This window comes from Akebia trifoliata, chromosome 5 (genome assembly GCF_017979445.1).
Source record: "Akebia trifoliata isolate Shusen 1 chromosome 5, ASM1797944v1, whole genome shotgun sequence".
In the NCBI taxonomy this organism is placed as follows: domain Eukaryota; kingdom Viridiplantae; phylum Streptophyta; class Magnoliopsida; order Ranunculales; family Lardizabalaceae; genus Akebia; species Akebia trifoliata.
Window position 1 is genome coordinate 11,627,964 of NC_141379.1, and position 288,358 is coordinate 11,916,321.

Sequence of the window (288,358 nt, forward strand, 5' to 3'; positions counted from 1 at the left end):
ATAAAGTTTCTCTTGGCGCAACTTGTAAAGTGTGACATTTAAATGATCATCGTGTTCAAATATATCAAAATATCATTAATGAAGACATTCAGGAAATCCCAAAATACTCGTTGCATGAAATCCATGAACACTACAGGTGCATTAGTCAAACAAAACGGCATTACTAGGTACTCAAAGTACCCTAACCGTGTTCTGAATGCTGTCTTCGAAATATCTTCCTCTTTGATCTTCAACTGATGATACCTTGATCTTAGGTCGATCTTAGAGAAGTATTTTGCACATCTCAATTGATCAAATAGATCATCAATCCTGGGAATCGGGTACTTGTTTTTTATAGTCACCTGGTTCAATTTTTGATAGTCAATACATAACCTCATTGACCCATCTATCTTCTTCACGAACAAAACTGAAGCACCTCAAGGCGAGCTATTCGGACGAACAAAACTCATATATGTCAATTCTTCCAATTGACTTTTCAACTCCTGCATTTCTGTTGGGGTCATTTGATACAGTGGAATTGATATGGGTCTAGTTCTTAGGATCAGTTCGATTGAGAAATCAATCTTCTTGATTGAGGGTAATCCAAGTAACTCTTCTGGAAAGACATCGGGATAATCACATACTACTCGAATTGCCTCTATCTTTAGTGAAACTTCTTTCACCTCACTAACGGTAGCATTCATGCTATACATCCTATCCAAATCAACATAATTTTGAGATAGTTCTATCATTCGGACCACATGGTTTTGGAATCCCTTGAACCTGAATTTTGACGATCTCGGTGCACCAAACTGAACTGTCATTACATAACAATTTATAATTGCATGGTATGCTGTTAGCCAGTTCATACCTAGGATGATATCCAAATCCCAAAGGTCTAAGATTGTCAAATCTAGTTCAAACGAACTATCGCCTATCTTAAGAACACAAGATTTACATGCACGATGTGGCACTATCTTACTTCCTAGGGGAGTTAATAATGAAAGAGTCTTTTCTGCATATGTTATGGATAATTATGACTTCTCTACCATGCTAGACGATATAAAAGAATGCGTGGAACTCGAGTTTATCCATACATGTGCTAAACAGTTGTATAACATTATTGTAGCTTCCACGCAATCCTCTGAGGTTGTAGCATCAACTTGTGTCATAGCATAGACCCTTGCTTGGGTCATCGAGTAGCATGCTTGCTCGGGGATCTTACGACACTGTTTTCTTAAATGTCAAAGCTCACCACACTCGTAACATCTGATCACCTTCCTACTAGTCTGACCTATAGGTGCCATCTATGACGGTAATGGGGGTCTGACAGTCTGGACCTTAGGCCTCGAAGTCTGTTCCTAGCTTCTAGTCATCTGACTCTACGATCGAAGAGTCTGACTTCTATCCTGTATTGGTGTTACTGCCTTATGTAAGTATTGGCCGACTAGTGTTGGGGGTCGGATACTGCTCTAACCTGGTGGTCGGTTGGCCCATTACTGCCCTGAACTATTGGGCCTATGAATCATCAACCTCTTAGCCAGTGGGGGTATTATCCTCATCCTTGGGCTCTGCTCATGGATGACTTCATCTGTCTTTTTTAATCTTTGGACTCTAGGGACTACCTCAGATGTGGCATCCCGCCAAACGCTAACACAAATCCCCAAGTCAGATCTCGAGGTACTAGGTGGCACCTCGAAATTTCGGCATGGTCTCTTCTGTTTATGTTAGCATTCCAAGGCGTTCAGTCTACACCTGATAAATGACATAGAATCCTGTATATATACATACAAAATATAATACTATCGGAAGCCTATATACATCTAATAATGTACGATAGATCAGAGTGTAGAAGAAGAAATTTATACACGGGATTATACAAATTTTTTTTACTCTAACAAAAGTCCTAACGCTCAGAACAAAATCTATAATACTTTTGAACAAATCAATACCACTAAGGGGTATAACCCCAATATTTACCAAGTGACCGACTCTAATTGTCTATCTGACCCACCAGATAATTCTCACTCATATTCTACACCTGCCTCGCTAAGTTTTGGATCTGAAACTAAAAAAATGGAGAAGAAAATGGCGAGTAACAATGACTATCCAATAGGAAAGCGAACAATATCTGCCAATAACCTCTCCTAACATAAACGAATAAAGATACTGAATCATTTTAAAATATGTAATGTTTTATAGAAGAAACTACGATTAACTGGTACATATAGCCAGTGATGAGTAACTAAACATTTTAAAACTCATATTACATCGATCATTATTACTTACTATAACATTATCTTTTTATACAAATCTAATTGATCAAATGGAAACATTTAACATGCATTTCATTTTATATATCAATATAAGACAACTGATACATAATACATAATTGTGGAGTACTGGAATTAAAGTGTTGGGATTCATGACTAGATCGCTCCCAGTCGGGACATGATGTTTCATAATAAAGTAGTAGTTCCTGATTTTGTGGTTGGTCGCTGTTTACCACACTTGTGGGATCATTTATCCGGCTCAAGTTGGTCGTTTGATGTGATCGTAAGCAATGAGTCCCTTTTTGATGTGTTAGAACGTTCGACTACTATAGATTATTAGTGATCACTGACTAATCATCTTCATCTATGCCTATCAGGCGTGCATGTGATTCTCAAATATACAAACCATTCATATACGACCACCTTTACATTACAAGTTCACTGGTAAAAATAGAGAGGAATAAACCTAGATTTCAGTTGTGACTCACTCTCATACACGTCCCATACCACGTATGAGCTTGGTGGTCCTTACTGTACATCCCAGGATAGTACACTTCTCCGGATGATATGACGCACTATCCCTTTAGGCATTCACAGATTCTTTAACAGCTCACAAAATAGCTACATATATATAGGGAGGAGTTTGGTGCAAAACATTTTGACAAACATTTTGGCAAACATTTTTAAGCCGTCAGATTTAACGCAAATGAACGGATCAGATTCAATTTGACTCTTTTATAAAATTATAAGTTAATTACAACGCCATCCCTCATTTTTAGCGTATTTAGTGCGACATCCCTCTCCTCTTTCAAATCGATCGAACGAAATAAGGGTTATGTTCCTTTCTCCTCTGTCGAACCCTCTCTCATTCTCACTATCGAGTCTCTCTCTCTCTCTCTCTCACTTTCTCACTCTCACTCGAGCTCTCTCATTCTCGCAAACCCTCGCTCGAGCTCTCTTTCGCGAACTTTCTCGATTTGATCTCGCTCTCGTTCTCACTCTCTCATCATCGCTTGCACGAACGACGAAGACTCCATCTCCCTCGCAGACAAGTACTCTCTCTCTCTCTCACTGTTTAAGCTTTATCTTCTTGGAATAATTCAAAATTATTTAGGGCTTTTTTTATCTTCACTTTGGTAAAGTAACAATAGACTGTGAACCTGATTGAATAACAATTTAGGTATTAATTTGAGTTTCTATTATTTGATTTGAGAATATTTCATCTGTAAAATATTTTGCATAAAAAATTCTGATTAGTTGTTGTGTTTATTGATTTTAATCTCGTGAGCAAGTGAAATTTTTTAGGTTTTCTATTGGTCCCAAGTAACCAACCAACAAGATCACAAACCCACAAACATAAATTTTAATTTAGTTTATCTACCAGACTCATAACTAAAACATATGAGAAATTCATGACATACTGATTTGGAATAGCAGACGTGCACAAAAATAGTAACTTTATGAAATTGGCACCCACCATGCCTAATTCCATGTTTACCATCCACACATCACATTAACTGTTTTCAACTTATTGAGGATATAAAAATCCCAATTGACAAGGATGAAAGGTGTTGATTGGGATGTTTGAAAGGAATTGAAATGGAGGACTTGGGAGATGGGGTTGGTGGTGATTTTATATATATTTGCAGTGTTGGATGGAAGATTGTTTAACTTAGAATCAAAGGTAAAGGGGGTGGTGGTTGTGATTTTTTAATTATAATCAGCATCAAATAATGAAATCCAATCAAATATCTTTGAGAACAAGGATTTTGAGCGATTTATAACGGATTTTAGAGATCTAATAGTCTACCCTATGGCTTGTCTAATTGGTTGTCAAATATTTGGTATCATGGATTTCATTCTGACAAAGAGTAATTATCACTAAGAAGAATCTACCTTTAATGCATTGATTGTAATTTAATGTATCAGTGAAAATATTTTATGGATACAATTGGCATTGACAAGTGTGGGGAAGCGACTATTGGTGAAACCATGGGATCTTCATCGAGAATTCAAGTAGATAGTGGAGAACGTGTTGATTGCGAGAGTCCTACAAAAAATATTGAAAAGTTGTATGTGGGGATGATCTTCGATTCAATTGAAGAAGCCAAGAAGTATTATGAAGATTACAGGCATGAAGAAGGATTTTCCATTCGTGTTCAAACAACTTCTAAGTGTCGAAGAGGTTCAAATGAGATAACTGGAATGACATATGTTTGCACACATCAAGGAAAATATAAGGAGAAAGAAAAAGATGTTGAAATAACAATTGTGAATGAAAGTGCTAATAAGATAAACAGAATAGGTTCTTCAACTGTTAAATGTGGCTGTAAGGCAATGATGCGTGTTACACATGATAACAAATGGAAAGTGTCCGTTTTCGACGATTTCCATAATCACAAGGTAGTCACACCATCGAAGAGAATGAGGATGAGATCAAACCATTGTATACCTACAGTAGCTAAAGATCTAGTGGAAACATTCAGAAGAAAAAATATTCAAATCACTAAAGTGCCAACCATTCTTGGTGGAGATCTAATTGGTTTTGATGGTAGGAACTGTTACAATCACTTGAGAAATGTTAGGCATAGGGAGTTGGAGGTAGGGGATGCACAGTCAGTATTGAATTACTTCATAACAAAACAGGCTAAAAATCCATAATTCTTTTATGCAATACAATGCAATGATGAGATGAGGGTAACAAATTTCTTTTTGGGTGGATGCAAGGTCTAGATTTGTAGCGCCCCGCCAAATGCTAACACAAATCCCAATACCGCCTCGAGGCACTAAGTGACGCCTCGAAATTTCGGCATGGTCTCCTCTGTTTATGTTAGCATTTCACGGAACTCAAACCTGATAAACCATACCAAACAATCCTGTATAAAGGAATGAATCCACAATGACTAAGAAAGAAAGACAATAGATTTTATGAACAACAAAATGAGCAAGTTCAGAGTTGCGCAAAAAGGTATAAAGTTATAAAGGATTACAAAGTCTATCCTCACTCTAACATAGACCTAGCACTCGGTCCCAAAATACTATGTACACCTCCTAGGACGAATAGACTCCTAGTAGAAGTAGTCATGACGCTCACCGGGTAAGGGACACTGGTCGTCGATCTGACCAACCAGATGCTCCTCGGCGGATGGCTCAACACTCGCCTCCCCAAGCACAGGCTCTGCAACTAAAAAAAAATGGAAGGAAAGGGTGAGTAACAATGGTTACCCAGTAGGTCCACAAACAATTCCTACTAATAACCTCACCTAACGTGATCGAATAATCATACTGCGATATTTCAAAACATGCAGGTTTTACGATAGAAACTACGATTTAACTGGTACATATAGCCAGGGATGAGCAACTAAACAGTTTAAAAATAACACCTAGCATCAATCATCCATACTCATTATACAAGTTCCATTTTACGCAAGTACAGTTGGCAACATTAAAATAATAAACATGCTCTTCAGTTTACAGTTCGAAATATAACAACAAATACATAATACAAGTGGTGGAGTAATGGAATTTGAGCGTTGGGATTCACGACTGGATCGCTCCCAGTCAGGACATGATGTTACAACATAAATCTGGCTTTTAGTTCCTGATTTTGTGGCCGGTCGCTGCGCTTACCACACTGGTGACCATTTATCCGGCTCAGGCTGGCCGTTTGACGTGACCGTAAGCAATGGGTCTCTTTTCGATGTGTCAGAACGTTCGACTACTACTAGATTGTTAGTGATCACTGACTAATCATCTTCGTCTATGCCTATCAGGCGTGCATGTGATTCCCAAAAGACACTCCACTCGTATACGACCACCTTTACAAAACACGTTCACTGGTAAAGATAAGAAAGGAATGGACCCGGATTCCAGTTGTGACTCCACTCTCATACGCGTCCCATACCACGTATGAGTTTGGTGGTCCCTACCGTACATCCCAGGATAGTGCACCCCTCCGGATGATGTGACACACTATCCCTTCAGGCATTCACAAACCCTTTAACAGCTCACAAAATAGCTACGTACATATATGATTTTTCATTTAAAACAAAAGAGAAATTAACAGAACAGGGTTGAGAACGAATATCCAGTTCCTACCATGCAACCGTGGCCACCCGGCCTAAAATAAATAACAGTACTCAGCGCAAGCGCTAACATAATCGGAAATAAACATGCAACCCTTTCATTAATAACCTGGATATCCTTTCACCAACCTACATACAACATACAATGTAAAATGCAGACATCACCCCTCGGGCGTGATTCTGACATTTTACCGTTCATTCCCTTTTCCCATTCTCTCAACATTCTCATTTTTCATCCTTTCAAATCAACCATTCATTTTCAATCTTTCAAAGTCATTCTTTTGGTCTTTTCATTGAAAACCTTCAAAGTTTATTCAAAAACAAGGTCCCTATGATGCACGGAGCAAAAGCTGTTAAAAATAATGAAAGCTGGTGAAAATTTGGCTAAGTGTCAAAAACTCAATTTTTCAAAGTTCTCGAAATTAAAAACGGGTTTTTCGAAATGAGAGTCTCGATCATGAGATTCGACACCATATAGTTTTTGTAATCTAATTCAAAGAAACGCGAAAGTTATTTCATTTTGAAAACTTGCCGAAAACGTCGAAAATTACGTTTTGTTCTTTAAACCAAAATTCGGATTTTGATCCTTTGAGATTTGGATCTTGAAACCATTCCCATTGTTCCGAAATGGGGGGTAAAACCTTAATTTCATTAAAGAACTTAAAGTAAATGGAAAGTAAAAATTAAAGAGGACATTTACTTTAATGTTTTTAATGAAATAAAGGGTGGAAAATAGTGTATAAGGTGTGAGGAAGTCAAGCCAAGAGTCAGAACACTGTTCTGAAGAGAACTGTGTCTGTCGGCGGCAGGAACAAGATTCTGTCGGTGGAACCGACAGATTGGTCTTCGGCAGATGTCGGTGGGACCGACGGTCCTGCCGACAGAACAAAATTTTCGGGTGCTTCTTGATTTTGTCGGCGGCAGAAGCAACATTCTGTCGGTGGGACCGACAGAATGCCTTCGGTAGGTGCCGGTGGCACCGACCCTTCCCACCTACAGCCTGAACCTTACTCGAACCTTCGAGTTTCGATCCATGTTTCGGATTCTCCTTCCAATCTTCGAATCATTGAACCCACCCACGATTTTGTTATCAAAATTCGATAAAACATAAACAAAACACCTACTTCTATCATGAATTTGAAATCAAACTACAACCGTCTATGATTCAAAAGCAAACAATAAGTTTTGTTAAAATAACCTAAATGCACATTTTGAGAAATCTAAAGTTACCAATAGAAATTGAAAGTCCCCTACTTGTTTGTGGACGCCGAAAGCGATGAACTCGTATAAGAATCAAAGTTGGTGGTGAAGGAGTTGGTGTTGAGTTGAGTTTGATGCAAAGTGAGCTAGGGTTTGAAATCCCCTTTGACGACGGCACTCCTTTGCTTCTACAATGAATGGGGGCCTAACTCTTGCTCGATGGAACCCTCGATGAAGACGTGCTAGGATTCACTCAAGCCACACGGCTGGGTTTTGATGGAGGATAGGGCAAACAAATGAGAATGGGTTAACAAGGAGGATGAGTTTGTAGCTATCGTCGTAGCCGACAACTTTGTCTTCTTCGTCGAAGTTCAACGGTCATTCATTCTTAACGGATCTTGCGGAGAAGAGAGGAGAACCCTAGGTTTTTGAGAAAATCTGAGCTTTGGATGCTTTGGAAAAGAAGGAAAGTGATTTAAAAGAAAAATAAATTTTCTTTTATAACAAGGGCGAGGGCATACTTGTAATTTCCTTATTATTTCTAGTTTCGACCGTAACTTGACTATCCGGACTCGAAAAATGACAAACGAATATACCATTTCGAATAATTTTTCGTTGCGGTCCTAATGGTGTGGTCGAATCTTCCTGATTCTCGCTCTAACGAAATTCTACTATTTTGGGGTCCCACTTAACGCGAAATTCGAGGATTTGTTAACTTTTTCACTCAAACTTGGATTCAAACTTGCTTATAGGCTAAAGTATATATTTCGATCATTTTGAAACTAATGGCGAAGTCGATCTTCAATAAAAATAAACATAGCAAAAATCCAGGTACTTGACTCTAAGTTTTCTTTCTAAAATATTCTTCAAACAATTACCATCTGATTTCCTCGAGATACGAGTTAAAAATACGGGGTGTTACAAGATTGTTGTATGAATATTTTGGTGATGTGGTGACATTCGACAATACTTATCGGACAAATAAATATGATATGTCGTTCGCTCCATTTACTGGAGTAAACCACCACTTTCAGTTTATACAATTTGGGTGTGCTCTTCTACAAGATGAGACAGAGACAACTTTCTTATGGTTATTTGAGACTTGGCTCAAGGTTATGGGAGGACGTCATCCAATATCGATGATCATCGATCAAGATTTGGCAATGAGGAATGCGATTGCTAAAGTTTTTCCAACACACGTTATCGCCTTTGCATTTGGCACATTATGAAAAAATTTCTTGAGAAGTTGGCTTATAAATACTTTGAATCTTCTGATTTTAAAAGTAAATTGGAGAGGTGTATTTGGTCGACATACACGGGGGAAGAGTTTGAAAAGAATTGGAAGAATTTGATTGTAGAGCATGGATTGGAAGGAAATGAATGGCTTGAATAATTATTTGATTTGCGGGAGTCTTGGGTACCTGTGTATAATCGGGGTTATTTTTTTGCTGGCATAAATACTACTGGCTGTAGTGAGAGCATTAATGCATTCTTTGATGGGTTCGTTACATGGAAGACAAATCTAAGAGAATTTGTAATCAAGTATGAGGAAGCATTGAAAAAACTTGTTACAAATGAGATCGATGAAGATTTTAATCAGAACACAAGTTTCGATGTGTGAAGAATGACGAGTTACTTCTCAAACATGCTGCAACAGTGTATACTAAAAATATGTTTGAGAAACTCAGGGAAGAATGACTCCAAGTGAATTGACTTAAAGTTGAAAAAATGGGAATTGATGATAGATTTCATACGTATCAAATGACAACTAAGTTTGGTAAGTTCGAGGAGTTTGTGTTGAAGTTAAATTTGGATACTTACGAGGATGCATGTGAATGTAAGAAATTTGAGTTTGTTGGAATAATATGTCGTCATTTTCTAAAGGTGTTTTTTTGTTTAGACATTGATAGTATACCGTCATACTTCATTCTTGGAAGATGGAGAAAAGGGGCAAACAAATTTAGGGTGATGGATTTAGCATTAATGATCGATGGGAAAGAACCGCCAATTACATTGAGATTTGGCAATATGTGTCAACAAGCTACTACATTAGCTAGTTTTGCATCAACTTCAATGAAGAGATACGAAATCTTCAAGAATACCTTAAATGAACTACCAAAAAACTTTCTAAAATTCAATGCGATGAAATGTTAGAACATGAAGTTGTAGTTGATGCATCCTGTAGTCGATGCATCATAGTTGTTGCTTTTGGACCCGAATGTCTCGCAAACAAAGGGTAGGAAGAAAGATGAGAAGGGCAAAGGAAAGGTTGAATGTACAGGTAGATTAAAAAGTAGTATCGAATTGATCCAACAAAAGAAGAAACAAAAGTGTGCATCATGTAAAGGATTCGAACACGACAAATGAATATGTCCTATAAATCCATATAAAAAACATACAAGTTTTACAAATCAAGGTAAGTGAAATTATCTTTGTAAGAAAAATATCACTTTAAAACATTTATTTTTGTTGTACATTCTTATTTATAATTTCCTTTTTAATAGGTAATGATAATATTCAAGAATTGGGTCAAGACATGGAAAGCGATCATGAGGCATCTCCATTAAGTTAGACACTTGGACAAGTACTTCATCTCTTAGTATATATACATTCTCTTGTCAACTGTTCTATTTGTTTTTTATATAATCTTATAATTGGCTATTGATTAATCTTATATATGACAAACATCAGTAGCACCTTTGAGAAAACATGTTAGTCATAATTCATAAGAGTTACTGTGGGGGAAAATTCTGGGATAGGACACGTGGCATGAGTTTGAGCTCAGGAGTATCTCCAAATCTCGGATTGACGGAAAGTAAGCCCGACAGATTGAGCTCCTCGGGTGCGAATAAATGATTGAGCTCGGACCTTAGCCACCGGTAGGTAACATAGGTCGGTTGGAGGCAGCATAGGTCGGTTGTACGGATCTGACATATGCGACAGTGGACTGACAGCATTCACAGCTCACGTCATCACAGAGGTGGCAGGGCAGTTGCAACAACTCCTGCAGCTGACATGTCAGGGAGTGAGCTAACTGCCCAAGGTCACTTCAAAGGATGGCACAGAAACCGAACCAGATAATCGCCTATATAAGGAAGAAAACTATGGGTAAAAGGGGTTCGTATTCTTCTTCTCTTAAAAATTACTCTGATCAATTTGTCTAACTTGATCGTCGGAGTGGGCTGATTTGCAGGTCCGCCCGAGCTTAGAGAGAAGGAAAGTGTAGAGCAATTTCGTGCATCTACAATTTGGCACCGTCTGTGGGAAACTTACAGGGAGAAAAATGACCAAGATGGGAAGAGCTAAAGGCGAAAATCGTGGAGAGCCATCAAACCCGCTACCAGCAGACTCGCCTCCAAACGCGCAAGACCCAATGCTTGCAATGTACAATTTACTAACGGAGATGAGAGAGGAAATGCGCAGGGGGTTGGAAAAACAAAATAATGAGATAGTAAACATAAGGAGGGAAAATGAGGAGCTCAGACAAAGGCTAGGTGAGCGAGCGGAGTCCGGAGAAGGCCTAGGTGCAGAGCGAAGTAGTGATCACATTGTCCGAGCACCAAGGATGGAGGCGGACTGGACTGAAGATTCAGCAGCAGTCAAAACGCAGCAAGGAAGCTCCGAAGTCAAAGAAACGATGACAAGAAAAGAAATAGAGGAAATGCTCAGGAGGAGGGATGAGGAATTCGTGCGAGGGAAGGATCCCGCCCAAAAGGTACGGAACGCAATTCGGGAACTCAAGGGGACGCCATTCTCACCTATGATAATGAACTCAGAACCACCCAGATCGTTCCACATGCCGAAGTTTGAAACTTATGACGAAACACGAGATCCTATGAGCCATATACTGCACTACAGAAGTCAGATGGTGCTGTACCAGAACGACGATTCGTTACTCTACAAGCTATTTCCATCAACCCTGAGGCTCGGGGCCATGATGTGGTTCCAAGCCTTACCAGCTGGGACCGTCACGAATTTCTCCGAGCTAGAAGAGATGTTTGTTGGGCAGTTTGTGCATCTGCGAAGGAAGGAGGTCGGAGTTAACACTCTGTTTAACCTTCGACAAGAGAACGGGGAGAGCATTAGGTTGTTCGTAACCCGTTTTCGAACAAAAGCTCTGGACGTAGAAGGCATGGACGAGGCAACGGCCTGCTCGGTGTACATTGCTGCGGTCATCCCGGGGACACGGCTGCATGAGTCCTTGATCAAGTCTGACCCAACTCGCCTGAAAGATTTGTACGCAAAGGTAGAAAAGTACATCCTGGTGGAAGAATCCGTGAAGGGCAGGAGACGAAGTGCTCAGACAGTGGCCAATAGCGAAAGGGAATGGAAGCTGCCAAGGTATTGACCCACCTCGGAGGGGAATGAAGTAAGAAAAGGCGGAGAGGTTCGAGCGAGCAGTCATGGTGGAAGAGAGGCCGGGTGTATACCCCGCTCAATGAAAAACTATCCGTGATACTGAGGCACATAAAGGGGGAACCCGATTTCATTCATCCACCACGGGGGTACAAGGGGAAGCCCGGGAAATCGTATTGCGAATATCATGAGGCTGAGGACCATCCAACGGAGGATTGTTACAGGTTGCGCCATATCATACAGGATATGATTGAAGCAGGGAAGCTCAGTAGGTATGTCTCGGCGAGAAGAGGAAGAAGATGAGAGATTACTGAGAAAGCCGAACGTAAGCCCGAGCAAATAAGGCCAACTAAAGGAGGGCGTCGAGAGATGGAAGAGCGCAGAATAGTTCATACCATCACGGGGGTGTTGGGGGCCGAAGTGCCATCTAGGCGGGAGATCCGGAAGAAGGTGAAAAAGATCCGACATATGGTCGGAGTCAACAACGTGGCATCAGGAGTACGGGTAGCAGGAATGATGTCCAGCGGAGCGGATTCCCGGGCGATCGTATTCACAGAGGATGATCTTAGGGGAACGGCAAGGCCCCATCAGGACGCATTAGTGATTGCGCTCCTAGTGGGGAATGTCGAGCTCCGAAGGATATTGGTGGATTCGGGAAGCGCAGTGGATATTCTGTTCCTGAGCGCGACTAAGAGGATGGGGGTTTCAGAGAGCTTGGAACCAACAACAACCCTCGTTTATGGCTTCAACGGTACTCCGAGCAGTCCGGTGGGAGAAATCACACTCCCGATCACAGCAGATTCGAAGGTGGTCATGACGAGGTTCGTGGTGATAGATGCGGACTCAGCTTATAACGCGATCCTGGGGCGGAGATGGATACACGAGATGAAGGCAGTACCATCGACTTATCATCAAGTTATTCGTTTCCCGGGTAAGGAAGGAATAATGGAAATCAGGGGTGATGAGGAGATGGCGTAGAGATGTTTTCACCTGGCCTTGAAGCAAGACCGAGGCCCCGAGGCCGTCATTCAAAAGAAGAGAAAGGTACTTCCAACTGGGAATGAAGCTTCGTAGCAATTACAGAAGCAGTCGTAGCAGGAGTAGCAGGTAACAGTTGAACAAGTCGAAGCCGTGGACCTCGGTGATGACGGGGATCAGCTGGTTAGTATTGGCACCACAATGTTGCAGGAGGAGAAGGCAGCGCTGCTCCAACTTCTGAGGGCGAACAAGGACGTGTTTGTATGGTCATTGGAGGACATGCCCGGAATAGACCCTTTGGTGGCGTGCCATAGACTAAACGTCGATGAAAGCTTCCGACCTGTTAGACAAAAGCCGAGGAGGCTGTCTCCACGTCTCAGGCAGGGGGTCAATGAGGAAATTGAGAAACTTTTAAAGGCCGGGTTTATCAGGGAGGTAGAGTACCCAGAATGGATAGCGAACATAGTGGCAGTACCGAAGAAGGATGGGAGGGTGAGAGTGTGCATTGACTTCACCAACCTGAATAAGGCGTGCCCAAATGATAGCTTTCCACTGCCAAGGATCGACAGGTTGGTCGATGCCACTGCTGGTCATGAGAGAATGTTATTTATGGACGGCTACTCAGGGTATAACCAGATCCCCTTAGCAGTGGAGGACCAGGAACGAACATCATTCATCACCGAGCAAGGATTGTTCTATTTTAAGGTAATGCCGTTCGGCTTGAGAAATACCGGGGCAACTTACCAGAGACTCGTGACAAAAATGTTCGAAGGATTGATTGGAAAGATCGTGGAGGTATATATCGACGATTTACTGGTAAAAAGCAAGCGAGCAGGGGACCATCTGGTAGACCTCAAGCAAACATTTGATCGGCTGAGGAGCTTCAAAATGAAGTTGAATCCGAAGAAGTGTGTCTTCGCCGTCTCCTCTGGGAAATTCCTCGGGCACATTATCACCAGGAGAGGCATTGAGGCAAACCCAGACCAGATCCGGGCATTGGTAGAAATGCCGAGTCCCACTAACCAGAAGCAGGTGCAGAAGTTGGCAGGGAGAATAGCTGCGCTGAATAGGTTTATCTCCAGGGTATCCGATCGATACCGCCCGCTCTTCACGTTGTTGCAAAAGGAGAAGAATTTCGCCTGGGGTGTGGAATGTGAGGCAGCGTTCAACGATCTGAAGAGGTATTTGGAGCAGCCACCGATCCTTAGCTCTCCGGAGGAGGGAGAGGAGTTGGGAATTTACCTGGCAACTAGTTCGTCATCAGTAAGCTCGGTTATATTTAAAGTCGATATGGGACGGGAATACCCCATCTACTATGTCAGCAAAACGTTGGGTCTATCGGAGATGAAGTACACCAGGACGAAAAAGGTGGGGTTGTCACTCGTCTACTCAGCACACAAGCTCAGACCTTACTTCCTTTCACATTGCATTCGAGTTGTGACGGACACCCCGTTGAAAGAGATAATGCACAGATCCGAAAAGTCGAGGAGGATGGAGAGGTGGGCTATGATCCTCGGCGAATATGACTTACAATTCGAGTCCCGGACAGCAATAAAGGGACAGGTATTGGCAGATTTCCTTGCGGATTTCCCGGTTGAGGATCCGAATTGGGAAGAGTTGGAGAACGAAAACGAAGGGATGGAAGAGGTGGAGCTGTGGGACAAGCAGGCAGGATGGAGAATTTTCGTCGACGGGTCGTCGAATTACTCAGGCTCGGGGGTGGGAATAGTAATTGTAACATCGAGCAACGATAGATTGGAAAAGGTAATCAAGCTCGGATATGGGGCATCAAATAATGAAGCTGAGTACGAGGCAGTCATCCATGGGCTGAGAATGGCAAGCGAGTTGAAAATCAACCGGGTGAAGCTATGTACCGATTTCCAACTTATAGCGAACCAGTGCAACGGGAAATTTGAAGCAAAGGATGAACGCATGGCAAAATATCTAGTCTCAGTTAAGCGGGAGATTAAGAAGTTCGACTAGGTGGAGATATGCCAGATACCAAGGGATGAGAACAGGCATGCGGATTCGTTGGCTTACATTGCCTCGATGCTAGGAGAGACGGAAGGACGGTCTTTACCGGTGGAATACCTGCCTAAAGCAAGCATCGAACACGAAGAAAGGGAGTGCACGCATGCTGGAAAAACCTCGGGATGGATAGAAGAATTCACGCGGTATCTCTACTCAAAGGTTCTGCCAGCAGACAAGGGTGAAGCCAGAAAATTGCTTCGGCAGGTCGGGAAATATACTCTTGTTGGGGAGGAACTGTATAGGATGTCCTTCGGGGGACCACTTCTCAAATGCCTTACTAAAGAAGAGTCCGATCTCGTAATGGTGGAGATCCACGAGGGAATTTGCGGCAATCATTTGGGAGGACGGTCGCTCGCCAATAAGGTTATCAGTCAGGGCTATTTTTAGCCTAGAATGCAGGAAGACTGTAAGAAGTATGTAAGGACCAATGCCAAAAACATGCCCTCATGCATCTGCAGCCAGCCAGCGAGCTCCATCCCATGAAATCACCCTGGCCGTTCTCGATATGGGGTATGGACATTGTTGGACCTCTACCTCGGGGAAAGGGGGGTAAGCTGTTCATCCTAGTAGCTACAGACTATTTTATTAAATGGGTGGAAGCTGTCCCCCTCACTTGGATTAGGGAAGAGGAAGTCATCAAATTCACTTGGGAGCACATCATAACGCGCTTTGGGATCCCTTACGCGTTGATCTCTGACAATGGCACGCAGTTCAAGGGCAACCGTGTGCAATCGTACTTCAAGGAATACAGAATCTGATCACAGCAGTCATCACCCAGATATCCACAAGGAAATGGCCAAGCTGAAGCATCAAACAAGACAATCCTCGCGAACTTGAAGAAGAAGCTAGCGGAACATAAGGGAAGATGGGTAGACGAGCTACACAGCGTCCTATGGGCGTACCGAACCACGGCAAGAAGAGCAACAGGTTCCACTCCGTTCGCGCTAGCCTATGGAACGGAAGCTGTTATCCCAACCGAAGTATAGGTTCCTACTACGAGGACGCAAGTGGCTGAGACAGAGTTCAATGATGAAATGGTGGCTCGGAATTTGGATTGGTTGGATGAGACACGGGAAAGGGTCATAGAGAGATTGGCACGGTACCAGCAGGTGTTGAAGAGGTCTTATGACCGGAAGGTACGTCATAGGGAGTTCAAAGTCGGCGATATGGTATTACAAAAAGTATTTTCTAACACCAAGGAAGTCAATAGTGGAAAGCTCGGCTGTAACTGGGAAGGACCGTACATCGTGCGCAAAGTCGGGGATACATGTGTGTACTACCTGGAGACGCCGGCAGGGGAGGAGGTTCAATCACCATGGAATGTATTCAATTTAAGAAAATATTATCAATAAAGTCGTGTTTGCCTCTACACTTTCTAGTTAAGGGAAAGCCTCGGCCCCTCCACAGGAGCCGAGCCCAACTGAGGAGTTGGTTCGAAAGAAAAGCCTTGGTCCCACCACGTGGACCAAGCCCAACTGAGGAGTTGGACTAAGGGAAAGCCTCGGCCCCTCCACAGGAGCCGAGCCCAACTGAGGAGTTGGTTCGAAGGAAAAGCCTTGGTCCCACCACGGAGACCAAGCCCAACTGAGGAGTTGGACTAAGGGAAAGTCTCGGCCCCTCCACAGGAGCCGAGCCCAACTGAGGAGTTGGTTCGAAGGAAAAGCCTTGGTTCCACCGCGGGGACCAAGCCCAACTGAGGAGTTGGACTAAGGGAAAGCCTCGGCCCCTCCATAGGAACCGAGCCCAACTGAGGAGTTGGTTTGGAAGGTAAGTGCGTTGGCCCCTCCCCAGGGGGCCAAGTCCTGGTCAAGGCATTAGTTAAGGCAAGTTCTCGGCCTCCAACGAGCGCCGAGCCCCACGATATATGTCAAGGTAAGGGTAGCTATCCAAGGATTCTCTTACGGCACACACCCATACGAAAGCAAAAGAGAAATGAGCAAAGAAGGACAGGTAACACGGGGAGTTCGAAAAGCAGTTTTATTTATGTAAAAGTGACCTTTACATTCCAAAATTCAAAAAAGAAGGGAAAGCAAGATTACAAAAAGAGAAGAGAAAAATCTAGACGTTCGCCCCGAGATCGGCATCTGCGTCATTGGGGGTTTGATCTTCGGCCGTTTCTGCCAAATCTTCAGTAACAGGCTCGGGAATAACGGCTGGGACAACTTCAAGTTTCTTCGCCGCCTCCTCGGCCTTCTTTAGCTTCGCCTTCACTTTGTTATAGGCTTTCTCCCAAGCCTCCTCCGAAGAGTCAAGTTGTGCTTGAAGGGAGTTGAACTGATCCTGGAGGGCTCTCTCTTGCTCCACTTCTTTGGCCTTCACCAACTCTTCCAAAGAAGAGATCTTCCCCTCCGCAAGAGCGAGTCGGTCCTTATTTTGCTCAAGCTCGGATAACGCGCTATCCAGGCTTGATTAGAGCTTTTGGGAATTGGCCGCGGCGGCATCCCTCTCAGCCTGGAGCTGGAGAATGCGACCCTCCGCGGATTTGAGGTCTCGCGCGGAGGTATCGCTAGCCTCAACGAGTTTAGCCATGGCATGCTGGGCCTAGTAGAAAGAAAGAGAAAAGCATTAGAAAGACACAAACGCAAACGCAGGAAAATAGTATCAAGTCAAAAACAAAAAGCAAGAGACTTACCATAGCCAGAGCTCGGAACGCTTCATTCGAGAATTTTGCCGAGTCACCGACAAAACTCCTTCGCACCTTCTCAACGTCCCGCGGAAGCGCGGACGCGTCGAAGGTCGCCCTAGCCACGGCCGGATCGGATAAGGCAGAGTCCTTATCCGACACTGGCCTTCCCCTGACTGATGGCTGTACCACCCAGGGGGAAGGTGGGGGCAGGCCTCCCCTCTGCGCTGAGGTGGCCGAGGATGCCTGAGATACCTCGGCTGGCTGGACCGCCCCCTCGGCAACAGGAGGAGGCAGTTGGAGCGTTGGAGCCGAGGACCGGGGTCCCCTCCTCAACCTCTTAAGGAGAGGCTGGTGGTCTTCCTCTTCCTCCTCGTCCTCCCTAGCAGCACGGCCCACCCCAGAGGATTGGATGGGATGGGCTGGGAGGACCTCCGCCACTTCCTCTTCGGAGTTGGAGCCTATTATTGGTGGAGGACGTTTGGACTGCAACGCCATATCTGATGGACGGACGTTGGGTGGAAGGAAAGCAGTGGCGTGGTTGTAGAGATCGGTGTTGGAGAAAAGATGGGTGATCACCACGAACTCACCAAGGAACTTATCTTTAGTCGGGTCTGCGCAAAATGAAACAACGAAAAATCAGTATACACAAAAAATAGCAACAGAAAAATAAAAGAGAAGACTGAGAAACACTCACCATGGGGGTTGAATGAGTGATATAACAGAAGGGGAAGCTCATCCCCGGAAGCACCTTCCCACTGACCGGAGAGTCGGATTGGAAATAAAAACCAGTCCTTGTCCGAGTCAGGAAGCTCAATCAAGGACGACTTCCCTCTCCTCTTTGAAAGATAGAAGAATCCCGGCATGTTCAGAAATTTTTTAAGGACAAATTGTGCCCTAATATCCGAAAGGCCGAGCTGCAGGCCTTCCTCCAGTCTATCATTCATTAGCTCGAAGGCCTGAATTAGACGGAAGAAGTTCCCGCTCATTTGGCCGAGAGCCCTCCTGTAGAAGTTCAGCACCTCACGAGTTAGCTTGCTGAAAGGAACTCGGAGGCCGGCCTTCAGCTGTCCCCAGTGCACCACAGTGGCACCTGAGGAACACTCACGCTGGACGAGGGTCTCATCTACATAAGATAGACCCACACCGCTGGGGATGCTGAAAGCATCCCGGACAGCGCCCAACGGAGGGCGAACAGGGGAATGAGATTTCCCCTTGGCCATTTTTTGAAGAAGAAAAGGAGTGACAGAGGAGAGGGGAGAGGCCTCGATTTCGTTACCTTACTCTTCGAAGAAACCGTGAAACGTCCGGTCGCTGGGCGGCAGGTGACTGAATGGCACAGCGAGGGCGCGGCGGAGGCACTGACGAAAGCAGGGAACGCGCAAGGAGGCACAAATGGACAGCGTAACGGCAGGGCAAATGAGAGTGGAAGTAAAAATGAGAAATGGATGGGACATTTATAGACCAAATGGGCCTCGAGATGTGCGCTCAAGATCAACGGACGGGGTTTCTCAGATGGATTATGATGGGGCATTAAATAATGAGAGATCCGATAAGACCGTTCGCCCCATATCACGCGAATCGAGCCATTCTTGGGACGCCACGTGTAGTTTCCGTAATAATGGCGCCGTAAAAACCAACAGGCATGACACACCCTACGAGGCCAGCCCAACCGATCGCCGTTCTCGAGAAACGAAAAGGCTAGACAACGGTTAGCCATAAAGAAATCATTAATCCTAGCTGAGATCCAATGGGAGGTTGCCACGCGTCAGCTCACTAATTTCTTATTGATATTCTCGAGCACCCGAGCAATTCGCCCGAATCCTCGAGAGGGGGTATTGTGGGGGAAAATTCTGGGATAGGACACGTGGCATGAGTTTGAGTTCGGGAGTATCTCCAAATCTCGGATTGACGGAAAGTAAGCCCGACAGATTGAGCTCCTCGGGTGCGAATAAATGATTGAGCTCGGACCTTAGCCACCGGTAGGTAACATAGGTCGGTTGGAGGCAGCATAGGTCGGTTGTACGGATCTGACATATGCGACAGTGGACTGACAGCATTCACAGCTCACGTCATCACAGAGGTGGCAGGGCAGTTGCAACAACTCCTGCAGCTGACATGTCAGGGAGTGAGCTAACTGTCCAAGGTCACTTCAAAGGATGGCACAGAAATCGAACCAGATAATCGCCTATATAAGGAAGAAAACTATGGGTAAAAGGGGTTCGTATTCTTCTTCTCTTAAAAATTACTCTGATCAATTTGTCTAACTTGATCGTCGGAGTGGGCTGATTTGCAGGTCCGCCCGAGCTTAGAGAGAAGGAAAGTGTAGAGCAATTTCGTGCATCTACAGTTACTATGCAAGCATACAGAGAACATTGGATGGAGATCAAGGATAGAAAAGTAGCCTGTACTTAAAAGGTTGTTGCAGTACTTATCAAGAAAAAAGAAAAGAAAAGTATCTCTGTAATAGTTAGAACTATTAGCATATTTTGAATGAAGCAAATTACACAAAGTAGGACCCCTAGTTTGTGTATTCTTTTACAGTTTCTTATATTGTTGTTGGATAACCTTGCAAATTTAATTTGTTAAAAAACCTGAAAATCAGCATCTATTCCTTTTCGCAATTCTTGGGTTTGGCAACTTGTTTTGTCTGAACAATGTTGTTCAGCTTTTCAAAGTCTCAATGATCATCTCATCCAAACTTCAACCGTTTAGCGATTCCTCTGGTGTATCACATTAGGTAACTTTTGTAGGGTTAAGTAGGCATCCGGTAAGATGGTTCTCACGTTCAGGATACCTTTATGTTTATGTATAGATATCCCTCATTCATGTTTGAGCATTTTCATAGTTGTGCTAGCAATGGCCTTTACTGGTTATTCCATTGATCTTTCGTAGCCTTTGTTCCTCCACTCAAATGATTACTCTTTGTTTGAACAATCTGGATTTTGGCTGCTAGGGAATTTCAATACACATTATTGCTAAATGTGAACCTGAAATATTTATTTAGTTATATTAAGCAAGCTAATATGGATGATTCTTGGAACAGTAAGCAAGCTAATATGGACCTCCCCCAAATCTTAAACAAGTTGAACCACATGTTACTATCTTCCCCTTGGACCTCCCTCAAATACTTGAAGATGAATATGGAGGATGGCTGAGCCCCAAAATAATGTAATTTTACACCCTTTCCTTTGTAGCATCTCTTATATTATTTGCACATCAGATTTCATGTGACATGGGTTGGGTTTGTTTTCTGGTTCAGTGGGGATTTTACAGAATATACAGATGTGTGTTTTAGAGAGTTTGGTGACAGGGTCACCTACTGGACCACTATCAATGAGCCCAATGCTATGTTTTTATCAACCATTGGCGACCCAACATTTCCACCTTCGATTTGCCCGCGTCGGGTTGGCTATCTCGGCTGCAGGCCTGGCAATGACTTTGTGGACCCCTACATAGGAATGCATCATAGTTTTCTAGCACACTCATTAGCTGCCAATGTGTACAGAGAAAAATATCAAGTGAGTTCTTTGGTTTGTATTTAGGGCAAAGTTGATTGGCCCCTACCTTGGAGATCTTGTCAAAAGTAATATCCCATTTCTTGATCTTGACCATATATACTTTATTATTTTGAATATCTTTTGCCTAGTTGGTGATTGATCACCATTGATGTCCTGTTCACTAGTAAAGTATTGTAGACTTTACGAGGTTCAAGTCAAAACCAAGAACAATTCTTTTATTTTGATTTGGGTTATATATAATGTACATAACTCGTCTACAAAATTGAAATCAAATAGATAGATAGGGAGAAACCTAGACCTATAATTTCTTTCTTAGAGTTAATGAATCACTCTCATCTCATCCATGGACATAGGTACACTGCCGAACCATTTAAATTTTGTGTACGTTTTATAGTGTTCTTTTATTTTTATTGCTTTTGTGGTTTTATCTGAGGTTTGACTTTACAACGGAAAATAAAAAAGATGTGATGAATAAAATATATCATACAGGCCAAGCAGAATGGTTTTATAGGCTTGAATATCTATGTTTTTTGGTGCACCTCTATGACAAACTCAAGGGAAGATGTTGAAGCAACACAAAGAGCTAATGATTTCCTTATTGGTTGGTAAGTGATTTCAAATCTATGGACCTAAGTGTATTTATAGAATAATGATTTTCTGACACACAACTCCATACGGCCCCTGATGTGGCATGTGCTAGAATCATAGATTCTTTTCCTCGAGATACACAACTGTATATATTTATGGGGATGTACATTTGTATTTATATACATAAACAAAAACATCAGGAAGACTGGTACAACCGATTGTATATTTGTATTGTATTATTTAGTAAGTCCTGGTACTATAGTAAACATTTCTAACAAAAGAGATCATCTTCACCAAAAGTCATTCCTAGTATCATCTCCATGTGGTCCTATAGATCCTTATGAGAATAGTGCACAAAATTACATGCTTATATATGCATATTTTTCTCTCTCCTTGTCATTTAAAAAGAAAAAAAATCAGCATAACAACATTTTTATCATCATCAAAAGAGGTTCGCAAATTGGACCCCAAATTCAATTTGCTTAGAAATTGACAAAAGAGATGATTTTTTGGGAGGGTGACCATGGTGAGAAACTCATCTTCACCAAAACCATCTCTTGACTCATATGTAGAACCCATGTATATTTATCTTTTTAGTTTGTTCAATTTGGTCTACAATTATATCTTGATATATACCATAAATTAGATTGCTTAGTTTGATTAGAACCAAAAAATTTGCAGGATGGCCAATCCCCTTGTTTTTGGAGACTACCCTGAGATCATGAAGGAGAAAGTTGGCTCAAGGATCCCATCTTTCACCAAACATGAATCTGAACTACTAAAAAGGTCTTTCGACTTCATCGGCATAAATCACTACTACACACTTTATGTAGCAAATTAACATGATATTTCAAAGATTGAACCTTCTGATTTCTTCCACGACATGGGTGTTACATATTCAGGTATTATTTTTCCTTCCATTAAGAGTTGTTCTCTTAAGAATCCGACTGAGAAAAGATTTGCAACTTCAACCCATGTTTTTGAACCATTTTACAGTTTATCAAAATGGAGAACCCTCAGATCATACCTTGCCGATTGATGTACCCTACAATCCATTTGGAATGCGAAGTTTGCTTGAATACTTCAAAAACTATTATGGAAATCCTCCTGTCTATATTCATGAAAATGGTACATTCATCTCTCTACCAAATCTTAAACAAGACAAGAACTCCATAAGCAGGCAAAGAAGAACAGCTCAATTATCAAAACATTCTAAAGCTGATTTCCTTTCGCTTCTTGGAGATGTGAATGATGAAAAGTATCCCATTTACATGATTGGTATGTCTATTGGCACCTTTTTACTTATCACACCCCAATTTCTAAAATTATTAATCCCATGCAAATTATAAGATTATATAAGATTTTATTAATCTCTCTTCATCCTCTCGTCCTGATTTAGTGTTAATGCTCACAAAGTTTCTATTTACGCTTTACAGAATTATGGGGCACCTTCCGCTGCCATTAGCAATGTAATGCTTCTCTGCTATTTACGTGATCATCAGCATTGGACGTGACCCACACATTGACCAACCAGGCTCACTTTCTGAACAAACCTCTGTTAACTCCAGTGGTTTGAAAAAGGTGGTGGCTTTTATTTTGGTATGGGTAGGGGTCTTACGGGGCGTCTCTCTGTCCAGGCAATTGTGAAGATTCTTCTTTCTAAAAAATGGGTAGACAAATCGTGATGAAGAAAAAGCTCTATGGTATCTCCATTAAGGTCATTTATACTATTATTAGCATCATTTACAAATCTATGAGAGGTTGATGAGTGATGATTTTTAATCTGGTTCGTTTTTACAGATACATGCGGCTAATGAAGTACTTCCATGAAAATAAACTCAATTTTGATAACATGAAAGAAGCAACTCCTATGAACTCTGCTAATGAAACATCTGATGATGGTGATGATGAGTTCCTCAAGCAATACAAGCTAAAAGTGCAGCAGAGCTATCTGCCCATGGCGTCTAACACAACAATTCTATGATGGTAAAGTCTGCTTCATACCTGGTATAATGGGCTTGACCGTCACATAACCTAGGTGGGCATCAAATTGACATATGTTGCATCGATACAGCCAGTGGTTTGACCCGAGTGTTTGGCATATATTGCAGGAGAAGGTTTTGGTTTGGTTAGCAGGGCAGAAGGCGAGGTTGAGAGGGTGAAGGTGGGATGTGTGATTGAGTGAAAATGGTGTGAAAGCATATTGCATGTGAGTGTCAAGCTTGCAAGGGCTGCAATGGTAGCAGAAGCCATCACCTTGTTGTCCACATGCATCGCAATTGAATTTTCCATCTAGATAGGTAAGGGAGGAAGATGAGGCTGTGGTTGGGATCTGCAGGGTGGTTGATGGGCTTGCATCCTTTCCATACAACTTCTTTGGATTCCTTAAGTAACTTAATACTCTTGTTCAGCTTTGCACGTCTGGCAGTAATACAATGTGGTTCGTCCATCATGCTTTTGATCCCTCCATTGCCTAGCTGCATTATCTCGTTCACGATCTTCTTTTCCATCTCTTTGGTCACAAGGATCTGAACATTGAACAGAAGATGATGTCCCAAATTATCAACTAACCTTTGCACAACAATCTTCCAATAAGCTGTTAGTCTCATTTTGAGTTCGATTGCTTCCTGTAACAACGACATCGATGGATGCTCTCTCAGATGACCAACTTCGACTTCTCCAAGAACTTCAAATTTGAACTTTGTCGGTCTGTGAAGCTGCCCATCTGCCCATTTTCTCGTGCTTTGGTGATATTGCAAAGTGCAGCAAAGCTATCTGCCCATGTAGCGGGTGCTAATGCCGTATGCACCTCACAATCTTATGAGAAATGGAATATTGAAAGTGGGATTTTTTTTTTAGATTTCATTACATTGATGTATGTGAACATGATCTCAGGAATTCTTCCAACATGTGATTTATAACTTTGATTTATATAAGTAAATTTTTTTTTTTAAATCTTATTATTCTTCGATATGAGAGTGGATGGGATGGGATGTGAATGGATGGGGATGAGAGTAGATGGGATGTGAATGGGATATGAATATGAATGTGTGATTTTTTTTGCAGGTATAGGTTGAAGACAAAAGCATTTGGGCATTTGGGCTTTAACACCTTGTAGCTTTGAATCCAACTCTTGCTTTAATCTCTGTTTGTATTGAAAAGCTTATTACTCATGTCTTCATGTTTTTTTTTTTGTGTGGTTGTAATATGCATTAAGCCCTCAGCCTCCAACAACTTTTGTGGCACCACTACTGAACCATTTGTCCAACTATTGTTACCAAAATTCATTTTCATCTTAATTTATCATATCTCAGACAAAGTACCAAAGGCTAAAAAGCCATTCATGAAAACTATTCAAATAGATGGTCACAAATCCCATTGGCTTTCTATGGGTAGCAAAGTGATGGTGAATGTAATATTGTTACCATATTCAGTGGTTCAACTCATTTCTGGCTTCCTTGTAAGATGAAAATGATTTGTGACAAGTTGACGGATATCTATCCACATACTGGTGACATTCTTCCCAAGTGGAAAATATACCGGTCTTTCTCCCTACAAAGACAACATAAAATTTACCCATTTTGATAGCAAACCTGACAAAACAAATTGGTTTCACAAAATTTTAAGAATTATTATAATTATTCCTATAACACTTAAAACGACAATAACATATGGTTCAACACAAACAATAATTACAATAGGGAAGATATATAAGAGCTGCTATATATATCTTCAACTCAAAAAGTCTCAACTATATATCCGTGAGAATTGTAATTCTCTGTGAAGTAATAATAAATTCAAATCAAATTATCAAAATCACAAGTATATTCGGGCACATGGTCGAAGAGGATCGGAACTGAAACCTTACCAGTGTGTTGAAGGTTATTAGGCCTTCACCTCCAATCTCAACTCTTGGTTGGTTCACAACAACGGAGGGTCTAAACTCACATCCATTGTTAACTTCTCTTGTCCCATAAGTGATTCTAATTGGTAGAGTCCTATTAAAAGGGTCAATAACATCCCCTATAACTCTATCAATTACCAAAGCATCCCTGATCTCTCTACACATTGAGGATTAATGAAGTATTGTTGGGATGGTTGAGGAAGATGAAGGCATTGAGGCTCTATATATAATGTAGGAAATAATATATCAACTTTGAGGGAAAGTTCATTGAATTTATGAAAAAAATCAGTTGTGATATACAATTGAAGAATGTTCAATTGAACACTGGTTTCATCATACCTGGCTTTGCTTCAACTATTTCTAACAAACCTTGAAATAGGAAAAGTAATCCAACTTTTCAAAATCAAATATATAAAATTAAAAAATAATAAACACCATAATTTTGCACGATTAAGGGTCAAAAAACATCAAAATCGTAAATTTAGGAGTTTTAGTTCAGATAATACATGTAGATCATCAATAGAATCAACCAAGAAAGTATAGATCCTCAAATTGATAAAGAAATCAATGTGTATCAAATGCATTAACAAACGACGTGGATCACTGTGAGAATAGATGCATCAAATAAACCCCAAATAACAATCAAAACCCTAATCTCTCAATAATAAGTGATTCGTCCCGATACAAGTATGGATTCGTAGAATTAGTTTACCAAAGTGAATGAGAAATCGGAATATACAAATCACAAATGTACAATTAGAATGAGAAATCAGAATAAAAAATTCTCAAATCAAAATAAAAAATCGGGATTTTTTATACTAGGCCTGCTCACGAGATTAAAATCAAGAAACACAACAACAAATCCTTATAATTTTTTATGTGAAATATTTCACAGATGAAATATTCTCAAATCAGATAAAAAAAAGCCATAAATTCAAATTTATGAGTCTGGTAGATAAACTAAATTCAAATTTATGTTTGTGGGTTTGTGATCTTGTTGGTTGGTTACTTGGGACCAATAGAGAACCTAAAAAATTTTACTTGCTCACGAGATTAAAATCAAGAAACACAACAACTAATCGTAATTTTTTATGTGAAATATTTCACAGATGAAATATTCTCAAATTAAAGAATAGAAACTCAAATTAATACCTAAATTGTTATTCAATCAGGTTCACAGTCTATTGTTACTTTACCAAAATGAAGATAAAAAAAACCCTAAATAATTTCAGATTATTCCAAGGAGATAAAGCTTAACTAGTGAGAGAGAGTACCTGTCTGCGAGGGAGATGGAGTCTTCGTCGTTCGTGCGAGCGATGATGAGAGAGTGAGATCAAATCGAGAGAGTTTGCGAGAGAGAGCTCGAACGAGGGTTTGCGAGAATGAGAGAACTCGCGTGAGAGTGAGAAAGTGAATAAGATAGAGAGAGAGAGAATGAGAGAGAGAGAGAGAGAGAGAGAGAGAGAGAGAGAGAGACTCGATAGTGAGAATGAGAGAGGGTTCGACAAAGGAGAAAGGAACAGAACCCTTATTTCGTTCGATCGGTTTGAAAGAGGAGAGGGATGTCTCACTAAATACGTTGAAAATGAGGGACGAAACTGTAATTAACTTATAATTTTATAAAACAGTCAAATTGAATCTGATCCGTTCATTTGCGTTAAATCTGATGGCTTAAAAATGTTTGCCAAAATGTTTGTCAAAATATTTTGTGCCGAACTTCTCCCATATATATATATATATATATATATGTGCTATTTTCATTTGAAAATAGAAGAGAAATTAACAATACAAGGTTGGGAATGGATATCCAGTTTCCTACCATGCAAGTGTGGCCACTCGGCCTAAAATAAATAACATAACGGAAAAGTAAATAGTGCCTTGCGTTAACAGAAAGTAAATAAACAGACAACCAGTAATATTATCCCTTGACACCCGTTCACTAACCTACACATAACACAATAATGTAAAATGCAGACATCACCCCTCAGGTGTGATTATGACATTTTACCTTTTTCATACCCTTTTTCTCTTTTTTCGAATTCTACAGTTTTCAATCTCTCAAATAAAATATCTACTTTCTGATATTCATTAATTGAATATTAGTTAATTGAATATTAAATTATTTTTTTAATTATAAAATTCATTTTTATCAATAACATTGAAAAAGTACAAAACTTAGATCAAAACGGGGTCCGAGCGGTGCCTATGACCCAACTGAAGGAAATAACCCGTTGAAATATCCTACCCACGTATAATTTATCATAAAATACAATTAAACATATCAAATATGCAAGTTTTGACGTGAATTTGAAATAACCAATTGAATTCTATATTTTTGAAAACTCACCACAAAATTTTAATAAAATCCTAAATGCAATTTACGATTACTAATAGAAATTGAGAGTTCCTTACTATCTCTGTGCGAAATGATCGAAGCGAGTGTGTAGAAATCGAGATGAACGACACAAAAATCGATATTGATCGAACTTCAAGATGGCTGATTTTTGGATCTGGCCCGGTGATTTCGAAGATCTCGACGTCGATGTCCTTTCTCCCTTCTGCGACGGAGGACAGTTTGATCCTGAAACGGACCAAATCCTCGGTCAAAGTTTCGAAATTCTCGTATATAAATACGGTTGATTTTTGACAATACGGGGTGAAAAAGAAAGTGAAACAAAAAATATTGGGTGGATTTTATAGAGAACGACGCTGCGGACGTTTTTCCCTTCTGCGTCGGTCGTTGACGACGAACGATTCGCTACAAATCTAAGTTGGAACGTTGAGAAAAAAATGAATTTAAAAAAAAAAACCGTTGGCTGATTTTTTTTGGATGGGTTGGGGAAGACGATGATAAAAAAATTTAAAAACAATTATTTATATAACTTTGGGACGAAATCGATATTTTGCCCATTGTTTTGATCAACGATAACTTGACCATCCGGACTCCAAAATTGACAAATGAATACTATATTTTATCTAATTTTTCATTCTGGATCTAATGGTATGGTTAATTTCTATAAATTTTATCTCTAACAAAAATTTATATTTTTAGCCTGAGGTGACCCTTAGAATTGACGTCATTTTCGTTTTTGACGATAATTTGACTTTCTATGCTCAAAAAATGATAAATAAATAGTCCATATTCAATAATTTTTTATTATGAACTCAATGGTATAATCAAATCTTAATAATTCTTATTCTAAAAAAAATCACTATTTTAGCCTAGTTCGACTCAATAATTGAGAATTTTACAATTTTTATGTTTGAACTTGCATTTGAACATGCTTACAGGCTAAAATATATTTTTAAATTATTTTGAATCCAATGGTGAGGTCGGATTTCATTAAAAATGATCATAAATATCATAAAATATTACTCCTAAATCCCACTTTTAAGATTTTCTCAAAATTTCATTATTTATTTTTTCTTGAGATACGAATCGAAAACTCGGGGTTTCAGATTCCCCTCCCCCCCCCTTAACAAATATTTTCTTCCTCAAAATTAAAATCATACCTTATCAAGCTTTCTTGTTATTCCATTAACATGACATGTATAATTATCTTATATTCTTAGTCCCAAGCCAATCTCATTTATAACTCGTAACCTTATGTCTCCCATATTCTGTCAACCCAATACATTAATTAATTAATCATTCTAATTCAAACTCATACTCAAACTAAATCTATTATTTGTATAACCCTAAGATAACAATCAATTCACCATGTATCACTTCCCCACCGATGTCTATTAAAAACAATCTTTTCACATCTTCTATATTCTTTTTTTAATTCTCTCACCCATTTTACCGTCAATTTTGTTTTACCCCTACTTGTATGAATTTTACCCCTCAATGCATAATTTTACCATATAACCAAAGGCATTTTTTTACTCGCCTATGAAAAACCAATATTTAACCAGACGACACGTGTGTTTTTTTTTTCCTTCTCGTCTAAAAATTGCTTGTATAAACAAATGGACCTTACCTTATAATAATGATATGTCTTGATTGTTGACCTTCTCTCTTTAGGATGAATGTGGGCATAGACAAGTGGTAGTCGCTGCTTCTACGGAGTCATAATTTTTACTTATAGCGTTCTCGTTTCGAGGAGTGAAGATGAGCTATGATCAAAGTCTCGAAGTGAGCGCTTGTCTGTAGAAGGCATTGATCACGTAACGAGAATGAGAATAATGAATTCTTTTACTGGAAGGCGATCGTGAAAGGAGAAGGCAAATGAAGAGTTAGAGCCGACACCGAGGATAGAAAGATGAAAGGAAAGGATGATCTATTTTTTTAAAGGAAGAGAATCGATTCAAGAAGTCGTAAAGTAAGAATTGCTTAATCTAATAGTTCAATCGTTAGGCCTCCCAAAGTTAAACCATCTTCAATCGAAAGGAAAGATACGTGACTCCTTACATTGATATTGGAGGAAATAGCTCTCGACATGAAGGATATACAAAAAACACATGCTTATCTACTAGTGTAATATACGGAGTAATTAACTAGACTACTGATATAAAGACTAGCGTACCAATTGAACAATACCTGACGGAACTATAATTAGAAATCAGTCGGAGTTAACTAGTTGAGACGGAACTGACAAAACAGAATGACACTACACTTTGCATGGCCCGCTTTGAATCATTTTATCACTATCTATCTAAGCTAATAACTAACTTAGGGCTTGACATTTCTTACTTTTATCTACTAGTGTCACTATGACTTTCCTTTATGTTGCCTACTAATACTATGCACTAACTAAGCTAATAAGCCTGAGTTATGAGTTCTCGTCTCTTAGGAAGTAGTAGTTTTTATTTTATTCTAGTAGCTGTATGAGCTGTTTAGATGTTCTTTGTCTTATCTACACTTTAACCTATTAACTATTAGCTATAGTTAGCCTTTTGTAGCTGTTGGAGTAAATAATATGTGTCCCACCTGCCCACACGCGTACATGTTAACGATCTTGTCTTCGTAGATTTTTCTAGAGTAGGCAGTTGGTAAATTGGAGCCTACATGCTCTGAACCTGCTTGGTTGGTTCCCTTGGCCCTGTTGGCATCATTGAAGCTTCAACTGTTCTATAACTCGGCGATTGGGGAACTCTATAACTTGATAGTGGAGGAGTTTTATATTGTGGATATACTGATCCGGGGGAGATTGACCTCGAATATATCGACATCTTGTCCGAATCTGATCTGGGAAGAAAAGAAATCCAAGGTCAACTCATTTGCCCCCTGGAGGTCTGTAACTCTATCTCCTCTCATTTTATCTTTTAAGCTCGATTTATCATGTCTCTATAATTGGTAGTCTCAATCATTGACCTCTTGGCCTTTAGGTAGGGTTATAGTCTTCTAAAGAATCTATGGGCCTTCTGCAAATCTGTTAAGATAAGCTTGGGTGCATATCGTGACAACTTAATGAACATCATATCTTAATCTTTGTAATTGATAGATTACCCTGCATTAATCTCAAAAACTCTTAGTGTTTGATTTCTCGAGCAGTCTCGGATATAAATTTATCAACAAACATCCTCTCGAACCCTATCCACTCAAACGATCCATCTCCCCATACATTCCTCTCAAAACGTTACTAATGATTGGCATCCCTGTCCAACAGGAATGTAGTCACCGTCACCTACTGATCTCTCGAGCACTACATGGTACTTAAGATCTTTCAGGTCTTCAAAATCCACTTATTGTCCTCAATTGGATCGAAAAAACCCCCAAATCTTGGTGAGTGTAATCGTTGAAAATTTTACAACCACATCCCTGAATTTACCTGTTCTTTAGGCTGAGGAATTTTCTCATTCTTCAAATACACGACCCGTGGTAGTGGTCCCGGAGGTGGAATAGTATTAGCTTCTTGCGAAGAAGTCCAACGCTTCCTCATTTATTGGATTTAGTGATGCACTTTGTAATTGTTGTAAGTCTTGTACCATTTCTCGCTTTAGATTGTTAGTTTTGTCTGTTCGGGGTGTCACGAGTACATTATTTATTTTATTTCTTATTGTTCCCTGTATTGGCTTGTCTACATCTTTTTGAACCACACATCCTTAATTGGTTGACGTCGACCCGAACATTGCTTTCCTTTATATCCCAATTTGCTACATTCATAACATAGCACAACTTTTTCTTTCAATTGATTTAGTAGTATATGTTGTTGTTTCTTATAAAATTCTTCCATCTCTTGAGCAGATATTTCTATAGTCTCGCTTCTTATGCATGGTTGTTTTCCCCGTGACTTTGCTAGTTTCGTAATTGTTTGCCTCTTATTAGATCCTAACTGTCTTTCTTTTACTAGGCTTTGAGGCGATGTTTGTACTGTCCCTATTTCTTCTTGTAATCCTTCCTGTGGTGGGATATTTACTCCTTGATCCATATGGGATTTATCCTTAAAATAGTGGTCGAGCCTTTGTTCTATCCTCTCTAATCTTTTTGTTAGTTGGCCCACCATGATCATTTAGGCTTCAAATATCTCTGATTGTCTTCTTTCCATACGAGCCTGACTCTGGGATAACTCAGAGACTTTTTCTATCAACCGTTCTATCTTGGTGAGATTACTAGACCTAGGTAGATCTTCCCCATTAGTTTGAATCTTTGTCACGGGTCCAGTTGCATATCTATTTCCTTGCATATTTCCTAACCTGCAAGTTCAGTAATCTTCATTTTATCAGAAGCAAGGCACTTCTCAGAACTACGCTAACATCATTCTCATGAAAGCATTAACTACTAGTACAATAAGGAATTTAGTAATGAATACCATTTTCATTACAAACAGAATGAACCTAGAATACTATCCTACGCTTACTAGATTATAGACATCTAGACACGGAAGAACTCGTAAGTCCAATACGGTACTACTGATGAGCTTGGATATCAAATTCTAGTGACATTCTATGATTATCGATCTAATATCTGTGATATCAGCCAATTTTACAAAACATAGCAGATCTGTATCCCATACGGATCTAATGCTATGCTCTGATACCATCTGTGGTGCCTCGCCAAACGCTAACACAAATCCCTATGTCAGATCTCGAGGTACTAGGTGGTATCTCAAAATTTCGGCATCGTCTCATTTGTTTATGTTAGCATTCCTAGGCATTTAACGTGCACCTGATAAACGACATACAATCCTGCATATATACATACAAAATATAATACTAGCGGAAGCCTATATACATCTAATAACGTACGATCGATCAGAGTACGGAAGAAGAAATTTATACACGAGATTATAAAAAAATTTCTCACTCTAACAAAAGTCTTAACGCTTAGAACAAAGTCTATAATATTTTTAGACAAATCGATACCATTAGGGGGTATATACTCACCAAGTGATGGACTCTGGCTGTCTATCTAACCCACCAAATGATTCTCACTCATGTTCTACACCTGTCTCACTAAGCTTCGGATCTGGAACTAAAAAAATTAAGAAGAAAAGGGTAAGTAACAATAGTTATCCAGTAAGAAAGCAAATAATTTCTGCCAATAACCTCTCCTAAGATGAATCAATAAACATACTGAATCATTTTAAAATATGCAAAGTTTTACAGAAGAAACTACGATTAACTGGTACATATAGATAGGGATGAGCAACTAAATATTTTAAAACAAACATTACATCGATCATCATTACTCACTATAACATTATCTTTTTATACAAATCTAATCGATCAATTGGAAACATTAAACATGCATTTCATTTTATATATCAAAATAAGACAACAAATACATAATACACAATGATGAAGTATTGGAATTAGAATGTTGGGATTCACGACTAGATCGCTCCCAGTCAGGACATGATGTTTCATAATAAAATAGTAGTTCCTGATTTTGTGGTTGGTCGCTGTTTACCACACTTGTGGGACTATTTATCTGGCTTAGGTTGCCGTTTGACGTGACCGTAAGCAATGGGTCTCTTTTTTATGTGTGAGAACGTTCAACTACTATAGATTGTTAGTGATCACCGACTAATCATCTTCGTCTATGCCTATCAGGCGTGCATGTGATTCCCAAATATACAAACCATTCGTATATGACCACCTTTACGTTACAAGTTCACTGGTAAATATAGAGAGGAATAAACTCGGATTCCAGTTGTGACTCCACTCTCATACACTTTCCATACCACGTATGAGCTTGGTGGTCCCTACCGTACATCCCAAGATAGTACACCACTCTAGATGATATGATGCACTATCCCTTCAGGCATTCACAAACTCTTTAACAACTTATAAAATAGATACATATATATATTATTTTCATTTGAAAATAAAAGAAAAATTAATAATATAAGGTTGAGAATGGATATCCAGTTTCCTACCATTCAAGTATGGCCACTCGGCTTAAAATAAATAACATAATGGAAAAGTAAACAGTGTCTCGCACTAACAAAAAGTAAATAAACATGTAACCACTAATATTATCCCTGGATACCCGTTCACCAACCTAAACACAACACAACAATGTAAGATGCAGACATCACCCCTCAGGTGTGATTCTGACATTTTACCGTTTTCATACCCTTTTTTTTCTGAATTTTATAATTTTCAATCTCTCAAACAAAATATCCACTTTCTGATATTTATCAATTCAATATGAGTTAATTGAATATTAAATCATTTTTCTAATTATGAAATTCATTTTTATCAATAATATTGAAAAATTACAAAACTTAGATCAAAACGGGGTCTGAGCGGTGCACAGGACCCAACTGAAGGAAATAACCCGTTGAAATATCCTACCCACGTATAATTTGTCATAAATACAATTAAACATATCAAACATGCAAGTTCTGATGTTAATTTGAAATAACCAATTGAATTCTATATTTTTGAAAATTCACTACAAAATTTTAATAAAATCCTAAAAGCAATTTTTACAATTTATGATTACTAATAGAAATTGAGAGTTCCTTACTATCTCTGTGCGAAATGATCGAAGTGCGTGCACAAAAATCGAGGTGAACGACACGAAAATCGAGATTAATTAAATTTTGAGACGACTGCTTTTTTGATCTGGCCTGGTGGTTTCGAAGATCTCAACGCCGTCGTCCTTTCTCCCTTCTACGACGGAAGACGGTTTGATCCCGAAACGGATGAAATCCAATGTTAAAGTTTTGAAATTACCGTATATAAATACGGCTGATTTTTTACGATAAGAGGTGAAAAAAAGTGAATAAAAAAAAGGTTGGTAGGTTTTATAAAGAACGAGACTACGGACGTTTCTCCTTTTGCGTCGGTCGTCGACGGCAAGCGGTTCGCTATGAATCTGAGTTGGAACGTTGAGAAAAAACAAATTAAAAAAAAAAAAACTGTTGGCTGGTTTTTTTGGATAGGTTCGGGAAGACGATGATAAAAAAAATTAAAAAATTTATTTATATAACTTTGGGATGAAATCGGTATTTTGCCTATTGTTTTGATCGACGATAACTTGACTATCTAGACTTTAAAACTGACAAATGAATACTCTATTTTATCTAATTTTTCATTCTAGATCTAATGGTATGGTGAATTTCTATAAATTTCATCTCTAACAAAAATTTACATTTTTGGCCTGAGGTGACCCCTAAAATTGACGTCATTTTCATTTTTGACGATAATTCGACTTTCTGTGATTCAAAAATGATAAATAAATAGTCCATATTCAATAATTTTTCGTTACAAATCCAATGGTATAATCAAATCTTAATAATTCTTCTTGTAGCAAAAAGTCACTATTTTAACCTAGTCCACTTAGTAATCTAAGATTTTACAACTTTTATGTTTGGACTCGCATTTGAGTGTGCTTACAGGCTAAAATATGTTTTTCGATCATTTTGAATCCAATGGTGAGGTCGGATTTCATTAAAAATGATTAGAAACATCATAAATTTTTACCCCTAAGTCCCACTTTCAAGATTTTCTTAAAATTTCATTATTTTTTTTCTCGAGATACGAATTGAAAACTAAGGGTTTTACATTAGAATAGTCCGTGATCTCAAACACAACCATTCTATTCCTAAAGGATATTTTCAACCCATAACAAACCTTTTTGTTTTCATCTGGTTGGTAGACATTAGCTCGGGAGCATAACGAGCCAATTGAGTAAAATAGAACTCATACTGGTCCACTGTCATGTTCCCCTGTGTCAACTGCTCAAACACTATTCTCTTTCTGTCTCTAGCGCTAGTGGGAACATATTTTTCAAGAAACTTCCTCTGAAAGATTTTCCAACTATTCTGAATCCCTGGTTGATTTATTGGTCAAATTCCCATATCATGGAATTGATAAAACAAAGTTGGTGCAGAGTTTTTATAGATGATTAATCATGAATCAGTGTCCCTTAGTTGAGTCTATACACAAAAGTCAATTCATGAACTTAACACCCAACCTAGCACACGATATCCTAGTTGAGTTAACTGAAAGTACTTAAAATTGAAGTATTAATCCTGCAAAGTTTGATAGAGATGATCTAGTGAAGAAGTCGGGCATATATGAGATGAAGGCAAATCCTGATCTCAAGAATTTCATGACTAGTCTAGTGACTGGTATGAACAACCTTATTATGAAACTAGATACTTTCAGCATCTCAACACCTAACCCTCACTATGAATCTCGCTTAGTTTTGCAAATGTCAGTCAAACTGAGTATTTTATGTGTTTGTGCGATGGTAACAATCATTTGGTTAAATGTTGTCTCAACTTGCCATACATAAAGGCCGTACATGTCAATGATGTCAATGGCTATAGTGCTTTTAGGAAGCCAATACTTAATTTGTGAAGCCAAATGTATCACCCAGATATTAGGTTTCATCCTAATTTCTCATATTGATAGAATGACCTTATCCAATCAGGTAGTCTACCAAGTTTCAATAGAGGTTTTCCTAAGCAAGTCAATTTCTAGATGAACCAAGTTATTATTCCTCAAATTCCATACCCATCTCAACAACCTATAAAATATAGAGTTATAGTGTTTTGAAATACTAATCACACCCCCAAACTTATATTTTTGTAGTCACTAAAAAATAAAATACCACTTTCATAGGCCTCTCAACTGCATCTAGCGAATGCAGCAAGCCCTTAAATCACTAGATTGCCCCTAGTGGATGAGTTTGACCCGTGAGGGTTTGTAGGGAATATACTTACAAAATTCAATCAATTTTGAAGTAAAATAATTAAAGTAAAAAACTTATATTAAAAATCATGGGTCAATTAAGATTTGTGAAGCATTTGAATGTAATATTGGTATAAAGTCTCAACTCTTATTTTTCTTTGAACAAAACTTAGATCTAAATTAACTCTTAAGAAATAGTATTTCTAACTTATAAACTTTAGATATTCAGTTTCTGAGATTGAATTCTAACCTTGATCTAACTAAGAATAATTGGATTAACTTAGAATCTAATTCTAAACATAACATCCCGTCTAGGATAGTGAGAAGTGTGGAACTTCACTTTAATACCTCTAAGGGATTTTATCTATGATATTTTAGTGTAATCATATTTTTAGTCTTGATGACTTTCATCCTACTAAAACTCTTACTTTTTTATTTATTTTTATTTCTTTATGACTTTATCTTTTTTTAAGGATGTTTTCTTTTCTTGCTCTTTTTGTTATCCAGGATGTAATCAATTTAGTTTTATTTTTCATCTAATCAACCAATCAAATAAGCATACCCAATTTTTCCTACTACTCTAAATAGAAAGATGGTAAAAGCTCACTCAATTTAATCTAGACTCTTAGGAATCTTATCAGAATTAACTTGGAACTCAAGGTATCTTTTTTCTAATATTTACCTAAGATAAACACCAATGGGGACTCCAAATCAAAACTTCCATCCAACGACTAATTTTAGATTTTTAACCAAGTACTTGAAGATATATGCTAAGACCTTGAAAATAATACAATAAAGTTGTTAAAATAAATATTGTTCTTAAAAAAAATTTGAATTTTTTTTTAATTTCGAAAGAGAAAATAAATAAAATAGTTGAAAATCCTACCCTACACCTCCAAACTTAAACATGATATCGTTCTCAATATTTCAGTAAGTAAACACAAATACAAAAACTGAAATTGACATAAAGAAATGAAGTGGGTTGGATAGCACATGAAAATGATTCTATAAACTTATTGTTACTAACACAATGTCCCTTAAAATGAGAGAACACACCACTCACCACTGCAAAGCATCGATTGTTTCTACCATATTAATCATGATCATTGTAGACACCCCAATTTGTACAAACTCGTTAGGAAAACTCAAATTTTCTCAAATTGATTCCGATTTAGAATTTAAGATTTTCAATGGACCTGCATTGCCATTTGGCATCATTTTCATGCATACATGCATCATGTCACATAGTTTGCATGCTCAACTTTGTCCCTAATCCGAGTCCATCGCCTATTCACCGCTCCATCACTCATACCATAACCAAGCCCAAGACAAGGTCCATCTTCTAACCCAAATCCAAGTTCATTCTTTTAGCCCACTTTCAAAGCCCAAAGTCCATAATCCAAGTTCACTCTAAGCCCAACACCAAGCCCATTCTCTCACATCCCCTCAAAAGGTGACACATGTTGCTCTCCCATAAGCCCTCATGTGGCACCCCGCCAAAATGCCAAAACAAATCCCCATGTCAGATCTCGAGGTACTAGGTAGCACCTCGAAATTTTGGCATGGTCTCCTCTGTTTATGTTAGCATTCCAAGGCGTTCAACTTGCACCTGATAAACGACATACATTCTTGTATATATACATTCAAAATATAATACTAGCGGAAGCCTATATACATCTAATAACGTATAAAAATCAGAGTGTGGAAGAAGAAGTTTATATACATGATTATACAGGAATTCCTCACTCTAACAAAATTCTTATCACTCAGAACAAAATCTATATTACTCTCAGACAAATCGACACCACTAAGGGTAATAACCTCAATACTCACCAGGTAATGGACTCTGGTCGTCTATCTGATCCACCAGATGGTTCTCATTCGCTGTTTCTATGCCCGTCTCGCCAACTACAAGCTCTGAAGCTAAAAAAAATAAGAAGGAATGGGTGAGTAACAATGGTTACCCAGTAAGGAAACAAACAATTTCTGCCAATAACCTCTCCTAGCATGAACAAATAAGCATACTAAATCATTTTAACAATATAAAATTTTACAGAATAAACTACGATTAACTGGTACATATATCCAGGGATGAGCAACTAAACATTTTAAAACTCACATTACATCGATCATCATTACTCACTATAACATTATCTTTTTATACAAATCTAATTCATCAAATGGAAACATTAAACATGGATTTCATTTTATATATCAAAATAAGCAACAGATACATAATACACAATGGTGGAGTATTGAAATTAGAGAGTTGGGATTCATGACTGGATTGCTCCCAGTCGGGACATGATGTTACAATTCTTCTCTAGCTTTTAGTTCTTGATTTTGTGGCCGGTCGCTGCACTTACCACGTTTAGTTGACCATTTATCCGGCTCAGGCAGACCGTTTGACGTGACTGTAAACAATGGGTCTCTTTTCGATGTGTTAGAACGTTCGACTACTATAGATTGTTAGTGATCACTGACTAATCATCTTCGTCTATGCCTATCAGGCGTGCATGTGATTCCCAAATATACAAACCATTCGTATACGACCACCTTTACGTTACAAGTTCACTGGTAAATATAGAGAGAAATAAATTCAGATTCCAGTTGTGACTCCACTCTCATACGCGTCTCATACCACGTATGAGCTTGGTGGTCCCTACCGTACATCCCAAGATAGTACACTACTCTAGATGATATGATGCACATCCCTTTAGGCATTCACAGACTCTTTAACAGCTCACAAAATAGTTATATATATATATATATATATATATATATATTATTTTCATATGAAAATAAGAGATAAATTAACAATACAAGGTTGAGAATGGATATCCAGTTTCCTACCATGCAAGTGTGGCCACCCGGCCTAAAATAAATAACATAATGGAAAAGTAAACAGCACCTCGTGCTAATAGAAATTTAAATAAACATGCAACTAGCATTATTATCCCTGGATATCTGTTCACCAACCTACACATAACAAAACAACGTAAAATGCAGACATCACCTCTCGAGTGTGACTCTGACATTTTACTGTTTCATACTCTTTTTCCTTTTTTCCAATTTTTATAATTTTCAATCTCTTCAATAAAATATCCATTTTCTGATATTCATCAACTCAATATGAGTTCATTGAATATTAAATCACATTTTCCAACTATAGAGTTTACTTTTATCAATAATATTGAAAAAATATATAAATTTTATATCAAAACGGGGTCCAAGCAGTGCACAAGACCCAATTTATGGAAATAACCCGTTAAAATACCCTACCCACGTATAATTTGTTAAAAATACAATTAAACGTATCAAACATGCAATTTCTGACGTGAAATTTTGAAATAACAAAAGAATTCTATATTTTGGAAATACATCCAAATTTTTTTCGACAAAATCCTAAATGCAATTTTCACAATCTACGATTACTAATAGAAATTGAGAGTTCCTTACAATATCTAGGCAAAAGGATCAAAGCGTATGCACGGAAATCGAGGCGATCGACATGAAAAATGAGACACACTAAACTTCAAAGTGGCTGATTTTCGAAACCGGCCCGGTGGTTTGAAGATCTCGACGTGGTCGTCCTTTCTCCCTTCTGCTACGGAGGACAGTTTGACCCCGAAACGGATGAAATCTGAGGTCGAAATTTCGAAACCCCTGTATATGTATACGGCTGATTTTTGAAGATATGGGGTGAAAGAGAAGATGAAATGAAGGGATCTTGGGTGGGTTTTATAGATGTCGAAGCTGCGGATCTTTTTTTCCTTCTGCGACGATCGTCAAAGGTGGATCGTTTGCGGCGAATTCGATGTTGAAATTTTGAAGAAAAAATAAAATTTTCGTTAAAATTTTGGGTTGGCTGTATTTTGACGGGTTGGAGAAGATGAGATATATAAAAAATAATTTAAATTTTATTTATATAAAAGTTGGGACGAAATCGGTATTTCGCCTATTGTTTTGATCGATGATAACTTGGCCATCCAGACTCCAAAACTGATAAATAAATACTCTATTTTACCTAATTTTTCATTCCGGATCTAATGGTGTAGTAAATTTCTATAAATTATGTCTCTATCAAAAATTTACATTTTTAGCCTGAGGTGACCCCTAAACTTGATGTCATTTTCGTTTTTGACGATAATTTGACTTTCTGATCTCCAAAAATGATAAATAAATATTTCATGTTTAATAAATTTTCGTTATAAATCCAATGGTGTAATCGAATATTAAAAATTCTTATTCTAGCAAAATGTCACTATTTTAGCCTGATCTGACTCGGTAATCGAGGATTTGTAACTTTTCTATTCGAACTCGCACTTGAGCGTGCTTACAGGGTAAAGTATGTTTTTCGATCATTTTGAATCTAATGGTGAGGTCAGATTCCATTAAAAATGACCAAAAACATCCTAAAGTTTTACCCCTAAGTCCCACTTTCAAGATTATCTTAAAATTTCAATATTTATTTTTCCTTAAGATATGAATTAAAAATTTGGGGTTTTACACCTCAATACCTAATGCATTATCTAATTGGGGGGTCAACTCCCCCTTTCTGAAAACTCAAGAATACCCTTCTCAAAAGGTGTGGTCAAACCAAAAAGTTACTTTGGATTTTGGTAATAATTCATAAAGTTGATAGAACTTCCAATCATACCCTCAAAAGGTAGGAATCTTCAAGTACATATATGGAGTTCTCCTATTAGTCCATTTCAAAATTATACTTTCACCATTGCTTTATGTGTTATTTACAAATGAACCAAGGTCTACTTTTCACCTATCACTTCACCTTTACACATGTTATTCTCTTACTCACCCTCCAAAAAGTACTTTTGTTCTTCCATTGGTCAATTTCAAAAATATACTTCCACCCTTGTTTTATGTGTTATTTACAAATGAACCAAAGTCTACTTTTCACTTACTACTCTACTTTTACACATGTCACTCCCTTATTCACCTTCCCAAAAGTATTTTTGTTCTCTCATCTCTATTTACAAAAAAATCAAAGATCAAAGAATGCTTTTTAGGATTTCTTCACAAATGTTATCTTTACCCTCATACAAATGAAAAATCTAAAAGAAACAACCTAAACCTTATGTCCATTTTCTTTATTTTTAGGGTTGGACCACTTTATCCCCAAAAGTTTTCTAAAAACTCTATAAATACTCTCATTTTCTAAGAGTAATGGATGCTCTCAAGCCTCCATCTCTCAACCTAAAACTCTACCAAAATCTCTACCCATTTTCTCATCTTCTAAACTTCAACTCAAATCTCAACCATCTCACTCAACTCTCAAGCCTACTTTTCAAGGTTCAAGTTCATCAAGAGAGAAGGTGGGGTCAAGACGTAGTTTATTCGTTTTAAAGCTTGCATCTTCTTCTTCTAACCCTTTACTTTGTTTTCTTTTTAGAAACCCCTTAAGATGTAATGTATACCCTCTCCCATCCCTGGTAGATTGGATTAAGGTTCGATCGAAAGGATGGGGGTTGAAGTCATTTTCACCTCAATCTCATGCATCATATTGTACACAATGCACACACTCACCTATGCATGGCAATGATGAAGAAATGTGTCACCCTCTTGATGTGGTGAAATACTAAGTTTCTAGCCATGCATCCATGCATCAAGGTTGTGGCTTCAAGGGAACTCCATCATGGAGTCTCTCTAAGAGCTCAAACCTACATTCATATTCATAAATTTAATGTGACTACATGGGTCATTCTCTTCCATAGAATGCCCTTAATGTCACTTTGAAATCAAAAATCCTTTGAAAATGGGGACATTTCACTCCAATGCACACACCACTCTTAGCATGCATTCTCATGCATTTTATTATCTATTATCTTAAATTTTTACAAAATAAAATGGCCAAGCAAGGTAACCACCTTTGGTGGAGAGGATGAGATGCCTAACACCTTCCCCATCCTCTAACCGAACTTCCTTACCTAGATCTTAGGTAGACCTTGCCCTTTCCAACAAATTAGAGTCACTACAATGCCATGAAAAAAATGGTTTTCAAAAAATTTGATTCGGGTGCCCATTCACACCCATTTCCAAAAAAGAATGGTGGCGACTCCAAGCAATGTAGCATTAGGGTTCATTGTGAACATTTCATGTCTACAATCATGTTATATGAAGTTAGAAGCATCATGAAAGGTATTGTGCTCATAACCTTGGTGAATGGTTCCTAGGCCATGTTAGAAAAATACACATTAATAGTTTCAACCTACATTGTGTAAAATCACAACAACATGAAATAACTCTGAAAAAAATTAAATAAAAATCATAAGCATTCGATGTAATGGTAGCCAAAATAATCGCTTAACGTTCATCGTGTATGTCATCTCAATTCATTGGTGACTATTTGTAAGGGGTCGGCTAAGTGGAAACCTATCGATAGTTAGACCATTCCTTACTACTAAGAGACCCAAACATATAAGACCAATTATGATTTTTTCTTTTTGAACCTACCACTTTGGTTTCGAAACGGTAACTCTTCCTAATGTGGGAATGGGCCAAGTTCTAGGCCAATAGAAGTGAACAACTACATTACTCATCAAAAATTGAAAATCTACTAAAAATAAAATAAAAAGAGTGGGTAGCCTCCTAAAAATACTAAGTTAACGTCTTCAACTAGATGAAAGCTGAGTTAATCTTGATAAGTGGGTGTATTTAAGAGAAGTTCCTCCTCTTAAGGTGTACACTCGAGGAAAGGCTTACGATGTTGGTCGTTTACTTTGAAAGTGGATCCCTCTTTATGATTAAGAACTTGAACAACACCATGAGGATAAACTGTTTTGATAATATATGGGCCAGCCTAGTGAAACATGAGTATTCCTAGAAAGAGGTAGAGTTTGTTATCATACAAAAAAACTCTTTATCTTAGAAAAAAATTCTTCCTAAGGATGTACCTATCATGAAAAAATTTGGTACACTCTTTGTATTGTTTGGCACAATCATAACATTCATTTCTCATATTTTGTAACTCATTGAATTGTAACATATGATTCTCACCAATTTTATCAAAATAAAAGTTGAGGTACTTGATCATCGAATATGATTGATGTTCTAATTCAACAAGGAGATGACAGACCTTGAAAAAAAGTAACTGGTAGAGAGACATCCTTATAGGTATTTTGAATGTAGTCCTATAGGCCTAGAGTGAATCATTTAATCTCAAAGATCAATATTCCCTCGAGGGATTGACAATTTTATCTAAGATGGTCTTAATTTCTTTGTTGGAAATTTCTATTTGCCCATTGATTTATTGTAGAAATATAAAGCCACCATCACTTATGATAGCATGCAGAATTTTGAATCTAGAAAAGATTGTATCCTTGATGAATTAGCTTGTGATCATTAGTACTATATGCAATAGCTTTACCCATTTCGACACATAGTTGACTGCAATGAGAATCTAATAGTAACCCTGAGAGATGGGAAAGGGTCCCATGATATCTACGCCCCAAACATAAAAAATTCAATAATTAGAATAGGATTTTATGGTATTTCATTACACTTAGAAATGTTTCCTAACCTTTGACATCGATCACATGATTTACTAAATAAGTGGGCATCACGAAATAAGATAGGTCAGAAAAAATCACACTGCAAGATTTTTGCAGCAGTCTTCTTTCTACTAAAGTGCCCTCTATAAGCATGACTATAGTAAAACTCTAAGATTTTAACTTGGTCACAGGTTGGAACACAACGTCTAATGATTTGGTTGGGACAATACTTTTATAAGTACGATTTATCCTAGAAAATTAAAAATACCATTTAGTTTTCAAAAGTATACGAAGTTTTTCTAGCCTAGTATATGATACTAGCAATTGACATGAACTAGGTAGTTAACATTGTTAGCATAACACAAAGCATTGGAATGAGAGATTTGCATAACTTGTTTATCTGAAAAAGTTTTAGAGATGGGTAAAGATTTCTTTAATGATTCTATTACTATCCTAGAAAAATAAGCTTCGACGATATTTTTTGTACCATTTTTGTCTTGTATCTCAGGATTAAATTCTTGTTGAAGCAAAATTTAATGGATTGACATGCTTTAGCATCCTTCCTAGTTAGATGGTACTTCAATGCAATGTAGTTTGTGTAGACTACGATTTTTTATCATATTAGGTAGGGACGAAACTTATCAAGGACATATACTACTACCAACATTTCTTTCATTATTATACAGTAGTTAAGTTGAGCATTGTTAAGAGTTATACTTGCATATTGAATAACATGAGGAAATTTATCGATTCGTTGACCCAAGATAACACCTATCGCATAATCTGGTGTGTCGCACATGAACTCAAATGGAATGTTCCAATTTGGAGGTTGAATGATGGGAGCTGAGGCTAATTCATACTTGAATTGATTGAATATGGAGAGACATGAATTTAAGAAGTTGAATGAAATGTCTTTGTCTAACAATTCAAATAAAGGCTATGAGATTTTCTCAAAATCTATTATGAATCAATGATAAAAATCAGGATGACCTAAGAATGACCTAACTTCTTTGACAGATCTAGGAGGTAGTAATTTTTCAACTAATCCGACCTTTGATCTTCCCCAACTTCTGGTTGTGAGAGCATTGGGGGTCTTCCTAGGTACTTTTTCAGCTCAACAAAAGCACGCTTGCACTCCTCTGTCTACTCAAATCTCGTGTTCTTCCACAGCAACTAAGGTATGCATTTATCTGAAGATCTAGAGATGAATCGATTTAGAGCTACTACCCTTCTAACTAGCTTTTGGACCTACTTCTATGTCTTAGGAGAAGGCATTTAGAGTAATGCTCTGATCTAGTCCAGGTTGGCTTCTATTCTTTTCTTAGTAACCAAGTATCCTAACCTTCCTTACTCTTGAGAAGACTTCTTCCAAGTTTGTAATGTAATCTTCCTTTTTCTTTCTCTTCGCCAATAAATCTTCAATAAAAACTTTCGCAGTTCTACCCAACTAGTCTCTAAAAAGTTCTATAACTAACCTCTGATACGTTGTTCCTACATTCTTTAGCCCAAAGGGCATAACTTTATAGCAGTAGAATTTCTATTCAGTGATGAAGGTTGTCTTCTCTTGATCCTTAGGGCTGAGTTGAATCTGATTGTAGCTAGAGTAGCCATCCATGAAAGACAACCTCTCATGGCCTGAAGTTGCATCTACTAGCTGATCAATTCTTGGCATTGGGACACTGTCCTTTGGGCAGGATTTATCCAAGTTTGTGAAATAGGTGCATACCCTACCCTTCCCATTCTTCTTTCGTATTACCACAATGTTGGGTATCCAATTTGGAAATTGTACTTTTCTGATAAATCCTACTCTAATAAGCTTGTTTGCCTTTTCATTTATTGTTTCTCTCAGACGTGGTGCTAACTTTCTTGACTTCTGCTTTACTAGCTTCATGCCTGGCTCAACGTTCAAGTGATGGCAGATCACTTCAAGGCTGATTTTGGGCATCTCCTCTATCGACCAGGCAAATACGTCCTTATTTTTTTTCAAACCATCTATCAGATCTCCAACTCTTTCGAATTTAATTCTACCCCTACTCCAATGTACCTTCCTTCCCCTATTATTTGGACGTTCTACTCTATTCAACTTCCCCCTATTGTATTTGTTATTGTTGATTTTTATCTTCTACACTTCTTCTAGCCCAGCGTGCATACCTAGGCTACCACTTGGTATCTCTTAATATCCCATATCCCCTAAAGTGTTGGGAACCTCAAGACCTAGTAGTACGTTGATGGGACAACCCTCATTTCATGTGTTTACCATTTTTATAGAATTGGTTTATAGAGAGAGCTTGCTTCAATGACCATAAACCTGGTCATTAAAGTCACAGGTTTTACCTACATAGGTAAGATTATATCTTCTCAAAGTTGGTTTGACCTTCCATCAAACCCGATCAAAGGGGCTCCAATTTGAGTTGGTATGTTCTTACTCAACCCTATTTTTTGGAAGGCTGAAGCATACAAGATATCGATTGAGTTGTCGATGTCAATCAACACTCTTTTAAGAGTAAAGGTGCCAACCTAGAGGGGTTATCACCAGAACATCATAGTGTGGCCTAACCACACCTTCCAAGTCTTTCTCAATGAAGGCCATTGTTTGCTATCTGTATTGCTCAATCAACTTTGTGGGTCCGTTCTTAGTCATGTAAACGTGCGTAAAATGTTATGCCCATCACTTCTTTATTTTCTCGTCATTCTTATTCTACCCTGACCTTTTGGGCTCCTATTTCAAGACAACGTGAATTATTGTTGCCTTCCCATCCTGCCCTTCTATAGGAAGCTTCTCTTGCCTTTGATTCATTTCTCAAAGATGATCTAGCCTTTCTCTCATCGGCAAATCTCATAGGAAGCCCTACTTTGTCAACCTCTGCAACAAGTTCTCAAAGCTTGGCATTTATTTATGGTATGAGCCCGCACCTTACGATATTCATAGTGTTTTTCATCCTGATCTCAAAGAAGTGGCGTTGGCCTTTTGAAATAAGATTCATTCACGATAAAGGGTAGGATCTCACTAGGGGGTGTAGAGAAGTACATCCCCTATTTCTTTCGCCTCCTATACTACTTAAGCTGCATTCTTCTTTTCTTTTGTTGCGGTTGTTTTTGCTTGTTAGGCTTAGCCACCGTATATATTACTTTACCCTTTTCAACTACGTTTTGAGGATCATCCTTTACTTGGATATATTTTTCTAATATTTCGAACAATTCACTCAGCATTTCTGGCCTCCTCTTCACAAGAAATCTGTACAACCCTGGGTCAGATGGTGAGTTCCTAAATGCCATCACTGCAGTCCTCTTAACACATCTTTCCAGGGCCATGGATAATTTTCTAAATCTCCTCGTGAACTCTTTAAGGCTTTCCACTTACTGCATCCTCATGTTGAGTAGAGCTTCCACATCTTCGTCTATTTTTATGTTACCAATGTAGCGTGCCACAAAGACAGTACAGAGCTCCTATAAAAAGTTATTGTCCCACTCGACAGCTTGTGGAACCAAGCCAGAGTATTTCCCTACAGACTAGACTAAAATAGCTTGCCCATCAAGTCTTCATTCCCTTTCTACAAAGTGAGCATCTGTCAGAAGTGGAACAAGTGATCGACTAGATCCTTTCTTCCTGAGTAGGAGGTGAAACGCGGTGGTACATACTTTTTTGGGATTTCCTCAAATAAGATTTCAGTCGAAAAAGGTGATCTTTGAATTCTCCTAACGGCATATATAGCCACTAGGCCTATATTCACGCCCTTTACTATCTCCTTCTCCTTTCGTATGATATCTCTAACCTCTTCTCGAGTCAAACCCATCATGAGCTCAACTCGAATTGTTGTGGTGGTTGCGACTTCAGTATCTTCCCTTTTAATTGGGTCTCGTGATCAAGAACTGCCTTCAGCGTTAGAAACACAATCATTTCCGACAAGAGGTGGGAGATCTTGCCTTTATTTTTGCTGGTTCTTCATGCGCTAATTCAATTCTCGGTTCTAAGCGGCTAAGTCATCCATTTTTTTCATATCTTCTTATTGTTTTCTCATATCTTTTAGTAGAGTCGAGAGGTTAGCCTCCACATTAGGCACAATAGGCAGAAGAGTATTTATCCCAGTTGATCTTGAGGCTCTCGCCATTGTTTCAACAGAAATCAATTCGTAGTGGCATTCCCATGGACGAAGCCAAGTTTGTAGAAGTGGAATCTGGTGATACCTCGATTGACTTTTCTCTATTGAATTGAAGTAGCTCCTTTGTCCCTCTTGTAAGCACTGGTGTGGTACCTGCCAACAATCCTCCAACGCTCAAGTTAGAGTTGCAAAGAAAATAATAGTTAAGAAGGTAAAATTTTGAACCCTTTTTTCCTTCATTAATTCCTCCATTTATAGATCATTCCTTCGAATCAAGATTTCCCCTTTAATTAAAATTTGATTACTGTGAATCCCCTGATTTCAAGGATCCTAAACGGAATATGGACCTCTGAGATTGAGTCCAGTGTAAAATCCTGAGTTTTTGATTCGTATATTAAAGAAAAAAATAAATAGTGGAAATTTGATAAAATTCTAAAAATGAGACTTGGGGTAAAACTTTAGGATTTTATTCTGATCATTTTTAATGAAATCTGACTTCACCGTTGGATTCAAAATGGTTAGAAACATACTTTAGCCTATAAGCACGCTCAAATGTGAGTCTGAACAGAAAAATTATAAAATTCTCGATTTTCGAGTCAGATCAAGCAAAAATAATGACTTTTTACTAGAGCAAGAATTTTTAAAATTTAAACTCATCATTTTTAGAGTTTAGAAAGTTGAATTATTATGAAAAACGGAAACGACGTTAATTTTAAGGTTCCATCGGGCCAAAAAAGTGAATTTTAGTTAGAGAAAAAATTTATAGAATTTGATCATGCCATTAGATTCAAAACAAAAAATTATATAAAATAGGGTATTCACTCGTTACTTTTGGAGTTCGGATGGTCAAGTTATCGTCAAACAAAATAATATGTAAAATATCGATTTCGTCTTGTAACTTATATAAATAATTTTTAAAATGAAAATAACTATTCATCTTCTTTTTCAACGCATACAAACCGGTCAAGAATTTTTTAAAAAAAAATTGATTTAAAAAAAAAAATTGATTTAAAAAAAAATGATTTTTTTTCCAACTTTCAACCTCAGAATCGTCGTGAATGGGTCGTTATCAATTTCTGACGTAGAAGGGAAAAAAATGTCCGCAGTATCGATCTCTACAAAATCCATTCAATTTCTTTTCTTTTTCTCTTCTCTTTCTTCTCATTTCGTTGAAAATCAGTCGTATGAGTACGGGGATTTCAACTCTTAAACCTCGGATTTCATATATTTTGAGATCAAATCGTTCTCCGCCGTAGAAAGGAAAAATGACGATGACATCGAGATCTTTGAAATCATAAGGCCAGATTCAAAAATCAGCTGCCTCGACGTCTAATTTGCCTCAATTTCCATACCGACATTCTTCAATTCTATCGAACAGAGATTGATAAGGACTCTCAATTTCTATTGGTAATTGTAGATTGTGAAAATTACATTTAGAATTTTAACAAATTTTTTTTATATATTTCAAAAATATAGAATTCTTTTCTTTATTTCAAATTCACGCAGGATTTTTATATTTAATGTGTTTAATTATATTTTATAACAAATTATACGTGGGTATGATATTTCACCAGGTTATTTCTATCAATTGGTTATGTGTACTGCTCGGACCCCGTTTTGATATAAGTTTTATAAATTTTCAATTTAAATTATAAAAATAAATTTCAAAGTATAAAAATGATTTAATATTAGAAAATGAATGATGTGTTTGAAAACGTAAAAAGTGCAAGAATTGAAAAAAATGAAAAATGGATGAAACGGTAAAAATATAAGAATCACACCCGAAGGGTAATGTCTGCATTTTACATTATAATGTTGTATGTAGTTTGATGAACGAATATCCACGAATAATGATATCGGTTGCATGTTTATTTATTTTCTGTAGCGCAAGGTGCAGTTTATGTTTTTGTTCTGTTATTTATTTTAGGTCGCATAGCCACAATTACATAATAGGAAACTTGATATCCATTATCAAATCTGTAATGTTAATTTTTTATTTATTTTCAAAGAACATTTTTTATTTGTTTTCAAAGAAAAATGATATAGATATATATATATATATACGCGTAACTATTTTGTGAATTGTTAAAGAGCTTGTGAATACTTGAAGGGATAGTCTGTCATATCATCCGGAGTGATATACTATTTTGGAATGTACGGTAGGGACAACCAAACTCATACGTGGTATGAGATGCGTATAAGAATGGAGTCATAACTGGAATCCGGGTTTATTCTTCTCTATCTTTACTAGTGAACTTGTAATGTAAAGGTGGTTGTATACGAATGGAGTTATATAATAGGCATAGACGAAGATGATTAATTAGTGATCACTAACAATCTATAGTAGTTGGACGTTTTGATACATCGAAAATAGACTCATTGCTTACGATTATGTCAAACGACAAGCCTAAGCTGGATAAATAGTCAACAAGTGTGGTAAGTGCAGCGATCAACCACAAAATCAGGAGCTAAAAGTCAATAAAGTATTGTAACATCATGTCCCGTGTGGGAGCAATCCAGTCGTGAATCCCAACTGTAATACCCTGAGTTCTTAATTGGTATCTTAAGAAAATCTAATAGTGAAATTTTGAGAAAATTCTAAAAGAAAGACTTAGGGTAACATACTCGGACCTTGTTAAGTTTATTTTCAATGAAAACCGACTTTGCCATTGGATTCAAAAAGGTCGAAATATATAATTCAACCTGTAAGCAAGCTCGAATTCGAGTTTGGATGAAAAAGTTATAAAATTCTCGAATTTTGTGTTGAGTGGGACCTAAAAGAATTGATTTTTCGTTAAAGCGAGAATTAGAAAAATTCAACCGAACCATTAGGTCCGCAACAAAAAAATATTCAAAATGGAATACCCATTTGTCATTTTTCGAGTCTGAATAGTCAAGTTACCGCAAAAAATATAAACAAATGAAAAAATTACAAAAGATGCCCTCATCCCTTTTGTATATAAAAGAAATGTGACTTTCTTTTATTTCTTTCTCTTCTTCTCCAAAGAACCAAACACCAGTTCATTCTCAACCCAAGGGTTTCGACCCATTCTCATCAAGTTCTATGGCAAACGAGTCTGAGTTGATCATTAATAAAGAAGAAAAAGTTATCGGCATCGATGAGCTCTATATTCTCATCACCTTGGATCTTCACTTTCCCTTCTTTTTTTTTCATATCTCATCAAAATCAACGAGTACGTTTGGATAACACCAACTCGGAGCTTCATCTCGTTAGTAGAAGACTCGTCTTCTATTGTAGAAGAAAATGAGAGTGTCATCGTCGAAAGTTTTGCAAACCCTCATTCGTTTTGCACTTAAGTTAGCCCAACCTCAACTCTCATGCTATCCAACCTTGATTTTTGTGCTAGCTTTCCACATCCGATAACTACGCATTTCGGAAGGGGATTCTCACTTCCTAATGGTAATCGTAGATTTCGAAACATGCATTTAGAAATTTTTATCGAATATATGACGTATTTGTAAATCGTAGAAATCCTTTGTTTGATTTCCAATTCATGATTAGAATTAGAGATTTGATGTGTTTTTATCAATTTTAAACATTAAATTCATGGGTGGGTCGGATTCGGAGAACGGGGGAGAAAACCCGAATAATTGATCGAAAAATCAAAAGTTCGAGGAAGCTTAAGCTTGCTGACAGCGTCGCTGTCAGACCCAAAAAGTTGGCCAAATAACGTTAGTGGAGTCTTAGCCTGCCTAGCAAGATAGGCCTGGTCTGAGTATTTGCTTAATCATAATTTACGAGTATCAAGTTCAGAGATCTCAGAAGGGATCTTTCAGGAATCATGGACTCAATCTGAGATATCCCAATTCTGTTTAGGATCCTCGTAATTATGGAATTCTCCGTGATCACATCCCAATGAAAAAGGAAATTCTGATTTGAAGAAAGGATCTATAAATTGAGGAACTAACAGAAGCAAAAGGAATTTTTTTTTGTTGATAAAAAATAAGAGAGTTCTTATTGTTATTCTTCTACAACTCTAACTGGAGCGTTGAAGAATTCTTGACAGGTACCACAACGATACTAGCCAAAGGGACGAGGTAGAAACTTCGGATCAATAGGACAGAGTCTATCAAACCATCACCAGATTCCACACCTACAACCTCATTAAGACTCATACACCGTTAATGCAAGACCTTGGATTTATTATGAATCTAAAAGTTTTGTTTTGGCGGTGGATAAACCTTACTAAAGTTTATTTTTTTATTTTTTCCTTACTAAGGCAGCGTTTGTTTGCGTTATTTTTCAGCTTTTATTGCTAAAAAAAAAAAAAAAATTCAGCACTTTTTGTCAAAATAACACGTTTGTTTACTTTATATTTTCAGCGCTTATTACTGAAAATAAGAGAAAAAATTCAGCAATATTTTGATACTGAAAAAAATTGCTAAAGCGGTAAGTACTTCGCTTTTTTTCGATATGGACAAGTATACCCTTTGTTTTTTTTTAGCACGGACAAGTATGCTATTATTCTTAAAAGGATATTACCTCTTATATCCCATGGATAAGTATATAAGCCCCCCACAAATCACCATGGCTAAATTATTTAGTCTTATGTGGGTTAAAAATTTTGGAATGAATTAATTTTTGGTGAGAATGATCTCCTCATTAGTATATAAGCACCCTACAAATTAATAAACCCACACCATGGTTAAATTATTTTGTCTTATATGAGTTAAAAGTTTTGGAATAAGTTGATTTTTTATGAGGATGATCTCTACAATGAGGAGATTATCCTCACCAAAAATCAGCATGTCCTGAAACTTCTAACCCTATCAAAACAAGTTCAAGAACCGTAAATCGTCCATCTTTTTTTTAAAAACTATTTTTGACGAGTTAAAAGTTTCAAAATGGACTGATTTTTTGTGAGGACGATCTCTAGACTATCCTCACTAAAAATTTGTTCATTCCAAAAACTTTAACCCATATAAAACAAAAAAATTGGCTATGGTGTGGGTTGTCCTTATTAATTCATAGGGTGCTTTTATAATTACACATCATTCATTTCCATCGAAAATTATTCATCCAAAATTAAGTTCTTTTAATGTTGATTTCAAAATTTGGTGATTTGTATGACATTATTATTTTTAATTTGAAATTTTTGGGCTTTTATAAATAAAAATTATTATTTATAAATTGAAGATTTGAGTATTATTTATTATTTAAAAATGAATTGTATTTTAATTTTATAAGAAATAATATATTTTATTATGTTTGATAAGAAATAGGCATTTGAACATACAAACAATGTATAATATGATTGTTAGGGTAACAAAGACAATTTTCCAACTTCAACAATGTGTAACAACCATGATTCAGCATTTAAACAAACAACTTTTTCAGCACTTAAATTCAACACTTATAAGTTTCAGCGTTTAATGCTATTCAACACTTATTTTTTTCAGTTTAACAAACAACACATAAGTTAATCAGATTAACCCTATTTTAGATTTTTTTTTTTTTTTAAAGGGTAGATTAAGACACTTTGTCAATCTCAGTCTGTGTGATATGGACATGTTACCATGGCATAGGAAGCCCAAATCAAGCATTTTGTATCAAGTATGATAATTCATTCATCAGGTATATTTTACAACCTCGTCAGAAATCGTAACTTGAGAGGCAATATATTTGTATACCTCTCCCCATATTAAATTAAAAAAATACAAATAGGAGTAGGGAGATCCTTTAGGACTTTTTGGTTGGAACATTGAATTTAGTGTTTCACTGCTTTTACTTCATGTCTCACGGGTTAGAACATTTGAAATTCTAAATAGGGAAAGAAAGTTCTTCAATTATGTACATTTTAATAGAAAGCTGCTATTGGCAACCCATCTTTTACTTACTACACCTAGGGGTGACAATTTTAACATGACTCGAAAAACAACACGAAATTAGTGATTTTGGGTCAAGTTTAATTGGGTTTGGCTCATAATAGTATCAACCCGTCTAACACGATTATAAATGATCAGATCCGAGTTAGAGGCATCAACCTGTTTTGACATATTTAGTTATTCTGTCATTAACGTATAGTTTTGAATATATCAACAATTATTTTAAAAAAAATTTAATTACCCATTTTTTACTAGAACTTCTTAAAACTTTTTTAAAATACATTTTTGTTTTCAAATTCTATAAAATATAAATGGTGCTTTAAGATATTTTTCATACAATTAATGTAAGTTTTTAGTTTGGGAATGAAAAAAACACTTTTTTATTAAGTTATTTATTTATTTATATTTATATATTTTTAATCTATATTTTTTTTTTCATTGAAATCTAGAGGCATGTAATATTTGATACCTAATATGGTGATCCATGTGGGCAAAATACCCCTTAGTATGATTTAATGAAATAATATCTTACCAAGTAAGACTAGTATGTTTGTAATAATGAAATACACTTTGCTTAGCTAATAATAGTAATAATAATGAAATTAAAACACTCTTACTAAGATAGTAAGGGAAGTTTTCTAACCACATCATCTTCTGGCATCCAAAAACACGTATAGGACAAAATTATATTGAAAAAATAATCAAAAAATAATTATTTTTCACCATTGAACTTTGTTTATGGTTGTGACTTTAATTTTTAGTAATGATATTTTATTTTTAGTGGTGGAAATATAACTTATTTTTTTCAATAAAGATTAAAATTTTATCACACAAGTTATGCATAGGTTGGGTCAGATATACCTATTTATAAATGGGTAGGGTTTGAATATAAATTTTTGATATAAATGGGAAGGGTTTGAATATAAATTTTTGATATAAATGGGAAGGGTTTGAATTTAAATTTTTGACACGATTATTAAATGAGTAGGATTTGGCCTTGGTAACTTTTCATAATACCCTTACCTCAACACAACACAACATAAAACACGACCCAACCTGACCCATTGCCACCCCCAATTTCTTAAATTATTTATCACCCTTAATTATTAGAGATTAAAATGAACCATTCAAACATTACAAAAATTTGATCCTAAGTTATTATTTAGGAATTACAAAACCTTATATAACACATTGAAACAACTTCAACGGTTGTTTACAATTAGAACTAGGCCCATATAAAATCCTAAGTCTAGCACGAGCAAATAGATAAAAAAAAATAAAAATAAAAATAACTTTTACTTATTATCAACCATTGACTTTTTTTTCTTAAATTTATTTGGAGTATAACAAGTAAAAGTTGACGTGTCAAAAGCAGCTGTCTTTTAATATTTGATATTTTGTTGTGTCAATTGTGCCAGTTGGTCGCTAACCCGGTCCCACCCCGCCCAGCCGAGCCGGCTAGTACATATCATATGTTTATATAATAATGTAGAGAAAACATAACTAAAATATATCAAACATATAAGCCCCACTTTCATCTCTAAACGATTTTTCAACTCTTACAGATATTAGAAGAGAGTTGCTATTGCCACACCAACATTTACTAATCACTAAAGAATTACAGAGAGTAGTTGGTGGTGTCGCAATAGTAGCTCTCTATTAATGAAAGGCAAGATCTAATGCCTCCAAATGATTTTACAAACTAACATGAATTGGTATCAGATATCAAACCAATAGCCAGGTAACCTGATTTGATATTAGGAAATTATTCCATTATGAACCATGTCCATGACCCATTGAAGCGAATAAAGGGAAAAATAAGTAAAAATGGGATGCAATTTTTCCATCTAAGTGGATAAATCATTTTCCACTTTCTTTGGTAAAAATTATTCATGTTTCATAAACATGGGATGATGATTCAAGACTGTACTGTGAATAGGAAAGCTACATAATTGAATTAAATTCAGCAGTAAGATAAATAATATTACCACTCAGCGTTTCATGGTTCATGTTGATCCATCCATGATGAATGGAAACAAAGAACACCTGGACGCAGATAATCTGTCACAGAACAGCTTCAACTGATAAATCCGAACTTCGTGCATAATAGACTGAAACAGAAATACTTCAGAGCTCCTAAGCCTTCTGTGTACCAGAAAACAAGTTCAGATACAGACAGCCGATGATACTTTATACACTTATGACATACTATATTACGAGAGCTGCCATTGGCATACCAATTTTTAGTTATTACACCCCAAATTTCTTAAATTACTTGTCACACCCCAGATAAATATTAAAACACACTCTTCAAACATTACAAAGGTTTGGCTCAAATTATAATCTCAACATTATAACACTTGTTCAAACAATTTCAGTAGTATGATTAGGCTCATAAAATCTTAAACCCCAAATATAGGTCTAGGAGAAAGAAAAAAAAAAAGAGCTTCATTTGCCCCACCCCCACAAAAAAAAAAAAAAAAAACTTTATCATTATTATAGCTTGGGCTTCAACTCCAATGCTCAACTCATCAAGTAGAACCAACACCCAGTTAACTCATTCTATTTAGAATATAAAACTTCAGGAATCACAAAACCAGACTAATTCTACTAGAGTTTCTGACACAAGAAGTTCCATTTTAAGTGAGTTATTAAGATTACCAACCCTTGGAGCCAAGTTAAGTAAGAAATAAAACACCTACTCACCTAGTTTTCGCAAATGTAGCAAATTTCTTCAAGATTTTTTTGAAAGAATATGCCAACTCCAATCAAGCCTACTCACCTAGTTTTCCCAACCATCGTACTTTGTTTTAACTTCTCTTTGATCTCTGGCGATGGAATGCTTGGGATGCCATGAGCGACACTTTAAGAGGCTCTGATGCTGAGAAACCCCGAGCCTCCATCATTTCATTTACCCTGTGAGCATCCTTTATAAGCCCACCTGATATAAGCCCATTAATTATCCTCTCGAAATCTTCCGCTCCCAATAACTCCTTCTTACCCTCCACGACTCCAAGTGATCGAAGTGCCTTCTTCTCATCCGCCGCTCTTGCATACATATCACATAGGCTGACATGAACCTTGAAAGGAGGAGTGTCTCCTCTCTCAGCGATCTTCCCCAATAGTTCCTCTGCTTCGTCGACTAGTTGTAACTTACCTAACCAATCCACCAAGACACTATAGGTCACCACTCCAGGCTCAAACCCATCCTTCTCAAGTTGTAAGAGAAGATTCAAAGCCTTGTCCAAGAGATTCTTCTTTTCATAAACTTCAATCATGCTTGCGGTGCACTTGTCATCCGGCTTATGACCAAAATTTATCATGTAGTCGAAGTTACTTCGGGCTTGATCTGGATCACCGGCCTGCCCGTAGGCCTCAACAAGTAAAGTGCACGACTCAAAACTTGGCTGAAACCCTGCAAACTGCATTGTGTTAGCAATCCGTTGGGCCCCATCGACATGACCACGTTGGGAAAACGATCTCAATAGTGCCATGTACATCTCCTTGGTGGGTTTGATGTCTCTCGTCTCCATCTCTCTCATCAACCATTCACCTAACTTGGGTTGGCCTGCATTAACATATGCCGTGATCATTGAATTATAAGCCCTCAAGTCTGGTTGGAAACCTTGGCTCCTTAGGCTTTCAAATGCTTCTTTTGCACTCTCGAGATTGCCTGCCTTGCTGTACATGTGAACTAAGATGGTGGATGTTAGTATGTCAGGTTGGATACCCTTTTCACTCATTTTCTTTAAGATTCTCTCGGCATCATCTATCCGGTTTTCCTTGGCATGTGCATCAATGAGCTTCGAGTAGTCACGAATGTTTGCTTGGAAAGTCTCCTCATTTAGAACCGATTCAGCTAGCTGCGAGAACAAAATTCAGTTTCGATTAGTTGAAAGATGGCAAACTTGGAGAAAATCGCGATTATCACAAATGAATTGGTACACATACATAAACAACATATATATACTACAAGAACAACAATTTAGCAAGACAAAAAAAAGGTTACAAGAAACATAATGTTGAAAAATTCTAAGTTATACAAAAACAAAATACATATGATGATCCAAACTTCAAGTATCGACACACACACACACACACATATATATATATATAGAAAGCATTGAAAAATTAGTCAACATCCAAGTAGTGGTGTAAAAAAAGTTGTAACTAATAGTTGTCCCTCGATCCCAACCCATGAATATATACAAAAACATAATACATAACACATTGAAATAACAAATGAAACTAAAACATGCATGTCCAAAATGTTTCAAATCTAAAATCAATTGCCTTCATCAATTTCATGTTAACCAAACTATAATCATCAAGCACTTGTGTTATAAAAAACATTAAAAAGGAAAAAATAAATAAAAAAGCAAATTCTCATTTGGTGGCAACTGGGAAATGTCAAAAATAATAAAATAACTCTTCCTCAATGACGAATCCTATGCTGAAGAGCAGCTAAAGATTATAGGGAGATGAAAGATGTCTTTGAGAATTTCTCAAAGCACAGTGGCGTAATTGATAATGTTCATAAAACTAGTGATACGGTTCAAACGGATTTTATGGATGCAAATCTAGCAATTTCATGCATTCCTCCTAGAGGTCTAAAGCTGGGATAGTTCAAGCACAACAAAGATGTCTCTAAGGATGTTTTGCTTTAAATCTGTTACAGCTAGCTAAACAGGAGGAATATGTATTTCTAAATCTATCATTGTACTCAATATTTCCTAGAGGGCATCAAGAAACTATTCTAGCTTTTAGGAACCTACTATTTCAATATTTTAGAAAGTTTTTTGTAAACACATGCAGATAATTTTTTTATTTAAAAAAAAAAAAAAAAGCATTTATGTTGAGTAGAGCCATCAATTTCTTTCCTCTGTTTTTCTCCTTTATTGCTAAGGTCAATAAAGGTTTTTCATGGTATCTAGGCACAGCTCTCAATCAAATTTCATGCAAGGGAACATCAATAACACATCATCTGGCCAAAATCAGTAGCTCATCCTTCCTTCACAGGGACAACAGAGGACTATTAATAATAATGTTCCATATCAGTCCATACAATAATTTAAATGTCATGATCAAATGATGATGCACCCTACTAATGTAAATCATCCTCCTAATAATAAAGCTCTTCCATCAAATCATGGAGTGGAATACCAAATTTGTGGTCATGGAGGTCATACTGCTCTCAAGTGTTGGTATCGATGGGATTTCTCATATCACTCAGAAGATCTGCCTCAAGCTCTAACTGTTGTGAACTTGAATGATTCTACTAACCCTAACATATATGTGGACACCGGAGCCTTATACAGGTAGTAAAGTTATTTATGCGGGTCATGGAGAATCCTTGCCTATTAAACTTGTGGGTCATGCTTCTCTTCCCACGGCTAATTGTAATTTACACCTACAGAATGTGTTAGTGCCTCCTAATATTAAGAAAAAAATATTATCTCAGTGAGTCAATTTACAAAGGATAACGCATATGTTGAATTATCATCATCTGATTTTGTGATTAAGGATCCACATAGTCAAAAGATAATAGTCAAGGCAGTAGAAAAGGAAAACTTTATGCTTTAGATGAGGAGTGCAACAGGCACTAACCGCAATCAAAATAGGCAGAGCTCCAGAAGAAATATGGATACCCGCATCCGAAGCCTCTCTCTTTTCCCTTTTTTTTTTTTTGTTTTGATAAGTATAAATTCATTAAAAAGAAAGAAGAGATGAAGTACAATGATCGGTCAAGATGACCAACCGAAAACAAAACTAAAGCACCTACTCCTTACACGAAGAATCCCGTCTAAACACAAAATCCTCAAAGAATACCCCCTCTAAACTCAATACACAGCTTACACGAATAGAAAAGCAACCCAAGAAGACTCTTTGTTTTAAATTCAAATAAGTCTATTAATGTTAGTAGCTGGTTAACAAGTTCAACTATTTGCAGTAGCTGTCAGATGGGTAAGAGTTGTCGTTTACCCTTTTCACTAGGAAATACAATTTTACAGAAAATTCATTGTCACTTGTGGGGACCATCGCCAGTTGCATTCAATGAACAACTTTGGTACTATGCCATTTTTGTGGATGATTGCACTTGTTTCACGTGGTATTATCATTTAAAAGTTAAATCTGATTTTTTTTTAGTGTTATATCAAGTTTCAAAAGGTAATTGAAAACCAATTTGACAAAAGAATCAAAATTTTCGATGCAACGGTGAGGGTAAGTTTAACTCTTCTCCTTTTATTAACCTTCTGGATTTATGGGCAATACAAAAACAAATTTCTTGTCCTGGGACTCTTAAAACAGAATGTCATATCAGAAGAAAACATAGGCACATTGTTGAAACAGTGTTTAGGGTATCAGAAAGTATGACAGCGGAGTATTTTATTATAGATTGCAATCATCAGTTCTGAAGTTTGAATCCCCATACTTTCGTTTATATAGAAGACAGTTTGATTACCCAAGTCAAAGATATTTGGCTCCTCCCCTATCTTAGGAATTATTTACCCCACAAGCTAGGACCTATTTCCCATCCTTGTGTATACTTCGGATATAGCCCTCTTCATAAGGGGAAGATTACAAGTTTTCCAAAAATGGACAAGTCGCTTAGTCAAACCGTCCCCAATATCTCTCCGTCAACAACTTCTGATCCAAGACAAAGCACCTACTGAGGCAAGTTGATAATACACCCTTTCTAGGGACTAAATGCGCAATCAATATCAATCAATTGGATGGCATGCCCCCTGTAGAAACTTTTTCCCAAACTGAATTCAACCCTTCTTCGTCAATCTCATCAAGCCCAAAGGTGGGTGATTGATCTCCTATATATGTTGATCAACCACAAAACTTAGTCGCATGAAGAAGATCGACTAAGCATTGCACCTTGTCTTGATCCTTGTCAAAGAGTGACTTCAATAGAAACCTTTGACTTCAATGGCCTACCTGGTTCACTCACAACTGATTTACCCATTGTCCCTTCCCCTTCATCACCTCTTATTGATAATGCCACAGATGAAACACAAATACATCCTTGCCCCCCCCCCCCCCCAAAAAAAAAAAAAAAAAACAAAAACAAAAAACAAAAAAAAGGAAGAAAAAAACTTGGGCACCCACAATATGTTGACAAGAAGGAAGCAAAAAACAAAATCCCTCAGGTGCTGCAGAATTGGTTCTCCTACATGACCAAAAAAGGGTAATAGCTCTGAACCTAAAACACACAAAACTTCTTTAAAAAATCAGCATTGCATTCAAGCAATGCAAGAAAAGTTGTCTCCCTTGCATAAAAATTAGACATGGTTGCTCGTTCCTTGATCTGTGGATATGAATGTTGTTGGCTCAAACTGAGTGTTTAAAACCAAACTCGAATCTGATGGTTCGGTTGAAAGATTCAAGGCTCAATTAGTTGCTAAGGGCCTTACTCAAAACCCTGGCATTGAATTTGATGAGACTTTTAGTCCCATCATTAAACATACCACCATCCGTTTGGTACGATCTATCTCCACCACACTTCAGTGGCCTATCTGGCAACTAGATGTTACAATTGCATTTTCACATGACAATCTTAAATAAGAAGTCTAAATGGAACAACCCCCAAGTTTTATTAATCCAGCTTTTACAAAGCATGTCTATTTTCCACAAAAAGCTATCACCACAAGCTTGGTTTGATCGATTCTCCCAATGTTTACTTCTTTTGGGGTTCCTTTGTAGCAAGACTAGTCCTTCCTTATTTGTTCTTCATTAATCTGGATTTGACATCTTACTCCTACTCAATCATAAAATTCTTGTTGACCACTTTATTGGGAAATTTACTTCAGAATTTGCTTTTAAGGAACTTGGCCCCTTCTTTCTTTTTCAAGCAAGGTATGCTAAGGTAAATATTAAGTCAAGCCAAGATGATAGATTGTTCGGCCATTTTGATACCTATTGCAGTGAAAGACACTATGCTTATAATTCTCAATTGGGTGATGCTTCCTTCGAGAAAAGAATTGTTAGTGCCTCACAATACCTCACCTTGACTAGACCTGACATTGCCTTTGTTGTAAACAGGGTCTGTCAACATATGCAAGAGCCCACCTTAGCCAACTTTAGAGCTGTTATTCCTCACTATATCCAGGCAACTTGGATTTTTTGGACTTCGTATTCTATCTCAAAGTTGCCTATCTCTTTATGGTTTTTCTGATGCTGATTGGGGGGGTATCCTAATACTCAACGTTCTACATCTAGATATGTAATTTTTCTCGGTAGTAACTGTATCTCTTGGTCTACAAAGAAACAACATAGAGTTGCTCGCAGTAGTACTGAAGTTGAATACTGTTGTATGGCATCCACAGCTGCAGAGATCACTTGGATTTCCATTTTACTTTGTGATATTGGCATTATATTGTCCTCTCCACCTATCTTATTTTGTGATAATCTCAGTGCTACATGTCACTTAACCCTCTGTCTCATCCAAGGACAAAACACATTGAGATGGACTATCACTTCATGTGTGAAAATGTTGCTCCTGGTGCATTGATTATTGAATATGTTCCATCTTATCGCCAATTAGTACCTTCACCAAGCAATTACTACGGAATCACTTTACCTCGTTAAGATCCAAACTGGGAGTTCTTCTGCTGCCACTCTCCAACTTGAGGGGGAGTGATAGGGTTCATAAAGCCAGTGTGTTGGATGGAGATGCTAATCTAGCAATTTTATGCAATCTTGCTAGAGGTCTAAAGGTGGGACAGTTCAAGCACATCATAGATGTCTCTAAGGATTTTTGCTTCTAATTATGTTACAGCTTGCTAAAACAGGAGGAATATTTATTTCTAAGTCTATCTGTATACTCAATATATCCTAGATCGCATCAGGAAACTATTATAGCTCTTAGGAACCCACCATTTCAATATTTTAGAAACATTTTTGTAAACACATGAAAGCAGTTAGTGAAGGGTCTCTACATGTTGAATAGAGCCTTCAATTACTTATCCTCTAATTTTTTCTCCTTTATTGTTAAGTTCAGTAAAGATTTTTTAGTAATAGGAAGTCTCTTTAGTTTTTTCTATCATCAAGTATTCATATTCTATAAAGCATACAAAAAAAAGAGTAAATGGTCATTTGGTGGTGACTAGTAAAATGAAGGAAAGAATAGAATAATTTTCCATTGACGATGATTCTTGTGTTGAGATGTAATCAAATTTCTCATGCAAGTACATTGTATTTTCACATTTTGGTTCTCGCCTGAATGTTAAATTGAATTTGCAAAACCCAATAAAAAAACAGCAAACCACAATGATGGTTCACAACTATGTTGGAATGTGGTTCACTGTATTGCATGAACCCAAAACAAAACGCACCGCAAATTGGTTCACTAAATTCCAGTTCATGGTTTGGTCTAGCAGGAACGAATTTAGTAACTTACAGCAATGCAATATACCTATGCTATCTTTTTTTTTCGAAAAAATGAAAATGAAATTTAATATTTACAAATAATGAAGCAATGTACAATTGTGATGTGTTTACTACCTTACCATGTGTGTTTTTGCTTATATTAGCATATCTAAGCATCTATAAACAAATTAAATGTACTCTATTTTAGGGGCTTTAAGGTGAATTTTGGAAAATGAAATCTGTAAGTATAATGCATACATAAGTGCTAAAGGGTGCAGCGCATTCTAGAGCTAAATGGGCTATAAACTGAACCAAATGTCCGAATTGTGGTTCAAGTCAGCAGAGATATAGCCGGTAGAAAGATTTTACCCAAAGCTGTAGTTCTGATCTTAGCTAATATATAACCTTGATAAAGAAATAATACAGATACAGCTAATTTATAACCCTGATGGAAAAAAAAAAAAGATTTGAACTTCCACCATCATCTTGACCTTGGCTACCATCACGAGGCAAGCTGAGTTTTGCAACCGGTTGGAGAGAAATTTGAAAAGTAGTTATTAACATGGTGAAAAAAAAAAAAACAAATCTCCTTGGGAGGAAGAGTCACACTAATCATATCCACCATGTATGGAACCAAAGATATATTTCCTTAGGAGGAAGAATCATACTATGCAAATCCACTCTAAATACTTTCCAGGCATATTTCTTATCTCTGAACAAAATTCAGATAACTTAACCAGAAAAACTTTAGCAGATCTAAAAGGCCTTCTTTGGGAGGGAGGGTAAAATATCCCTGCCTTCTTAATTGGAAAGGGACATTGTAGTTAAGGAAGATGAAGAGATCAATTTGGCTTTGATAAGGGAAAAAGTTTACTTTTTATAATTGTAAATGTTATTGACAAGAAAGAAATCAAAATTGATGCAAGACCGTGAATGTTACCCTAGGAAGATAAATCTAAGATCGGACTGAATTAACATAAGCAATGCAAATATAAATCATGAGCTCATACATTCATGGATATGAAAGAGGCCAAGAGATAATCAAAACAGTCCTAAAGCTTGTTACAATCCCACAGTAATAGCTATTCAAGTACTAACAATAGGTTCCAATAGAAGGCAAGTCTTCCTCTAACCTATGGATTCAATTAGATAGTCAAAATGGATTTCTAGGCTCAATTTCAATGCAAAACAATAGCCAAATAAGTAGTGTTTATTTGTTGGGTAACAAGTTAACAAGGTTTGGAAAAGTTGTAAGTTAAAAAAACAGAAGATTATTAGAGTTTTTGGTGGTTTGGAAAGATACGGTTCGAGTAGGGAAGGGTTAGGTCGGGTTTTTATGGGTACTAGGGATAGGTTTCAACGGATGAAGGAATTTTCGATAGGGATTTGGGTTATAGAATGGATTGGCTAGGGTTTGTAGATGTTTTAGAGGTTTAAAACAGAAATTTAAGAGAAAAAGTGTGAAAGATGTTAACAAAACAGTAAATACCTACCTCGAAAGACAAATTGATAGAGAAAATGAATGTTACCTTAGACTCACTCCAAAATGGCCCCACACCACACCATTAATGAGAATATCATAGCTCCAACCTCGATTTTATTCATCATTAGAGAAAAGTACAGCAATAAACATGTACTTATAATGTTCTCTAAACTCAAAATCTAATCTCTACCATCTACATAATATAATAAGATCCAATGGTTGTAAATAAAACATAAACAACTTAAATAAAATAAAAGCAGAAATACCATCTATATCCCAATCCCGTAATTTTATTTCTCTTGAATTTTCAGCCTATGAAAACTCATTAAAAAATCATTATCAAATTATCCCTAAACACCTATACTAACACCATATGCTAATAAAACATGAAAATAACATCAAATACTCATCTTAAACACTAAAATAGACTCTGATAAACATAAACTAAATAAAAACATGAAATATGATGACCAATGAGAAAGATCCAACAGTGTTTGTCCATAAACTTCATACCCATATTCCGTCCATCCACAATGAATCTGAGTGTCTTTTCCTCCTCTGGAACACTCTAAAAGGTATGCCCGTAATGTCCTCATAAAAAATGCTCCCATCGTAAAAGCAAAAGGATTTCTCAAGTGAAATGTAATTCCACAAGAAGCCTTCTTTCTCATTCTATCCTATTTCTAAGATTATGTGTCACGTTACTTTGCATCCATTTTCTTCGATTAAAGACATACATGGCATGAAAAGGAAAAGCCATTCCATTGTTATTTAATGACACATATCATGTTGCTAACACGACACATAACCAATCACCAATATTGGAACTCATGTTGTTGTCATCTAATTCATCATTTATTCCGAGCAAACTATACTACAAAACCACCCACTTCTACTCCTTCACAACCATTTGTCCCTATCATGTCAACTACTAAGTAAATTTTAAAGTTTTACCCATTGATTGAAAAACCTTCTTAGACTGCTGAGCAGAGAAATCTATGATTTCTCTCAAGAGTTTGAAGAGCTTCCAAAGTCTTCCTCAATATTGTCAGGTGGAAAGACGGGACAAAGCTGATGATGACGATGTTGTGGAGCTCATTAATGATGAAGATGATACTTTTGATCCAAATTATTATGAGAACTACTTGGAATTTTATACACAACGATGTGTGGAGCAGCCTACATTTGACTCACCATGAACCAAGACACATGGCCTTTCATGCAATTAAGGGTCAAACTATTATTAGTTGTCATGCAACCCAACATAAAAGAACCAATTTTTCAGGTTTTGAAGAGAACAAAGCTTGTAAATAAGGCTCATCTTAGTGAAGACATAATGTCCCTTGGGTGTTCTTTTGATTGTTTGTTGTTCTAGACTAGAGGCACTTGTTCAAACTGTCACATTAGTAGTTCAGACACCCATTCACCAAGATAGAGGAGGCCATAGAAACACATTGACTTATCCACTCGATCCATTTATCCCAGAATCCATATGGCTCATAACATACCACAAGAAGTTCTAATTTACATGATCATAAACCTTCTCGATGTCAATTTAACAAACCACAATTGCCATGGTAAGACCACACGAAAGTTGATGAAAACTTTCATTTTTCTGTGGAAGGAGCAAAGTGGACCACCGGATCTTTTGCAAGAGCCATTGTGACTATTGTTACAATATGGACGATCTGTTATCGCCAAATTCAAGACGTTGTAATTGATAATCCCAAAGGAAGTGATGCCAATGAAATGGGAGGGTAATTACAGAAGACTCAGAGGCCAGAGCATAGGAAACAACTGAAGAGCGTTGAGTGTGAACCAATATTGTTGGACTATAATAAAAAATAAGTCTCCGGTAAGTGTCAGTGTTCCATATTTCGACTATAATTGTCTTGGTTGTCTATAAGTGTTGTCTACGTTTTTTTTTTGTGTCTGTATTGTGCTGGTTGTGCCTTTTATATTGTTTGGCCTCTTAATAAAAATACAAGCATATATCTCTATTCAAATTTTGTGACTATGTTCTCTCTCTCGTTTCCTTGATTCTACAAGTATATTTATCATAAATAGGCTAACACCAATTGAGATGTTAGGGATTCTCTAAAAAAATGTATCCCTAAAAAGGTACCAATATATTAACAAACCGAATTATTCAATTCACTACTTGTTTTTGCTTGTTATGGAAACTCTTTGTCCAATGATATCAAAAGCAATTAAGAATGGTAGTTTGTCAGGGTTTAGAGCAGGCAGTCAGGAGCATCTCATATCTCATCTCCAATTCACGGATGATAATCTTATTCTTCTAGACTTTTCAACGACGCAATTGAGGTTTCTTAATAGCATTCTTGGGTGTTTTGAAGTAGTGTCCAGCTTCCCTGTTAATATTAACAAGAGCAAGATGTTGGGGGTTTGTGTGGCTCAAGGGGTTGACGTGTTGGTGGCATCAGTTGGGTTCAAATCGGGTTCTTTGCCTATTATCCATCTCGGTTTACCACTTGGTGTAAATTCTAGAAGCTAAGAGATTTAGGAGCCAGTTTTGGAGTGGATGGACAGAACATTGAAGGGATAGAAAGCCAGGTATTTATCTAAAGGGGAAAATTGACACTAATTAAGAGTATAGTTGCTAGCATCCCCAACTATTTCTTGTCTTTGTTCTCTATTCATCGTAGTGTAGAAGTCAAAATGAATAAGATTTGTAAGGATTTCTTTTGACATTATAAGGAGGACAAAAGAAAGTACCACATGGTGAGTTGGAGAAAGATTTGTTTACCGAAAACTAGAGGGGATTTGGGACTCAGAAACTTTGCGGCAATGAACTCTGCTCTTTTATCAAAGTGGTTGTGGAGATTTGGTGAAGAGGAACGTAGCTTGTGGAGGGAGGTAGTGGTAGACAAATTTGGGTTGAAGGAGTTGGGATGGGAAACAAAAGAAGCTGAAGGGGTATATGGGTGTGGGGTTTGGAAGAGCATCTCACGTTGCTTACCTTCTTTTCGTAAGAAGGTGAGGTTTAAGATGGGGAAGGGTAACAAAGTTCAATTTTGGGAAGATAGGGGGTGTGGAGACATTTCATTAAAAGAAAATTTTCCATATCTTTTTGTGGTGTCGAGTAAAAAGTGGATGACCATTGACTCATTCTTGGTAGGAGACAGTTTGAAGAGAGCGTGGAACTTTGATTTTAGGAGGGACTTCAATGATTGGGAATTGACTAGTGAGGAGCGTCTTTTGGAGATAGTTGATGCGGGTATTACATTTTGTGAGCAAGATGATCGTAGGTTATAGGATGGTACAAGAGAAATGGGTTTTACCGTACACTCAATGTATATGGCTGAAATGCCGAATTCGACTTCCCTTTTCCTTGCTTCCACAATTTGAGGTACAAAGGTTCCTCCCAAAATTTTGATTTTTGCGTGGCAAACATTCTTGGGTAACCACTATGGATCAACTCATTAAAAGAGGTTTCCAAACGCCAAATTGTTGTGTTTTGTTTATGAGAAATTTAGAAACGATTGACCACATCTTCACACTGTGAAAGAGCAAATTTGTTGTGGGCCCATTACCTCAGGCTTTTCGGTATGGAAGGTTGTTTACCACACACAACTCAGGATCTTTTTGACTTGTGGCTGTTTTGGGGGTTCTCTTTTCGTCATTCAAAGCAAATATTGTGGAACGTATTGCCATTTTCCATTTGTTGGGGTCTATGGAAGGAAAGGAATAAGCGGAATTTTGAAGTAAATGAGTCACCTCTTGAAGAGCTCAAGTTTAAGGTGTTGGGGTTACGATTCCATTGACGAAAGGTTTCACAAGAGTTTAAGGGCATTTCTTTGAAGATTTTGTTGTTCGATGGGATCTCGATTGTAACTTGGGAGATTAGTGGCAGCTTTTGTGGGTTTTCTTTGTTTTTCCCTCTTTTTGATAAGTTTTGTTATTTTGGGACTTCTCGTCACCTTCCCAATGAAATTTTAACTTATCAAAAAAAAATATATTCACCGATTAACTCAATCACAGAATCAATTGGAAATGTGTCATTGTACCATACTTTAGATAGATAATAATAGTAATATAACTTCATGTAAACATAACAATATATCTTTACCTACTCAAACAATGTTTTTTTATTCATACGATGCAAAGTTAATAGCAATAAACAACTTAATATTTACCATGTACGAATCTACAACCTATAACCTTATAGGGTTTGTCGTATTGCTATTGAGTAGGTTCTTTTGTATTGGTTCTCGCTTGGTTGGTCATCTCGGCTGACCTCGCTTTTATTAATGAAGTTTTGCTTATAAAAAAAAAATTCAAATTTAACAGATTATATGCTCTGAAACATAAATCCCTTCCAGGCACAACTTACCTAAAACTTAAACTAATTATGTATTTCTCATAAAGAAGAAGACATAGTAAAGCTCTCTTTAATTACAAGTCCACCACTAAACTTACCCATCATAGATTTACAGCCTAGAAATTATACCTTATTAAATATCATTGTTCTATGTTAGAACCAAAACTAAAAAACCAAAAATTAGATAGAACCCCATCATATTAATAACATGTTTTTCAAGACAAATTCCATAAAAATTAAACATCAATGAGAAAGTTAACTAACCTTGAAATATAAACCCACATTGCCTTCTCTCAACCTGTCAAGCAACGCAAGCCAATCTATCCTACTTGGCTGTAAAAGTTCTACCCATTCAGCCAAAAGTGAAGATATTTCATCCTCCACCGTCAAATCAAGAATCTTGGCAGTAACCAACTTACATTTGCCAGTAATCAGCTTGGGTTCTTCGGGTACAATAAGCTTTTCTGCTTCATAAACTCTATCTGCCACTTCAGCCCACTTCGGATCTGATAAATCAAGACCATAAATCTTATACTTTATCTTCCCTCGTCGCTGTGGAATTGAAACAACCTTCGGTTTCTCTTCCACAACAACATTTGAGCCAACATTCTCAACTTCTTCTCCTCCTTCCTTTTCTTTCTCCTCGACATGATCTTCTTCACGAAGACACTCCAAACTATGATAAAATTCACTTTCTTCCATTTTCTCTTTCGCCCATTTAAACCTAAAATTCCTCAACATATCTCCTCGAATACCCGCTTCGCTCGAAAATCGACACATCTCTTTAACTTCCTCCGAATGAAGAAATATTTTCATTTTCTCTTTCTTCTTTGCCTTCTTCATATCATCCAATACCGAATTACTAACCTCCCAAACAGTTTTCCACAAATCTTGACTAAAATCTTGGGATGGAGTGCTCTCCACTTCGCCAAGCATCTCTTCAAGTTCACCTTTTTCAAGTACTGATACAACTTTATCAATAATGATCAAAAGCATTCCATTGATGGTCTGTTTGTCACAATCCGGGTAAGCTTCAGAGAGTTTCCCACGCATTATCCATGTGAATCTAGACAAGAACTCGGTCATGGGTCCGTTATCCGAATCGGGTTCGTCACGGCTCGAGTTTGGGTCGATGTGGGGTTCGGTTTGTTGGAGAGAGTGAAGAGAAGTAGTGGAGAAAGATATGGGTTTTGAGAATTTGGAGAATCTGAGAGGAGACGATAAGCTGAGGAGGTCTGTTGGAGGGATGGAAGTAGAGATGGGGATTGCGTTTCTGTAAATGGAGAGTGAAGAAGAATATGAGGGGAATCTTTTGGTTAGTCTGGAAAGGAAGAATGGTTTTAGGTTCATTTTGTTGTGAGGAAGAAGAGTGGCTCTTACAGACGAAAACACAGATTATTTGAGAAGCAAACATGCCATTGTAATCTCCTTCTTACCCTAGTTTTCGAGAAGGATTTGATTTAACACTTGAATCGACATACCTTGTACTCAAGTTCGTCTGATGATTGTCGGTGGTGTGAAGAACACACTTCTGGTTTTGTTGTAAGGCTGGCTAGGGTTTAATGGATGGTATCAACGGATCGGTTCACATTTATCCAGAACCGGACCCTAACCTAAATAAACTTTCGGTTCGGGTTATTATCATGTTCGGTTCCGGGTACAAGATGCTCTACAAATATTCGATTCCTATCAGGTACCATTGGCTACCTATTAGGATAGATAATATTTTCTAATGAGAAAAAAAAATTATAAATGTAAGATTTAACTTGTGAGTCCTCAATTGAAAATTAAGATGGACAATGAATTATTAAAATTCAAAAAAAAAAAAAAAAAATCAAACTTTGAAAAATAAAATTGTAGAAAATTAAATTAAGGACCATTAATTTGTTGTTGAAATTATTTAAAAATGTAAAATGAATGAATGTTTGCGTAGAAAAAAAAAATTACATTTACTTTATAATATTTCGTTGTTAATTTTTAATTAGACAACTAATTTTATTATGAATAAATAAATTTACTAATCAGGTACCCGAAGTAGACTCGATTCTTATCGGGGCTTTAAGATAGCTACTTCAAATCGGACTCGAAAATGATATGGTCTATAATGGTAGACCCAATAATCAATTCCGGGTTATTGGGTACCCACCGACTCTCTTTTATGTAGGCTAGAAATATTGAGATTGTTAAGGATATATGAATCATTTTAATAAAAAAGTATTCTTATTTTCTCTCCAAATCTCTCTCACTAGGGGTGAACAAAAGTTAGCATTTTTCTCTCCTAATTTTACTCAATTTACCTTTTCTTCTCTCTCACTTGACTCGCCAAACAAGAGATATGGAGAGAAAAGTGGTTCAAGAGATATGAAGAAAAAAGTGGTTCCTTTCTCTTCTCTCCATTTCTCTCAATCCAAACGGAGCATTAGGGTGAATTGTGAACATATGATAAATTATGTTTTCAAACTAATGACATGCCCTTGACAAGGTCTTCACTTGGAGACTAATTGAAATGACCTAAACACCCTCAACTTCCTTCTTTAATCCCATAAATTTTTGAAAAATGCCATCATTGCTAACTTAGTAAGACTTTAAGCATTTTTTTAATGATGGGCATATTTGAACTTATGTCCGACTAGTTGGATTAGAAGAGCCATAGCTTGAGCCAAGGCGTGCGGGTCTCATCCCCCAAGCACATGCAACCCTCACAAGTGACCTTGAGGAATTATTGATCAAACTAGGTATCAAACTCACAACCTACTAAGGGTCGTTTCGCTAAAATGGAGTATCACATTGGCAATCCAACACTATAGCCCTCTAAATTTCATGGAAATCCAAAAAAAAAAAAAAAAAAAGTTTTCATCCAAGTTTTTGAAAATGGACAGCTACCAAACTTCCACTAAACTACTCAACATACAACTAAAATTCAACGATAAAGAAAATTTGTTTTTTTTTTCTTTTTTTTGGTAAGTTCATAGAATTGTGTCCTCCACAACTCTAAGGCATTGGATCATGTTTTTTATGATCAGAAGGTGAGCCCAATTACTAATATAGTAAGGCTATTTGGACTATAAATTTTTGGACTCAGAAAATGATATCATACTATTTAAAAATAAAAAATGAAAATAAGCCTATATTATTCTTGAGGTTGAAAGAGATAGGATGGAATGGAGGTGAAACAAATTTTTTAAAAAAAATTATCTAATACATCTCAACAGAGGGTTTTCTTGCTAAATGCCTATTTATTACATCTCAATATAGGATTTATCTTGCTAAATACCTTCTAACTTTGTAATGGCAACGTAATTAGTAAATAATAATTCAACTAAATGTTCTAGTCTGTAACAAGAGATTTAAAATACCCTTTCAATATTTTCAACTTAATTTCAATATTCTAATTTTTTTAGTAAGGCGTGAACAATTTCTTGGAAAAAAAAACATTATTAATTGGACTATCAAGTTGCTGTCCAAAAACTAGCAAGAAAATATCATATTAAGGTGTATTTAGTAATTATTCTAAATGTCGGAGTTGATGGAGGGAAAATTATTTAAAGGACCCTAACAAAGTGATTTTTTTTCAAATATTCCCAAAGTTTTGAACAATACCTTGATAGTCCATTTAGTAAATATTTTATTTCTCAGTGGTCCATCAACCTCATCTCATGTTATAATATGTTTAAAATACCCAGATCACATGTTTCTTGTCTTCTTCACATACTTAGTTTTTTCAACAACGATTGCGGTCATTTCCAACGATTTTTTTTTTTGTGAACTATGAATGAAAATGATATACTTCTAATGGTGAAAATCTATATGTAATTTGTTATTCATTTCGATGATTTATAAACAAAAATGAAGAACAAAGTTGACATCCCTAAATTTTTATACAATATCTAGCTCACCACTTTTTACTGTTGAATTCAATAATCTTTAAAAAATATCAAATTCAATAATAAAAAGTGGTGATCTCGACGTTGGTAAAACCCATCCATTTTTGTTTTTGAGTTTTTTTTTACTAAAATACATGAAAAGATCGAGTAAAAAACTTGAGTAGATTATTTCAAATCAAAAGAACAATCCTTAATCAATTTTCATCCAATTTTCAAAATTCCTAAAAAAACTCTTGAAAAATGGCATCTTCTTCCTTCTCAAATCCTTTTCGTTAGAATGGAGTCTCGAGAACTCGATTGGGATGTTGGAAGTCCAATTTTTTTGGACAAAAATGGTGAGTTCTTATGGTTATGGCAATTACAACATTTCAATCGTGAGAAAATGTGGGGAATAGGGTTTAGGGACTGATTAGAAAAAAAAAAGTTTTACGAAATAAACTATTATGAGAAATCCTAAAACTTATGGGATAATTAAAAAAAATCCCTCTACAAGGATCATTTGAGTAATTTTCCCTTTTTAATATGAGTTTGAAAGGGCATTTAGGTCATTTTTTAATGCCTAGGATTTTTATGCGTATCTTAAGAAAAATTTGCAGGTCAAACAAATAGAATTTTTTTTTTTTAAATTTGTTTCTGACAAATTTGACTACACCATTAGATCCGCATCGAAAAATTAACCAAAATAGACTATAAGATCGCAAAAATCAGAGTTTGAGGCATAAACTTGTTAAGCAAAAGAAAATAAAACTCTTAATGATCGTTAAGTCCTTGAGACTCTTTAAATACTAAACTTAAAAGAAAATTTACAAATTTTTTGGTCTTACGTACTTCGTGCCTCTGAAATAAAACTCTGACCTCCGTAAACCTCCTAACCTGATTTCCATCCACCTAGGGTCTCTGTTAGGGATCGTCGTAGGAGAAGAAATCATTTAACTCATCAAAGGCTTCAAGGGGAATCGAAAAGCTAGGATTTTCAATCACTCTAGAAAATGAAGCTTCGCAACAACTCAATTTTCTATGTTCTTTGGGGATTGTTTGGCGTAGATCTAATGTAGAGAACTTCTGGATCTTTTTAATAGTCATAAGTTTTTATGCATTTAGTTTTTGAATTGAAAACCTAGTAGTTTTATGTTAAATTAGGTAAAGATAACACATTTTTTTCAAAAATCCATGTTTAGTATAGTAGTTTCGATAATTTTCTTATGTATCAATCCAATTTTCTTGAATTTCACATTTTATTATTTTCTGTCAATCAAAATAATTTTCACGAAAATGAAAACTAACCAATACATTACAATCAAAGAGCTAACTTAAACTCTTGGCCAAAACCCAGAGTGTCAACTCCCCGGGTTGATCGCGACGCGGTGGACCTAACCCTAACTAATTTTGATGAATTTTTGGGATGTCATGAATCCTAGTAGATTGCCAGAACCACCACTTTTTTGAAACACATGCCTAGTTTTGGCCAAACATTTCGAAAAACCCAAATTTTCACCCTTTTTGACAGTAGAAAACTTTTTTTATAATGCCCATGAATGTTGACACCATTACCATCTAGAGTTCATCTTAAGATTGCCCGTGGAGTCTGACCCATTTTGGGGTCAGACCTATCGCGGCACAATGAACGTGCCACCTTGGCTAGAAAACTTTGGGTTTTGACTACTTTGATTCCCCCACATTGCAAAACAAGTTAGAATGACTTATTATTTTGATAAATAAAACTTGTTCTTTTTAACCCTTCGAATTTGTTTGAAAATGTTGAAAATTATGAAGGAACGTATTAAAAATGTCATGTTATTGATTTTGAAACGAAAGTATGGACTCTCTATGATTGTGTGTGGTGGTAAGTGGATATCTAATGATTAATGTTTATTTTTTGTTATCATATGACGATGTCCATGTTTATTTATCTTTTGTTATCGCAAGACGATGTATGCTGTGTTTATTTTACGGGTTAGGCCGTTTCATGGTAGGAATCCGGATATCCATTTCACGCACTTTTAAATTAAAAAAAAAAAATAATAATAATAATATATGTGCGTAGCTATTTTAGGATCCATTAAAGAGTTTGTGAGTGCCTGAAGGGATAGTCTATCATGTCATTTTCGGAGTGACATACTATCCTAAGATGAATAGTTGTGATGGTAACTCCTATGTAGTATGGGATGCATAAGGGAGTATCATCACAATTGAGATTTGAGAGACTTCCTTCTATATTTATTGACGAATTATGTGATGTAATTGTAATTTATGGAAGTGTAGAGATATCTTAGAGAATCTTCGCTTGATAGGCGTAGATGAAGATGACTAGTCAATGATCATAAATAGTATAGAGTAATCGAACATACTAACATTTCATGAAAGGATTTGTACCTTATGGTCATAGTAAACAACCAGTCTGGGTCGAATAAATAGACACCCAATTGTGATAAGTGCAACAACCAACCACAAAATCAAGAACTAATGATGGGATTCCACATCGATAAAGTCTAGAATAATTTGGATCCTGACTGGGATGTATCCAGTCATAATTCTCAACACTCTTAACAACTATACCACCACTGCTTGTATGTAAAACCTATTTAATATGTTTTACTTTTATTCAATTGAAATTATTTTACAAACTATTAAATAATGTTTAATTTTATATTTCAACACAGCTATAATTTTTTTACTTTTGTTAATATTGAAAACTTGCATGTGTTTTAAATACATTAGCATGATTTCCCCCATGTTTAGAAGACAATTAGTTTGAGATAGTGGTTTTTTGTTGAATAACTTCCTTGTTGCTCACTCTATCATTTTAGTTACAGATCCTCCCCTATTCGAGGAACAGTTAAATGAGGCTCTAATAGTGTATCATCTTGTAGGTCACACGGACAATCAAAGTCCACTTCTTGGAAAGAATTAGAATTACTTTTACTAATTATTTTCTAATTTAAATTTTAAGAATCCTTTTATTTTAATTGTTTGAGAGTAGGGTTTGATGTTTGTGCGAGGTTTCGCCATCTTTTATTTTTGGCAAATTTTTGAGTTTTAGTTTACATTTTGGTTATTTTGAGGATATTATTACATCTTACATTTTAGATTTATTAAATTTTTTGCTGCAATATAATATCATATCATGATATTGCTTATTGATATTATTATCATCTTTAGAAGTGTGTGTGTATTTAGTGCCTTGAATTTTAGCTTGAAATCATGAGGGTTCATGTTAGAATTTGGGAGCGCTATAAAGTGGTATCAGAGTTCAGGATTAGTTCCATATAGGATAAGAGCTCGTGATTCTAGAGGTCTGTTAGAGTCTAGACAAGAGTTAGGGATAAGATCAAGACTAGCCAGATTGGGCAAGATTAAAAATCTGAAAATTTTAAAAACTTTGAATTTTATTATTACACGACAATTAATTAGGTAAGGGTCGATATAAACCTATTTTGCGTATGCAACTTTATCCAAAAATTTAATATAATGATTGAATTATTACCTTCTAATATATGGTCACCCATTTAAAGGAGTCTAGCCAAGAATTGCTCATATCGTAGTTAACAATATGAGAGGAAAAAGAAAACAAACAATGGATGATAGCCAGCCTGCATTTCAGGGCAATGATGACTAGATAAGACAATTATTGGATGTCAGAGCTCGCATCATGTAGACACCTCATTTTTGCATCTGCTCGATTCGACAATTCGTCACTTGATTACTATTAATTCCTAATGATGAGCGCAGAATATACAAAAAGTTGAAAGCTTGTGAGAAGTTCTCTCTTGATTTCTTTCAATTCCCTCTACTTCTTTCCTAGTTTTCATGACTCTATCTTTTCTTAATTGGCACACTTGACATAGAAATTACGTACGCTTAGGATTGTTACACTTTGTAATCAATTTAGCAAGGACGCATGCTTAGGTTCGCCATACATTTCTATAACGTAGAGACCTTGCAACGTTAAGAAAATGTGACCTTATGTAGACATCCCATTTTTGCATCCGCCTGATTAATCAAGTCGTCAACCCGATCGCAAAGGTTCCCAATGATGGATGTCTGTTCCAATGCTTTATTTTGTTACCAGATATGTTTCAGAAATCCGGATGAGGTATCTCGAACTGACAAAACTTAGAAACCACGCTACGCTAGGAAAATACTACCCCAGAAACATAGAAATCATCATCCTGCAAACCAAAAAGAAGTTTTACGATAAAAATCACTAAAAATGACCAAATTACCAAAATACCCCTAACATCAAAATAACCTTAGAGCCTGCATTACGCTTAGGAAAATCCACTCAAACACATAAAACAACAAATTGAAACCAAGTAAACCACTTTGACAATTTTCACAAAATTTGACAAAATTACGAAAATACCCCTCATAAAGTTCACGATCATTTCATACAAAAAACTTCATAAATGACAAAAACCAACATTCTCATTGAATTGTTTACGAAAAACTGATTCCAAAACATCCTGGAACATTGAAAAATGACTTAAAACGTAAAAAATCCTCTCCGAGGGCAAAATGGTAATTTCACAATTTTAATAATTAAAAATTTTGAAATTAATAAATAAATCATTAAATAATGTAAGGTGAAACATTAATAAAATTAATTATAAAATTTAAACCAAAAAAATTGATCAATCAAGCTTTCAAGAAAAATTGTTGATGGTTCGCAAGATATTTCTTTAAGGACCCCTCCATTTGGGGGTCCAAAGAATCAAAAATATAATAGATGGGGGTTCTCCAAAAATTTAAAGTCAATCAAGCAAGACTAAAGTCAAGATATTAAAGTCAATCAAATAAGACTAAAGTCAAAATTAAAGTCAACTAAGTAAGACTAGAGTCAAGTATTAAAGTCAATCTCATAAGACTAAAGTCAAAACCCTAAATCAAAACCATAATCTAAACTAATCAAGTCAATCTCATAAGACTAAGGTCAAAACCCTAAATCAAAACCCTAATCTAAACTAATCAAGTCAATCTCATAAGACTAAGGTCAAAACCCTAAATCAAAACCCTAATCTAAACTAATCAAGTCAATCTCATAAGACTAAAGTCAAAACCCTAAATTAAAACCCTAAAGACTAAGTCAAAACCCTAATTGAAACCTTAAAAGAAACCCTAATCAAACCCTAATGCTTCTAAAAACTTTATAAATAGGAGCCTCCACACCCTATTTTCGTATCAAAGAAAAAACCCTAGAAAAAGTAGGTGAAGAAACCTCCCCAAAACCCTAATTTTGGAGCCTCAACTCCTTATTTAACACCCATGCTTCGATTTTAGCCTAAAAAACACCCAAAAACCTCTCAAAAACATCCCAAAAATCTACAACAAATTCGAAGCACCCAGATCCAAGAAGGAGATACCTTACCTTGGAGATCAGGAATCAGATTCGGAGATAGAACGAAGTAAGGAATACGGTACAAGGAGCCGTTTTCACCAGATCTGAGGGAATATCACTTTTGCATATCGAAAGTAAGATTTTTCATTATTTTTTAATCTAGGTTTGTCATTAGCGATGTAGATTTATTTGGGATAAGTAGAGACCGGCAATGGCCGGGTGGGGTTGGTGCCTAACACCTTCCAACCCCGTAACATGATCTCCGGATTCAGATTTTCTATAGAAGATTAGTTTATTATCCGTTTTAGAGTCAGTTTGGTTTCTAGACCATAATAACTAGGTGGCGACTCCCAAACCTCAAGGGTCAAAAGCGGATCCGCGTACCCCACGGATCGAGGGCGCTTTCACCTTAAGACTTAAAAATAGTCATATTGTGATTGAAAGAGGTCATTCACAAAAATTCAAAAAATTAACAAAATGATGAAAATACCCTTCGTGGGTTCCACACCATTGAAATATCTCAAAAATATCTTCAATAATCTTGAAATTTGATTTCTTATCTAACAAGACTAAAATTGACGAAAATAAATAATTGTACCAAAAATTAAAAAATGACCAAAATGCCCATTGATGTTCAACTTTTACTTAGATCTTGAATCTTAGGAAAACGTGACTAAAAATAAACTTTTGACAATAATCGCGCACATTAAGAAAATCTAGAAACCTCACGCTTAGAAAAATAAAAAAAAGACATATAAAATGATGAGAATTTTTACATAAAATGACTATTTTTGCCACATAGAATAATACCAATTGACTGGTCTGATAAGAGAAATTGATATGTCTATAACTTTCCTTGACTTGTGGGGCAAGTAAGGGGATCAAACGCAAAAGAAAGGGGATTGTTACCAAGCTAAAATAAAATGAAGTTAATCTAAGTCACTATTTTAAACTCTATTTTTGTGGTCTTTATGCTGATGCAGGGATGAAAAGGAGTCGGTTTGGCTATACATTGTTAATCTGGATTTTTTCTTTCTTTTTTCCCAACGGCACTAACTTTCTCTATGGAGGTATTACTGCTACTGCACCTAGGCTTGTGAAATCAGATATCAGATCGATTTGGATTCCGTCCTCGACCTAATTTGCTACCTGTACTAGGTTTGAGAAGGTGCTTGTAATATGTCCCACCAAATGCGCGTAAAATGCATGCCCTAATGTTGAGATAAACATGATGTTCATCTCTTGTTCAGTCATTGTTGGCCTTATTTGTAAAGTAGATTTTCGCTACCTATAGGCGTATTTTTTTACAATTTTCTTAGATTTTCATGTCATTTTAGCCATGTTGTTTCGATCCAAACCCACGTCCGTATTGAACCTATAGTTGTGCCAGAACATTTCAGTCAAGTCCTGTTAATTATTGATGAGTGTTTGGTCCAATCTTGAGAACCATTTGAGGGTTGGGCCAGTAAGGCTTCTTTGGAACAGTTGTACCAGTACTCTGTCATCCTCGTTGTATTGGCATAAGGATCCACAATACAACTTTAGATGTGACTGAGGACACCCTACCCCATTGTATTTCTCGAATTTCAAACACTTGAACTTGGTCAACAGTTACGCATTGGGATAAAAACAGGGGTCCTTAAATCAAGTTCCACTTATGGTGTTGAGGCCTTTGATTCTCCTTATTTCCTCTTGAAAAAATTTGATTTGTTGGGCTATTTTTTTATCTGTCATACTCTTGGCCTCTATGACTCTATACTCACACTCGTCATCAGGAATGACCATAGGAGGTGGTCGATTCTACGGAATGTAAAACGGAGGCCCCTGATATCCCAGAATTATGGGTGGCAGGGTGGTATGTGGCCCTTGTAGAGGTTATTCAGAGATCCTAATTTGATCCCAATGTATGATGTTGTGTTGTATGGGCCTATATGAAGCTGGCATTGACTAACAAGACGCCTAACATTTTTTTTTTCCGTTCAGTGGTTTTTAGCAATGTTGCGATTCTTGCATCAATGTCCGATGTTTCAGTTGTGGTGCTTCAGAGGCACTCATGGTGGTGGTTAGGGATCTGAGAAAATACGGAGGCTCTTCCAATTGTTTATACTTTTTTTGTTAAGCCACTTGTGGGTACTGAAGACCAAACGTTACTATCTTATTTACAAAAAGGAAAATGCATGATGTTTTATTAGGTCGAGTCAAGTTTATTTATTATAGAGTAAACGAATTTTAAAGAAAAATGTTCTTCAGCGCGGAGCTGACATCAACACGGAGTTGTCATCGGCGCAGAGCCAGCATCAATACAGAGTTGGGTTGTATATTTTTAAAAATAATTACATCAACATGGAACTGACATCAAAATGGAGTTGGCAACAACACGGAGCTGGGTTGCATATTTTTGAAAATAATTACATTAGCACGAAGCTGACATCAACACAGAGTTGGGTTTCATATTTTTTAAAATAATTACATCATCATGGAGCTGGCATCCACACGGAGTTGGGTTGCATATTTTTGAAAATAATTACATCAGCACATAACTGAATTCAACACAAGATTGACATCAACACAGAGTTGAATTAATTTGAAAATAATGGATTACATCAGCGAGTGACTGGCATCAACACGAAGTTGGATTAATTTGAAAATAAATTACATCAGCAAGTGGCTAGCATCAACATGGAGTTGGAAATTTTTTTGTAAAATAGATTATTGTAGACAAATCGAGTTGGAAAAACACACATTTTTTGTTACCCTCAAATTCAGTTACCTGAAATAAAAATCAGTCAGTTAGATCCTTAGGGAAGAGGTGGCGTACAATGTTTTTGCAAGGATACTCTTAAATCATCTCATTTACTTCAATAGACGTAATTTATCCCCCTTGTATTAAGAGGGCAAGATCGTTCTTATGCATCGACTTTGATCAAGAAATGTAATTAGCGTTTGTAAATCCATTTTTTTCGAAATTGGTTGAAATCATTTGGGTTGCTTGATCGGTTGTTGACCTTATTGGATCCCATATGGATCATGGACTCAATTCAGGTTGAATTGGAGGATGGACCCAGCTTGGGTCAAATTTGGATTATAGACTCGGTTCGAGTCAATTATAGATAGTAAACAAAATTCAAAATGGATACGAGTCGTGGACCCGATTCAGATTTGATGGATACAGGTCGTGGACCTAGTTCAAAATGGATACAGATTATAAACCATTTGAGATGGATATGGGTCGTAGATCCAATTTGGATTGGATACGGATCATGGACCCGATTCAAAGTTGATATGAGTGGTAGGTTTTACTTGGGTCGGGCCGCAAGATAAATTTGATTTGAGAGAATCCCTCTATTTTTGTTTTTTTTAAATGGTCGGGGGAGGCTCAAAGGGACTAGATCCCGTTTGTCCTCGGGTCTCGAGGTCAATTCGATTGGTTGAATAACCTATCATGGTTATATGAAGCGCAATGAGCCCACTTGAAGCCCAAGGTCTTAAACTATTTTGATTCGACTCATCAATGAGTAATTTGTTTTTTTTTTAATCATTTGTTAGAAGAGTCCATTTTGTCTAGTTTTCCAACATTTGGGATTCCCATTGAGAGTGTCGTCAATATTAAACAAAGATTGGGAGTTCCGCAAACCTGGTCTGTGCTCACTTGTTGTTCCAGATTTATATTGGTTCATGTTTGGAGCACAGATAGAACTATCATGGTCTTATCTGTGTTTTAAGAACGGATGAGACATTCACTGTTCTATCTGTGCTTCAAGCACAGATGAGACACATTTCTAGTTATCCGTTTTATGAGCACGAACCAGAAAGAAATCCAATTCCTAGAATTCATAGAAACTAGATTCTTGGTCCTTGCTGAAAGCGCCCTCGATCCGCGGGGTGCGCGGATCCGCTTTTGACCCTTGAGGTTTGGGAGTCGCCACCTAGTTATTTCGGTCTAGGAACCGATCAATGACTCTAAACGGATAAAAGCTAATCTAAAATAAAAAAAAACTGAATTCGGGGATCAAGTTACGGGGTTGGAAGGTGTTAGGCACCAACCCCGCCCGGCCAAAGCCGGTCTCTACTAAATTCCCAAGTAAATTACATTGCTAAAACCTAGATAAAAATATAAAATAAAAAAAAATACCTTTCCGATGCAAGGACTTTACTCCCTCAGATCTAACAAAAAAGCTCATTGTACCGTGCTCCCTTGCTACGTTCTGCTTCCGGATTTGACTTCGGATCTCCGAGGCAAGGTATCTCCTTGTTTTTTGAATCTGAACTCTTCAAATTCGTTGCGGAGTTGGAGGTGTTTTTGGAAGGCTTTTGAGTGTTTTCTAGACTAAAATTGAAGGGGGGATGTTAGGTAAGGAGTTGGGGCTCCAAAACTAGGGTTTATGGGGGGCTAGGGGAGCTTCTAGACCTACTTCTCTTAGGGTTTATAATTTGATACGAAAATAGGGTGTGAGCACCTCTATTTATAGATGTTTTTAGGGGTTGATTTGGATAGAGTTAGTATTTAATTAGATATCTTTTAATTAGAGTTGTGTTTTAATTTGACTTGTTTTAGGTAGAATTATGTTTTAATTAGAATTGTTTTAGGTAGAATTATTTTTAAGTTAGAACTCTATTAGATAGAGTTATTAATCAATTATAATTCTATTATGACTTTTGGTCTTATTTGATTGACTTTTAGTGTTTTGACTTTAGTCTTAATTGATTGACTTTTAATATCTTGACTTTAGCCTTGCTTAATTGACTTTAATTTTGACTTCAGTCTCACTTGATTGACTTTAATACCTTGACTTTAGTCTTGCTTGATTTACTTTTAATTTTGGAGAACCCCCCTCTAAAATATCTTTAATTCTTTGGACCCCCAAATGGAGGGGTCCTTAAAGAAATATCCCACGAACCCTCAACAATTTTGCCTGAGAGTCCGATTAATCGATTTTTTAGGTTCAAAATTTTAAATTAATTTCATTAATGTTTAAATTTAATTATTTAATGTTTTATTTATTAATTTCGGAATTTTTTATCATGAAAATTGTGAAATTACCGTTTTGCCCCCGGAGAGGACTTTTCACGTTTTAAGTTGGTTTTTAATGTTCTAGGATGTTTTAGAATTGGTTTTTCGTAAGGAATTCAATGGAAATATTAGTTTTTGTTATTTATGAAATTTTTTGTGTGAAATGGTTGTAATTTTGTCAAATTCTGTTAAAATTGGTGAAATGATTTATTTGGTTCCAATTTGTCATTTTATGTGTTCGAATGGGTTTTCCTAAGCGTAACGTAGGCTCTAAGGTTGTTTTGAGGTTAGGGGTATTTTGGTAATTTGGTAATTTTTAGTGATTTTTATCGTGAAGCTTCTTTTTGGTCTGCAAGATGATGATTTCTATGTTTCTGGGGTCGTACTTTCCTAGCGTAGCGTGGTTTCTAAGGTTTTGTCAATTTGAGATACCTCATCTGGATTTCTGAAACAAATCTGGTAACAAAATAAAGCAACGGAATACACATCCATCATTGGGAATCCTTGCGATCGGGTTGACGAGTTGATTAATCAGGCGGATGCAAAAATGGGGTGTTTACACTTGCTTTGAAGGTTCTCTACTATTTTTATTTTTATTTTTTTAACATGATGTAGCAAGCACATCTCCCCCTTTTACCAAAGGGGAAAACAAAGAAATGCAAAAAAATGAAATCCTAATCTATACACTGTTGCCTTCGTGGGCTTACAACTTGGACCTCGAGGTCGAATGCATTTTAAACACATACGACTCTATTTTGGGGGTCAATTGTACCTAAGAATTTGTGTCCTATATTTGTCTAGTCAAGCACATGCATGCTGCTAATAGGTGGGTTTATGGTTACCTGATCTTCAAATTTCGATGCATACTGGAGTACACACGTCGTTGGTTGGTAATCAGATTTGATGTGCTCATCCTCAACATTTGAAATAATGATCTCAAGTCGTAGAACTACTAGGCATTATGACTAAATATATTGAGGGTGAGGTGAATTGTGCAATAGGCTATGCTCACAATTGCTTGTGCATTTTTTTTTTCTTATAAGAAAAACAAAGTAAATAAACATTACAACTTGTTATCTTGAATACAAAAGCAACATGATCAACAAACATCAAACAATGTTAGCGACCAAATAACAATATTTTTTTTTCCAAAATTTTCGGGTTTTCATGAGGGTTGAACCTAGTATCCTCAGTGGAGTCGTCAGTTATAGATACGTGATTCTTGGATTTTCAAATAGCACTTATACGAAGGTTTGGAATCGCTACCATTCATATTTGTGAGAATGTGTGAATGGTCACCCGATGTACATTTTTAGGAAAAGTGTCATTTTGGCGTTTAGTGACTCTTATTTGGATAAGGTACTAGTCAACCTAAGATCGGGGTAAGCAGCTCGATTGGAGAAAAGAGAAGGTGTTAGGCACCCTTTTTTCCCATCAAATGGTGGTAACCTCAAAATAACTCGATCATTTTAGAATAAAAATGCAAATAAAATAAGAGTACCACGTGTTGACGGATTATACCCAAGTAGGGTTTTGCTATCGGCTTTATCATATAAGGATTATCTCATTGAAGGAAAAGATCTTTATATGGACCTAGCCTTGGGAGTAACATGCTTCTGAAAAGTGTTGGCTATGGTTATGGGTCCATTCTCATGAGTTGAGAAGAATCTGGATACCAATTGCTTCAAAATAGTTTAAAAGGTTTAAAATTGATTTTTGTTTTGAAAGTGATTACAACCCCTATACTTTCAACCGAACCGAAGTCTAATTTATCAGAGATAGAGAAGGGGAGCATTACATCTTAGAAGCTTTCTAATAATAAAATAAAAGAAGTGAGGGGATAATAAATGAGGGATATGAAAAGGGGAGAGAAATTGAGGGTATGTTTCTTCTAACCCACCTAGAAGCTTTAATGCATTCTTTATTCTTCTATGTCTTGTTCTTTAAGTCCTTAGTGAAATATGAGGGTATTTTTCTTTTTGATTAATATGTAGTGTGAGAATGAAATAGAAGAGAGTTGAGAGAAGATTTTTTTAATTTAAGATTTGGGTGTCAATTTTGGAAGGTGATAGAGGTATTTATAGGTGTGGGAGGTTACTTTTGGGGGTAAAATAGGGTGAAAAGATAGAAGAGTAAATAATGGCATGGGTTTTGGAGGTGAGGGGTGTGAAATTTAGAGTTGGGATGATGGTATTTTTGGAAGGAATGTAAATGAATAGTTTTTTTATTCAAATGATTTGAATCATTGCCAATCCATTTAGGTGGAATGTTTGATAAGATGAAATGATGAGGGATTTGATTGGAATAATATGATTGAGTGTTAGTCAGGATGAGGAGGTGAAGTGTTTGATTAGAAGAATGGGTTGTGTAAGGAGTTAGGTGTTTAGGTTTTTGGGAGGGTTAAGGGGATGATGACATGTGTCAAAAAGGAATGGAGAGGTGAGGTGATTAGATAAGTTGATTGGAGGGAATGGGTGTGGGGATGGTTTGTGAGAATGGATTGATGGTGAATGATGAAGGGATGTGTGGGTTGTGATGTGGGTGAGGGGTTAGGTTGGGCAGAATGATTTTTTAGGATGTGAGTTGTGGTGTGGATAAGTGTCATTTTGATGATCAAAAGGTGATTGATTGATGTGGATAATGATTTGTGGGTTAGGGTTATGGATTATGGATGTGGGTTTGAATTGGTTTGGACTATGGTGTACTAGGCTAGGGTTTTTGGGAGGTTGCAGGTTATTTAGAATTGGATAGGATTTACTTTATGATAGAACTTAATAAGTTGGTGGTTTTTAGGATTTGGGTAATATGAAATTAGGTTTAGGTTAGGTTGGATAAGGTGAGAAATGATTTTTTGTGAGTTGAAGGTTTGTGGGCCTTAAGCAGGCTTAGGATGATTCGATTCCAAAAGTGAAATGGTGAAAGGTGGGGAAGGTGTGGGATAGGCCAAGTCTCGTTCTAAGTCTATTAATCCTTTTTGGGGTCATGGGAATCTTCAGATTGATTAAAATGCCACGTTTCAACGAATTAGACTTTTTAGGCACGTTGATGAATTTTATTGAAAATTTGATATTTTTGGGCTCTTTTCGAGTGGGGGGCCGTTCAAATTGGGGTGTCTACAACTATCTTTTTTTGTAGGAATTACGTGTAAAGAACTGCAAAGAATATATTGAACCCTTATTTGTATGGGTCGAAAAACTTTATTAAAACATGATTTCAAAATATCGAATGGACTGATGACTTTTGTAGAAAATGGCCATCCAAGCATGGGGTCTGGCAGGGTTTTGCCTTATTGATTCCTTGATCTCGTGGCACGGAGCTCGTTTGAAATCTTGGACTTACTGAAAATTTTGATAAGTTTTAAAGCTTAGATGTTTTTGGCTGTGTTTCAACAAATTGGAATTAAATGTATCTTGAAAAGATTTTTGATTTTTTATATATTTTTTTTATTTTTAAAATTCTTTTGATTTTTTTGATTTTTTTGTGAGAAGGTTCAATGGGGTTTGAACAAGCTCGGGTGCACACTCTATTTGCCTAAGGTCTTATTGCAATGGGGCTTGATCGAGGCCATGTTGACGTGTTGGGTTAGTGTACTCAACCTTTTTCGCTTTGAGGAACATGAAATGACTCCCATCATTGAGGAATTTGAGTTATTATTGGATTTTGAAATGTCGGGTGTGGTTGTTGTTTTGCCTTTACGCGAAGATTATCAAGACGAGACTTTCGATTTCTTGGGGATAAACCGTAAGTTTTTTAAGGTTCCGGATGACAAATCGGCTTTAAAGACAATGTCTAGATCTTTCTTGATTAAACTTCTTACGGATCTCTCGAGGCCGTTGGTTCACTTTAACGCCCTCAATTTGATGGTGGTGAGTCAACTCTTGTTTCTGGGTGGCAGAGATATCATGAACCTCCCTCTCATCCACGTAATACAATAAGTATGTGAGGGACGTCGATTGGCCCCCATACTTTTGAGTGAGATGTTCCAATCTCTCACGACTTGTTTATCCGGTCATGATCGGATTTTTCAAGGGTGTGCTCCACTTTTGTAGGTAAATTCCAAACTTAGCGTAAATTTACAATTTAAATTCACTAGTCTTCATGAGGTTAGAAGACTTCTCTTTTTGTAGTTTTGATTCATGGATCATTTGGCTTTGACTGAAGCCATTAACAATCTATTTTGCGTTAATGCTGATCTTGTGCTCATGATGTTGAGGCGAGTTGTTCCCTTGGTCTCGGGTGGTAAAGAGGAATCGTTTACTTTTATTTGAAACCTCGAGGATGATGCCGTTAAATGGGTCGGTGCATTCCAACCCCAAAGATCTCCCGAGATTGCATTTGATGGGGTCCGTTTTCTTGTCTTGATTGGTCTTCTTGGGGCGATTCACAATGTATCACTTTGGGTTCTTTGATAATTTGGCTATGATGAGAGTGTGCTCATTCCTGATAATTTTAGCGAGTTGGTTGGCCCTTTAACCTCTACACTTCTGAGTTGACTCATGAAAGAATGGAGTTGAGTTGAGGTTTTGAGTCGATCCGTCTTTGTAGCACACCTATTCCTGTCGTATTTGCATTAGATTCGAGAACTCATCCCCGGGAGGCAATCTATATCGGTAGTGCCCCGAGTATGTCCTAATGCTTCATCCTTATTTGATTATTGAGATCGAGTAGAGGGGACCCAAGCTGATCATCATTGAATTCAGGCTCTTTGGCATAAATTCTAAAAAAAGATGTAGAAAGAGATTGCTCGAATAACATCCGAACTCGCACTGTCGGGATATAGCGATAACAGTGAAATGGCTAGGTTTCGAGCCAAAGTTGTTGAGTTGAGGGGCAGATTTTCCCAGAGTACTCATTTTGACAATTTTGCAGTATATTTGGTGAGTCATGACGCTTCGGATGTTGAAAGAGTGATGATTAGCCAAACTGCCTGGATCCGTGCCTTGGAAGACTACCTTGACTCTTTTTTCATTTCTTACCATGATATTTGATGGGCTATGTGTTGTATTCCTACTTTTTTGTATTTTCTTATCATTATCTGAATGTATGCAAAAAATTGAAAGATTTAATGCAAAGAAAATAAGTTTTATACTTATTTGGCCTCAGGTATATCTATTGTTTAAAAATACAAAATTTTATTGAATAAGTCTTAGATTTGTCATCATTAACCAAAATAATAGTTTTTTGAAATTTTATGAAATCTCTTTATCAAATGAATACAATAAATTTGGAGTTTGTAAAATCTCTGGTTGTGACGGTTTTAGTATTTTCGCCAACCACAAGGGATACAACGTCAATTGCTCTTTTGATTTTTTTAGAGTCATCTCTAGTGCCCTGGTATTGGGAGATTGTTATTTATTCAAACTTCAGGATTTTTGGAAAGATTTTACTGTTCACAATTTATACTCTTGTAGGCCAGGAGTTACTCTTGCTTTGTTTTTTTTGTTTGCCCTTATCGCCCCTGGTGTCAATTACAATTTTAATTAGACCCGATTTCTATATTTTTGCATATCGATGCCCTTTCAGATTTCATCGTGCCGTTGTTTTTGATCTTGTCATAGTCTGATCCTTTTATTCATAGCGCTCTTTCAAACTATGTTTGTATTTTTTTGGATTTTTACACTATACTTCTTACTTGCTCGGAGTCTATGTGTCTTTGTGAGTCGGTGATTCAAGTTGAGATGTTAGATCAGCGACTCTACTTTTGTAGTGATGCTCTTTTTCGAGTAATTTATCTAAATTCTCTTCTTGAGTTTCCTGACGACTTCTCGTGGCTCGGTAACTCAAGTTGAGCTCCGAGATAAGTTACTCTACGCTTCAAGACACTTTTTTTTAATATCCGACCTGGATTCCCCTCTCGAGTCTTCCAACGATCGGATCAAGTTACAATATCATTGGTGTTGCCATCGTCATTGTGTTGCCCTAGAACATTTCCTGATCCAAAAGGCTTAAGTTAATGGTAGTGAAAAGATACAAAAAGATTAAGGTTTGGGTTTGTTTAGAGTGGGTTAGGCATGGAGTTTGTCTATTTTTATTTCGAAAATGTGATCTATATCTCCTCCCAATGTCTCTCGAATTTGTTTAAGTTGGAGATTTGGGTAGAGCTAAAGATCAAGTATACGAGTTTTTAACTTTTTTTATTTTATATTTTATTTTTAGCCGTTCAAAGTTTATTCTCGTGCGGGCTAGAAGTACTTTGATGCTTTGAATTTTATACTTTTATCTTTTTTTGTAATGTTGACTTGCCCCAATCTTAGGTTAAGAAATGAACGTGATGGCTCAAAATGGTTGACTAGGGTTGGATAGTTATTTTTAGGATAGTAAAGATAGTCTTTCGTCATCTCAAGATCAGATCTCAGGCGTAGTACTTCTTAACAGTGTTTTCTTGGCTTGGCAAAATCTTCTTCAAGACAAGGTCTCTTGACCAGATTTTTCTAAGTTTGAAATTTTTATTATAGGCACGAGATATTCGTCATTGATAGATCTGTTCGTGGTAGATAGTTGCAAAATGTTTCTCCTCTATCAGATTTAGTTAATTGAACCCAGCTTGGATCCATTCAGTTTCAATGGGTAAGACTGTTTCCATTCTATATACCATCGAGTATGGCATTGCCCCAGTCGAAGTCTTGAATGAGGTTCAATAAGTGTGAAGTGTAAAAGATAATATGTCATGTCAATCCTTGTATGCAACAACCATCTTCTCGATAATTCTTTTGATGTTCTTGTTAGCAGCCTCAACTGCTCCGTTTATCTTGGGTTTGTAAGGTATAGAATTGTGATGAGTAATATGGAAGTCTTCGCACATCTTGATTATGTCTTTATTTTTGAAATTTTTGGTATTGTCAGTTATTATTCTGCTAGGAAACTCATATCGGCAAATGATGTTGTTCTTGACAAACTTCAGGACGTTGCTTTTAATGACATTGGCATATGATGTCGCTTCTACCCATTTAGTAAAGTAATCAATAGCGACTAGGATGAAACGATGCCTATTTGCAGTTTTTGATGAAATTTGACCGATGACGACCATGACCCAGAGTGAAAAAGGCCAAAGGGTAGTCATATTATGTAATTCTGAAGATGGAACATTGATCTTGTTGGTATAAATCTGGCACATATGACATTTTTGGACATGCTAATAGCAGTTACTCTCCATTATTGTCCAATAATATCCCATCCTCATGATTTTCTTGGCTAGCATATGACCATTCATGTGGGGTCCACAGACTCCACCATGCACAGTCTCGATCAGTCGTTTTGCTTCTACTTCTGCTACGCATCAGAGTAGGATTTCGTGATGTGATTTCTTGTATAGAATACCATTGCTCAAGAAGAATTGGCCTGCCAATTTCTGAATGGTCATTTGATCATTTGGCGTTGCATCTGATGGGAGGATTCGATCTTCGAGGTATGCCTTAATGTCCGAGTACTATGACTTATCTTCGGGCTCTTTTACTTCAACGGTTAGATAAAAGGTCGATTTATCTTGAATTTTGATCTCAATGGAATCGATGACTAGGTCTTACGAGATACTAATCATAGAAGCAAGTGTAGCTAGTGCATCTGCAAATTGATTCTTAGCTCTCGGCATGTGTGTGAATGAAATCTTGTTGAAATTTAAACTTAATTCTTCGAGATACTTATGATTAGGGATCAAACTTTGCTATCGGATTTTTCATTCTTCAATCGTCTCATAGACTACTAAAATTGAATCTCCAAATATGTCGATTTCATCTACCTCGAGATTCAATGCTACTTTGTATTCTGCCTCGTTGTTAGAACATTAAAACTTTAATCTGATAGTTGATGAGTATCTCGAAACATTGAATTATACGCACGGTTCTCAGACATTTATCTTGATTTCTCCGTATTAAGGTAATAATCATGATAAGCCTTGAAACATCATATTGCATGTTAAATAGGCTTAATTATACATAAATAAATTCATTTACTAGATAAATTTAATTACGAGTGTTTCTTGTGCAGAAAATCAACATTTTGAAATTAAAATCTCAAGGCAAAAGTATTTGGGCAAACTTTGGAATGCCCTAATCTTTAACTCTTATTCTCATTTTTTATCTTTTTGTGCAAAAAAAAATGGAGGCTACTTTTGGACTTTTCTGCACATATTTTTCTCTATAAATAGAGCTTCAATCTCTAAAGAAATCCTTCTTCTTGGTTCTCTCATTCAACACTTCTTTAATCTAAAGCTCTTAGCCTCTTCTCTTATATTTTTGTATTTTTATTTTCTAGTTATTTTTCTTTTTGGCTAAATAGTCTTGTAAGAAGTAGAAGAAGAAGAAGATTTTGAAAGTTTCTCCATGAAATGAAGAAAAGTTCTTTCATCTCTTATCTTCTCTCTCTTGCAATGACATTAGGCTATGCTCCTCTCCATTGGAGAGTGAAAAAGCTTAGAGCAAATTCTTGTGTTATTTAGAGTTTTATGCCTTTCTTTTATCTAAAATGCTCATGAGTTCTCTTTAAGATTTCTTGCACATTTTATTCCTAATATATATACTTTATGTTTATATTAAATCAAGATAAGGTATGCTTAAACTAGATAATTGGTAGTAGGAATTTTAAGGAATTCTACTTTGTTTATGTTCCCTAATTTGATTTCATTTGTTGAACTTTCCGATCTAAAGAGCTAACACCAAGCCCTTACGATTGAGTTATAAAAAGATTAGAGACTAGGAATTGCTCATCAACATGTTCTAGGTAGATCCACCTCTGATGGTACTTTAATTTCATAAGTTTACTTGCTTTTAACTTCATTTACTTTGGTTAATTTTCTAGCAACTTTAAATCTTCTTAATAAGTTTAAAAATACAAAGAAAAATAATTTTAATTCATTTTGGTTAATTCAAATTTTATCCTCTTAGCTTAATTCTATTCCCCCTTTCTCTTGGGTTCGATCCCCTACTTGCCCTATAAGTAAAGTAAAAATAAGATTAATATTAACTCCGATAGGGAAAAACAACAATAGTTTCACCAGTATTTTGGCGCCGCTGCCGGGGAAAGATAAAGGTAGAAATGGTAAGTTTTGATTTAAAATTCATTTATTTCATTTTTATTTTTATTTTTATTTTTTTTTCTTTTGATTTCTTTCTGTAAGTTTAAGTGTTTTTTAGGGTTTAAGGGAGAAGAAAGAAGAAAAAAAATAAAAAAAAAAGTCATTCCCATTTTGTTTTATACCCCAGACAATAAAACTTAAATTGATTGTAACTTTCTGCTCCGATCTTCGATTAACTATTATAGTATATTAATTTGGGGTAGAATAAAATTTTCTATAAATGTGACAAAGTCAGTAAGATTTTGATAATTCAGAATCTATTTTTGAGTCTGTTTACTATCATTTCTGCTAACATTTCTATTTTGCTCCTTGTAGGTGTATATTTTTTTTTCTTTTCTTTCAATTTCCTTTAATCTTTAGTTAGGTTTATTTTTCTGTTTTAGAAACTCTTGTATAGGATTCCTTGTAATTTTTTTTAATTATCCAAAAAGGCTTAGATTGTAATAAACTAAGGAAGGACGATGGGTGGACAATATCGTCACGGCTCATTAGGTTCACATACCAAAATTGAAATTGGTGGCCTAAGTTTAATCTAACCATCTTCACCCTGTCTAACACGGGAGATAATCCCGGAACACCTATGCCTCTCTATGCTAGTGGGTTACTTCTTGTCTTTGTGTGTTATTTTTCCAATTTGCACACATGTGGAATAGTTAGTAGTAAAGAGCTCCCTTTCCTAGGGATGGCATGATAAGATAAAGATTGGAAGTCATTACCAATTCCTTGTTCTAATAAGGATAATCAACTCACTAGTCATCCAATCAAATTAAATAAAATCAATTAGATTTGACTATAGGGCCCACGAGCTCAATAAGAGAAATTTCGCTTCAAGTTGTGCCGATTGCGCTTCTTGATCATCTTTTGTATTTAGTAAGATATTTCCTTTTGAGGGGATAGATTCAGTCTATTCAGGAAAGGAAGGTGATTTAAGAGTGCCCTTACTTATGCATTGTGTGCCACCTCTGATCTGGAGATCCGAATGATTCAAAATTGACTTCATAGAACCAAGTTGGAAGGCTAGCTACGTTATTTCTACCCAGTTAGGAGCTTTCTAGCTTTAAGAAACCTATCGAAGTCCAGTCTTTTTTTTCGTGATTGTTTGATCGACTGTGTGATTTGCATACTTGGTAGACGTTCACAGAGCAACGTATTAGAACCATTCAATCCTGAGATCGAACGTACCATTAGTAGGATACGCAAGACACTATCAGTAGTTATGATGGATGATCGAAAGCGAACTCTCAATGAGCTCTTCGCTCCAGCTTCCGCATCTTCTCTTGCATGCATTGTATTACCATTGAACAATGCACCTCAATTTGAAATTAGGACTGCCATCATCAATATGCCTCCTAAGTTCCACAGTTTAGAGCATGAACAACCTCACACCCACCTTAATCGATTCTTGACTATATGTCAAACTTTTAGAAATCAGAATCTAGATGAGGAGAGTATCAAGCTTATTTTGTTTATCTTTGGAAGACCACGTAGCTGCGTGGTTGAACTCTATAGCACCCAATTCCATAGTCACCTAGGATGTTCTATCCAAGAAATTTATGGCAAAATTTTACCCTGTGGCCAAAACTAAGAAAATGAAGGACTCCATTAGAAATTTTAGAGCCTGTCCTGATGATGAATTTTTCCAAATTTGAGAAAGATTCAATGATTTATTGGTCAAGTGCCTACACCATAGTATTGACAAAACACAGTTGGTGCAAAGTTTTTATAGAGGATTAACAATGAATCAACGTACCTTAGTTGAGTCAATGCATAAAAGTCAATTCATGACCAGACTCCCAACCAAGCGTACGATTTCCTCGTAGAGTTAGCCAAGAGTACTTAAAATTGGAGCACTAACTAGGAAGAGTTTGATAGAGACGATCCGGTTAGGAAGACATGCATGTATAAGATGAAGGCAGACCCTGATCTAAAAAATGTCATGTCTAGTCTAGTGAGTGGGATGAACAATCTCACGAAAAAGTTAGATGCTTTTACTATCTTAGCATCCAAACCTCACCTATATCCTCGTACAGTTTCGCAAGTGACTGTTGAACCGAGTTCTTTGTGTGTCATATGCAACAACAACGACCATTTGGTCGAGTATTGTCCCAACTTGCCTCAGATTAAAACTAAACAAGCAAATGCGATTAATGGTTATAGTACTTTTAGGAAGCCAACTTTGAATTCTTTTAGCCAAACATATCATCCAGATAATATGTTTCATCCTAATTACTCGTACAGACAGAACGAACCTATTCAATCTAGTGGTCCGTTAGTTATAATAAGAGTTTTCCTAGGCAATCTGGTTCTTCCACAAATCAAGCCATTGTCCCTCAAGTTCCTTATCAACCCCAACAATCTACAGATTGTAAAGCCATTGTACCATATCTCATGACCAATTACCATCAGCCAGTCTAACAACAGTCGTCCTTAGAATCTATGATTACCGAGTCGATGAGGCAGCAACAACAGTTCATCCAAACTCAACAGCAAACCCATCAAAATCAAACTCAGATTAACCAGGTCACTGTGCAATCCATAGCTAAGATGGAAATTTAGTTGGGATAGTTAGCTCTCTCCTTAAGTGGAGAGAGAAAGGTCAATTTCCTAGTCAGATTATTCCTAACCCTAAAGGTCAACCTTTGGTTCCAAACAGATCGAAGGGTCAATACGAAGCAGGAAGCCATTCTAGAGTTCCATAAGACTCAGTCCAAGCTATCCACACCTTGTGTTCAGGAAAGAAGGTGGACAACAAGGTCCAACCTATTGATAAGAGATAAAAAATCCTAGAAAAGGACAAAGTTAAAAAAAAAGTCATAGAGTCTCCAAAAGATAATGAGAAAGATTTGGAAAATCCTCCCATCATCTTGTCAATTTCAAAAGTTTCATTTTCCCATCGCCTTAGAGACTCTAAAAAAGATAAGCAGTTTGAAGGTGTCTTAGAAGTCTTTCAAAATGTGCATATCAATATCTCATTCTTAGATACCATTAAACAGATACCTTCTTATGTGAAATTCCTAAAGGATTTGACCACAGTTAAAAGGAAAACACCGTGTCCTCGGGAAGCCATCATGGCAGCCCAAGCTTCGTTGCTCATCTAACAAACGATTGCACCAAAATTTAAGGATCCTAGATGTCCGACAATTTCCATTCACAGTGAAAATTAAGTGGTCAAAAAATATCTCTCAAACTTAGGGGCTAGCGTAAACCTTTTACCATATTCAATTTATAAACAATTAGGTTTGGGGGTTTTAAAACCCATAGATATCACGTTAAGTCTAGGCGATGGGTCCATAAAAATTCCAAAGGGTATAGTTGAGGACGTGATAGTTAAAGTCAAAGATTTCTATTTTTCTGTTGATTTTGTTATCATAGACACAAAGTTAGTCATCAATTCAAACAGTCATATTCCTATCATCTTAAGACGTCCATTCTTAGCCACGTCTGACGCAGTCATTCGTTGTAGAAACGAGATTATGACTTTAGCATTTAGGGATATGAAAGTGAAACTAAACGCCTTCCACAATTTCCAAGGAATTGATGTAGATGATGACATGGATTAAGTGAACATGATAGATACGCTATTCAATCAAATGTATCAAGAGTTAGGGTACTCCGATCCCCTAACGACATGTTTGGCTCACTTTGATCTTGACTTGGACGTAGAAGAGTCTATTAGTGAAGTTAATGCTTTACTTGAATCCATTCCTCTCTTAGATTTTGTGCGGTGGCACGCAAAAGCTGAAAGTCTTCATGTGCACATATCTAATTTTGTTCCTTCCCATGTCGAGCCTCCAAAATTAGAACTCAAGTCGCTTCTAGAGACCTTGAAATATGCATTTCATGGTAAGAATCAAACCTTTTCTGTGATCATTTCCTCTCACCTCAAAAAAGTCCAACAGGGAAAGTTGTTAGGAGTATCAAGAGAACATCAAGGGAATTAGTCAATCTGTGGTCATGCACCATATTTATCTAGAGGATTTTGCTAAGTCTTCTTTAGAACATCATAGACGACTAAATCCTGTCATGAAACACGTGGTTTGGATGGAAGTAATGAAATTGCTAGATACGGGTTATCTATCCCATCTCTAATAGTCGTTGGGTGAGTCATATACAAGTAGTTCCTAAGAAGTTTGGTATCACTTTGGTTGTAAACCAAGACAACAAATTAATCCCCATTCGAATCTAAAATGGATGGAGAGTGAGTATCGATTATAAGAAACTCAACTCGATGACTCTTAAGGATCATTTCCCCTTACCTTTCATTGATCAAATGTTAGAGCGTCTAGTAGGACATTCTTACTATTGCTTCTTAGATGATTATTTCGGGTACAACTAGATACCCGTTGCTCTAGTCGATCAAGAGAAAATAATTTTCACATGCCCTTTCAGAACTTTCGCATATCGTCGCATGCCTTTTGGATTGTGCAATGCACCCGTTACTTTTTAGCGGTGCATGATGAGTATATTTTTCGACATGCGAGAAAGATATCTCGAAGTGTTCATGGATGATTTTTTCGTTTTCAGACTAAGTTTTGAGGAATGTTTCCATTACTTGACTTTGGTCCTTGTACGTTCCAAAGAGGTTAATCTAGTCCTCAATTGGGAAAATTTTCATTTCATGGTAACATCAGGGATTGTGCTAGGGCACATTATTTCTACTAAGAGGATTGAGGTAGACAAGGCAAAGGTAGGTCTAATCGAAAAATTATCACATTCTAGAATGATCAAAGAAATTAAGTCATTCCTAGGCCATGCGGGTTTCTATCGTAGATTCATTAAAAATTTTGAGAAAATCTCAAAGCCTTTATGTGAACTATTGGGAAAGGATGTTACTTTCAACTTTTCGGAGTCATGTCTTTCTACGTTCAACAAGCTCAAGTCCGAGTTAACCTCGGCACCTATTATTCAACCTCCAAACTAAAGCATTCCATTCGAAGTTATGTGCGACGCTTCAGATTATGCAATAGGTGCTGTTTTGGGTCAACGAATCGAAAAATAACCTCATGTTATCCAATATGCTAGTAAAACCCTTAACGATGCTCAACTTAACTACTCTACAACAGAGAAGGAAATGCTAACAGTGGTCTATGCTGTTAAAAATTTTCGTCCCTACCTCATAGGATCTAAAGTCGTGATCTGCACAAACCACGCAGCATTGAAGTACCTTCTATCAAAGAAAGATGTTAAAGCAAGGCCAATCCATTGGATTCTACTTCTATAAGAGTTTGATCTCGAGATCTAAGATAAAAAGAGGGAAGAAAATGTCGTAGCTGATTACTTGTTTAGGATAGTTAATAAGCCATCCGAGGAGTCCTTACCCATTTCTAAATCCTTTCTCGATAAACAACTTATGCAAATCTCTCAAGCCAACGCTCCATAGTATGCAGACATTGTCAACTACCTAGTTACATGTCAATTCCCAGTCAAAATGAATAGCCAAGAGAAACTTCGTCTTCTGTCGAAAACAAAATGGTATTTCTGGGATGAGTCATACTTATTTAAGTATTGTCCCGATCAAATCATTAGACGTTGTATTCCAACCTGTGAGCAAGTCAATATCCTAGAGTTTTATCATAATCATGCCTACGGAGAACACTTCAGTGGTAAGAAGACTGCTATGAAAATCTTACAGTGCAGTTTTTTCTGCCCTAGTATTTTTCGTGATGCCCTCGAGTTTAGTAAATCTTGTGATAGATGTTAGAGATTAGGAAAAATCTCCAAGACAAACGAAATGCCTCAAAATCATATCCTAATCATCGAAATTTTTGACGTGTGGGGTATAGACTTCATGAGACCCTTTCCTATCTCCTAGGGTTACCAATACATCCTAGTTGCCATTGACTACGTGTCAAAATGGGTCGAAGCTGTGACATGTAGAACTAACGATCACAAGGTTGTGATAAAATTCATCAAAAGACGATCTTTTCAAGATTCAGTACTTCGCGAACTATCATAAGTGATGGTGACTCGCATTTTTGCAACAAGATCTTTGTTGCGTTGATGAAAAAATATCTCATAACGCATAAGGTTGCCAAACCTTACCACCCACAAACAAATGGGCAAGTGGAGATTTCTAACAGGAAAATAAAGACTTTTTTAGAAAAAACAGTCAATCCTTCTAGGAAAGATTGGTCTTTGAGATTGAATGATTCACTTTGGACCTATAGGACTGCATTCAAGACACCCATAGGGATGTCTCCCTACCGGTGAGTTTTTGGCAAAGCCTGTCATCTCCCTATAGAACTCGAGTATCGTGCGTATTGGACGATCAAGTGCCTCAACTTTGATTGTGATAAAGTCGGTGAGAAGCGAAAATTACAACTAGACGAGTTAGAAGAAATTAGAAATGACTCGTATGATTGTGCCAAAAGGTACAAAGAGTACCAAATTCTTTCACGATAAGCACATTTTTAGGAGGAATTTCATTCACAATCAAAGAGTTTTGTTGTATGATAACAGACTCCACCTTTTTCCAAGAAAACTCAAGTCTCGGTGGACTGGCCCATATATTATCTAAACAGTTTACCCCATGGTGTTGTTAAAGTCTTTAATCCTAAAGACGGATCTACTTTCAAAGTGAATGGTCAACGTCTCAAACCTTTTCTCGAGATGTTCCGCAGGAAGAAGTTCTTCTCCTCGATGACCCCGTCTATCAAAATTAACTAAGTTTTCGTCTGACTAAAGACGTTAAACTTAGCGTTTCTAGGAGGCATCCCACGCGATTCAAATGACATTGTGTTAAATATCAACATGACTGTAGGGTCTTTCTCAGGTGCTATCTAACCCACTTCATTTCATTTTACCTTTGCATGTATATGTTGAAATATTGAGGACAATATAATGTTTAATGTTGGGGGTGTATGGGTCGAATTTTCACTTATTATTTTCTTCTTTTATACAAAAAAAAAATATAAAAATTTGAAAAATATTTGGTTGGCGACTTTGTTGTATTTTATTCAAAATCTTAACTTGTATCTTTAAGCACTTAGTTAAAAATATTTAATCAGTCTTTCATTGGAAGCTATGATCTGGAGTACCCATTTGTGTTTCTCTTAGACAAAAGCTAGAGCAAAATTATCTTTTGATTTATAGTCACTTCTAATGAGGCTACCAAGAGTCTAGATTGTATTAAAAGAGCTTAGTACCTTCTTTCTACCTAAAGTTTAAGGAAAAACTAGGTTTGATGAACTTTGACTTCCTTATTCAATAGGTTGGCTGATTAGAAAAAAAATAAAATTGGGTTGTATACACCTTGTACAACAACCATTGAATTAGAATGGGTACCTTGAAAAGGGCTACCTACTTTTCTTAGAAAAAGAGTGAAGAAGTAATATAAAAAAAAATCAAAGATCCAAAAGTTTATGTAAAGTTTCAGTAGGGTGAAAGCTATCAAGTGTAAAAATGTGAGTATACTGGAATATCACAAATAAAGCCCCTTAGAGGTATTAAACTGAATGTCCATACTTCTCACTACCCCAGACAATATGCTTAGTTTAGAATTAAACCCTGAGTTACTCCAGCTATTCTTGAGTAGTTAGAAGGTTGAAACTCATTCCAAGAAATCAAATCTCTTAAATTTCTGAGTTTGAACCACTATCGCTTAAAGGTTAATTTAAGTCTAAATTTTGTCATAGAGAAATAAGGGTTGGGACTCTATACCAAGCATTACTTCCAATTGACTAAAAAAAAAAAAAAGACTTGTGCTTTTCAATATAAGTTTTGATTTTGACTATTTTTACTTCAAAGTTGTTTTCAATTTTGTGGGTATATTTTATGCAAACCTTCACGAGTCAAACTCGTCCATTAGGGATAACTTAGCGATTCAAGGGCTTGCAGCATTCGCTAAATACAGTCGAGGTGCCTACGAAAGTGGTAGTTTTATTTTCTATGGACTAGAAAAAGGTAACTTTGGGGGTATGATGAGTGTCTTGAAACACTGAATTATAAGTACGTTTCTTGGATATTTATCTTGATTTTTGTCCCTATTTCTCTGTATTAAGGTAATAATCATGATAAGCCTCGAAACATCATGTTAGATTTTAATTAGACTTAATTATATATAAATAAATTCATTTAGCTAGATAAATCTAATTACGTGTGTTTCTTGTGCAGAAAATCAACATTTTGGAATCAAAATCTCAAGGCACCAACTTTTGAATGTCATAATCCTTAACTCATGTTCTCATCTTTTGTTTTTTTATGCAAAGAAAAGTGAAGACTACTTTTGGACTCTTCTACACACATTTTTCTCTATAAATAAAACTTCAATCTCTAGAGAAACCTTCTCTCTTGGTTCTCTCATCGAAGACTCCTTTAATCTAATGCTCTTAGCCTCTTCTATTATATTTTTGTATTTTTATCTAGTTATTTTCTTTTTGGCTAAATAGTATTATAAGAAGTGGAAGAAGAAGAATTTCTAAGTTTCTTCATGAAATGAAGAAAAGTTCTTTCATCTCTTATCTTCTCTATCTTGCAATGACATTAGGCTAAGCTTCCCTCTATTAGAGAGTGAAAAATCTTAGAGCAAGTTCTTGTGTTATTTATAGTTTCATGTCTTTCTTTTATCTAAAATGCTCATGAGTTCTCTTTAAGATTTCTTGCACCTTTTATTCTTAATATAGATACGTTATGCTTAGATTAGATCAAGATAAAGTATGCTTAAACTAGATAATTGGTAGTAGGAATTTTAAGGAATTCTACTTTGTTTATGTTCCCTCATTTGATTTCATTTGGTAAACTTTTCGATCTAAAGCGCTAACACCAAGCCTTTACAATTGAGTTATAAAAATGCTAGAGATTAGGAATTGCTCATCAACATGTTTTAGGTAGATCCACCTCCAATGGTACTTTAATTTCATAAATTTACTTGCTTTTAACTTCATTTACTTTGGTTAATTTTCTAGCAACTTTAAATCTTCTTGATAAATTTAAAAATGCAAAGAAAAATAATTTTAATTTATTTTGGTTAATTTGAATTTTATTCTCTTAGCTTAACTCTACTCGTCCTTTTTCTTGGGTTTGATCCCCTACTTACCCCACAAGTAAGGTAAAAGTAAGATTAATATGAACTCTGGTGGAAAGAACAACGATAGTTTCACTAATAACAATTAGTATATGGGACCCCTCTGGCTTAATCAAGACTGCCCATATTCTGTTCCCTTTCTGATTTGTTGCTCCATCAAAATACATTGTCTAGTTTGGTTCTTCGTTATCTTCCTCAATCTTAGTGAGTAATATGGCTTCGTTGAGAAAGTTCGTCTTCAATGGCTCATAGTCAGGCAATGGGTGCTCGGCTAGGTAGTCGGTGATGGTTTGTCCTTTAATGGCCTTTTTAGTAACATAGGTGATGTCAAACTCATATAATAATAATTGTCATTTCGCAGTGCGACCTGTTAGTACTGATTTCTCAAAGAGATATTTTAGAGGGTCTATTCTGACGATAAGCATGGTCGAGTAACTGAACAAATAATGACGTAGCCTCTGAGATGTCCATATTAATGCATAACAAGTCTTTTCAAGTACCAAATACTTTACTTTGTATTCGATAAATTTCTTGCTGAGATAATAGATGACTTGTTATTTTCATCATGATTCATCATGTTGCCCTAGTACACACCCCATTGATGTTTTTTACACCGAGATATACATCAATATAGGTCGTCCTAGAGTAGGAGGGACCAAGACTGGTGGGTTGAGCAGATATGGCTTAATCTTGTTTAATGCTTATTGACAGTCCTTGTTCCACTTCTTCGGCGTATCCTTTCAAAATAACTTGAAGACTAGCTCATAGATAGGTGTGAGTTGAGTAATGAACCGACTGATATACTGTATTCTTCCCAAAAAGGCTCTAATATCTCTTTCTGAAACAGACACCTTCATCTCGAGGATATATTTGGTTTTTGCCAGATCTATTTTAATACTTCTTCTACTAACGATAAACCCCAATAGCTTGCCAGATGTTGCCCCGAATACACATTTTGCCAGGTTGAACCTTAAACTGTACTTCCTTAACTGATTGAACAGCTTTTTGAGATTTATCAGATGATCTTCTTCTATACCGGACTTAGCGATCATGTTGTCTACGTAAATCACCATTTCCTTATGAATCATGTTGTGGAATAATACGGTCATCGCTCGTTGATAAGTTGCCCCTGTGTTCTTTAACCCTAATGACATGACTTTGTAGTGGAAAGTACCTCAGGGTGTGATGAATGCAGTCTTTTCTTGATTTTCTTTTGTCATTTTTATCTGGTTATAGCCTGAGAAACCATCCATGAACGAGAACATGCCGTGCTCTGTTGTACTGTCGACTAGAGTATCGTTGTGTGGTAGTTGAAAATCATCTTTAGGACTAGTTTTGTTCAGGTTTCGATAGTCAACACACATGCGTACCTTTCCATCTTTCTTAGGTACTGGGACAATATTAGCTAAACATTCAGGGTATGTAGAAACTGCGAGGAATCCAGCTTGAAACTGTTTCATGACCTCATCTTTGACCTTGAGGGTCTATTCTGACTTCAATCTTCTCAATTTTTGTTTAATCGACTTGCTTTCAAGAGCGATTGGTAATTTGTGGACAACAAGATCAGTATCTAACCCATGCATATTTCTGTTGACCATGTAAAAATGTCTTGATAATTTTGTAAGAGTTCGATTATTTCTTCCTTTTGTTGTTGTGTTAGTAAGGCTCCAATCTTAACGATTCGTGGGTTCTCTCCGGTACCAAGATTGATTGAATCTGTATCCTTAATGTTTGGTTGACCAACTTTTTTGTGACGTTTTACCAAGTTTTTTATTTCTTTAGGTGGGTACTCCATTTCATCCTTAGACTCTTCTTCGATCTCTATGAGGTCAAAGTTGAGTTCGAGATCAAAATCATACTCGTCCTTTTCAAATTCTATCATATCTAGGTACTCATTTGAAGACAAATCCCTTGAAACCCTTTTTTTGATTTTGAAAAATATCTATTTTTTGTGATTTTGAAAGGTTTTTGAATTTTTAGTTTTTTGTGATGTTTTTTATTTTTGAGGAATATTTGATTTTTTGTTGTCTTTTGGATATTTGAAATAAGAAGAACAATTATGCAAATTCATTAATAAAGATAAGGAGCCACCCAAATAGCTTTTCCCCAAGGACAAGGACTCGTTATGATCCTCGGACAAACTAGATTTGTCTAATGACATTTTTTTTTGGATGCTGTTGCAACCTCAAGGGTTAGAGAGAATTTTTCCCAATTGTGCAAAACTTTCCCTTCTTTGACAGGACAGATGATGTGAGAAGGTGATTCCCTTGGTAGTTCGTAGATGACTATTACCTCCGGTTGATTTTTGTTAGAGTGGGGACATGTTCAAATTGGGGTGTCTACAGTTTGTTACCTCATTAATCGAGTTCCTACACTTGTTTTGGGTATGCAAACACCCTTCTCTTTGTTCTAACTTAAGGCCAAGCCCTTTCTTTTTGTTCAGCGTGTCTTTGGGTGTGTGTCCTTCGTCTATATTCTTGGAACAAGTCATGATAAGTTGTCACCTTGAGCTATTAAGTGTGTCTTCTTTGGTTGTTCTCGCACTCAAAAGGGTTATCGTTGTTATGATCTTGTAGAGCGTTGACATAATACTAGTGCCGATGTCATTTTTTTTAGTTTACATCTTATTTCTCCATTGTGGGTTGTTAGTTCAATTTTGTTATGGTTCATTCTCGTTAAGGGGAGTTAGTTTTGCCTATTGTTCCCCTTCTAGTTTCTTCTCCTCTTCGCTTGCAGTTTTATCAACACTCTAAACATCGCCCAATTGTATATTATAGTTTAGTCACAGTCGAACCATCTCCTGACTCTCTTGAGGATCCTTCACTTTCTGCTTCTTTTGAGGATCTTCCACATCCTCCCACAACATCATCATCCTCCAAATTATCTATTGCATTGCGGAAAGGTATTCATTCCTACACATAACATCGTATTTCTAATTTTGTATATTTTCATCTCCTTTCCTCAACTTTTCGCTCTTTTTCATTCTCGTTATTTGCTATTTTTCTTCCTAGTATATATCACCAGGTTTTGACTTCTTCTGGATGGAAACTTGTTATAAATGACGAGATGCATGCCCTTTATTAGAATCAAACATGGGATATCACCACTTTTCCTTCGGGAAGACCATTGTTCATTGTCGTTGGGTGTACACAGTAAAGTATCAACCTGAAGACTCTGTTGATTGCCATGTAGACAACGAAATATGCATACTTAATAGGTATGTTCAAACCAAGACTATGGGAAATGCTTGGTAGTAACATACAGACCAGTATTAAACATGACATCCATGTATGAAATGTTCTATACGAGTCGATCGAAGAAGGAAGTTCAGTCCAGTATAATCATATCGAAATACAACCCATTCATACGGTGTGTACATACCGAACACATCTACACATCATACCCTTGGTGAAAATTAGTATGGTATGTACATACTGAAGCTAGGTTGATTGATTCGTTGACAACATACCGAAGTTACAAAATTAGTTTGACCCTACATTGCCGAATGTGATGGGAAATTTGAAAAAAAAAATGCTTTAAAAGATAATGATAAAATTGATATTTTACCATGGTTCGGATTGAAAAACGATTAAAAACAACTTCTACAACAAAATGTGATTAAAGAAAATATGTTAAAAATTCACCTCCAACTAGCAAAATGCTTAACTTATACCAAATAATGGTCGATATCCGATTATATTGAATAATGATCACTACAAATCGATGAAAAACTAATCTTTTGTTCAATATTTGATGAAAACACCATTTGATTGAAGCTTGAGAGGGTTTTTTCGACAACAAAATTTTCAGTAGGGTTTGCTGGAATACTTGCAATTATTCAGTGAGTGTTGGGTAGGTGTATGTAGTATGAACAAAAAAATATAAAAAAAGATGATAAAAGACCTTAGCGTAGGGGCTTTTTTTTAAATAGTAAACTTTTATTTTCTTAACAGTCCCTCAACCTCATCTCCCACATTTCTCACGATTGAATGCCCTAACTATTCAAACTCATCGTTTTCATAAATAAAAAATAGATTTTTTTCATCTCAATCGAGTTTCAAAGACTCCATTCTGTCGAAAAGGATTTAAGAAGGAAGAAGAAACCAATTTCAAGGGTTTTTTTTTTTTGTTTTTTCAAATATTTTGAAGATGCATGTAAAAAATTAAGTTTGTTTTTTTCTTACATTTTGGGTGAAAATCAATCAAGAATGGTTCTTTTGGGTTGAAATCATCTAAACAAGTCGTTATCTCAAGTTTTTAATCAATCTTTTCATGTATTTTAGTCACAAAAAACTTGAAAATTGGTGGGTTTTATCAGTGTTGAGTTCACCAATTTTATTTAAAAAGTAGTGAACTCGACAATAAATAGTGATAGAGTTCAATAGTAAAAATTGTGAACTCGACTCTAAAACAAAAATTGTCGAGCTTGACAATAAATAAAAGTGGTGAAGTCAACAGTAAATAAAAAAGTGGCGAGTTCACCAATAGTGAGGGACCATTAAGAAATAAAAAAGCTTACTAAATATCCTATCAAGTTACCGTGCAAAACATAGGGATTATTTTTTAAATAATTCTTCTGTCACGGTGTCAACAGGGTTCCACGTATACTTATGACTGGCCGTAAATAAAGTCATGATTCCGATTCTTATCACTTACGTTCCGTGAATGAGATCGTTGGAACCAAACTCAGCCCTGATAAGAAAAAAAAAACGATTATAAATATAACAATTGAGAACTTCTATTGCCACACCAATTTTACTAACAGCACCACAAGATATGTACTAATTCTTTGGTGATTTACATATGAAGTGTGGTGGTGTTAGCAAAAGTTGGTATGGCAATAGAATATCTCTAACAGTTAATTTGCAATTCCTCCACAATTGAAAGTTAAGATCAACAATGAATTCTTCATGCAAATCAAACTCTTGAGAATAAAATTGTAGCTGAATATGGTATGGACCATTTATTTATTGTTGAAATTGTATAAAAATGTATAAAATGAATGGACATTCAAATAGAGAAAGATAAAAAAAAACAAAGAATGCACATTGTATTTATATTTTAATTTAGTTTGAGTACATTCACTTCAAGATATTTCTTTGTTAGTATTTAATAAGACTAATAATTTTACTATTAATGTTATAAATAAAACAATTTATTAATCTGGTGCCCATTGAATACCCGTCAAGTACCCGAGGATACCTGATTCTTATCAGGTCCTTAAGATAGCTACCCAGAATCAAACTCAAAAATGATCGGGTCCACAATGATAGACTCAAAACCGACAAATCAATTTTGGGTTCATTGGGTAATAGGGTACCCATTGACACCCTAATATTAATAAAGAATTAGCACACATTTTGGAGTACTCTTAATGAAAGTTGGCGTGGCAATAGAAGCTCTTTTAATCAATCCACTCTTTAATATTAAATTTCTTTCAATTCAACCTTCCTTTACCCTTGTTAAAGAAGCTTGGATCATTTTACATAAAGAGAGCTGTTACTGACACCCCAACTTTTACTTATTACACCCAATTGAAAATACAAAAAATAAGAAAACAGTTGAAAATAAGTGGAAGCTGGGGTGCCAATTGAAGCTCTCTTCTAATTTTTTCCACTAGATTTCTATTTTTTGGGTTTAGGATTTTATGAGTCTAATCATAATTATAAACAATTACTGATTTTTTTTAAACTGAATGTTATAATGCTGAGATAATAATTTGAGCCAACCCTTCTTAATGGTTGAATAGTATGTTTTAATATTTAATTGGGTTGTGATAAATAATTTAAGAAATTGGAGAGTAATAAATAAAAGTTGGGGTGCCAATGACAACTCTCTATATAAAATCCCATCATCTTCTATTTTTTCAAAAAGTCCTCTAACATTGAGATGACAAGAGTAAAAATTTGGGTAAATTTTCAAATTTTCCAAAAGTGTTACATGTAATGACACAACCTCCACATAATGTTGACAAAGTATTATCACATTGTCAACACTACGTGATGACTTATCAACATTGGCAATATTTTAAAAATACCAAAAACTTCTATAATTATTTGAGAATTTACCCTAAAGATTGAGGAAGACGAGGAGGAGAATTCAAGGATCCGTCCAGATACCAAGAAAAATGATTCTAGTTTGGGAAAGAAAACTATAATGTAATTCTCTCACAATCATCTAGCAAACAAACTTTGGAAAAGTACCTCTCATAATCAAACCCACAAGTGCCACCTCCCACCCCACTCCTTAGTAAAATGATGAAATAGGATTAATGTTGTGATTGTAGGTCCACCAAAGGGGGGGGGGGGGGGGGGGGGGGGGACAAAAATAGAATTTGGACCCCAGGGTCCTGTAAGTTCTGCCCTATAAAATTATGGGAAAACCAACAGTATTTAAAATAATAATAATAATTACAAGTAACAGAGAAAGATGAGATTCCTTAGTTTTAACAATGAAACACACCCATTATAACTAAACTCCCCCCTTTTTTTTTTTAGTATAATTTTTACACATAGTTTCACTTACATCATGTACTGGTTGTTTAACTAATTTGGTGCCGAACCTCTATTCATGTCCCCTTGTGAATTCTGATGTGGTTGTGCTCCTGAAAACATCCCCATAACAGATCTCCAAGTCCCCATAAGCTCCTCAGGTACATCTTCTCCAAAGTTCATGCTTATGTTACCGCCTATTCTGATTTCGGGCTCATCAGGGCCACCTGCGTTACTTCCATCAACTGGTCCCTCTTGAGGGTGTTGAGTCTGATACGCATTAGCAGCCATGTTCATTAGGATGTTTGCGAAATCGGTTGGGAGGGCACCGGCATTAAAGGGCATAGATGTAAACGGTGGTGGTGCATTGCGGTTCCTAGATCCTCCTGTGGACTGACCATTTGGGTCTTGGTTGTTTTGACTTGTTGACCCTGCATTCTGTATGAGCACGGTCATGGATATAATCAATAAATGAAATCAACTGAACACCACAAAAATCTGCAGTGTCCAGAACAGATTCTGCAGAAGTAAAGAGCATAGAAACTAAGGCATTAAATTCAGTAGCAGACTCTTGACAGTTGAAGATCTCCATTTTAGCCTAGAAGCTTGTGCGCAGCTAAACATAATTTGGGCCTAAGGATAAAATGGATCAGGTTTTATCCGAGTGATCCGAATCTGAATTTAGCGGGTTTGGTTCCTTGGAGTATATCCGAATAAAAAAATGGATCGAATATGGGTTGATGTCCATTGACCTGAATCAGATCTGGATCTAGGTCCGAATGATTTATTGCTTTGAAAATTATACTCTTATATGTTTTTTCAAGCTATCTTACTTCTACTACTTTATATATATATATAAAATTATAATGGTAAAATAGAATAGGGTCAGGATCCCTTGACTCCTAAAAATGACTCATGAAAAAAACACGACCCAAACCCTTTAAATGCAAAATCCAATGGTTGAGATTTATCCTTGGGATAAGTATCTCCGAGATTTGTGTTATCAAGATACTCATAAATCTCAACCATTGGATTTTGTGTTTAAAGGGTTGGGATCATGTGTTTTTTTTCATGAGTCATTCTTAGGAGTCAACAGATCCCAACCCAATAGAATATTACAGCAACTAGAAAACAAATATAGCAAAAAAATGTTGAATGGTTCGAAATTATCTGACCCGACAGACACGACCCATTTTAAGTCCTATTTAGGCCAATAAGCAACATATCGTCAAAATGAAACGAAAAGACAGCCATAAAAAACCATATTCCATTACTTTTGAAAGTAAAGAGCCAGATTTTTGCCAAGCACATCCAACCTGTTATCATGTTACTAACGGTTTGCAAAATTACATGCTTGCTTCCTGGTCTTACAAATGAACTCGAAATGCATGTTATTAATGTGGCAGCTTTTGAGTATGGAAGATCACATAGTGATTTTGGGCCTTTCTAAGTACATCATTATACATATAAAATGGAGGATCAGTGATGCGGACATCAGTGATGGACAATACTCAAGGGTCAAATCATCACTAATCATCATTTTAAATATTTATATTACCCTTTCCAAATCCCATCTCGAGATTGAGGTATTTATATATCAAATACCTTTAGTACTAATTACTTGTTACTTTATTTGTTAGAAACTACATTTAAGATTTCTTAATTCTTACTTTACTAGATACTTTACCTGTTTTCAAAAAATTCTAGAAGCTTCTTTACAGATATTAAAAAATGGTTACACGTATATTATATAGTTATATTTTATTTTACTTCTTTGTGTTACTTAGTACGTAGTAGTTGTTCGTTACTACTTACTAGTTAGTATTAGACTATTAGTAATTTAGTATACTTAGTTGTTAGTTTTTTCTTTTTCTTTTAGTTGCTACTTGTTAGTTCTTTGTGCTAGTTTTTGTTTCCACTTTGTTAGTTGTTACTCACTTAGTTGTTAGAAGACTTAAGGACTTGAACTTGATTATTACTTGTTGCTTTATTGAAGATTTAGAGGCCTAGAGACAAACTTTAGAGGCTTAGAGACAAACTTTAGAGGCTCAGAGTTATTATACTTAGTAATTAGTACTTAATAGTTGTTACTCAACTCACTTACCTAGAGTTTTAGAAACTATAACATCATTCATCATGTCTTCCTCGTAGGCCAACTCTTCCTTAAGGCCAAAATTTAATGACCCCGATTGGAAATAAGGGCATTACTGTTGTGCAACCAAAAAGATTCAAGTAATCTGTAAGTTATGTGGCTACATAAGCCAAGGGGCATTACACACCACAAACATCTTGTGCATATGGTGGGACCAAATGCAAGGGGCATGAAATAAAGTTACTCTTGAAGTCCGAAGGAAGATAATGCCGTAATGGAAAACATGCTACAACAAATTTAGAAAATTATATGAAAGGTGGTGGGATTGGTGAAGACAATATTGTAGCATTTGCTTTGTTTGGATTGATGAATTGTTTTACTTTCATTTGGGCCAATGTGAGGATCTGTATATAGCTTGGGTCGTTTCTTGCACCCTTCAACTTTTTATCACTAAAAAAGAAAATAATGTGTAAAATATCAGTGAGTTGTTCTCAACAAGATCATCATCGTTGCCAAAATCCAGGATGGCCATTGGATTCAAACTAAATCCTATCATCCAGAGGATTATCGTCGAGAACTCAGGAAGAAATCCTGGGGACAAGAAGACAAATTATGGGGTGCTATGCTCTAGCTCAGGAACCATGGCGAATGCTAACAAAGTATTTTAAGTATGGATTCCAGGAATCATGACGAAAATTAAGGGTCTTGATTGTGATCGAGTTCAATTAGAAAACAAATCGAAGAAACATAGAAGATAGATGCCAAAAAGGGAGGATCTTGAGGTATAAATAGGGTCAAACTTGTTAATTTGTTTTGAAATTGCTTTTTGTTTAAAAATAAACAGTGAATCTGACATTGTCATCGGAGGTTCTTTGGTAGGTATCCTATTGGTGCTCAGGAAAAGAATAATTCATCCTTAGTCAGATTTGGCCTAACTTGAATTTGACCCATGGTGGAATGACCTCTGACTCAATTTGACCTACTTTATCACTGACCCAGCCTGATGTCTAGATTATGGACGATCCGGTTTCCGAGTACGATAACAAAACCATGGGTTAGTATCAACCTCAAGATCACTATTTGCTAACATATTGTAACATGAATGAATCATAAAATTGAAGCGTAGAAAAAAGATACATTTTGCTCAAGTAATACCAGGAAAATTCCCTAGCATAAAAAAAGAATCAACCTCACCAGCGAAGAAACTAACCTGATCTCCCTCTGTTCTTTGCAGCTCCTCCATCATCAGTTTTTGCTCAGCTACCTTTTGAAATGCAGAAATTGCAAGTATGAGTACCATGTTCTTGATTTCCAAAATAACCACAGAAAATTCACAACTTTTTTTTTTTTTGATCGATTCAAATTAAAATTAAGTAAGGCTACAAGTAGAAAATTCACAACTCTCCACCAGCATAAGAGAAAACAATAGAAGTTGTGCAAGAACAAACCCGAATGTTTTCTTTGATAGAATCACTATTCGGGTCCAAATCTAGAGCTGCATGAAATTGATCTCAAATCAGGAACCAAGTTCATTTGCCAGCATACTTCTTAATAAGAATATAGTGAAAGTCGTTGTTCGTAAATGCTATGGATCCCATACCAACCTTTAATAAATCCTTTGTCAATAGCTTCACGATAATTCCCTTGTGCATAATAAGCTAGACCCAGACGACTATATGCTTTACTGTACTTTGGATCGATCTCAATTGACTTAAGGCAGTCCCTGATTGCTTCCATATACTTGTGGATCTGAGTATGAGCAGCTGCCCTGATAACCATGCAGAAAATATTAAATCATGGAAGAGTTACAATTTTCCATAAATAAAAACGTAACTTCTATCATGGAATGCCTGAGCAGCCCAAGAGCAAAGATGGACACAAAAGCAAAAATGGGAAAATATGTTTAAGCGGAAATTCATCATATCCGTCTTCAGAAAAAAGCACTCTCATTCCTACCCACCTGAAATCAAACATATTTGTAAAAATAAACAACAAAAAAAGAGCTTCTATTGCCACACCAACTTTTGCTTATGCCACCCCAAAGTGTGTGCTAATTCTTCAGTGATTTACATGTGAATTGGGGTGGCATTAGCAAAAGTTGGTGTGCCAATATAATCTCTCAATTGAAGGCATTATAAACATTTGGCAATCTCAACAGCATTTCCTCCTATGCTGCCCATATAATGGAATTTATTAACTCTCCCATCACTTAATGAATTGAGAATTCCTAAATTCCCAGACCATGCACAAGCACCTTAATCTAGAGTTGAATCACAAGGTCTAAAAATGAGTATATAGGCCACAATATGCTGAAATGTTTGTCCACATACACAGGTACAGAAACAAAACGTACATGAAAATGAAACGTGCAAACATTTATAATCATGGTATTATTTTCTAATTAAAAAAAGATTTAAAAAAAAAAAGAATAAAATGTATTTTAGCAATCATTATCATCTACACCTTATACCAAATATTATGGTTAGGGATCAACAAATGAATCCTGTTTTGCTATTTAGATGTATTAATCTTATATATTCTGTCAAGAAATATGGCTTCGGATCTTTTCTTGCTACCTCAATTCACCTTGAGTTTGACTTTATTCTCACACATCTTTATGGGTCTATGCCACACATGCCTACACCATCTCAATTGACTATCCCTCATTTATCTCCATTTGAGGCTACGTCGAGATTCCCCCTCCTTTACTTTATAGGTACTATTGGGAAATATGATATATCTTTGTTTTATTTTTTTCTAGTTTTCTATTCTTCTCTATATAAGGGCATTTATTCCATTCACTTTGATTATTATAAATACCTTGGCAAGCTCTCATTATGAGACTTGACAATTCTTCTTGGTATTAGAGCCCTAGAGGATGCATCGACAGCCCCTCCTTGTTTTTCCTCTTCGGTTTTTGGATCTTCAAGCATCAACTCCACCCTCCTCTCTTCTCTTCTCCCCTCATCAATCCTTTAGACCTTGAAACCAAACAAACCTAGCAGCACCTTTGTTAGAAGGTCTCCCCTTCGGGGGTTTCTTTTTTTCTGTTTCTTTTGGTTTGAGATCTCCTAATCGCATGTTGTGATAGGAGTGATGCTGGTTAGAGACTGTATTGCTGGGTCGCAACAAGGCTGTTATGCGATTGCTGCTATAGGGCTGGGCTGTGCGACAGGGCTGCTGGCTGGTTTCAGCGATAGGTCTGGGCTGTGCAACAGGGCTGCTGGCTGGGCTGTGCGTTAGAGCTGCCTCTTGCCTTTTTTTTGGTTAGTATGGATTGTTTCTGCTGTTTTCTGGTTCAAATGGGCTGCTCTTTACCTCTTTGCTGACCACACATTGGTTTGGGATTGCAAGAGACCTCCCTTGAGTCCCTTCAAGCCAAAGCTTCAAGTTTATTCCTCGTTCTTCTCTTTACCTCAGATTTCTGGTGATCTCTTGATGTATCAGACCTTCTCGGCTGGTTTGCTTCTATTTTCTACACTCTCTTTTGGTTCTCGCACTCTAAGTGTATGTTGATTTGATCCTACACTATTTCTTCTTCAAAGTGTGGTCTTCCTACATTTGTTCATTGCTATATTGTCTTGTCTCTCTTTTATCCACTTGTTTTTGTGAGATATGACATTGAACCAAGATAACAAGGACTCAAATACTATTCTCGGGGAAAATTCCTCAGCCCAACGTATTTCGAGTGCCCTATTGGATGGTCGAAATTTTTAGTTATGGTTCAGTTTGCGAGACTCTATTTGGGCAGTAGAGGCAAATTTGGATGGTTTCTGGGTAGTTAACAAACCACCTACCACCGATTCCAAGTTTGAACAATAAGAGATTGATAATTCTACTATTCTTGGATGATTATTTAATTCCATGGAACAGCATATCTATACTATGTTCATGTACCATGAGACTGCCTCATTTTTGTGGTCAGCTCTCACTCAAAATATATACGCATGCTAAGAATGATTCAAGGATTTATGAGCTCTATCGAGACATTGCCCAAATTACTCAGGGGACTCAAAATGTAATAGATTATTTTAGATTTTTTTAGTCTCATGGGAGGAGCTTTCTCATTATGAGTCTATGACTGAGTTATCTGTTGAGGCAGCCAGGCATATGGTTAAGAGGATTGCTTGACATCAGGCATACCAGTTTCTCATGGGCTTACGTCCCGAATTTGAGGCACAACGGACCAAAATCCTTAACACCTCTCATTGTCCTTCCTTATTTGAGACTTTTGCGACTATTGATAGTGATGAGCATTGTCGCCTTGTAATTCCATCTCAGACTCAAGCTTTTGGTATCTTTTCTGCTCCATGACAAATAAGATGGCTCTAGCAGTCAATTTGAGTTTTTCTGACTCTCGTGCCTAAGGGCCTGGGAGTCATGGTCGTGGGTCTTATTTGCAATCATTATAAAAAGACTGACCATGAGAAGACCCGATGCTTTCAATTTTATCCTCATTTGTTGTGATTTACCGCCACTCCTTTAGGGTATTTTGTTCCACATGCTGCAATTGTGGATTCATGATCAGTTCCTATCACTGACCCTCATACTTTTCCTAGCACTATTGTTCGTGGTCAGATCCATGCTCATACTTGATCATCTTTGATTGTGGCTTTAGTTGCAATGCCTCCACGTACATCCTCTTCATTTCATGTTACTCACTCAGGTCATACTCTCCTGACATGGGTCTGGTGCCTCTGATCACATGACCGATGAGTCTAGCGATTTTACTTCATCAATTTTTCTGCTACTCATAGAGAGGTTTGCCTTACTGACGGGTTTCTTACACCTATACACAGCATGAGTACCATCCCTTCATCCTCTGATATTTCTCTTGATTCTGTACATCATGTTCCTCACCTATCTCTTAACCTTCTGTTCGTGAGTAGTATTACCAATTCTCTAAATTGCTCAGTAACCTTTTTTCCTACTTACTAAATTTTTCAGGACCTAACTTCGAAGAGGATTTTTGGCAAAGGGTAACGGGATAGGTTGTACTTATTTGGATTTTCGCATACTTCTGCTCCGACTTACGTGCTACACTCCTCTGGGAGTCATATTTTTTCTTTTCAACCTTTAAATTTGTGACATGATCGCTTAGGACATGCTAATTTTTAGCACTTATGTTATTTATTTTCTACTATAAAAAATTCTTGCAGTGGACATAAGTTTCATTGCTCTTTGTGTGAGCTCTCTAAACAAACACGTACTTCATATATTCCTCGTATGTACAGTTTAATACAATGTTTTATTTAGTTCATTCTGATATGTGGGGGCCTTCTCCAGTTACCACTTTTATTGGTCATTGGTATTATGTTATATTTATAGATAACTATTCTTATTGTACTTGGGTCTATTTGATGCAATCTCGTTCTGACGTGTTCCTTATTTTTGTTAATTTTCTTAAAATGATTCAGACACAATACAATATAATTGTAAAATCTCTTCGGTCTAATAATGGAAGGGAATATATTTTTGATGGGATTCGTTCTCACCTTCATGAGCGTGGTATGCTTCACCAGTTGATTTGTCCCTATACACATCAGCAAAGCGGGGTGCCGAAATGCAAAAATCGCCACTTGATGAACCTTGTCCGTTGCTTTCTTCGAGGAATGCATGTTCTTAAGTTATATTGGAACATGACAGTTCTCACATAGACTTATCTTTTTAACCGTGTTCCAAATCGCACCTTAGGGGACAGGTGCCTCTTCATGTTTTCGCTCGAATAGCACCCTCTTCCCTATTGCACCCAAGTCTTTGGGTACACTTATTTTGTTCAAGACAGGACTCCTCATCGCATGAAATTAGATGACAAAGTCATTCGATGTGTTTTCTTGAACTACTCATCTATGTCAAAGGGGTATCAGCATTATGATCATACTTCTCATCGTGTTATACATTCTCTTGATGTCACTTTTTTTTTAAATGTTCCCTATTTTCATGCCACATCTTCTTTGCAAAATTCTTTCCCTTTGTAGGACCCTTCTTTTATTCGTTCTCTTATAATGCTGCCTTCTCCGATCTTCTCTCCATCTTCACTGATGCTCCAGGTTTACTCTCGTCGCCCTCTCCCCTCTCCAGCCTTGCCAACCTCCTCCTTGGACTCAGGTATATCCTTTCTTATCCCTGCTCCTATTCCTTCTGTACTAACTCTGACTTACCCATTGCACTTCACAAAGGTAGGTAGAGGTGTGTTACTGATCACCTTATTGCCTAATTTGTTTCCTATTAGGGACTATCTCCTTAACATGCCTACCTTGCTACCACTACTTCTATTCGAGTTCCTCGGTCTGTTTTAAAGGCTTTACGTGACTCTCAGTGGACTACAACAATGGCCTAATAAGAGTGTCAGCGTATGCATTGCACATGCTCAACATGGCCATCTTTCAAGAAATCATCTCTTAGCTATATAGTCCAACACTAGAAGCTCCATAAGTGAAATACGTTTAAATTTTCATTAAAAAAAATAAGTTAGCCTATCTAAAAATTACCTGTTACAGTAGTACACAGCATTGTTCTCACAAAGTGCAATGGCACAAGTATACAAATCAATTGCATCAGAGTATAACTTTTCCTGCATAGCCCTGTTTCCTGGAAAGAGAGAAATTTTTTTACAACCACAATCAAATAATACATGGAGACATACATTCAAGTATTCTATTTTTAAAACAAATTATATAACAGTCAGTCAAACAGACATGAAACTGCACGCATACATGCATGTGGGGCACATACATGCACCAATATTAATGTGCTCACTAACACAATAAATTAAAGCAATGAAGCCAACATCAAATAGTATTAGAGAAAGATAATTAAAGGTTAAAAGAAAACTCATTCCAGAGAATCATCTAATGTGCAACTAAATGTAAGATACCTTGTGATTTAAATGTTTCAGCCACGTCGGTCGAATTGACAGTTTGGCATCCAGATCTTTCCATTTCCTGATATGACGAATGATGTGCTCTTGTCAAACAAGCTCAACAGTGGTGAAATAAGTATGGAAAGAAATACAGGAATTAACCGAAATATTTAAATAAAAAAATGAGCATATAGTAGTAGTATTACCAGTTCAAAAATTTTAATCAAGGTATATGTTTTATAACTAGGGTTTTTTAGAAATACCCTCATGTTTAATTGGTCATATTAGGTTTATCCCCCTTGACCGTAAGTTAACGATGCTTTTTCTTGATGATTTAACGGTGAAATTTTGATTTTTTTTCCAAGTTTTGAATTAGTAATTTAAGTTTTTTAAGAGCATTTTGAAAAACAATCAAAATTTCACCGTCAAAACATCAAGAAAAAGCAACATTGGCTTATGGTCAAGGGGAGTAAACCTAATATCACCCATTTAACAGGGGGGAATTTCTAAAATACCCTTTTAATTATTGTCATCAGGGCATGGAGACACCCCAAAGGGAACCTTTACCAAGTGCCTTAAATTGCATTTATACTCAATTTTTCACAGATCATTGCCCTAATGAAGCCTTATGTCAACCATTTGAGTAACATAAGTCCACTTTCTCCATTCCATTCTATCCAAAGCTAAATATTTGTTACCATGTCTTCAAATCTCTTCTTATCACCTCAATCTATCTCCTATAGGACCTTTCGCTTTCCCCTGTAGAGCTTCCAACCCAAAAAAAGCTAAAAAAGTGACCCTTCTCACTGCTGCTGCTATGGGCTTCCTTTCTACATCCCCAAACTGACTCAATCAACTTTCCTTTATATTCCCTATAGGCTCATTTCTAATTTTGTACAATATAAGAGTTTTTACGGAAAACTCAATCTATGTCCTTTAGGACCTTTTGCTCATTTCTTCACAGATTTACAGAAAAAAATTGTTAGAAGAAGAATTTCTTCCATGCATATTATGTCTGTGCAAGGTTGCCTAGTTTACTCGATTGTTGCCATTCATACTTTAACTTTGGTTTTAACGTAATTAACAAGTGCATATACGCTAATGACTTATGCTGTTTTGTGAGTACAGCAACACTCAATTAACAATAAGTAAATAATATAATCCATACCTGTACCGCCTCATGAAATAAACGTGTTGCTTTATCCAGTTGGAAATGATCCTCTTCTCCATTAGTTGTGGGGTTAAAAAAGTGGATTTTATCAAGAGCACCAAAGAACTGTCCAAACAATTCATCTTTCAAAACCCCTGCTAATCACATGATCATTAATGAATACTGAAGTATAAATATTGAATATGGTATTCCTTCTTCTCCTTCAACGTAAGTAAATCTAAAAAACACGGGATGAATTTTTAGAATTTCCAGTATATAAATTCAAGGATTCACAGAATCATGAAATGGAAGCTCATAACAACATTGCGGATGGTAATAAATAAATCTATGTTTACTTTTTGTATAAATTAAAGTACTCCAAGTTTATTACAGCCCTTTACTCCACTCTTTGCTTGAGTCTTGGTCATCATAGGGTTTTGCTTTCTCAAAATCTAAGAGAATTTTGTGGAGCTTGATTCCCTTCGCAATTTGTTGTGGGATATTGCAAGAAAGGAACCATCGTGTTTGATGGCTAGGAGTTCAAGGTACTTTAATTGTTGTCTTGGGTGGTTTCTTGTTTTTCTACTATAAAATTTTCAAGGAGTTCAAGAGAGACTTGTTCGAGGACTTAATCTGGAGATGGGAGTTGGATTGTCGAATTGGACAAATTTCTAAGTAACGGGTTTTATGATCAAGTTGATTTGTTTTGTTTTGGTGTGTTGGCTTTTTGACTCAACATTAGATCATCACCCTCTAAATATTACATAGGATGAGGAAATCACAAGCTTCATTGTGGATCGGTGACAGCTACGAAGAGGACTTGAAGACCCATGTGCAAGATCTTTTGAAGACTCCACATTGAAGAATGCATATGGGTTGCATTTGGTTCAAGGAGGACTTGTTTGTTGAATTAGAATGACCAACATGTGACCAGAGTGTAGAATACTAGGGATTTATTTAATTCTCTGTTTTGGACTTTATTTTGGAATTTTTTATGTTTTGGGGTTTATTTTCACGTTTTATTAGCCTATGGTCATAGTATAGATGCTTGTGGGCAGTTTAGTAACTTTAGTTTGTCTTTTATTAAGTTTTTAAGGTTTAAAATTTTAAAAGAGAGAAAGTTATGAAAATTAGATAATTTTTGTAATTTATCTTTCACTTAAGGGTAGTTTAGGTCTTTTTCTCTTTAGGGTTTTATTTTACTATTTAAGGGCATCTTTATGTTATTTTATGGAGCTTTTTGGGGCATTCATCTTAGTGAGCATGAATCATCAATCGCTTCCATTTTCTTCTTGATTTGTAGGTACAATATAATTTTCTTCATTCTTTTTCATAGTTTTCCATGATTTTCTGTTCCTAAACCCTAAGTAAACCCTCACCAACCTTTTTTTAGAGATCCTACACATAATAGAAGCTACCAAATCCTCTCCCCAAACTACCATGTTGCTGCCCAACCCAAACCAGTCCCAAAACCCCAACCGAATCAACCCTATTTGCTACCCAATAATTTACAACAAGCTTAAATCATCCTAAAACCTTATTTTTATTAATCTAATCTTATCCCAACCCTAGATCTAACCTTAGGAACCCTAATTTGTTGTATCTTCTCAGATAATGTTAGATTAATACCCCAGGCTAGTTGGAAGTTCTACCTTCCATAAGATCCCTTCATTTAATATTTTTTATTCGAACCGGCAGGACTTAAAAAATTGTCTAGAATTATTTGTTAGCTATTTATTAGACTTTTCTTATTTCTTTGTGGTAGAATTTGGTAATTTATAATATTTATTGTCATTGATAATTTTTTTTGTTATCTCAAAACCATCATTTTAGTTAGTTTCATAGTCCTACATCACTTTTGGTTGGTCACCTAGTCTTATAATTATTTTATTTTTTTGTAGTTATTGTGATTAAATAGGTTTTTGTACCTTATTGTACTCCTTGTTTATTTAGTGTACTTATTTTGTAATTGTACTTAATATGAATGTTAAATTGTGTTTTTTGTTCTATTTTTCTTAATTTATTTTTTAAATATTATTTTATTATTGGGTGCCACAAAACAATAGTGTAAGAATATTATTTTCCTCAAGAGGTCCAAAAAACTAAATGACAAATTTTTTTTACACATAAGAGCATTTTGGTCATTTTGCCAAAATCCAACAGTTAGAAATTATTTCTAACAAGCAATAATCCCAACTTCTACAAACAAGACAATGCTTTTGCAGTGTAGTTAACAAAAGATAACTTACCAAAACCCATTTCTCAACTTTTCACACTAGCACTTCCTAGTCATAGAAGCTGGCATCATTACCAAATAGGTCCATAATCAACGGCTTATATGAGAAGGATGTGATTAGTGTAAAAACAAATGGAGAGGAGACGAATGAGTTCCTAATCACAATTGGTTTACATCAGGGGCTGACTTTGTGTTTGTACTTGTTTGCTCTAGTAATAGATATAGATGAAGTAACTACTCATATTCATGAGCAAAATACCTTTATTTGCAGATGTAGTATTGGTTAATGATACAAGAGGGGGATTCAACAAAAACTAGAATTATGGAGAGAGGTGTTTGAGTCCAAAGGCTTTAGACTAAGTACAACCAAGATCGACTATGTCTAGTGTAGATTTAGTACTGAAACCCAAGAAAAAGAATGTCCAATCAGAATTTATGGTGTAGAAATACTCCAAAAGACCAATTTATTAACTCATTTTTGTTATAAATACCGATGGGGAGATTGAGGAAGATGCTTCCCATAGAATCAGAGCTAGATGGTTAAAGTGGAGGTGCACTTCTAGAATATTGTAACTGAATAAAGGAATGATCGCATTTTAATAAAGAGCAATCGTTCCAAGTTGCTATCATCTTAATTATGGGGAGGTTGTTCCCTTAGTGTAATCTTTTTAAATAATTAATGGGTTTTTTTCCGAAAATTCCATCAGTAGACGAGAGTGGGTTTGTTACATCTTTATTCTTTAGTGGTTATGGTTTTAGAGATGTTTTGTGTTGTTTTCCCTTGTTTCAATATATTTTGGTTGGTGTCCTTGAACCGCCTTATTAATGAAATTTTACTTATCAAAAAAAAAATTGTTGGAGCGAAGTGTTGCTTACTGATTTCTATGCTTTTTTTTGTTTTTTTTGTTTTTTTGAGTCTTGGCTGAACTTAGGTGCCTCGTTTCGGAATTCCAAAAGGATATTCTGGAGCATTATCCATCTTGTAGCTTGTTAGGGAATTTGGAAGGAGCAAAATCATCAGGTCTTTAAAAAGAAAGAGCTGCTGGTCCATCAAATCATCTTTTCAATCATGAGTATTTCGGTTTGATGGTGTAAGATATTTAAAGAGTTCAGGGGAGTCTTCTTTAAGGACCTTTTAATTCATTGAGAACGGGTTTGTAATATAAGTAGGGTGCGAAGGTTTTTATTTGTATATTGTTTTTTGCTGGTTATCTTAACCAACTTAGTAATATAATCATTTTTAACTATCAAAAGGAAAAAAAAAAAAAAAAACATTATCAATAACAAAAGGTGTTGAAAGGCATTTTCGGACATGTATCTCGAGGACGCCAACTTGGACATTTGTGCCACAAAGGATCAGTCTCACCAGCATGCACCACAAGGTACACTCTTTCGGATCCGTGGTATGATTGTGCACTGTGCCCAAGACAAGGCATACATACACTAAAGGGGGGAAGCTTTCGAGGTATAGGTTTGGTGGCCATGAGAAGAGGAGAAGGCCAGAGTCAAGAACAGTAGGTGACAGCGCCTGGGGATCGCAGCCTTCTGGAAGATGTCAGCCCTGCTGACATCCCTTTTGTCAACCATAAGGAAGTTCTGTTGTCCAAGGTTGAATAGAAGAGGTCAGCCTAGACAGTGACCTCTCCTACCCACCACTGATGACCGAGCTGGCATCCATTACCGAGGCAAAGTAGAGAGAGGGAGGGATCTCCTACTTAGACCAAGTGATCCTACTGATGGGACAAGGATTCCAAGTTCAAGAGTTGGCAATCTGCCCAAATGTACTTGGGATCTCTCTCTGTCTTTCTCGTATCTCCCTCACCACCATCTAACCTCACCCCCTCCTTTGCGGCTAAAACAAACAACCAACCTTGTTTTCTTCTCAGATAAACAGTCTTTGGGGCCACGTGATTAGCCTCATTGTCACCTAGTCTTGGTCAACCCCCAAATCTAACCACGTAATCTAAGACCTTATCTACGAGCAATTCCATCCGTGAACATTTGGCAACTCCACTAGGGAAAGGAATACAAGAATGGGATGTCCAAAGAACCAGGGTGGACAGTCACAAAGCATGAACAACGCGGAGAGAGATAAAAATCAGGTCAATGATGTTGTGGCTTACATAGCTAACGCAACAACTCGAGAGCAACTCGAGCCTATGCTGGAAGTACCCTCGGCGACACTAGGGCCATTGGGGGAGCTGTTACAAGGAATAGTAATGGCCAATGTGGAAATACTCCAGTTTATGAGGAGATTGCCACAATGTCACGGCTGTGTTCTTTCGAAGCGAGATCGTGCAGCGCAAGGGGTGCCAATCCATAAACAAGCCTGTAAAAATAATCTCACACTACAAAATGTAACTAACAAGCAAGAGAAAGGGGACAACAAGAGGCAACGCCTGGAGGCAATTTTGTTGATATAGTATTCAAATTACACGGGGTAATACGTTACAAAAGCAAATAGGTGTGTTACTAGCAACTAATGATCTATGACACGCGGGACTCCATGTAGCTTGGTGCAAGGGCTTGAAGTCAACGTGGGTGTAAGTCGGGGATTGGGACACTAGACACCCTTCCTACAAATAGTACGCTAAGTCTTTCCTAGGTTTCCAAAAGAAAACATCAAAAACAGAGGCCGGTCATACTCTTTTATTACTAAAATGCCACTAAGCTAACATATATGCCTTGGCACGAGGCTGATATGGCTTCATATGTGAGCCTTACATAGTATTACATGGGTACTCCCAGATGACTCCGAGGCTAGCTACACCTAAGTCTAGGTGTCAAAGTGCATGATCTTCACAGTCTCCCCTACTTATTCTGCAGACGTCCTCGTCGCATTGTTCCTGGAAAACTCTTCAATCTTTTGCTTGAAAGGTAGTAAGTTTTATACATTTTCTCAAGTAGCTTCACATTCTGGCATGTTCTTCTACTTGACGAAGTACTCCACATGTTGTTGCTTGCTTGAACTGCTGCTAACTTGACGCTCTACAAGAACCTTGTCGTCAACACGCTCTGGCTGAATCGCTGAATGAGAAGTGTACGTGTTGGAATGTTGCGCGCGGGATCTACATGGAATGGCTTGAGATAGTTGGCATGAAAGACAGTACGGCAACTTCAACTTGTACGAGACTTTGCCGACTCGAGAGAGGATGAGCATTAGACTTTCATAACGATGTATTAGGCCTATGTGTACTCGTTGAACTCAGTTGAACCTTCTTAATTGATCTGTCTTGAGTAGAACTAAGTCACCAACTTTGAAAGCATCTACTCAACGATTTTCATCAGCCCATTTGCTTAGACGCTTTTTCAAGGTAAGATCTGGTAATTTCATTGTTGTCTTGCCAAAGCTTAGCAAACCTGTGCGCCCTTAAACTTTGTCCCTAATAGCCTGAAACAACAGTGTAAGGAGTTAAAGGTTGTTAGTTAGTAATAAATTCAAAAGGACTCTTGTTGGAGGAAAAACTCTTTTGAAGGTTGAAATTGAACTGTGCGACATCAAGAAGATTCGCCCAATCCTTCGGGTTGGCATTGGCAAAAATGCCTCAAATACTCCAATATGGAATTGAATATCTCCGTTTGTTTATCTGTTTGAAGATGTCTACTGATTGAAATGTCAAGCTAAGACCCAAGTAATCTGAACAGTTCAGTATAAAACTTCCCTGTGAATCTGGAATCTCTATCACTAACAATACTTTTGGGCACACCCCAAATACTTGAAGACATGCTTGTGAAGTAACTGAGAGGCTTCATCTGCAACCTGAACTTGACAGTAACTTGATCTCAAACCCAACTTCGAAAAGTACTTGGGTACCTCAAGTTGATCGAATAAGTCGGTAATCCGTGGGATATGATACTTGTTCTTGACGATGACCTTGTTCAATGCTTGGTAATCAACACAACGTTACAATAACCCACCATTCTTCTTCTGGAACAAAACAGGCTCCCCATAAGGTGCCTTGGAAACTCTAATAAATCAAACTCCAGAATTACATCAAGTTGCTTGCGTAGCTCAACTAGTTCTGGAGGACTCATCTTGTAAGGCCTCCTCGCAGGAGGCGTGGTACCAGTTACTAGTTCAATCTGATAATCAATCGACCTACGCAGTAGTAACGCCTTAGGAAGCTCATTCGACATCACATCATCAAATTCTGTCAATATCTGTTTTACTGGAGTGGGAATTGAACTATGGTCCTGATCATTAGGTTCAACTCGTAGAGTAACAATGTAAGTTTGCTATCCTTTCTTCAACCCTTTCTTCAGCTGAAGAGCTGAGATCATTTATTCCTCTTCTTTGCCTGGGGAGATAGGAATGAAGCTTGGGCATTCACCTAGCATACCCAATGTGTTGGCAAATGGCATTGGTACAGCCTTGTTTTGTCACAAGAAGTCCATCCCAATGATGACTCTGAATTCATCGAATAGAACTGTGAGCAAGTCAAACTTACCCTTCCATGTACCTATCTTGATAGACATGGACTTAGCCAACCCTTGGATAGGAATGGCCTGGGAATTAACAGCTTTCATACGACTTGAATCTTTCTCGAACCGAATATTGAGGCGCATCGCCTCTGTAGGGGAAATGAAGTTATGCGTAACTCCTATATCAACCATCACCAATCTCTATATCAACATACATAAGACCCTTCCGTTGACGGTTCTTCTGAGTCTCAGAGGTTTGTTTGATTGCATTCAGCAAATGTATGGCTCTTATGTGAGGAGAATCTTCATCATTTCATCCATTTGTACTCTAGTGACTAGAGTCACTCTGAGAGGCTAGTAGAGCGTTCAACTTGCTTCTTTGCGAGCACTTGAACGTCTTGTGAGGACCACCACATATAATACACTTAAGTTTGTGGCGGTGCTTGGTAGACGAGGTACTTCTACTCTTTGAAGGGGAGGAATCCCATTGGGACCCTAGCTAGAACTGTGTTTGTGCCCTCCATTCTTACCTTTAGAAGATCTATTGGTGTGCTCACGCTGCAGAGAGTACCCCTTCGATTGAAGGTGTACCTTCTTTCTGCTCCCATCCATAAAAGTATAATCTGTCAACCACTCGGATGCGATAATAGCAGTCGTAAGATCTTGCACAAGTTGCCTTTGTAGTTTTGTCTGAACCCAAGGCTTGAGCTCTTCTTGGAATGAGAACAGCTTGACTTTCTCTGACATGTCATGGATATCAAGTATCAAGGTGGAAAACTGCTTGACATAGTAGTGTACTATACCTATCTGGTGGAGTTGCCTCAACTTTCTATTGACAATGAACTCCACATTCTCTGGTAGAGACTAATTTTTCAGCTCCCGTTTAAGGTCATCCCATATATCGATAGAACATCGACCACTTTCCATCTCGGTGTACTTAGTTCACTACCATAGTTTGGCATCACCTGTGAGATACATAGAAGTTGTGGTGACCTTTACCTCTTTTGAATCTAGATAAGCTGCACGGAAGTACTACTCCATATCAAATAGGAAATTCTCAAGCTTTTCGCATCACGAACACCACGAAAGGCACGTAGCTCGAGGACTCGTAGGCGCGAGGGAGGAGCTTCACTACTGGTAAGTTGTTCATTATCGACTGCTCTGATCAGGAGACTTACCTTGGTAGTGAGCTCCGTGATCTGTTCATGTAAGTTTGCTAGAGATCCTCAGGTATTTTCCTCGAGGTCAATTAATCTAGTGCTGATTGTCACGAATTCATTATCCAGCGTGTTCTGGCAATCATCTAGTTGTGCAATACCATCAATGAGACCTGATAGCTGGGCCATCTTATCTTCGAGTAGCTCAATACGTTCTTTGTTTGTACGTAGGGGTGGTGTGGTTGGAACTGGTTGGTCCGCAATACTTTTCTCTCCTCTTACCATTGTTCACGTGAACTATACGGAACTGGGGGAAGAGCTTGGTGTTGAAACCATCTTGAACCTGATACCAACTTGGCTCTGATACCAACTATCATGGCCGTGTTCATTCGAAGCGAGCTCATGCGGCGCAAGGGGTGTTAATCCACAAACAAGCCTGTAAACATAATCTCACACCACAAAATGTAGCTAGCAAGCAAGAGAACAGGGGCAACATGAGGCAAAACCCAAAGGCAACTTTATTGATATAGAATTCAAATTACACAGGGTAACACATTACAAAAGCAAATAGGTGTGTTACAAGCAAATGATGATCTATGACATGTAGGACTCCACGAAGCTTGGTGCGAGGGCTTGAAGTCAACGTAGGTGTAAGCCGAGGATTGGGACACTAAACACCTTTCCTACAAAGTGTACGCTAAATCTTTCTTAGGTTTCCAGAATGAAACATCAAAAGTAGAGGCCGATCATACTCTTTTATTACTAAAATGCCACTAAAATAACAGATATGCCCTGGCACAGGGCTGATATGGCTTCATATGTGAGCCTTACATAGTATTACATAGTGCTCCCGGGTGACTCCGGGACGAGCTACACCTAACTCTAGGTGTCGAAGTGCATAGCCTTCACACACAAGCACCGAGTACCCCACAGCCACCAAGTACCCCACAGCAACCTATCGTTCTCAACGAGTCAAGCAATGCACCAGGTACATCTACATCAACAGCTGCATAGGGTGTAAAAGCACTATCATCACCCAAGGGGCAGATGCCTCAGACGACACAAACGCCACAAGTAGCTCAGTCGACGCAGTCACAGAGATTCGTGACGGTCACGAAGCTAACTTAGTTGTTGGAACGGGAAAGAGTGCATAAGAAAGGAAGACACTCCTACGACTATGACTCCCCACACCCTAGCTCATTTCAGTAGAAGTCTTACCCTAGAGGGTACGTGACACAAGTGTTTCCCATGTATGATGGAAAGGGTAATGCAAAGGAGCACATGTCATGATTTCAGGAGGCACTAGGGGCTATGCCACGGATGACAATCTGAGGCTGCAAAAGTTCTCGAAGTCACTGATTGGGAAAGCGTATACTTGGTTTAATAACTTACCGACTGGATCAGTTTAATCACAAAGGCAACAGGCAAACGCATTCAACCAAAAATTCTTTATCGTCTACGAGCAAGTGATGGTGACCGACCTTGGTCGGATGCACTAGGAGGAAAATGAGCACTTGAACACTTTCGTAAGAAGATTCCGTTAAGGCACAATGGACTGTTACGAAAAATAGACGAAGCACAGTTTTAAGGATGTTTCTCCCTATTGAGCTCTCCTAAAGACTTGAGACTGGCTAGTTTCTCGGAGCTTCATGAAGCAACCAAGATAACAGCAACCTCGGTCCCAACGTCGCAAAAGAAGGTGTTCCGCCTAAATATGGAAGCCAATAGAACTGGGGTGATCGGAGAAGCAATTTGGACACCAAGTGTTCGTGTCAGATTGACGACCAAAGAAAATAGATAATCGAGAATGCAATTTCCCACGAAAAGAAAATGACAGAGAAAACGAGGAGATACTGGATTTCCCCTGCAGTATAAAGGAGGTAGAACAGATTTTGGAAACTTAAATCAGAGATGACGGGGTGAGAATGTCGTTTGTCAAACGAGAGGTGACACTGAGGGAGGAGGCTAGCCTTCGATATTGCAAGTTTCATCGCATGGTGGGACACCCCACGCGGAGCTGCCGCATTCTGAAGAAAATATTCACCAAGAAGTGTGCAAGCAAAGAATTGCAATTCAACATCGATGAACTTACTCGTGCCAATCCCTTTTCGGATCACGCATTCGAAGTGTTAATGGTTGTTCACAACGACAAGGGAAACATGCCATAGGATGCTGATCCGATTGCTATAAGGCACTGCCTTGTTCAAGGATTTCTCTAACCATCTAGAGCTTTCGGATAAAAAGCGATACGAAGCGTCGATAGCGTTGGCGGCTGATCAACAAAGCAAGGAAGTACAACAAACATAGTTTATACTGAGGAAGAAGTTTCAGAAGAGTCAAACCACTTACAGCAGCTCTATATCATGATTTTCATTAACGAGACATGTCTCAAAAGGGCTTTCGTAGATGCTAAAACATCATTGAATTTGATCTCGCTGAAGGTCTTAGATATGGCTAGCATCTCACGACAGAAGATAACGCACTTCGTCACTGAGATACAAGGCTTCAACGGGTAAAATTTCGACGTCATCAGTTATGTACATCTGAAGATAGAGGTAGGACCCATTCGTATCATGTGCTACTAGGGTGCCCGTGGCTCCACAAAGTGAAGGCAGTAAATTCAACTTATCATCAGTGTGTGAAGGCAATGGTCAGAAGAGAGGTGATCACATTGCCAACGACAAAGACGCCTTTTGTATAAGAGGAAGCCCAATTTGCGGAAGCAGCGTTTTTTCAAGAAGGCAGAGGGTCACAACTCTACTCAACTCCCTTGCTTATTTGGGGGTCAACATCAAGATCACGCAACGGAGAAGAGGAAGAGAAGGCACTAAGACACCCGGGCTAACAAGGTTGACCGAATAGTCTTGCGTAACATCAAGATCGTCTATCGCTGATAATGGTTGAACAGAGGGCACGATGACGCACTTAGTTCACCAAAACAGGCCCTGGTCACCGAAGTGGAGTTGGAAGAAGCACACCTAGTCTGCAAGATGAAGTGAATAATGTTGTTAGGGGAGTAAAAGAGCATTGCGTGGGCCCTCCAAGATCTAGATGCACAGTGCGCATTGATAAGGATTTTCCCAATGACCTGGAGGAGTTATTGAAATTGTTGAGAGAGTTTGAAAATGTGTTCACCTAGACGTACTCGGAGATGCCGAAGCTAGAGAGGAATGTTGTTTAGCACCATCTCAAAGTGGTGGACAGAAGCAGCCTAATCAAGCAAATGCCCAAGCATTTCAAACACGACATAGAATAATAAATCAAAGACGAAGTGCAAAAATTGTTGAAGGCAAGTTTCATCAAACCCATACATCATCCCACCTGATTAGCAAACGTGGTGCCGGTAAAGAAGAAGAATGTACAGATATGTACGAAAAGTTACTAAGAGATACAACATTCGGCATCACAAGTCCACACCCTATTACCCTAAGAGGAATGGATAGGCATAGGCCACTAACAAAGTCCTGCTAAAGATCTTGAATAGGACAATTTACAATCACCACAGATTCTGACATGAGCAACTGCCATTGGCTCTTTAGGCATACCGAACTTCTCCTAAAAGCTTTACTGGCACCACGCCATTTGTATTAGTTTATAATGAAAAGGCCGTTCTACCCATAAAGGTTAGGATGGTTCTATTCAAATCTTACGGGATGCAGGACTAACTAAGAACAAGCAGATGGAAGAAAGAATGGCCACGATGGCAGTCGTGGAAGAAAGAAGGTTGCATGCAGAAAAGCATCACAGAAAGTATCAACACCGAGCACAGCAAGCATATGAGAAAATAGTGCATCAAAGGCAATTCTAAGAAGCTAACCTAGTTATAAGGGCAGCGTTACACGTTAGAAGAAATTTAAATGCCCCTAAGTTCACACCGAATTGGGAAGGACCCTGACTCCATCGAACAAGCACACCCCAGCAACTACTATGTTTTGAAAATAATGGAAGGAAAAACTACTAAACCTATCAATGCCAAGTGGCTGAAATTGTACCACCCCTAGGGGTTGCTTAAATTTTGTATAACTCATGAATGAATGCTCTTATCAGTACAATGGTATGAAAGGAATGTTTAAAAGTCAAAAAAGAAAAGAAACTTTTCATTCAAATCTAAGTTGATATATAATAGTTGAAATCTTGTGGTTTACACCGTTACATTCCCTATTGTTATAAAAAATAATGCTCACTAGATCACCGCAACTAGCCCCAAGTCTTGTGTTTGAGTGACTAAGCGTTGCTCCTCCTACCGAAGCTCAAAAAGCCTCCACTCAACTGCCAAGAGAGCATCCCTATTCATCATGTTTTGGCGCTTGGCTTTTGCTACCTTCGCCTGAGACTGATGGCGGGAGCGTAGAAGGTTGCCCAGAGTGTCAAGGTGGCTTCTAAGCCAGCCCACATTAAACTGAAGCTTCTCCATCATCTACAACTTTCTACTCCAACCCTCCAAATCAGAAACAAAGGAGTTAGTACCTTTTGAAGCCACTGAACGAATGATGCGAAGGACGTCCAAAATAAATTTTTGAAGGATACTCTTGGAATCCGAGATAACGGCATCACTTGGTATATGACCATAAACACCCAAGATGCACCTGTACAATGCCTCGTCCTCACATGCGACCTCAAAGCCATATACCAAGACGACGGTGGCCGCAGACGAATCGTTACCTGAGTCAACAAGGGATTCGTTCCAACGGAGGATTAAGGACAAACGACGCTCAGATGATCGACAATATCTACCGAGTTTGCATGATCTGAACCTCTGGACAGCTTTGGCCAAGTCATAGAGGTCCCTGGGAAGTCTCGTAGCCCCCTGTGGAAAGATCTATATCGACCCTGGATCTCCTATTCGAAGAAAGTTGTCGCATCTGTGGTTGAACCTCTGAAGAGGGAACCGCAACAACAAAAAGGTGTCCTAGAGGAACGCCCTGAGTTTCAACCTTCCTATCAAAAGCGACAATGTATTCAACTAAGATCCTAAAGCAGTCAAGGTCGATGTCCGCAAGGTCGTTCGTGGGAATGCCCAGGCCACCACTAGAGGAGCTAGAACAATCACTGAAACTCCGAAAGTTAGTGAAGTAACCAAAAGTGGGCGCCTTTTCTACCATAGGGTGAGGGTTCTATGCGGTAACCAGCAACCTCGCTTCTTATCCATGGTCCCCTAAGACGCATTCTCTATCGCAAAGGCGACCTTCACCCATTTGGGTGGGAGATGACTCGTGAGAGCGCATGTGATCCTGTCAAAAGAAAAAATGACTACTTAAACACCTAGGGGAATGAACAAGAAAGCCAAAGAAAAGGCATCAACGCTCACCTCTGCTGAGAGAGAATTGTTACTCAGCAAGTCACACACATTAACCAAGGCATCTAACGACTTGACAGAATTCCTTGGAAGAGGCTAGGGAGGCGGTGTTTGAGGAATCCGCCACTGCAGTACCAATAGACGGACTTCTTGTCGCAGTAACGCCACAATCCGACTGACCTCATGATGGGGACTCGAGTAACAATGTTTGATCATAAAAGAACTGGTGTGAGAAGATAAGAATCAACTGGGAAGGACCAAGAGAAAGGTACCAATTCACCTCTGTCGAAGGAGGATTGTTACTTGGCAAGTCGCCCACATCAGCATCAAACGGATTGGCAAGATCTTTAGGCAAGACATGGGTGGCAGTGGTTAGCAAGTCTACAATCGTAACACCAGCAAGCGGATTTGTGGCCGCAGTAATGCCAAAACCCGATTGGCCTCTCGGAGAGGACTTGGGTACTGATACCTAATCGCAAAAGAGTTGGTGTGAGAAAACAAGAAGGCAATAACAAAATAAATAAATAGTAATGGGTAGGGCTAAGTTGAGTTGCAACAAGAAGGTTGGAACCACCATTAACGACTTTGGATTCTTTAAAGATAGAAGAAGATGAAGAAAATGATCGCCTGAGTTCAAAATTCACCTGAGTTGAGAAGGGTTCAAAGAGGGTTTCGATGAGGATGTGTTGAAGGGTTGACCATTGAGTTGTTTGACAGATAAAAAAGGGGGAGATGAAGGGGTTGGAGTGTTGAAAACCCAAATGGAAGGGGCTAGAACATTGAGAGCTTAGAGATGAGTGTAACATTAGGTCTTTATTTTAATGTTTAATAGGGAATAATTATGAGAACTTGAGATGTGTGTACGACTTTTCAATCTTTATTGTAATATTTAATAGTGAGTAATTATGAGAACAAGACATTTTGTTTTTATTTGAATATTTAATAGGGAGTAATTGTTTAACTTAATATTTTATAATTATATTTTGAATCGGATCGAATATTATCTGATATGATTCACCTTTATCTGAAATCGTATCCAAATAGTATTCGAATGTTAAAAGAGCATCCGAATTCGAATCCGAAAATTTGGATACATATTCGAATTTCGACTATCCATTGATAGTCCTAGTTGTAGATGCAAAAAAAAACTGTATTTTTCAGTGAAGGGATTTGGAAGGGTGTCCAAGAAATTTCATATCTTCCAATTGAAATTACAAGAATCCACAAATTTGGACTTCTAGCTATACAGTCATTTACTTGGATCATGTTATTATTCAATGTTGAGTTGTGCTGGTCTAATAGTCTCAAATAGATGCAGCAGTTGTAACACACTAACACTTTTAATTGTTCTTGATTTCTTATATTCACTGGTTATTAAGGTGGTATAATGACTTCTCAATTTGTTTTGATGCTTGTCTTACCATTTTTAATTATCCAAGAAAGCATAAATGGATATGAATACAAGAAACATATATGAAAGAGTACACCATCCAATCTTTTTAAGCTAAATACAATTTTTCAGTTTTTACAAATACAATATAGGGGAAGAGTTGCATCTAGTTTGCAGCTAGTGTAAAAACTTCTCCATACCCTTCCATAATGCCTAATCCTTCATTTCATTTAACACCTGAACTAAGGAAAGATGTAGCTTTAGATGAAATTTAATGTATGGACAAGGTTTGTTCAGGCGATACCATATAATTGGGATAAAGCTTTGATGATGATGATACATGCCAAATTGAATAAAATTGGTACATATGGGGTATTTGGGATAAGCATGGAGGAATGTTTATGCTAAATATGAGCTCCAAAAACAGGGGGAAGCGAGGAAAGAGTCTTGTGCCTTCCTTTCCTTATGGATCGATTGTTTAGGGAGAGGTGACTCCAATTCTTATTGTGTGTTTTAAGGATAACTGCCATCTCAGTCACAACATTAAATTCTAAGATGATGACCTTTGGTGTGGAGAAGAGCCTCTTAGAAATGCTTTTCAATCCATTAAAGTGATTTCGATAACCAAAGATGCCTTTGAGAAGGACTATTAGATTACTAAGGGTAGCCACACTTTTTGGTGCTTGCACCTTTACATGAACTTCAATGATTGGGAATTGGAGGATATGAGGGATCATAGAGTATGATCCAAGATATTAAGGTGGCATCTAAAGAGACCAATAAAGGGTTTGGTGTTAGCACACTAGTAAGAAACTTTCTAGTAAAACTGTCCACCACAAGATCAACTTTAACGGAGGCAAACCCTCCGCTTATCATCAGACTTGTAGGTAGCATAAGCAAACGCACATGTATCATACGAACCTATTTGTACTTTAAAATATTAATTTAAAGGATTTTTTAAGATTACATAGTAAAAAGATATTTTTATAATTTAAAAAACTAACCAACATAATTGTGATCATGGCAATATGATGTAGGACATCTACAACTCTTAGCAGTTTTCTAATTCTCTTAGTTTTATTTCTATTTCTAGTTCTACTAGGATTTCTATTTCATAGTTATGTTAGGAGTACAATTTTTTATTAGTTTCTAATTTGTTTTAAATTCGTTTTTATTATTTAGGCTATAATTAGAAGTGTTTAGAAGAGTCCAATTTGAGTTCTAATAGGATTAGAAAGTTAGTTTTATGTTATAGATATGTTAGGAATGTTAATTTTTAGTATTTTAACAGGATTTTAAATTGTAATGATGGAGTTCTCTATATAAGTAGCTCCGAATCCGAAAATTAATAATAATCAATTTAATTATCTTTTCTCTTTTAATTACTTTTTAGCTTTATGTTTTATTTTCTTTCAAGTTATTCTTTGTTTATCGATTGAACCTATTGATTCAAAATGATTTAGAGTGTTCCATTGAACACAACCTATCGAATCTATTGATTCACACACTTCCGCTACGTCAAGTGATATCAAAGCTCTAGCCACGATCCACAAAGATAGTTGGTGAAGGTAATTTTATCACAGAATCTTATCTAGAAGCTCAATTGGAAGCCAAATTGGAGAAGTTTGAAAAAAAAATCACCAACAAAATTATGGCTATGTTGGAGTCCCGTGTTCAAGGCATGGTTCTCAACACCATTGAGAAGGAGAAAGGTAAGAAAACTTTTGGAGATGAAGACTCAAAGGATTCACACCATCCCTCCCACAATTCCCCTCATAATTCAGCCCCTAGAAATTCTTCTAGAGAAGCCGAATTCCCTCAAAACCAGATCCTTACCCATAATTTTGGTTTGCCCAAACCGCACCACTCCCCACACCTCATACCACCCTCCCTCAACCTTCTAACCATACCGCATCACTCCTATACCCTCAAAATAAAATCCCTCACCCTCCAATAGCCATATATCCGCTCCCACAAAAAGTTTCTCCTAACCTTAATCCTCTAAATACCCTTCAAAACCCATCGAATAACTTCAAGGACCCTTCAACGACCATAACAACCTCATATATGGATTACATAGATGAATTGGATCCTTATACTACCCCTCCCCCAACTAAATATCCCTATTTTGACCATGATAGACTATTCCCTAATCCTCCCCATATTCACCCACCTCCATATTGCGAAGCCAATGCAAGACGAGGCCATTATCCCCCACCCACAAATAAGCCCTTCTATGATTTTAATGAGGTTGAACGCGTGTTCATGCATAATGCACCCTCACATCCTCGCAACAATGGGTAACAAGAGCAATCTTTTGACTATAGGCTTAAGGCAGATATTCCTACCTTCAATGGGTTCTTACATATTGAGGACTTTCTTGATTGAATCTACAATGTTGAACGATTATTCGAGTACATGAAATTTTCAAAGGATAAGAAGATCAAACTTGTGGCTTTTAAGCTAACCGGGGTAGCCTCCTCTTGGTGGGACCATCTCCAACAAGATCGACTACGTCAAAGCTTTCGGCAAGTGCAATCCTGGCCAACCATGAAACAATTGCTTAAGCAACGATACTTATCACCAGATTACATCCAAACCTTGTTCATCAACCTACAAAATTGTAGGCAAGGGTCCCAAAGTGTACAAGAATATGTTGATGACTTCCCTCGACTTCTCTGAAGGAGTGAACTTCAAGAGAATGAAGACCAAACTATTGGGCATTTCATCAATGGGTTAAATAGAAGAATTCAAGAAAAATTGGCCACACATCAATACACAAGCTTACACACAGCCATAAACAATACCGTAAAGGTAGAATCATTTATGCTTGATTCTCGTCCTTCTTATACCAACAATAGAAGGTCTAACTATCCACAATCTACCCCCCCCCCCCATCTCATCAACCTTATCCATCCTACAATCAGCCCCCTTATGACAACAACCATGCTTCCACCTCTCAAGTTCCACCTTCACATCTTAAACCCCACCAACCTAATCCCTATGCACACCCAAAGAAAAATAAGTGTTATAAGTGCGGGAAAATGAGTCATACCTCCGAAATGTGCCAGAGGACGCACACATTAGTAGCCGAGGTTGATTATGAAAATGACGAAGATGACCCCTATGTTGATAATGATGCGGCTATCATCTTTAAGGCTTACGAGGAAGACGAACAACTTATTGTTTGTACAACATATTGATCCTTCAAATCAACATAGTATTTTCCGAACTACATACAAGGTGTAAGGCAAGTTGTGCAAATTAATTATAGATAGTGGAAATTCAAAAAATATAATTTCAAGCCACAAGGTTGATGCACTCAACTACCCACTACGCAACACCCTACACCTTATTCTATAGGTTGGGTAGACGGTGAAGGCAAAAAGAGTGACAAGTCAATGCTCTCTTTCTTTTAATATTGGGCAGTATAAAAATGAGGTTATTTGTGACATCATCCCCATGAGAGCATGTCATATCCTCTTAGGAAGGCATTGGCTTCATAATAATGATGTAACCTATCGAAGCACAGCCAACACCTATTCTTTCATGCATAATGATGTCAAAGTGATCTTACACCCTTCCCATTCAAAGCCTAAGACTACGCAACCAGCCAAAGAGAATGGAACATACTTTGTTGCTACCAACATCAACGAGGACTTAAAGGAAACAAGCCAAGTGTTCCCGATGGTAGTGCAACCTTTCAATCAAGACCCTCCTACTCAAGTTCTTCATCAAGTGCAACCCCTCCTTGACAAATTTTCTCGTGTTCTTCCTTAAAAAATGTAGGATTCATTGTCTCTATGAGGAATATACAACACCACACCGGTTTCGTGCCTGATACAAGTCTCCCAAATCTTCCCCATTATGGGAAGAGTTTGAAAGAACATGACATTGAAGGAACATCTGAAAAAGAACCTTGAAGCTTCTACTAACAAGTACAAAATCGGTGTCAATAGAAAATTCAAGAGGTATGAAAAAGGAGACTTGGTTAGGGTTTATCTTAGTAAATATCATTTTCCTATCAAAATTTATATGACCAAGTTGAAGAAAATTGAACCCCTTAATATCTTGAAAAAGATAAGCAATAATGCTTATGTAATAGATTTACCTGATGATATGCTATGGTCAATTAAATTCTCTAAACAAAGTTTGACGAACGGATATCACTGGAAATGGATTAGAACGAGAGATGAATGGAAAACAAGAAAAAAAAAAAAGGCCTTCAAAAACAACTTGAGGACGAGTTCTTTTCAAAAAAAGGGGGCATGATGGATGTAGGACATATACAACTCTTAGCAATTTTCTAATTCTATTAGGTTTTATTTCTATTTCTAATTCTAGTAGGATTTTTATTTCATAGTTATGTTAGGAGTACAATTCCTTGTTAGTTTCTTATTTGTTTTAAATTCGTTTTTATTATTTAGGCTATAATTAGAAATGTTTAGAAGAGTCCAATTTGAGTTCTAATAGGATTAAAAAATATTAGTATTATGTTATAGATATGTTAGAAATGTTAATTTTTAGTATTTTAATAGGATTCTAAATTGTTGAGATGGAGTTATCTATATAAAGAGTTCCAAATCCGAAAATTAATAATAATCAATTTAATTATTTTTTCTCTTTTAATTACTTTTTAGCGTTATACTTTATTTTCTTTCAAGTTATTGCTTATTTATCAATTGAATCTATTGATTCAAATTGATTTAGAGTATTCCATTGAAAACAACCTATCGAATCTATTGATTCACACGCTTCCACTACGTCACAATGTTATTTTGTTGATTTTTGACAAAAATGACTCTGATAACATTAAGTTTAAATATAAAGGTTGAGACATTTTTGACCTCGCAAATTTTGGTGTAAACAAACTCCTATTCCCCTCTCTCTTTTTCTTTTTTTCTTTTTGCTTATCGTGGGTATCCCCACCCTTCAGGTGAGACTAATCCCACGGTCACACACACCGCCCCCTCGGAAAGTCCTACGTGCAACTGGTTGAGTCGAGGATCAACTGGACCCACGAGGGTGGCCCCAAGGAATTCATAGCTTCATGGGGGTTCAAACAATTGACCTACCCTTCCTGAGGAGCTTATCAAGACTCGGCTTGCCTTTACCAACCCCTTGGGGTTCTATTCCACTTTCTCTTATTATAATAGTAAAGATTTGGAAGTCTAAGATCCCATATGAAGTAGTATTTTCAAGAAGAAAGTATAGATCATTATCTGATCTCGGTTGGAGTCTCATGAAACTTCCACGAGTCTCTGACTGAGACCTTCAATCAGGGAGTAAAGGGCATTAGGAATTCAAGTGCCTTGGTTGTGTGCGGGAAAATTCTAAAATAGAGATTGTAAATCATTGGACAGCAAAGAAGAAGACATTGAAGCTACTATTTTTGCCTTCAAAAAATGATTTTTAATTGGTCTTGTATCATCCTATAGTGTAGAGAGTTGCACTTGTAAATTCCTGGACTTCAGATGGCAAATAGTGTCTTTAAGCCTTATCTTGCTTGGGATGAAGTGAGATCCTTGCTCATTCCCTCCCTTCTTCACATCTTTGTTGGGCTTTGCCCACTCAATAAATCATACTCATAAAATAAAATAAATATACCTCAATTCATCTCAGAATTTCTTAGGTGAGACGTCTTGAACTCAGAGCTGACCAGAACCAAGTATCCATAGATTTGTATGTATGTATGTATGTATGCATATGTATAATCTTGTATATCCCTGTGTAAGTATAACTTGCCAAGTTCATTAAGCTTTCCTTCTCTTCATTTTATGTACATTGTCAAAATTAGAATGTCATCTAATGTCAGGCAATAAGAATTCTACCCAATCAAATTAAAAACTGAATATATAATAGCATATGCAAGCAAACTACGACATTGAAGATCGAAATCTCTACCTAATGCATGGGGTTCTCCGGTGAGATCTTTGCCCTGATAAAGGACAACATGAAATAAAATCAAAATCAGCATTCATCAAAAAAATCGAAGCCAAACAATTATAGCATCACTAAAAATCAAGGCAATTCAACACAATGAATCACAGCCTTAGGTTTCAAATAATTTAGAGTGACATGTCACAAATGCATAATAAACAAATTAAAAGGAAAATTCTATAAGACAATAGTAAGACCAGCTATTTTTTATGGAGTCAAATGTTGGACGGTCAAGAAGCATCAAGTTAATAAATTGTGTGTAGCAAAGATGAGGATGTTAAGATGGATGAATTGGAAGACTAAGAAAAATAAAAATAACCTAGTTGAGAAAATCTAGGAGTAGCCCCAATAGGCATTAAACTAAGAGAAAGTCAATTGAGATGGTTTCTAAGTGTTTAAAAAAGACCAATAACAGGCCAAAATACATACATATTCAAGTTGAAGGTTCTAAAAGAGAGAAGAAAATTCAAAAGAACGCGCGTAGAGCTAGTGAAAGCATATATGAACACGCCATCAATAATAGAAGAAGTGGCTCTAGATAGAGTGGAATGGAATAATTGGATTCATATCGCTGATTCAAGTCTTTGGGATATGGTTTTGACTTTTGATGATTATTAATTTATGACAGTGATCGATCAAAACTAGACAACCAATTATAATCAATAATAACTGTTTAAATAGACTCCTTTACCTAATAACTCCCCAAAAATGTGTATTCGAGTAATATGAGAACTTAAACTTTACAATAGTTTGAACTAATATAAAAATCCTTAAAAAGCAAATCAAAACTAGACAACCTAATAATCCTCCAAAAATGTGTATTCGTCTAATATGGCAACTTAAACTTTACAATAGTTTAAACTAATATAGAAATCTAAAAACAAAATTATATATCATAATATTTGGAAACACCATTCACCCAACCAACTTTAGCCTTTTTATATGGTTGTATGTCTTAAAAAGGGACAACTTCCAAAAACATATGAAGATATAAAGTTGAGGAGACCTACTAAAATAGCACAAAAAAAAAAAATAATCCACTCTAATATTTTATCCTCATCAAAATGCAAAATCATCAAAGAAAAAGGCTCCTACACTCACTTAAATACTAATAAACTATTTAAATATAAGGGCTTTGATCTTCAAAAGGATAGCTTGCACCTCTTTTTCCCCACCTCAAAAACCATTTGGTTTCTTTTATCCATAAGCCCCAACAATTTGCCAAAAAAAAAAGGATTCCCTCAGTTCACAAGCTCTAGAACAGTCATTTGAAGCATATATTGTGGGAATTATGAGGGAGAAAAAGAAAAAGAAATAGTGTTTATATCTTCTCAAGGCCCCCAAAAAGAGTATGGATGCAGCCTAACACGGATACACAAGTAGAAAAATATGGATTTCAAAAAGCTTCATCAATCTCTATTTGGAGAATCTTGCTCTCAAGTTTGCTTTGTGTCATGTTCCTTTCCATAGTTAGCCAGAATCCAATTGATGTCATATTATTGAATTTTCTCGTTTACATGTATGAAGTATAATGCATTAAAAAGTCTCTCTAGAAATTGATCTTCACATTCAATTTTAGGATCTAGGAAGTCAAATTGTCACCTTAAAATAAATGTTGTTCTGCATCTACATAATCTATCCCATCTTACAATGCTTCACACAAATATTTTTTCAAACACTTGGCAGACATCGAATTGAAAACAACCTCTTTAGCATAAACCATAGCTTCCTCACTATTACAAACCCTTTTCATTTGAAGTACAAATAAATATACATGAATTCACCTTCACTGTAGACGACACCATCATCAATGATGAGTCCAGGATCATCTTCCCAACCACCTCGTCATAAATAGTTCTACAATCAACTATTGCTTCACTATAGTTTCTTTTGTTATTTTGATGAATAAAGATGATCTCACTATTGTCAGGGCTTAAAATCTCATTTCAAGGCCATGTTTCGATCAGGAGAAAACCAAAATGGTCTCAATTGAAAATTTATGAAACAATCCAAAACATTCCAGAGACATTCAATGTTTTGGGGTCAATGTTTAATACTAGTCTCAACCAAAACTGCAATGTTCTAATGAAACATTCTGAAACAGCAGAAAATTTCAAATCATGAGCATCATTTATTTCCCTTCGTCGAAAGCATTCAAAGACTGCTTAAATTATTATGAATATACACGTATTGCAATTAGACTACTCATCATAATTCACAACATCAAAGTCTTCTAGCATCTACAATATTTTGGCAACACAAGTATCACCTCAAGTTTACTTTTAAATATCCATTTGAAAGCTCTGGAGAGAAAGACTTATATTGATATTGATGGGGACATCAGAGATCATATGCCTTTTTCCATTGGGTCATTAGATTTTATGTCTTATTTTGCTTTATGTTTAGCAGAGTCAATTTTAGCGATCAAGATTAGTATTTGGGCTTATTTTTTATGTTTTATTAGCCCATGGTCTTAATATAGATGTTCAGGGGAAAAACACATCCACCCGACCTTCTTCTTCCTGTTGTGGACAAACTGCGCCATGAAGAACTCTTCAAGCTCGGCGAAGCTTCTGATTGATCTTGGTTCCAGCCCTTGAACTATGCAAAAGATGTCTCTTTTATGGAGTGGTACTTACAACTATAGAAATACATAAAAAGGGGCTTATCAGGTTCTTAGAGCAAGAAAACCTTAAAATCTCTTGCAAGATGTTAATTCTAGCAACCCTACAAGTCGACCAAAGAACCAAAAGCCTAATGTCAAATTTCTTTCAATAATCAGAGACTAGACCACAACCTACAAACAATAAAAAAGTATATATGAAGATTTGTAAATAAGCATCCTAACAAAATCTAGATTGACCGTCAAATATGACTCTTTAATAATCATCAACATATATATATATATATATATATATATATATATATAACCCTTGATATTGTAACATAGGAAACCTGAAGTGCCCTTATACAACACTTATACAACAAAATAGTAAATAATACTTTTTTCTCGGCTCATATACTAGTAAAATAGTTTCCTATTCATTTCATTATTCACAGCAGCCAACTTGAAGCTTATTTTGAATACCCTATGTGGAGAGTTTTGAAGATTCTCTAGAGATAGAAGGTGTACATATTTTCAAGGCCTCTGAAAGCGTACCAGTGTACAACTATTCCATAAACTATTGAAATTCTAAGTGAAAATACCAGAAATAATCAAGTAGATCAATATAAGCGAAGTCTAGAAAGAAAACCAAGTGGTTTGGTACCTGTGAAAGATTTGCATCTGCAGCATCCTGCATTGAGTGCATACTAGGTGCATCCATTGGTGTTGCTGCCTGACGCAAATCTGGTTCATGTTGTTTATTTGAATCCAGAGAACTGAAGTACTCAACCAACAAACCAGGTTCTGTTCGATCATCAACAGAAGATTTGAGCTTAAATACCTCTTCCAAACACTCTGTAGCAACCTCAAGACCCTCAAGATCAACACCTGGAGCAGGTTCAACTGTCCTAGAAGAAACAATTGGCATCAAAACAGGAATTATACTATTGATCTTCAATAAGCAAACATATAAAGGTGGTTGAAGAGAAATTTTTTCCAAATAGATATCAGAACTCAGAAGGCACAATCTTCGATTTTAAACAAAAAGTAAGATGGAAGGTGAGAGAAGGATATTATCACCTCAATTATGGGAAAAGATTCATATTTACAGATACTTGAAAAAAAAAAAAAAATAGAAAACAGTAATAGCCTTCATCGAGAATAATCAGAAGTATTTCAACCAATAAGGGCTTGTGTGGATTGACTTTTCTAAGTGCTTCTAACTCTTGTAGGGAGTTAGAAGCACCTCAAGGGTGTTTGGATAAATAGCTCCTGGAGAGAACTACTTTACTTTGGAGTCATTTTAGTGCTTTTTCACAAAGTATCGATGGTGCTACTTCTCTAAACTACTTTTGCGTGGAGCCACAAAATACCGTCAAAATGACGGGATTGAGACAATTATGCCCCTCATAAATTTTTAAAATTACAAGCATACCCTCAAAGAGACAATTGCAATAATATTATATTACTATCCATTGATGTCGTTGTAGCATTTGGGACAAGTATGTCCCTCATATATTTTGAAAATTACAAGCATACCCTAAAAAATGCAATTGAATAATATTATATTACTATCCATTGATATGGTGGGAGCCTCTTAGTGTAGGATTTTGATTTGGATTTTGATTTAGATTTCTAACTCCCCCAATTGTTCACTCAATAATGTATCCATGAAGGTTATAACCATGGTCGAAAGTTTTTTCTTGCAAGATTAATGTGAACAATTATACACAATTTTCCATTGATGTGGTGAAAGCTTCATTATATTTTCAGTGGTTGTATATATTTGCTCACAATCTCTTCCATTTGTTTATAATTGTTGGGTGATTATATAAGTTTTTATGGATAAAATCAATAAGTACTTTTATTTCTTTTGGAGCATAATTGGTTGAGTTATAATGTTAAAAATAGTAAATGATACTTATAAGAGCATTCTGGTCATTTTAACATTATCCATAATAGTTCCCAAACATAACTCTATCAAAAATACTTCTGACCGTACTTCTCATAATCTGCATTCAAACACACAACAGTTATCTACCTACTCCAGATAATACTTCAAAAAGTACTTCTAGGGGTATTTATGTTCTAAGTACTTCTAGCTCCTGTATCCACACGGACCCTAAATTACTTTTCAGATTTCTTTTGCAAGTAAAAGAAACTCTATAAACAACCTACAACAATCAAAGTCAAGATAACTTTCCATTAATATACTTCTACCCGCATCTCCACATTTTTGCAGTCCTTTGGTCTGTTTGGAAAAATGAGTGTAATCCCACTTTTTTATGACCCAAAAAATAAAGGATCTATGGAGTTAGTTGTTTTAAACGTAAAATCTCCCTTAATCAACGAGTCACTATCCTTGGAAATTTTGAGCAGTAGGTTTGACAACTTTGTATAAGGTGGAATCAACTTGTCTCTAATTAGCTTTTGTCTTTATCTTGGTGCAGAAGCTCTGTAGGTATTTTTCTTTCCCCCCTTGTATTATTTCCCATTCATTATATTAATAAATTCAAGCGTGTTTTACCGATATATACTCAAATATACTATGGAAATTAGCTTTTAGTTTCACAAATTTCCTAAATACCCAACAGGCCAACACATCATGCTTGCTATAGTAACCATAGTGATGTTTGCTCTCTATAACCTTTCTTTTCCATTTTTCCCACAATTCATCTCCACTTCACAATGAAAGTAAACCGTAAGCTGGTTGTCTCTCTCCATCATGAACAAATTCAAAGCTTTTATGTCATCTTCTTCACCAATCACGATCATCACAACACCATCATCTCTCTCCACCAAAACCCTTCATTATAATCATTGTAGATGGGCGATCATGGGATGGTCAGTCGATGTGATAAAAAGCTCAACTTTCTTGAAGACTTGGCCCCACAATCTTGTGGGATTAGTGTACCAGATCATATCAAAGACATTAGCCACAAAACTTAAAAGATGTCATGGGGAGCATAATAAGGGTAGAGTAAGGCGCTTTTGTGAAAGGCTGTTAGATTCTGAATGGAGTTTCAATACCCAATAACTGTATAGATTCAAGAATCAAAATGAAGGCTTTGAGAACTATCCATAAGATTGATATGGAGAAAATATATGATCATGTTACTTGGGAATGCCTGACATATTTGATTGGTGATTGATCACATGAAGTTTGGAGAAAAATGGATTCGATGAATACTGAAATGTGTCTTCTACCATTCTACATCATTCCCCATTTTAGTAAATGGGAGCCCGATAGGTAACTTCAAAAACTCAAGAGGGCTAAGACAAGTACTAAATGTTTTATTTATTTTTTTTTTGATAAGTAAAGAAGAATTTATTAAATAAGAAAAAGAGAGGTCAAGTCGACCAAAACAAGGAACCAAATGTTTGCTGAAGCACCTCGATACTTGATGACATTCTTGTGACGTAACTGAGAGGCTTCAGTTCCGTGTTGGAGTATATGAGGCATCTTGCCAATGCCAAACTTAAGAATTGGGCGAATCTTCCTGAGCTCAATTTCAATATTCAGAAGAGCTCTACCTCCAACAAGAGTCCTTTTGAAATTATCACAAGCCAACATCATTTAACTCCTCACATTGTTATTTCAGGCTACAAGGGACAGAGTCTAAGAACGTACAGGTTTGCTAAGCTCTGGTTACCGTACAGGTTACTCAGCATTCACCCTGTCTTCCATGCAAGAAATCTCAAGCCGAACCACGCAGATCCTACGCGTGGCATTCTAACACGTACACCTTCTCATTCAACTATGTAACTAGAGCGTGTTGTCAACAAAGTTCTCGAAAACATCAAGTCAACAACAGTTCCTGGCCAACAGTAGCAGTAGCACGTGGAGTATTTCGTCACATAAAAGAACATGCCAGAAAGTGAAACTACCTTGAAGAGTGCAGAGACCTACTACCTTTCAAGCAGAAGATTGAAGAGTTTGTCAAGGCAATGCGACGAGGACGTCTACAGAATAGGTGGGGGAGACTGTGACGGCCATACATTCTATCACCTAGAGTTAGGTGTAGCTCGCCCCGGAGTCACCCGGGAGCACCGATGTAATATATGTAAGGCTCACATAAGAAGCCATATCAACCCCATGCTAGGGCATATTTGTTAACTTAGTGGCATTTTAGTAATACGAAAGTATGATCGACCTCCACTTTTGATGTTTCCTTCTGGAAACCTAGGAAAGACTTAGCAAACACTTTATAGGAAGGGTGTCTAGTGCTTCCCAAACCCCGGCCTACACCCACATTGACTTAAGCCCTCTCGCCAAGCTACGTGGAAGTCCCACGTGTCATACATCATCAGTTGCATTGTAACACACCTATTGCTTTTGTAACGTGTTACACCGTGTAATTTCAATATTATATCAACAAAGTTGCCTCCAGGCTTTGCCTCGTCTTACCCCGTTATCTTGTTTGCTTACTACGTTTGTGGTGTACGATGAATTTTTACAGGCTTGCTTGTAGATTAGCACCCCCTAGCGCCGCATAACCCAATCCCATTGGAGAAAAGTAGGGTTTCAAAGAGAAAGAGAAGGGTCCCCCATGGTTCTTCATTTGCAGTTCGCGAATGATAAGGTCATTTTCTCAATGAATTTATCGTTCAGATAAGGTTTCTAAAGGAAGTTTTAGTCTATTTCAATGTAATATTTGGTCTAGCCATTGATCTAGGTAAAAGTAAAATCTTAGGTATGAGACTATGCCTTAACATCTCCTTACAATTTATTTAGGGTGCCATGTGGATACCTTACCATCCTTCTATTTAGGTGTTCCTATAGGAGCAACATATAGAAATAAGTCCTTTGGAATCCAATCATGGAGCACATAGGGAGGAGAATTGGTTCATGGAAATCTAAGTACCTCTCAAAAGGAGGGAGGAGTAACATTGACTAAAAGCACTCTTATCAAGCATTCAAATATACATTTTATACACTTTTCTGGTTTTAATAAATAAAAAATTATCTATAATAAAAATTATCATTTGTTAACCAAGTAGGTAAAATGTTATGTTATGTAGAATACCTAAGCATGTTTGTTAAAACTTAAAAACAGCTTCATCTGCTGGGTAATAGAAAAATGACTAGAATGCCCCCAACTGTAAAATAAGCCACAAGTTAATATGCTAGGGTCTCCCAAGGCATACATTAAATTTCAACTACACTTTGTGGGCCCCATTAATAATCCACGAGTTAAACCAATCTTAGACCAATTATTAACCCTAATGTTACATCAAGATTAATCACAAAACACACAAGAGTTAACCCAAAATTAAACCAATCACAATACTAAAACACAGTAATCAATTATCTATTACTAAATAACATCCTAAAACCAAAATTAACCAATCACCAAGATTAAACCATGATTGATCACTATTCTTTCACCAATAATCAAGATTAAACCATGATTGATAATTATTCTATCCACAATCACAATATTAAAACCAAGAGAACCAATGAAACATTATTCTTCACTGATCTATCACTAATTACAATTTAAACCAAGTCTAATCACATATCACACATGTATTTTTAGAAACAAATCATGCACAGTAATTTATTCCTACTAAGCACACTTGATCACTGAGTAAGAGAATTATCACTGATTAAAAAGAGAGATCATGGATCACTCATGAATAAAGATTAGAAGGAGAGAACACGGATCAGTAGCCTATATCATAGTCACCAAGTACAGGTTTAAACAACAAGGAAATGAAAAATGAAAAAAGGGGAGGATTAAAAATAAAAAACATATAAAGAATTATTAAAAATGGAAAATATATATTATATTAGACATTTATTCTAAGTTTTTCATATGTTCTTTCATCAAAAAAAAGAAAACACTATTGAATATCCGTACATGATAACTTATTTCCACACATAATTATACATGTTATGATGCTAAAAACAAGTCTAAGCATAACGATATCTTTTGAGAAAAATAACACACTACTAAAATAATTAAAAACCATAACATCAAAACATTATCATCAAATTTCATATTAAACTACGTCCAAGAATCACCAAAAATCCTATATTATGTATCAAACTACTACATTAAACGGCATTCATGAACTAAAGGATGAACAAACACAAGGCCACAAAATTAACAAGATCCCTACAAGATGTGGTAAAAAAAAAAGAGTTGAAAAAAAATGACATTTTTAAAATGTAAAGAACACAATTTTTTCTCATTTTAATCTCTAAAGGTACAAAAGGTGCTATAAATGTGACTTTTCAAGAAAAAAAATGGTCTTTTGTGGCTACAGTCTATATCACATAAGATGACAAATCACAGTTTTATCACACATGATAAATGATCACAGATAACACATGAACACAGAACAACATACACATCACTATCGTTCAAAGTGCACAGAACATCATTCACAGTGATCAAATCACATTTCACATATCACAAATGCTCCCAATTCATACATCAAAGTTGATTGACGATTGACCAAAATAATCATAGAAGACATGGCCCCAAATCATGGTGATTGAAGAACAAAGGCAGGTGATTGTTGATTGATGATTGTCAGTAAAAAAAATAATAATAAAACTTACCCAAATTGAATGGGCTTCTCGTTGGATATCATAAGTCAACTACCTTGACTGACAGATGTTGAGCAGCAACATTGATATGTAATCATAACCCAACGACGAGGAATTGTATGAAATAAATGAAGAATGTGACTAGAGCAAAGAAAAAACAAGGGTGGTTTCATCCTTCGAGAGATAAAACTGGAAAAAAAAATTGGGGGAAAAAAGGTAGAATGGTATATGCCAATTTACATTTTACGAAGATTTCAAATTCCCGTCGTTGCTAGAAGTGCAAAGCTACTTTTCATGCAGTAGAGTAACAGGATTCTAGTCAGGGATGGAACCAGTATTTTCTTGTAAAGGGGACAAGCTATATTTAAAGGTAAGGTTCTATAGTTCGAAAATGACTTGTTTTGGGGAGAAAATTCATGGGTTTTTGGGTTAGAATTTAGAGAAAATAGTATTTAGGTCATTTCTCATTAGTCTATGAGAGAAGATCCAAGTCAAGGGGCCACGTCTTGAGTTTAAATGCATAGGACATCTTATATTCAACAAAATGTATGCATGCCCCTTGAACTCAGTTTTCTACAATAGACTAAAGGAAAATGACTCATTACCCTCATCTTCAACATGAAACCCAAAACCCTTTGATTTCTCTTCACAAAATCAATCAACTTCAACATATTGGGTAAATTTTGGTATGTTTGTTACGGCTTCTTTCACTGGCTTTTTGAGCTTTTATGGCTTTGAGCCTCAAAACCCATGTTTGTTAGGATAGCTTCTGCTTCCACAACTTTATTTTGAAGCTAAAAGCCGAGTTTTATAAAAGCAGGTCCAAGGCTGCTTTTCTGCGAGAGCCATTGCAGAAAGCCATTACCGAAAAAACAGTTCATGTGACTTGTCGAAATTACCCCCCATTACAAAACACAAGAAGGCCCTTTTTTCCCCTCTTTCGTTTTCCCTCTCAACAGAACCTCTTTCATTTGGGGTTAGGGCACGATCTAGCATTGAACACAGACCTCTGTTCAAAGTCCGATCGATCTCCATTCACTTCCAAAGGTAAGAACCTCTTGCCAAACACAAATAGATTATCAATTTGTCCTCCATCAACCCTTTAATCATTGTATTCTTCGATCTACTCACAGAAATCCACTAAACCCATGGGAAAAGGTCTGATTCAGCTCCAATCGACTTCGTTTTCAGCCAAAGGTAAGAAATTTGTCTTCCTTTGATAGCACACAAGCAACGCACCCCAGATTTCCTCTCTTTTCCTTCTCTCTTTAATCTCCCGTGAATGGGCCCTCTCTCTACAACGTGGACTGACTGTTGCTCCTTATTATAGATTGAGAGTTGAGTTCAGATTTTTCAATTCTTGTGAGAAGTTTTAGATCTACTCTACAACTTCCACTCGCTCGGATTTTTTCTGTTGTTTAATTTTTATTTTTATTTATATTATATTCAACTTATCTGAGTGTAGTGAAACCAAGACCCTGTTTTACAGCACTACATTTCACATGATATCAATGGATCTTCTGTTCTGAGGACTTGTCTTTCTTGTTGATTTTTCTTATTTCATCTTTCTTTAATAGAAGGACATTAGTGGTTTTATAAGAAACATGTCTTGTATGTTTGTTTGTTAAGACAAGTCGTTACAACCATTTAGATTTAATACAAAACATATTATGGCAAGTAATTGAGTTTCACTATCCTCCATCCAGCCTATAATTTACGAAGCGGGCATGGAGGCTGAAGAACTCAGAAAGTGCGTGTGTGTTGTCTCTTTGAATCGTAAACGAGTTTTTTGGAGTCAAAAAACAGCACTACATTGCTTTTAGATTTTAACTTACATAAACATTTGGAGTCCCATCAATTTTTTGTGTTGTTTGAGGTTAGGAACATATCAGTTGGATCTCATGTATGTTGTTTATCCTCTTTAAGAACCACACGATGGTGAGTTTAGTTGGATATGTTATTGAACAAATAGTTTGTTTTTATGGGTAATCTGGTTCTAAGTTCTAACCTTATACTATGATTATTGTTACATTTGCTCCCTTTTTAGTGTCTATTGCTGCAGGGTTTTCAGGTTTGATGTCGTGGTCCTTTTGATTTTCCTTTCATCATAGTTGTTAGCAAAGGCAACTGATATTTTAAGTTGTGTGCATTATGGATAATTGTTGTTTTTATTTCAACTTTAGATCAATTGTTGAGGGGATGAATTTTGGTGTTTTATGAAAATTTCACTTATTTTGATCATGTTTGATACTGAATTTGTTCATTTCACTTTTTTTTCCCCATTTTTTGTTATTTATTTACATACCAATCATGGTGAATTACATACATCTGTTTTTGTATTTGATAGGAAGCATCTTTATTGGACATAATAGATCGAGCCTATTTATAACTTATAAGTGATAAGCAGTTCATTAATATAAATGATATATTTTTTTTTTTTATGACACGAGGGTTCATTTTTATGGGTAGATGAAGTCGAGGCCATTGATTTCGATAGTCCATTGGTCAAAAAACGTATGAAGGACCCACAGAAGGAAAAAACTATTAGATATGTATTGATATAATGCAATATTTTACTTGTAATACTTGTTTTTATTTTGATTAATATTTTAATAGTAGCATTTTTTACTTCATCGTTGATTTAAGGCATGTAATAGACCAAAACATGTTGATGACAAATTTATGTTATATATTTTTTTTTTATTTGTATGAATAGTTATCAAGGTTTTTGTCAAAATATTGCATTTTATAGATTTTTTACATGTAATGATATTCTGGTTATTATTCCAAAATCTAACAAATAAAAGTTGTGAAACAAACAGGCTTTTCAGGCTTCTAGAATATATAAGATTCTCCCAGATGCAGCTTCCCAGAATCTGGGCTTCTACTTCTCCCAGACATAGAAGCCTGAAGTAGAAGTTGGAAGTTGTAACAAAAATTAATCAACCTTAAGATTAATCTACTTTAATCTTTCAAATCTAAGAACAAGATAGGATTTTTGAAATAGAAGATGATGTGACTTTTAATTTTCAAGAAATCCTAGGGTTTTTCTACCAAAGATTTAGGCATTTTCAAAACAATGGATAGAATATGAAGTTAAATAAGTTAAAATTAACTTGCTAAGAGGTAGAAGAGTTTTTTGATATCTTGTTTTAGGAAGAAAAATTAAGGATTTTTAGTAGCAGTTGAAAATGAGGATATTTAGATTTCTTATTAGTCTAGAAATGAAAAACAAGGTCAAAGGTGGCATATCATTAGTTTGATAACCTAGGGGTATCTCAAATATTCACCAATTTAACAGAGTTGTGCCTAAATTAATCAAAAAATTTGAAAAGATGGGGTACAACAAGGTCAAAGGGGGCATATCATTAATTTGAGAACAGTTGGGAGTATCTCAAATATTCTCCAAACCCTATGGTGGTGTCTAAATCAATTAGAAAATGGAAGGGGGCAAAAAATTGAATGGGGAGGTGGGTAAAATGGTCAGAGTGGGCATGCATTTGCCTAAAAAAAGGGCAATCTCAAATAATCACCTAATTGTAAGGGTGTCTAAAGCAACCAAAAAATTGAGGGGAGGGGCAACTGTTCATCCTAGCCTTCCCCTGATTCTAGTTCCCTACCATAACCCAATGTTGAAGCCAATTTTGCAAAAAAATGACTACAAGCAATGGAAAAAAACATGTTTCGAGGCGAAAAGCACAACACCACAGAATTATCAAATTAGATACCAAGAGTATAAACAACAAAAACAACTCATTGGCATAGAGTTCAGATCCTATACTCATGGGAACCAAGTTGCAAACCCAACTTCAAGACATCAACTCCACATGCTCCACTAACTAAAATGGTTTAACTGTGGGAACAGAGTATACGCTAGACCACACATTGACATATTCCTCAACCATTGTCAACACACATGAGAAGAAAGGGAAGAGACTAAGAAAGAAATCATGATATGGGGGTGGGTCCCACACATTCGTTAACATATAAGCATAGTGACAGAGTCACGGTGGGTTGGAAAATAAATTGGTAAAATAAAAAACATATATTATTAATCATGGACTATATAAAAATGTGAATTTCGCAAACATGGCATTAAAAAAGTTACAATACAATATTCTTAATAAACATTAGGTAAAAATGTATTGTCCATCAACTAGGTGATGGAGCAATGGTTCAACATCCTCAATTGCTCCCCAGCAATGGTTCAACATGAGATTGAGTCCTCCCCGGCAATTATACGTGATACGTCAATTTGTGGTGTTTGGGCACATCTGTAGGGATTAGGAAGAGAGCAGGACACCCTACGTCACCAAATACATGCATACATATATATATATTCCAAAATTTTGTGGATTAGAACAACAAAACCCAACTTAAAAAAATTAAATTAAATTAAATTTAAAAAAATAGAGAACTTTATCATGAGAATAATTTTGTTCAGCTCCACGAAAACACCCATTTCCAGCATTTTCTTAATGACGGCACACAAATGTCAAAACCCTATATGACTAATCAATCATAATTCGTTACAAAGTGAGCAAATATCATGCGTCCTAAACCAACATTCGAACCAGACACATTATGAAAAACATAATAAAAGAACCTAACTCATGAGCAATTCAAAGGGGTTGTTAGTTTATCAGATAGACTTCCTGGATTGGCCACGTCATCTCTCCACTCGTTCAAAAAAAAAAAAAAAAACAATCCAGTGAAGATGTTTGAAGCGTTGCTTCAGAATACTTAAAGAGAACCCCTAATAATCAAAAGCAGTAATCTCACAAATTACTGAGAATATTAACAATCCAGAGAACCACCATAAGAATTACAAATAACAAATCACAAATTCAAATCAGGGGAGTCGAAATCCAATTGGAAACTTAAATAAGTGATTAATTGGTTAGAGAGAGAACAAACCGGATTTGAGGAAATCCAAGAAAGCGAGGACGATGCGACGAGAGACAGGAGAATCGGTCTTCAAGTTTGCCATTTGATGAAGATTATGATTAGATCAAGTGCGCATTATAACACTTTGCAGCGTACGCCAGAGAAAGAGAGCTCTCTCTCTTGTTTTGATTCTCTCCTTCTCTGTTTCTATGTATAGCAAGGAGAGCGAGACAGCGAGAGAGGCTTGTCCGTGGCTTTCGAGAATATTTTTCTTTTGAGAAAATTACTTAACGAGTCCGAAGCCCCGAAGGGAGTTTCTTTCTCAATACTCCTATGTATATTTATTTATTTATTTATTTTTCGTAAGAGTGTTTGATTGATTATTTGTCAGGCAATTGATTTGTCAAACAAATTCTTTTTTTACTGGCTGAGTACAACATAAAAAATATCAAAGAAAAAAAAAAAAAAAAATTTGGAAGTTAAGAGGGGTTAGGCAGACCCCAACCAGAAGGAAACAAGCTACATTCTTACATACACATGCCTATTGGCATCCTTACATATAATTTCTTTGAGATCCCTAGGAAGGTCTAATGGATCTAACATCAAGTTGTCAGGAGAGGTGAGATAGGAGGCTAAAAAATCTACAGTTTGATTGCTTTCCTTGTAGCAGAACGAGAAATTTATGATGTCGAATTGTTGCACTGATGTTTTGATAGCCTTGAGAGTTCTTTCTTCTGTCCACGGCATTATATTGTCCCCATTGATGATGTTAATTGCCACTTTTGAGTCTGCTCTAACCATGATGTGTCTTATGTTAAGGCTCGGTGCCATATTCAGACCTTTTTTAATAGCTTGTAACTCATGGTTAAGGATCGATTTCCCTCTGGTATTTACGGTAAGGGCCCCCACCGTGTCTCCATTGTTGTTTCTGATGATTGCTCCTTCTCCCCCATCATTGCCTCTGAAAGAGCCATCCGTATTTAAAACATAACTTCCTTCTGAAGGCTTAGACCACGAGCATTTCATTGGGCTACTCAAAGTAAATTTGGGGTTGAGTTCCCAGGAGTCCATGAAGGCTCTAGTGGAAGGTGAGTCTATAGTACAACCCTTCAAGTTATGAGCTCTGAGGTGGACATCGCGAATTATCCTGTTTTCCAATAGATCTAAAGGTAGGTAGCAATTCTGAAATAACCGTCTGCATCTCTCCAGCCATAGATGGTGGATGAAGGTGTTGAACGCAAGTTTCTTTACCAAAGAGCTCAAAGAATTCCCTCTAGCATTGTTGCACACCCATTCCACCTCCATCTTCCATTTCATGTTTGAGCTATGCAGGTTGGATCTTCTTAAGAGTTTCTGCCATAGCTTAAAGGCAAAGTCACATCCAAGGAATAGGTGATCTTCATTCTCATTAGTGTTCCTACATAAGCAACATTTAGATAGTTGAATTAGGCCCATAGCTTTTAGCTTGTCTTGAGTCTTCAACCCTTTACTAAGACTCAGCCATGTAGTTGCACTGTGCATGTTTATGTTATTCGGGAACCAAACTAATGAATGCCATCTAACCTGAGTATTTTCCCGATAAAGGACCTTGTAGGCTATTTTCATAGAGAAAGTTCCCCTTGTATCAGGCTTCCATATCATTTTATCTCTTTCTGAGCTATCTTTTTCTAGTAACCTGATGTGCTCCCATCTGTTGCCCAGACTGGTTGCCAAGTGCATAGGAAGAGCCCAGTTGTCTTGGCTAATAAGGCGCTCACCTTAGCTTCAATGTACACTCTGGATTCATAGTTGTCCTCCTACATAAGGTTGTTCAGCAGCACTCCCTCTTGGGTCCAAGGGTCATGCCAAATAAAAAAATCTTTACCATCCCCTATTCTGTGAGTGATTAGATCCTGTATAGCTCCTCTTGTTTGTAACACCTTTCTCGACATCCAAGACGTATCAGCTGGGATAGGCATGGTCCAAAAGTGTCCTCCCTTGATTAAGTTCCTTTTAGCCTAAGAAACCCAGACGCTATCCTTGTTGGAAGCTATGTCCCAGATTTGTCTGGCTATCCCAGCCTTGTTTTGGGTCTTTGAAAGCGCCCTTGATCCGCGAGGTGCGCAGATCCGCTTGGTGCGCGAATCCGCTTTTGACCCTTGAGGTTTGAGAGTTGCCACCTAGTTATTATGGTCTAGGAACCGATCAATGACTCTAAACGGATAAAGAAACCAATCTACTAAAGAAAAACTAAATCTGGGGATCACATTACGGGGTTGGAAGGTGTTAGGCACCAACCCCGCCCAGCCAATGCCGGTCTCTACTTAACCCAAATAAGTCTACATTGCTAACAAAAATCTAGATAGAAAAAAAAAGGAAAAAAAATAAAATAAAATAAAATAAAAGAGACTTTACCTTTGAACGCAACGGTTCTATTCCCTCAGATTCTATAAAACTGCTCCTTGTACCGTTTTCCTTACTTCGTTCTGTCTCCGGATCTGATTTCGGATCTCCGAGGTAAGGTATCTCTTCCTTAGATCTGGATTCTTCGAATTTTGTTATCGATTTTTGGGTGTTTTTGAAGGCTTCTAGGTGTTTTTAAGGCGAAAATCGAAGTATGGGTGTTAGGTAAGGAGTTGGGACTTCAAAACTAGGGTTTATGGGAGGCTTTTTGACCTACTTCTCTTAGGATTTTTGATTTGATACGAAAATAGGGTGTGGGGACCTCTAGTTATAGATTTTTTTTAGGGTTTGATTTAGATAGAGTTAGTGTTTAATTAGAATTCTTTTAATTAGAGTTGTGTTTTAGTTAGAATTGTTTTAGGTAGAGTTGTGTTTTAATTAGAATTGTTTTAGGTAGAGTTGTGTTTTAATTAGAATTGTTTTAGGGGGAGTTGTGTTTTAATTAGAACTCTATTAGATAGAGTTATTATTTAATTAGAACTCTATTATGATTTTGACTTTATTCTTACTTAATTGACTTTAATACCTTGACTTTAGTCTTGCTTGATTGGCTTTAAATTTTTGGAGAACCCCCCTCTATTATATCTTTAATTCTTTGAACTCCCAAATGGAGGGGTCCTTAAAGAAATATCTCACGAACCCTCAACAATTTTACTTGAAAGTCCGATTGATCGATTTTTTTAATTCAAAATTTTAAATTAATTTCATCAATGTTTCACTTTAATTATTTAATGTTTTATTTATTAATTTCAAAATTTTTAATTATGAAAATTATGAAATTACCGTTTTACCCCCGGAGAGGACTTTTCATGTTTTAAGTCGGTTTTTAATGTTCTAGAATGTTTTAGAATCGATTTTTCGTAAGGAATTCAATGGAAATATTAGTTTGTGTCATTTATGAAATTTTTTGTGTGAAATGTCATGAACTTTATGAAGGGCATTTTCGTAATTTTGTCAAATTCTGTTAAAATTAGTGAAATGATTTATTTGATTTCGATTTGTTGTTTTATGTGTTTGAAAGGATTTTCCTAATCGTAACGTAGGCTCTAGGATTGTTTTGATGTTAGGGGTATTTTGGTAATTTGGTCAATTTTTAATGATTTTTATCGTGAAGCTTCTTTTTGGGTCTGCAAGATGATGATTTCTATGTTTCTGGGGTCATATTTTCCTAGCGTAGCGTGGTTTCTAAGGTTTTGTCAGTTCGAGATACCTCATCCGGATTTCTGAAACATTTCTGGTAACAAAATAAAGCAATGGAATAAACATCGATCATTAGGAATCATTGCGATCGGGTTGACGAGTTGATTAATCAGGCGAGTGCAAAAATGGGGTGTCTACAGTCTCCAAGTTGCAAAAGCCAAAGCCACCTTCTTTTCTATCTCTAAAGACTCTCTTCCAACTTATGCAATGCATTTTGTTGGTCATACTTGGTCCAGCCCATAGGAACTTAAAACAGATTTTTTCAACTCCTTTAAGGACCTTCTTAGGAAGCATCAGAACACTAGTCCAGTACACCTGCATGCTGCTAAGAACTGACATAATCAGCTCCATTCTTCCAGCTAGGGACAATAATCTTGCTTTCCAAGTTTTAATTTTGTTTGTGAGCTTGGAGAGAAAAGGTTGGCAGTCATTGACTTTGAGCCTATACGAGATTAGGGGCACTCCTAGGTAGGTCACAGGGAGGGTTCCTTCTTGGATCTGCAGGGCTTGCACAATCTTCCTTTTCTCATTGGCCTTAATCCCAAAGCAATAGATACTACTCTTACTGCAATTAATTTGGAGACCAAATACCTTGGCAAGCCATGTCAAAGCTCCATGCACAACTGTAGCTGAAGAGGGGGTACCCTTGAAGAAGATCATAAGGTCATCCGCAAATATTAGGTGGCTTAACTCAGGGTCCTTGCAGTTTTTCAACAGCTTTAGGCTTCCCATGGTAATGAGGTCCTTGAGTTTTGCTGAAATGAGTTCCACGACTAGGACAAAAAGGTAAGGGGATAGGGGGTCCCCTTGGCGGATACCACTTCAACCAGCAAAGTAGTCTTTGAGACTGCCATTAATAGATATGGAATACATAAGAGTTGATATGCAGCCCCAAACCCATGCTATGAAGGCCTCAGGAAATTTCATCTTTTCTAAGCAGTGGATGATAACTTCCCAGGAGATCGAGTCGTATGCCTTTCTGAGGTCTATCTTGGCAACACATTTGGGTGGACCTTTGTTTTTGTGGAAGTTCCTCACAAGCTCATGAGAAAGCATGACATTATCCATAATGGATCTTCCTTTGATGAAGGCAGCTTGGACGGGGCTTACCAAATCATTCAATGTCTCCTTAAGTCTGTTCACAATAATTTTTGAGATGCACTTATAGAGGACATTGCAACAGGCAATGGGTCTGAAATCTTCCACCTTAATAGGTCTCTCAACCTTGGGGATAAGGGTGTTGGTAGTGGCATTGACTTCTCTCACCATTTTTAGGTATACCCATCTGGGTCTGGGGCTTTATCACCATCCATGGAGAAGAGGGCTGCTTTGATTTCCTCCTCTCCCACAAACATAGTTAACTCATTGGATGTTGCATCCTTCAATTCATTTAAATTGACCTCCTAGCTGCCATCATCAACTTCTTGGCTCCTACCATAAAGGTCCTTGTAATAAGAAGTGATTTCTTTCTCAATCTCCTCCTCTTTTCTTAGCCAGTTCCCACCACTGTCTTGTAAGTACATAATCATGTTTCTAGCTCTCCTAGCTAGCAAGGATTTATGGAAGAAAAGAGTATTTGAGTCACCTAGTTTCAACCATTGTATTCTAGACTGTTGTCTCGTGGCTGCCTCCTCTCTTCTGGCAACGTCCTGGTACACATTGGCAATCCTTTCTCTTCTTTAGCTAGGTCTCTATTGAGAGGTTGCTCTTGAATAGCTCGTTGGACTGCCTCCAACTGTCTAAAGGTCTGAATGGAGGTTTTCTTGTCCTTTCCAAAATGTTATTTGCTCCAATCTTTTAAGGACTACTTCAACCTCTTAAGCTTTAAGACCATTTTGTACATGCAATTCCCTCTCACTAGCTCCTCCCAGCTAGCCTTCACGACCTCTAAGAATCTTTTGTCTTCAGTCCAGAAGTTAAAGAATCTGAAAGGTCTTAGTCTGGTAGATTTGTCCTCCTCAACAGTGACAGTCATAGGGTTGTGGTCCGAGATTCCTGGGGGGTGAAACTCCACTTCAGAACAATTGAAAGTTTCAATCCAGTTAATGTTGGATAGGACTCTATCAAGCTTGGAGAATATCCTTCTATCATCTCGTTTGTTGCTCCAAGTGAATTGACATCATTTTGCTTTCATGTCCATTAGACTAGTCCTTTGCAGACTTTCTGCCAGATTTTTTGTATCCGCATTAGTAACTCTTCTCCCTCAAAATTTCTCCCCTACTAAAGTGGTCGAATTGAAGTCTCCCATCACTAACCAAGGGTTGTCAATATTTTCAGCAATGCACTCCAGCTCCCTCCAGACTCGCTTTCTTTCTTGCTTGTATTTAGCCCATAGACTACTGTGAGCAGGAATTGAGGCCCCTCTAGGTAGTTCCCTTTCAAGGTGATCATCTGGTCTGACTTGTAAACCAACTCCAAGTGAACTTGACTGCTATTCCATCCTATCCATATTCTGCCTTTCAATGCACAACTATAGTTTTCCTCCATCTTCCAATGAGGCCATACTTCCCTGGCAACTCTCACTTTATTTATTTCTCTTACCCTAGTTTCCATAACCCCCATGACATCCACGTGGTTCCTGTTGATAAACCTCCTAACTTCATGTTGCTTGAGGGGATCAACCCTCTAATGTTCCAAGCAGCACACTTCATTGGGTCTTATCAGATCCCCCACCCTCTTTACTTCTCTCCCCCTCTTGGGTTTTTGGATTCTTGTTGTGGTTGTGCATAGTTCTCATAACATCTTTGATGTGTTGGAGAGTAGGAAGCCTGTTTGTTTGCTTCATGGCTATTTCATCTACTTTTAGTTTGTTGAAGTCTTTATCCCCCCCCCCCCCATTTATATATTTCCACACTTCTAATGTCCTCTTCTTCCTGCAGTACTTGGAACCTATTGTTGGGAGGGGTGTTGTTGTAGTTGGGGGTGTTGCTGGTTGGTTTGCTTGTATTTCCCTCAAGATTGAGTCTTTCTCGATATGGGGCCATGTTATTATGCTTGTGGTTGTAATTCTTCTTGCTTGGTTCTCCTGCCTCATTAGCTTGTTTTCCTTCAAATGGAGGTTTTTCCCATTCCATGCCTTGGGAATCTGAGCTGGTGTTTCTAATCGTGATCTTGTGCTTATCTTTGTAGTTGCATGTCATATCATGGTTGGATTCTTCTTGTTGTTTGGTTCTGTTATAGTTTTTATGGCTCACTATAGCCCATGCATTTTCCCTTTCTGAGTTGTCTGCTGTTTTATTCCTGCTGCCCTCTCTTGTTCCCTGTTCAGTTTCCCTTGCTGTTGGTAAGTTTACCACTGGAATGCAGTTTCCTTCAGCATGACCAAAGGTGCAACATTTTGAACATTTGGGTGGCATCCAGTCATATTCTGTGGATACTTCTGCTAGTGCATCATCCTCTACTTGAATAAATAGCCTGCTTGGTAATTCCTTGGTTGCTTCCACTTCTATGCAGACACGAGCATAGGACATTTTGAACAACCCTTCCATAGCATTATCCATAAATAGAGGTTTGCCTATGGAGCTGGTGATGTATCCTAGTGTTTCTGGGTTCCAAAACTGGTTTGGGAGATCATGAAGTTTCACCCAGATGGGAATAGCTGCTGATTCCAGCTTTTCCAACTCTATGCTAGCTCTCCACTCCTTGATCACCAAGAGTTTATTGGTAGCAAACCATGGCCCCTCTTGCAAGACTCTTCTCCTATCTTCTTCATCTCCAAATTTGAAGAAGTAGAGTCTGTTTCCCTTAGAGAAGATCTCAAGACTTCCTCTTGGCCTCCACATTCTTTCCACTGCATTCTTTACCGTCGCATAAGAGATAATGTGCCCTAGGAAGTGTCCCAACTAGGCTCCTTTCCCATTCTTCCTCCCCTCTTCTAACCATCTCCTTTGGGCATGATATGACTACATTGTTTCCCTCCAACGCTTGTGGGTGGAAAGTAAGCTTGTTGTGACCTCTAGTTGAAGCTCTTGTAGAGCCCAACAAGACTGGCCATGAGTGGGCTTTTGCTCGAGTATCTCTTCTATTGCCAAAGTTCCTTGTTATGTCCTTTTGGTGCTCCCTAACTTCTTTCATTGTGGTCACTAGTTCTTCTATGCCATCTACCTTTTTGTTTAGTGTTATCCCATTGGGAACCTCATTTGGGATGGTTCTGTCTTCTTTCATTTGTTCTCCATTATCTGCTCCATTAGGCATTAGCGGATAGCCCATGTTTAAGTCAGTGGACTTGGCAGATTTTCCTCCTTCAGAATCTTCCCCAGCACTACTTCCTGATGTTTCCTCTATGCTAGATGTATTTTCCTTTTTTCCAAGCATTTCTTTGGTTTTCTTTGATGGTGTGCTTACCAATGTTGGGAATTCCTCAGAGTATAAGAAATTCTGCTTCTCCAGGATCTCCATTTGGCTTCCCGGATAATGGTTACCCCCTTTGCCCCCAAAGTGGCCTCTTCCTTGGTCCAGTCCACTCCTACCCAGACTTCCTCTTGGTCTCAGACTGATGCCATCAAAGCTGGTCCATTTCTGATCGCAGTTCCCAATACTTGGTTCCTCCTCTGTACCTACTAGCTCAATATCGAACTCCCCTGCTTTGTGTTCGATTCCCCTCCGATTAATTGAATTTTCCATCAATCCACCCAATTACGTTGCCTTTCAAATTCAAGTTGTCATTTTTGCTGGACTTTCATCAAATACTCCACGTTCACTCTTGATGTCTTTCAGCAGTTTCGAAAGATGCGGAGTCTCAATAGAGTAGCTCTGTCATATAGTTCATCTTGGTTTCAGCTCTTTCATGGCCGCTGGTTTCAGTTGGTTTTGTTATGGTCGTTGTCTAAAGTTTATATCTTCTATATCTCTCTGTCACCCACCTATCTAACTTGTTAACTGTAAGAAAATTATTTTTGTTGGTAGAACTGTGAGAAAAAATTAACAAAAAAATAATATATATATAGGGTCGCATTCGGACGACAATCATATCGACTCACATCTCTACAAATCAACTCAGCCGTTCTATATCGACCAGATCTACGGTTCAGATCGTGTGTAGCGTTACAAACGTTTGTAAACAAATGACTTTTCCATATTTGCAATTACCTCCTGTAGACACCCCATTTTTGCACTCGCCTGATTAATCAACTCGTCAACCCGATCGCAACAATTCCCAATGATGGATGTTTATCCCAATGCTTTATTTTGTTACCAGATATGTTTCAGAAATCCGGATGAGGCATCTCGAACTAACAAAACTGTAGAAATCATGCTATGCTAGGAAAATATGACCCTAGAAACATAGAAATCATCATCTTGCAGACAAAAAGAAGCTTTACGATAAAAATCACTAAAAAATGACTAAATTACCAAAATACCCCTAACATCAAAACAACCCTAGAGCCTACATTACGCTTAAGAAAATCCTTTCGAACACATAAAACAACAAATCGAAACCAAATAAATCATTTTGCCAATTTTCACAGAATTTGACAAAATTACGAAAATGCCCCTCATAAAGTTCACGACCATTTCACACAAAAAATTTCATAAATGACACAAATCAATATTTTCATTGAATTCCTTACAAAAAATCGATTCTAAAACATCCTAGAATATCAAAAACCGATTTGAAACACAAAAAGTCATCTCCGAGGGCAAAACGATAATTTTATAATTTTTATAATTAAAATTTTCAAAATTAATAAATAAAGCATTAAATAATTATAGTGAAACATTAATAAAATTAGTTTAAAAATTTAAACTAAAAAAATCGATCAATCAGGCTCTCAGGCAAAATTGTTGAAGGTTGCTAAGATATTTATTCAAGGACCCCTCCATTTGGGGGTCCAAAGAATTAAAGATATAATAAGGGGGGCTCTCCAAAAAATTAAAGTCAATCAAGTAAGACTAAAGTCAAGGTATTAAAGTCAATCAAGTAAGACTAAAGTCAAAATTAAAATCAATCAAGTAAGACCAAAGTCAAGATATTAAAGTCAATCAAGTAAGACTAAAGTCAAAATCTTAAAGTCAATCAAATAAGACCAAAAGTCAAAACCCTAATAGAGTTCTAATTAAATAATAACTCTATTTAATAGAATTCTAACTAAAATATAATTCTATCTAAAATAATTCTAATTAAAATATAACTCTACCTAAAACAATTCTAATTAAAATATAACTCTAATTAAAATAATTATAATTAAACACTAATTCCATCTAAACAAACCCTTTAAAAAATCTATAAATAGGGGTCCTCACACCCTATTTTCGTATCAAATAATAAACCCTAAGAGAAATAGGTCAAAAAGCTTCTCTAGCCTCTCATAAATCCCTAATTTTGAAGTCTCAACTCTTTACCTAACACCCATACTTCGATTTTAGCATGAAAAACACCTAAAAGTCCTTCAAAAACACCCCAAAATCCATAATAAAATTCGAAGAACCTAAATCTAAGAAAGAGATACCTTACCTCGGAGATCAGAAATCGGATTCAGAGACAGAACGAAGCAAGGAGTACGGTACAAGGAGCGATTTTATCAGATCTGAGGGAATAGAATCGTTGCGTTTTGAAGGTAAATTTTTTTTTTATCTAGGTTTTCTATTAGCAATGTAGTCTTATTTGGGATAAGTAGAGACCGGCATTGGCCGGGCGGGGTTGGTGCCTAACACCTTCCAACCCCGTAATGTGATCCTCGGATTCAGTTTTTCTTTAGTAGATTAGTTGTTTTTATTCGTTTCGAGTCTATATTCGGTTCCTAGACCGTAATAACTAGGTGGTGACTCCCAAACCTCAAGGGTCAAAAACGGATCCGCGCACCCCGCGAATCGAGGGCACTTTCAGTGGCGACTCTGCTGGGACATTGAGGATCAAATTTGAAAAATCCCAAGTATGGGAGCATTGCTAAAATAACCTAGACTGTTTTTGGTTGTTAGTTTATATGTTTTTGTTTTTGTTTTTATCATCCTTTTCGGTTCAATTATTGATCACGCGTTTGGATCATGAATATTCCGCTTTTGCATGTTAGTTTTATTTTTGTTTATTTTTATTATTTTTATGGTTTGATCAGGGGTAATTTGGAATGACTCTAAATAATGCAAGATTTCAATAAGTTAACTAAAGAGGGGATGATGATCGTTGAATCGGGAATTTTGATTTGTTTTTAAGGGTGTGTTGATTTGCCCTTTGGCTGTATTTTTTTTCCTTTTCTCAAAAAAAAAAAAACAAATTTTTTTTCCAAGGTAGGTGTGATCTATTTTTTCAAACAACGTTTTTTTATTTTTTTTTAAGTATTGATTTATTGGTAGGTTTTTATATTGTTCATGGATAGCCCTCAAACAAAGGTTTCTTTTACATTATTAACAACAATGGGCTGGTAGAGTGGGTGTGTAAATCCAATTCGTTGAAAATCTTTTTTTTTTAAAGAAATTTTTTTTTCTAAAAGGGTTCTGTTTACAGCAACATTTTAGTGGTGTGTAATAAACAAAATCGCATTTTTCTATTACCATATCGTCTTCTTAAAAGATCTAACTGGTGTCATTCTTTCCAACAGAGATCGATATAAGCTCCAACCGATCGGCTGAAATCTCAGTCCGATCGAAGTCATCGTTTTCCCTTTGTAAAAATCAAACCTTAAAGATTTAGTTTTTCTCAAAAATCGATGTGATTTTGGGCGTTTTAATCTTTCTATTACCACATCGTCTTCTTAAAAGATCCAACTAGTGTCATTCTTTCCAACAGAGACCGATATAAGCTCCAACCGATCGGCTGAAATCTCAGTCCGATCAAAGTCACCATTTTCCCTTTGTAAAAATCAAACCTTAAAGATTCAGTCTCTCTAACAAATCGATGTGATCTTGGGCGTTTTAATCAACTTTTCTGTTGGTTGTCGAAGGACGAGTTGGAGGTTGCTGGCTGTGACCAAAGGTAGAACCCCTTCATCGATTTCTATCATCTAGATCGTGGGGTTTGAGCCGATTCTGAAGATGGAGATGATGACGTTTCATCCTTAAAATACTGACCGCACTGTTGGCAGATTTATGAAGTTTTTTTTTCTCTCGATCTCTCATCTGTTTTTTGTAAAAAAAATAGAAAAAAGGAATCCGAATAGATCGTCGTTCTCCATCTTTGCGTTATCAGGATTATGTAGGACAAGAAAAAAAGATATTTGTGTTCTTTACTTGAAGTTCTTATTTTCCTCGATCTGATCTCAAATTGAGTATGGCAATGGCAGGATAAATCGACCACCAATTAACACTGTAAACCGAAGTTTTTTAGTTTTTTCTTTTTTTCTTTTTTCCGATCTAATTTCAGAAATTCCGCTTCAAGTTGTGCCAATTGCGCTTCTTGGTCATCTTTTGTATCTAGTAAGATCTTGCCCTTTGAGGGGATAGACTCAGTTTATCCAAGAAAGGAAGGTGACTTAAGAGTGCATTTGCTTATGCATTGTGCGCCACCTCCGATCTGGAGATCCGAATGATTCAAACTTGACTTCATAGAACCGAGTTGAAAGGCTAGTTGTGCTATTTCTACCCAGTTAGGAGCTGTCTAGCTTTAGGCAACCTATCTAGGTCTAGTATTTTCTTTTCGTGATTGTTTGATCTACTGTGTGATTTGCATGCTTGGTAGACGTTCACAAAACATCGTGTTAGAACCATTTGATCCTGAGATCGAACGTACCATTAGTAGGATACGCAAGACACCATCAGTAGTTATGATGGATAATCGAGAGCGAACTCTCAATGAGCTCTTCGCTCTAGCTTTCGCTTCTCCTCCTACATGCATTATTTTACCATTGACCAATGCACCTCAGTTTGAAATTAGGGCTGCCACCATCAATATGCTCCATAAGTTTCACGGTTTAGAACGTGAACAACCTTACATTCACCTTAATCAATTCTTGACTATATGTCAAACTTTTAGAAATCAGAATCTAGATGAAGAGAGTATCAAGCTTATTCTATTCCCGTTATCCCTGGAAGACCACGCAGCTGCATGGTTGAACTCCCTAACACCCAATTCCATATTCACTTGGGATGTTCTATCCAAGAAATTTATGGCCAAATTCTACCCCGTGGCCAAAACTGAGAAAATGGACTCTATTAGAAATTTTAGAGCCCGTCCTGATGATGAATTTTCCCAAACTTGGGAAAGATTCAATGATTTATTGGTCAAGTGCCCACACCATGGCATTGACAAAGCACAGTTGGTGCAAAGTTTTTATAGAGGATTAACAATGAATCAACGTACCTTAGTCGAGTCAATGCATAAAGGTCAATTCAAGACTCCCAACCAAGCGTACGATTTCCTCATAGAATTAGCCGAGAGTGCTTAAAATTGGAGCACTAACCAAAAAGAGTTTGATAGAGATGATCCGGTTATAAAGATAGGCATGTATGAGATGAATGCAGACCCTGATCTCAAAAATGTTATGTCTAGTCTAGTGAGTGGGATGAACAATCTCACGAAGAAGTTAGATGCATTTACCATCTCAGCATCCAAACCTCACCTAGACCCTCGTATAATTTCGCAAGTGACTGTTGAACCGAGTTCTTTGTGCGTCATATGCGATGACAACGACCATTTGGTCGAGTGTTGTCCCACCTTGCTTCAAATCAAAGCTGAACAAGCAAATGCAATTAATGGGTATAGTGCTTTTAGGAAGCCAACTCCGAACTCTTTTAGCCAAATGTATCACCCAGATAATAGGTTCCATCATAATTCCTCGTACAGCCAGAACGAACCTATTCAATCTAGTGGTCCGTCATGTTACAATAGGAGTTTTCCTAGGCAATCTGGTTCTTCCACAAACCGAGCCATTGTTCCTCAAGTCCCTTATCAGCCCCAACAATCTACAGATTGCAAAGCCATCATACCAGATCCCATAACCAATTACCAACAGCCTGCCCAACAACAGTCGTCCTTAGAATTTATGATTGTCGAGTTAATGAGGCAGCAACAACAGTTCATCCAAACTCAACAGCAAACCCATCAAAATCAAACTCAGATCAACCAGGTCACTATGCAATCCATAGCTAAAATGGAAGTTCAGTTGGGGCAATTAGCTCTCTCCTTGAGTGGGAGAGAAAAATGTCAATTTCCTAGTCAGACTATCCCTAACCCTAGAGGTCAACCTTTGATTCCAAACGGTTCAAAAGGTCAATATGAAGTAGGAAGCCATTCTGGAGCTCCACAAGACTCAGTCCAGGCTATCCACACCTTGCATTCGGGAAAGAAGGTGGACAACAAGGTCCAACCTATTGACAAGGGAGAAAAAGTCCTAGAGAAGGAAAAAGTTCAAAAAGAAGTCATAGAGTCTCCAAAAGAGAAGGAGAAAGATTTGGAAAATCCTCCCATCATTTTGCCAATTCCAAAAGCTCCATTTCCCCATTACCTTAGATTCTAAAAAAGATAAGCAATTTGAGGGTGTCTTAGAAGTCTTCTAAAATGTGCATATCAATATCCCATTCCTAGATGCCATTAAACAGATACCTTCTTATGCGAAATTCCTAAAGGATTTGACCACAGCAAAAAGGAAAACACTGTTTCCTTGGGAAGCCATCATAGCAGCCCAAGCCATCATGTGAATGATGATCAGAGTGTATGTTTGTTCTCAAATATCAAAAAATTTGTTTGTAGAAATTAAAATGGGTGCACCGACTCAATAAAGAATCAATTTCTTGTAAAAATTCAATAATGACCCAGTCCATCTCGATCCAACAATCATGATGGACCGGGCCATTTAAATCAAAATGGAAATCAAATTTTCAAAGAAGAAAAATAGTTTACAAAAGGAAAATATTTTTCAGAAAAAAATGTTTTCCAAAAGAAGTATTCTCTAGAAAAAAGCGTTTTTCAAGAAAATGCTTTCCATAAGAACATGATTTTTCAAATGAAAAATAAAAGTAATTTTACATGGACCTTGGAAGTGTACTAAAATACCCTTTTGTGTCAAATCAGGATGTTAGCCGCTGGCAATAACCTGATCGACCAGTTAGTCAAAACAACCGTAATAGGGATGCACCCTGTAGAGAAGATCAATTTTGAAAAATTCATGTTGGGGAGTGCTCTCTACTTCCATGAGTTTGAGATAGACTGGAACCTCTTACGTGCTATGGCTAAGCGCTGGAACCCCTACATTCACATATTCCATATTGGGCATATGCACTTATGCCCCACTCACGAGGATTATTGTGGCATCATGGGGATATCCACTTCAGGACCTCTAGTCAGGCCCTCATTGAAGACCGGATACTGGTGACCTCGCCACAGGATTGAACATTTCCAAGGAAGAAGCCAAGGTCTTAGTTCATAATGGGAGATTGGACTTAGTACCTTTACTGGGCTTATATCGCTCTCGCAATCATCTTGTCAATGTAAAACCAGAAGCCAGGCGTGCCACTAGAGACTATCGATTATGCCTAGGAATCCTAGCTCAATACGTACTGACCTCCAATAGTGATGGCCAAACTATTCCTGAATCCTTCATAGATATTGCCTTTCAACTCTCAAAGAAAGCCAATCCAGTACCTCTCATCCTAGCTGAAACTTTCTCAGGTCTAGATGCTATAAAAAATGGTGAGTGGGAAAGCTTCAAAGGAAGCCCACACCTACTTTATATGTGGCTTTGTGACCGTCTCAAAATTATAGATGTTCCTTCAAACCTCGAATATGGGCCAGAACACTTTTCCAGAAGAAACCTCTTAGTGCGTCACAACTCAGTCAAGGCTTGGAGCAAATGGTTAGATTCTCGCCTTGCCCGTCATATTGGTTTAAGATGTCCTTGGTGGATGACTGATCCCCCTGTTCTAGGAACCAAAGGATCCTACTATGTCCGTCTGATCGATTTAGAAGAAATATCTTTTTACCATCCTAACTTGATCCTAGAACAATACGACGTACCCATAAAGTTATCTTTACCTCAGCACAAAGATTTTTTTTCCCCTTAAGCCTTTGACTGAAAAGTTAGTGCATCTCATTGAGAAAGCTTGGAACAAACGCACCTTAGGGTATCCAGACGGACTAGCAGAATTCAAAGAGCCAGTTGTTAGAGCCAAGAGGATCAAGCCTGACAGTAATCCTAATGACCATCAAGACAAAGCCAAGCGTCCATGTAAAAATAGTTTAAAGTCAAATTTGTTGAAAAATGTTTTAATAAGAACATTTTCTTTGTCAATCATTTTCAATAAAGCTATTTTTCTTTTGAATAAATATTTCCTTTTTGAATATTCATTGTGTGAATGGATTAATTAATGGATGGGTGCACAAACCTCAATGAAATGATTCTTTAAAATGTTATCAAGGGGGTAATACTGAAATTGACTAAATCTACCTTTGATGGGGTCATATAGGATTATCATTGCTTCAAACTCAATCGTCCACCTCCTAGTTGGAGTCGTAAGTCCAGTCGACTAGAACGAGTTACAGTACCAAGTCAACAAGTAGAGATGGCTTCAGAATCTGAGCTCACAGATATCCGTAAGATTTTGGCAGCCTTTGCCAATGATATCAACAATATAAAAGGCAAAGTGGAAGTGTTAGAACAGACCTCGGAATCAACGGGCAATCCCCTAGATGACCCAAAAGGAAAGAAGGTAGAAGAGAAATGTCCACGTGAAGTCTTCGAACTCGATGGAGACGAAGAGTATGTTGAAGAAAATTCAACGTTATCTAACATAATGTCTTAATTGGAGTAAGCTATGAAGAGTATAAAAGGTATCGATGAAATTACAGCAGGCATTGAAGCTCCAAACAGCATCCTTAGAATCTACTTGCCAGAGAAGTTTGTGATGCCTGAAATGGACAAGTTCAGTGGGACAGGGTGTGCGAAAACACATCTTAAGGTGTATGTTACCAACATGCGCACTATGGGGCTTAGCGACGAACAGATGACGTTATTGTTTCAAAGAACTTTATCAGCATCAGCACTACGTTGGCTGATGTCTCAAGATCCAGTTATTGTGGGTACATGGGAGAACATGTCTAAGGCCTTCTGGCATCAGTATAAGTACAGTACCGAGATTAAGACCTCAAGAAGGGATTTGGAAGCAACTAAACAGAAAAATGGGGATGCATTCAGTGATTTCATTGGTCGCTGGAGGGCCAAGGCTGCCCAAATGTGGGATAGACCTTCGGAGAAAAAACAAGTAGCGATTATCCTAAAGAACCTCTCACAAGGATATGCTCAACACCTAGTGGCCCAATATCTCCCTACTTTTGAGTCTTTGTTACAAGTCGGAAGCCAACTCGATGACGCTTTTGCCACTGGGGTTCTTTTTAACCCCTCGGATAATAAATCTAAGAAATCCTATGTTCCCAAACCTAGTACCAACCATGTTTACATAGCCAACACGTCAGCCATCCCAGCTCAACCCCCAGCCCAGATTAATAACCAGGTTCACCCAAGTCAACCTCGAATTCCGCGTCAATTTATCAATCTAGGGATGAGTCTCACTGTAGCTCTTTACAAATTGATGAAAAAATGGCTTCTTACTCCTATCCAACCCCGACCTTTGCCTAATCCCTTGCCAGCTGGACACAATTCTAACTTGTTCTGCGAGTTCCATCAAAACTCTGGCCATCACACGGATCGATGTATCACCTTGTGCCATGCCATTCAAAACCTTATTGACAACAAAAAGGTCACAATCCCTAGCCCACCAAATGTCACCACTAATTCACTACCTACCTATCAACCTCCACCAATCCTGAATATGATTTTCCATACCCTATTACTATTCGATCCCGTCTCTCTTATCCATCGAATCCAAGTCAAACCGCCTACTTACCCCCTTGCCGGGATAATTTTCACTGATGAGGTTTTCACTACGAACTATGAACCATTTGATCTAACCTTGGATGATACATATTGTTTATCCCCGCCTCGCTACAATAGTCATGCATTCACTAGTTACCTGTTGGCTCAAATTAACCTGAAAAGCCTTGTATCTTTGACAGATGAAGATCTATAATTATTGACTGAAGAAGATGAGCCTTTCTCCCTCTCCTGTGATGAAGTTAGACATATGACTCGAGGGGGAAGAATTTTTAAGCCACAAGAACTCTACGTTGATAATTCTACAGCCTTGACAAAGAAGGAAGGTGAATATCCCATCAAAGAAAACATCGAAGAAGATAACTCTGTGATCAAGCAATTGAAGAAATCAAGGGCCAATATCTCAGTAAGGGGTTTACTCATGGCTTCCATTGCTCATAGGGAGGCTGTTCTCAAAGCACTAAACACAGCCCAAGTCTCCCTTGATACTTCTCCAGATCAGTTGGCCAATATAGCAGGGGCAACTTACGTGGAGAATATCTTATCCTTCTCGGACTCAGATCTCCCAAAAGAAGGGGCAAGCCACACTAAGCCGTTGCACATCACAGTTGACTGTAACGGGATGAGGGTACCTCTGGTTTTGATTGATAACGGGAGTGCACTGAATATTTGCCCTCTGAAGACGGCTACTTGTCTCGGGTTTAAGGCTGAAGATCTCAAGCCCACTAATCAAGGTGTCAGGGCCTATGATAACACCAAGAGGGATGTACTGGAAATTTTGCACCTTCGATTGTCCACAAGCATAATAGAATTTCCTGTGGAATTTCAGGTTATTGATATCCAGTCTTCTTTCAATTTACTGTTAGGGAGACCATGGTTACACTAGATCAAAGCCATCCCTTCCACGCTACACCAGAAGGTCAAGTTTGTCAAGGATAGACTAGTGATTACTCTTCAGGGAAATGCTGAAATTGTAGGAATCGTAAACAGTACTGAGGCCAAGACTGAGCCACTGCTTGAGATTCAGCCAGAACAACAGGGGATAGAACTTAGCGGGTTCGAATTTGAGAATATCTGCTCAGTTCAATAAGATCACTCGGTGAAAGAATATTTTCCTATTGAGAACACCTCTAACTGCTATATGGCCAATATGTTCAAAAAATGAGATTTTTCCCGGGTATGGGCCTAGGTCGCAAGCAACAAGGTATCAAAGATGCACCAGTGATTAAAGAAGTCATTGGCACATTCGGGCTAGGATATAAGCCTACTAAGGAAGATTGGACCCAATTGTGGAAGACAAAGCGAGACAAGGCAATTGCAAAAAGGCAAAGGCGCACCACAGATCTCATTAAAATGAAGCCCTATTGAAAGACCCTTAATGGTTATTTTGTGAAAGAAGGAGAAGATTTCCGTTACTGTGGGTTCCAAGAGCCATTCATTGATTACATCACAGGTACTCGTCTGCCGGGGTTTGAAATCTTCTTTGTCATGGAATGACCTGAAAAGGAAGTAAGCACAAAAGTTGAAGACTGGCAGCTCGATCTGGACTCCCTCAATATTGATCAGTTATTCATTGAAGATCACAGTGTCCTAGTGTTGTCAGTTGAGAAGGGGATCTCAAATCCTCAGTCTGGAATCAAATTCGCTGTTGGGTGTCTCTCTAACTATCATGTAATTAGTCCTGTGTTGCACGTCAAGGCTGGGTCTGTTAGTCCCATTAGTCCTATTCAGTCTGACATGCCGGATGAGTCATTTATTTCTATTGAGTCAAGTAAGTTAGTTGTTTCTACTGAGTCTGTTATTTCTAGTGAGTCTGTTTTTCCTGCTGAGTCAAGTGAGTTTGTCAAGTCTGCAATGAGTCCTGTTACCCCATCTCTTTTTAATGAAATGAAAGAAATTTTTTATTACCCCGAGCGCAATAATAATTTAACTAATAATCTGACTTCGGAGGGAGAGTCTTCTGACGAAGAACTTCCCTCTGAAATAATCAAGTTACTCGAACAAGAAGAGGAACGTCGAGCTCAACCTCTAATAGAGGAAGTAGAGGTTATCAACCTCGGAACAAAAGAAAGTCCTCAAGAAATTCTGATTGGGGTCACTTTATCTTCCGATGAACGCAAAGGGATAGTAGACTTACTCAGAAAGTTCAAAGACGTGTTCGCGTGGTCTTACGAGAATATGCCAGGAGTAAGTACATACATTGTTCAACATCAGATTCTGTTATATCCTGATGCTCGATCAATCAAATAGAAACTTCGACGTATGAAGTCAGAATGGACTCTGAAAATTAAAGAAGTTACGAAGCAGATTAACGCTGGATTTTTGGAAGTAGTAGAATACCCTGAGTGGATTGCCAATGTCATCCCGGTGTCGAAAAAGGATGAAAAAGTCAAAATGTGTGTGGACTTTAGAGACCTAAATAAAGCAAGTCCAAAAGATAGTTTCCCTTTACCACACATAGATGTTCTAGTAGATAGTACAGTAGGGCACGCTTTGTTGACCTTCATGGATGATTTTTCAGGGTACAATCAGATAAAATGGATCCTCGAGATATGCAAAAAATGTCGTTCACCACACAGTGGGGAACCTTTTGCTACAAGGTCATGCCTTTTGGTTTGAAGAACGCTAGAGCCACCTATCAAAGAGTGACTACGATTTTACTACATAAAATGATACACAAGGAAGTCGAAGTCTATGTAGATGATATGATAGTCAAATCCAATGAACGACTGGGGAACGTTGCTGCGTTAGAAAAATTTCTCACAAGGATTCAAAAGTACCAACTCCGCCTCAACTCGCAAAAATACGTATTTGGAGTAACTTCGAAAAAATTATTGGGATTTGTGGTCAGTCAAAGAGGGATCGAAGTAGACCCTATGAAGATTAAAGCTATCCAAGAGATGCCACCGCCTAAGACTGAAAAACAGATTCGAGATTTTCTGGGTAGAATCCAGTATGTTAGCAGATTCATCGCTCAACTCACCAACGTCTGCAAACCTATTTTCAAGCTTCTCAAGAAGAATGAACCAACAGTTTAGAATGAGCAATGTCAAAAGGCTTTCGACCAAGTCAATGAGTATCTCTTGAACCTACCTATTTTGGTCCCACCTACACCGGGAGAACCACTTCTTCTTTATCTGTTAGTTACAGTAGAAGCTATGGGATGCATGCTTGCACAGTATGACAAAGATACTCGCAAAGAAAGGGCTATATACTACATCAGTAAAAAGATGTTGGAGTATGAACGAAAGTATTCAACCTTAGAAAAACTTGTTTGGCACTGGTATGGGCTACTCAAAGACTTTGGCACTATATGCTATCTCAATCAATTATCTTGTTATCCCGGATGGATCCTTTCAAGTATCTTTTTGAGAAGCCGGAGTTGACAGGGAGAACCGCGTGATGATTATTGTTGTTATCAGAGTTTGACATCACGCATATTACACAGAAATCTATCAAGGGGAGAGCTGTAGCAGAATACTTGGTAGATCACCCTGTAGTGGAAGGAATAAGGCCTGTTGATCAATTCCCAGAGGAGAACATCTTGCATGTTGAAGAAGAACCGCTGAACCAAACATGGTAGTTGTACTTTGATGGAACTGCCAATCAAAATGGGTATGGAATAGGGGCAGTCCTATTTTCTCTAGAAGGATGTCACATTCCTATCGCTATTAAATTAGCCTTTTCGAACACCAATAACACGGCTAAATATGAGGCATGCATCGCGAGGCTCGAAGCTGCTTTGAACCTGGGCATTATAGAAATTAAAGTTTTTGGCGATTCAACCTTGATCATACATTAGTCATTGGAAGAATGGAATACTAGGGATGAAAAGTTGAAGCCTTATCATGAGTATCTGTTAAACTTAGTGAGTAAGTTTAAAGCTATCCTATTCCAACACTTGTCAAGGGAAGATAATAGATTTGCTGACTCTTTAGCCACTTTATCTTCAATGATCCATTTGCCCCCTGGCATGGAATTGAGGCCGATCACTGTCGAAGTCAAAGACTAACCCGCATATTGCCATTAGATCAACATTGCTACTCGACTACCTGATAGAAAGCCATGGTACACAGATATAAAGAGAGTGTTGGAAAAACAAGAATTCCTGGAAGAAGCATTGAGGGAGGAACTATAAACCCTACTAAGATTAGCATCTCAATTCATCCTATGCGTAGGAAGTTTATACAAAAGGTCTTATGATGGGATTCATTTGTCGTGTGTTGATGAAGATCAAGCTGAATATATAATGGTTGAACTACATTCAGGAGAATGTGGCCCTCACATGAGTGGGAAAATGTTAGCTAAAAAAATTGTGAGACAAGGGTACTACTAGCCCACGATGGAAACATATTGTCACCACATGGTCAAGACCTGTCATAAATGCCAAATATATGCGAACCTTATACATGTGCCACCATCTCAATTAGTTGGTCTGACTTCACCGTGACCATTCTCAGTTTGGAGAATTGACATTATTGGTAAAATATCGCCTAAGGCATCAAACGGGCATGAATACATTCTAGTTGCTATCGATTATTTTACTAAGTGGGTCGAAGCTGCCTCTTATGCTGTCCGCACTGCGTTTCGAGTTGCAAAGTTTATCCAAACAAACATCATCAGTCGATACGGGGTACCTTCGGAGTTGATTTTTGATAACGGGTCACACTTCAAAGCTGAAGTTATTACATTGTGTTCAAAGTTCAAAATCTCACACCACAAATCATCTCCTTACTATCTTCAGACTAATGGAGCAGTCGAAGCGGCTAATAAGAACCTCAAGACTATCATCAGGAAAATGTGTCAATCACATCGAGATTGATCAAAAAAACTACCATTTGCACTATGGGTATATCGAATTTCAATTCGATCCTCTATTGGAGCTACTCCCTACTCCTTGGTGTTAGCATGGAAGCAATTTTGCCAGTTGAAATGGAAATTCTGTCTCTCAGGGTCTTATTGGAAAGTCAGTTGTCAGAAGTAGATTGGGTTCGTCAACGGTATGAAGAATTAAACTTGATCGAAGAAAAATAACTAAGAGCTTTGTATCACGTGCAAGCTTATCAAAGAAAAGTCGCCCGTGCGTTTGACAAAAAGATCAAGGCCCGTCACTTGCAAGTCGGGAATTTAGTACTCAAAGAGAATCGGACACCTATCTTTGACCCTAGAGGGAAGTCCAAATCAAATTGGGGAGGTCCGTTCATCATCAAAGAAATATTACCAGGAAAAGCTATCAGGTTTCAAGATCATGATGGAATCGAATTACCAGAACCAACCAACCTTGACCAAATCAAACGGTACTACATTTAAGGAGGTCATCTTTGGTCGAATCAATTCTCATATTACCTAGTTTAATATATCCTTTCTCAACCCCTTTGCAGCCTTATCAAAAAGAAAAATTATGCCTTTTTCTTTCTCAGTCCAATCACCTAACCTAGGGAAGGGAAGATTCGAACTACATTTTGGTCTGATCCCAAAATTCTGGGGTACGTAGGCAACTTGAAAAGTTACTTCAGGCCCGACCACATCAAAATAAAAAATAAATTTCCTAACAAAAAAAAATTTAAAAAAAAGGAAATATCATCCAAAATGGGGAAGAAAATTCAAGGAAAAAGAAAATAATTTAAAAGGAAATGCCACACAAGGGGTATTTAGGTTTTTGAGCCTCAAAATTCCTTTCTTTTTATACCCATTCCTAAGCCTACCCATAAAAGTCCTCTTAAATACTGTGCGAAAAGGTAAGAAAAATAGTAGCAACTCCAGAAGTTCAGAAGAGAAGGAAAAAATAAAAAATAAAAGCCTGCTAGGTTGAAAACTCGAAAAGGGCGACTTAGGCAAAAACTAAGGCAAGCTCACAAGGTTGAAATTCTGAAAGGACGGTCTTGGCAACAATCAGAGCAAAAAAAAAAATCTCGCTAGATTGAAAACCTGAAAAGGCGATCTAGGCAAAAGTTAGAGCAACTAAGAAGAATGAAAGAAAATCTCAAGAGGTTCGAGCCAAAACATTTGAAGTCCGAATAATCAAGTTTAATACTTAGCTTAAATCAGGCACAGACTCGGAAGCCACAAGTATCTTGTCTACGATCGATCTGAAAATTTTTACTTCTCCAAGTGAACCAAGGGAGAGAAAGGTGAATTCTATGATGAGTCTCAAAAGGAAATATTTTGTTTTCTTGAGCCTGATTCAAAATCTTTTATAAAATTAATCAAAATTAAAAGTTAGATCTTTATTGCGCTTGTGGTAATCAAATATTTCAAACCTTCATACAAGGGGCATTGTCTTTCTTTTTTAATATGTAACTTTTCCCCCTTATACTAGGGGCATTTTTTTTTTAATTTTTGCATGATGTATTCAATTATTTTCAATGCCATGTTTATTGTCAAACTAGGGGTATTTTATTTTGAGCAATGTTAATTCTAAAAGATAATAAGAACCCCAAACTTAAGGTTACCCTCTTGATAACAGTTTTTCGAAAGACTCTTGAGGTTCAAAAGAAATAAAAACTCAGGTTTTAAATTCATAAAACTTTTGGATAAAATCTTGAGGTTCAAACAAATGCATTTTGGATCTCACATAGGAGATAGGGCATTCATTCTGTCATAGATCTATTCATTCCCAGATTCAACCCCTCTTTTCCAAATTCATTTTCAATCGTTTTTTCCTAGATTTATTCCTTCATTCTCAGTTTTACTCAGCCAGATACCGTCGAGGGTTTTCTAGGAATTATGCTCAGATGCCACCGAGGGCTTTATCGAAATTATGCTCAGTTGTCGCCGAGGGCTTTCTCGGAACTATGTTCAGTTACCGCTGAGGGTTTTCTCCGAATTATGCTCAGTTGTCGCCGAGGGCTTTCTCGAAATTATGCTCAGTTGCCGTCGAGGGTTTTTTCGGAATTATGCTCAGTTGCCGCCGAGGGCTTTCTCGGAACTATGCTCAGTTACCGCCGAGGGTTTTCTCGGAATTATGCTTAGATGCCGCCGGGGGTTTTCTCGGAACTATGCTCAGTTACCGCCGAGGGTTTTCTCGAAATTATGCTCAGTTACCGCCGAGGGTTTCTCGGAACTATGCTCAGTTACCTCCGAGGGTTTTCTCGGAATTATACTCAATTACCGCTGAGGGTTTCTCAGAATTATGCTCAGTTACTGCCGAGGGCTTTCTCGGAATTATGCTCAGATGCCGCTGAGGGTTTTCTCAGAATTATGCTCAGTTACCGTCGAGGGTTTTCTCAGAATTATGCTCAGTTTATGTTCAAATTATGCTCAGATTATGCTCGTTTATGCTCAGTCTATGCTCAGATTAAGCTCAGTTTATGTTCAAATTATGCTTAGATTATGTTCAGTTTATGCTCAGTCTATGCTCAGATTATACTCAGTTTATGCTCAGATTAAGCTCAATTTATACTCAATTTATATTTACTTTGTGCTCAGATTTTACTTAGTTCCAACTTAAACTCTTTGAAATTTGTCTCAAATTTTAAGTCCACACACTTGCACAATTGTTACATTAGTCAAGGAGAATTTTCTAAAATTCAAGGATCTGACACTGTCAGTGAGAGTTCTCGCTTAATGACCTGACAACCTTTTAGTTCGGGGAGAGTTTTATGCTCAAGGATCCGAATGCCCCGACGAATTGCTAAATCAGACTGCAAAATGAACTGTCACTAGCTTTGGCATTCAGATATAGCACTATCTACCAAAATATATTTGCTATCTAGTTTACTTCAACCCTCTACCAAAGAGGGGCATCTGTAGACACCCCATTTTTGCACTTGCCTGATTAATCAACTCGTTAACTTGATCACAACGATTTCCAATGATGGATGTTTATCCCAATGCTTTATTTTGTTACCAGATATGTTTCAGAAATCCGGATGAGGCATCTCGAACTGACAAAACTGTAGAAACCACGCTATGCTAGGAAAATATGACCCTATAAGCATAGAAATAATCATTTTGCAGACAAAAAGAAACTTTACGATAAAAATCACCAAAAAATGACCAAATTACCAAAATACCCCTAACATCAAAGCAACCCTAGAGCATACATTACGCTTAGGAAAACCCTTTCGAACACATAAAACAACAAATCGAAATCAAATAAATTATTTTGCCAATTTTCACAGAATTCGATAAAATTATGAAAATGCCCCTCATAAAGTTCACGATCATTTCACACAAAAATTTCATAAATTACACAAATCAATATTTCCATTGAATTCCTTACAAAAAATTGATTCTAAAACATCTTAAAACATCAAAAATCGACTTGAAACACAAAAAGTCCTCTCCGAGGGTAAAACGGTAATTTCATAATTTTTATAATTAAAAATTTCAAAATTAATAAATAAAGCATTAAATAATTAAAGTGAAACATTAATAAAATTAATTTAAAAATTTAAACTAAAAAAATCGATCAATCAGGCTCTCAGGCAAAATTTTTGAGGGTTGCTAAGATATTTATTCAAGGACCCCTTCATTTGGGGGTCCAAAGAATTAAAGATATAATAGAGGGGGGCTCTACAAAAAATTAAAGTTAATCAAGTAAGACTAAAGTCAATCAAGTAAGACCAAAGTCAAGATATTAAAGTCAATCAAGTAAGACTAAAGTCAAAATCTTAAAGTCAATCAAATAAGATCAAAAGTCAAAACCCTAATAGAGTTCTAATTAAATAATAACTCTATTTAATAGAATTCTAACTAAAATATAATTCTACCTGAAACAATTCTAATTAAAATATAACTTTAACTAAAAGAATTATAATTAAACACTAATTCTATCTAAACAAACCCTTTAAAAAATCTATAAATAGGGGTCCTCACACCCTATTTTCGTATCAAATAATAAACCCTAAGAGAAGTAGGTCAAAAAGCTTCCCTAGCCTCCCATAAACCCTAATTTTGAAGTCTCAACTCCTTACCTAACACCCATACTTCGATTTTAGCATGAAAAATACCTAAAAGCCCTTCAAAAATACCCCAAAATCCATAATAAAATTCGAAGAACCTAAATCTAAGAAAGAGATACCTTGCTTCGGAGAACAGAAATCGGATCCGGAGACAAAACGAAGTAAGAAGTACGGTACAATGAACGATTTTATCAAATCTGAGGGAGTAGAATCGTTGCGTTTAGAAGGTAAATTTTTTTTTATCTAAGTTTTTTATTAGCAATGTAGTCTTATTTAGGATAAGTAGAGACCGGCATTTGCCAGGCGGGGTTGGTGCCTAACACCTTCCAATCTTGTAATGTGATCCCCGGATTCAGTTTTTTTTTAGTAGATTAATTGTTTTTATCTGTTTTGAGTCTATATTCGGTTCCTAGACCGTAATAACTAGGTGGCGACTCCCAAACCTCAAGGGTCAAAAGTGGATCCGGCACCTCACGGATCGAGGGCGCTTTCACCTCCCCGTGAAAACGAGTTCTTCTTTCCTCTTCTTCTTTTGCTATTGATTTCTTCCTTCCTCATCTCTCCAGATTAGAAACTCAACTGAGCTCTCTTCCTTATCTCTTCTATTCACTCTCTCTACAATGCTTCTTCCTCATCTCTCTCTCTCTCTTGATTTCTTTCGACGATTCACTGCGTCTGCTGGAAAATGAAGACGACTTCGACAAATCTACTCCTCTTCAACAGCGTCTTCCTCATCGATGGCGATCTACTCCTATCAGATTTGCGGTTAATTTGTAAACGACTTCTTCCTGACTCTCTCTCTAACTCGTTCTAAAGAAATTCTAAATTCGATCTCTCTCAAAAGTAAGAAATGACAAACCCTTAATTAGTTTTTATTATTTAATTTTTTTTTTAATTTCATGTTCTGCTGAGTTTTTTTGGGTTTTGGCTTAGTTTGGATCTGGAATTGATAATGTGGGATGGCTAGGTAGGAGATTGAAATACATTTATGAATTTTAGGATTTACTCCTTTGGAATTTTGAGTAGTTTTTTTAGTTTTATATCTTTTTTTTGTGTATGATTTAGTTTGAATATTTCACACCATTTCTGTGGACATATGGTGATCTTTTTGTTGAATTTTAGGGTTTGATACCCAATTATAATCTGGGTTTGGTTTTCTGAGTAGATCTAGTATCTATGGGTTCTTACTTTCATGAGGTTGCATTTTGGTAGTTTCCTTCAAATGTGTTCTTTTAATGGGGGGGGGGGGGGGTTAGTGTTTATATTGTTTGTATTTTTTTTCCTGATTTTGATTTTCTTTCATTATGGTTGAATTGATGTCTTCTGAATAAATTTCTTCTTTTTTTTCTCTTGGCTTATCATTATAGTTTTATTTTTTATTTTTTCGTCATCATCTCAATTTGCATGCTATCCTTAGACCTATTGCCCAATTAGTCAAAAATATCAGATTAATTTAGGCTACAATCTCTCTTTTTATCTGATATATACATGGACAGTTGTGCATTTACAGATTCTAATGTATTGAGGCTCATCAATAAAATTGTAAATCATTTTTGAACTTTTGTTGTATTCTTAATATCACAAGAACTCTATATATATTGAATTATTTATTTTGATCATATGTTTTAATATTCATCTCAGAGTTTTGAAGCCAAGTTTATAAGATGGACATCATCTCTCAACTACAAGAACAAGTGAATACAATTGCATCACTTGCCTTCAATTCTTTAGACTCCCAAAAGAATATGATAGGATACTAGGAATTGGTATCATCTGGTTGGGCCAATTTTTGTTCTTGGAGCGCTTCTAGGTAAGGTCGATCTAGTGTTGTGTCCCAATCTCTATGTGTGTGTCATGTTGATAATGATGGTAGGCATTCCTTGCAATCTGTTTGGTGGATACTTTAATTATCATTCTGATAGTTTTTTTCCCCCTTACAAATAGATAAGATTTACATTTCAAAAGGATCCTGTTTGGTGGATACTTTAATTCTCTTTGAATCTAATTTTTCGTTTGCTTGAACTGCAATTAATGTTTGCAATTCTTATTCCTAATATAGCATTAGCAAATGTATTGGCTCTATCGATGCCCAATCGTTGATGTTAAAACCCCTTCCTTGCTTCTGTATGGGAAATTATGCATATGAAGATTGAGAGCAATGAGTTCTTTTTTGATCTGCAATCTACTTTTCCAAATTCTGATCAATGTCACCAGTTCTATGCAACTGTTATTTCTTAGTATATTCCAATGCATTGATATCATGATCCCTCTCTACTTTGTCTTTGATGATTGTATTTTGTAACATGTTCCCATTCATTGACATAATGGGTGCTCTTCCTTGGCTTAATAAAAACTAGGATGCTATATAATACTAAATTCCAATTCCTAGCATAGAACTACTTTACAATTGATTATGGTAATGCTCTCCAGTTGTAGAAGAGATGAAAGTTTCCAATATGTTTACTGGGGTTTTTTCATTTGATATACCGTAATAATAGCTTTGCCTTGAATTAAGACGGGGTGGCAAAGTTGGTTCCTTTTTTTGGGAGTGGTTCATGGTTATTCTTTATGATTATGAGACTATGTCCCCCATAGTCCATATTTTTGAAGTGATTTTCTATTTATCGTCTTGATTCTGTTTATCTTATCTATATGGGTGATGTCTCGGAGGAAGATGTTTACTCATTTGGGTATGATCAAATCAAGCGAGGCAGATAACGTTAGCCAATGCAGCTCAAGTTATCAGCATGAGAGAAGCTGTAGTGCACAGTCTGGGGAAGAAGTAAGCATTGGAACTGTTCGCAAGCAGTCTTCTTTGGCACATGGTATTGCATCAGCCTCTCCTTTAATTGGACTGCCCAAATTCTCTCATCTTGGATGGAATCATTGGTTTATTCTTAGAGATCTCCAATTTGCAACAAACCATTTCTCTAAAGAGAATGTAATCGGGGAGGGTGGATATGGGGTTGTATACATGGGCCGTCTGATAAATGGAACCGAGGTAGCAATAAAGAAAATCCTCAACAATTTGTAAGGACACTTCAAATTCTCTATCCAGTTGAAAATGGTTATCTAATCCATGATTCTTAGTTGTGTTCTTCTATGTCTTTTGTGTGGATATTATTTTTGTAGGGGACAGGCAGAAAAGGAATTTAGAGTTGAAGTAGAAGCTATATGGGACAGGCCTACGCTGTTTTTGAAGTTTCTTATATGTATCTCAGGTATGTGGCACCTGAATATGCAAATTCTGGATTGTTAAATGAGAAGTAAGATACTTACAGTTTTGAGAACCAGAATTTCAAGTAGAAACCAGGGGAAATTTTGGTAATTTGGGTTTTGTGTATGTATAAATGTGTGTTTGAGCTTGAATCCCTCAATCTACTGATGTATGCTGTGAAAAATGACCATATGTTAAATCAAGCAACACAAGATTTATGTGGTTAGGTTAGTTAAATAGAACGGATTTTGTGAGGATCATTCTTGTTGAGAGAATGATTGAGACCTATGTCAATCTTGATGTATTATGTGTTTGCTATCCTTTTTTTATTGTCTTTGTGGTTTTATGTGGGGTTTGACGTTCACATTAACCTTATTGGATACCATGATTGTTGCAGGTTAATCTTGTTGAGTAGCTCAAAGTAATCTTATCGAGTCGAACAGCCATCATGGAAATCGAACCCATGTTGGAGAATTCTGGTTCCACTGACTTGGATTGTTGGGTGTTCTAGCAGTTTTAAAAAATACAAATAAATTAAAATCCTTATTGTACAGATATTTTCAGGGTTCAGTATGGGATCCTGTCTTATACACATGATTTTTATTTATTTATTTTGGTTCAATGTTTCCTCAGTTTCTCTTACTGTTCTTGGGTTGGTAAAAGCTATCATAGTTACTTAAATCTCCTTATTATGAGAATGCGAGTCGTCGTCCACAACAAAGTCATGGACTTCACCATTCAACTCAATTGTACTACAACCGAATAATGTTTGTAATTTGTATTTAAAGTAACAATGAGGGCAGGGTGTACATAAAGTAAAATGTATTAATGTATCTCCCCTGTTTAATCAAGAATAATACTTAACAATGTTTAATCCCTTCCCAATATATTACCAAGCAAGCAGTGTTTTATTTTAGAAGATGATATCTACGCTGAAATCTCCAATACTCAACAGACATTAAAAAAGTGGATCGAAAAATGGTAAGCCATCATAGTATATAGATAGTGACTAGGACATAACTAATTGGCAGGCCTGGTTAGAAGTGACCATTTGGTTACTTGTATGCTGGAGATCATCCCCTAAGTTAAGAATCCCTAAAGAGTCTTGTACAAGAAAAAAACATCTCTAAAAGAGAATCATAAACTATTCCCATGCGGTGCACATGTTGGGAGTTAGATTCTTCATAATTGTCCAGCCTCCCCCATGATAAACTGCACGTGCGGTGGGACCAAAATCATCAGCCACGCCCACGTTATCACCGTAAACCAGCACAGCATAACACACAAGAAAAACTGAGTTCAAACCACACCTTAACAATGTTACTACATACATCAATCACACAATTCATGGGAACTGGAATCCCAAATCAATAGATAAAATCAAACATTTAGATTTTTTTTAATTGGAAGGTTGGGTTGGAAGAAATTTGATACAACATGAATATTCGAAGCATTCTAGTAATATACACATTCTTATCATTTGCTCAGTGCACTAATGCCAAGTCTCTCATGTCAGAATAAACATGCATCAACCCCCTAAATAGCCTATCATCTCTCTATCATATTTACAAAAGTTTAAAACCCCTACAACTTCATCAATTTCTTCATTACTGGGAACTTCATGGTCTGATAATGCAGAGCCACCAGACTCAGTCCCCTTAGAGATAGTCAAGCAAGCAGAAAGCTTCATTCTAGGACTGACCTAAAGACTACTTCAGATGATTTGCTTATCTTTCTCCTCTTAGGAACAAGACTTGAATGAGTAGAATTTGCACATGACCCAACTGTTAAATCATCACTTTTATTGCTCAAGCATGCAACATCTAACACCCCAATTGGACTCTATGGCACAGAAGTAACTGAAGCCCCCTACTATTTGCAACTTTAACAAACCCACTACGCACCGAAACATTTTGGATCAATTCCACACATTTCAACACTCTCTCCTGCAAATCCAAGATAGAAATAGAATCAAATTCACAAAAATTATTAAATTATTCACCATTTAGAAAATCCATTTTGGATTCATCAAGTTTATTACCTTTTCTACATGTTTGATGAAACAAGATGCAACCTTGTTTATGTCCACTGTTTGGATTTCTCCTAATACATATATTGCCACTGATGCAGAAACCTCAAAAGGCCTAAATTCCAAGAATTCAATCCCTACATTTCCCATCAAACAATATATCAGACCTCAAATTCACTATTTAAAAAAAATTGGCTCGAAGAAGTTAAAAAAGAGACATAGTGAGATAGACCTTTGATTGTGTTTAAGATGAGTTTAATGGATCAAGAGATCGATGATCTTGGTGGAGGATTATCATCCTTGTTGATCTTCGAAAGGAAGTAATCTATGAAGGTGAAAGGAATCGCTACTTGCATTCTCCATTTCAAAGTGCTCAACACTAAAAGCTCCATTCTTTGTATGGTTCTAGTTTCAAATACATATTTGGATTCCCCTATTTGGTGGAAACCCATTTCATCAGAACAATCAAATTCAAGTAAAATATAATAAAAGAAAGAGAAAAAAAATTACAAAATGTAATAATAATTCAAGAACATATTAGATAAGTTGTGCAATTAAATACTATTTCATCTACCATTAAATACCATTCGAGGAATCTGTAGAAGAGGACTTCGACCGCAGAGGTCAGAATGAGGAAGACGAAGTTGAGAAACTTCAATTTGTTTCTGTTTGTTAACGGGGAGGTAGTTGCAAATTCAAAAATTTCATTTGTTTACAAACGATTTTAACGTAACAAACGATCTGAACCGCAGATCTTGAATTAATCGGATGGCTTAACTCGTTTGTAGAGATGTGAGTAGATATGTGTGTCTTCCGAACCCGACCCATATATATAAGAATTTTCTAAGCAGAAAAGGGTAGATAAGTGACCTGCAGCCTCCAGCTGCCTATGGAGTTCTTGTCCTCTGCTTAGAGAGTAAATTAAGGAGTGAGAGAAGTAACGGAAAGTCAAGAAAAATGACATTAATGGCGGTAAATTCGTCAAAACTATACCTGAAGTTCTGCAATTCGTTTCAATTGGGCTTCCTCGCCACCCTCTGACACTGGAAGTGCCACAACTAATACATCAAACTGCAGAGGTAAAAGCGGTTTAATAGCATACAAGGTTTAAAATTTGTCTAGTTTGGCATCTTGGCTAGTTCATAGTACAAGACAGAATGATATAATGGAAAAATAACAATGAGTTTCAATAATAATTGATTCATTATATGCAACAGTCTTAATGCTTATAAAAAATTATTTTGACCGTTTCAATTAACTTTTTTTTTTGGTATTGTAGAAATCAAAATTGCAGAAAGAGAAGTTCTTAAAACACTAAGATTGGATTGAGAATGATCTTGACCTTGAACAAATTGCAAAGCCCATTAGTTGATGGGTGTGATTGAAAAACTAATCCTACCTTATGTCTATAACCACAAGTGACAAGGCCCTAAAAACGAACATCATTCTCAGTTAATCAAGCGCGAAGGCCAGAGAGGGAAAAAAACATATGAAGTCTCTATAGAAGAACAAACACAACAAACTGTTCTCCAGATTTCTCATTCAATCAACCATGAAGCTTGAAAATATGAAAAGATATTGAGTCTATAGAGCAATACAAACTGCAAGCACTTCTCCATAGAAGAAAGGCCTCAATTCTCATGAGAGACATAGCGTTTGCACTTTTGCCAAGTTCTGTATGTTCTCTTAGAGGTTATGCATGCAGTTTTGATTTAAGTGTAAATGGGAAAAAAAATCTATCGAATACAGAAGGAAGGAAATGAATTTGAGGAAGTCTAAATATGAAGCCTCTATTTTATACTTAATGGGTAAACATATCTTATTATTTTCCATAGTGGTGGCAGATATTGAATAAGAAATCCTGACCATTTTGGGTAGTGATGGCAGATCTTTGACCATTTTTTCTACAAGGTCTTCCTAATTCTTAGTGAATCATGTACTGGTAGATGTGAGGAGTTACCACTTTCATCATCAAGAATAGATATTCAAGAGCATATCTGTTTTTAACAGAATCCTTTTGAAATGTAAATCTTATATATTTGTAAGGGGGAAAAAACTATCAGAAAGAGAATTAAAGTATCCACCAATCAGATTGCGAGGAATGCCCACCATCATCATCAGCATGACACACACATAGAGATTGGGACACAACACTAGATCGACCTTACCTAGAAGCGCTCCAAGAACAAAAGTTGACCCAACCAGATGATACCAATTCCTAGTATCCTGTCATATTCTTTTGGGAGTCTAAAGAATTGAAGGCAAGTGATGTAATTGTATTCACTTGTTCTTGTAGCTGAGAGATGATGTCCATCTTATAAACTTGGCTTCAAAACTCTGAGATGAATATTAAAACATACGATCATAATAAATAATTCAATATATATAGAGTTCTTGTGATATTAAGAATACAACAGAAGTTCAAAAATGATTTACAATTTTATTGATGAGCCTCAATACATTAGAATTTGTAAATGCACAACTGTCCATGTATATATCAGATAAAAAGAGAGATTGTAGCCTAAATTAATTTGATATTTTTGGCTAATTGGGCAATAGGTCTAAGGATAGCATGCAAATTGAGATGATAATGAAAAAATAAAAAATAAAACTATAATGATAAGCCAAGAGAAAAAAAAGAAGAAATTTATTCCGAAGACATCAATTCAACCATAATGAAAGAAAATCAAAATCAAGAAGAAAAATAAAAACAATATAAATACTAACCCCCCATTAAAAGAACGCATTTGAAGAAAACCACCAGAATGCAACCTCATGAAAGTAAGAACCCATAGATACCATATCTACTCAAAAAACCAAACCCATATTATAATTGGGTATGAAACCCTAAAATTCAACAAAAAGATCACCATATGTTGACAGAATTAGCGTGAAATATTCAAACTAAATCACACACAAAAGGAGAGATATAAAACTGAAAAAACTACTCAAAATTCCAAAAGAGTAAATCCTAAAATTCATAAATGTATTTCAATCTCCTACCTAACCATCCCACATTATCAATTCCAGATCTAAACTAAGCCAAAACCCAAAAAAACTCAATAGAACATGAAATTAAAAAAAATAATTAAATAATAAAAACTAATTAAGGGTTTGTCATTTCTTACCTTTGAGAGAGATTGAATTTAGGATTTCTTTAGAAAGAGTTAGAGAGAGAGAGAGAGTCAGGAAGAAGCCGTCTAGAAATGAACCGCAAATCTGAGAGGAGTAGATCGCCATCGATGAGGAAGATGCTGTTGAAGAGGAGCAGATTTGTCGCATCGTCGTTATGGTCGTCGTCTTCGTTTTCCAGCAGACGTAGTGAATCATCGAAAGAAATCGAGAGAGAAAGAGATGAGAAAGAAGCGTTGTAGAGAGAGTGAATCGAAGAGATGAGGAAGAGAGCTCGACTAAGTTTCTGATTTGGAGAGATGAGGAAGGAAGAAATCGATAGCAGAGAGAAGAAGAGGAAAGAAGAACTCGTTTTCACGGGGAGGTAATTGCAAATATGGAAAAGTCATTTGTTTACAAATGTTTGTAACGCTACACACGACCTGAACCATATATCTGATCGATATCGAATGATTGAGTTGATTTGTAGAGATGTGAGTCGATATGATTGTCGTCCGAACGCGACCTATATATATATATATATATTTATTATAATTATATAAAAAATCACGATAAAATCATTATTTTCTTAAAAAATTGAATTATTACACTCCAATTCCTTAAATTATTAAAGAATTATTATTGACACTCCAAATTTTTATTATTGCACCTCAATTTCTTAAATTATTTATCACACCCCAATTAAAGATTAAAACACACTCTTCAAAAATTACAAAGGTTTGGCACAAATTATAATCTAAACATTATAACACTAGTTCAAATAATTTTAGTATTTGAACACAATCATTATAACACTAGTTCAAATAATTTTAGTATTTGAACACAATTATGATTAAGCTCATATAAAATCCTAAATAATAAAAAAAAAGGATAATAATCTAACAAAAAACTAAGAGAGTTTATATTAGCATCACAACTTTTATTTATGATTTTTTTTCTAGGTATAATCAATAAAAGTTGGAGTGCCAATAGTATCTCTCTATTTTATTTGCAAACAAATATTTAAATAATTTAAAATTAATTAATTAATCAAAAATTTAAAAAAGAAGATTGACTAATTTTATTTTATTTATAAAAATAATTAATTTTTAACAAATTAAATATTTATTTTACAAAGAAAACTATGATCTTTTTTTGTAATCGCCCAATTTAAATATTTATTTTATGAATAAAACATAATTTTTAACAATTTAAAACAATTCATTATTTTAAAATTTTGTTGCTACGTGTGATGGCAAATCATTTTCCTACGGGAGAGGGGTAAGAAAATGATTTGATGCTAATGAAGGAAAATCGCGTGTGTTGACAAATCATTTTTCCTGTAATTTTTCTAATTTCTGACGACACCAAATACTTAAAAATAACAGTTTTCCATGGAATTGCAATTTTTGTCTGATTTTCCGTGCAATTAATCGTACCCTTAGTATAAAAAAATTGAAACTCTGAAAAATATATAATGGGTTAGGTTCTGTTAACTTAAGAAATATGACTTAAGATATGACATAATATCTTGACCATGTAAACACAAAATTCAATGGTTAAAATTTATTATGTACTGTTGCGATATGCATAAAATCTCAAACGTTGGATTTTGTGTTTACACGGTCAAGATCTTGTGTCATAATTTGAATCATATTTCTTGAGTCAACAAAATCCCAGCCATATATAATTATACTAAAATATATAAAATTAATATTTTTTTATGAAAAAATTATAAAATTAATTAATTAATACTAATACATTTATTATTTTGATTCAAATATTATTAAATAATAAAAAATAATTAGTTAATGTTAATTTACATAAATTTATAAATATTATAATTCTACCAAAATTTTGACAGTATGTCCTCTAAAAAATTGACTTATGCAAATTTATCTAATAAAAAAAATACCTGCATAATATATAAAACACATCCGCATAGCATCTCATACAATATAATTATATTTTAGCATCATTTAAATATAATAACTGTATAGGTGGAATCGAGTTTTACATTGATCGACCCTACCCTACTGATCTGAAGTAGCTCCCCCGTCCCTTTTGTAAGCATCGGTGTGGTACCTGCCAATAATTCTCCAACGCTCAACTTAAAATTGCATAAATATCTCTATTAAAAAAATTGTTTCAGTCTTTGTTCCCTTGACCAAAAAGATCTCATTACCTTTATTGATTCCTCTATTTATAGGTTCTCCCTTCAAATCAAGATTTCCTCATTGATTATGGTGAATCCCTTGATTGCCATGATCCTAAACAGAATTGGGATCTCTGAGATCGAGTCTAAAATTCTTGGAAAATCTCTTCCGAGATCTCCAGATTTGACACACATAATCGAGAATCACGCAAATATTTAGATTAGGCATGCCTTGTTAAATAGACCAAATATCTCATTATGCTGTCCTGCCCCATCAATTAGACTAGGCATTATTAACTTTGTTTACCCTACTGCTGGGCAGGACTAGCTCGCTTTAGGTATCACTTACTTTATTAGGGCACATGTACAATCTAGATAACATATTAATATTACCCTCTATCTTGGGAATCTCCCCCTTTTAGTCGATTTAATTATTCTATAATCACATCCATGCGACTTGACAATATGTCCTTAACATAGTTCCTCTCAGGCATTTTAACCCAGTTTGATTCTTCCTCATGTGTTATCTTGGCATGTTGTGAAGGTGGACATTGAGTAAAGATGAGGGAAGGAATGCTTGTGGTTTGAAATGGTGTTGACACTAGTGCTAGCACATTATTTTGAGCTTGTGTCGACGTAAGATCAAAAGTTGGTGTCATTGGAGGAGGTATCAATGTTGGATTGGCGGTTGTGGGTATTTGTTGACTAGACTGTCTTAACCTGTTTGTATGATTTTGAATAACTTGAGTAACCCCCGGAATTTGAATTGGTGTTGATATCATATTCCCAATTGATGTCACTTGATCATTCAATTTCTTAAATGTTTATTCACTAACCAGATGGTTATTAGTCAGATTGTCTGTACAAATGGATTTTCTGTAATCGGAGGCTCAGTTTTATCTATTGGCTCCATGATGACAATCTTAAACCTGAAATGATACTGAATTTGCGTTGTAACCCATCTTCTCAATCCTCTACTCTTTAAACGCCCAATGTTTGCACTCTTAGTACAAAAAATTATTCTAAAATGTAGGTACCTTAGATAAAGAAAAAGACAATATGTTTTTAATTCCAAGAAAATAATGAATTTATTATATATATATTTGTTCTAAGTCAATATAAAGATCCTCTCATGGTGAGGTTAAAAGAGACCCTGTGAAATTTAGGAGAACAGATGATCCTAGTTGCAACCCTTTATTACTTCTCTATTTATTTTTTAACACCTAAAAGAATATAGAGGAATTATCCTAGATGAATGTAAGACGTTCTACTAAGGACCCTTAAGCGATAAAAGAAGCGGAAAAAAAAATGATTACTAAGGTGACCTTTAAGAAGTTCAAAGATTTTTGAGAGACATGATCTACAAAAGGAAGTGTGACTAATTTGACCTTTGAGAGGTCCAAAGGTCTTAGAGAGACCTGAACTATGGAAAGAAATACAATTATTTTGACCTTTAAGAGGGTCAAAAGTCTTTGAGAGGCCCAAACTATGAAAGGAAATACGACTAATTTGACCTTTAAGAGGTCCAAAAGTCTTTAAGAGACCTGAACTATGAAAAGAAATATGACTAATTTGATCTTTAAGATGTTCAAAGGTCTTTGAGAGGCCCGAACTACGAAAAGAAATGTGAGTTAATTTGATATTTAAGAGGTTCAAAGGTCTTTGAGAGACCCAAACTACAAAAGAAAATACGACTAATTTGACCTTTAAGAAGTTCAAAGGTTTTTAAGAGACTCGAACTATAAAAAGAAATACAACTAATTTGATCTTTAAGAGGTCCAAAGGTCTCTAAGAGACCTGAACTACGAAAATAAATACGATTAATTTGACCTTTAAGAGATCCAAAAGTTTTTGAAAGACCTAAACTATGAAAAAAAAATATAATTAATTTGACTTTTAAGAGATCCAAAGGTTTTTGAGAGACCCGAACTACGAAAAGAAATGCGAGATTGTGAATTTGAGCTATAAAAATGAAGATAGGTCCTTGTCCAGACCTTCGAACATTAAGCTCGATCTAAGTTGACCTTTAAGATGTCTAGAGATCTTTAAAAATTTGATCTATGATCTAAACTGCCCTTTAGGAGGATGAAAGGTCTTTGAGAGGCCCGATCTACTAATGAAAAATATACTAAGTTAACTTTTAAGAGGTCCAAAGGTCTTTGAGAGATCCAGTCTATGATCTGAAGTGACATTTAAGAGGTCTAAAGGTCTTTAACAGACCCGATCTACAAAAGAAAATGCAACTAATTTGACATTGGAGAGGTCCAAAGGTCTTTGAGAGACCCGATCTACGAAGATGTCTTGAATGTAAGAGACATAAAGGAAAAAGTCCCTTGTATGGGTGTTATGCCCGGACCTTTGAGTTGGGTGCCTCGTTTGTATGAAGCAAAACTCGAAATACCTTAAAGAAGATTTATCGTATAGGGTCGCCTTGCCCTTGAACCTTGAAAGTGGGTATCTTGAATGTATGAGATTTGAACCCAAGTATAGGGTCGTTTTGTGCTTGAACCTTGAAAATGGGTATCTCGGCTATATGAGATTTGAACCCATGATTTTTATAAGATTGAACCCTGAAGCTCTAACAAACCTATACAAATAAGGATTGGTTGTGTACACGACCCTTGTCGACGAAGAATGATTGGGATGACCCACAGGTGGGGTCGATCATGAGAGGTTCTAAAAAATCTAAAATAAATGAGGATTGATGGCACCATATTTTCCAAGAATCTCGAAGTTCTGAGGAAGAAAAAGTGGAGGTCTATCCTATTGATTGAGATGAAAATCTTTTTACCCCACCTTAGATTAAAGTAAAACTTAGAGTTAGGGGTTCTAGTTGGATTTAAAATGATGAGTACTTCAAGACCTATAGATGCACTTAGGTCTAAAGAATCAGAACCTTAAGTTTAATTTCGAAAGAACTCCACGAATCCTAGAAGTTGATATAGTCTAGATGTGAGATAGATTCCTAACTTTAATTTTTTGGATTTTCTAAATTCGAATTATTCGATTGGGTTCACCCAAGAAATGATTGACCACTTAAATGTGTAGGAAAACTTATGATGATTGTAGTGATGACATTGAGTCCTAATCTTATACTTGAGAAAATTTGGAATACTTCGATGGACCTACAGTTTGGACCTAAGATCAAGGTTACTTTTGACACTAACGAACCCTCAATTCAACTCTAAGTGTGAATGTGAAGACATATTAAATTTGGATTTAAACTCATCACAAAAAGTCAAGATAGTGGGAAGAAGTCCAAGTTTCGTTTCGATCTATGAGTGAACTTCAAATTAGGCCAAACACTTGTTCTGGCCTAGGGTGTAGATAGATAATACCAAAAACCTGGCCGTGGGTTAGGCACGACTAGACAAAAATTTTACCCTGGCCATGAGTTAGGCATGGCTAGGCAAAAATTTTGCCTTGGCCGTAGGCAAAACTTTTGTCTTGGCCGTGGGTTAGTTACAGACCCCTAAATTTTCTTTGACCTATGGACCAAAACTTATTTCTTTGCAAAAAATTATTTCCCAACATCAATTTTCAACTTATATTGCTAGATTTCGACCCTCTTCAAGTTGGGAATTGACTTTAGGAAGTCTAAGTCCTTAGGAGGTGTCTTGTAAGGCTTAAAAGAAAGAGAAAAGTAAAAATCCCCCTTACCAAATATGGGACATACTAATCTATTACATAGATCATCAAAGCCTTACAACTTGACATTCATGGGTCTACTTCAACTTATAATGCTTTAAGGAGTTGGCACACAACCCGTTGGGATTTTTTTTTCAAAACGTGTCCCAAATCTCTAATCGAAGGTTATGCATGATTGGCGATAAGTAGGTTGAAGGTTCTCAAATCTTCAAATCTCCATACAAACTGAAACAAGTGTTTCATAGGTTAGTGATTAAGTTGGATATTTTTATTTTCGTGTCTTAAGGTGAGTTGCCTCAAGGCGTAAGACTACTTGAATTTAGGGCTAGAGAGTTTTTATAGGATATGTGGTTTACGCATTGACTATGACCGAGAGGTGCACAAGTGCATTTTTAAAAAAAATGGTGTGACAACTTTACAAGTAAATTAATCCCACAAGGTAACCCAAATCAATCCCCCATTATTACAAACATTTACTACTAGAACGAAAAGAACACAAAGGAAACAAAACAATGTTAGTTATAAGAAAAAAAATAGCAAGTTAAAATTTCAAAATCTACACCAATGGTTATTAAAATTCTAGTTTGAACCCTCGATTTTCTCAGTGGAGTCGTCAGGCTGTAGATCGCAAGTTTCGAAACCTTTGGGAAAATTTGAGCTCATTTACACGGGTTTATGAGTCACCACCATTCTATTAAAGTGTGAATGAACACTATAAAAGGTTTTTAAAATTTTATTTTTGTTGGCTTGTAGTGCCTCACATATCTAAAAGATAATGGGAAATGGTCTTCCTAGAAGTCTAAGGTAAGGAGGTTCGGTTGAGAGACAAAGAAAGTGTCAGGCATTTTGTCCTTCCCATCCTAAGATGGTTATTAATATATGACCAAATAATGTGATTACGAAACTTTTTTTTTGGTTTTGATAATAAAAGAAATTATAGAGAAAAGTTAAGAAAAATTAACTATAGTCTAACTTTAGAAAATAAACAAATTAAGATAATGATCAAGTCAAAAATAAAATAAGGTGCTTGTTGGAATTTTTTATGAGCTTAGGACTTTGATGAAAACCCACATGAATTTCATCATTTGGAGTCTCAAAGCTTCAAAACAATTTTATGTGTTCTTTAAGGAGACTTTATTTATTGGTTTGATCTTTTGGCGAGGTTCATGATTTGAACCACACCATATAGGAATCAAGATTATATGCATGAAATTTTATTTATTTTTAGGCTATTTTTGTTGACTCTAAATGTTAAATATAGGTCCATAGGGACCTATACTCTTATTTGTAGCCATTTTAGAAGTGAGTGTGTGCAAAGTGTATGTATGTGATGGACTTATCTAGAGAAGATTACCTCTAAAGAGGATTTACTCTCTAGTTCTATTGCCATCAAAGAAAACAAAACAAGAAGCACTAGGAAACTTAAAGTGCAAGTAAAGTAAAGAAAGTAAAATATTTATACTATAAATTAAAATTACGAGGAAATAAAAAAAAGTAAAACCTAATCTAATGCTCTCAATGAGCTTATTGGGGAAGATAACCTTTAAAATGGATTACTCTCTTTCCCCAAGCCTCTAAACTAGAAATTTAAAGAACTACATTAAGAAGCAAACAAGTAAGCTAAGTAAGAAGAGTGCTTGAAAGTAAAAATGAAGGGAGAATGAGAAAAGGGGGATTAAAAAAGAGAGGTTGAAGAGTTTAGCTTGACCTTGATCTTTTTCTTTTCTTCATTCTTCTTCCTCTTCTTCTTCTTCTTGGTTTGTTCTTTTAGGGATTTTTATAGAGGTTTTGAGAAAATGAGAAGGCTTAGAGAGGTTTGAACATAATTTTAAATCACCAAAATAGTTCTATTTATAGGATTTTAGGAGACCCTTGGGGATAACTTGTCCTAAATCATAGGATTCTCAATATTTTTAATAAAACATCTAGAGAAAGTCCAAATTACCTCTCTTATCCTTGGAGTTGATGGCTTTTACTCACCTATAGGTCTCACTAATCATTAAGATCGATAGGATATGATTGTAAAAGTTCATAGTTTTTAGAGAATTCTTTGAGGAGGGTAAAAGAGTCTTAAGTCATTGACTTTGGATCAAATCCTAGAGAACTAGACTAGATGACACGTAAATGTGGACTTGGATTTTGAACATTAAGGTCATCTAGACAAACTAATCTTCTAACAACCTAAGGTTAACAATGCATTTGTTCTCAAGTTTTAGAGAATTCTTTAAGTTGGGTAAAGTAGTCAAAATCCATTGAACTTGGTCTAGTTACATTGACCCTTTTTAGATTGATGATGAACTTAGAGGACATAAGGATAATATATATTGGTTTAGTTTTAATAAGATGAGGTTAAGATAGTAATTACACTTGTTTATTTAGAAATGGCTTTCAATCCTTGTTGTTGTTCAAAAATTAGGTTTTTGACCTCTTAAAATTTCCTTAGGTTCTTTCTCGAAAGGTTTTTGGCATTCTTAGGCTCGGTTTAGGCAAAAATAGGGTGTTACAAGACCATCCGATAAAATCTGAATCTAAGTACCCGATCATTTCTAGATGATCTAATTTATTGTAAGTGAGCATATAGTACTTCGTCCCTTGTAGATACCTTATAACTTTCTTTGCAACTTTCAAATGGTCTATTCATAGGTTATTTTGATATCTACCTAGCATTCTAACTACAAAATTGATATCTGATCTGGTATATGTCTAATCATACATCAAATTCTTAAGAGTTGAAGCATATGGAATATCCTTTATCTGCTACCTTTCTAAATCATTTTATGAATATTGCATCAAGTTGAACTTGTCTCCTTTCCTGATAAGCGTTTTACCGATATAACAAGATTGCATATTATATCTCTCTAAAACTTAATTAATATATCATTTTTGAGATAACCTAATAATCATTAAGCTAGACTTTTAAAGATTATTATGCCAATGACATATATTGCTTTATCCATATCAACCATATTGAAATTCTTAGTAAAATAATTCTTGGTTCCGTACAACAAACCAAGATTACTACTAGCTAACATAATATCATCCACATACAGGACCTACATAATAAATTTGTTTCCACTGACTTTTAGATATATACACTAGTGAATAATATTTTCCTTAAATCTAAAAGATGCAATGGTATCATTGAACTTTACATACCATTGCCTTGAAGTTTGTTTAAGTCCATAAATGAATTTTTAAAGTTTGCAGAATACTTTACCCTTTTCTATGAACCCTTCAGGTTGTTTTATATAGATTTTTTATCCAAACTTTCATTTAATAAAGTCATTTTCACATCCATTTGGTGTAACTCTAAATCATAATAAGCCACCAATTCCATAATGATTCTCAGTGAGTCTTTTTTTTGAAATTGAAAAGAAAGTCTTAATATAATGATACATTCTTTCTAAGTAAGATATTTGGTTACAAGTCTGATTTTAAATCGTTTGACATTGTCTTTTGCATCGCACTTCATCTTGAAGACCTATTTATAATCGACTTTCTTACTTATAGAAGGAAATTCGACGAAATCGCAAACACGATTCTGGTCCATAGATTTTAACTTTTCTTTTATGGCATTCATCCACTTAGAAGAATCATTACTTTTTATTTTTTGTGAAAATTCAATCAAATTTTTATTTATCCAAATATTGTAATAAGATTCTTATAGATACATCACGTATTTATTTAGAATGGCAAGTATTCTTTCTTTGAGAAATCTTCTTAGAACTATCTATGGTGAATTTTCAATTACAATGGTTGAGTCCTAATAGAGTGGTGAATCAACTTGTTCCAACTATTGTCAATTCTCCCCAGGTTGTTGAACATCTTGAGAATCAATAGTTTCTTAAAGATTAAGTGGTGGTAGGATATCCACTATTACTTCCTCAAGAGTTATTTTACGTAGTTCTACACTCCTATTAGTCTCACCATTTTCTAGGAATCTAGCATGTCTGTTTCAACTATTTTCATACTGTGGTTAGGACAATAGAATTTGTATTATATAGACTTTTCTAAATAACCAATGAAATATCCAAAAATGGTTTTGGGATCTAATTTCTTTTCCTATGAATTATAAATCCTTGTTTCCGTTGGACAACCCTAAAAATATAAATGTCTTAAACTAGATTTCCTACCTATACAATTTATATCATATAGACTTTAATACTTTTTCCCACAAGAATTTTGGAATTGTTGAATGACTCAACATACTCTTAACTATATCGACAAGTGTATGATTACACATTTGAACCACACCATTCTGTTGAGGCATGCAAGATATTATGTACTGTGCACAAATACTTAACTTTTCTAAGAGCTTGATAAAATGACCAAGATTCTGACCTGATTCATCAAATCTACCATAGTATTCACCTCTTCTATCTGACTTAACTATTTGAATGTTTTTATCTAATTATCTTGCACGCGATATTAAAAAATCCGTCCTTCATATTTTTTTTCACAAAACAAAAAATAGGAAGTTATGGATGCAATTCAGATACCAAACAGATCACCATATATAATACAAAATTTCTTCTTCTATTCCTACCAAGGTATAGTTCCGGATCGAGAGCAGGCTCGACCGCAGGGGGGAGGAAGCGGAACCTGTATTGTTGAGCTGAGCCAGCGCCTTTTACTACTTCGTGGTATTCGCAATTAATCAATAAGATTAATTGTCTAGATCGAGGCACATCTTAAGCATCATAAGAAGGGCGTAAACTACTTACCCTGGGTCAGTGGATGCGGACCTGGATGCTCGCGCGGCTTTGGCTTCTTCAGGGCGGTAATTGGAACCTAGGTTTGATTGATAGCCGAATCACCTTCTTTGGTGTCAGCTAGTGTTGCTCCGGGCAACGCAATCTCGGGTGATGGGACCAGCCAAGGGGGCAAGGAAGATTTCTTAAGCTCCACAACTCGTGCTACATCAATTATAAATATCTAGAGGATATCTATAGACTGAGATTTTTCATGAATTAGATAGACATAACAAAATCTAGAGATGTCATCTATAAAGGTGATAAAATATCTTTCTAGATTTAAACATGTAGTGGGGAAGGATTTACAAATATTAGTATATATGATCTCGAGAAATTCTTTACTTTTTGTGGCTTATTTATTGGTATGTTTGATTTGTTTCCCTTTAATGCAATTTAAGCATATTGAGAAATTCATGAAGTCCAAATTATCCAAAACTTTATCCTTCACTAATCTCTCTATCTTATCTCTAGAGATATGTTCTAGACGTTTATGTCACAAGATGGAAGAATTTTTATTTATCAATCCATGTTTCAAACAATTATTTGAATGGAAGGAAACTAAAGACTGGGCATAATCATAATTCAAATTAATTTTATATAAATCATCAAATAATATCCCAGATCTATCCAGAACTAAATGTAAAAACAATTTTAATAGTCCACACTAAAAAGAAATCGAATAATCTAAATTGTCTAATATAGATAAAGAAATTAAATTCTTAGATATAACAGGAACATAAAAAAGTGCTCTCTAGATCCATCTAATGACCAGTATCCAATACTTAGTGATAGGTTCCTACGCTTAGCACTTACGCTCCGAGACAATTTTCTATTAAGATGGACCTTTCACTTTACATTGACTTCTTGTTTGAAAGGAATCCCTTCATCGAATTTTTAATATGAGCTATAGCTCCTAAATTAATATATTAGGTATTTGAAGGAACTTCAGCTAAGTTTGATTCATAACATACATAAGAAAGAAATATACTTTTTTTTTCGAACCAATTTCTATGTTATATATAGTCCTTCTTTATGCGTCCAGCTTTGCCAGAAACGTAGCACTTGACACTATTGTTATTTTTCTCTTTAGCCTGATTCGCATTCCCAAGTGCTTTACCTTTCCCTAATGAGTTTTTCTTCTATTTCTTTGACTTTCTTCCTTTTTTTACTCCTTGAATCATGATAAAAGCAAATTATTTCTTTTCTTGTTTCAATCTCGTCTCCTCCTGAATGCACATATTAATTAGTTAATTTATGCTCTACTTTTCTGTATTGGTGTTCTAGTGAATCTTGAATGATCCTAATTGAATTATGAGAGAGTTGAAAATAAACTATATAAGGAAAGAATCATCCATGCTCATTCCTATGACTCTAAGTTTTATAGTCCTATCAATCATATTAAGGACATGATCTTAAATTCCTCGCGTCCTAATGTACTTCATAGTTGTTAACTCAACCATCAAAGTTCCCACAAGGGATTTATCAATAGACTTGAATTTTTCTTCCATATTTTTTAAATACTCCTATGCCCTGTCAGTTGGATGTAATGATATTTTGATGTTGTTAGTGATCGTCATCTTATTAAACATCAAACTAAGCTTATTCGATCTTTTCTAAATAAAAAGTAAATTCTACTACTCTACCGTACTGTTCTCAGTGAGGTCTGCAGGTTTTGGAGAAATAAATACTAAGTCAAGATCCTGAACACCTAGAGTGAATTGGATGTGCTCATACCATTCTAAAAAAATTGATTCGATAAGAATTGGGATGGTAGATGCATGAGAGTGTAATAAGCTGAGAATTGAAATTAAACAAGGACAATACTCTAATAAGTGCTTTGAGTTTTATTTGATGATGATGATCTTATTAATATCACTTAAATTTATCCTTTGAGTTAAATTAGATATATTTATTGTTCACTCATGTTTTATAGTAATAAACTAATTAGGTTACCCTATAAGGCTAATATAATTTACATAATTTATTCAGTTAGTTTTATTATCTTTGGGTATCCAATCCTAGTTCTTTTAAATTCATGTAAATTATATTACCTTACCCAGATTTCAATAATTTAAATGAAATTCTCCTTTGGGTTAATCCCATTTATCTAATTGAGTCTGAAATCGTAAATATTATTATTCTTTAATGTCACATCGATGACAAAATTTAATGTAATTAGATATTCCATAAATTTTCCTAATTCAGACTATTTTGATGACTACAAAATTAATAGAATTTATGTATATCTAAATTGTCTAACAATATTTACTAGATCTTTGGATTATTCTCAAAAGTTCCAACAACAATAACATTGCATAAAGCTTTTATTATGAAAACTTATTGAATAAAAAACATTCTATCAATGGCAATATGGAATTAACAATAATTGACATTCTTGCAATTAAATTATTCTCAACAACATAATTGAAATTTATTATCTAGTAGGCACGATTTCAAAATAAAATCTAAAATACATAGTAATGATCTCAAAACCAAAATCTGAATTCAATATGAACTTAAATTGAAAAACTCAAATTAATAGTGATAACTTCAAAACCGAAAATAATGATAAACTCATAAATGAAAAGTCTAAATTCATAGTGATGAACTTGAAATTGAAAAATCTGAAGTCATAGAGATGAACTCAAAACGAAAAATCTAAATTCATAGTGATGAACTTGAAATTGAAAAATCTGAAGTCCTAGAGATGAACTCAAAACGAAAAATATGAATTCATAATGATGAACTCAAAATCGAAAAATCTAAGTTAGAGATGAACTCAAAATGAAAAATCTGAATTCATAGGGATGAACTCAAAATCAAAAAAACTAAATTCATATAGGAATCAATTAAAATCGAAAATCTGGATCCAATAGGAATTAATCAACACCGACAATTTGAAAAATTAATAAAAATTAATAAAGATTCTACATGATCAATAAAAATCCAAACAACTACAACAACAATCCTACATGAATAGTCTTTAATTCAAAATATAGAAATTCAAGAAACGATGGCTATAATACCACATGTTAGATTTTAATCAAACAAAATCTCTTAACATAACTATTATTCTATTATTCCCAATGGATTAATAATCATACATATATCTCAATAACCTATTCATGTTACTAAGAATCAAAGTTCAAGGTACTTACCTTGTGCCATAAGCCAAAACCATTGATCCAAGATTTGTGTTGGAGGTGTGCCTTATGCAATCCACGTGCCAACGAATCAAAGTGCGTAAACCCCAAATCCGAGTTCTTCAATTTTCAGACTCACCTTATCTCTCTTCTCTATTTGGATCGGCTAAGGTTTTATAGATTGATGGATATCACTATGTTTATAACCCTATGAATATGGTTTGTGCATCTTTCACTGTTGTTACTATTATGGGGTGTTGATCCACTTATATACATGGAGATAAAGGGCCTAGAGATCATCTCTTATTAAGATTCCTATTCATCTAGGTTTTTTACTAAAACTTAAACAATATATTTCTAATTCTTACGATATTGGGAATAAACTTTAATATTGGCATCTTTAATATATAGAATCCTTGTGCAAGTAAAGTTATTAAAACCATGAGGTCGATGGGCCACACAAATTTGATTCTAACATATTTATATTTTATGAAGTTGAAATATGATGGTTAAGAAACATTATATTAATAAATTAAACCAAAGAAATATGAAAATGTTGAGATTGGCCAATGGAAAGACTAGGAAATATAAAATAAAAAATGACTGCATTCAAGTAAATGTTGGTGTAAATAACGAACAAGGTTTTACTAAAAGAATCACGAGATATTTACAAAAAAATGATCAATTTTTGACGAATTTATGATTCTGGCTCACTATTCATTTTAATTACCAAAATGTGAACGATAACGAATTCAGAGGTTTTGAAAGTGACAATTTCGCAAGTTTAACGTGACTAATTAGAAATAGTAACTTCAAAACCACAGAATTCATTATCGTTCTGAATTTTTTTAATGAAAACATGATAATTCATGTTTTGATAATTAAAAAGAGCAGTTAGCCAGAATCGCAAATAACTCATTTTCAGCTTATGAAATGGTAATTTACCTAAAAATCACTCTTAAATTTCAAATGTTTCAAAAGAAGAGCCCCTTTACATGAGAGAGTTCCCCCCTTTTATAGATTTCTCATCAAATTTATGTTTGCCATGTGGAAAATGCTACACAATGCCATTCAATTAGTGATTTACCCACTAACACCGTAGGCTTTCGTAGATGCTAGATGGCGCTTCATGTTTGGTGCACTCCTTCACATTATTTTTTTTCGTACGCACGATCTCCACTACCTATCATGTAGGAGGCACTCGCCCTTTGAGTCAGTCTTGGTTCCCCTCATGTCATCGTCTCGTGGCCCAATCTACATGACCTATTTGTGGCGTTGTTCCCTAACAATTATTTCTTCATACATGACAGAACACAAAATTGGTAGCCCTTCCATTGGTCCAGTGTGGCCATGACGAATATCCGGACACCACGTCTTAGGGCTAATTGAGCCAGGACATGCACATTGTTCACCACATGTATGTATGCTAACGTCATCTACTGTAAGGATAGCTACAATAGATGGCAGAATAAGAGAAATTCTACTTAGATTGTTTGGACATTTTATAAACTTTTTAGAGCATATCTTTTTATAGTGAAAGTGATATTTATCATTTGTTTTTTCTTTTCCATTCACCCGAATCTCTTCCATTTCATTTATTTTGTATGGATCCTCTTTTTCTTCCGAAAAAAATAGAAGGAGAAAGGTCTTTTCGATGGATCCTTCTTGTTTCTGTTTAGTCCCCTTCATTTCGGAAGTTGTTTCTATTTTTATATCTATTTTTTCCTCACTTTCCCCTCTTTCTTCTGTTTCTGGGGTTTCTTTAGTTTTTTTTATGACAATAGGCGACCTTCCTCATCATTATTTGCTAGCTCTAAGGCCTGAAGTGAATTCTTATTTTAGTCTTAGACTACTACTTTTTAAATTATTAACTTCATGCAAAATGGAAGGCATGCAACAAACAGTATTACGTATCTTATGGTAACATATTGTGTTTACGTGACATGTTTTTATTGGAGATTAATTAAATACATCAGGTTGCATGCCATATATATAGAAAATGGCTTGGTTAGGAGCTTAAACTCCAACTAAAATGTACCACCTAGACATTGTTCCTATTCTATGGCTACGGGATATCTTATCTGATCCTAATTCATCATATATATATGTATGTGTGTGTGTGTGTGTGTGTGTGTGTGTATGTTTTGAATACCCTTTATTATAAGGATAATTAATAATTATAACGAGTAAATTAAGGGTAATTTATACGTAACCCTTCATGTTTTGGTGAGTATTTGAGATATCCCTTTGTTTTCAAACTGATGGGTATGCCACCTTGAGCTTGGTCTTCTCTTATAAACTAATATTGTTAGGAATTTTAGGGAGCGTACCTGTTAAACACAGTGAAGATCCAAACCTAGAATCGTGTCATGTTGAGTCGATCGTCGGAGATCAGAAAATCCAAACACGCGTTGCATCGATGCTAGTAGAGAAGTCACGATTCTTTCTTCGCCTTAAACCCTAGGGTCTTCGATAGAAATCCAAAAATCTGCCAAACTTAGAGAGGGGAGGGAATAGACAGAAATTTTGATTTTTGGTGTCTCACGTACATGATTTTTCTCCTATTTATAGGGATAAATAGATAATGGGATTGTAGGCTCCTAATACAATAGGGACTGAATTTGATTAGGACTCTACCTCCTATAATTCACATATGCCCCAGACTTATTTAGTCACATTGGATTGAGCATTTTCCAAAGCCTCATGAGACTAAACTAATAACAATGCTCAACCCTATACAATGCATAGACTTTCTTTTCAAAAATAAAATAATTTGTAAATCTATATATATAATTGAATATATGATAGTATAATTTTTTTTTTGAAAATAGAATATGTGTGTCGGCATAAGCTCTAATTATTGTGTACAATTTATCATCAGAATGTGATGCCAAATAATATTCCTCAAGCCCTCATGTTGCTTAGTTTTGGTTAAGTTGCTTTCCCAATCATGTTCCGTTATACCTTATCAATCCTAATCATAGGTAATATGCTAGAATCAGTAAATATTGACCTCTAATTTACAACATAGTCATTAGTCACTAAGGGTATAATAATCACCTAATTATTCAATATATTCACATAGTACAAAATAGAGAATCATTCACTTACTCATATCGGTAAAAACATGTCATAAATAAATAACACATGTAGTATGACTTACATGCTATGGTGAAGCTCCTTAAGATTTCGTCAACCTCAACACCATACGAATCTGAGTCTAGTCGCACTGTAAGTGTCTAATATGAACTTGTCAATCCAATTGCTTACTAAAGCTCATGATTAAAGTTCAAATTTGACTTTCCCAGGTTATATGATTCTTTAAGTCTACGAATCATGTTTGATTCCTATGAATCTCATCTTGATAATATTTCGAGGTGACATTAATATAAGTATCAAGCTTGCAATCATTACACCTTGTAAATTGGTTCAAGCTTTAGGGTTTAATTGTCTAAACAATTTGTCTTCTTGCTCACATTCTATACGCCAGGGCGATCATTGTGTGAGTGAATGACCTTAACTTGATGATGAAAAGCAACTCCATGTTCGAAAACATAATTCAAAGTATGTAGGCATAAGATAATCCAAAAAAGAATGCAATAATAGTATGTGTCTTGTGCGCATCCGTAGTTGGTATATTCTCATTCTTACTATGTTTTCACTAGAACTATTTTCCATGAATATCTTTATGCTATCATACGGGACTCAATGAAATTCTATGAACCCTACTCTATCTCTTGCTATATGTTTGGTTGCTCCGAAATCTACAATTCAATCAAGATCACAAGAATTAACAACAAACACCTTTGTGCAAACAAAATAATGAAAATGGGTGTTAGAGTTGGTTTTTACTTGTTCCGGCTCAGTGTATTAACAAGCACAGTAACCCAATTTCTTATAGTTGTGTCATGTTATTTTTTACTTGTCTTTCTTTCCACCACATTTTTCTCTGTGACGTTTGAATTCTGATTTGTCTTAAGCACGAGATCATTAGTTTGAGTTCTTTTATTTGGTTTATGTTTAGATCTGAAATTTCCGCGCTTACCAGATTCAGTAGTGAAAGTGATATTATTAGTCCTTGCAAATCAATGTTCAGCTTCTAATTCAAAATGTTGTGACAACTGAGAGAAGTTGGTAATACTCTCATTGTTCATCATATTGAGCTTTATCTGCTCCCAAGAATCAGGTAAATATCTCAAGATAGTAAGGATTTGTTACTCATCTGTTAGAACATTTCCAACAACTTTAAAATTGCATATCATTTGATACATTTTCATAAGACGCTCAACCATGGTGTCATTAAGAACCTTCTTATATGAATCAAATTCCAGTGTTAATGCGCACATCTAGTTGTTGAGGTACCCAAAAAAAAGCTTCAAATCGTCCCATATTTTTTTGGATGTTTAATATTCATCGAATTCACTAAAAAGATTATTGTGTATGCTACTCAACATAGTAAAGCGTGCATGCAGGTTGTTTATACCATTTCAGGTATGTGTCTATGCTACGATAGTGTTAGACAAAAATTCATTCTTTTAGTTTATCCATAACTATGGTTAAAGTATCCAGAATCCCTTGCTCATCCAATAGATATTGGATTTTTTGATGCCAAATATCGTAATTATTTCCATCTAATTTCTTTCTCTTATTTAAATCCACTACTACATTTTTAGACACCATTGCAATTGATTGTATTCGAAAAAACATGCACAAATTAAAAAAAAAATCATTTTTTTGTTTTATATATATCAATTATGTGTAGACACCCCATTTTTTCACTCGCCTGATTAATCAACTCGTTAACCCGATTGCAACGGTTCCCAATGATGGATGATTATTCCATTGTTATATTTTGTTGCTAGATATGTTTCAGAAATTTGGATGAGGTATCCCAAACTAACAAAACTGTATAAACCACGCTACGCTAGGAAAATATAACCCCAAAAACATAGAAATCATCATTTTTCAGACAAAAAGAAGCTTCACGATAAAAATCACTAAAAAATGATTAAATTATCAAAATACCCCTAATCTCAAAACATCCCTAGAGCCTACATTACGCTTATAAAAATTCTTTCAAACACATAAAATAACAAATCGAAACCAAATAAATCATTTTGCCAATTTTCACAAAATTCGATAAAATTATGAAAATGCCCCTCATAAAGTTCACGACCATTTAGCACAAAAATTTCATAAATGAAAAAAAACCAATATTCTCATTGAATTTCTTACGAAAAATAGATTCCAAAACATCCTGGAACATTAAAAAACGACTTAAAATGCAAAAAATCCTTTTCGAGGGCAAAATGATAATTTTACAATTTTAATAATTAAAAATTCTGAAATTAATAATTAAAACATTAATTAATGTAAAATCCTAATTAAAATTCAAGTCAATCAAGTAAGATTTAAGACAAAATCCTAAATTCAAGTCAATCAAGTAAGACTTAAGTCAAAATCTTAAATTCAAGTCAATCAAGTAAGAGTTAAGTCAAAACCTTAAAGTCAAGTCAATCAAGTGAGACTTAAGTCAAAACCCTAAATGAATTTAATAAGATCAAAGTCAAAACCTTAAAAGAATTCTAATTAAACTCTAACTCTATCTAAAATAATTCTAATTTAACTCTAAAACTATCTAAAAGAAACCTAATTAAATTCTAAAACTATCTAAAATAAATCTAATTAAATTCTAAAACTATCTAATAGAATTCTAATTAAACTATAAAACTTTCTAATGTAATTCTAATTAAACACTAACTCTATCTAAAATAAATTTTAATTAAACACTAACTCTATCTAAAAAGCACTTAAAAAAATCTATAAATAAGGGTCTTTACAACTTATTTTCGCATCAAAAAATAAATCCTATAAAAAGTAGGTCAAGGAGCCTCCCCAACCTCCCATAAATCCTAATTTTGAAGCCCTAACTCCTTACCTAACATCCATACCCCAACTTTAGCTAAAAAAACACCCAAAAATCCCTCTAAAACCCCTTAAAATCCATAAAAAAAATCAAAAAACTCACAGATTTAAGAAGAAGATACCTCAACTTGGAGATCAGAAATCAGATCCTGCAACAGAACAAAACGAGGAATACTGTGTAAGGAGTTGTTCTATCAGATATGAGGAAACAAAATCGTTGCGTTCGGAAAAGGTGACTATTTTTATTTTTTTTATTATTATTTAGGTCTTGTTAGCAATGTAGTTTTATTTGAGAATTAGTAGAGACCGGTGTTTGCCGGGCGGGGTTGGTGCCTAACACCTTCTAACCCTGTAACGTGATCCCCGGACCCGTATTTTTCTTTCGTAGATTAGTAGTATTTACCTTTTTAGAGTTAGTATTCGGTTCCTAGACTGTAATAACTAGGTGGCGACTCCCAAACCTCAAAGGTCAAAAGCGGATCCGCGCACCCCGCGGATCAAGGACGCTTTCATTATGCTACACACAAAAATTTACTTTATTCATTACATCAGCCAATTAAGATCAAAATTATGATCAAAAGAGATAATTGCTAACTTTGACAATTATTAAATCCGTGACACATAAATTTTAAAGAGGAACGCAAAAGGTTTCCAATCTTATTAGTAATAAATTAATAAGTATTTAAATTAATTTATTAAAATTGTGAAAAAAAAATAAATAGATATTTTCATTTGGTCACAAAACTAATTGTCGATATCATGTTATTCCAACAACTATAATCAATCAATTAATCATGGATAAAATATATAAAACATAAAGTCTACCCAATTATGGGCTTAATTGTTATGCCCTTCCCTTGATAGGCCAATAAGATTTGAGCATTCAAGTTGCGATGCATCATAAAAAAAGTAACTTCTTATATTACATAATATGATTGGCTTATTATATATATATATATAAAACTTTAGGACACTTGAGATGTTAATGTGTCATTCAATTCTTTAAAGTATGTAGCAAATCTTGAAAAAATAATTAACACTAGGGTACAGGGAATCATAACCCATTTATTATAGAATAAAGGAGGGAAAACTTTTAGATACCTTTTTTATTATAAAAAAGCGGTAATCCAACACAACATAACAAAGAAAAGTGGGTTCTAAAACAAAATATCCCAAGTTTACTTCTATGTTTTAGATCCAGGAGGTCTGAAAGGAAAGAGAGACCAATGGCTAATTTTCCAAAAACAAAAAAGAAAAATGGTTTTAGAAACCCAACATTGAAGAAAAATGATGGAGAAGGGGTTACGAAATCATAAGAGTCAAGTTGCAATGGTGTATGGAACTAAAGCCACGAGCCCATGACGATTTTCAACCAAACCATGGATCTATAATGCAACGGTAGCGCATCTGACTCCAAATCAGAAGGTTGTGTGTTCGATCCACGCTCACTACACTTATTTTGAGGTAGGATCACAAAAACGACAGATTAGGTGAGTTTGATCTGATTTCCTCTCATGTTCTCCATCTCGTTCTTTTGATCCCACCCCCTTTTAAAAAAAAAAAAACTTCAACAAGAAATAACAACTATTTGTCCAAAAAACCAGAGTTTTTCCTTTAAAAAAAGGGTTTTAGAAGAGGTCGACGAGGGTGAGGAAGAAATGAATCGAGTCTTAGAAGGATCAAAAAGGGTTTTTGAGTTTGAGTTGACTCACTTCGTTCAAGATCCAGAAAATATATATTTTTAAAAATTTTACTTTCTTATAGATGAAATCTGATTTTTCTTTCAAAATCAGAAGAGCATAAAGACTTATGGGTCTTTGTTCGAACAACGGGGCATGAATCACATCATCTCTAATATTAATGTTAGGAATTGTAAGGAGCATACCTGTTAAACGCAGCAGAGATCTCAACTTAGAGTCGTGTCACGTTGAGTCGATTGTTGGAGATATAAAAGTCCAAACTTGCATTGCAGCAACGCTAATAGTAGCATCACGATTTGTTCCACACCTTAAACCGTAGGGTCTTCAATAGAAATCTAGAAATTTGTCGAACTTAGAGAAGAGTGGGAATTGATAGAATTTCTGATTTTTGGTGTCTTTTGCATACGTGATTTTTCTCTTATTTATATGGATAAATAGATAATGAGATTACGGTCTCCTGATATACGTGAATGTGAGATAGACCTACATGGACTCCCAATAACCAATATTAAAATGTGTTAATTAAATGCCCTCTTCTTTAAATCTCATCCTCTCTTACAATCCTCTATTTTCATCCTCGATCGCCTTAACCCAGGTAGATAACTCTTGATTTTTCTTTCAAGAACTTCATAGTCTTCTACTTCTCCAAAAATCATATTTTGTTACTAAGATTTGAAGGTTGGAGTATATACTTTTACGATTGAAAACGAGAGTAGACAAAATTACCCAAGACTAGTTTAAGTTGAAAATCTAACTTTGCGAGACAAAACTGTGAGAATAACTCCAACTAGCATCAAAAGTACAAGAACTCAAGGTAGACCTAGTTGAGCTAACTGGTTGAACCATGTATGGGTGAAGAATCACACGGAAGACTCCATACTCCTTCGGCCCATCAAGCAATTTTTCACGTGGAGTGAGGAATTGAGTCCTTGGTTGTAAACAACTAATTACCATGTCACCAAGGTTGACATAGGGAGACTAATGGTTACAAAGATGAGACCCAACCGATTGAAAAGTCCATGTGAGTGAATTAATTAAGGGTTTTTGGCTTGACCTTGAAGATGGGATCAGTTTTCATTCATATATTAGAGAAGATCGAGGTTAAGGAGGGCATATAATTAGTTGAAAATTTAGATATCTTAAATATTCACCACAATTTGGTGTGTTTTGTCTAAATTAACTTTGGTCTAGTCGCAAGCTGAGTCTTGATAAGCTCCTTAGGAAGGGTAGGTACTCAAGTGTTCAAAACCCCATGCATAAAGCTATGAATTCTCCTTGGGGCCACGAACCCTCCAAGGCCCGATTGACCCTCAACTCAGCTAATTGCATGTAGGACTTTCCAAGGAGGTGGTGCATGTGACCGAGGGATTAATCTTACTTAAAGGGTGGGGATACCCACGAAAGGAAAAGAAAATTATAAATTATTACGAACATCTTTTAATGTGGGTTTTGTATGGAAACTATTTCCATTGGAATAAAACTTCCCCTTAGATTAAGTGCCCGTATATGCCAAATTACATCTGCCCACGTCCTCGCTTCTTTGCTTGATTTTATTGGCTGTTCTTTTTTTTAACAGCGGGTCCCTTCCTAGCATCCTTGCCTTTTTTGTCTCTCAGGATGCTTGTGGTGTTCCCTCCCAGGGGTTGTAGTCATTAATTCAATTAATATAAGGGTTGGGATCCATTGACTCATAAAGAATGACTCGTGGAAAAAATAAACACATGATCCCAAATATGTAAACATAAAATCCAACTGTTGGGATTTATCCTCGAAATAAATATCATCGTGATTTGTATTATTTGGAAATGTATAAATCAAGATCGTTGGATTTTATGTGAACACAGTTGAGATCATATGTTTTTTCACAAGTCATTCCTTACGAGTCACACATAATAGGGGTTGGGTTGGGGCTAAATTGGAATTAAACTGATAGCCCAGTTCCATTGAATAAGAACTAAAACGGAATCAAATCAAGCCGAACTAAGGCTGGTTTGGTTCGGTTCTATTGGTTGTCATACGAACCTGATTGGGAGCAATATATTTTTAATTAAATATAAATAAATAAATAAATAAATAGTAAACATGTATTCCATATAATGAGCCATAGATCTATTCATTGGTTCTATACAAGTCTTGTATTGAGAACAGAACCAAATTGATTCTATTCTCCATTTTCTTAACCCAAAACCAAATCATAACTTATTCTAAACCAAACCGATCCAGTCCAAAGTTGTAGGTTAGGTTTAGTTCTCGGCTTGACCCGGACCAAATTGCACTCCTAATACATAATACACCTTAGAGCCATAATTAAAGATACCAATGTTTTAAAAACTGGACAGATCATTGATCTGCACAACTGACCCAATCAGTCCAAATTGGTCGGACCGGTTGGACCCAAAATGAGATATTAATTAATCTTTTGAGTTTCTTCCCAAAATCTAGTTACTCAACTATAAAAACATGATCCAATGCTATAGGGATAAATTATAAGATTTTTTATTATTATCAAAATGTAGATATTTTAAGATTTAAAAAAGACTAGAAAGATTATTTTTAACCATTGGAATTGAATTTGAAATTTAAGCGATATTTTTCACTATTAATTTTGAATTGAAATTTAAGAGTCACGTGGATCAAGCGAAAAATAAATATATTTTTAAATTTTATTTTATGTGTTGCGATTTGATTTAGACATGAATTTTATATGGTTGTAGTGCTATTCTCCGATCTATGTAAGTCTTACTAAATTAAACTATTTTCCATTAGTTTACATGAGTAGAGCCTAGGTAAAAGGGTGTGTCATCAATTTCAAAACTCCAGGGGCAACCTAAATAGTCACCAAATTGTGGAGGGGGACGTTAAAAATTGGATTTTTTTTTCAACTGACTCAACCTGTAGAAGCTGGTGAGTCTGGTCTGATTTTTGAAACATTGAGAGATACATAAGACCCAATTGCACGATGTCTGTGAATTTTGTGGCAATCTCTTGTAGCTCAGCGACCTAAATGTTTAGCTATGTCTGGGAAGTTCATCAGAGCTAGAAACTAATCTTCCTTCCAATCTTCACTAATTGAAGATTTACCTATTCGGAAAATTCATCTAATCACAACAGTATATTAGCAAAACATAAAACAGTTTACAGAATTCAATACATTCAGTGTTTTCACGGAAATCTTTACAAAGAAAAGGTCGGATTTCATCCAAATATGCATTGTACGAAGGCACAAACGAGCTGATTGAAGCTTCCTTTGTATCATATAATGAAAAGGGTCACTGGATGATAATTGGATTTGCAGCTTATCTTCATCTAACATCTACTATTCTGGAATGCACATCTGAACCACCTTCAACTCTATCTATAACGGCCTCGATGGACTGTGAATAGTTGTGAAACTGCCACCACCACCAATATACACACACTGAATACAGTTTTCATATCTAGCTAGGACAAATTCAATTTTTAATATTTCAAGGTCTGTATTATTGCAGTGAAAATGATTTCCTTGGGAAAATAATCCTGAAAAATTCTCATAAATTGGTTGCCATTGTTTGATGGTACCTAGGGAAAATTCAAAAAGAAATTTGGTTTTTTTAGTTTTCTTTTTCAGGGAGGAGGGGGTGACATTATTTTCCACAAAGAGAAAATTGTTCTCTGGTAGAATGATTTTGCCACAGAGATGCAATCATACACCTGTAAATCACATTTTCCTAAGAAAATCATCTTCCTGTATAAATCATACAGACCCTAAGACATCTTTTTTTTTTCTTAGTGTGTGATTTTAAACTTAAAGGTTTGAGGAATAATAGAAATTATATCAAAATTTTGATTTATACAAAAATGATATGCAAAAGACAGACCTCATTCACTATTTCTTTGCATTTACGATGCAGTTGTTGTTGTGTAGCTGCTCCGGACTCTCTTACTGAATTAATTTTGAAATTTATGTTACCCGCCTAATATTAGAAGAGAAGTATACAAGGATAAAATATTGAGTGATTACCTCAGCAACCATAGCTTCAACATTATTTTCCCTTGATGCCAAATCAAGCCTATTTGATTCAAATTCCAACTTCACATTATTTAATTCTTTAGTAACCTCCTCGTGTTTCAGCTCTCTCTTTTTCTCAAATGCCTTCCTTGACTCCTCCAATTGTTCCACTAGATAAACAATTGGTTATTTTAAATACGTGTTGAAATATAAAGGAAAACAAATCAGATTAACTTGATTAAACACATACCTTTTCCTTGTCGTTCAACCAGTTTTGCCTCGAGAGATCTATCCAACACTCCATCACTCAGCTTAGATTTTAGAACCTTGACGTCTTTATCAATGGTTTTGGCGGAGTTAACCTATTAAATCTCAAAGTTACCACCCTATAGTAAACTGTACTAAAATTTACTATATATTGCATTGCTAGTTCATGGAATTTTCAGAATATTACAATATTTTATATTAAACAATTTATTAACTTATAAGTAGATAAAAGTGGTTAGTAATGTATACCATTGGAAAATCTAAAATAAAGAGGAAAAAAGAACTTCCCTAAAAGATGGCACAAGTTCCAAAAAGAGAAAGTAAAGGACACAACGCAAATTTCATCTCTTCTTGAATTAATTTGTAAATGTAGAAAACGACTTTCACCCTTTGATGAGGAATCAAGACTTCTTAGTTTAAAGTTTATGAGAAGAGGAAAGACGCCCTTGCACTTGTAGAATACCTCATGTTATAAGGGTATTCTAAGTAATTGTGGTATTATGGTAATTAGTCTGTATTCTTGGTAGATATATAATATAATAGAGGGAGAGAGGGTGTGCTCTCACAACTCACTTTTTCCAATTCTTCTTCTACAAACCCTAACCCTAAAAAGACTAAAACAACAACAAACAACTTGGTACCAAAGCTTCTTTTCGAAACAAAACGTCATCAAAATCATCTAGAGAAAGAGAGAGGACCATAGGGAGGATAACCAGCTGCCTCATTTGATTATGCTAGCACGTACGATTGCTGACATCATCTAACACATCATCGGAACTCAACTTTGATGAATGATTTTGAAAGACATTGATTTTAGGCAATTTTTGGGACTGGTTTCAAGTGATTTGGAGCAGATTTGAGTGAGTTATGAAGGTTTTGGTGAAAAATCGAAAAACAAATCCGAAAATTCCAAATTTGAAGTTTTCTCACGCTCAGATCCATTTGGTTTTTTTTTTTAAGTTGATCACAAGATGCCATGTTGTTGTTGTTGTTTTTTTTTTTTTTTTGGGTAATAAAGCTTATGGAAGTGGAGTTGCATGATTTGAATCAAGATTGAAGACTCGGTGAGATGCTCTTCAACCTATTTTGATGTTTTTAGGTCATTTTTTGCTATTTTGCAATTTTTTCTCAATTTTTGTGTGGATTTCGATGTGAAACTATGAGAAAGAATTGTTTAAGTGTTATTGGGGCTTTAACTATTTCTTTTGAGATTGGAATCAACATATATATGGTTGTTAGATCACTCTAGGTTATGTGAAAAGCTTGTTTTTGAGTTTTTGGACTTAGTAGTCCTTGATTAATATATTATTTGATCCGTGGAAGTCAAAAGTGAAGTTATAAGGTCTTATTTGTGGAGATCAAAAGTTTTGTTTCAATGTCTAAGGTTACTCAATCCTCTAATATTTGATTGAATGGTGAAGGGAACATTGGTGTTTCTCATAATGAAGTTCTCAACCTTCAAATGACTACTGTGAAGTTTAATGGAGAGAATTTTCTTCCTTGGTCTCAATCTGCTATGCTTTATGTTAAAGGAAAGGACAGGCCGGATACTTGACCAGTGCAATTACTATCCCTAGCCTTTTTGACCCTATGTATGGTAAATGGGATCAAGAGAATGCCACCATGATGTCTTGACTTCTTCATTCTATGCAGCTAGATATTAGTAATCAGTATTTGTTCTTATCAACTGCCAAACAGATATGGAATACAGTGAATGCAACATATTCTGAAGTTGGGAATTTTGCTCGTTTATATGAGTTGCGACAAAGTATCTGGCCGATGAGCCATGGGGACAAGCCCCTATTCGACTATTACTCTACTCTTCATCGTCTATGGGAAGAGTTAGACCACTGTCAAACTTTTCAAGCTAAATGTTCAAGGGATGCTACTACATACAAGAAATTGATTGAGGAAAATAAGGTGTTTGAATTCCTTGTTAGTCTGAATTCTAATTATGAGCAAGTACGGATTCAAATTTTATGCAAAGAGCCTCTTCTGTCATTATTTGAGTTGTATGCCTATCTATACCGTGAGGAACGACATCGCAGTGCTATGCAACAATATCTTATCCCAGAGAGATCTGCTTTAGCTTCCATGTCTCAAAGAGGTGGTCATGGTAAAGGTTTTGGCCAAATGGGAACACCTGGAGATGAGAGTGATAAATTGAAGTTTGAAAATTGTGGTTGCACTCACCATACTGAGACCTGTTGGGATCTCCATGGTCGTCCTCAATAGAGGGGTGGTTTTCTCTAGTGGTGGACGATGAGTAAACCTCTTTAGTAGTACAAGAGGTCATTTTGTTGTCTCTACCAAGTGTTCATTGTCGATTACTACATCTACACAAGCTCCTTCTACAAACAATATTGGCTTCTCCTGTGATGATATTGAGGCTCTCAGACGTCTTATGGCTCAGTTAGAGTCACCTAGTACTTCTTCCACGTCATTTGCACATTCAAATACATCTGCTTCAGCCCTCAGTGCCTTTGTTTCTACTCCCAGTAACTCCTGGATTATTGAATCAAGAGCCTCTAATCATATGACTGGTATGTCCGCATTTTTCTCATCTTAGAACATTTGTTCTAGTAAAGATAAAGTAAAAATTGATAATGGATCTTACTCTCCCATCACTGGAAAGGGTAATATCTTTGTAAGTCCTTTGCCATTATCTTATGTTCTTCATGTGCCCAACTTTACTTTGAATCTCTTGTTTATTAGTTACATCTCCAAGTCCTTGAATTGTAGTGTCACTTTCTTTCGATCTCACTGTGCTTTTCAAGATTTGGTGACGAGGAAGATGACTGGTATAGGCCATGAGGAAGGGGGACTTTACTTATTTGACCTTTCAACTCATGTTGTTTCATCGATCCAGCATATACCTTCTACAATTGGGAATAGTAGCTATAAAGAGTTGTTATTGGGGCATCGTTGTCTGGGCCACCCATCTTTTTTCTTGTTAAAGCGAATGTTTCCTCAGTTTTTTCATTCAATTGTTGTTTCTAAACTTGTGTGAAGTTTGTGAATATTCCGAACATACTAGAACTTCTTACCCTACTAGTGGTAGTAAAAGCACTTTTTTTTATCTTGTTCATTATGATGTGTGGGTACCCCTCCCCTGTTTATTTCCTTTCGTGATTTTCGATATTTTGTTACTTTTGTAGATGATTCCTCTCGTGTTACATGGGTTTAGTTACATAAGGCCAAAAGTGTGTTTTATTTTTAAATCCTTCCACAAAATAATTGAAACCCAATTTGATACTAAAATAAAAATTCTTAGATTTGATAATGGTGGAGAATACATCGATGGTCACCTTGCTTCCAATTTTGACGATCATGGCATTATCCATTAGACTATGTGTGTAAATACTCCTCAATAGAATGTAGTCGAGAGAAAAAATCGTCACTTGTTAGAGGTTGCTCATAGTCTTTCATTTGCAATGAAGTTCCTAAATTTTTTTGGATTGATGCTCTTTTAACTATTACTTATCTTTTTAATCATATGCCATTTGAATTTTACAATATAAATATCCTATTGACGTTTTGTGTTCCCCTAGCTATTTGTTTTCCTTACCCCCAAAAATCTTTGGATGTACTTGTTTTGTTCATATGCCTCATTTTGATTGTACCAAGCTTGACCCAAAAGCTCTTAAGTGCCTCATTCTTGGGCATGCTTCTAATAAAAAGGGATACAAATGTTTCATCCTCCTTCATGAAAATTCTGTCTATATGGATGTCACATTTTTCTATCAGGGGAACTTCTCTCTAGGGGAAGAGTAGTTGTAATGAAGAGATATCCCTTCTTCCTATTCCTATTTCTTCTTACATGTTTGATGAAGATCATGGAATGGAAGGTGGTCGTAACGGTATTGGACATGGGGAGACATTGTTATGAGGAGAAAGAATTGAAGGTGTACTCAAAAAGAAAAAAAAAGGACTGTAGAAAACCCTCATGAGCCCTACAACAACTTCCTCAGATCCTCATATTTTAGGTATTTCTCCTACTTCTCCTATGGTGATTGATTTTGACCTTTGTATTATTGTTAAGAAAGTTATTTGTTCTTGTACTCAATACCTTATCTCCAATTTTGTTTCGTATTGTGCATTATCTCCTTCATATCGTAGTTTTTCCTTTGTATTGTCTTCTATGTCTATTCCTCGTAGTGTCGAAAATGCTCTTTCTCAGCTTGAATGGAGAAACGCAATGGAAGTAGAAATGCAAGCTCTTGATAAGAACAATACCTGGGATATAGTTGACCTACCTCCAAGGAAGAAGCCAATGGGATGCAAGTGGGTTTTTACGATGAAGTATCACTCAAATGGATCAATTGAGAGATATAAAGCCCGAGATTTACTCAAACATATGACACTGACTATCAGGAAACTTTTGTTCCGATAACCAAGATGAACTTTGTTAGAGTTCTGTTATCTCTTGCAGCTAGCCAAGATTGGCCTTTGCTACAATTTTATGTAAAGAATGCATTTTTGCAAGAGACTTGGAGGAGGAGTATATATGATACCACTTCCAAGCTTTAGGTGTACCTCTACTAATGGGAAAGTTTGCAGATTGAAGAAGGCTTTGTATGGCCTAAAACAATCACCTAGAGGCTGAAAGGTTTCATAGTGTCATGATAAAGAATGGATACAGATAGAGCCAAATTGATCACACTATTCCTCAAGCACTCAAATAAGAAAGTTACAGCTCTTATAGTCTACGTGGATGACATAGTAATAACTAGAGATGATCATGAAGAGAGTGAAAAACTGAAGAGTCGGTTAGCGAAGGATTCTGAGATCAAGGACCTTGGTCAATTGAAGTACTTTCTTGGTATTAAAGTTGTCCGATCAAAAAGAGGTATTTTCATTTCACAGCAAAAGTGTGTTCTTGACCTCTTATAGGAGATAGGCATGATGAGGTGCAAACCTTGTGACACTTTGATAAACCCGAATCACAAATTAAGTGAAGTTAGGATTCTTCTTAATGCAGGAAGATTTCAAAGACTTGTGTGTCATCTTATCTATTTATCCATATGCAATAAGTGTAGTGAGCCAGTTTATACACACCTCATCTACTAGACACTTAAATGCCGAATACAAAATACTTAGGTTTCTAAAGTCCTCTCCTGGCAAGGGTTTGTGATATGCTAATCCTGGTAATACTAGAGTTGAGGCTTATACTGATGCAAATTGGGCAAGATCAAGCTTAGATGGGCATTCTACTTCAGGATATTGCATCTTTGTGGGAGATAATATGACGACTTTGAGAAGTAAGAAACAATCTATAGTTGCAAGGTCTAGTGCAGAAACAGAGTTTTGAGCCATTGCACATGAGGTATGTGAACTCCTTTGGGTTCGAATGTTACTTGTAGAGATAGGTTTGTCTACCCAAGGCCTTATGAGATTGTAATATGACAACAAGACAACAATAATATTGCCCATAATCCAATACAACATGATAGAACCAAACACATTGAGATGGATCGTCATTTTATTACAGAAAAGTTGAAGTCAGGCAACATTTGCACTCCATTTGTGAAGACTAAAGATTGGTTAGTTGATATTCTAACCAAGGGACTTGATAGTCCATAGTTTTGTAATATTATTAGCAATCTGAGTATGTGTGACATTTACACACCAGCTTGATATATGATATAATAGAGGAAGGGAGGGTGTGCTCTCTTACAACTCACATTTTCCAATTCTTCTTTTTGTACACACCTCAACCCTAAAAGAACTAAAACAACAACAAACAACTGCACTATTATTACAGAAGATAAGACTTATTTGGTCTGGTTTGAGATTTCTGTGATGATTACATGCAAGATTGTGAAAATCACCCTAAGATGATGTTTATGAGATTAAGAATAAATTGATATGGACAATTCAAAGCATAAAATTAAGCTCAATCAACCAAAAATTAATTAGAAACATTGAATACACAATTAAAAAACCTTCAAGAAGTTGCTTCACATTATTTATAGATATTTAAAAATGGTTGGTAGCCTGTATGTACGATTTTATTAAATTGTTTAACATATATAACTATAGGTCTTCTATAGTTCACCCTTTGATTCTATTTACATTGATTGAGTGGCTATATGAATATATAAATTATTTTTCTTTCATATGTTTCTTTCCTTAATTATATTTAAATAAACATCTTAATTTAAATATATCTAAAAATATTATTTATAAACATGTGCACGGATGTATTTGTTCTTCAGATTTCTTGAAGGAGTCATGTCAACCAAACTACTATTTTACATACCTATGTATTATTCGATAGGTCTAAGAACATAAAAGAAGAAAATAATTGTTTTATATATATATATGGTCCCGTTTGGCAGCCAATGTTCGGAAGGCAACGTGGGAGCCAAAATTTTTCCAATATGGTTTAAAAGTTTCAGATTTTTGTGCGGATGATCACTACGATGAGGAGATCATCCTCACAAAAAATCAGCCCATTTTGAAACTTCTAACCCCATCAAAAGTGGTTTACAAGTTGAAGAATTGTGAACTGGCGATTTTTACCATTAATTTGTAAACCATTTTTGATGGGGTTAGAAGTTTCAAAATGGGCTGATTTTTTGTGAGGGTGATCTCCTTGCCATAGAGACCATCCTCAGACAAAATCAGCCCAATCCAAAACTTTTAACCCCATAAAGGACAAATTTTGGCTACCAACATTGGGTCCCTAATGGTTAATGTTGGCTGCCGAACCTGACCCATATAAATATATATTCCTAAATCAACCTGATTACATAGTCCTAACAGTTTCTTACATTCTTTGAAGTCACAAAGTATAAACATAGAAGAAAGTTCAATGGATGTGATGCTTAGAATCCCCAAATCAGGTATATTCTAAGCCTATGAGATATCTTTGGCAGGAACCTATGAATGGTAGAACTAACCTGTCTTGCAACTGCACCACTTCAACTTTTTCATTTTCTATGCATTTCAAAAGTGGTCTTGGCATGAGAGGAGAAGAAACATTGAGCATTTAATTCCTCTTTAGGTGTCATCAAAACTCTTAACGAGGCAATAGTTGGATTGGAAAGAGATGTTTTTTTTTTTTTTTGAGCTATTAGAAAGAGATGCTTCAAATCAGTCTTTCAAATTAAAACATTTAATGCAAGTAAATATAGAACCAAACCTGTTCTTGTATTGCTTGCATTTGGGCCAAGTGCTTGGTCATTTTCTTGCCAGCCTGGAAAAATTATATTAAAAAAAAAAAAACAATTGTTTAGCGCATAGAATCAATTATTACTTCAACGTGATATGCCTGTCTCAAAATTAAAAATATGTATTTGTTCAAGTCCACCTACACCCATAAATTTTTTTTTAATAAATTACTTCATTTTGAATATCATCTTAGTTCATTTTTTGTAAAAAAACATGGTAAATTTGTTTTCTGTTTCAGAACTCACAGGTATCTTCAGTAATAATCTTTTATGCAAATCCATAAAACACATGCAACAGACTCGAGTATTTTGTGTACTCCCTTGAGGGGAATTCGAGGTACTATTGAACTGACTTCACAATAAATCATACTTTCTGTTTATGGTAACTTTTCTACTAACTACTTTTAGCAACTCATCACTTGCTAGTTTTTAGAATGGTTTAAAAACTATAATGTCTTATAAAATTAAAAATAAACAAAGCAGTTTTAGTAATTTTACAAGTGCAAGAAAGTATATTAGAAATATTCTTGTTATTGCTTCTACTCATATTCCCCAAAAAGATATCCCGCTGGCAATTAGGGTGATCCCTTTTAGCCACTCCTATCTGGATAAGTCAGGTTGCTTTTGCTGCGCCCCATTCCCAAGTCTTGGGTATCTAGTTACCCCAGAAGTGTCTCCTATTGCTATTAAAGCTCAATTTTCAAATTTATACATAAATGAATACATATGCTATGAATTGGCCTTACTTATACATGAATAGTATATTTTGATCTAAGGAAATAAACATTCTATTTTGTTCAATCAGATTAGAAAATGAAGGTATCTAACGAGGCTGTGACCAAGTTCCATGATGATCTATAGTAGTTATTTGCTGTGCACATCTCCCATTAGCTATAAATTTATTCTAAACTTTCTATTTGCTCATATCTTTATTGGAATATTCCCTACACCATAAATACAGAAACTCTATTCTTGATGGATGTCTTACAGCACACATGATCTCCAATTAAAAAAATCTCAAATGTAAGATCATACTTAGATGGGTTCCCCAAAAATCAAGTCTTTTCTTTGTAATATATGAAAGAGTTTCATGTGGTACATTGGAATCTACGTCGAGATCCAAAGGATGTACAGATTGATGAACATGTTTGCCAAGTGGATAACAATCACATTAAGAATATAGAATACTCTTTCTTTCAAAGATTATCTTTTTCTACTAGTCTACGTGCATTCCTACTAGATTTTACGATACGCATGTTTGCATGTATGGTAGTGGACATAGATAAAATGTAGACATTAATCTGACCTTTCACACAAGCTTATTTCCATTCTGCACCCTGTTGAATTAAATTCTCAAATAAGAACATTTTGCAGATTTCAGAATGCATATTGCATCAGTTGTATGCTTACTGAGACTGCAATAGATATCCATGAACTGCAGATTGATTTTAGCAAACAAAATAATTTGAGCTGTTTTTGTCTGTTACAAGTACAATTTTACTCTATGTGATATTCGATCTAGGAGCCCGCAAAGGGGTTGTGGATACTATTGTGCGAACATCAGATGCTTGTTCTTCACAAAGTTCGAGACAAAGGAACAAAAAAGACTTTCTCTATGGCCTCGTTTTGAGACATTATGGCTTTGGGGTCGACCCCAATAACAATTGCCTGCTCCAACGAGTAAATGTGCACAGGTAATGGGCACTAGGGTTTTCAGCGCCATTGATCTAAACCTGGAATAGATACAACTTGTGAGAGCTGGTGAATCAACAGGCCCTGTTGCCTATTCCTCCTCCCTCATTGAGTAAAATGCTTTCACCCCTGTAATCTCTGCCCCTGATGCCGCCTTTCGAACTCAAAGACAACTCAATAAACTAGTGCTTTTTTGACACAGGACAACCACTTGCTTTCTACGATTCCCAGAGTGCGGATAGTCGATGAGATGAGTCAAAAACTAAATGTTCAACCAATTGCTATGGGAATACCTTTTAGTTGACCTGAGTTAAATTCCCATCCTCAACCCATGACCACTATGAGCCAAAGCTTCATTCATAAAGTCTTGGACATTAGCACTGAACGTCTGCTTTCTCAATAGCAAAAACACTTCTCTCTACTCCTGACAGAACGAAATGAAACCCAATAGAGTATTTCCCTTCGGGAAGAGAAACAGAAAGTCATACGCTTCGGAAGAAGCTTGTATAGTTTGGGAAGGTGTTTTGATTGATCAAAAGAAAAGAAGAATCTACTTCAACCGATATGCCCTTAGGCACGGTCATACATAAATAGAAATCACTTGGAAAGGGTGGACAATTAGCTAGAGCAGCTGGTGATGGTTGAGTAACGGCAGATGTATAGAACCTTTCAACAAGATAGTGCTTTTTCAAATCTCTCAAAATGGAATCTGTTTCAAACGTCGTCTATTTCACTCAATCACTGAACCGTTTCCTTTAGATCCTTGAATCAGTCACAAATTAGTAAGTCGCTCACATACCGCTTTAATAGGCAAACAGCCCAACCCTAGGAATGTCTGGCTCGTCGCGACATGTTGTTGACATTGATTGAGTTGGAGGGAGTTTCGTTGATTGAATCGTAGGCCCATAACACTCTTGTTGGGATAGAACATCCCTCACAGCTGGATGAGGAAGATAAAGGCCCATCAGGAGAGGAAGCTATAAAAGCTCACTCGCCCAAAAGCAGAGGGTCAATGCATTCTGTTCACGAGGTCCTGAAGCACAAGGAGATTTTACTCGTTGGTGTCAATTAGGCGGTCTGTGGACTTTTGTTGCTCTCCATGGCGCTTTCGGACTAATAGGTTTCATGTTACGTCAATTCGAACTTGCTCGATCTGTTCAATTGCGGCCTTATAATGCAATCGCATTCTCTGCTCCAATTCAAGCAAAGCAAACGAAGGATGCCCAAAAGTGAATCAACCCCTTGGACTGCTACGAAAAACACCATCGGATTTCAAAGTAGCATGATCTAATTAAAAAATTTTCCATATCGATTGAATCAAGCGCTAAGAAGCGGTTACCATATATGGAGAGACAGGTGCGTTAGAGAGGTCCCCCACTTCCCCGCCCCGTTAGCATCTCCGATCCGAGATATAATAGAAGAGGGGAGCTATCCTCAAGGAAGAGAGTTGGAGGTCCCTTAAAATGGATTGGTTTGGTTCCATTCAGAAGGTCTTGAACCTGCTGAATTAGTATGCTTTGGCCACTTTATCTTGATAGGGGCATTTTATACCTTTCTTTAACCCTTGCACTAAGGGGGCGCAGCTAGAAGAAATCAGATGGTTAGAAATAAAGGTTGAACGTGGATAAAAGGTAGTTAAAGGGTGGTGTAACGAAGGCCTGGTCGTGGATAGGGTTGAGTGTGGTGGTCTAAAAAGTAGATAAGTGGGATTGACTTCTATCAGCTTTCTGAGAAAAAATATCTGTAGTTGTTATAATGGAAATAGTACATGATGAGCTTGAGCAGAAAGTATTGATTCATTTTTGTGTATTGCCTCACCAGACATTTGTAATTCGTGGTCTAATCCGACTAGTGGATTTGTTTCTATCTTTTGTTGAATCTTTTTCAAGGCTCGATAGATAATTTGATAAGCCAATGTTTTTTTTTCCATGTTTTAGAATACAGTTAACCAACATGATAACTAATCGATTACGATAAATTGGATTGGATTTTGCAGTTCTTTCTTCTGCATTACCTCAATGTGACATAAGCGTGAAAGAAGTTCAAGAATTCGTTTTCTTGTATAAGGGGTAAAATCACATCTTTTGGCATTTTGACTCCATATTGTAGGGTAGATCTCTAAAGATATGAAAGATCTCCCTCCAAGCCGACGGCCTAAATGTGTGTTCGTACCTCCCGCAGATAGAAAAAAAATATTTTCGAGATGGAAAGAGAACCGTAATCCATACTGAGCCTCAAATACAGGAAAATCCGTCGACTTTAAAACTCGGGAAGATTCAAGTCCCTCTATCCCCAAGAAAAAGGCCCGTTTTACTCCTTAACTAAATGTTTTATTACATTGGTTATAAGATGATTCATAGACCCCAAATAAAGAAAGAAAGATGATAGCTGAAAAAAGAGAACTTTACTTGAAAGAGCGAGCCTTGGAGTGTTGCTATCTGCTCCAATAACGACTCATTGGATTAACTAAATAATTGCTTCCGCCTATCCGACAGTCGTTACCAGTTGTTCACCACTCCTCCCTTCTTGCCTACTTTGTTAGCATGGCTCCTCTCTAAAGTTTCATTCAAGGTTGTTAGTGCAAGGAAAAGCTTTACTAAAATGTGGAGTTGAGTCCCTTGAGGGGATACTAGCATTGCGCCATCCCATTTCCAAACACCCACGGGCTACTTGAGTGGATAACTTAAGCCAGAGGAGAAGACCCTGTGGAATCTTTGGACCGTTGGTGATGGAATCACTTCACTAGTTTGTACAAGTATATTTGTTTCACGAATTACTACTATCTCGTGGAGTAGGGGGGCCTCCGTTTGCTAGGAATAGTTGAGAACTATTGGAAATAATATAGTTATTTTAGATTTAATTGTTTAGTTATAGACTTTATTTTCATATTTCTTATTGTAAGGGCTTTTTAGTCTTTTTGACTGTTTGATTAATATAAATTCCTGCCAAGATCTCTAATCGAGACTTGACGATTTCTATTCCACTATTCTTCTTGGTATCAAAGCCATAGAGATCCATCAACAGCTCTCCTTGGGTTGATTTCCCCACACAGTTTTGGCTCCTTGAAGCATCCTCACCTTACTCTTCTTCTCAAACTTTTTTTTATTGTTTTTGGAACTCCACAAACCTAGCAGCAGGGTCGTGTAAGGACTTCCACTTTTCTTCTTTTGTTATTATTTTTGGCTTGAAGTGTCCCAATCACATGCTGCGATGCAGTTGGTCTATGAAAAGCTGCACTGTAGGTTGTAATACATGCTGTCAATTGGTTTTGCTGTTGGACTACGATGAGTTTTTCCGACTCCATGTTTAGGGCTGGCTGTGGTGTGGCTATTTTAGGGCTATTAGTCCCCCTGATTTGGGCAGTGCGAGATCACTGTATCTCTTGCGATAATGCGGGTGCCTTTTTTTTTTCGACCGTTTTGGTGCTATTCTGTGTTGTTTTGTGGGTGTCTTGCGATAGTGCTGGGTTGTGTGTGGTGATGTTTTGGTGCTGGTTTGTAGTGCTGTTCTGCGAGTGCAAATTTTCGTGATAGGGCTTGGGGCTGGTGTGGCTGCACTCTTTTTAGTCTGGTTCATCTAGGCTGAGGTTTGGATTGGCAGCACTGCTGTAAGTAGAGTTTGGTTGGGTTGGGTTATAGAGTCCCCCCCCCCTTTTATTTTTTTGTTATTGTTTGAGGTTGTCCTTTGCTATTTGGTGATCGCAAGACCTCCCTTCAAACCAAAGCAATGACTTCGGAACAACCTATTACGACTTCTGCCACAATCCTTGGGTCTAATTCTTCAGCCCAACGTATTACCACTGCTCTTCTCAATGGTCGGAACTTTCAGTCATGGTCCCGATCTGTGTGACTTTATCTCTGTAGTAGAGGAAAATCTGGATGACTTTCTGGCATAGTTACTAAGTCACCCCTTACTGATCCCAAATTTGAATCATGAGAGATCGACAACTACACCATCCTCGGGTGGCTATTCAACTCTATGAAGCAAAACATCTATACCATGTTCATGTACCATGAGATTGTTTCTTCTTTGTGGTCAGTACTTACTCAAACATATGCACATACCAGGAATGACTCGAGGATTTATGAGTTCTATCGAGACATTGCCCAAGCTACACGAAGGACTCAGAGTGTAACTGATTACTTTGGATTTCTTCAATCACATTGGGAGGAACTTTCTCATTATGAGTATATGGCTGAATTGTCTTCAGAAGTAGCCAATTATGTGGTTAAGAGGATTGCCCGACATCAGACCTACCAATTTTTTATGGGTCTACATCTTGAGTTTGAGGCACTTCGGACACAAATCCTCAACACCACTACTTTACCTTCTCTATTTGAGATATTTGTGACCATTGATAGTGATGAGTATCGTCGTCGTATTGTTCCTTCTCAGATTCCAGCCCCTAAGATTCTTTCTTCTCCAACTACAAATCAGATGGCCTTAGTTGCCAACTTGAGTTTTTCTGAATCTCGTACCCTGGGATCCGAGAGTCATGTTCATGGTGGTCGTGGTCGTGGTAAAGGAAGTGGCCTTACTTGTAGTCATTGTGAGAAAATTGACCATGAGAAGGCCCGCTGCTTTCAACTCTATCATCATCTGATACATGATCTCCTTCAACTCCATCTTTGGGTTAATCAGCTCCTCGTGCCGCTACAATGAAGTCGTCATCCATTCCTCCTACTAGTCCTTCTTCACTTGGCATTATTGATTTGCAACAGATACAGACTCAGATTGCTACTATTGTCCGGGATTAGATTCATGCTCATACTCACTCATCCTTGATCGTGACCTCATTTACTACATCTCTAGGTACATCATTTTCTTTCCATATCACTTAGTCTAGCTCTTCCTCTAACTTGGGTTATTGATTTTGATGCCTCTAATCACATGACCAATGAGTCTAGTCATTTTACTTCTATTTTTCCAACCACCCATAGGGAGGTTCGCCTTGTTGATGGATCTTTTACACCTGTCCACAGCAAGAGTATCCTTCAGAAGTTCAAGAGATTTTGTACTTCATGTCCCTTGCCTATCTCTTACTCATTTATTTGTAAGTAGTATTACTAAGTCTCTCAATTGCTCAATTACCTTTTTTCCGACTCACTATACTTTTCAGGACCTAACTTCAAGGAGAATTTTTGGCAAGGAATGGGTTGTACTTGTTTGGATCTCAACCTACTGCTATTCCGGCTTCTGTGCTTCCCTCTTCTGGAAGTCACACTTTTTCTTCTCAGAATCTAGATTTATGTCATACTCGCTTAGGACATGCCAATTTCCTGCACTTACGCTCTTTATTTCCTTCTTTAAAAACTACTTGTAGTGGACATAAATTTCAGTGCTCTGTGTAAATTTTCTAAACACACTTGTATTTCTTATATTCCCTGTATGCATCAATTTAATACAATATTTAATTTAGTTCATTTTGATAATGGGAACATTTCCCTGTTACTACTTTTAATAGTCATAGATATTATGTTACATTTATTGATGATTATTCTTGCTACACTTGGGTTTATTTGATGCGTTTTAGTTCTGAGGTGCTTCCTATTTTTGTCAATTTTCTTAAAATGATTCAAACTCAGTATAATATCACTGTTAAGTCTCTTTGGCCTGATAATGGGGTTAATGGGATTTGTTCCCATCTTCATGAGAATGATATATTTTACCAGTTGACTTGTCCTTATTCTCCTGAGCAGAAGGGGGTGGCGGAACGTAAGAATCGCCATCTCATGAACATTGTTCGGTGTTTTCTCTGAGGAATACATGTTCCTAAGAAATTTTGGAATATGGTAGTCCTCATTGCAGCTTTTCTTATTAACCACGTCCCGAATCGCACTTTAGAGGGACAAGTGCTCCTTCATGTCCTTCAACCTGACAACGTACTTTTTCCCATTACACCTCGAGTCTTTGGGTGCACATGCTTTGTTTAGGACAGAAATCCTAATCGCACAAAATTGGATGATAAAGCTATTCGGTGTGTTTTCTTAGGTTACTCCTCCATATCAAAAGGGTATCAGTGTTATGATCTAGTTTCTCACCGTGTCATAAACTCTCTTGATATTATTTTTTTAGAAAATGTCTCATACTTTAATGCCACATCTACTTTGCAGGATCCGTCTCCTATAGTGTTGTCTTCTCCAGTTTTTCTTCATCTTCACCAATGCTTAAGGTGTACACTCGTCAGCCCCACCCTCCTCCAACTTTGTCAGCCTCCTTGGATTCAAATATATCTTCTCTTGCCTCTACACATATACTAGTCCTTAACCTTTCTATTTCTGACTCTCACTTGCCTATTGCCATTCGCAAAGGTAAGCGGGGGTGTGTGACTGATTATCATATTCCCAGTTTGTTTTCTATCAAGGTCTTTCTTGTTCTTATCAGGCCTACCTTGCAGCTGTTGATTTTATTCGCGTTCCTCAATTTATATCAAAGGCTTTGAAAAACCCTCAGTAGACTAGATTTATGACTATTGAGATGGATGCCTTGCAGAAAAATAATAATTGGGAGCTTGTTACCCTTCCATTTGGAGAGAGGACCATTGGTTGCAAATGGGTCTTCAATGTCAAATATCTTGCCGATGGGACTGTTGATCGGTATAAGGCACGCCTCGTTACCAAGGGGTTTAACAGACTCCTGGAAAAGATTTTGCTGTCACATTTGTTCCGATTGCTAAACTTTCCACAATACGACTTCTTATCTTTTTAGTTGCATGTCACTTCTGGGCACTTCACCAACTCGATGTGAAGAACACCTTTCTAAATGGTGATTTGACTAACGTTATTTATATAAACCCCCCTCCTGGGTCTCGTCTTCAGAGGGAGTGTTTTAGGAAGGTATGTCACCTTCTTAAATCTCTATATGGTCTGAAATAGTCCCCGCAAGCCTGATTTCAACATTTTTCTGAAGTTATTTTATCCATGGAGTTTTCTAAATGCCACTCAGATCATACTTGCTTTATTTGTCGAGGAGTGGATGGTCATTGTACCATTGTCTTGGTTTATATGGATGATATTATTATGATTGGTGATGATGCACAATGGATTGACAAAGTTAAGATGTTATTGGGTCGTGCTTTTGAGATTAAAGACTTAGGTCCACTCAAGTACTTCTTGGGGATAGAAGTGGTCCACTCCTGCCATGGTATTTCGCTATCTTAGCATAAATACACATTGGATCTTCTTCAAGACATTAGAATGCTTGGGTGTCGTCCTGCTTCGTCCCTATGGATCAGAATCACCATCTTCAGGCAGACTCTAGTGATCTTTTATCGGATCCTGTTTCTTATCAGAGACTTGTAGGTTGTCTGGTTTATTTAACTAACACTAGACCAGACTTGTCCTTTGTGATTAGTGTAGTCAATCAGTTCATGCATACTCCGCATACTTCTCATCTTGATGGTGTTTAACGGATTCTTTGCTACTTGAAGTCGCGTCCTGGTCATGAGTTTTTCTACTTTTCCACTGCTTAGCTGCATTTGTCTTGTTTTACAGATGTTGATTATGTCGATTCTTTTATAGATAGGAGATCTACCTTTGGTTTCTGTACTTTTTATGGTAACAATCTTATCTCGTAAAAAAGTAAGAAATAAAATGTGATTTCTCGTTCTTTTGCTGAAGTTGAATATCATGTTGTAGCCCTTGACATGTGTGAGCTAATATGACTTCGATCTTTGCTAACGGAGTTGGGATTTCTTATTTTCAATTCTTCTACCTTGTTTTGTGACAAGTTTGTTATCATGCTTACTTCTGACTCAATCCTTTATGAAAAAACTAAACATATTGAGGTTGATGTTCCCTTTTCTTAGGGATAAAGTTCGATCTGGTGATCTTCAGACAATATTCGTCCCTTCTTCAAATCAGCTTGAAGACATGCTACAAAGTCTGTTAGTCCTTCTATCACGAATTCTCACCTGGTCAAGCTGGGTTTAGTTGATACATTTGCCCCAACTTGAGGGGGAGTATTGGAAATAATATAGTTAGTTTAGATATAATTGTTTAGTTATAGACTTTATTTTCATATTTCTTATTGTATGGGCTTTTTAGTCCTTTTGATTGTTTGATTAATATAAATTTTTGCAAGATTTTTAATTGAGACTTGACGATTTATATTCCACTATTCTTCTAGAATAAGTGGCAAATGGGTGCGGAACATTTTCTTTTCCAAGTGAAATCCCCTAGGTTATAGGTAAACGATTCGTGCGGGATAAGGTGGTCCTCCTCCATTAGCAGGTTTTTTAGAAAAACTGTCATCTATTTTGGCGTGGATGGCAGTTAGGCCTATATTTCTTGATTTCAATAGGACTCCTTAGGTTCCGACTTCATCAACTAGGTCTTAGGACGAAATAAACGTTCCATCCATCAAACAAAGCTGCAGGAAATAAGGAATGGTTCCGATTGAAAAAGGAACTGGTGTACCGATTTGTCTTGATTATTATGCCCCCCAAGCCGACTAATCCACACAACTAGCCCCATTCTAAAAAGATTGAGAATCACTTTTCTTTTTAGGTTTATGGTGTCAGTTTCAAACTCTGATATCTTTGACCACTAACATCCTCTCGTCTGTAGACACCCCATTTTTGCACTTGCCTGATTAACCAACTCGTTAACCCGATTGCGACGGTTCCCAATGATAGATGATTATTCCAATGCTTTATTTGTTACTAGATATGTCTTAGAAATTCGGATGAGGTATCTCAAACTAACAAAACTATAAAAACCACGCTATGCTAAGAAAATATAACCCCAAAAAAATATAACAATCATCATTTTGCAAACAAAAAGAAGCTTTACGATAAAAATCAATAAAAAACAATCAAATTACTAAAATACCCCTAACATCAAAACATCCTTAGAGCCCCCTTACGCTTAGGAAAATCTATTTGAACACATAAAACAAAATGAAATCAAATAAACCATTTCGCCAATTTTCACCAAATTCGACAAAATTACGAAAATGCCTTCACGCCAAAAAATTTCATAAGTCACAAACCGATAATCCCATTGAATTCCTTATGAAAAATCGATACCAAAACATCCCAGAACATCGAAAAACGACCTGAAATATAAAAGTTCTCTTCAAGGGCAAAATGGTAATTTTTCAATTTTAAAAGTTTTAAATTTTGAAATTAATAACGTAAAGTGAAACCTTAATAAAATTAATTTAAAAATCTGAACCAAGAAAATTAATCAATCAAGCCTTCAAGCAAAATTGTTAATGGTTGCCTAATTATTTAAGTGGATCCCCCTGATATTTATTAAAAGACCTTTCCATCTGGGGGTCCAAATAATTAAAGATATAATTAGGGGGTTCTCCACAAAACTTAAAAATATATTCTTTCATTATACGTAAGATTAAAAAAAACCTAATTTAAAAGACCAAGTCAATCTCATGAGACTTAAGTCAAAACCCTAATCTAAAGAAACCTAATCAATCACATAAGACTTAAGTCAAAACCCTAATTCACCTTATCTAAAAGGAGACCGAGTCAAACCCTAATTCTTCCAAAAAACTTTATAAATATAGAGCCTCCACAACCTAATTTCGCAAGTCAAAATAAATCCTAGAAAAAGTAGGTCAAAAAGTCTCCCTAACTCTTTCCAAACCCTAATTTTGAAGCCCTAACTCCCTACCTATCATCTTAACCCCAATTTTTACTCAAAAAACCCTCCAAAAACACCCAGAAATCCCTAAAAAGTCAGGAAACACGCAGATATAGAAGAAAGATACTTCAACTTAGAGATCAGAAATAGATCCAGTGATGGAGGAATAGCAAGGAAACTCATACAAGGACACTCTCTGCCAGTACTGAGGGAATCGTCGTAATCCGCTAGGTAATTGTTTTTATTTTTTTTATTGTTTTTAGGTCTATTTTGCAATGTAGTATTATTTGGGAAAAGTAGAGACAAGCGTTTGCCGGGCGGGGTTGGTGCCTAATACCTTCCAACCCCGTAACTTGATCCCCGAACCTATTCTCTGTGTAGATCAGTATCTTATCTGTTGGTAAAGTCAATATTTGGTTCCTAGACCGTAATAACTAGGTGGCGACTCCCAAACCTCAAAAATCAAAAGCGGATCCGCACCCCGCGGATCGAGGGCGTTTTCACTGTCCGGATCGAAAGTCAAGGATGAGTTCACAAGCAGCATCTAAAGGCAAGACTCCATCTTTAGGCCCATCTCTGGCCCTTGAACAAAGACTCATTAATGATATCCACCAGAGGCACTCATCTCCACTCCCATGGTCTCAAAATTAGACAGAACTCTTCCTTTAGCAATCGAAGCCGTACGAGATGAAAGTCTTATGCACGATTTTCAATGAGAAGTGTTATAATCTTCGCCAGAAACAAGCAAGACTTATTGGCAGCTTCAGATCATTTGATTGGAATGAAATTTGGAATGGGTACACTTGATGATATGAATCACTTGAAAAATAAGTGTATTTGTTGAATAATTCTGTTTCTTTAGTAGACTTTTAGTCCTTGTCCTTTTTAATCTTTTCCTTTTTAATTAGACTTGTAATTTTCTTTAAAGCCTAATTAGGGCTAATCAGTTAATTAATTTTTCTCTTCACTATTTCTAACTTGGTATCAGAGCCTCAGCAACCTGCGGCAACAACTCTTTTGCTGTTTGGACCCAACGACAACAATAGAGGTGCTGTTTGGGCTCAACGACAACAACAGAGGGCTATTTGGACTCATCAACAACAACAGAAGTGTTGTTTAGATTCTATGATAACAGCAGAAGTGTTGTTTAAGGCTTGCGATCATAGTAAAGGCCTCGTTTATTGACTACGACCACTGTACAGGTGCAGTTAGGCTGCTACAATCATAGCAGATCCGCTGGTTGAAGGTTACAACAGTCACAGTTCTGTTTTTTTTTCGATTGGTGCCTACAATCACTGCAGAGGTGCAATTGAGTTGCTACGATCATAACAGCCCTTTTATTTGAAGGTTGCGACAATCCAGAAACTTTTTTTGGTGGCTGCGAGACCTACGATCACTGCAGAGGTGTAGTTGGGTGGCTACTATCACAACAGACTTTGTATTTGGAAGTTACGATTTACTCCAAACCTTTTTTTGCTGTTTTTTTGTTTTATTTGATCTCCCTTCAAACCAAAGCACATAGATTCTCGTGATGGCCTTCGAGTCTTCTTCTTCGATCACCAGTAATAGTGATGGATCGAGAGGTCTTCCCACTCATTCGACTGACTTTCCAGGCATCCAAATTACAACAGTGAAATTAAATGGTCTTAATTACCTCCTTTGGGCTCGATCGATTGAAATGTTTATTGGTGGAAAAGGGAAGATTGGATACCTCATAGGGGCAGAACAACAACCGGCATTGACTGACACTGCTTATCCCCAATGGTTTGCTAATGACTTTATGGTCCGTTCTTGGCTAGTTACATCTATGCAACCACACATTGCAGCTGAGTTTATGTTCTCCAAGACTACAAAACAGATATGGGATTTCGTAAATAATATCTACTCGCAACGTCAAAACAATGTCCGGATCTTTAACTTGGAACGTGAGATTTCTCGCTTTTCGCAAGGTGACTCTTCAGTCACCTCCTATATATCTCGGTTACGTACTTGATGGGAAGAGTTGACCTTCTACTCCTCGTCCTATGCTTGGAAGGACTTTGTTGATGAGGCACTATATGCATCGATTCTGGATAAGAATCGAGTTTTTCAGTTTCTAGCCGGGCTCCGGGATGAATTTGAGTATGCGAGAGTTCATTTATTGGGAATGGATCCCTTTCCGTCCGTACAGACTGCATATTCTTATGTCTTGGTTGATGAAAGTCGTCGCGCAGTTATCCTACCCCATTCTTTAGGAGATCACTCAGCCATGCTTGCTCGCCTATCTTCTCCACAACCACCTAGTGGGTCTCTGCTTACCCGTCAGCGTCATAAGTATGATCATTGTAGAAAGTTGGGTCATGTGAAGACTCGTTGTTATGCATTTCATGGTCATCCTAATCAACAACGCCAACAGACTCAATGATATTCAGCTCATGTAGTCTCTTAGCCATCTACTGATCCAGCATCTTCTTCAGCTCCTTCCTCCTTGGATTCGGTATCTCTATCTCAGGCTGAGCTTGACAAGTTCAGAAAAATTTTCAATCAAATGGAGATTTCCTTGTTATTTCCTCTTCCCATGCCTGTGCCTCTGTCTCCACCTCCTGTCAACCCATCACCTCCTTTATTGCAGGTTTACTCTCGACGACCACGTAATACGACCATCACTTTTATGCCAGACCAACGTGCTTCCTCGCCTCTAGCTCCGCTTCCTACTATCCCTTGTGATGATCATCCTCTTGCCACTTGCAAGGGTAAGCGCAGTTGTACTTATCCTATTTCTAATTATATATCTGATTCTGCTTTCTCACCCTCCTATCAAAGCTTTCTTGCTTTTGTTTCCACTATTTCTCCTCCTAATATTGTTGCAGATGCTATTGCCCATCTTAAGTGGCGAGCAGCTATGATTGATGAGTTGAATGCTCTTGAAAAGACTCAGACTTGGGAATTTGTTCCTCTTCCACCTAGGAGGAAGGCTGTGGGATGTCACTAGGTTTTCAGGCTTAAGTATAATACCAATGGTTCTATTGCTCGTTATAAGGCACGTTTAGTGGCAAAGGATTATGCTCAGACTTATGGAATTGATTATCAGGAGACATTTGCTCCGGTTGCCAAGATGACCACCATTCGGGTTCTCTTTTCGATTGTCGCAATTAGAGGGTGACCTTTTTTTCAGTTAGATATCAAGATTCAGGAAGAAGTCTATATGGTCCAACCTCCTGGTTTTCTCACACATGCTTCTCCTACACATGTCTGTCGTCTTCATCGCTCTCTCTATGGACTGAAGCAGTCTCCTCGTGCATGGTCTGAACGCTTTACTAGGGCAATGCATCAGTTTGGTTTCCATCAGAGTTCTGTTGATCACACTCTTTTCTTGCGGCACTCCAAGGGCAAAACTGTTGCTCTCATTGTTTATGTGGATGATATTGTCCTTACTGGAGATGATAGTGCTGGCATTATCGAGGTCAAATCTTACTTAGGCCGCCAATTTGAGATTACAGACCTTTGCCATCTTCGCTATTTTTTGGGTATTGAGGTTGCGCGGTCTCACTCTGGTATATTTATCTCCCAATGTAATTATGTCCTTGATTTATTCCGTGACTCTAGTCAGCTTGGTTCTCGTTCCGTTAATACTCCTATTGAGCAGAATCAAAGGTCGGCTGATTTTGAGGGGGAGTGTTTGTCAGATATTGGCTAGTATCAACATCTTGTGGGAAAATTGATATACTTGTCTATGACTCGCCCCGACATTGCCTATGTTATTAGTGTCGTAAGTCAGTCTATGCACTCGCCTCGAACATCTCATTTTACCGCTGTTTATCGCATTCTAAGATATCTTAAGGGTTGTCCTGGTCGAGGTATTTTGTTTAGTAATCATGATCATCTTCGCATCGAGGCATAGACAGATGCATATTATGCAAAGTCAGTAACTGATAGACGATCCACTTCAGGATATTGTACTAAAGTTGGTGGCAACTTGGTAACTTGGCGTAGTAAGAAGCAAGATGTAGTTTCTCGGTTCAGTGCTGAGTTAGAGTACAGAGCTATGGCACTTGGAGTGTGTGAGTTGTTGTGGCTTAAGACATTACTAGCTAACTTGTGTCTTACCATAACAACCTTTTTTTCATTATATTGTGATAATAAATCAGTCATTAACATAGCAGTAAATCCGGTTCAGCATGACAAAACGAAGCATATCGAAGTTGATCAACATTTCATTAGAGAAAATATTGTTTCTGGACGGATTTGTACTCCATTTGTTTCTACATCTCAGCAGCTTGCTGATATTCTTACTAAGGGTGTTAGCAAAACCGCCTTTGAAGGTGTCTAGTCCAAGTTGGGCGTTGTTGATATCCCCATGCACCAACTTGAGGGAGAGTGTTGAATAATTATGTTTCTTTAGTAGACTTTTAGTCCTTGTCCTTTTTCGTCTTTTCCTTTTTTATTAGACTTGTAATTCTCTTTAAAACCTAATTAGGGCTAATCAATTAATTAATTTTTCTCTTCACTATTTCTAATTGTATTCATGGTTGTTTAGTTCAATAACCATTTTGTAGCGACAATTAGATGCCAGTTTGGCTAAGGAGGGGGGATTATAAGATAAGGGTAAGTCAAAATATTGATATGGTTTAACCAGAGAGAGTACACATAGTGCAATGCGAGCGTTTTTTTTTTTTCCTTTTGTTTATATCTCTTTATCGAGGCCCTTTAATAAAAAACAAAAGGGATGGTCAACTGCCCCCCTAAGCCCCGGAGGGGGAAGGTGCAATTCCCTCAACACTTGAGGATATTCTCATTTTTTGTTGTACCTAGTTAAATGGAGTGAATCACCCAGCTCTTGTGCTAGGCATAATGGGTATAAGGACCTCAAAAAAATCTCTTTTCGACCTACTGATACCTAATTGATAATGAACCTGAATGGCTTTTTTAGGTCCAATTTCATCCATTTTTGTTGAGGCAATTCTAACCTTCATCTCTTTCCTTCACCCGATCATGCGAGACAAAAGAACCGTTCATCATGTTATATCATCATTGATGTATTGTTTCATCGAAATCCAATCCAAATTACGATGTAATTTTCTTGTTCGTGAATGGGCCTCTTCAATTCTTTTAGGTTTATGCTCTACTCCGGGTAAAGATCTGCCCGATTTCGATTTGCACATATAGGACAAATGATCCCAATACCACTTCTTTTTGTTACGAAGAGAAAAGAAAACGAGTTCTCCCTACTTGACTTTCTGATCATCCCCCATTTCTTCCTTGTTCATTCGCTCCCCCCATCTTAGATGGTCCAGTCATGCCCAGTGCCACGAAATGATTGAGAACTATGACGGGGTCAAAATGCATTTTTTTCTTTTAGCAACTTCAGTCGGTCGAGTTTCTGCATCGGCAAAATAAGCAAGGTAGGCCAAGGTATGCTTCTATCCACTAGTTAAAGAAATGGTATTCAGGAATGAAGTAATCCTTTATTTTTATTTTTTTAGAGACCTTCGAGTATAGTGCATTGTGGAGTGTCAAACATTTTAAGAGCTTTGGAGGTTTAAGACAAGTGGACCCTCTTTCACCCTTCCATTCTTAGACACCTACCTAAATTAAGTCTATTTCCTAAGTTGTCTTCTTTTTCATTAACGTAAAGAAGAGTAAACCCTTTGGGGTAGGGTCGATTCCAGATGTTCGTATCTGAGATAAGTTCTTATGTGGTCGGGTAGACTCTCTTCCATCATCTTATTTGGGTTTGCCGTTGGGTGCCGCTTATAGAAATGTTATTTGGGATCCAATTCTAGAGAGGATGTGGAAAAGGTTGGGATCATGGAAAGATAACGTTGATCAAGAGCACTCTCAATATCCCAGCTCACTATCTTTCTTTGTTTTCAATGTCGAGAAAGGTTGAAGTCCAACTTGAGAAAATGGTGAGAAATTTCCTTTGGAATGATAAAGATAGGAAAAAAGTTTCATTTGGTAAATTAGAAGAGAGTGTGTAAGCCTGAAACGAAAGGAGGCTAGGAACCAGGAAGTTAATGACTTCTAAAACTAAATAAGTGGAAGATGGGATGCGGTGGGAAAGTCAGACAATAAGAATGTCATATGGTTGTATATGTAAAATTGCCACTGAACTTAGCAAACATCTTCAGTTCAAAGTGGGGAGAGTTAGTTGTGTTCTTTTTTTGGAGGACAAATGGCATGGAGATTCCACGTTTCAGTAGCTCTTTCCTAGGCTATACATCCCGACTCTTAATGGTGGGGAAACAGCTTGGAACTTTGGGTTCAAAAGGAGGTTTAACGATTGAAAGATTATAAAGGTGGATTCTCTTATCAACCTTATCCTACTATGATTTTTCTACTTAGTTGGAAGATTGTAGAACCCTTTTTCTTATATAGGTAAGGCCAAATATTATTAAAAAAAGAAAGATCGGAGGCCACGTAAAGGTAAAGAAACAAAAAACATAAAAGCAACTCAAACAATATAGATATTATGCCATCTATACAACAAATCCCCAAAATATTATCCCTCTAACTCCTTAAATAGCTTGCTCTAAGAGAAAAGCAACCCTAGGATTGACAACAACACTGTCTGCATTGAGTACTCCTTCCCCTCAAAAACTCTAAAGTTTCGTTCCAACCAAATTCCTCAACATAAGGCAAATGGAGTTAAGGACCAAAGAATTATTTCTTTCAAATTTCAACCCTTGTGCTGCCAACTTTTAAAAAATCTGAAATAGAGTGCGGGAAACACCTACAAGTTTTAAAAAGATTCAAGAAATGAGACCAAACTTCTCTGAAAAAGGGACAATGAATTTGTAAGACCGTAGAACTTGGGCAGGTAGTCGGGATGGTTTGTTCTTGGTGAGATCATTTTATTCCCTCCTTGAGAACTCTTCCTCTACCTTTTTCCCAACTGCAGATGTTTGGTCTCGTCAAATACCTTCTTAGGCTTGCTTTGTTATGTGGCTAACTGATTGTGGCAAACTTCTTACACTAGACCAACTCATGGCTAGCGGTGTTATTTCTATTGATTTTTGCTTTTTATGCAAGGCAAGTGGAGAGCCTATGGATCATCTTCTCATCCATTGGTATCTTGCTCGTTCAGTTTGGTCCCATTTTCTCTCTTTGTTTAGTATCTCTTGGTATCAACCTCATTCAATTCTTTTGGTTGTTCAACGTTGGAAATCCAAGGTTTTCTAGGCAAGGAGCAGATTCTTTGGAGTCTCATCCCCTTTGTGATTTGTTGGAGCTTATGAAAAAAAAGGTATGGGCATATCTTTGAAGGAAAGGATAATCATTTTCATGATGTCATTTTTAGTATTTTGGGTTTGTTTTTCTATTGGTGTAAGCAATTCAAAGAGTTAAAAGCTTTTTTTTTTTAGGATATTTTGTGGAGGGGGAGTTAGTTTGTAAGAAGAGTGTTTAGTTGATTTCCCTTTTGTTGTACTTTTGAGGACATCTAGTCCACTTTTCAATAAAAGTTTTTTTTTTGAAGTGTGAACCATGAAAATTGAATATATAGTCGAACAAGGTAAATGTGACATAAAACCATTGCAGGAGAACGCACTATGTTAGATGACCTTCAACTAGGATTTTCACATGGTTTTTGTGACTATCTCCTTTATAGGAGCATGGCTTCAATGAGACACGTCAAATATATTACTTGAAGGAAGGAAGTAAGCGCCAAATGTACATAAGAATTAAAGGGGGAAAACCATAAATTGTCAATGAGATTTCCAAAAATAGAGTCCCCAAAAAAAGGAGATTCTTTATTCTCATCAACAAAGATAATACAATTCCTACATTTCCAATTTATGTAACCTGGGGAGCATAAGTTCCTTCCAATGTCTCTGTTTTTGCATGGCAGACAGCTTAGGAAGACTAACCATGTTGGACCAACTAATCAAAAGAGGTTTTCACACTCCCAATTGTTGCGTTGTGTACATGAGGAACGAAGAGACTGCAGATCATCTCCTTTTTTGCGTTGAGATACCGCACAATAGGTGTGAGCTCATTTCCTTGGGCTTTTGAGGGTGGGTGGCTGCGTACCAAGGTCAATAAGAGAGTTGTTTGAGTCGTGCCTATTTTAGGGGATCCCTTTAAGGGCTTCTAAGTAGATCTTGTGGTGTTTTCTTCCCTTTGCCATTTGTTGGGGGCTTTGGAATGAGGAATAATCGGACTTTTGAAGGAAAAGATCTTCTTACACATGATCTTATTCCTTCAATTTTGGGGCCACTATTTTTGTTTTTTTTTAAGGGGGGGGGGGGGGAGGCTTTTAAAAAGTTAAAGGGTCTATTTTTTGATGATTTTGTAGTTCGGTGGGAGCTCGTTTGTAGTTTGGAGGCTTAATAGTTAGGGCTTCTATTTTTTGTTGCTTCTTTTTTATTAGTTTTTTCTCTCTCAGGGTCACCTCGACCCCCCCTCTCCCTCTTTTATTCTAATAAAATTTTAACTTATCAAAAAGAAAAGATAAGACAATTTCATTCAATTACAAAATACTAAAATATTCAAATTACATTACCTTCAAGTACACCTCAAGAATGGCCTTCTTCTCTTGAAAAGATTGCATTGTTGATCTTTCAGAGTCTTTTACCTCAGCTAGAATTGTTTTCTTATCCTCCAGAGCCCCCTTCGAACAAAAGCAAATCGAAAAAATTAATGGAGTATATGTAAACTCAAAGTATGCGAAACATATCAATACGTGGAAATGGACATGGCAGTCATGCAAACTAATAAAACAATAAAGATGGAGCAAAGATATAAAGCATGTGTTACAAACAATGTTGTCAAACACGATAGCATATGCTATTTTTTATATATAAATTGCATATGCCATCATGGCATATATTTAGGGTTTCTAGCTCATGCGATAGCCTATTTTCCAATGGGCAAATATTTGACTATTGGAGCATAAAGTTCAAAAAAAATTTATATATCTTGTCCTACAAATACCCTATTTCCACCCCTTATTCCTACATTATTCTAAGCTATTTCTTTTATTCTTTCACTCATACATACTCTCTTTAAGTCTTTTTTTTTTTGAAATATTGAGTTTATGCATCACATTTCCAAGCTTGAATTTTTGTTACTAAATGACTAATTTTACTCAATTTGAAAAATGAATGTTTTCCATATATATTGTTCAAGTCTTGTTTTTAATCTTATATTTTTCTGATTTTTAAAATATTTTTCCCTTTATTCTTAATTAATTTATTTATTTGAAAAAAAAATGTATTGTGTGCCATATGCGACCTCATATGTCATATGCCGGTCGCATATGCTATTTGACAACATTGGTTACAAACAAGTCTAGCATAGAGGTTAAAGCGAGTAAAGCTTCAACTAATGTTTCAAAACCAAATTGGAAACCATCGTTAGTATTGGAATAATCCAGTTTAGCGAAGTAGCACCTTCGGTACTTCATGAAAAAGCACTAAAATGACTCCACAGTAAAATAGTTCTTTTCAGGAGTTATTTATCCAAACACCTTTAAAGTGCTTCTGACTCCCCACAAAAGTCAGAAGTACTTAGAAAAGTCAATCCACACAGGCCCATAAATTCCTGTCAAGCTCTCACAAAAAGACTTGACTATTATTCTTCTCATATTCTTCTCAAATTCTTCTTGGTATCAGAGCCAAGGAATTCCCCCCCCCTCTCCTCTCTCCTTAGTTCCTCTGCTTCTTCTCTATATTCACTCAACCCTAACCTAGAGTCAGCCTCATTCGATCTCTCCCCTTCGGGGGTCTTTTACCTTTTTTTCTATCACATGCTACAGTAGTGCACTGTGTTTCTACCTTATGTTAGGGTTTCTGTAAAAATTCATTTCGATAAAAGTTTTTTGACTGTTTAAGATGTGCGACAGTAGTAGGAACAGTTTCTGGACTGTTTGAGGGTTTGCGATTTAGGTTCTTGTCTTCTTGTGGAGACCTGCGATAGCAGCAGGACTCTTTGGGGGGCTGCTTATAACTGTCATGTGGGTTGTCGACAGCAACAAGACTACTGTCTGGGTGTTGTAGCAGATTTGTTGGACCCTCTAGGTGTTGCGACAACAACAAAACTGTTCTTTAGGTTGTTGTGGAGACCTGCGATAGCAACAGGTTTGTTGATTGGCTATTTTAGGCTATTGTGGAGACCTGCGATAGCAGCAGGTTTGTTGGTTGGCTATCTTGGGCTGCTGTGGAGACCTACAATAGTAGTAGGTTTGTTGTTTGGCTATTTTGGGCTGCTGGTTTGGCTGTTTTGGGCTATTGTGGAGACCTGCAATAGCAGCAGGTTTGCTGCTGTGGAGGCCTACTGATAGCAATAGGTTTGTTGTTTGGCTATTTGAGGCTGTTGTGGAGATCTGCAATAGTAACAGGATTACTGTTTGGGACCTGTGACAATAGCAAAACTGCTATGTGGACTGTATAAAAGCCCTGCGATATTCCTACTGTTTATTCCACTTTGGGCCAATACTACAGAAGATCTCCCCTCAAACCAAAGTTACTTCTTTTCTAGTAAGTAATGACAACAAATCTAGAGTCTAAGGATTCTAATCTTAACGTATCACCACCACCCTTCTTGATGGCCAGAACTTTCAGTCATGGTCCCGATCTTTACGACTCTATCTAGGTAATAGAGGGAAATCTAGATAGCTCTCTGGGACTATTACCAAACCAACACTTACTGATCCTGAATTTGAAACATGGGAGATCGACAACTGCACTATTCTTGGGTGGTTATTTAATTCTATGGAACAACACATCTATATCACAAGATAGTTCCATCTTTATGGTCAACACTTACTCAGACATACGCACATGCCAAGAATGACTCGAGGATTTATGAGTCTTATCGAGAGATTGCCCAGGCTACCCAAGGGACTCAGAGTGCAGCCGATTACTTTGGATTCCTTTAGTCACGTTGGGAGGAACTTTCTCATTATGAGTCTACGACTGAGTTATCTTCAGAGGCAGCTAGTTATGTAGTTAAGAGGATTGCTCGACATTAGACCTATTAGTTTCTTATGGGTCTATGTCCAGAGTTGAGACACTTCAGACACAGATCCTCAACACCACCCATTTACCTTCTTTATTTGAGAAATTTGCAACCATTGACTGTGATAAGCGTCGTCGCTTTATTTCTCCTCCTCAGACTCAGGTCCCTAGCACTCAGATGGCCTTAATTGCCAACTCGAGTTTCTCCAACTCTCGTACCCCTGAATCAGGGAATCGTGGCCATGGTAGCCGTGGTTGTGGTAAAGGGAGTAACCTTACTTGCATTCATTGTGGGAAGACTGATCATGAAAAGGCTCGTTGCTTTCAACTCTATTCTCATCTGATACCACGATCTTCCTCCACTTCATCTTTGGGACAGACTATTCCTCGTGATGCTACAGTGGAGTCCTCATCTATTCTTCTCACTGATCCTCCTTCTTCACTTAACATGATTGACTTGCAACAACTACAAACTCAGATTGCCAATATTGTCCGGAATCAGATTCAGGCTCACTCAAGCCTCTTCAACTACGGCCTCAGGTATTACACCTCCAGGTACATCCTCTGAATTCAATGTCACTCGGCTAACTCTACTCCTCTGACATGAGTTATTGATTCTGATGCCTCTGATCACGTGACCGATGAGTCTAGCCACTTTACTTTTATTTTTTCCACCACCCTAGGGAGGTTCGCCTTTCTGACGGATCTCTTACACCTATCCACAGCAAGGGTATCATCCCCTTATCCTCTGGGATTTTTCTAGATTATGTGTTTAATGCCCCTCACCTATCTCTTAATCTTTTGTCTGTCAATAGTATTACTAAATCTCATAATTGCTTAGTTACCCTTTTTCCTACTCATCGTATTTTTTAGGACCTGACTTTAAGGAGGATTTTTGGCAAGGGGCATGAGAGGGATGGGTTATACTTGTTTGAATATCAACCTATTGTTGCCCCGGCTTTTGTGCTTCCATCATCTGGCAACCACATTTTTTCATCACAGAATCTAGATTTATGGCATGCTCGCTTAGGACATGTCAATTTTCAACGCTTATGCTCTTTATTTCCTACTTTCAAAATAGCATGTAACGAACATAAATTTCAGTGCTCTGTGTGTGAATTTTTTAAACACACATACTTCTTATATTCCTCGTATACATCGATTTAATGCAATTTTTTATTTAGTTCATTATGATGTGTGGGGACCTTCCCCTGTTACTGTCTTTAATGGTCACCAATATTATGTTACATTTATAGAAGACTATTCTCGTTGCACTTGGGTTTGTCCAATTTTAGTTAATTTTCTTAAAATGATTCAGACTCAGTACAATATCACTGTTAAATCTCTTAGGTCTGATAATAGGAGGGAATATATATCTGATGGGATTCGCTCCCATCTTCATTAGAATGATATGCTTCACCAGTTGATTTGTCCTTATACTCCTGAGCAAAACGAGGAGGTGGAACACAAGAACCACCACCTAATGAACATTGTCCACTATCTTCTTCGCGGAATGTATGTTCCAAAGACATTGGAATATGGCAGTCCTCACTACGGCTTTTCTTCTTAATTGTGTTCCGAGTCGCACCTTAGAGGGACAGATGCCTCTTCATGTCCTTCAACCTAATAGCATTCTCTTCCCTATCACACCTCGACTCTTTGGGTGCACATGTTTTGTTCAGGGCAAGACACCCAATCATACAAAATTGGATGACAAAGCCATTCGATGCGTTTTCTTGAGTTACTCCTCTATGTCCAAGGGGTATCGATGTTAAAATCAAGTTTCTCACCGTGTCATCCACTTTCTTGATGTCACTTTCTATGAAAATGTTTCATACTTTCATGGTACATCTATTTTGCAGAATTCTTTTACTTTGTAAGACCCATCTCCTATCGTGCTGCTTTCTCCAGTTTTTCCTCCATCTTCGTCGCCATTTAAGGTCTACATTCGTCACCCTCACCCCTCTACACCCTTTGCCAACCCCCTTCTTGTATTCAAGTATACCCTCTTCTACTTCCACACATATACCCGCTTCTATTTCTGACTCTAACTTACATATTGCCCTTCGCAAAGGTAAGTAGGGGTGTGTTACTAATCATCTTATTGCCCAATTTGTTTCTTATCAGGGTCTTTCTTCCTCTTATGAGGCCTACCTTACAACCACTGATTATATTCGTGTTCATCGATCTGTATCAAAGACTTTGCGAGACCCTTAGTAGACTAAAGCTATGACTACTGAAATGGATGCTTTGCAAAATAATAATACCTGGGAGCTTGTTACTCTTCCATTTAGGGAGCAGACCGTTGGTTGTAAATAAGTCTTCACTATGAAATATCTCGCAGATGGTACTGTTGATCGGTATAAGACACGCCTAGTAGCTAAGGGGTTTACACAGACCCCAGGGAAATATTTTGGTGCAATATTTGCTCATGTCACCAAACTCTCCACTGTTCGACTTCGTATCTCCCTAGCTGCATGTAACTCCTAGTCACTTCACCAACTTGATGTGAAAAACGCCTTTCAGAATGGTGATTTGACTGAGATTATTTATATGGACCCTCTAAGGTTTCGTCTTCAGGGGGAGTATTCTGGGAAGGTATACCACCTTCTTAAATCTCTGTATGGCCTGAAACAGTCCCCGCAAGTCTAGTTTCAACGATTTTTTGAAGTTATTCTTTCTACAGAGTTTTCTAGATGTCATTCAAATCATACTTATTTTGTTTCGTCGAAGAGTAGATGGTAGTTGTACCATTGTTTTAGTCTATGTAGATGACATCATTGTGACTGGAGATAATACATAGTGGATTGACAGGGTTAAGACACTATTGGGTCGTGTTTTTCAGGTTAAGGACTTGCGTCCACTCAAGTACTTCTTAGGAATAGAAGTGGCCCACTATCGCCACGGTATATCACTATCTCAACGTAAATACACATTGGATCTTCTTCAGGACACTGGGATGCTTGGTTGTCGTCCTGTTTTCTCTCCTATGGATCAAAATCATCATCTTCAAGCTGATTCCGGCAATCTTTTATAAGATCTCTTTTCTTATCAGAGATTTGTAAGTCATCTGATTTATTTTACTAACACTAGACCAGACTTGTCCTTTGCAGTCAATGTGGTCAACCAATTCATGCATAATCCACATACTTCTCATCATACAGTTTATCGCATTCTTCGCTACTTGAAGTCACACCCTAGTATTGGGCTTTTCTATTCTTCAACTGCTCAACCACATTTGTCCTGCTTTACAGATGCTAATTATGTTGGCTCTCTTACAGATAGGAGATCTACCTCTAGTTTTTGTACCTTTTATGGTAATAATCTTATCTCATGAAAAAATAAGAAACAGAATGTGGTATCTCATTCTTCTGCTGAAGCTGAGTATCGTGCTATGGCCCTTGGTACATGTGAATAAATTTGGCTTCAATCTTTACTGACAGAGTTGGATTTTCCTATTTCTGGTTCTTCTACTTTGTTCTGTGATATAAGTCTGCTATCATGCTTGCTTCTGACTCCATTTTTCATGAAAGAACTAATCATATTGAGGTTGATATTCACTTTCTCGGGGAGAAAGTTCGATCTGGTGACCTTTAGACAGTCTTCATTCCTTCTTCAGATCAGCTTGCCGATATGCTTACGAAGTCTGTTGGTCCGCCTATCACTAATTTTCACATTGTCAAGCTAGGTTTAGCGATATATTTGCCCCAGCTTGAGGGAAAGTATTGGAATAATCTAGTTAGTTACTATTTTTGTCATAATTACTTAGTAGTGATAGCCTTTTATTTATTTCTTACTTGTAAGGGCTTTTCTGTAATTTGACTCTTTTAATTAATATAAATTCCTATCAAGCTCTCACAAAGAGATTTGACTAGTATTCTTCACAAATTCTTTTGTTAACACATTTGGAAATGGCCAGGTAACAGTCGAAACAATCCTATCTGTCAAGAAGTTTGTATTAACTCAGTAAAAACACGATTTACAACCAATTTCTAAATATTTACACCCAATTTATAAATCAATAGAAAGGAGGATGTAATGGAAAACTTAAGCACAGGGTTAGACTCTCTTTATACCTCACTTCGTTGAATATGAAATTCATTACCCTTTGCTAATGTTTTTAGAGGCGTGTGAAGCTTACACATTGAGATAAGGCTCATTAAAACGCCCTAATGCATAAGGTTGAAACTCAAAAGCAGCTAAGGCTTATGCCTCAAACCAAAAGGCACCCAAAAGGTAAAAGCTTCCGTGTGAGGTGTATGCCTTTTGTCCGGGCCATACACCTCATGTTAATTTTTTCTATTTTGTTTAGCAATATTTTTTTCTTCTCTTCTTCATTTTTTCTTTATTTTTTTACTTCTTTTTTATCTCTTTACTTTTATTTCTTTGTTGTTGTTAACAAGCAACATAATTGGAACACTAAAAAAATGTATTTCAATACAGAATAGTATTGTATGCAAAGAAAATCATTGAGGTTATAACTATCTTTGTAGTATTTAGTACAATACAGAGTAAGTTATTGAAAAATAATATTTAATTGTATTTTTGTAATAAACATACAATAGTTTTTTATCGTGAAAACTTTGAATTATTGAAATACAATTTTTTTTGTTCAAATATAAAATAACAATATTTTATATTTTGAGTTGGACCCCCAAATTTATCATGGTATCAGTGTGGGCCTTTCTCTCCTCCACGTCACCCAATTCATCTCTCCACGTGCTCTTGGCCCATTCCAGCCCACACATGCGGGGGCTTGTTGAGATTAGTCCCATATCGGACAATCATTGCCTTGTCTCTCTCCTAATAAGTTCATGGGCCTCTCCACTCATTGCCAATTGGTTTTGAGTTGGACCCCCAAACTTATCATGGTATCAAAGCAGGCCTTTCTCTCCTCCACGTCACCCAATTCGTATCTCCCCCCAGTCCGACCCACATGTGTGGGGGCATGTTGAGTTTAATCCCACATCGAACACTCATTACCTTGTCTCTCTCCTTGTATGGGCCTCTTCACTCATTGCCAATTGGTTTTGAATTGGACCTCCAAACTTATCATGGCATCAAGGCGGGCTTTCTCTCCTACACATCACCCAATTTATATCCCCACATGTTTTGGTCTAATCCAGCCCACACGTGCGGAGGTGTGCTGAGTTTAGTCCCACATCGAACAATTAGTAGTCTAATTCTATTATTTCTATGTAAGGGCATTTATGTCCATTCACTTTTGTATTATTATATATATCTGCCAAGCTCTTAATTAGAGATTTGACAATTCTACAATTCTTCTTGGTATCAGAGCCATTAGGATCTAACGCCCCCCTCTCTTAGTTCCCCTTCCATTTCCAATTGGTTTTGAGTTGGACCCCCAAACTTATGCTATCAGAGCGGGCCTTTCTATCCTCCATGTTATTTGGCCCACACGTGCAAGGGCGTGTTGAGTTCAATCCCACATCGGATACTCATAGCCTTGTCTCTCTCCTTATAAGCTCTCGAACCTCTCAACTCATTGCCAATTGGTTTTGAGTGTATATTTTCCTCCACTCTCGGGTGTGGCATACCCCAATAAAGTCCCGTGACCCTCTTATATTCATAGTTCTCTTTTCCAATAGATCGGTCTTTTGGAATAGTTGGTTGGTTAACATGGTATCATAATGCTGGTTCGTATAGGTCATGGGTTCGAACCTTTCCACCCTTATGGGTGAGGGGGGTGTTGAGTGTATATTTTCCTCCACTCTCGAGTGTCATACCCTAGTAAAGCCCCGTGACCCTCTTATATTTATAGTTCTCCCCTTCTCCAACCAATCGGTATTTTAAAGTAGTTGGTTGGTTATCAAAAGATTGATCGAAAAAAAAAAGGATTTCATTAGAAAATAAGTATTATGTTGGAGAAGATTGTATCTCGGAGATTGATTAAAATGAGAGAGTTGCACAAGAGAAGTCATCTGTACGTATTTTCAATATATGTAAGGCTCATTTACCCAAAGGACTCCTCAACCTCCAAGGCATAAATTCTTTGACTCTTGACTCTTACTGCATAACTATTTGGACATGTAAAAAAAAAAAAAAAATTCTAATCCAAGGTCCAAATTAGAATTTTCATATCACCAAATAATCAAGCTATATTATTTTTCCTCATATTCTTCTTCTTAGAAGTGTTTGGGTGAACTTTATTTGCATAAAAAATTTAGTTGAAACATGGTCTGGACAATCTGGATTGGGAAAGAAGGAGATTCTCTTTCGGGTGTATTTGTGGAAAGGGATTCTAGAAAATATTCTTGAATTACATAGTAGGATTGCTTTTAGGGTGTGGAAAGGTTCTAAGATTCAATTTTGGGAGGATCATTGGTGTGGTGGTTCTTTCCTCAATGTGCAATTTCCAAATGTGTATTATCCTTCCTCAAATTAGGTTGCCTTCCAAGAATTCATGTTTCAAACGGGGAAAGAGTTGCCCTAGGATTTCTGGTTCAGGAGAGAACTTAAGGACTAAAGGGTCAAATCCATCTCTACCATTATAGGCCAGATCTCTTCATTCCATCTGTCATGGGGAAGACAGACATGTTTGGCTTAGCAAACGGAATGGGAGCTTTTTGGCTAGCTCTTCTTATCATTTTTTTGTTTTTTTTCTTCTCCATCTTCTTCTTAGTCTTCTTGTCTCTATTTAGGGCTCACAAGCCCCTTTTGAAATAATTTTCTTCACCCCGGTTGGTGAGTCTTGAAAAAATATTGACAATAGACAAAATCATTGCTTGAGGCATTATTTTGGTTGATTTTTTTACCTTGCAAAACAAATGGCTAGTCTTAATAATCATCTATTAATCAATTGCCATTTTACACATGCTATTTGATCTCATTTCATATAATTACTTAACATTCATTGGTGCTTCCCAAAATCAATTTCATATCTTTTCAAAAGATGCCAATAGATGAGGTGGCTAAGTTATATTGTTGTTCGCATAATTTCTTTTTTTCTTTTTTTTTCCTTCTCTCCTCCTCTTTTTCGTTGTCTTTTATTCATGTTTCAAACGGGAAAGAGTTGCTCTAGGATTTTTGGTTCAGGAGAGACTTTAAGGACTGGAGGGTCAAATCCATCTCTACCATTATTTGCCAGATCTCTCTCATTCCATCTGTCGTGGGGAAGACAGATAGGTTTGGCTTAGCAAACGAAATGGGAGCTTTTTGGCTAGCTCTTCTTATCATTTTTTTGTTTTTTTTCTTCTCCATCTTCTTCTTAGTCTTCTTATCTCTATTTGGGGCTCACAAGTCCCTTTTAAAATAATTTTCTTCATCTGGTCGGTGAGTCTTAAAAAAATCTTGACAATAGACAAAATCATTACTTGAGGCATTGTTTTGGTTGATTTTTTTACCTTGCAAAACAAATGGCTAGTCTTAATAATCATCTATTAATCAATTGCCATTTTACTCATGCTATTTGATCTCATTTCATATAATTACTTAACATTCGTTGGTGCTTCCCAAAATTAATTTCATATCTTTTCAAAAGATGCCGATAGAGGAGGCGGCTAATTTATATTGTTGTTTGCATAATTTCTTTTTTTCTTTTTTTTTCCTTCTCTTCTTCTTCGTTGTCTTTTATTCATGTTTCAAACCAGGAAAGAGTTGCCCTAGGATTTCGGGTTCAGGAGAGACTTTAAGGACTGGGAGGTCAAATCCATCTCTACCATTATCAGCCAGATCTCTCTCATTCCATCTGTCGTGGGGAAGACAGTCAGGTTTGGCTTAGCAAACGGAATGGGAGCTTTTTGGCTTGCTCTTCTTATCACTTTTTGTTTTTTCTTCTCCATCTTCTTCTTAGTCTTCTTGTCTCTATTTGGGGCTCACAAGTCCCTTTTAAAATAATTTTCTTCATCTAGTTGGTGAGTCTCGAAAAAATCTTGACAATAGACAAAATTGTTGCTTAAGGCATTATTTTGGTTGATGTTTTTACCTTGGCAAACAAATGGTGAGTCTTAATAATCATCTATTAATCAATTGCCATTTTACTCATGCTATTTGATCTCATTTCATATAATTACTTCACATTCGTTGGTGCTTCCCAAAATCAATTTCATATCTTTTCAAAAGATGCCAATAGATGAGACGGTTGAGTTATATTGTTGTTTGCATAATTTTTTTTTCTTTTTTTTCCTTCTCTCCTCTTCTTCGTTGTCTTTATTTTTTATTTATTTTGATCTCGTGGAGGTCTGCTCAACCCCCAACTAAGTTTTTATTTGTTTCTTTCTAATAAAATTTATATCTAACAAAAACAAAATCAAAAACAAAAAAAGTTTAGATATCCTAAAAAAGTCTAAAAAAATGAAGCCATTGGGAAAGAAAAGGTCCAGTTGTTTTAGGCATTAGCTAATCAAGCAGAGATGAAACTCTATTTTATAGGGGCTCAAACTGAACAAGCCAATTAAAATCCCTAATTGAGTTTCGATTTTTAGGCTTCAGATTGATCAGTGGCTAGTTTCCTACCATTTGGTTTCGTGTTCTATTTACAAAAGACTCTTTTATTATATCCTAAAACTATTCTACACTCATAACATTTACTTGTTATATGTTGTACTTATTCTTTATCGATTGCTTGTACTTGTACTACATTGTACACTTAAAAGTGTAGGTTGTGTCCATGACGTATCCATACATTATACTTCAACATTAAGCATAAATGTTGTATTCACTGTCTCAGTCCCAAATCCTTGTTATATCTGAAGTACATACTTGTGCACTTCACAGGGTTGCTAAATCACACCACATTACTTAACATGGTCAAAGAGATCTCAGATCTCCATGTATAAATAAGGACGAATTTTACCAACCAATTATAATATAATGAGAACAAGAGCAGTACCTGTAGCTTGTCTGGTGATTGAACAATTTTAGATCGCAATTTGGCATTTTCTTGGGCAATTTGTACCAATGCAAAGTCAGAATTAGAAATCTGCAACAGTATAAGGGACAAGAGGCAGCAATTAGAAGTATGAAGAAAGCTGTTCTTGACATTTAAACTACATAATATGAATCTGGCAGAAATTATTTAATGTGAAGCAGGCATTGATACGAACAGAAACTAGGTAATTTGAAATGCACAATATCTACTCACATAAATGAGTCAAAAACAACATGCTTTGAACAGTTTTTTGTCTTATTCGGAGACAATGCAGGAACAACTTAAGACAATGTGAAAATTGCAAGTTGCAATCATTAAAGCGAGATTATATTGCCACACCAACTTTTGCTAACGCCACCCCAAGCTGTGTTCTAATCTTTGGTGATTTACATATGAATTGGGATGGCGTTAGACAAAATTAGTTTGGCCATAGAATCTCCCTTATTAAATCATATAGCATATTCTAGATAAGACACTAGCGAGAAGTCCTTAAACGATATACCCGTCAAACAGTGAAGATGCTGGCTGGCTTAGTTGGTAAAGTCAATTGGTGACACGTGTGTATGTGTGTGTGTGTTTGTGTTTCTATACCCCTGAAACATGGGAGGGGCCACCGAATGTTGGGCCGAAGGATGTCAGGTTGTTGCTGAAATGTGTCGGGTTGTTACGTTCACCGAGGTGCATGCTTTATCTTGCTTGGAGAGGAAAGCCATCAAGCTGGCTAGACCAACACTTGGACCTTGACAGCAAGGTACCCATATAGAAACAAGGTTGGATCCTTGGTTTAAGATCTCATTTCACATCAACATTTCGGTTTTGTAAAAAACTGAAAAGATACCGAAACATTCGATACATTTGAGACATTAAAAAATAATCTTTCAAAGGAGACCAGATCCTGGGCATGTCATCAGTTTGAAAATACAAGGGTCTCTCAAATATTTCTCAAAATATAGGAGGACCATTTTATATCCCTCGATCTTTGAGAGGAGACCAAGTCAACAGCATGTGACTTGGTCAAACAAGCTTTAGTATCACATTCATTTATCCAAACAGTTGCTTCAATCTGTCACTAGGTAAAGCCTGTGAATTATAGCGGCATGGAGTCCTCTCGCACTGGATAATAATAAACATGTTTCAACATAAAATTATTCTTACCCAAATGGCCATCTTTTTCCTGAAAATCAAACTATAGATATGGGCATCAATTTTATTGACGAGGAATTGAAGATTCCTTTTCTTTCTTTAAGAAGGACCACTTAGCTCAGTGGTAAGACTTTGTGGAGGTTGTTCCCAAGGTCTTAGGTTCAAACCCCTTCTTATACTGGTCTGGGTCTGCCAACCCTGCTAACCTTTCAAAAAAAAAAAAAAAAAAAAAAAACCTTTTCTTTCTTTCTTTCATTTTTTTTTTTTTTTTTTTGAGTAAATGAAAAAAATGTGAAACCAAACCTTGTCTTCAACTTCTTTGGTCTTATCCCTCAGTGTTCGAAAAGAAGCTTTCAGCGACATCTGGTGATTGTTGAGGCCCTGAATAGTTCGACGTAACTCTTTGACTTTAGCATCTACTTCCAGAACGAAAGGTTGTTCTCTTTCACTAGCATCTTGAGCTCAGAAATTTCCATATTCAGCTGCATAGTTAATGCATACATAAGTGCTAAATAAACATTAAAATAAATTAATACTATTTATTTATTTTGATAATTATTTTCTTTAAAGACCTCTGAAATCCTTGTCTCCAACTCCAAGCGTCGCCCTTCATGGAAATTAAGTTTATCAACATATTGTTGCAGCATATTCAATTTAGATTCCCTGAAAATTATTTAAGCAAGTGTTTAAAGATATACAATTAAGTATAATCATATATTAACTTAAATTTATGTAGTAGTGAACATGTATCCAGTTCGATAAGGAAACTATATAATTATTTGTATCCTTATAAAGACAAGAGTTCGCTCGTGCCTATAGCATAGGCATCCTCTTTGGGATTAAGAGGGGTAAAAGTAGAAAAAAATAAAATTAGGGGATATTATTAAAAAAATTGAGGTTAAGGGGTGAAGGATGAAAAACAATAAAGTGAGTTAAAGGAGTAGTAAAAGAGGAAATATAGTAAGGTTAGAGGGGGTGGGTGAAGAGGAAAGAACAAAAAGTGGATCCCACAAAAATTGTAGTTGGATGGGATGTTTATCCTAGCTGGATGGAAGTTTGTCAACCACAAAAGTGGGCCCTACAGTTGTGTTTTATTATATAGATGATAAAGTCATCTTAAAGTAGACATCAACAAAACCAGCCATGAGTGCAGCCATACTAGCACTAATGAATTGGATCCCATCAGAACTCCATAGTTCAGCATGCTTGGGGGACAGTAGTACTAGGATGGGTGACCTGAGAAGTTCTAGAGTTGCATCCCTCCCTCTTTTTAACAGATTGAAAAAACAACAGACCAGCCATTTTAAGGCTATAAATGGATGGGGGTTGGGTCAGATCTGAATCAATCTAATTATTGGATCATGCCTTATCAAAGCACGTGACTAACTCCAAACCCAGCTTGATCTGATCCAATAACAATAATATATACACACAGCCTCTATAAAACAATCTATTTTATTTGCAGTTTCTCTATTCTAATATACTTTGGATCAGAGCAGTATTGGATTGGGGCATGACTGATCTAGAAGGATCGAATATCATATGGATTGGGTCTTTGTCGTATCACAATAGCTTGCTCAACTGATATAATCGGATGAGATCAGTCAAATATTGAGTTTGGTAAAATTCATTGATAGCCTATCATGCTTTATGGAACTGGATGTTGGACAAACAAGAAACAATATGTTCATAAAATAGGCATCCTCTTTGGGATTAAGAGGGTAAAAGTAGAAAAAAATAAAATTAGGGGATATTATTAAAAAAAATTGAGGTTAAGGGGTGAAGGATGAAAAACCAATAAAGTGAGTTAAAGGAGTAAAAGAGGAAATATAGGAGGGAAGGTTCGAGGGGGTGAAGAGGAAAGACAATAAAGGGGATCCCACAAAAAATTGTAGTTGGATGGAAGTTTGTCAACCACAAAAGTGGGCCCTACAGTTGTGTTTTTTATTAGATAGATGATAAGGTAATTTAAAGTAGACATCAACAAAACCAGCCATGAGTGCAGCCATACTAGCACTAATGAATTGGATCCCCAGAGAACTCCATAGTTTAGCATGCTTGGGGGACAGTAGTACTAGGATGGGTGACCTGAGAAGTTCTAGAGTTGCATCCCTCCCTCTTTTAACAGATTGAAAAACAAGACCAGCCATTCTTAAGGCTATAAATGGATGGGGGTTGGGTCAGATCTGAATCAATCTAATTATTGGATCATGTCCTTATCAAAGCACGATGACTAACTCCAAACCCAGCTTGATCTGATCCAATAACAATAATATATACACACAGCCTCTATAAAACAATCTATTTTATTGCATTAGTTTCTCTATTTCGAATATACTTTGGATCAGAGCAGTATTGGATTGGGGCATGATGACTGATCTAGAAGGATCGAATATCATATTGGATTGGGTCTTTGTCGTATCACAATAGCTTCTCCAAACTGATATAATCGGATGAGATCAGTCAAAATTGAGTTTGGTAAAATTCATTGATAGCCTATCATGCTTTATGGAACTGGATGTTGGACAAACAAGAAACAATATGTTCATAAAATGACCGTAACAAAAAATGAGGATGTTTAGATGGATGGTAGTAAAAGTAAGGGCTGACAATAAATCAGATTGAACCCAAAATTCGATCCAATCAAATGAAATTAAGGATCACTAAAGATCCATAGAACATACATTATATTTTATAGTGAGTAAATATATATTTTATATTTATATTTACATAAATTGGGTTTATCAAGTAACATCAAACACTTTTTGGACCCAATCCAATTGATATCACCTTAGCTTTGGAGTTCTGGTTCAAATAAAGTTCCAACACAATAAAGATCCAGTTTGATTACCAGATTGGTTATGAATTCACCACGATCTAATTTCAACCTGTTCTAGGTTCAATAATACCCCTATAACTTTACTATCTTTCCTCTTTTACCGCTTTAACCCCAAATACGTGGGACTGGAAAACTCTAGTTTGGTTTAGGTTGGAGTCAATTTCGACTCCTCCAGCGCTTTCTCCAATCTCTTCTGATATTCTTCTCCTCAAAACTCTTAATCTATATTTTCAAAGGAAGCATAAGTAACAATAAGGAAGCCCCTATAAATGAGATTGCCATATCGGGATTCTTTTTAGAGCAATAGTCTAGATGGAGAAAGAAACCTTTAAGGACACCCTTGTCCCTAAGATGACGGTGGCTGACAAGGTTTAAAATATCATTGTGATGTAATGTTTCAGTCATGAGAAAAATTGAAATGCTCTCAACAGAAACATTCCATGTTTTGGGGGGTAGGACATACTTGAACCTCAAAAATGTGACTAATTAACCAAGCAAAATGGAATGCTTTTCCCTTCTGACAATGCATACAGCACGCCAAATTGATCGTTTAAGGGGGGCTCGCCACACCAACAATCCTCCCAAAAGGTAAATCTCATCACCCTTGCCAACTCTGAAGACAATCTTCTTCATAAGTTTGAGAAAGGCATTAAGAATGACTTCAGATAATAAGTAATCATCAGTATAATAAATTTCATGGTCTTTTAGAGAAAGGTTTTCGACAAGTTTAAGGGGCATATTTTTTAAGGATTTTATGTTTAAATTGGGACCTTATTTGTTTGGTTCAAAAATAGTTGAACTTTAGTGCTTGTAACGAGGCAAGTCTTTTAAAGCCTCCTTACTTCCTTAATAAAAGTATACTTAACAGAAAAAAAAAACGCCCCTATAGATGCTACAATCATATGAAGCAATAGCTGGCTCACGTTCCCAATTCCTAGACCCACATTTAGATTGAATGACTCTCTTCCACAAAATACCAACAATCATTTCCTTGAAAGAGTTGTGTCTATCCTTTGGATGGCTCGAATCCCCAAACTTCCATCCTGTTTAGGGGTAAAAATAGACATCCAACCAATTAAATGAAACATATGGGTTCCACCCTTTTCATTCCATAGAAAATCACAGGTCAATTTAGCCAACTCTCCACACTCCTTAGAAAAAAGGACAAGAAGTACATAGGAACAATTGCCAAAAGTGCTTTTCATGAGCTTAATTTACCACCAATTGATAGGAATTTGCACATCCAAGAGCATATCCTCGAGCTTACTCTCTCAATGTCTGGGTCCCAAATTTCCCCTGACCTAGAGGCAGCAACACCAAGGGGGAACCCAAGATAAGTAGACGGAAAAAGCCCACTTCAACACCTAGTACACTTGTTAGCTCAGCAACATTGAGAACATCCTCAACTCCGTAGACTTTACTTTCGGAATGATAAATAGTTAGACCAAACAATGCATCAAAACAATAAAAAATTCTCTAAGACATCTAAGTGTATTAGAAGATGAATCGATAAAAATAAGTGTCATCAACGAGCTGGAGGTGGGTCACCATTGGACTTCCTTCACTAATTGAAAATCTAAATCTCTCTCCATTTTCTATGGTCCTACCAACTAATCTACTTAGTGCTTCAATCACAATGCCAAACAGAAATGGTGATAGAGAGTCTTCCTTCCTTAAACCTCTATAACTCTTAAAAAAATCCATTGGATCATTCACAATAATCGAGAAGAAGGCAATGCATTTGGTTATGTGGGCCAAATAACACATGAGCCCTATAAAGAAAATGGCCTAGACCTAGAAACATCCAATTTAGTTATTTTCCAATAAAATTGCATTTTGAAGTCCACACTTACAAAGACTTCTTTGTTCTATACCTTGAGCTTTTGCTTGATTGCCTTAAGCTTTTGTCTAAACTGGACTGGACGTCATTTTCACAAAAGGAGAAAGAAGACCACCAAGCCCTTATCAGATCCAAAACCCTGGTTGGGGCAGCTCGAAATGAAATAAAAAAAGAAGACTTTCCCCTAATCAAAATTCCAGTGCCCTTTTCCGAGGCACAAGAAATATATCCAATTAGCATAATGTGGGCCTCTATTGATTGTTTGCTAGGAAAAATAACCTCCTCAAAAAAGGAGATCGATGAGAAAATTGAAATTCACAAAAATCCTAAATTCTTTCATGCTTTTAGTCACTTTAGAAATGATATTCTTTTCATATGAGAATCTAAACATGTTGCGTTTAGTCCCACATCAAACACAAATTGCCTTGTCTCCCTCATAAGCTCCTAGGCCTCTCTACTCATTGCCAATTGGTTTTGAGTTGGACCCCCAAATTTATCATGGTATCAGAGCAGGTCTTTCTCTCCTCCACGTCACCCAGTTCATATTCAACGTGCTTTGTCCAAGTCCGGCCCACACATGCAGGGGCGTGTTGAGTTTAGTCCCACACCGGACACAAATTGCCTTGTCTCCCTCCTTATAAGCTCCTGGGCCTCTCCACTCATTGCCAATTGGTTTTGAGTTGGACCCCCAAATTTATCAAAACACATTAAATCCGTTGCCATACACCATGATTTATCCCTACCAACAATATCGCACAACTCCAAAAAGTATTGAGATCTCTCCCTATCATAGATGGATCGTATATACAGCAGAACACCCAAGAGAAATCTTCTCCCACGCAATTCACAAGGAGATAGAAGGTAAAAGCCTTACTAAAACCCCAAAAATATTTGTACGTCTTTTATACCACATAATCAAGATCACTATCGTCGAACCAATTGTTGAGAGCTCACACTAATCAATTTCTCTACTACCCCAAATGTGAGATATAATTCCAGCATCCATATTATCTAATTTGGTTTCCTGCAAAACAAACCTGTTTGGGTTTTTTTACCTAAAGATAGATTTCCCTTTGACTCTTTTGGATATAAACTCTAATCCTCAAACATTCAAAAATACAATTTTGCCCATCATTAACTCTCAAAAGCCCCCCTCTCCTATGCTCTTATGAGTAAAAAATCTTCATTGAAGGGGGGCAATCGAGATGACCAAAAACCTCAGAGAGAGAACAACAAAAGCAAATAAAGAGAGAAGAGAACAATCAAGAGCTACCCATACGATTACAAACCCAATCACACCTCCCCAAGAGGTCTTCGAAAAAGATCCCTTTTACTTCAATGAACACCGAAATTTAGTGAATCTCATGAATTTCTTGCTCCTTGTCCTTGAACACCCTAGCATTTCTTTCACGCCACAACCACCAACAAGTGGCAAAAGGAAGAAAGGTCCACAACTTTCTCTTGAAAACTTGGAAACCCATGCCCTACAAGGATTAACACTCGAAAACATTCCAAAGTGTCCTAGGGAGGCAACCCAAGACCTTGAACAAGCTAAAGAAGTGAAACCAAATCTTGGAAGCAGTCGCTCAACGAAGAAGAATGTGGCTCACAAATTCTCCATCTGATTTGCACAAGCAACAGAAATTGACTGAAACTATACCCATCTTCATCACGTTGTCCAAAGTAAGCAACTTCCCTTGAACTCCCACCCAAATGAAGGTCACCTTAGATGGAAATTGAACCCCCCAAACCCCTTTAAAAGGTAAAGTACTGGAAGGTTTAGACAAAGCAAGGTAAAAAGAGTGAACCAAAAAGCAAACCCTTTTTTCTAGCCTCCAAAAACGAGCATCCTCCCCTTCAAAGTTACAAACCACAGGCTCAAAGGCTCCCAATAGGCCAGAGATATCCTCCAACTCCAATCATTGAGAGGTTTTCTAAAAACCAAGTCCCAAATCTCCCTCCAAATGGGATGGACAAAGAAATCAACAACTACCCCCCCCCCCCTTTTCTTCAAAGAAATTAAGTACAAACCCAAGAACCAATCCTTAATGTTTACGGGACCACACCAAACATCTTCCCAAAAGCAAATCAAAGATACACTCCCAACTTTAAAGGAAATATTACCTTGGAATGAAGGAAAAACACATTGAATTCCTTTCCAAACTCCGCAGCCAAACGACACACATACCCTCCCACTCTCCCAACCAAAAGCCTTTTTGCCAAACATTGCCACAATGCATTTCCAACCAACCAAGTGGAATTTCCTCTTTCCCTCTTAATCATGCCTCAAAAAATCCCTAAACAGCTTGTTTAGTTTTGCCTCCACAAGCAGGAATGGAGAATAAGGACATGAAGTACAATGGGATAATGGAAAGCGTACTTTTGAACAAGCTTGGGGCCCGTGTGGATACAGGAGCCAGAAGTACTTAAAATATAAGTACTTCCAGAAGTACTTTCTAAAGTACTGTCTCAAGTAGCTGAATACGTGTTGTACGTTTGGATGTAGGATCTGAGAAGTACTGCCAAAAGTACTTCTCATAGAGTTTTGTGTTAGGAAACTATTATGTATTCTGTTAAAATGACCAGAATACCCTTATATGTAATAATTACTGTTTTTAACATTATAACTCAACAACATATGCTAAAAAAAATAACAGTTACTATTTTTATTAAATAAAAACATTATAACATCATTTTATACTCAAAATATACTTAATCTTTTTTTTTTTAATTCAACAGAACCTCCCCTAAATATTGGACATATAAAAACATAACAACTATCATATAATAAAACTTGTATCATCATATATAAAATCATATGTGATAATCACACCAACATATGTAAAATGAAAAAAAAAATATTCATAAACAAAATTTATATGTGATCGTCATACCAATAAACAAAGATGTTCATATAGTAGAAACATATTAAATTTATCCAAAAATATAATTTATTTAGTTAATAGTAATTTTTAAATCATAAAATTATATAATTATATCACGTCGATCATAAGCTTCTTTTATAGCTTCAGCTATGACTTCTCTCCTACGTTCCATTTCTCTATGTCTTTCCCGTTGTGAACGTCTCGAGGGTCCAGATTGATCTACACTCCTAGGGACGGCTTCATCTATATAATCTAATTCTTCGTATATAGCAAATTCAACATCTACCAAAGCTTCATTTCGAATGAAATTGTGCAGTCCCATGCAAGCAATGACAATATCCCTTTGAGTATCAATGGAGTATGTGTGCATGTCCCTAAGAATTGCCCATCTTGCTTTTAATACCCCAAAACACCTCTCTATAACATTACGCAATGAGGAATGAAGATGGTTAAATAACTCCTTCTTTTCCTTCTGCCATGCACCCCGTCGAAAGTCTTGTAAATGGTAACAAACACTCCTATATGGTGTCATGTACCCATCCATCAATGGATAGCCAGAGTCAACCAAGTAATATTTACCTACAAATGAATAATAATTTCATTATTTTATATATATAACATATAATTGAATGTACTTTTAAGTAAAATTTTGAATACCAACCTGACGGAGGGTGAGGAAATCCCGAATTAGGATTATTTATGGTTTTTAAGAACACGTTCGCGTCATTTGCTTGTCCCTCCCAATCAGCAACTACATATGTGAAGAACATATCGAAAGAGCATACAGTCATTACATTTTGTGTTATACCTTTTCGACCTAAATATCGAAGTTGATCTGCTATTGGAACTCGTGCCCCAATATGAGTACCGTCAATCGCTCCCACACAATCCTTCATATAAAAAGAAATTTTATTTTAAAGATTAAACATTATAATTTTTTTGAATTTAACTTTAAAATTACCTTAAAGAAAGGCCAGAATCTTCGATTTGTGCGAATTTGATGAGGGATCTCATCCAAAGAACGAGGCACAATGAGAGTTTTGCACAATTCAAGGACAGCTTTCAAGATTCTATGAAAGTGTCTACTCACGGTTTCTTCAAAACGTTGAAATCGATCACCAACACTTCGCATGCCTTCGTTTTGTCCCAATATCTTCAAGAACATTCCTAAGGATACTTCCAAAGAAACGTTCCTTGTTCTTTCAAAACCCACCTCTTCGTGTAAAGTATTGCATAATTTCTCAAATACATGTTTCTCCATTCGAAATTGTTCGTGACATATTGCATTATTCCCAAACAAAACATAATTCATATAATTTTGTCCAGTAAAATTACAATTAGTCTTTGGTTGTCGAACTAATTTATTTTTACGAGCCGTGCGATAATGATTTGCTGCAGCAAGTGCAACCATACATATAATCTCATCGTCTGAATCTGAATAATCCATCTTATTTCTGTTTACATTATTAATAAAAAAAAATATATCATTTAATATTTCATATTAATAATCATATAAATATATTCAATTTATAAACAATCATATAAAATATTAAAACAAAAATTTTTAACAATCAAACCATAATCCATAATTCATAATCCATGAGACATAATCAATAATCCACAAACCAGAAATAAATAGAAACTTAATCCATACAGAATAAATCCAAACCATAATCCATGAAACAAATTTTCTTTTATTAACCACATAGTTCACAAAAAAAATAATTCATAAAAGACCGACCCATAAAGAAAACTATGCTACCCTCTAGTGATCACCACAATAACGACGATATTCAAAATCAATGTACGATAGACGAGCATCATTTGTTGGCAAGTTATAAAAGGCATTCCTAAAATCCACTCTCCACGAACTTGGATACCACATAAGAATATCGATTGCTACCTATAGGAATCTCATCCACTAATTCATTAAGAAGTGACAAGCATTCACCGGGAGTAAGCTTTTTTTGCTCGTTTGGAAGTTCATCTTTATGAATTTTTTATTGGAAAAGATCCACCAAACGACTGAATTCAACCTCGAATAAATCAGATTTTCTTCCCTTTTTGCGTTTTGATCTAGAATCCCCACTTATTGATGACCTTCTCTGTGATGGTCTTGAACTTGGTGACTCATCAATATCATCATCAGGGTGAGTTGGGAGTATATTTTCTTGTGTTGCTGGAATGTATTCAGGAGTATCATCATCATCATCATCACCATCATCAGCAATTGACTCATTCGTCATGTTTGTCGTTGTAGAATATCGAACACGAGATCCGGTAGCTGTGGTACCACCAAATAACTTGTCCAACTCATCTCTATGCTCCAATGCCTTATAACGAAACTTATTATCTCCAGAATGTTGCTATAAAAAAATGAAAAATATTATTAATAGATATTTATTGACATATTTATAAATAATTGAAATTAAATATATTAAAAAATATGTATTATCATTTCTCGTTCAATCCACCATTCATCGCTCATGATTATAGAATAACCGTTCCAACCGATTCCAGTTACACTCATTAGATTGGACCAAGCCTTCCAATCTAATTTTGTTTTGTTCCAATGATTTTTGAATTGTTTTTGTTCGAATTTAAATCCTGTTTTCTTGAAAAATTCATTTCGAACAAACTTCCATCCTAACCTATCTAAAGTTGGCCCATTTCTATGACCTTGTGCGACTGCTTCAACACATAGCTCAACAAAGGTCTTGTGTAAATACGGACTCCAATTTGCTTTACCCTTGTCATTGTGTTGCAACTTGTTTGTCCTTGTTCATATTTGTTGTTTCAGAAGGCATCTTAAAATGAAAACAAACAAATATGTGAAAAAAAAATAATAAATGTTTAAAAGAAAAAAATTAATTATGTGTTAGAAAAAAACATAAATAAATCATGTGTTAGAGAAAAATTAATCACAACAAACTGATTTTGATAGGATTTAAAACCAATAGAAGATTGTTTATGTACTCTTAAGATTGTTTACAATTAGGATAAGGCTCATATAAAATCATAAATCTAGCAAATAGAAATATAATAGACAGAGAGAGATAAAAAATACCCTTACTGTTGATAATACACCCAGAATGCACAAAAAATTATCAGAATACCTTAAAAAATATATAATTACACTAAATATATATATATATATATAAATATAATAAAATTATATTAAAAAATTATAAAAATAATTATTTTCAATTTAAATAAATTTATAAATTTTATAATTCTAACGAAATTTCGGCAACATTTCCTCTTAAAAATGGATGTATGAAATTTTTCTGATAAAAAAATACCTGCATAATACACAATCTAACATCCATGCAACAGTTCATATAAATATTATCAATTCAAGCACCCCAATATGTCATCAAAGCCTAAAACACGACCTCGAATGAACATGAGACTAATTCTAACATAAATTCATCCCAAAACATTAGCAAACCATGAAATTTTATCTTCAAAAGCCACAACGAAAAAAATCGAACACATCTAGGGATGAGGAAACTAGTAAAAAATAGATTCTGTGATAACCCAATCCACCACAGACTACAATAGAAATTATAATTGCAAGAAACAAAAAAAACTTCAAGATTTTATACATCACCCATAGATTTTTAACAAAAAAGAAAAAGAAAAAAGAGTTAATAATCTACATCACCCAAACATGCTAACAAACAACTTTTACTAAAACCTCACCAATTCGTATATAACACCAAAAGAACTACACACAGTTGGTGTGGCGTTAGTAAAAGTTAGTGTTGCAATCGTAACTCTCTTAAAGAAATTCAATAATACTATGTTTAGGCACTTGGACTTCCAATCAATGATTACCAAGTTGCATTTGAACTAGCTTTATTTGCATATATGATAGAGGTGAATGCATCCATTATAGGATCTCATGTCATAGTTATACACCTGAGATTATATTTCAATGCTAGTAGATTACAGTTTAAAAAGTTTTTCTCCATTTTATATATATTTTTGGTTTGTTTTTCACTAATCTTTGGCTAAATAATAATAGGGAAATGTTCAACACCCTAAGCTTTACCCTACACTTTAATAAACGTGTTTTGTCCTACATGGGTTAGAAGTTTTGGAATGGGCTGATTTTTGATGAGGATGATCTCTATGATTAGAAGATCATCCTCACCAAAAATCAGCCCATTCCAATATTTTTAGCCTATATTTACAAGTTGAAAAATCGTGGACCGTCCATTTTTTGTAAACCATTTTTTATGGGGTTAGAAGTTTTCGAATGGGTTGATTTTTGGTGAGGATGATCTCCTCACCATAGAGATCGGCCTATTCCAAAACTTCTAACCCATGTAGGACAAAACACGTTGTTAAAGTGTAGGGTAAAGCTTAGGGTGGGGAACAGGACCCATAATAATAGGCTTAGAGTCATAGCTTGGTTTGTTGATATATCGCAATGCAACCTTGAGATCAATAGTTAAATTTGGTGCATTCTAACCATTGCTTGGTATTGAATCCTGACCCAATTCATCAAGCAATCTTCATTTAGGACAATTCGGGATTAGATTAAATCGAGAATCATTGGAAAACTTCTAAATCTATATGATTTAGAAGTCTCCATAACCAAGATTTCTTATTTTAAGGGCATTTGCAATGGTTATGGACTTGGAAGGACAACTCCGATCTCACGAGTCTTATATAGAACTCCAGCATTGCTCACAAAATTTAATTTCGAGGTTCTTCTATAAGTATGGGGTATTTTAGCTACTAAATAGATAAATAAAAACATTAAAAATCACCCAAAATTATATTTGAAAGTTGTAGATATTTGAGAGGCTGTAATTGAACAACATGCTCTTACAAGATTCAAATTACTCAAAATAGATGTTCGCATTTCAGTTTTAAAATCAAAACTTTGCTGAAATTCCCAACGGAGACTTCAGATTGACTCAACTCAACCAAAAATTAAATAAATAAATAAGTAAATTCAATCTCATCCATGAGCAAGCAATATTCATCCACTCTAATTAGTTACACAATATATCAAATATATCAGCTCAAACATGCAAGTAATGAAGTACAAAGCATGAACATACTTCACCTCAAAACATTTGAAAACAAAAAACACTTCACAAGAAATGAGACCTAAGCATCTTGATGATAATTTTGGGTTAATCCCCACTTTGAGCTTATACAATTACAATAGCGAGACCACCATTATAATATTCAGTAAAAAAATCCGATCCAAACAAATCCATTCCTCTTATTACAAGTAAACATAGGAAAAATACGAATGGAATTCGAAGGAATCAATGATTTACAGATTGTGTTGAAGGTCAGATTAAAATAATAAAAAATAAAAACTGAAACCATAGGCTATAGTCCTACATACCCTTCCTCTTCAACCCATTAGAATAAGTTTTTTAGCAAATGTTCCTAAACGTAAACATTGGCGAAAACGAAACACCAACATTAACAATTAACTTCATTTTTATTTTATTTTTTCTAAAGAACAAAAAGGCCGTTCTAAAAAAAAAATCAAAATTGAGTTTCTAAACAGATTTGTCGACTGAACCTCAACAGAGAGAGGTAACTCTCAATTTTGATTTTTTTTTTTTTTTTTATAAAAACCATTTGAAAAAAAATCAAAATTGAGTTTCTAAACAGATTTGTCGACTGAACCTCGACAGAGAGGTAACTCTCAATTTTGATTTTTTTTTTTTTAAAACCATTTGAAAAAAAATCAAAATTAAGTTTCTAAACAGATTTGTCGACTGAACCTCGACAGAGAGAGGTAACTCTCAATTTTGATTTTTTTTTTTTTTTAAACCATTTGAAAAAAAATCAAAATTGAGTTTCTAAACAGATTTTGAGACGAAAGCGAGGTTCAGTCGAGGTTTAGTCGAAATTTCGAAGAGTTTTAAATGAGAGTTACCTCTCTCTGTCGAGGTTCAGTTCACAAATCAGCTATAGAAGAACAATCCATTGAAGAACAGACGAGGGTTATACCTCACGGTTGTGTTTTCAATCGAAAACTTCAAAGTGGGATTAAAAAAGTAAAAAAATTACCTCTCTGTTGAGGGTTTCAAGGATGAGAACGATCTCGCCACCGTTGAGAGTGCCGTTGAGGGTTTCTGTTGAGGGTTTCCGTTGATGGGGTTAGCCACCGTAATCGCCGGAGGGAAAAGCCAGTCGGAGGAAGAAGACAGTCGGAGGGAGAGAGATGACTCGGCTCTGTCGAATGAGTCTCACGATCTGCTTCCATATGTAGTGCGGAGAAGACAGAGTTACCCTGTTTTACGTTTCTTTATCCTAGAGTAAGCCTGTTTTACGTTTCGTTAATTTAGGATAAAATACCGACAAAATAAAACGAGGGGGTAAATTTGGAAAATTGGGAAAAAATTTGACGAGAAAATTGTTCTCCGCAAAAACGAAATTGAGAAGTACCAATTTTGGTACTTCCCATAAAAACACTATTTTACCTCTTTTAAAAAGTATTTTTTCAAAGCATCAAATACCCAAACAACAAAGTAAGTGCTTCTGACTCCCTGTAAGAGTCAAAAGCACTTTGAGAAGTCAATCCAAACAGGCCCTTAACTCCCCCGTTGGATAGATAATGAGCCTTCCAAGAGGACAATCCTCTCCCTACTCTTTCCAAGACCAGATCCCATGCCGATTGACAATCATAAGAGGCACTAAAGGCAACCCAAGATATGAAGTTGGAAGCGCACCCCCCCCCCCCTCACATCCCAAAAAGGTCCCAAGGTAGTCAATGTTTTCAACTAGTCCCACAACGAACACCTTGCTTTTTCTAAAATTCAGAGGAATTCCAGAAAATGCCTTAAAGCAGACCAAGATACCACTCAACACTCGGATTTGCTTAATCAAAGCATCCATCAAAAACAAAGTGTCATCGGCAAACTGAAGATGAGACACCACTAGACTCCTTTCCGCCACCTAGAAGCCAGAAATATCTTTGTTCACCACGGCCATCGCAACCATCCTTCCCAAAGCCTACGCCACAATGATAAACAAAAAAGGGATCCCCTTGTCTCAAACCCCTCAAATTCTTGAAAAAATCAGCCGAGGAGCCATTCACCATAATCGAGAAAGAGGAGGTTTAGACACCCTTTATCACCCAAGTTATCCACTTCTAGCCAAATTTCACCGGTCCAACAAATACCTCACGCAATTCCAACTAACGTGATAATACGCCTTCTCTAGATCAAACTTGCACACCACCCCCATAATCCAGGATTTCAATCTTGAATCAATGCACTAATTTAAAATCAACACACCATCCAAAATCTGTCACCCTCTCACAAATTCCCCTTGAGTTGGGCTTATAATATCCTCCATAACCAACCTTAGCCTAGCTACAAAAAGCTTCGAAATGACATTATAAGAGGCACTTACTATGCTTATAGGTCTAAACTCCAAAATATCTTCCACCCCCACCTTCTTTGGGATCAAAGCTACAAAAGTGTTATTTGACCCAGAGTCGAGCACCCCGTTATGAGCAAAATCAACTAAAACCTCCAACATGTATGCCTTTAACACTTGCCAACAAGATTTGAAAAAACCCATGGAGAAGCCATTTGGATCTGGGGCTTCATCTAAACTAAACTCTTTGGAGAGACCTCTTCCTCAAAGGGCCTTTCCACCCACACCCGATGCTCTTGAGAAATAGTATTGAACTCCAACCAATCTAGAAAGGGGTCTAGACAAATTCTCTTCTGCGTACAAATTCTTGTAAAACTTCATAACACCTTCTCTAATGTCTTCTTCCTCATGTAACCAATCCCCTCAATCTTTACCCTTTTAATGAAATTCACCCGGTTGTGGAAGTTCGCCATCTCACGGTCCAAAAACTCTTTAAAATTCAAGGTGCGTTCCTCGCATATACCTCAAACAAAACGATGGGGGTCATTTTCGATAGAATTTCCCCCTATAAATAGCAGCTAGTTCAACCATCCTAAAAACATGTCCAACTACATTCCAAGAACATCAATTCCATTCCAATTGCAAAATAAATAAAACACACTTAACCCCTTGCTTGTTGCATCACTGCACATTCTTTTAAGAATCTAAAAATATCTTGTAAATCAAATGGTTAAAGTTATTTTGAAGAGCTATATACATTTTGGATGAAAAATATAAATTTAGGTAAAAAAAAAAATATGGCTACTTATCAGATGATTGAGAGAATTCCAAAGATGTAAATTTAGCTTATTACCTAGAATTAAACGATCCACATCGATGACTGTGGCTACATGTAGTCCATCAACTCCTTTTTTCTAATACTAAATGAAAATTATATTAAACTGGTTGAGATGACTAGTGAAGAGTACAAACAAACATAAAAATTAGACAGGGGATAAGCAACAAACCCATTCTCATCTACTTAAGATATCCTTAAAAAAACAAAAACAAAAACTGAAATCCTTCAAAAATTTACACCAAAAGAAAAAAAAAATAATGGAAGACAAGCACACATCAAAGACTGGGATAAGTATTGGGTTTTGGGTGGTGATTTTAATGTTGTTAGATTTAGCCATGAGAAGGGTGGAAGGTCGGGGATTACGAAGGGAATGAGAGACTTCAATGACTTTATCAGTAGGCATTCACTAATGGACTTCCCCCTGTTAGGTAGATCATTTACTTGGTCCAATAATCAAGATCCTCCAAGACCATCAAGGTTAGATAGATTTTTGGTGAGTAGCCTTTGGGAAGAGAAGTTCCAAAATGTGATTCATTCGGCTTCTTCCAGTCCCGTCTCTGACCACACTTATATTTCTTGAAGCAGGACAGCCCAGAAGCAACCTAATTTCCTAGATCTTGTTAGAGACTGGTGGAATGAGCTCCCTTCCTCAAGGAGTACAGGGTTTGTTTTCAAAAGTAAGCTTAAGCCTTTGAAAGAAAAGTTTAAGGTTTGGAACAAAGAGGTCTTAGGAAGGATTGACTTGAAGAAACTGGAGATTCTCAAATATTTAGAGGTCTTGGATATTAAGGAGGAAGTGGGAGATTTATCACTTGAGGATAGGTTGAAGTTTTGTTGAAATCAGAATTCCAAATGATGGCTTTGATCGAGGAGAGTAGGTCCGCCGATAAGGCCAAGGTAAGAAAGAGTTAGGTAGGAAAGAGTACAGTAGAAAGCGGCATGGGCAAAGAATGAGCCATAGGTAGTAGCCTGAACAGCCTTATTGGTTGAAAGAAAGATACAATAATACTAAATTTTTCCACAAAATTGTCAATTTCCACTAGAGAAGCAATCAAATTTTGAAGCTCATAATTAATGGGGTCTTGGTGGAAGGGAGGAGGAAGTTTTTTTGTTTTTTTGTTTTATAGGTAAATGCTTGGTTGGTACAAGAATACTGTCAATTGTTAATAGTTAGTATAAGAAATATTGGCTCAAGGGGTTTGAACCTAGGAAGTTAGGGAAGTGGTTGTGAACTTTTAAAAGAACTTTACACAGAAAGAGAATTCTGGCGGCCTCCGCCCCAACAATCTAGAATTTAATACCCCAACTCAGGTAGATAGGGAGTGGCCGATAAAAGAAGATGAGGTGAGTACAGGCCTATTAGTTTGGTTCGCTCTATGTATAAAATCGTTCCAAAGGTGTTGGCTTCGAGACTAAAAGAAGTTCTAAAAAATTTGATTGGTTTGGAGCACGGAGCATTTATCAAGGGGGGACAGATTTTAAATGGAGTGTTAATCACAAATGAGTGTATTGTTTCACAAATAGCGCAAATAGGAGAAAGGAGTGCAGGGTTAGTGGGGAAGATTGATTTACAAAAGACATATGATCATGTATGTTGGGATTTTTTGGTGTATATGATGGGTAGGATGGGCTTTGGGAGAAAGCGGATAGGTTAGATTATGAAGTGAATCACAACACTATTCTTTTCAGTGTTAGTCAACAATAGTCCAACGGAATTTTTTAGGGGTTCAAGGGGATTGAGATAGGGTGATCCCTTGTCTCCCTTCCTATTTGTAATTGTGACATAAGCTTTGGGGGGACTTTTCAATAGGGTGGTTGACATTGGGAAGTTGTTGGGTTTTGGAATGAACAATTAGGGGCCTTTAATTTCACATCTCCAATTCGCAGATAATACACTAGTTTTCTTGGAACATTCAAAAGAACAAGTGAGAAACCTTCAAGTCTTGTTGTGTTGTTTTGAGACAATCTCAAGTTTGCACATAAACTTGCAGAAGAGCAAGATGTTTAGGGTGAGGAATGCACCTGACCTCCCCGTTCTAACAGTCACTTTGGGCAGTAGAAGCGCTACCCTTCCCTCATCCTATTTGGGATTACCATTAGGAGCACCATATTGTAGCAAATGCATTTGGAAAGAAGTCATTGAGAGAATGGTGAAGAGATTGGGCACATGGAAAGCAAAATACCTTTCAAAAGGGGGGAAGATAACCCTGATCAAAAGCACGCTAAATAGCATATCTATTTTCTATCCCTATTCACAATGCCAAAGTCGATAGAGGTGAAATTGGAAAAGCTCTTGAAAACAAACTATGGAATAACAAGGAAGGAAAAAGAAAGTACCACTTGGTGAATTGAAGTTGATTTGTACTCCAAAGAAAAATGGGGATTTGGGGATTAGAGGCTTAAGACTAACTAATAGAGCCCTTTTGGGTAAGTGGCTATGGTGTTTTGGATAAGAAAGGGGATGTTTGTGGAGGAGGGTCGTGCAGGCTAGGTATGGGGAGAAGATGTTTGGACGGCTTAGCAAAGAGGCAAAAAGCACTAATGGTTGTAATGTATGGAAGGGGATTCTCAAGGTAGCCGAGCAGTTTGATAGGGGAGTTAGTTTCAGAGTGGAGCTAAGTTCTAGGAGGACAGATGGTGAAGGATTTCATCTCTATCAAATCAATACCCTTCTTTGTATGCTTGTTCACTAAAAAGGACTTGTTCGGTGCAACATTGTCTGATTCGTAATGGGACTAAGTATGCTTGTGATCTGGGCTTCAGGAGGAACTTTAATGATTGAGAATTAACTGAGGTGACATCTCTTCTATATCTCCTTGATACTTACCAATTGAGAGAGAATGTTGAGGATAGAAGAGAATGGTTCAAGAGTAAGGAAAAGAGATTTACCGTAAGATCTTTTTATAAAGCCTTACTTCCTTCTTTTGAGGTATCGTTGTCGAAATCCATTATTTGGTCCGCCCTTATTCCTTCCAAGGTTTCATTCTTTATTTGGCTTGCTTCCTTAGGGGGGATCCTAACCTTGGATAACTTGATTTCCCGTGGGTGGGTAGTTTCAAATTTTTGTTGTTTTTGTAGAAGGATGGAATCTGTAAATCATATATTAATTCATAGCTTTTTTTCCTATGAAATTTGGATGCACTTTCTTTTACTCTTTCAGGTGGTTTGGGTCTTCTCCTATTCCTTTTTCCATCTATTAGAATGGTGGACTTTTAATACCTTCTCTCTAAGAAAAAGACATTTGAGGGCAACTCTTCCTTCAACCATTGCTTAGGGTCTTTGGAAAGAGATAAATAAAAGGCTGTTTAGGGTAAGGAGAGTTCTTCGCAAGCTGTGGTTATGGCAATCTTGGGCTTGCTCTACTTTTGGTCAAAGTTGAAAAAAGATTTTATGGGGGTCTCTTTTTCGGAATTTGTCTTCAAATGGGATTCTTTATGTGCTTCATGATTCTTTGAGGGCTTTTGTATTTGCTTTCTTTTTTCTCTTTTCTTCCTCTTTGTATGGGGGCTACCTCAGATTCTTATCTTTTCTCTTTTCTGATTAACAAAAATTGTTACACTTATCAAAAAAAAAAAGATGGAGCATTCCTTCTCCATCAACTCCATGTTTCTCCTCTTGTATAACGATGAATTAAGATTTTATTTCTGTTTTCTTTTAATTTTATGAAACAAACTATTGATATTATGGAAGAACAATGTGATACTAAACAACCTAAGCCAGCAATTCCAGCAAAGAGATTTGAAGCAGCATTCTATAAAACCCATTCGACAACATTTCTTCTAAAATTCACCAATTTAAGCAATAGACAACAATGAGTCAATTTTTTTAATAAGTGAGCCAACAAGTAAATTGGATTTTTTTTTTTTAAAGCAGGACCAATTAACACAACACGGCGCAACAAAACAGCGATCACAAGAACATGAGAATTAATCTGCAAAAGTGATTCTGGACATAAATTTGTCAAAAAGAATTCACCTATGAAGGCAGAAGTTCAGAATTGCACTTAGGAAAAATGTGGTACGATCCGTGTTGGGCCTTATAAGATCAAACAAGTTAAAGCTCCTGGAGCAACTCAAGGACGCCACCAATTCCATAATCTTGTGGCACAAATTTATCTTCCGGACCGAATCTACATGATGGTCCGGATTCTCAAACTTCCCTAAAGCATCGAAATCAGGTTGTCCATGATCGTCCCTGTAACAGTGTAAGAAACCCTAGATGAAGATTTAGAAAGAAGAAGAAAAAATCATAAGTTGTTAGGGTTAGGGTTTTAGTAGAGGTACTGGAGAGGATCGAGAAAGACTAGGATGCTGGTGTAGAGAGAATATATGAAATCAGGGTTGGGACTGATGAGATCTTGCTCTCTGATGTTTGCTATTCCTGATTCAGAGAGGATTGTAACGATTTCTTTGCGAGGGAAAACGGGGAAGGAGAATGTTGAAGTCATCTCTTCTGCTCTCACTCACTCCACAACTCTTATTATTATACTGTATGTGCCCTCCACCACTCCAGTTCCCTCCAATTTATTTTAAAGGGAGTGTTAGTGGCACCCACGAATTTTGAAGGGCACCCACGAATTTTGAAGCAAGTAAATTTTTCAAAAGAGAATCACTTTTAAGGGCCTGTGTGGATTGACTTTTTTAAATGCTTCTGACTCTTGCGGGGAGTCAGAAGCACTTTTAGGGTGTTTGGATAAATAGTTTCTGGAGAAAACTACTTTACTGTGGAATCATTTTTGTGCTTTTTCACGAAGTACCAATGATGCTATTTCTCTAAACTACTCTTGCGTGGAGCCACAAAACACCGTCAAATTGACGTGATTGAGACAAGTATGCCTCTCATAAAATTTGAAAATTACAAGCATACCCTCGAAAAGGTAATTGGAATAATATTATATTATCATCCATTGATGTGGTAGTAACCTTTAGTGTAGCATTTGGGACAAGTATGCCCCTTATAAATTTTGAAAATTACAAGCATACCTCAAAAATGCAATTGAATAATATTATATTACTATCCATTGATGTGGTGGTAGCCTTGTAGTGTAGTATTTGGATTTAGATTTCTAGCTCCCTAATTGTTCATTTAATGATTTATTTATAAGGTTCCAAGCATAATAAAAAGTTTCTTCTTACAAGATTGATGTGAATAATTACACACAAATTTACTATCCATTGATATGATGAAAGCTTTTTCATATTTTTAGTAGATGTATATATTTACTCACAATATCTTTTATTTATTTATAATTATTGAGTGTTTATATAAGTTTTTATGAATAAAAATAATATTTATTTATATTTTTTTCAAAGCATAATTTGTTAAGTTATAATGTTAAAATAGTAAATGATACTTATAAGGGCATTCTAGTCATTTTAACAAAATCTAGAATAGTTCATAAACACAAAACTCTATCAAAAGTATTTCTCACAATACTTCTAAGAATTTGCATCTAAACACATAATAATTATCCATCTACTTCAAAAAGTACTTTTGGGAGTACTTATGTTATAACCCAAAATTACACTCATCTAGGTAGATCGAGTCACTTCTGGATTTTTATTTAGTTATCAAGAATTTTCTTAAATCACATGTTGAGACCCATCGATTAAGGCAAGTGAAGAAAGAGTTTGTAATTTCGTTATTTCATGTTAATTTAGTGATTATATAGCTATTAGTCTCAAAAGGAATGATTATACAATCATAATTTTGTCTTTTAACAATTCTTTGATGTACTTGTGTAGACACCCCATTTTTGCATACGCCTGATTAATCAATTCATCAATCCGATTGCAACGGTTCCCAATGATGGATGATTATTCTAATGTTTTATTTTTTACTAGATATGTTTCAGAAATTCAGATGAGATATCTAAAACAAATAAAAATTTTAGAAACCACGCTACGCTAGGAAAATATGACCCAGAACATAGAAATCACCATTTTTCAGACAAAAAGAAGCTTTACGATAAAAATCACTAAAAAATGACCAAATTACCAAAATATCCATAACATCAAAACATCCTTAGAGCCCACATTACGTTTAAGAAAATCCTTTCGAACACATAAAATAACAAATTGAAATCAAATAAATCATTCCATCAATTTTCACCAAATTCGACAAAATTACGAAAATACCCCTCATAAGATTCACAATCATTTCATACAAAAAATTTCATAAGTAACACAAACCGATAATCCCATCGAATTTCTTACGAAAAATCAATTCCAAAACATCTCAGAACACCGAAAAACGACCTGAAATACAAAAGTTCTCTTCAGGGGCAAAACGATAGTTTCCTAGTTTTAAAATTTTTAAATTTTGAAATTAATAATTAAAACATTAATTAATGTAAAGTGAAACCTTAAGAAAATTAAATTAAAAATTTGATCGAAGAAAATTAAATTAAAAATTTTTCAGGAAAAAATTTAGGTGGTTGCCCACTTATTTAAGTTGAGCCCCCTTAATATTTATTAAAAGACCCTTCCATCTGGGGGCCTAAAGAATTAAAATATAATTAAAAGAGGTTCTCCAAAAATAAAAATATATTATTTTATTGTACGTAAGAATTAAAACTCTAATCTAAAGAAACCTAGTCAATCAAATAAGACTTAAGTCAAAACCCTAATTCACCTTATCTAAAAGAAACATAATTAAACACCAATTCTTCCAAAAAAATCTATAAATAGGAGTCTCTACAACCCAATCTCGGATATCAAAATAAAACCTAGAAAAAGTAGGTTAAAAAGTCCCCATAACTTTCTCCAAACCCTGATTTTGAAGTCTAACCCCCTTACCTATCATCTAAACCCTAGTTTCTGTTTAAAAACTCCCAGCAATCCTCCAAAAAATACTTATAAACCCTTTAAAATACCTAGAAATCCATCAAAAATTTAGAAAACACTCAGATCTAAGAAGAAGATACTTTATCTTGGAGATCCGAAGCGGATCCATTGACGAAGACAAAGCAAAGAATCTTATACGAAGAGTCTTCCACCAGCTTTGAGGGAGCAAATCGTTGCGATCATCTAGGTATACCTTTTATTTTTTATTTTGTTTTATTTATTTATTTTAGGTCTTTTAGCAATGTAATCATTTTTTGGGAAATAATAGAGACCGGTGTTTGCCGGGCAGGATTGGTGCCTAACACCTTCTAACATTGTAACGTGATTCCCAGACCATAGTTTCTTTTTATTCGTAGATTAGTTGTTTTTATCTATTTAGAATCAATGCTCGGTTCTTATACCGTAATAACTAGGTGGCGACTCCCAAACCTCAAAAATCAAAAGCGGATCCGCAACCCCGTGAATCGAAGGCACTTTCAACTTGTTAGGATCAGATAAGAGTTAAAAGTTGATCAAAGAACTCGAAAAACTATTTAAAATAGATTATAAGATCACCTACATAAGAGTTGAAAAAAAATCTCAAAGAATTATCTCGAGATACGTGTAAAATAAAATTAAAAATAAAAGATAAGATTTGATCGAGTATGACCGATGGATAGATATTAATAAATGAGACAAGATAGACTATTAGATCATGTAAATCAGACATTGAGACATTACCTCAAGATTCACATAAAAACTGTAAGATCGATCCTGTATTGGAGCATCATTGATAAGATTGAGCAATGTCATTTTGTAGATCTTATCGTATAACGCCCTCAAATCCTAATACGAATCCCCATGATCCTGTACTAAAATCTAAGGTACTAAATACTACTCCTCATAGATGATAATAATATAAATAGACAAAACATGGTTAAGATGATAATATAACAACGGAATAATAATAAAATTAAATTACAAGCGTGATAAAATACTCACAAAGTATCTAAGTGCATGAGCGTACTCAAATATTAAACTCAAAATATAACAATAAAATAAAATGGCCTAAACATCGCCAACATACAAGAGTCCTCTCAATGATATCATGTTCTACCCTCTCACTCAAAAATAAAACAAATTGCAACTGGACTAAGGGGTTTAGCACCAATGCTCTCTTGGGATTGGACTCTAATCATTAGTGTATCCTACATACGGCTAAAGCTCCTCTAAAGTCTCTTCAACTCTGGGTGGATCCACAAGTAAAATGGTAGGTTGAGTAAATGAGGAGTTAGCGAACAGGTAAATAACTATCTCAAAATGATAGTCCCCTACATATGAATTTAACAATCATTCTAAGACATTTGAAACATATGCAAGTTTTTTTTAATGTAAACATAAGTAAAGTCATATAAAATATGTGGGAAATGTAAATAGATCATTAATTTTTTTTTAAAATAATCTAATTAAAAATTAACATTGCATCTCTAGCAGATCTAAATATAAACAATGATATTGTAGTTGATAAGAGCGTTGATGATCACAATTGAATACATTCCAATCAAGATTTGATTGTTCTAGACTTCTTTCGGTATGAAACTTCACTGTTAGTTCATGATTTTGTGGTCAGTACCACACTTGGGTGACCTTTATCTAGATCAGATTGACGTTGATAATAATCATAAGGTACATGTCCTTTCACAAAATATCAATATGTTCGACTACTCTAGATTGTTGTGTGTGTGTGTGTGTGTGTGTGTGTGTGTATATATATATATATGTATACTTTTCTTTTTTAAAATGAAATTAAAAAAGAATAACATACAAGTGTATGGAATGGATATTCAGTTTTCTACCATGCAACTGTCCAACACAATAAATATAAATAACAATCTCATTCTCATTGCTCGTATAGAAAAGTAAATAAACATGCATTATCGTCTCACGATAACAAAAATTAAATGTTAATCCTGGATATCCACTCACTAACACACACACACACACACACACACACACTCAAAGAGAGTCTACACTCTTATTTATAAAACATAAAACATCACATTTACAATGCGCTTCTTGGAAATTTTAACACTCAAACCATCTTCTTTCTCAAATTCAACCAATCTTGCATACCTTTGCGAAACAGATAAAAGTAAAGTTTGCAATATATTTAAATACCAAAACTCATTTTGTAAAAGCATTTAAATAAAATATAAAAAATGATCAAAAATAATTTATGTCGACAATCTAGGATAAAATCTTTAATGGGTGGTCAAAGCTGTAAAAATTTGACTAAGTGTCAAAAATGTCTTTTTTCAAAGTCTTTCAAATGAGAAACATATTTTTAGAATTGGAAGTCTTAAATAGGGAATTTGACATCATGTAATTTTCAAAGCTTAGATTGAAACAAAAACCTAAGAAGATGGAGGTCAAAATTTGATAAAAACGTCAAATTCACGTTTTGTTCTTAAACCAAAAAATTAGATTTTGATTATTTGATTTTTGCATTTTTAACCCATTTTTATTGAATCCAAATGGGGGGTATTCCCTTATTTTCATTAAATAGTGAAATAACTATAAAAAACACTTGGAGGGGTTGAATGGGTTTTCTAACAATTTTTTTATTATCATAATACTTAATGAATCAAACAAGCGACCACAACATGTAACCAATCAATAATAAAAAAGCTAGAGTTTTAGAGAAAATCAAACCATATAAGAAGCACAAATTTATAGTGGTTCGGTGACCTTGGTCCCTACTACTCTCTTAGAAAACTCAATAACTTGAGCTAATGTCTTTTTATTCAATTCTTTCGGATTACAACCGCTTACACGGAAAAAAACGAGCACACTGCCACCACACTATGCCTGAAACTTTCACCCCAGTCGTTTTGAGACTCACAACGAGAAATCTTTATAAAAATAGAAATAAGATATAACAAATTTATCTCTCTCTTACTAGAAAATAAATTAGTTAATAAGAAAGGAGGATGGAAAAAACTCAAGAACTTAACTTGGATCTAATTAAGTTTTTTGCTGATGAACTTCTCTGATAGATCTCTTTTATTTATAAAAAAAAAAAAATCGGGTTTAGAGAGAATCCTAACAACTAAGGATAAACTCTAAAAAGAGTCATCAATTTCAAAAACAACCAAAGACTAAGTCTTTTTTGAATAAAATGATCATTGAAACAGAAGAATAACATGTTTCACAATCTGGGTTTCAAACGCTCGGTCGAACAAACAAGTCTAGGTCGACTGAGTGAGAAAAAGAGGAGGTTCACGAGTTTCGGGTTCGATTGATCAAATGGACTTGATCATCCGAGTGAACAAAAATAAAGGTACCCAATTTTCAAGTTTGGTTGCCTAAATGAGAAAAATGGAGAGGTCTAGGAGTTTCGGGTTTAGTCGACCATACATGAATACTCACACACACACTAACATTTTTCTAACATTCTTTTTTTGGCATGTGATGATCTCGATTGGTCCTTCATTCTTATTTTCAATCTCTTTAAGCTTGATCTTCAACGAATTTGACTTTGATACGATTCTTCAAGATTCAAACTTCTCAAAAATGATCTTAACGATATCGATTACAAATAAATCAAAAGATTTATAGGGAAACCATTTACACACAAAAAAATTCCAACTCACAGGTGAGGACAAATACTTCTACAATCTTCCCCTTTGTCAAAGTCGTAATAATTACAGCCACATGAACACAAATTTCTCTAGAATAGATCTTCAACAACAACCTGAAATCTTTGAAACTGCACAAAAACACTCAAGCCATCGCATAGCTACATATCACATTAGTTCATAAAGAATATAAAAATATAAAAATCCCCTATAAGACATGATCACATGTTCAAGCCAATAACTCATCAAAATATACCAAAATAGTCAATAAAAAATATATCAAATATCAAAATATACCAAGATCAAACATTTAAAATATGTCATGCAAAGTGTTCATGTTCTCCCCCTAATTGTGATAAATATTGCAGAAGTAATTTTTTTTTATAAAAAAAAAAAATAGAAACTAGTTGCTCCTATTCTCCACGTTTGCTCCTCCAACTTCATCGCTGGAGTATTGATACCTGGGTAGTTTTTGTGTTTGCTATACAAGAAATTATCAATGAGTGTGACTTTCTTGTCGATTCTTTTGAGCAACTTAAGTACTTTTAAATCAGTGCTAGAAGAAGCAATAAAAAATCAATTTCTTACGCTTTGGTTGCGTAGATTTAAAAGAAGAGAAGAGTTTCATATGGGACAAAGTTTGATGCACCATAAAATCAAATAGATGAGGATGAAGATCATGAGATGCGATGATTTTGCTAATGATAAAGGAAATAGCAGAACAAGACGTGAGACGATATGAATGGAGGCTTCAATAATAGTATGAGCAATGACGGAAGCCACATCAATGCGTTGATGAGTGTGACTACAAGCCATCAAATAAAACAACTCATGACCAATTTCATCTTTATGACCCTCCTTAGAAAGCAGATTACAAGTCAACGTCAATGCAAGTATACGTAGTCAAGGAGAAGATAAGATGCATTTAATTGCTTTTCCCACTGAATATGTTAACCACAAAGAGACTGAGTGTCACGATCCTTGGAATCTAATCCAAAAATAAGTTATTTGAATGCATTGGTGACTCAAGAAATTCGCAAGATAGACGCAATAACATCGATATCTACTATGATGATTTTATCCTAAACATAGGATTTGAAATGAAGTGTAAAGAAATTGACTTCAAAAATGTTGGCATGAAAATGGTGAATAAGAGTTCCTCCACAATGACCTTGAGTTCAAATAAGGGTTTCCACCCGAAATTGATAACAATTTGTTCAATTAAACTCGAACGAGTTCACGAAATGAGATACATCTTCCATTGAAAGATGATTGAGACAAAAAAAAAATTCGATAGCAATCTCTACAAGCCTTATTGTTAAAAATCTTCATATTGACCTTGAGTTCAAGGTCGTTTTGAGATGAGTTTCTTCCTCATGGTAGGACGCTTGTTTATCATTGCTATAGTAGATGAAAATCGACAGAAATGTGAAAAAAGGTTGAGAGAAGTGGAGAACAGAATGAGGCACCGAAAATGGGTGAAGAGAGAGAGAAATGAGAAAGAAAGAAAGAGAGTTAGGTTTTTTTTAAAAGGGACGAACCAGTCAAATTGTAACACCATAAAAATTTATTACGTATGTCAAGGAATTAAGTCTACTATATTGACTTGCTTTCCTATTTAGTTTAGAATAAAATATTAAAATAAATTATAACATTATCAATCTAAAATAAGGATTTACTAGAAGAAGAATTTGACAAATGAAATGTACAATTTGGGAAACCTTATCATGATTATGATTGAAGAATTAAAAAATTTAATCAAAGTAAAAAAAATTCTAAATGTTATAAGAAGCTTTATTGGTTAAATGGATATTATCATTGAATTCAAAAGTATCGAAAAACATATTTTAAACTATCACCCTGCTTAAATATGAATTTAGTATAATAAGTTACAAACATATTAATTTTATTAAGAGAGTTTAGGCTTAAGGGATGTTTTGGTTAATAGAAAAAATTCGATGAGGAATTTCAAAAATCCGAGATATATAATTCAAATTGGTTTAATGTAACAGACATAACAGAGAAAAGAAAAAAAATATGAAAAAATATTATTTAATTTTTAAAATATTAAAATAAATATTTTAAAGAAATTTAAGTTTAAATATAATTATTTATAATAGTGGGGTTGATTTAAAATTAATAAAGTGTTAAATGATATAATTAATATTAAAATTAGTATAGTTATTACCTTTTATTATATTATAGTATAATATAAACGTATGTGTTGTCTCTGTTAAGAATTTAAATGTCACACCTATTTAATATTATATTATATTATATTATAAGTTAAAACAATTTGTATGCCTTCATTTGTATGAGAAACGAAACAAAGAGTCGACTTTGAGTTTTTTTACGGGAATCGGTTCGTATACGTTACTTGATCGAGATTTAAACGTATTTTCAAATGTAAATTAAGACTTGACACTGAAAAATAAAATATCCACAACATCGAGATTTACTTAGTGACTGAAATATTTTATTGAATTGCCAAGAAAATTAGTGAGAAAAATTATTCTAATATCGTAGGGATACGTAAAACTCGACTACAAAAATAGGAAACTTATAATTTCAAATTCGCAATATAATTTTTAATGAAATCTGTTTTATTTACATTTTGATAGTTAGTTTCAAATTTATTATAATTTAAATTTTAAATTCATGCATAGAATTATAAAATAATTCTTTTTATATGTGTTTCTTTGATATTTTAAAGTTATGAAAAAAAAAAGAAATGAATTTGAGTAAGTTTAACGAGAAAATCAATTCGAAATAAATTGATTTTCATAGTAAAGTATTAATTTCAAAAACTGTCAAGACATACTATTTTGGAAGTGTGTTTTCATTGGATAATACTATATAAAAAAATTTAAGCTTAAATTAAAATCGATAGTGAAAGTTTCAATTGTTTATAATCGAGAATGAGATTCTTTGTTATATGTATTTGTGTTGGGGGATTTTCAAGTTTAGAGTGCTTTTAAACACTGTGTAATAGAACATAAGATGCAATTAGGATGATAACCATGGGACGGTACACTTACATATTTACTATTTTCGATATACTGTTGCATATTCATAATTCTAAAATACTTAGGAAAGTCATCATATTTGTAAATTTATTTTAAATGAATTTTAATATATATATATATATATGAAATCGCCTCGACCCCTCCGCGACCCGCTAAATAGCGGATAGGGGTCTAGATCTACGTATCTCAGGGATTTTAAAAGAATTGGAAGTCGCCACCTAGTTTAGGTCTAGGAACCAAAATTAACTCCAAATGGATATGGGTCGGTCCAAAGATCAAAGAGATGGGTAAGGGGTCAAGTTACTGGTTTCGAAAGGTGTTAGGCATCGAACCCGTCTGATCAAGATGATCAATCTCTATTGCTATCCAAAAATATCCTACGATCAACATTCAAAGACTAAAAGTCAAACTAGGGTCCAATCATTATCAAATCGCATCGGATTTACAAAATAAATCCTACGGCTAAAATAATTACATGGATTCTCGAATTTTGCATAATGAAATCCCATTATTGATAAGGCATACGTGACACTAAAATTTAATGAATCGATTAAGTCACATTTAAGAGAACGTGAAATTAATTTTTAATGCCCTGTACACAAAATTAATGAACTGGCTCATTGACGACATTTTTTATTAAAGAAATTCGATTTTTTTTTTTTTAAATTACCACGTATACTAAATTAGTGATTGACCCACACATTATTAATCAAAGAAAATCAATTTTTTGAATCGCCACGTGCATTAAAATCAGTGAGTTGATTCACATGTTTTTAACCAAAAAAATTCGACTTTTGAATTGTCATGTGTATTAAAATCAATTAATCGACTCACAATTTTTTTATCAAATAAATCTATCAACATTTATCAAAGAAACTCGATTTTTTGAAATGTCACATGTATTAAAATCAATGAGTCGACTCACAATTTTTTATCAAAAAAACTCGATTTTTTGAAACGCTACATGTATTAAAATCAATGAGTCGACTCACAATTTTTTTATCAAAGAAACTCGATTTTTGAAATATCACATGTATTAAGATCAACGAGTAGACTCAAAGATTTTTTTTTTATCAAAGAAACTCGATTTTTGAAATGCCACGTGTATTAAAATCAACGAGTTGACTCAAAGATTTTTTTATCAAAGAAACTCGATTTTTGAAATACCACATGTATTAAAATCAATGAGTCGACTCACATGCCCAATTTTATAGAAAATCTCAATTTGGAACTTCCAATGCACACAAAAAATCCGTGAGTTGACTCATGCGCCCATTTCATAAAAAAATTTGATTTGAAATTTTCAATGCGCACAAAAATCAATAAGTCAACTCGTTGATTTTTTATTGAGGAAAATCGATTTTTGATTTTTTGTATACACAAATTGATTAATATCAACATTAGTGATTTGTCCCAATAACCTTAAAAATCGACAAATTGACTCGATAGATATTAACACCCAATGAGCCGATCCACTAACTTGATATGTGAGAGATAATTCAATCAATCTAAAAAATGGGTGGATCGACCCATTAATATTTCGGAAACTTACAAGTTGACATTAGTGCCATGTATACCTTAAAAAATCGGTGAATTGATTCAAATTTATAATAAAAAATAACCAAAAAAAAAGAGGCATAAAAAAAAATATCTCTTAACCTATTAATATAAAAAAAATTCAAAGTGCCTAGAAAACTCTCTAATACTATTAATATGCAAGAACGAACAAAAACGTAAAAACCGCAAAGAATCCAAAAAAGACTTCTTCTAACCCTATTGGTATGCAAACATGAGAAATATAAAAAGAAAAAAAAAACCTTTAATCTACTAACATGCACGGGTAAATAAGAAAAATAAAAAAAAATTCATAAAAAACAAAGACGTGTTCCTAATCCTATTAACATGCGAAAACACACAAAGTGTAGAACCGACAAATCTCCCTTATTATGAATTGCTCCAAACACGACAAAAATAAATAAACTTCTTGTAACCAATTCTACGACGACCATGACAACAAAATCAGAATGAACCCTCAATGTTGGGGAAATTAAGCATAAAAAAAAAACAATAACAATGCGCCATGAAGAACGGGTCGGAAGCGTAAGAGAACATAAGGATAAAAATAAATAACTAAATAAATAAAATAAAAGTAACAAAATTGCCTTATTTACTGAATCAAAAGTGACGGGACGGTTCCCTCAGTACAACTGAAAGCTTATAAGTATTCGCGGCCCAGAGACGAGGACAGAGAGACAGATGTTCTGAGATGGATGTTCTAATATGCACTGTAATGACACTATAGCAGCAACTTGAAGGGTCTAAACAGAGAGGTGACGGTACTCTACGCGATGAAAGTGATGATTGAAGGAGATGTTTGCCTGTGAAAAGTTGCTGGGCGGTTTCGATGTTGTAATGGCTAGAACGCAGTATAGAGGTGTGTTGCAGGCTGTGTTGCCGTTGCTGTTGCAGGTCCAGCCAAAGAAGAAGAAGGTGCAAGGGCTGAGATGTGAGAGAGATGAAGTGTAGAGAAGGTTGTGGGCGTACGATGTGAATGCAATTTTAATGAAGTGCAAGTCTAGTGGCTGGGCAAAATATGAGTGTAAAGGAGAGAATGGGGAAGAGAAGATGTGACAGAGAAGGTTGCAGGTTTTTTTTTTTTGGTTATGGAGGGTGCTGAATTTTTAATGGGGGAAAAAGAAGATGGAAGGTTGCAGGTTTTTTTTTTGGTTATGTAGGGTAGTCAAAAAAATGTCAGAGAGAGTCTTGGAGGTGAGGTGCAATAAGGAAGAAGAAGTGGGCTGATGGAGATGAGGTTGTGGTACTGCAAAGGTAATAAGATGGGGGTTGTGGGACAGAATAGGAGGAAGAGTTAAAGAGAAGTAGGAAGGAAGGTGGTTGGTCTGCTGGTTTGGTGAGTGCTGCTTGGAGAAGATAGCTAGATGGAGAGGTAGGGGTTGTAATGGTTGGAATTCAAATGGGCTGCAGAATCGTCTTCTTTTTCTTTAAAAGAGAGGTGGTTGATTCTTTATAGTCAAGAGAAAGAGAGAGAGAGAGATGGAAGAAGAAGTGGGGAAGAAAGAGGGAGAGAAGGGTGGAGACGTTGGAGAAGAGGACGTGAGGTAGAGGAGGTTCGTTGGAGAAGAGAGTCATGAAGAGAGAGGTGGAGAAGAAGGAAAAGAAAAAACGTGGGTGGCTTTTTTTTTTTTTTCTTTTAATAAAATGGGGGAGGGGATCCTATGCTACTCGTACTACGATTGCCCACCGTTGTTGAGTTGTGATTGGTTGATGGGTTTATTTGAGTTTGAATTTTGGATTTGTCAAATTTTTTGGATTTCGATTTAGGTTGGTTTAATTCCAATTTGGTTCGTTTTGAATTTTGATTTGAGTTTTAATTGTTTAATTTAAATTTTGAACGGGTTTATTAATTTAAATTTAAATTTTAAATTGACTTTAAATTTTAATTGGTCGGTTAATTGGATTTTGATTTGATCGAATGTATTTTAATTGGTCGATTTGGTTGGTTGATTTTAAAATTTTAATTTAATTTTGCATTTTGATTGGTTGAATGATTTTTAACTTGATTTTTAATTTGTTTTTTTATTTTGATTTTATATTTTAATCGGTTTCTTGATTTTTAATTTAAATGTAATTTTTATTTTGTATTTGAATTGAAATTTAATTTGATTTTACGATTTTTAAATTGATTTTAAATTTTGGATTTTAATTAGATCTTAGTTAAATTTTAGTTTAATTTTCAATTTGAATTTTATTTTGGTTTAATTTTTTATTTGAATTTTATTTTCTTAGGGATCAAAGTGTATATGTTAAAGTTGGATGTTAAGGGGCGTTTTGGTCATTTTTACAATTTTTGACGATTTTTCTTGAATTTCTCTGTTTTCATCGGTTTGGGTCCCGTTAGACTCGAAATCACATTCTGAGTGCAATGGAGGTACTTTCGAGATTTTTCGAGGGTCCAAAATTTATGAGGGGCATTTTCATCATTTTGATGATTTTTTACAGATTTTTATGAATTTCTCTGTTTTCATCGATTTGGATCCCGTTAGACTCGAAATCACCTTCTGAGTGCAATGGAGGTACTTTCGAGACTTTTCGGAGATCCAAAATTTATGAAGGGTATTTTCATCATTTTGATAATTTTTTACGGATTTTTTTTCGAATTTTAGTGTGAGGTTTCTTTCAGTCACTGTGTAAGTATTTCTAAGTTCTAAAGTTATATTTTCCTAGTGTAGCGAAGTCTCTAAGTTGTCGAACTGTGTAGCGAACCTAAGCGTACGTGTTTGCTAAATCGGTGTAAGGTGTAACGATCATAAGCGTGCGTAAATTTCTATGTCGATTCGTGACGAGTAAGGGGGATGAAAAAATTAGAAACAGAAGGAATCAAGCAATACTCACAAACTTTCGAGTTCTTTTATGCTCATCATTAGGAATCCACAACAGCCGACTGACGAATTATCAAATTTGGCAGATACAAAAATGGGGTGTTTACAATATATATATATATATATATATATATATATATATATATATATATATATATATATATATATTATTTTTATCATATATTAAAGAGATAATGAATGCCTATATGATTAATTGGTAGCTTATTTCGGAATAAACTAATTAATTTAAAATAATAGGAGTTTGATATTCTCTCTAATAGTATGAGATACCATTTGAAAATATAATTATACCTACTATTCAAGAAATTCTTATCTTATCTTTATTTGAAAACACATATATTATTGTGAAAATGATTAGATTGATTAATGACGCATGCATACCACAGAGGTACGATGATGTTGACTTGTTAAATGACCATTTACAATCTATAGTAGTCAAACGATTGATCTTTGTTAAGGATATATGACTTACCTGAGTCAAAAAATACGGTCAACTAATTATAGTAATTGTCATACAAACCATAAAATCAATAATTAACGGTGAGTTTTACACTGGTTAAGTATAGAAGCATTGATATACAGATCGACACTTCTGTATTGGTCGTATACCTCATCATTCCTATCAAATACATCATCAGGATTGATAGTTTTATGACATTTTATGTTTCTTTTATTTATTATGAAATAGAGATATTACTATTTTATTAATAATTAACTTATTTCTAGTTTTATTTACTTATTTAAAAATTTGCACTATTTATAATAAATTAACTTGTTGAATCATTCATGCTAAGCTATTAATTTAAAATGTGAGTTTACTATTGAGTAACTTCCTCGTTACTCACCTTATCAACAAAATATTATAGATGTCCCAGCTACCGAGATGCATATTCTTTATGAGGATTATAATATAAAAATATTGCAAGATCAAGATGATTAACATTATTTATGTTATATGTGAGCTAAGATTTGAATTTAGTGGAACTAGCTTTATATACTTTTGGACTTCTTTGTACATATTAACATCATGTGTGTTGTTTTCTTATATGTATATGTCTAGAAAGTGAGAATTTAGTGTTTATGATGTGGATAATTGTCGATCTGTGTGATATATATATATATATATATATATATATATATTCGATATGATATGGTGGTTGTAATGCAATTTGATATGTAGATCTTGATTATACAAGTATATCTATACAGGTGAAAAGTTTTCATAAATCCATTTTTTAGGAGAAATTCTATCAAAATTATTTAGTAGAAATTCACATTGTATTTAAGATTTGAGGATTTTAAATTCTTTTCATTTTCATTCCACCCTTGAGATTTTTTCAAATCTAGATCCTTGGTCAACTGAGCATGGGTCAGTTGCCCGATGCACAAAATGTAATTGTGCAAAGGCTTATTGCTTGGTTGCCTGAACATGAGTCGATCGACCGACCTGATAGAATGAACAAAAAATTTACTAAAAAAGTCATTATGTGACAAATTGAAAATAATCATTCAAACATGTAAACACCCAAAGATTTTTGCAAACAATTGAATCGTTGAATGTATAAAGGTTTTGTAAGAATATCTGCAAGTTGTTTTTTAGTTTTAACATACTCAAGCACAACAATCTTATCATCTACCAAATCACGAATAAAATGAGGTTGAATATGAATCTTTTAATTTGTGAATATTGCATAAGTTTTTTAGAGATATTTATAACACTAGTATAATCACAATACAAATGCATAATATGTTAATTAATACCATAATCTTTGAGCATTTGTTTTATCCATAGCAATTGAGAACAATAACTACATGTTGAAATATATTCAACTTCTATAGTAGATAAAGATAATTCAAATTTTGTTTGTTAATATTATTTTTATAGTGGGGACATTTGCGAACCCTGAATTTTTTGAGCATAGGAAGGTCGAAAGTTGTGATGAGGGCCTATGTAATATTTCTAAATACAGGATGCATGAATCAATTTGTTAAAGCAATTGGGGTGGTAAATGAAATCATAAGAGTTTAGATCAGAAATGGGACAGTGTGGACCAAGGAAAACTAACAAATGGAAGATCAGACTTGCATTCTTTTCTAACATTCAATCTCAATCAAAATATAAATTATCTTGGGTTAAAAATAAATATTTAACTAATTCGCCAAATGTGCAACAAAGGCTCAAACATTCATTATAAAAGCGAGCGTTATTTACTCAAAGAGATATTAAATTAGTTCTTAATAATTTTCATTAAAAGAATAAACAGTTGTAATGCAAATTATGAAGTCTCATGCAGTGGGTAAT

The 288,358-nt window shown here is 36.1% G+C and overlaps 6 protein-coding genes, 1 non-coding gene and 2 pseudogenes across 8 annotated transcripts; 4 read left to right on the forward strand and 5 right to left on the reverse strand.

Moving 5' to 3' along the window:
* Window positions 1-4,193: 4,193 nt before the first annotated feature.
* On the forward strand, window positions 4,194-4,913 carry LOC147401480 (protein FAR1-RELATED SEQUENCE 5-like). Its single transcript, XM_086441689.1, has one exon. It carries the CDS (start codon window positions 4,194-4,196, stop codon window positions 4,911-4,913), a length of 720 nt encoding a protein of 239 aa, XP_086297815.1.
* Window positions 4,914-12,262: 7,349 nt separating this feature from the next.
* On the forward strand, window positions 12,263-12,871 carry LOC147401481 (uncharacterized). The gene has a single exon (XM_086441690.1). It carries the CDS (start codon window positions 12,263-12,265, stop codon window positions 12,869-12,871), a length of 609 nt encoding a protein of 202 aa, XP_086297816.1.
* A 6,049-nt stretch (window positions 12,872-18,920) lies between these two features.
* LOC147401482 (putative beta-glucosidase 2) lies at window positions 18,921-23,618 on the forward strand. The gene is made up of 6 exons (XM_086441691.1): window positions 18,921-19,168; window positions 20,788-21,046; window positions 21,536-21,651; window positions 22,316-22,466; window positions 22,537-22,892; window positions 23,435-23,618. The coding sequence occupies exons 1-6, from the start codon at window positions 18,921-18,923 to the stop codon at window positions 23,616-23,618; spliced, it is 1,314 nt and encodes a 437-aa protein (XP_086297817.1).
* Window positions 23,619-55,820: 32,202 nt separating this feature from the next.
* Window positions 55,821-70,837, reverse strand: NFD5 (pentatricopeptide (PPR) repeat-containing protein). Of its 2 annotated transcripts, XM_086442797.1 has the most exons (3): window positions 69,555-70,837; window positions 56,873-57,953; window positions 55,821-56,235 (listed from the first exon to the last, which is right to left on the reverse strand). In XM_086442797.1, the coding sequence occupies exons 1-2, from the start codon at window positions 70,638-70,640 to the stop codon at window positions 56,901-56,903; spliced, it is 2,139 nt and encodes a 712-aa protein (XP_086298923.1). In that variant the 5' UTR covers window positions 70,641-70,837; the 3' UTR covers window positions 55,821-56,235; window positions 56,873-56,900. The 2 variants fall into 2 exon arrangements, with proteins under 2 accessions (XP_086298923.1, XP_086298922.1); XM_086442796.1 differs by lacking the exon at window positions 55,821-56,235 and having other exon boundaries at window positions 56,400-57,953.
* A 37,146-nt stretch (window positions 70,838-107,983) lies between these two features.
* Window positions 107,984-153,002, reverse strand: LOC147401484 (uncharacterized). Its single transcript, XM_086442798.1, has 10 exons — window positions 152,730-153,002; window positions 141,918-142,156; window positions 138,613-138,646; window positions 118,226-118,362; window positions 117,073-117,139; window positions 116,687-116,786; window positions 111,800-111,963; window positions 111,644-111,690; window positions 111,406-111,459; window positions 107,984-108,541 (listed from the first exon to the last, which is right to left on the reverse strand). The coding sequence occupies exons 1-10, from the start codon at window positions 152,800-152,802 to the stop codon at window positions 108,158-108,160; spliced, it is 1,299 nt and encodes a 432-aa protein (XP_086298924.1). The 5' UTR covers window positions 152,803-153,002; the 3' UTR covers window positions 107,984-108,157.
* Window positions 149,526-149,628, forward strand: LOC147401485 (small nucleolar RNA snoR97). The gene has a single exon (XR_015178970.1). It is a non-coding gene; the product is annotated as a small nucleolar RNA snoR97 (small nucleolar RNA).
* A 1,364-nt stretch (window positions 153,003-154,366) lies between the features above and the next one.
* Window positions 154,367-157,073, reverse strand: LOC147401486 (uncharacterized). Its single transcript, XM_086441692.1, has 2 exons — window positions 156,621-157,073; window positions 154,367-154,495 (listed from the first exon to the last, which is right to left on the reverse strand). Exons 1-2 carry the CDS (start codon window positions 157,071-157,073, stop codon window positions 154,367-154,369), a joined length of 582 nt encoding a protein of 193 aa, XP_086297818.1.
* Window positions 157,074-183,365: 26,292 nt separating this feature from the next.
* LOC147401487 (cyclin-D3-1-like) lies at window positions 183,366-184,818 on the reverse strand (annotated as a pseudogene).
* Window positions 184,819-185,237: 419 nt separating this feature from the next.
* LOC147401488 (mediator of RNA polymerase II transcription subunit 21 pseudogene) lies at window positions 185,238-186,829 on the reverse strand (annotated as a pseudogene).
* Between the last annotated feature and the right edge of the window lie 101,529 nt (window positions 186,830-288,358).

What these genes read in the sequence shown, in the direction of transcription:
- LOC147401480 (XM_086441689.1), top strand. Translation starts at nt 4,194, where the DNA reads ATGGATACAATTGGCATTGACAAGTGTGGGGAAGCGACTATTGGTGAA.
- LOC147401481 (XM_086441690.1), top strand. Translation starts at nt 12,263, where the DNA reads ATGGAAGAGCGCAGAATAGTTCATACCATCACGGGGGTGTTGGGGGCC.
- LOC147401482 (XM_086441691.1), top strand. Translation starts at nt 18,921, where the DNA reads ATGGACAGCGTAACGGCAGGGCAAATGAGAGTGGAAGTAAAAATGAGA. An exon ending in TGTACAGAGAAAAATATCAA is followed by an intron (nt 21,047 to 21,535) that starts GTGAGTTCTTTG and finishes TATATCATACAG; the next exon opens with GCCAAGCAGAATGGTTTTAT. An exon ending in AATGATTTCCTTATTGGTTG is followed by an intron (nt 21,652 to 22,315) that starts GTAAGTGATTTC and finishes AAAAATTTGCAG; the next exon opens with GATGGCCAATCCCCTTGTTT.
- NFD5 (XM_086442797.1), bottom strand. Translation starts at nt 70,640, where the DNA reads ATGAACCTAAAACCATTCTTCCTTTCCAGACTAACCAAAAGATTCCCC. An exon ending in ATGTGGGTTTATATTTCAAG is followed by an intron (nt 57,954 to 69,554) that starts GTTAGTTAACTT and finishes TTGTTCTCGCAG; the next exon opens with CTAGCTGAATCGGTTCTAAA.
- LOC147401484 (XM_086442798.1), bottom strand. Translation starts at nt 152,802, where the DNA reads ATGGCAAACTTGAAGACCGATTCTCCTGTCTCTCGTCGCATCGTCCTC. An exon ending in TGAAACATTTAAATCACAAG is followed by an intron (nt 116,787 to 117,072) that starts GTATCTTACATT and finishes CTCTCTTTCCAG; the next exon opens with GAAACAGGGCTATGCAGGAA. An exon ending in AAAGAACAGAGGGAGATCAG is followed by an intron (nt 108,542 to 111,405) that starts GTTAGTTTCTTC and finishes GTGCTCATACAG; the next exon opens with AATGCAGGGTCAACAAGTCA.
- LOC147401486 (XM_086441692.1), bottom strand. Translation starts at nt 157,073, where the DNA reads ATGGGAAGCCTAAAGCTGTTGAAAAACTGCAAGGACCCTGAGTTAAGC. An exon ending in TTCTGATGCTTCCTAAGAAG is followed by an intron (nt 154,496 to 156,620) that starts GTCCTTAAAGGA and finishes AACCTTATGTAG; the next exon opens with GAGGACAACTATGAATCCAG.